The sequence below is a fragment of the Ctenopharyngodon idella genome, chromosome 9 (assembly GCF_019924925.1).
Source record: "Ctenopharyngodon idella isolate HZGC_01 chromosome 9, HZGC01, whole genome shotgun sequence".
NCBI lineage: Eukaryota > Metazoa > Chordata > Actinopteri > Cypriniformes > Xenocyprididae > Ctenopharyngodon > Ctenopharyngodon idella.
The window spans coordinates 35,711,118-35,982,336 of NC_067228.1; the positions used below are offsets into that span (position 1 = coordinate 35,711,118).

Genomic DNA, 271,219 nt, shown 5'->3' on the forward strand with positions numbered 1-271,219 from the left:
CAAAGTACTACATTCAAAGAAGAATTTAGTTCGCCACTAATATAAAAAAAAGTATATGTTATAACCGCCGCTCTTTCATGCAAAAGCTTTGGCTACACATCTATACTAGGGAGAACTCGCTGTTTGTTCATATTAAACTTCATAAAATGGCTTCCTGCTTTACTATGCGTGTAAAATAAACAACCCACAAAGCAGTTCAAAAACATGCAAAGACATATATTCATGAGAATTAATAGTTGAATGTCTCACAAAATAGAGGTGCAATAAATACCAGCAAATATAAACGTGAACAGAGAAACAACAATAGACCCTTTTCACATGACGTCACACAGCTTCCGTTTGGACTCGAAGCAGTGGATCCTCACTTCCGTCAGCATAGTGGAGTACTATCGCCGCTCGAATGAAGTGCACCCAATAGTTGAACATATGCCACAAATGTGGTTAGAGGATGACTGTAGTCGCCTTATTTCATGTAAATTCAAGGCAAGGTGTTTGGCAGATCTCAAACGAACTTACCGATCGGCGAGATTTGCTGCTTGAAGTCGGAGGAGGAGTTGAATACGGAGCACTGAAGCCGTACACTTTCTGCTGCAAGTAGTAATGTGCAAACTTTGCTGTCTTTATTGCAGATGAAGCTGTTTATATGTATTTGTGAAATAAATGCATGTTTCCAACATTTACGTGCAGAAAAAACTTTTCATTCAATGTTTAATTTACTATGTATTTCAGTACCTGTATGTACAATGATCAACATAAGCTTATTCTTTTTAAATATCAAAAAGTCTATTTTTTCTGTTTTATTTCGATAAATATGACATACATAATAATAAAAATTGTGTTTACTATAATACTATTTCTACATGAAGACTGTTAATGTTGTAAAAACTGACTCCTGTACATGGTATTTTTATTAGTAAAAAAACCTGATAAAACTTGGAGCTAAACTCTGCAGGGCAGTGGCCCTCCAGGACCGAGTTTGCCCATCCCTGTTCTATATGAATGCAATCCAGACATGCTATATCTGCCATTTTGGCATTGCAATGTAAATTGTGTTGCTTCCATTGTGTTGCAGTCCTCTTCCAAGGCCTCATGGGATAGTAAAGTGTCTTTATATGTAACACTCACTTTTCATTACCCAATCAGTTCCTTTCCACTATACCTCAAATAAAATGCTGTATAAATGTATGTGTGAGTAACATTTATGAAATTGTATTTTAAATTTTTAAGTTTTTACTATGTCTGCTTGGGGAAAAAAAAAATATATATCTCCATGGACATCCTCATAATCCACTCTTAGAAGACCCTATTGTCACACTTCAGTTTCTTTAGTACCATCTGGCTATTTTCACCCTTTACAGACATATCAACCATTCGGTCACGCATAGATTTGGAAAGTCATGGCAAACAGGTGTTTCTGTATTTCTCTTATATTTTGCCATATTTCTATTGTTTAGACTCTACCCTACTAACTACAACATTGTGGTTTGATTCTCTCCTTAACTGATATCATGTTTGACCCTATTATTCGAAGACCGATCAGCTACTTCATTCTTTCATGTGACCGACTGAAGTGTGCAAACTGATGCTGTCACCTGAAAATTGAAAAGTCCCATCCCTCCATGACAAAAGCAGGCAGTGGGGTGGGACAGTAGAGCTGTGGAAGATTTTTGTCTCTTCTTCTTTTCTACTGATTTTTTTCACACTCAAAGTAAGGTCTACTGTACGGATGAGAAATCAGTTAAGAGGTTTAGGAATCACCAAATACAATGGTTTCGTTTTAATAACAAGATAAAAAACAGAACACAAAGACAAGAAATTCTTCACCCAAGGTGTGGCAAACTGTTACAATTTTTCCAATACATGTAGTTTCAGAAGATCACATCCTTTTTTTTTATCATTTTCTTATTTGCAAACAGGAGTACAGTGCACAGTGCACTGCACAGTTTCCTGTTGCATGCAAAGCATAAGATAAGAAGTTTAGCTGCAACCTGCCTTGCAACACCTTTTTGCAGACTGCATCGCATTCTGCAAATTTTTAATACATTTTAATTGCAAAAGCTTGAGACCTTCGCATTAGCTTCCATTTAACACTTCTAGATAAAATAAAACATACATCTTGGTCTCATTTCTAAGAAACTCAGCAGGAAAAACTTCACTTCTATTTAAACATCATTTTAACCTTTTAACACTTAAACATCATTTTCAGATACAACCGGCGCTGAAGCTTCTGTGGTCAAAGCTTCAACCTCGTTTGTAATCTGTTCCATTTCACACATAAAAGTATTCAAAGCATATGATTGTTTTATAAGCATAATCAATTTCAAATTAATTTTCTGTTGCTGTCTCAGTAATTTAGCATATAGTTTAAATGCACATTAACATAAATTATTTTAATGTTATGAAGACAAAGTGGTATTCTCTTTACTAAACCCTCACATAGTCGAACATACAGAAAACACTTCATGCTCTAAAGGAGATAAATCAATGAAGAGAAGCAGACTAGGACACATCGATGTACAAATACAGACATTTTTAGGATTAAATTATGTTCTGGGAGATTATAGGTATGAGATTGTATCCAGCCCAGCTTCTTTTTTGATTTTTCGAGCAGTATTTGCCAGGTCATTTAATCCTTCTTTCAACAAGTACCAAGTAGTAGCGAAGGATATTCCTGCAGCAGCAACACTGCCCACAACTGGAACGAGACTAATAAAATATTTGACAGTAGCAATGGTAGCGAGTGCAGCAGAGGCTTGGAATCTGGTCAAAGCTTTTTCTCGGATGGCAACAACAAACTTTGATTTGGCCATTTCTTTCAGGTGGGGCTTGTTCACTTTTTCTGAAAGCCTTGTCAGTGATCCTTCATCCAAACCAAATGAATAGTAACACCTTGTGAGAAAAAGTACCACCATGCCTACATCACATGCTGCTGATACACCAGGCACAGGGACCACTGCTATACCAGCAGAGAGAAGAGATACAGCCCAGATCAGGCCTTCAAACATCTTGATCTTCTTCTCAAGACATTCAGTGGAGCACACTGGCCAGGCCTGTAGAAGAGCGAGTCTCTTATGTTCTTGAAGCTCTTTTGCTAGTGTGTTTTGAAGTGTTTCAAAATCATATTTCTCCAAATCAAAAGATGATATCAAGAAAACTTTGGGGTCTCCCATTTCTTTCAGGTTTTTTTGACAGTCCTCTTTTATAATGGAAAGGACTTTCTGCTCATCAAATCCCTTTTTTCTTTCCTCTGCTCTGATGTCATTGTCAATCTTGGAACGAACAAAGTAAAAGAGTTTTTTTTGTTTTTTAATTTCTTTAGCCAGCATGATGTCATCCTGCATGAACCTCTCTGAGTTAAGGATAATGAAGAAATCATAAGTGTTAAATTTGACATCTTCAAGGTATTTTTTTGCTTTGAATTTTGGACTTCCAATTCCAGGCAGGTCCCAGATCTTCACATTTTGCATTCCAGGATGCTCATACATGGTGACCTCCATTGTAGTTTCTGTGACTCCAGTAGGTGCTGCTCCAGCAGCATTTTCACCTAGACCTCTTAATGCATTTACAAAGGTGGATTTCCCAGATCCTGTTTTTCCAGTCACGGCGATGTTAAGTGAGACATTTATCAGCTGATCCAATGCTTTTTTAGCTTTTGCTGTAGCCTTTTCCAGGGTGGACTCGCCTGATGCCTTTAATGCCTCAACAACATCAGGGTCTTGAGTTTCCATGTTCTAAACAACAAACTTAAGCATTAATTTAACGGCTGCTCAGAATTAGAGACATAATACTTATTTTGATAATATAATTTAGTAATATAACTGACAAAGAATTCTAATTACCTTAATTTCTGAGTTCCAGCAAGAGTGAGACAGTGTTTGTGTGTGTTTGTGCTTGTCTTCAGTTAGAGGAGAGGCTTGAGAAAACGCTGTAAAGTTTTAAAGACAGAAACTGAATATGAAACCAATATGAAACAACTGAACAACAATTGTAACTAGAGTCAAAAGACATCATACAGGGCAAAAGTACTTTTGATTTTACAATTATTTTAATATTACTGGAATGTAAATTATTTGTAGCTATTATTATTTTATTTCATGATTTTGTATGAAATAGCCAAAGTGTAAAATTGTTTTTCAAAATGTGACATTTGTCATATATTATTAGGTCATACGAAAAGGTGTTATTAAGATGCATTTTCAACGTACCTTAAACTATTTTGATACATACACTGGATTTCTGTATCTTCTGTACTGTAACACTCCAAATGTAGAAATGCCTTCTTAAGTTTGTGCAGGGAGTTTTTGTAGATCAAAGTGCAAATAGGAGGAGCTTCTCAGCCTCAGCCAAATCATGCAAATGAACATGAACATGCAAATGAACATTTGTAAAAGATAATATCTAAGTGTCACGATCACTGTCTGTTCCTGTCAGTTCCTGGACTCCATTTCCCATAATCCTCCTTGCCAATCACATGCACACTCCACACCAATCACCAGTTGCCACATACAGCTTAGCACACTACCTGGACTATAAAGGACTTACACACACACCACCTCATTGCGAAGTCTTGATTTGCTGTTGTGATCATTACTGAGCGTTTTCTTGTGGACTGTTTCCTGGTTTCCGGTTGGATTGTTTATTCTTTGTGATTCTCTGCTGCCTGCCCTGATCTTTGCCTGTTTCCTGGACTGTGATTGTTTGCTGCCTGCCCTGATCCTTGCCTGTACCCTGATTCTGTTTGTCTGCCGCCTGCCTCGACCATTGCCTGTCCTTGTTTATGTTCCTGCCTCTGCCCCTGTCTACCTGTGTAAATACTGTTCTTAATAAAGCTTGCAAATGGATCCCCGCTCTGCCGACCCATCATTACACTAAGATTGGTGATGCATATGTATGTTAAATATTTAATTATATATTTTAAGTAGTTAAAAAAAAAAAAACAGTTTAATTCCTCCTAGCTCTTAGCCATCTTTTTACATTTTTATTTTATCTTCAATTAGCTATACTATAACAGTAGATATGTTAAAGGTTTACAGTATACTGTCAAAACTAGCACTTCTGTTTTTTTTGTTTTTTTTAATTTTGGTCTGTTTTAGTAAAATTTGTATAACATATATATATATATATATATATATATATATTCTAATTCGTCTGAATATTGCCTTTATTATTATTTTACAATTTAATTGTTTTTTTGTTTTGTTTTGTACAATTTCTAGCCTAGGCCTATATAAGTATATCTCCCATGAGAATAACATGTCAGGAAAATAACACAAGAACATTTACTCTGAGGTCAGCATCTTTCTCACAGGTTTAAAGGGTTAGTTCACCCCATTAATTATGTATGTCATTAATTACTCACCCTTATGTCATTCCAAACTTGTAAGACTTTCGTTGAACTGGGGCCTCACTTTCGCCCACCACTCTAAGACAAGACTTTTTCTCACTGACCAATCACTGGAGGCTTGTGGTGATGTTTCTTTGTCATCTAAATCTTCACCCAGTGAGCGCTTTAGATCTTGAAGGAAAGACTCTGTTAAAACAATAGACAGTATTCAAAAACAACAGGTTATTAAACAAAAGAGTATGGACTATTTCAAAACGCTGCTTCATGAAGCTTCAAAGCTTTATGAATCTTTTGTTTTTGAATCAGTGGTTCGGAGCGTGTATCAAACTGCCAAAGTCACTCCCCCAACTGGTGAACCATTAGGTGTGTTCGACATCGGCTGCATGCAACCGATCGGTGAGAGTATCCGCATGCAGGTGGGGAGGAGCTGAAAATAGTGACGTGAAGTCGGACTCTTTCTGCTTCTCGTAGTGACGCTTGTGCTGCGTTTGCATACTTTATCACAGCTGAAGTGAAATAATTGCAATATTTGACTAATACACTGATGTTTCAGAGACATTTTCATTCAATACTTCACAGCGTCTGTTTTTACAAGAATAAAGTTCAACATAAGCATATATTATTTAAATACCAATGTAGTGGGGTCTACATTTTTTATTAGTTTTATTTTGATAAACATGACACTATATAACATCACAACTACATGAAAAGAGCTTTAACTGTTATAAAAATACAGATTTGTGAGCAAGGCTTGACAATAAACACAAAACACACGTGATCGTTGTCATGCGGTGAACCTTGAGAAACTGCGCTGGCTGATCCAGGCGGCTGATCTCGAATCGCTCTCGTGGTACTTTGAAGCTATACGTCACAGTCACATGACGTTGACGCTGTCTCAAGTCGGACAAACTTTCTTACCGGCATGCACTGCTTCAAGTCAGCCGCCGATCGGTCTGTGCGGCGCTGCATCAAGTCGAACAAGCCTGTTAAAGTTTAGAAACACTTATGATGTAACAAAGCCTCATTTACTGAAATCACGTGACTTTGTCAGTTTGATACACTCTCCAAACCACTGATTCGAAACAAAAGATTCATAAAGCTTCGAAGCTTCATGAAGCAGTGTTTTGAAATCGCCCATCACTAGATATTGAGGAATAAAGTTGTTATTTTGTTATTGTTTTGTCAAAAAGTATTCTTGTTGGTTCATAACATTAGGGTTGAACCACTGTAGTCACATGAACTGTTTTAAATATATCTTCAGTAACTTTCAAGGCATTTTAAAGTGTTAATTTTCTTGCTGGCAATTGAAGGCCTCACTAAGCCATCAGATTTTATCAAAAATATCTTAATTTGTGTTCTGAAGATGAACGAAAGTCTTACGGGTGTGGAACGACATGAGGGTGAGTAATTAATGACTGAATTTTGGGTGAACTAACCCTTTAAGAGTTTAGAAAAAACACTTTATGTATTAACTAAATGCTGGTTAGCATAAAACACTGGGTTAAAGACAACACAATTTGACAGATCGAAGATCGAACAGATCGAAGAAAGACAAAAGAAAGACAAAAAAAGCTATATTTTCTCACACATTTGACCCTTTGACACTGAAGCTGAGTGCGTGAATAAATAATTGCTCTCATCCCATTGCTCTTAACAACTGATAAAATCTGCCAGATCATTCATGTGTACAAAGATAAGCAGATTGCAAGGTGCTGCAATACACTGCAATACTGATCGCAACTGCTGCTTGCACAAGGCCAAACAGATCGTGTTGATAAATTTTACTGCTCAGACATTATTATTATTATTATTTCAGCCCTGGAATTTCAGAATTTGTTTTCAACTTTTTATTTTTTACAAGTAAATTACTATATGCAACAAGATATAGAAAAACACATTGCAGCATTTCTGATTCATTCTGCTGTAGTACAGTCAGTAAAATGAAAAGATGTTATTCTTCTATTCTAGAATGAAATATTGATTTGTGAAAAGTCCTTCAATCTTATAAAATACAAGTTCATCATTTATGTAATGCTCCCTGTTGTTTTTAGGTCAGTGTGTTATGATGACACTCTTTCTGAGTGAGATTTGTTGCTTGTGTTATGCTGGAAAGAGCTTATTTTGAGACTTACAGTTTTTCTCAATCGATCTGACATGTTTCTCCAAACTTGGATCACTGTTCTCAAAACAGTTAATACAGTGATCCGAACACTTTGTAGTTGTCCTAAACAGTACATTTTCATTCATTTCACACAAATTGCAAATCATGTGAATCCTTTTCTCAAAACACTATATGCACAAAATTCTCAAATGTTTTCATAATAGATAATACATCCTTGATTGCTTAAACACATTTCTTGAAACTATACTTCATATTCTCAAAACAGTAAACACAAATCCATAACGTCTCACCCAATTCCCCGAACATCCTATTTTCAGGTCAAAATGAAGCTCTACACTCAAAACCATTCAATCTTGCTGAAAAACCAAACTTTGCCCTCAGACATCACACACAAGCCCTCAAAAACACACACACTACAACACAGTCTTACACACTGCTGAGATAAATTCAAAACAATACTACCAAAAACAAAAACTAGTAATACGTTGCGTTGCTTGTGGTTCTCCCCCTCAAGGAACTTTTCACATGATGAACATGTATACATTTGCACATTTTTTATTCCTTAATGTACTGTACAGTACAATACACCAAACAACAACAAAAAATATTCTGGCCCAGCATCACATCTTTGGTCTGGGACAGGCCAGAGAATCTCATCAACATCACAGGCTGTACTGGCCCTATCCAGGCAGCGGGGGGAAAACCCTCTTGCATGCCTGATCCTCCCCTGACACCAATCAGCTGAAATGTCTAGTCAGGCTTCTTCCATTCCATCGTCTCTGTGTCCTACAAAAATAGAAGTACTGATGACTGTAACTGTAACACATCCTTTTTACAAACTGGAAGCAGACAGAAACTCTATCTGTATGTAAGGCACTTTGATGCATGTGTTGTAACACTCAAAAGTTACAGTACACTGAGGTACACCTACCTGTTTTCCTTCCTGAAGGTTCTTATGATCGAGGCGATGGTGAAGCAACTTAGGTTTGGCTGAACTCATTGCCCAGCCTCCCTCATAGTCATACCATGGACATGGTCAACTAGTGGCACGAATTTCATCTGAATTTCATCAATTAGCACAACATCTGTCTGTTATGACCATACCATTAACACAATTCATGTAGTTTTCACACAAAATGCAGTCAATTAATACATTTCCAAAAGGCTTACATTTTCTTTTCATACAAGTTTTCCCTATACCAAAATCATAGATCTTTCTCATCTTATTTGCAAATGCTTTAAATTTAGTATAAAACCTCTACTTCTGAAACAACATCAACTCAAATGTATTGATACAATTATTATTATTATCACTGAAATATTGAGAAATAGCAGATTCAAATCTCATTTGGAGGCATAGTCAGGTGTTGAAGTTGAAGTAAAATATGACTCTTTGAATTGGTTTTGTTCAGTGTGGATGAAGAACAACACAGAGGAGCAGAGAGAGAAAAAATAATGTCTGGGTGAGGGAGAGGAATAGTTCTTGGAGGAGAGGAGTAGTTGGATCAGGACAAGGGAGAAGAAGAGGAAGAGGAGAGGAGGAAGATTGTGTGTTGGATTGTGCATCTCTGTGGTTTGCCCTCTTACACATATAGAACATATGAAAACTTATTTCTGCCATGCATAGAAAATAAAAAAGGTAATTGTGACATTTTTTTTCTCAATTCCTAGTTTATATCTCATAATTCTGAGAAAATTAGTCAGGTTTGTGAGATGTAAACTCACAATGGCAAGAAAAAAAATAGAATTGTGAAAAAAGAAGTCACAAATACTTTTTATACTTTTTTATTCTGTGGCAGAAAAAAAGCTTCCACAATACCCAAAGGCCATGTATGTTGGATTTGTTGTTGATCAATGGCTGCAATTTCATGTTTTCATTTCAGTAAAAGCTTCATGTAAAGCTTTTACTACAACGATTCCACTACCATTGTTCCACATATGCAGAAAATGTGGTCTGCATAGGGAACTAACTACCAAGGGGACACCATCCCACCCTCTATGGGGGCACCATCAACACCACACACCCAACCCCAGAAAGAGATTTCAACCAAGGGGCCAACTGAAGTTCTGCATAGGGACTCATTTGACCAGTAGCTGAAGTGAGGAATTCTGTTACTTTGAAACAACTGAGTCAGCAAGTAATGACTCATGTACTTTTAGATAGTTGCTATTTTGCCAAGAATGCACACATTCAACAATCAACCGAAAATGTAGAATGACTTACATGTAAGCATTCTACTTTTACTGCAGTAAAAGGAAACTGAATTATAAAAACAATTTATTTCATATTGTCTGCAGGTAAAACTGAAACATGACAAGTAATGCAGTTTTCATAATGCCATCAACTGTTAGTATTTTGCACTATGATTGACTGTGTTCATGTAGGATGGAAAACTAGTGTGTTTTGACAGAATGAATCAAGTTTGCTGTGTTTTGATAGAGTTAGCATATGTAGAAAAAGGTTTTTAGCATTTTGAAATGTAGAGTGTATATTTATTTAACAAAATATGGTTTTGGGCAGAAAATTAACTATTTGGCTAATTGTAGGCGTGTTGCTGTGTTAAGAGTTTAGAAAAAGTACTTTGAGTATTAGTAAACGCTTGTTAGTAATTGTAAAAAAAAACTGTAATAGTAATGCGAATGTAGTACAGTCTATAGAAACTGCCTTTTCCCCGAATAGTGAGGTCAAACAATAAATCTACTACATAGGATCTAGAAAAAATCTGATTGTGATTAAACAAGAAAATCAAAAAATTAGTGAACAATCTCTATAAAGCTTGGCCTCCTAAACATTAGATCGCTCACAATTAAAAATGTTATTGTAAATGAAATGATCACAGATAATAATTTTGATGCACTTTGCCTTTAATAATAATCATAATCTTTACACACAAATTTCTTGTTTAGTTAGGCACATACAATGTAAGTGAAAGGGATCACATTTTGAAGGCCACAGGGTCAAGGCATCAAACACTGAACTGGACTAGATCCAAAAAGCAACAGTATGAACACAAAGAACACACATTCCTACTTACAGTAAGTGGACCAAAAAAGGATCTGAGTCCTCTTTCAGGGACAGGGACAGTGTAAACGTAAAGAGAACTGGGTCCTTTTTCACTTGGTTCATCTCTTGGTCCACTTACAGAGGTCTGAGTTTGGTTCTTTTAAAGAGGACTCAAGTGTGAAAACAGTTGTGTTTACAGATTTGAAAGGTAATATATCATATGTTTTTATTATATAAATAAGAATAAAATAAACCTTTTTTAATAGTGCTTTATATATTGATATACAGTGGGTACAGAAAGTATTCAGACCCCCTTAAATTTTTCACTCTTTGTTATATTGCAGCCATTTGCTAAAATCATTTAAGTTAATTTTTTTTCCTCATTAATGTACACACAGCTCTCCATATTGACAGAAAAACACAGAATTGTTGACATTTTTGCAGATTTATTAAAAAAGAAAAACTGAAATATCACAGTTTTATTTATTGTTTTCTTTATAAGGTTAATGTTCGTTTTAACAGTAACAGGTAGTGGAGTTATTTAAACAGGTCACTGTTTATTAATGTAGTAAGTATAGTGAAGGAAGCAGAGGCCCGGAAGACTCACTTCTTTTTGCTTTATCGGAAGCCAGGTAAGAACTATTGGTGAGAATAGCCAGGCAGGCGTTCTTTGTTTCTCTTGCTGTTTTTCCCTGCCTATTTACTGTTAATTCATTTTGTTAATATTTGCCTGATCTTGTTTGTAACATTATTTACGAATTATTGTTTATTTCTTATTCCTTATTAAACGAGGGCGATTATCGTCCTGAAAATTCGCTATCAGTGTCTGTGGCTCTTACATGTGTGCGGTCCATGCCCTTTATTGGAGTTATTTTATTTAGCGAGCTGTTAACTCGGACATGGGCCGTAACATATTTGGGGGCTCATCCGGGATGTGGATTATTTGTAGGATCTGGATGATCTGAATGATCTTCATTTTTGCGTGGCTTTGTTTGATCTTTTGATCTGTTCAAGCGTTTTGAATTTACTTTGTAACTTCGTTGAGTCACAGTTGCTGGTTGTGAATTTCCAGCCTGCTCTCATTGTTAATACATAGGTATTAATACGTAACTTTCAAAGACACAAAACGTACATTTTTGTACGTTTAGAAAGGTGCTAAAATGTACAATATTAACGTAATTATGGCACTAAAACTTAAAAATACTTACGTTTTTACAGTTTTTACTAATCTTATCATGTCTTAAAGATATATGTATAATTTCCCTTTTATCATTTTGTAGATAAATGTAAGATCCCTAAACCCCATCCCGAACCTAAAAACCTACCCATTTTATACAGAATGTTAAAAGAATAAAACATAATGGGCAGAAATGTGTAGGAAAATGACAATTTTAGTAAAAATATAACATTAAAACGATATTTTGAGCCACTAATCCTACAGATACCCCTAAACCTACCCATAACCATTTCTTTAAACTACCTACTAATATGAATAAAAGAATGACAGACAAACAAGCGTAATCACAATCATTTATTTTTTTTGCGAAAATGTCAAAAGTGGTACCAAAAGTAGTTCAAATGATGATGAGTTCCAGTCAGTCTTCTCTGGCGGTAATAGTTTTTTATAGGGTACAGAGCAGAATTTAACTTATTAATCCATGAAAATATGATGAATCCGGCTTCTCTCCATGAAGGCGCGACACTCATTTCAAATGTCAATCCACTGAAACACGGCATGTCGCAATCTGTGACGAAGCAGGTGAGAACCAATGAGCGTTTGATATCAGTGCCGTAAACCATGTCGTAACGCTTCTCGAGGGTGGCGCAACTTTCAAATTTGAATCATAACGAGCGCGAGCTTTGACTGTGACGGGCGCTGTTGCTGAGAATCAAAATGAAGATCGATGGATAAAGGGCTGAATTTGGATCTGTTCCTTACAAACATATGGATTCTAAAGATTGGGAGTACAGCGAACAAATAAAATTGATGTGATTTGTGAATTTATGTTGTGTTTTGGTGTATCTTATGGTTGTATTGTCAGTCACTGCAGGAGAAAACGCCTTCTGTGTCGCACAGCAAACAAACTAAATATTACAAAATGGTTAAACAATTACAGAAAATTTATTCATAAGGTTTTAAATTGTAGTCTTGTTTAACATTATGCAATCCACTGGAGCTGCTGGAGAGGAGGCCAATGGAACTGCTGGAGAGACAGCCAATGGAGCTGCTGGAGAGGAGGCCACTGGAGCTGCTGGAGAGGAGGCCACTGGAGCTGCTGGAGAGAAGGTCACTGGAGCTGCTGGAGAGGAGGCCACTGGAGCTGCTGGAGAGAAGGTCACTGGAGCTGCTGGAGAGAAGGTCACTGGAGCTGCTGGAGAGACAGCCAATGGAGCTGCTGGAGAGAAGGCCACTGGTGCAAGTGCAGAAGTACTCTGTAAAATTGAACAACTGTATGCTTTAATTTATTTTAAATGAACTATATTTTATACATAAAACAGAGGAAACAATAAAATAATGAGATGCTGCCTACATATCGAATGAAGACTGTAGTGAATCTGATCAAATAGTGGAAATTTTTACACAAGAATAGAATTACAAACACTATTTGAATTGCAGACACATTGAATATTATTGTTGTTATTATTGGTATGTTACCTTTTCCCTAGATTACCTGTATATAAAGTGCTGATCGTCCAAGTTTCCCACTAGCAGTTATTGCTGCTGGGGGTTTTGACTGCAGACTCAAATACGAAACCTGCCTCTGAGCATCAACCCTGAAAAAGTCAAACTCCCTCCCCTGAAGCTGTGGGAACTCACTGTAAAGAGTTTCTGCAAACTGTCTTTCGTTTAGCTCTCTCTGAACTACAATCCTCTGACTGGCAATGTCATCTATTGGGCAACAGTGTGCAATACCATCAATTTATTATAACCAAACTCTGCTTACATAGTGTTTACAAATCAACATGACAATTCCATGAACAACATACACTTTTGTAATTATTTAAAGTATTGTAGAAGAAATGTTGAGTTTCTGTATAATTTCCATATGATTTTACTTACATGCTTATGGTTAAATGATTTTGTTTTTCTCAGAAGTGCTTAAATGTGTGAAGACACTGTTGTGTAATGCACCCATTCTTATTGCACCCGACTGTGTACAAACTTTTAAGCTTGAGGTCGATGCAAGCGCTGATGACGCTGGAGCTGTTCTTCTTCGGGAAGATAAAAATCGTATATCATCCTGTTTGTTATTATTCTCGTGAGTTCAATAAGCGTTAGCTTAATTACCCTACCAATGAAAAGAAGCACTTGCTCTATTACTTGCCCTACAACACTTTGAAGTCTATCTTGGTTCCATTAATCTTCTCGTCATAGTGTACACAGACCACAATCCTTGTGTTTTCATCTTGAATGTATAACCAAAATCAGTGTTTGATGCGATGGGCTCTAGCAGTCCAAAACTGCAATTTGGCTGTGACATCACAGCCAATCCTGTCTGCTGCCAGTGTTTAAAAACGAGACAGGACGTCTCTTGCCTTTTGTCTCTCGTCTCTTTTGTCTCTTGACACCATCATCAGCATATAATGATCACAATCACAATGTTACCTCTTCTAACCCTAGATCAAAATTAGGAACACTGTCTTGGACTTTTGTTATTATCTGGATGGTTTGCTCTGTGGTTTTGACTGTATACCTGTTTTATGGATTACAGTTATGGATTACTCCCAATAAAGCTGCATTTGGATCTTCAAGCCAAGTCTCAGAGCAATACTTAACACTCTATTAGAGCAGACAAAGCTTTCACTATCTCAGGAAGCTGGTAACACACTGCTTTATCACGGTCATCCTTACACTCCCATCTAGTTGTTGACAGTGCTTTTGCTGTGAGGTCTTTCTTATGTTCTCTGAGAATGTCCCAGCTATGTACTGAGGAGCTAAAGAGGTTTTAGTAGCCCCAAAACTGATCAATGTCATAGATGACTTGGCTGCATCACCTACAACAAGGTTGAGGTTATGACTTCTGCAAGGAACACAAAAAGCCTTGTTAATTTCAAGCACTCTTTTTTTGAACACCTTGTTTTATCCCCTGCTTGTTACTTCCATTATCATAGGACTGGCTACGACAGTTGGCAAAACCTAGGTGATCTAGTAATGACTCACACAAGCCCTTCCCTGTGGTATCCATTACATTGAGAAAACCGACAAAATGCTCTTGAATCGAAACACCTTTCAATGTCTCTAATTTTACAATTGTTTCCACCAATGACAGTTGCTCCTGATGACTAAAATCTGTTGTGTAGTCCATGATGACAGAGAAGTATTTGGTTTTCTAACTCTCAGCATTTTTCCAAAATGGTAATGAGCTCATTGTGAATGTGTTTACTGAGATAAGCGTCACATAACTCTTTGGCTTGTATTCTCTGCAGGTGCTCTTGCATGACAGGGTCAAACTGAGATATTAATTCAAAGAAAACCTCCATTTCCAGATTCAAATAACCTCTCTGAATGGCCCTAGAAAGCAAGATCGCATTCTGCTAAATGATTGACAGTTGTAATAAAACGTCTCAAGACCTTCCAATGTTTTATTTCCAGAGATAGCAACTTCTGCTCATCTGATCAAGAGTTGTGTTGGTTTTTAGCCTCTCTGGCAAACCATGCCAGCTTTCTGTGTTTTTTTTGTTTGTTTTGTTTTTTTGTTTTTTCTTTTTTCTTTTTTTGAGGTAGTTGCTGTGTGTGAATCGACGGCCATCATTGCTAACTGGGAACATTTTTTTTTGAACTGGCCTTCAAACAGCAACAACAAGCTCACAGCATTCTTTTGTCTGAAAGGTGTTTTCGCCAGAAAGCAGGATCGGGACTCATTAATACTGCTTGTGTGCTGTTTGTGGGCTACGCTCACCAGCACTTTGTAACTTTCCGGGGCCGGGAGTAAACTCATTCCTGTATCTGGTGGAGAGGGGCTGCTGTGGGAGCAGCACTGACTGTGTTGGTTGCTATCGGTGGATTTTGTGTGAAAAAAAGAAAAGACTTTTGGGATTTTGGCCTCATTTTTGTTTTTTGTTCTTTTTTTCTCATTTCTTTCAGCTCTGCTTGGGCAGTGTCAGGTTTGATCTGTGTTTGTGTTTTGCTTGAGTTGGACTTTGTGTTTAGTTTTGCTCTGTTGCATGAGGTTAATTGAACAAAGAATTTCAGAGTAGATTTAGAGTTGACAAAATCATACAAATCCAACCTGGGGTCCGTTCTACAGACCTCGCTTAATACATCTGAGATGATCTGACAGATGCTAGATCTTCTAATCGTGATAACTGATCTCTGGCTCTGGTTCTTCAAACGAATTTGTGGATTGGATTAAAATATCAGGATTAAGTTTACTGATTACTGCGCGTTCTCGTGTTCCTGAAAAGGGCAAATGTATCGATACTCTAAACCACGATCAATGCAGCGATTGGCTGGCAGCAAGACAGCAACGTAATGACATCATATATTTAAAAAAGACAACTGACGAAAAACTTGATGAATTTCTGGACCTTTATAATGAAACAGCCAATTGAACATGACATTATGACATTAATGTTATAACAGATAATGAAATGTGCACTGTTTATTTTTTTACATGATTCCCAATTCCCAATTAGATTCACAAGCATTTGTACAGTCGGACATTTTTATTTCAATGTTGTAATTCGCAATTCATTTAATTTTATCTTTGAAGCAGATGTTACGTGACAGCATTAATTAAAGTTTTAATTAAAAATGATTTCAAGTCCAGATCAAGTTATCTGCATCAAGCCACTCCCATAATAGCGTCACCATTTAAATTAATACACGGCTCAGAATAACAGTACAAGCATGAAACAACTGTAAAATAATTATTCCATCACGAATAAATCTTAAAACGAGTAAAACTGGCTGTGCCTATAGTATTATAGACTACACAACATTATATTATATTATATTATATTATATTATATTATATTATATTATATTATATTATAATAATATTATTTTCAAAATAATTTGTAAATTATTATTTTAAATTATTGTCCCTGGATAAGTAGAGCTCTCTTGAAATAAATCAGCAGAGGCTGGGACAGATTTTAAGTATCAATTCCACTTAAAAAGATGCAATCTAATCCTGTTTACATGAAATAAGCTGCTCACGAGCAGGTTTGAGCTTACAGACCTGTTGCTATGGCAGCAAGTCCAGGATGAGCGTCGAAGAACCGAACAATCCAAGATCATGCCAAATTGTCATCAATCAAATCCAGCTAACCGAGTTAGCGACGTACGAAGAAGTTTTAACTCAGAGTTGGTTAAACCTCCTTATTGAAACAGGCCCCTGATCTAAACCTATGAATATGAAAATGCCATGACTATGACTATGAAAAGCCATGATCAATGGAGCTCCAAAATTATGACTCACCATTGCAACAGCACCCGAAAAAAAAGATTGCTGCATACTTTTCCCCAGTAGAACTGGAAGTGCTGCTGCAAGCGTACACCGACTACGATCAAATATTTAGGAATATAGCCACAAGTGGCAATCATCTGGGTCCAAGCATAAATGGCCCATGTGGAAGATAGTTTGGGTTTGATGAAGCAAGTTAGTAATACATGCTGGTGTCGAAAGGAAATCGATTATTTCAGCCTGCAAATATTATTTTAATAATTTAATATATTTCTATCTGTGGCCTGAGATGTTGGGATGGACTCCAGCAACACCATGACACTACAGAGGATAAATCGATTGAAGAATAGATGAATGGATCCATGGATATAACAAATAAAACAGTCTTCATTTTAAATTGACAGCAATATAATTAATCATGTCTGTTAACTTGACATATTTTCAATATTATTAGGATATATAAATGTCACGGGTCAGTGACAGAAGAAAGAAAAACATGATGGATAAAAATGCAACAGTCCTTCTTTTACTCAACACAATAATAAAATCTCTTGCCCAGAAAAGGAGCACTACACACCAACCATTCAATAAGCAACACCAAAGAACTGAACTAAACTGGGTATAAATACAAATGAGGCACCAAACTAGACACAGGTGAAACTAATCAATTAACTAATCAGAAACTAATGTTGAAAAACTAGGGCATACTCAGAAACTATGACAACCAACATAAAATCAGAATGATCGATAAGCATTACGCAGTTTTGGGCTTTATTAAACTTTATGAATCTAAAATGAATTTATATGCATTTAGTCAAGTCAATCTATTGAACCATTTACACGGACTTTAAACTATGAGATCTAAAAGTATTTGTTATCCTGTGCCTCCCTCTGGTGGACAATATTAGTATTATGGCCTTCATCTTGGAATCCCATTGATATAATAAAGGGCTAATATTTAAAAATTGCTGTTAGCGCTCAGAGCATCAGAAGTTCATGAAACTCTGCATGTTTCCTCAGAATGTCTTGTTCTGTGAGATTTGGATTTATACATACCAACTGATAGAAACTGTCTTATCCTGTGGTTCCCTCTGGTGGACAACAGTATTACAACATGTTGTAGTCCGCTGACCATTTTGAGTTGGCAAAATTTTCTTTTTCTAACTCCTAAACCACTTGACTGCATTTTGCATGTATCATCTATAAACACTTATGACAAAAAGTTATCAAAATAATTTTAATTAGTCAAACCGTTTAGAAGATATAAGCCCATTCATTTTGTAGCCATGGCTCCATATACTTATTAAACTTATATCTTCTAAGATGATACATACAAAATTTGAGGCCCTATCATACACCCAGCACAATGCGACGCCAGGCGCACCGCAAGTGTTTTTTTCTAGTTTCAGCCCGACACAGTTATCATTTTCACGTCCAGCGCCACGTTGTTTAAATAACAAATGCACTCGTGCCCGTCTGTTCACCCATGGGTGTGCTGCTCTGAAAACGAGGTGTGTTCAGGCACATTGTTGGTGTGTTGCTATTTTGAGGCAACTGAAAATGACTGCGCCATTGACCAACTGAAACCTGCTCTAAAGTCAATGCCGCAGTATTTTATTATTATTTAAAGGGGGCGTTACACACACAGGGACACGCAGCAGCACACAAACATGACACATATTAAAAAGAAAAGCAACGTAAAAGATTATTATTGTGTGCATAAAGATAAAAATGCCTACATGTCAAAGTGGATAATCATTGCATGTATCAGAATTACCTATTTGCAGTAATGACGAATGAAAATGGCTAATTATTTGACCAATCGTGGCAATATATACATGTATTTAAACTGACTCGTCAGGTTGAGGGTGCGTACATCCAGCTTGTTGCTTTATAATCCATTACAATGTACAAAACAATCATCCTGGCACAGTGGCGTAGCAAGTCAGTCCCGGGCCCATATGCAAAAAAATTTGTACGGGCCCCCTAACCCCGCCCTCCACTGAAGGGACATTTATAGACGTTCACTGTAGCAAATTAATTCATGATGTCCCTGGTGTTTAATTCACGGCTTCGTGAAAGAATAGCCAGTCCTGATAGTCTGTTCTGCGACATGGTGCTCCGCAAATAATTTTTGATGAGCTTCAGTTTTGAAAAAGAGCGCTCCGCTGAAGCAACAGTAACAGAGATAGTAAGAAAGAGAACTAAAACGGTGCACATGTCACTGAAGCTAGATGTAATAGGGTTGTTCTCAACAATCAAAAAACTGGCCAGATCTTGAACTATAGTCATCCCAGAGATTTGTCTTTTAAAGGCTGCATGGAATGCGATCAATTGTTGTGGAACTGCTGGAGACAAGTCTTGGTTGTATCTCTCCACTAACCTCTGTGCCCCCTTGTATATAGCGTTCTTCTCCTCAGTTGCAAGTATGTGCGGCTGGACCACTCTGAACAAATCAGCAACTGATCGCAAAGCTGAAAATTGCTGACTCAGCTGGGAAATGATGATGTCTAGGCAAGCGTTAAATACATTTACCCTAAAGTAACTTTCAGCATCAGCCAGACGCTCGTCCTGACAGAATTCATCGAAATGGCGCTTTGCCCTTCTAATTCTTTCATTTTCAAAGGTTTGTTTCACTCCCCACTTCTCAGCCATGAATTTTGCGGTTGCTTTTGCCTCCTCGAAATTTTCTCTGAATCTTGTCAACTCCGCGATGGCAGTGTCAAGTAACTCTGTAGCTTTATGAAGGTCAGCATCCTTTGCCTGAAGCATTTTTGAAATGACATTGATCTGTTCCAGGACTTCACTTTGAAGGACTATAATAAAAACGAAGTCAAATCTTTCCATCAGCCTTATCAAAGCCATGGCCTCGTTGCGCTCATCTGCCTTTTTACTGGTAAGTGAAATGTTTGTCAGGGCCTTCAACACCTCAACATATCTGTATCTGACTGCAGCACAGCATCATTGCGCGATGCCCACCTAGTAGCGCACAGTTTTTTCAGCGTGACACCCGGAGTGAGTTTTTCAGTCATCTCAACCAATACATTCCACCTCTTTATACTGTGCGCAAAAAACACGTACAATTTTTCCATGGTGTTGTAAAACTTTGTCAGCTCTGTTATTGACTTGACTGAATCATTGACAACCAGATTTAATTTATGGGCAGCGCAGTGTACATATGTTGCATTTGGCTGTCTCTTCTGTATGCTTGCCTGAACTCCCGTGTATATGCCGCTCATATTCGCGGCACCATCAAATCCTTGGCCACGGCATTTCGAAATATGGAGACCTTTTTCCTCAACCGAACATATAATTTCGTTGGCTATTGTGCCTGCGGATGAGTCAGGTATTTGCAAGAATCCTAGAAAAGACTCGTTGATTTTCACAGCCATTGCAGCACCCTGGCTATCTCTCTCTATGGTTACATACCGAAAGATTTGACTCATCTGATCCACTTTAGATACATCTTGAGTCATATCCATGATCACTGAGAAAAACGGCACGGCCTTAATTTCACTGATAATTTCTTTCTGGACAGTCTCAGAGAGTATACCTATAAGTTTATTTTGGATTTCTGGGCTGAGATACTTAACGGAACAAGGAGCAGCTCCTTCAAATATGGATCATACTTGGCCAGTAGGTCGATGATGGAGAGAAAATTACCTTTGTTGACACTTTCATTGTTTTCGAAGTGTCCCCGAAATGCGAGGTTGTTTGATGCCAGAGTTAAAGTGACATTACAATTTGTCCTTGGGGTCAATATGACCCCAATCGAATTTTCTTGAATAAAAAAAATGGTTCCCTTCATCTCAGTGGAATAAAATTTTGGGACTTTTCCTACTTTATCTGTCTGTACACACACAAAAAAAACTGGGCTTGATTCGGTTATTCTAAAGGCATGTAAAAATTGTTTTTATTAATGTTGTCTTTGGGGTCAATATGACCCCAATTGAAAATGAATGGGAAATGCGAAAAAATACGATTTTTTTTTTTTTTTAATTTGTCAAATAAAATCAATAAATCTGGCATAAATCCAAAAAATTTCATACCACAACAAAGGCCTGGTTCTGGAGCACAAATGCAATGTGGAATGAACATGACCACTCACACACACACGTGCGTGCGCGCGCACAAACACACACAGGGGTGTGACTGCAATAGAGAGCATTTTTATAGAAATTGGCAAATAAAATCAATAATTCATGCATAAATCAGAAAATTTTCACACATAAATGAAGGTCTGGGACTAGAGCACAAAAGACATGTGGAATGAACATGATCACTCACACACGTGCGCACACACACACACAAAAACACAAACACACACACATAAACACAAGGGTGTGACTGCAATAGAAAGCATTTTATAGAAGTTGGCAAAAATAAACAATAATTCATGCATAAATCTGAAAATTTCACACATAAATGAAGGCCTGGGACTAGAGCACAAAAGCAATGTGGAACGAATATGATCACTTACACACGCACACACACACACACACACACACACACACACACACACACAAATAGGTGTAACTGCAATAGAGAGCATTTTTATAGAAATTGGCAAATAAAATCAATAATTCATGCAAAAATCAGAAAATTTTCACACATAAATGAAGGCCTAGGACTAGAGCACAAAATAAATGTGGAATGAACATGATCACTCACACTGTAAGGGTGGACCTCCTACAGGGGTTCAGGCTGTAGGGTTGCCGAGCGACTAAAGAAACGTTATCAGCAAGATGGCAGAAAACTGTACATTTCTTGTCTATAACCGCCCACTGCAACTTATACCAACGACGGAAATAAGCGCAGTTATGATAGCAAAATATGTGGGAGAGCGTTGCTACAGTGTGACAATATTGTATTGCAATAGGGAGCACATTAATGTTAATACTAAATCAAAACTAGTTAGCACATCATTTGTAATAGAAAGGGTTTAATGACAATATCTGATTATGGTTACACTTAAAATAATTACAAAATAGATGTATGAGATGATAAAATCATATACCATTAATCGTACCCAGCATGTATGTCAAAAGTTACCTGAGAGATAGAGAGAGAGAGTGAAAGAGAAAGAGAGAGAGAGAAAGAGAGAGAGAGAGAGAGGGATAGAGAGAGGGCCAGAGAGAGTGCCCAAGAAAAGCCAAGAATCAAAGAGACAGAGCAACAGTTACAATCTTCTTTTATCCCTTCCTTGACCATGTGACTGAAACCAAAATATGAGACATTCAAACTGACCAATCAGGACATTAAATCTTCCCCCACTGTACTAAAGGTGTGACCATTTGTAGACCCCCGATGTATATACATTTTGGCCTACAGGCCTTGATCACCTTCAACACCTTTGTGCCTTCCAAATGGCCCTTGTAGCAAGAGAGAGCGGGTTGAAACAGTAAAGCAAATGTCTTTGTTCATTTTAAAATATCTTTAGATATTTTCAATCTTACAGATCTCTCCTTGGCACCGTTGGCCACACTCATGGAGTCCAAAGGTGGCACAGTCCACAAAGACATGCTTTCTGTTGTGTATAGATGTCATCTTCAGACTTCTCGTCCAGACTTGTTGCAATAGCAGTTGGTCAGTCTTTGTTCTCCTTTCAGTCCTGTGAGAGATCTTCATCGAATGGTGTTGCACTGATCATTGATATGCAAATCATCCATCAAACACTTCACACCTCCACAAGAATCAGGCACTGATGATGGTAGAACTCGTTTGTCCCTCCTTTGAGACAAGACACAGGATTTGAACTTTGGCAGCAGGGATCCTGTGATTTAAAAGAGCATATAGCACAACAAACAGCAAAAGCATACATATGGCATTTGTCATTGGTCAGAGGTTTGATATGGTCAGATTAAATTTGTCTCTGGCAATAAGCCCTTAAAACGATGTACTTGATAAAGTGGTCAAGGTGGGAATAAAAGAAGATCTTACAAGCTCTTACACTGTTTCTGGAAACATTGAAATAAATTGCATAATAACAAAACAACAATTGTTGGTTTTAAGCCCCCCTTTATCATGAAGAGTATCAGCAAAATATTCAGTGTAACCAAATACCATGCCTGGAAATTTTATTTGACAGGGTCTGCCATGTTCTAATCCCTTGTGTCCATGCCACGTTGTAGCTTTTATGACTGCGGTCTGCAAATAACCAGCATGGTTCACAATATGCAGCGTCAATCTTAGGCGAGTAACACAGCCAAGATCGCAGTAGCTGAATACCAGCTTTTGTTGTGGAGGAGTAAAAACTGGTCAAAAAGCACCAATCTCCTTGCAATGGATCTCAAGGAAATGGACCGGGGGGTTTGCATGAACCTTGTGACACAATATAATGCTTTACTTGCCCATCTGTTAGTGTGTCTGGATAGTGTCCTTTATCTGTTGTGTAACTCGCTGACATATTTCCCGCCGAATATCCAGCTTTTGGCTCATCTGCGGCTGCTTCTTCATTTCCCGACTCTTGGAACCTCATCAAGTTGTCAGCTGCATTGTTGTTCTCATCCAAAGACGTGCAACTGCTAATATTAGCTTACAAAACTTCGCTCTCACCTTCGACATCAGTGTCATTCGCACTAGGTTGGCGGCACAAAAAAACTGTCTATTTTGGGTAGTTTTTGTGTCGCGAATAACTTTTCCACCCTCTCTTTCCTCTTTAAGGCCCCACTTTTATGTTTGTATTTGTCCATCATTTAAAGCTGTTAGCTAGCCACTAATCTCTCATCACACAGTGTTGTTGTTTTTTTTTATTATTATTATTTAGTGCTGTAATACAGCGTTTGCACGTAATGCAGCATCATTTAAAAAAAATATGCACACAAAAAATGAGAAATTACGGAGAAACAACAAATTACTGCTCATGACATGCATACAACAAATATATTTATTGTGGCCAGGAATTAAAATTTCATTCCCGTGGGCAGGCCCCCGACGCATGCTGATTGCTATACGTTAAAATATTAGCTTTAAGTAATAAATGGATTAACATCTCTTTCTATCTCTCTCTTATGGACACACATTAAGAAAGAGAAAAGCTGCATATAATACGAAAAAATGTATAAAAATTTAGTGCTAGGTGTAAAGGCTAGATTTTTTTTGTTCATATTCTAACAGGCTGGTAATCCAAATGAGCCACGCAGCTACGCCACAGTATAATAGCTAGCTGTGTGAGTTAATGTGACTAAACTGTGTGGATGTGATGTCTCATACAATTTGATGATGTTGTTCCAGTGTCTTTAATTGTTTTCCCACATTCTGTGCATCTAGCCGATCTGATGTTGATAAATCCAAACGAAAAAACATATGGCACGGTGGCTCCCGTCATGTTTCATGGGACTCTTATGACATTTCCAAGTTTACACGGACATGCGTAATCAAATTCTATGACAAGAGTCCGATCTACCACGACATATAAGGAAATATATGTGACACAGATATTATAAAACCATTCAACAAAAAATCTTTATTTGTTATATCAGTAGTTAAGGGTAAAAGACTTGAGTTGTTTTTAAAATATTCACAAGTCTTTTGTGTCGAGTCGAGTCAAGTCTGAAGTCATTTCAGGTCGAGTCAGAGTCAAGTCTGAAGTCTATTAAAATGCGACTCGAGTGCCCATCTCTGTGCTGAGGAGTCGTGCCAATGCACAACCCACGTAAATATGATAATTCCGCAAATAACTGCAATTGCAGGTTTCATACAGAGATGGTGACAAAGAGGCAAAACTTACGGACTGCAGCTTTAACTGCACATTATGAGCTTTAAAAGTCTGATTTTGACTGTTTATAATTGACTTCCTGATTCTTTGCTGGTGTCTGACCACCTGGGTGTAAGTGTAACAGACGTAGGCTAGTAAGAGCCTGATCTCAAGAGATGCTCTAGCGACTGACACTAGGGGTTGCATCCTTTAGCCTCTTTGTCCCATGCAGACGGGCCCGGGTTCACATCCCGCTTGGAGCGGGCAGGTGCGAACTGGAGGGGCAACGTAAGAATGCAAGTGAATCATAATTCAGTAACAGATTTGGTTTATTTAATGAAATGTTCACCAGACTTAAACATATCGTAACTAAGAAACAATGATCTCCCTTTAGTTGTCCCCATTTGCTCTTATTTACTCAGATATAGTTCACTTACACGGGAACAATTAAGTTCCATAAAATTGTTTGCATCATATCCTTCACTGGATACAAGTTCTAAGAAGTGGTTCACAAGGGGAAAATCAGAAAGCCACTGAAACTAGTGTAACTTTCTGGATCATCGTAAACCCAGGTGTTCCTCCAAAGCTGTGTATAAATCTTATCACCGATCTCCAGTGAGAGAACTACACCATTGCTGCCATTACCATTGCTAACAGGCTTCCAGGCATGCACAGAGCACTGCGTTTCACCATTCTTCAAGAGACTGACAGCCGATGTGATTCCACCATGACTATGAGCGTAAAATTTGAAGTAATAGACTCCTTTTACTGGTGCTGTGAAAATACCTGTAAGGCACATGTAAAGAAGCCACAGAAAATGTCATCATGTGTGAACAGGTTTATAAACTGCATGTCATTAAAGTATTTCTGTAATTCTCTTTACAGTACCTACCAGTGTTTGAGTCATAGGCATTTCCAATATTACTAAAGACTTTTTTGTATTCCAGAATTTTTAGATTAGCCATGGGCCCAGTATTTCCTGTTCCAGATGCCAGAAGTCCAGCTGAGAAAGCAACCTTTTTGGCTGTAAATAAGCGAATAGACTGATGTAAAATGTGTAATCAATAAAATGTGTAATTAAAACATTTAAATGTCTATGAGAACAAAATATGCCTTATACTTGCCTTCATACTCTTTTTGGACAGTTTCAAGCTGATTTTTTGAATCTTGTACTAAGGTTTTCAAAGCTGTACAGAATACACATTGATATGATAACATTACAATATGGCTGAACAATGAATTTAAAAAGATGTGTAAGTTGTGATTTCTTTAAAAGAGTTAATAAATTGCAAAGTTTTTCCACAATGACATGTTCAATACAAATCCACCTTACCTTCATTCTCACTTAATACTTTGGTCAGTGTTTCTTCTAATTTTTGTATCCTTTCCTCCATGCTTTTTAGCTTCTCAAGCTCAGCCAGTATGTCCATAGTTGGTGACAATACATCTTGTGCAATTGAGCTCCCAGCACAGAGCAGCAGTGCCAGCAGCAGTATTGCCATTGTCTCACTTTTCATTTATTTTTCAGACAGTCAAATTACACCTGTGAGTATTCCACAATACAGCTTTGAATGGCACAAGCTGTTCTTAAATACTTTGTTTTAAGGTTGCGAAAGATGGTAAAATTTTGTACTTTAGACAAAGTAGTTTAGTTTTGTTTATTTTAGTAGTCCATTAGGGCAAGTTAAATGTAGAAATCAGTACACTGAAAGTACATTTTCAGCATAATATTTGCATTAATGAATTATGTTGTAATGGGGACAAAATTATTTCAAACCAAAAACAAGATTATTTTGCTTACCCCATTGGCAGATTATTTGCTTGTTTTAAGCAAAAAACTTAATTTTGACTTTTTCTTTGTCTTTTTTTTTTTTTTTTTTTTGAAAACAAGACAATTTTTACTTGTCTAGAAAATGCTTTTTGATTTAAGAATTTTTAGATATTTGGACTGAAAACAAGACAAAAAACTCTAAGTAAGAAAAGCATTTTTTGCAGTGTTTCCTGGGGACAAAAATCTTATATCGAAAATGCATCTTGATCTTAAATTTTTTTTTTAGATACTTGTACTTGAAATAAGTCAAAAATACATAGTATGAAAAGCATTTTTGCAGCGTAAATGAATGAAGTATTTAAACACTGCTTATGCTTTAAAAAGGAAGAGGAAACTGAAAGAAACTCTGGGTTTACCAAAGAAAACCTGCTCCCGACCAGGTTAGGTTCACAGAGTAAGTTATCATGGTTACTTCTCTTTCAGAAACGGCCTTGACTTACCCTGCTTTCTCAGGTTTGAGATACCTCCCATTCTGAAAGGGAAAATCCAGAGTTTCCCTCATTTAAGGGGTAACAAACTCAGAGTTCCCTTTTGATACGGTTCACTTGCATTGCGTCGATTGACGCATATGGGGAAACTCTGTTTTCTCTGAATACTGAAGCCTGATTGGTTCACGTCTGTGCACCTGCACAGACAAATGGCTTTTTAGCCCACCAGAAGGGGCGGGGCCGAATGCCTATTTAATCCTCAGAGGTCTGAGGTGTTTTGATATGCCCTGACATTTGTGCTTATTTCTCTTACTTATAACATTTTCACAGCTGAAGTCTGATTACACTGTATTCAGCACAAAATCTGCTACAATAATATGTGAGCAGCATGTATGTAAAAGTTTGTAGTTTTGAGAAAATTATATTTATGTATGGTTTGTGGAAAAGAAAACAAAAAACAACAACAGTCAAGTCACTGAAATAAGGCCATAGAACCCATACTGAATCATTTTTCACAAGACTTTTAATGTATGTTGTATGTAAATGTATCTTGTAGCCTAGAATTTTTGCTTCAAAACAATGTGAAAATCATCTTGCCCACTCTTTCACATAAAACAATATATTGATTTAAAATTCGTAAGACATGTTTTGTGTCAGAGGCCTGTATGCGGGGAGAGGGCATGAATGATCATGAATAATGATGTTTCACACCTGGGAAGACAAGAAAAGAATGGCCTTTTGATTGTTTGTATTTTATTTATAACACAACACAATCTAAATATACATAACGAAGGACAAAATGGCACATTATTGAGCACAGTGATCTACACACAGAGACTTGAACAGTCACACACCTTTGTGCCATTCTTGAAACAGTTCCTGTTCAACATACCTGTCATTTCCGATGTGTTTGCCTTTTCATTTTATGTTCATGTTAATGTAGACGCTTGCTTTTACTGGTACAGCGCTCTCAGAGAAAAACAGTTTGAAGAGACTTGAGAAAGTGAAGAGTCAGCAGGACTCATCGGCGGCATCTTGTCCTTGTAAAAAAAAAAAAATAGTGATGTCAAAATTAGGAACATTTTTAAGATGTGAATATTTGTGTGATTTTAACATGTAAAAAAAGCATTCTGGTGCACTCCCACAAGAAAATAAATGGAAAAAACAAAAGTAAAAAAATAAAAATAATTAAAAAAAAAACATTTATTGACACTAGGGCTGGGCATGGACACAAATTTCACAGTTGGATTTGATTTTTATTCAGAAGCGTGCGATTTGATTTAGATTTGATTACCTTCAATTCGATAATGATTAATTTGGGGCCTATCAGGTACAGTACATAGCAAATTTCCTCAAAGAAAAAAAAATATCTCTCAACTAATGCTGTAAACTATACAGGGAACCACAGCTGGTACATTATAATATTAAAGGTTCAAATTAATTGATTTGTAAGTTACTTACATATAAATTACACATAAAGAAGCTTTTATAATAACGTTATAATACATTTTTAATGACATAATTATGTTTCTACTCGATTTTAATATTGACCTAAACATTTAAATGGTGGCTGTCATAAACGGTTTTATACATTCAATATTGAAGCACATGTTAACATGGATGGGCAGTATTTATGATACATGTATTTCAAATACAAAATAGAATTTTGTAATTTGTATTTGATAGAGTTGATGATAATTGGCTTTGTATTTTGTATCAAAATACTTTAGTGTTTTGTATTTTGGTGTTTTTAAAATACTGTAAAATACTTTGTAAGAAGTCTACATGACATCATAAAAGTGCGGCCTCTGATTGGTGCCTACTCAGTAGTTTGCAGAGACTTGTTGAGATGAGAACAGAAAATTGAACCATATAGAAGAAGGTGGTCAAGGTAAGAAACGTGCAGGCTGCCAGCTTTCCATCAATTTTTTTGCATAAATTGCTATAATTTTTAACAGCTCATTTTAAGTTTTGGTGTTCCTTTTAGTAGCCTAGGCTAAATAGTTTACCAATTTACATAATGTAGGCCCTTTATTACCAAACACCAAGTAACTAAATTAGGATACAATTATGAGAGACGAGTGTGACACACGGCTCAAGAGCAGTGGAACTTTTATTATGCCACAGTCGCTGCTTCCACTTCTTCCGGTCATGTGCACGTGGGGTAAAGCAGCACTGTTTTGTGATATTAGATACATTTGTGTGTTGAAAGTTGTTATAGTGCTACTCTGTGCGTTCGTTCGGCGGCTACTATGAGACACTTGCACACTGCAGTAAGCTAGATCGATGTTAGTGGTACTTGTGGTAAATCAAGACAACGAGATTCAAACAAAAAGACTTGCTGTGTTGAGCTATATAACAATGATTCGTTTTCTTTTGGTGAATGTATCCAATCAGTTGCTCACCTGTCTAATGAAACACATAATATACTAAAGGGTCTTTGATGTTTCCATGGTTTCTACAAAATAAAACCAGAAATTGAGGGTAATGATGTCATTGATAGGCGACGCACGGACTGGTCTGTGTCCTGGTTAAAATTGCTTATTTCTCTGGATTTAAACATTCTTGGGAACATTTGGGATAATGTAAGTACACAACTCAACAAAATATATAACATTGTTCTAGTGTTTTTTTGATATTTTAATCCAAAAATCCTACATATTGTGCCTTTAACTGGTTACATATGTCAGATTTATTGCATGACTCGGGCAGAGAAAAGCTATCAAACATTGTTTACTTGATGATGGAAGGTTTGCGAAGAAATTTCATGCTCCCTTGTAAAAGTATTTTTTTGTATTTTTAAAATACAAAAATACAATAGTTTATTTTGATACATGGTGTGGCTGCTGTATTTTGTAGTTTATTTTAAAATACATTTTGATGTATTTTTGCCCAACCCTGCATGTTAAGTACAAATGCAATGAATGTGCAATAGCCTAGTCACAGTGGATATATATCAAAATGCTCCTCTCTAAGTTCATTTTTTTTGTAGCTGACTAACGAGTTTTTGGACATTGAACGGCTTTTCTGACGTAAATGTTACGGTAAATGTGACATTTTTACAAGCTGTTATTGACACCCTTCCGCGGTTGAAACACTGATTGATCGAATACATGTGACATGATATGGATTTCGGTAAGTTGTACTGTATCTTTCAACATACCTTCGGATGTTCATTCATGTTTATTTCATGTTGTAAAGCGGAAGAGATGATCGGTTCATGTGTGCTCCGCCTCTGTTTGAACTGAAGCGCTACAGTGATGTGTCAGTCACGCCACAGAGCACCAAGAAAGATCACAACAGCTCGAGTCTCAATACAGTCTATGGGAAAGTAGTCCATTTTTGATTCTTGTGATGTTTATTGTGCCTGCAATTCACTCTTTATGAAATGTAACACAGCACTTACATGACCAGAAGGGCTAGTATCCTTCAAGAAAGGAAATCTTTTTTTATGGTATTTTTTATGTCAAAAATAATAGGCAGTTTTTTAAAATTTGTGTTCCATGTGTACTTGGTGATGCTATCAAACAACACTTGAATTAGAAGTGACTGTAGATATGATTTTTCTTCTCTTTTTTTGAAAGATGGATTCTTTCTCTGTATAAATTCATTAAGTTCTGGCGGAAAATCAGGGAGGCTAAAAACTGCAGGCCAAGGTTCACAGCATTTTTGCCTATGCAGAAAATAAGTGCTACTCTTTCAGTCATAAGCATAAACGAATTTCAATTCAAGCCATTCTACTTACTGAGTGCACTGCATTTGAAACTCCAAGACTGTTTCCACACCGGTTTCTTGTCTGTATGGAATTAAAAAGAAATAAACATAAAGGTTTTTTGATATTTGCAAACATACACATATTACATAATGAGTCCTGTGAATTGGTCCTGCTTACTCCACTGAAGAAGTTCTCTTCAGTCTTTCAAGATCCTTTAAAAATATGACTTGCTGTTTTATTGTGGGGAATAGTTTGTTTACCATCCTTTCTGTTGAGCCCAACATGGTTTCCCCATCAATCTGCTGCTCTGTTTGAAAGAAATAATAAACAGTCCTAGATAATTCCATCAGGAAATCAGGACATTAGGAAAAAATACCTTTATAAATCAACACTGTGATAAAGAGTGATGAATACATCATCATCATCATCACGTGGTGTCTCTTCTCATCATCAGAGGGCGTAACACAGGCTTCTGAAGTTGCAAGTGTTCTTTTAAAATACTGGTGTTTGCCTTCAAACCTCATGCACCACAGGGTCTTCAAAGGTCCAAAGTCTGCTATGAGGAGTGTATATAGTGTTAAAAAATATCTGGAAACAGGGCTTGGAAATCTGAGAGAAATTCTCCTATTTGAAGAAAAGCAATGTCTTTTTTTATGCGGGGGGACAAAATGATCTCTGCACTTCAGACACACAGAAAGTTGCGTTGCCTTCTGGGACGTAATGCCCAGTGAGGAATGGTAATATTCTAAAAAGGCACCAGTTTTGAGCTGCTGAACAATCTGGTCTGTTTCAAAACACTTTGTGGTAACTTTTACCTTTGTCATTCTTTCCGATCTGAAACACTTCCAATTCAGAATTGATGTTACAATGCCCTCCAAGAAATCATGAAATAAATTTGGTGGAAATGCTTTTGTGATGTCAAAGTATTCTAATTCATTAAAGGGGCATTCATTACACCATATGTCTGTTTTGAGATCTCTCCTATCTCCCTGAGTGCACTTAGATCGTACTTGTGAACTTCTGAAGATCGAATGATGACGTTGTCTTCATTAACAAGAGATTTTAAATCTTGATATGTGGTCTTACAAAATCTGCATACAAGCACACTGCTGAAACAACTAGTAAATACAGTCAAGTTGTGAGCAGACAAATTATCAGCGGAGATCGTAGCCAAAACAGATTTCTTTTCCATTCACACTGATCAAAAGTCCATCTGTGTAGAGCTTCCTCTGATCATGAATGAGAGCATGCAGAATGTCCTTAAAACAGTATCTCTGAAGAAGCTGATGTCTCACAAGTATGCATAAATGTATATGTCTCAGTTGAGACTTGTTTTCTAGACTCTAGAATTTTGGTTCTAGATTTCCTGTGAGTTTATGAACAGTTCATTTGGAACCTAAATGGTTTACCACTTCAAATTCATCAGTGTGTAGATGTAACTACATTTGGATCTCCAAAAAAGGGTTGTCCTTGAAAATATCTTTCCATCAGAAAAATCTTTAAAAAATATCACTTTTTCATGTAATTAAGAATGAATTGAAGGCTGGTGATGGTTAAAGGTGTCTTTTTTACACTGTAATTATACATTTAAGTACTGAGTAATATTAAGTAACTACATGTAATTACTATAGGGTTAGGAGTAGGGTTTGGTTTGGTTCAGGGTTAATTGCATGTAATTAAGCATCATTTATAGTTACTACTATAGTAACTGCATGTAATATATGTAACAATGACACTAAAATAAAGTGTTAGTGATGATTTTCCTTAAGATTCAAAGTAAAAAGAGCAATGTGATGTTTTAGACCACTCAAAAGTGTTTTCAGGTCAAAATGAGGAATGCAGTTGTCATCGATGTGTGGCAAACTCTCTGTCTCTATGAGGTCATGATCGTTTGTTTCACATTCATAAGAGCCTCTTTCTGGATGGAGGGCAGTTGTATGTTTTCGATTGATGTGGTTCCTGAAACTAGGGACAGTCTTGTAGCTCCTCTTACACCCCACTATACTACATACTATTTTGAAGTCTCACTGGTGTTGATGAAGTAGTTTCAAATGTTTCAAGTACCTGTGTATTGTACATTTAAAGTGGCCATTTGTAGAACTCCATTAAATACCTCTGAAGATTTCTTTGGAATCAATCAGGTTGATGGTTTGGAGCCATTTGCAGACATCATCTGTTTTCCATTTGTCTACCATCATGTAATCTCGAAAAAGTTAATCATCTATCAGTTTAAGAATGTCACAACACACAAAAGAAAGTGTAAATATTTGTTAAAACATTTAGTGATTTTTATAGAGCTGTCGATTTCTTAGTTTATTATTAGATTATGAGTTTATTATTTATTTTGCAAAGCTCATCTGTTAAGCGACATGACTTTTGTGGTGAATACTAGTATTGGATTGTATCATTTTATTGACTTGGATCTTTGAATCTCGTTTAGCAAAATTAACAAATCTTCATTCAAATAATTTTGTTCATTTGAGCAGAATTAAATTAAAGGTTACATTTTTAATAGCCAGATTCCCCCAACACATCACATACTGTATCCAATACAGCAGTGGCGTCATCTAGTTTTTTTGTAGTGAGTATACTGTTAATTTTCCCTCCCAGCCTCATACTCACCCGTCCCAGAGTGACACCCCATAAGCACCTCCACACTCACTAATGCGTATGCATCTGATCTAAGCTACATCTAATCGAGAGCATTCTGAAGACTGCTTATGTGTGTGTTATCAACATGTCAATTTATTATAAGCAACACAAGACTTTAACAGCCAATGACATTTACAGCTGAAGAGATTGGACTGATTTTCTACTGTTTAGTGTCAATCACCATCTAACTCAGCCAGTTAGGATCTACATTTAGCCTTAGATGTTATATGAATATGGTCCCTGGAGCATAGATTTTATCAGCTGGCAATTTTGCAATGCACATTTAAGAGTGCAAGTTGCAAGTATTATTAACAATAATGGAAAGGTGAGGCTTATCAGTATGTCACAATATCACCCTGTTTGGACTTTGTTTTCTGTTTTGCACCATTTCCTGCCAGTCTGTCATCATAGTTATGCATTTTGATTCACAAGCTTTTCATTCGATTTGATATCAGTTATTTTGGATATACGGTATATCAGGTACAGTAGGCTATATTGCAAATTTTCTCAAGAAAAAAAAAATCAGATCAGCTACATAAATTCATGAACTAACCGTTCAGAAACGTCCTGTTGCATTCTACATGTTGTCACTTCTTCTTGAGTCGCTCAATCATTGTCCTACTCCGGTTTGAACATAAAAGGCTGAGCAGTTTCTACCATTTTCAGTGAGTCTGCGTGAGGTATTTGGCGCTGCTAACACAAGCTCTTGAAACTCCGCCCTCTTCTTAGGAGCAGCAGCTCATTTAAAGGGACACACACAAAAATGGAGTGTTTTTGCTCACCCTCAAAAAGTGACAAATTGAACATGCTATAAAAAATGATCTGTGGGGTATTTTGAGCTAAAACTTTACATATACACATCAGAGACTTATTTTACATCTTGTAAAAGTGGCATTATATGACCCCTTTAGTATTAAAGGTTAAAACAAACTGATTTGTATACAAACTTAAATTAAACTTATAGAATTTTTTATAATAATAAAGTTATAATAGGCCTTAGAAATAAGGCCTATTATAACTTTATTATTATAAAAAATCCAATTCATTTTGTGGCTGTCAACTTGACAGATTTATTCAAACATTATATAGGCTATTGAAGAAATTATAATTAATATGTAATATGGTGCATATATTTAGCTAAATGCTCCTCTCAAGAGTTCATTTTTTCTAGCTGACTAACGAGTTTATGGTCACTAAATATGTTTGTTCTGAGGTAAATGAGACGTTACATGATATTGTTTACAAGCTGTTTTATTAATGTCTTTCCGTGATTGAGCTATTACATGAGACCTACGGATTTCGTTAAGTTGTACTGTATCTTTTAACATACTTTCAGATGTTCATTCCTGTTTATTTCTCGCTGTAACTGGTATTAAAGGGAAGGAGAGAATCAGTTCACGTGCGCTTCAGGCTGCCGCTTCTCTCGAACTGAGGATCTACAGCGATCTGTCACGACATATTAAAGAGCGCCAAAACTGTATTTATGTTTATTTATTTCATAGTAAAATGGGCAGAAATATGAGACGTTGTTTCATGTCAAAAGCAACTAAGCGTAAAGCTTATTGCAATTTATTGGATGGTTACGTATCCTCACGCTTTTTTAAGTGGGTATACGCAAATCCTTGACCTTTCCTAGTGGGTATACCTGCGTATCACGTAGACTACACCACTGCAATACAGAATAAATGAGGCTGTCACATCACTGACGAATGAAAGACTCGAGAGAGATAAACTAATCATATTTTCTGTACAGAGCCTATGCAGTTTTCACGTTATGAACGAATGACTCTCTGCGACAACTCGTTATTCACAAGTCATGTAAAAGATTCCTTAAAAAAGAATGAATCATTCATGATCGACCAATCACTAATACATAATCAGAATAACAGTTACCAAGAAAAAGATTGATCATCGGATGTAATCCAAATCATGAACCAGAAAACATCAAATCTAACTTTCGCGGACATTTATATACACTCATATAGTGACGCTATTGCCAGTCGTGCACCAGGCAGCTTTGTGCCACTAATCCACCGTAAAAACATTGACAACTCCATTGCTAATGAATTTCAAGGTTGTAACATGTAAATTAGTTAATACATTAATTTATTTCTCTGACTTATACAGCAATGTCTCTGTAACGCCTTTAGTTCAACTCGACCTCAGCACGACCGTTGGAATTCCAAAATGTGCGCTACACGTCTTTTTACAATCACCCGCGAGCACTGTGCTGAAATGCGCTGAAATACTTATGTTGGCAAAAATTGTCAACTAATATTAAAATTAAGATAATAATAAATAAATAAATACAATTAACTTCAATAAAAAAAATAAATAAATAAAAAAAATAATCAGTGAAAATAAAATAAGAAAATATATATAGTGCAAAATTGTTTAGTTGCGGTAAAATCATTTACAAAACAAAAAAAAAAAAAAAAAAGAAAAGAAAAAAAAGACAAAGGATCAAATTAAATTATAATTGTAAATACTAGGAGCAGGCACATTTATGATTTTAACTTGGCCTATACTGGATTCTAGCAAGTAAAGATTTTTGCAAACTAAGCTAAGTAAGACAAGAAGAAATATAGCCCATATATTTGTTTGTAAAACCCATTCAGCTACAAATGGATTAAAATGTGCCCTTATGTTTGTTATAATTTGTACCGACCAATTTCTTATAATAATAATAATAATAATGCAAAAATATTGAATGCAATATACTCAATGCAAAAAAAGAAAAAGGCAACCGACAATGTAAACCCCAAAATGTAGCAGAATAATGAATACATTAATAAAGCAGTATGGCCTAACCCTTTATGACAAAAGAGAATAGATACTAGTATCTAAAAAATAAGTACTAGCATGAAAATAGATTTTTTTTTTTTTTTTTTTGCATTTTAAGGATTAAATGTTAAAACGGCTTGCCATAGTGGAGAACGCAGCTTCTCTATCCCCGAACGCCAGGTGGCGGCAGTGAGCAAAGCACACAACACAAACCATCATCAATGGTGACGAAGAAGACACAGAGTTGACTGCCCATGTATGTTGTTGAACACCATGAGTAATAAACGCAATGTTTACACTTTTGAGGATTATAAATGTACGCCGGACCCTGTATTCACGGTGGAGAGGGAATGTCTAGAACCATCTCCGGCGCCGATAGTGGTAGATAACGGCTCGTTTCAGTGCCGCGCGGGTTGGGCGTGCGGTGGTTCACAGTTGGATCAGCCGCGGCTCGTGTTCAGATCAGCGGCGGCGCGCAGCAGAGGAGCCGCGCGCAGTGACGCGCACGTGGGGAATGACATTCCAAACCTCGAGCCGCTGCGCTGGACCCTCAAGAGCGCGTTTGACCGCAACTCTGTGGTGAACTTTGACATACAGGAGCTCATCTTTGATTACATCTTCATGCACCTTGGAATAAACACCCAGGTAATGATGTTTATCGGTGGAAAAACTTTTCAGTCAGTCTCTTTCCACACATTATTTGGAGAGCATAGAAGCTTTTGACAAAGCAAAACAATACTTAAAGGCAAACATTAGTGTATCTTTCACACATGCAGGTTTGTGCATTTGAGACTATGAGGTAAATGAATGATTCTCAGAGGTTGTTTAAACTCTTGGCATATACTTTCTGTCAGATAAGTCCAGTTTGTGTTCTTGTATGTGGGGTTTGAGTTATAAATGCATTTGCACAATAAAAGCAGGTGAGACTTATTAAAGATTCAGCATTCTGAGCTTCAGTCACAACCCTAAAGCTCAAGTCGCCATTGGCTAGTAATTTTTTTTATTTATTTTACTCACCAGACTTTTTACATGAAATGCAAGAACAATGCAAATGAATATTATATTAGATGTATATTAATATAAAATGTATAAATATATTATTTTGTAAAAATTAGTTATTTTTTATACTGAGTCTTTTGTTGTTTGATAACATTAAAAACACAGACAGCAGCAGGAAAATTAGGCTACTGTCACTTTAAGACCTAATGCTGGGATACTGTAACAGTTCTCGACTGTTTACGTTCACTTAAGACATAACTGACTATGTTTACTAGGGTACTCGCCAAGATGGGCATTTTGGGAGAATTTTATGTGAAATTGTCATTCAAGCACAAAAAGATGTGAAAGAGACGTTTCATGAACCCTTAATTACTGAGGCGGAACTATTGGAAAGTTTGGAGAGCGAACTCACACACCAAGCTGAGCCGAAAACGGGAACACAGAAGAAAAATCCAAGAGGATGGGATTGCGTTGTGTATTCGCTGCAGGATTTATGTGCAGTGGTTATTGTTGCACTGTAGTTTGGATGAATAAAAATGACACTTCAGCTTTATGTCCTTAGGGTCATGTGGATCACCCTGTGGTGGTCACCGAGCCGCCCTGTAACCCGCTTCACTGCAGACAGATGATGTCGGAGCTGCTCTTTGAGTGTTATGGAGTCCCGCGGGTGGCGTACGGTGTGGACAGTCTGTTCAGCTTCTACAATAACAGTGTCAGTGATGGAGCAGATCTGCCCTCTACAGGTCTGGTGGTGTCATCAGGGTATCACTGCTCACACGTGCTGCCTGTCATCAATGGCAGGTATCAGTCATAACATAAAAGTACTCTCACATAAAAGTACTTTACAAGTGAAAGTATATGTTTTGTTTCTTTTGATAAGAAACAATCTCAGCTTTCAAGTTTTGTCATATTCGTCACGAAATTCAAACAGTAAATGTGGTTTTGGTTTGCATTGATGGCTTGCAATGTTTGAGCAAGTCTGAACAGATGCATTAACGACTGAGAAATAATTCTTCCGTCGGTGTCAATGGATGCTTTGAATTGCAGGCTGGATGCTGTGAATTGTAAGCGTGTGAATTTGGGCGGAGGTCAGGCCGCGTCGTATCTTCAGAGACTGCTGCAGCTGAAATACCCTGCAAACCAGGCCGCCATCACACTGAGCCGCATGGAGGAGCTTCTGCATCAGCACAGCTACGTCGCACTGGACTACCAGCAGGGTAAAACACACACCTTCATCATGTACATACACAGTTTATTGTGTTACAGGACAGAACCGAGGAGCATTTCACCCTGAATTATGGCAGTCATTAGAAGAACATTTTTTCAGCCGCAGTTTAAATGTTAACATTTCAATAATAAATTGAAACATAATTATATCATTAAAGGGGACCTTTAATGATATAATGCCCCTTTCACAAGATGTAATATAAGTCTCAGGTGTCCACAGAATGTGTCTGTGTAGTTTCAGCTCAAAATACCCCACAGATCATTTATTATAGCTTCTCAAATTTGACCCCATTTTGGGCAAAAACTCGGTTTTTGTGTGTGTTCCTTTAAATGCAAATGAGCTGCTGCTCCCACCTCCTTTCCAGTAGAGGGTGGAGCTTTAACAGCTCACGCTTCGGTTGCTCAACAACAACAAAGCTGGAGAATCTCACGCAGCCAAAATGAGGATTGTCAGTAACAGTGTTCAGCCTTACATTGTTCAAATCGGAGTCGACACTGATGGAGAGACTCAGGAAGTACAACTTTAGAATGAATCTGGACGTTTCTGAATGGTTAGTGGATAAATGTATGTAGTTGCTGTGGAGTTGATTCAACTCATCGACTAGCATGTGTCATCATGTTAATCTTTTGTGCAAATCCAGCGTTGAATTGACCCTCGTTTGTGAAGCAGTCCGGCGTAAAATGGCGGCATGTCAACAACACTCTACTACAACAACTCTTCCTCTTCTCTAAAGCAGCCCAACATGGCCTCGCCCCCTTTGTTGTGTGTTCTCAGGGGACAGGGTTTATGTAAATTTTAGGGTTAGTGATGTCACTAACCCAGGAAGAAGCTTGTTGTAGTCCCTACCAGCCGTTTGTTGTAGTTCTTAAACAGAGAATCTTTAAAAAGAAAATATCTCTCTTTGAATTGAACTTTGAGCGTCGTAACTTTGCAGATGTTGTTTATGCTCAAACAGAAACATTACACACTAACTAAAGTTAAAAAAGTGAAATCATAATCAACCACCCCTTTAAAAAGTTGATATAAAAACTGTTCAACTTAAATGTATGCAACTCTTGTGTATGAAGTTTTTATTTGAGCGTTGATTGTTAAATGAATTTGTTTGATTATCAATAAACTAAAACATTTTTGATGCATCACTATTTTGGGCTTTAGTCAACCGCAAGTTTGTCTGAACTGCTTTCATAAACTGTGCGACAGAGCTGGAGGACTGGCGCAGTCCTATCTTTTACGAGAGGGAAGTCCACCGGGTGCAGCTGCCGTTTTCAGGGCGGGCAGTGGGAGTTTGCGTGAGCGCGGAGGAGAGGAACGAGAGGAAAGCACAACAGCTCCGCCGACTACAGGAAATCAACAGCCGCCGCAGAGAAGAGAAACTGCAGGAAGACCAGAAACGATTGGAAACGCTGCTGTCTGTGCAGGTACACACATTCACATGCAGAGAGGGGAAATGCTGCACTCCCGCCTGCACACAGTAACTGTCCTGTTCCCATCAGGAGCTGCTGGAGGAGGGATCTCTGGAGCTGTTCCACAGGAGTCTGGTGGAGCTCAACATGGACTCTGCTGAGGAGCTTCAATCTTACATCCATAAACTCAGCATGAGTGTGGAGCAGCACAGGCTCATGAAGGCCGAGGTTTGTGGACATGGATTATATTATTAATATAATTAATAAAACTTGATTTCAGTCATATGTCTCAGCAAAAATCAAGTCTTTTGTACAGTTAAACATGCTGTATGTCCTCAGCTTTAAGACCTATGCACATTGAGTGTGAATATTTTCGATATAATTTTTTTTTTTATATATATACAGGTGCTAGTCATATAATTAGAATATCATCAAAAAAGTTGATTTATTTCACTAATTCCATTCAAAAAGTGAAACTTGTATATTATATTCATTCATTACACACAGACTGATTTGATTTCAAATGTTTATTTCTTTTAATTTTGACGATTATCACTGACAACTAAGGAAAATCCCAAATTCAGTATCTCAGAAAATTAGAATATTACTTAAGACCAATACAAAGAAAGGATTTTAAGAAATCTTGGCCAACTGAAAAGTATGAACATGAAAAGTATGAGCATGTACAGCACTCAATACTTAGTTGGGGCTCCTTTTGCCTGAATTACTGCAGCAATGCGGCGTGGCATGGAGTCGATCAGTCTGTGGCACTGCTCAGGTGTTATAAGAGCCCAGGTTGCTCTGATAGTGGCCTTCAGCTCTTCTGCATTGTTGGGTCTGGCATATCGCATCTTCCTCTTCACAATACCCCATAGATTTTCTATGGGGTTAAGGTCAGGCGAGTTTGCTGGCCAGTTAAGAACAGGGATACCATGGTCCTTAAACCAGGTACTGGTAGCTTTGGCACTGTGTGCAGGTGCCAAGTCCTGTTGGAAAATGAAATCTGCATCTCCATAAAGTTGGTCAGCAGCAGGAAGCATGAAGTGCTCTAAAACTTCCTGGTATACGGCTGCGTTGACCTTGGACCTCAGAAAACACAGTGGACCAACACCAGCAGATGACATGGCACCCCAAACCATCACTGACTGTGGAAACTTTACACTGAACCTCAAGCAACGTGGATTGTGTGCCTCTCCTCTCTTCCTCCAGACTCTGGGACCCTGATTTCCAAAGGAAATGCAAAATTTACTTTCATCAGAGAACATAACTTTGGACTACTCAGCAGCAGTCCAGTCCTTTTTGTCTTTAGCCCATGCGAGACGCTTCTGACGCTGTCTGTTGTTCAAGAGTGGCTTGACACAAGGAATGCGACAGCTGAAACCCATGTCTTGCATACGTCTGTGCGTAGTGGTTCTTGAAGCACTGACTCCAGCTGCAGTCCACTCTTTGTGAATCTCCCCCACATTTTTTAATGGGTTTTGTTTCACAATCCTCTCCAGGGTGCAGTTATCCCTATTGCTTGTACACTTTTTTTCTACCACATCTTTTCCTTCCCTTCGCCTCTTCAATATTGAACCTTTTCACAATATTCTAATTTTCTGAGATACTGAATTTGAGATTTTCTTTAGTTGTCAGTTATAATCATCAAAATTAAAAGAAATAAACATTTGAAATATATCAGTCTGTGTGAAATGAATGAATATAATATACAGGTGCTGGTCATATAATTAGAATATCGTGAAAAAGTTCATTTTTTTTTATTGTAAATTATTTTAAAAAATGAAACTTTCATATATTCTAGATTCCCTACATGTAAAGTAAAACATTTCAAAAGTTTTTTTTTTTTTTAATTTGTTGATTAGAGCGTACAGCTAATGAAAGTCCAAAATCCAGTATCTCAAAATATTAGAATATTTACATTTGAGTTTCATTATATGACCATCCCTACAGTATAAATTCTGGGTATCTTTTGTTCTTTGAAACCACACTAATGGGGAAGACTGCTGACTTGGCAATGGTCCAGGAGACAATCATTGACACCCTCCACAAAGAGAGGAGGTCACGGAAGGTCATTACTGAATGGGGTGGCTGTTTACAGAGTGATGTATCAAAGCATATTAAATGCAAAGTTGACTGGAAGGAAGAAATTGGGTAGGCAAAGGTGCACAAGCAACAGGGATGACCGCAAGCTTGAGAATACTGTCAAGTAAAGCTGATTCAAACACTTGGGAGAGCTTCACAATGAGTAGAATGAAGCCGGAGTCAGCGCATCAAGAGTCACCACACTCAGACATCTTCAGGAAAAGGACTACCAAGCCACTTCTGAACCAGAGACAACGTCAGAAGCATCTTACCTGGGCTAAGGAGAAAAAGAACTGGACAGTGAACAGTGGTCGAAACTCCTCTTTTCAGATAAAAGTAAATTTTGCATTTCATGTTGAAATCATGGTCCCAGAGTCTGAAGGAAGACTGGAGAGGCACAGAATCCAAGCTGCTTGAAGTCTAGTGTGAAGTTTCTGAAGTCAATAATGATTTGGGGGGGGCTGTGACATCTGCTGGTGTTGGTCCATTGTATTTTATCAAGTGCAAAGTCAATGCAGCCATCTTCCAGGAGATTTTGGAGCACTTTATGCTTCCGTCTGCTGACAAACTTTATGGAGATGCTGATTTCCTTTTCCAGCAGGACTTTAGCATCTGCCCACAGTGCAAAAACCACTTCCAAGTGGTTTGCTGACCATGATATTACTGTGCTTTATTGGCCAGCCAATATGCCTGACCTGAATCTATAGGATATTTTCAAGAGAAAGATGAGAAACAGTCGATCCAACAATATACAGATGATCTGAAGGCTCAATAGTGCCTCAGCAGTGCCACAGGCTGATCACTTCCATGCCACACTTCACTGATGCAGTAATTTGTGCTAGGAGCAAGTCATTTGCTGTAATATGTCCTGCCGATCAAGTATTGAGTGCACAAAAGAACATACTTTAAAGAACTTGAACTTTTCTGTTTTGCAAATCCATTTTTTAATTGATCTTAGGAAATATTCTAATATTTTGAAATACTGGATTTTGGACTTTCATGAGCTGTACGCTCTAATCATCAAAATTTAAAAAAAAACTTTTGAAATGTTTTACTTTACATGTAGGGAATCTAGAATATATGAAAGTTTCATTTTTAAAAATATTTATAATGAAAAAAAATGAACTTTTTGATGATATTCTAATTATATGACCAGCACCTGTACAAGTTTCACTTTTTGAATGGAATTAGTGAAATAAATCAACTTTTTTGATGATATGACCAGCACCTGTATAACAATGAGTGCATACTGCCAATATGGCATTCTATCATTATACATTAGCCTCAAGGAAGATGTTTAAAGAATTAAAAAGGCATGACCACTTTTTAAGATGAAAATTATCTTTTGTGCTTGAGTAGTTGTTGAATCAGACTGCAGAGGTGGAGCCGCCTACAGATGAAGGGAATGAGATGGAGACAGATTTAAATGAAGAGAACGATGATTCCGGCAAAACTACCAGTGCCAACCAGGTAATCTTGGAGTAAAGTTAATAAATGACGTCTTTCAGAGTCTACTGTTACGATTCATGAACACATCAAGATTTGTTCTTTGCACGTGTCTGGCCTTGATTTTACTCCCTTTACTTTCTTTGTGATAGCCGATGTTTAACATGGCGGAGTATCATCAGCTGTTTGTGGGCACGGAGCGTTTACGTGTGCCAGAGATCATATTCCAGCCTTCACTGATTGGAGAGGAGCAGATGGGCCTGATGGAGACGCTGCAGTTTGTTCTGGAACAGTGAGTGATAAAAGAAACCGGCAACAATTTATTTTACACATTCTTTATTACACGTTACATGTACTTACTATAGTAGTAACAGTAAATTATACATATTTACAACTAATTATAACTATGAAGCACATTTTTAATAACATTACTCAGTATGTAAATGGGTAATTACACTGTAACAAGGATACCTTAAAATAAAGTGTAACCAATAAAGTCCTGAAATGATATATCAATGTATTTCGACTTGGTCAGATAATGTCTCAGCAAAACTGATTAAAATATGATTAAAATATGATCTATTTCTCACATGCAATATGCACTCGTCAGCATTAAGGCCTCGGTATACTTCAAGCAATATTGAAGAACAAACTGATTGATGTCATTTCAAACAAAATCTGGTCAAACAAAACTTGTGTGGAGTTTGTTTTGTAAGTTTGTTTCTGGAGAAATTGGCTCCAGCTGATAAACACCTTCAAGCCACCATTGGTCCATGGCGATGATGTAAATGGTGGGTGTGGCTCTGCGGCTCCGCCCACTTTGATGGGGAAATCTTCTCCGGTTCATTATGTTCAGTCTGCTGAAGTCAGACGCGAATGAACACATTCGTTAGATGCAAATGAAGAAACACACTGATGAATTGCAGAGCTGGTGCAAACATATCCACATCACGATAATCAGATGCTTTCTGAACTGCTGTTTTCTCACCACTGTTATTTTTGTTGAGTGTTTATTTTGTTATTAAGAGGAAAGTGCAGTACATATTCATCTAAACGTCGCTTTCAGCAGTGTGCTTATTCAATCTCTGTAATGGCTCTGAATTCACTGATTCAATTCAAAATTCTCATCGTTGTTTGGGAAATCATTAAAAATAACCAGTGCATAAGAGCCAAATTGTTTGCATATTGGACATCACACCTTGCACTGTTTGTTGTTGTACGTACAAAAAACACTGTCTTTGGTATTGTCCCAATCCTAGTGTACGGTTTCATAGATGTTTATTTGTTGTGTGAATTACAGCACTTACTGTTGTCTCTGTGTGTGTGTGTGTGTGTGTGTCTGTCTGTGTGTAGGTACCCTCCAGAACAGCAGGAGGCGCTGGTAAAGAATGTGTTTTTAACTGGAGGAAACCTGCAGTACCCTGGACTAAAAGAAAGAGTGCAGAGAGACCTGCTCGCCATCAGACCCTTCCAGTCACACTTTAAGGTCTGTATAAGGTCAAAAGTATAAAAAAAAATCTTTATTTCATGTTCTCACAAATTGGTGACATTTTGGTTTTCCAAAAGTGCCATAAAAAATAATTGACCCTCATACATATACATATATTTGTGTGTGTGTGTGAGACCAATGTAAAAGCATCTGGCACACTTTCCGCCAGAATTACCACATTCATTGCTAATCTTTAGCCAAAAACCTCACATGTACTGTATACATTAGAAATAAATGTATCAACTGTGAAATATTTTAAACCCCGGATGAATTTGCCTCAACACATACATTTTATCTTCCATGTAGAATTGACTTCATCCAAAAAAGCTGTTTTTGCATAAACATTGATTACAGGGTTTCTGCAGGTCTTAAATCAGAGCAGAATTCATAAAGTCATGGCATTAAATGTATGCATTGCAGAAAAATGTTCTTCCTCTGTATTTTTGTTCTGTTTTCCAATTCAAATATCTAAACATCTTTAAATCAAGATACATTTACTTCAGATGCAAATGTAAAATGAAGTCTTGAAAAATGTAACAAAATCAAGTGAGTTTATGTGTAAAACAAGAACTAATATCCTTCAATGAGTTATGAAAACTTCCCTTTGAATTAAGTTGATTTTTCTGAGCCCATTGGCAGATTTTTGTTGTTGTTTTAATCATAAACTCACTTCATTTTGATCACTTTCACAGAAAACAAGACTTCATATTTTATGTCATTTTGTATCTCCAGTAAGTGCATCTTGATTTAAGAATCTTTTGACCTTTTCACTGGAAAACAAGACAAAAATAGTGAGGAAGAACACAATGTGAGCAGAAGGTACTGTAAAAGATATATACATATTACAGTGGTTTTTCATTCATTTTTGTAAAATGAATGAAAAAGTAATGTCTATCTGTTGGCAGTTGTATTTTCAAACTCTGATGTGTAGCTAATACAACTCATTGTGTTTCCCCCTAGACCAGGAGTGTCCAAACTATGGCCCACGGGCCAAATGCAGCCCGGGGATGAATTTCAAACGGTCCGCAGCTTGTCTATTAAAATCTATTAAACGTGGCCCGCCATCCATAATTTACAAATTGTGCAGTTTCACAAAGTCAGCACAAGGTGGTAGTACTAGATTTTAGGCCAGGGAAACATTAACGCGCCAAAATCAGAACGAAACAGCGCTACTTGTGCGCACTGTGTAGGGCGCGACTCACAAGCTCACAAATGTGTTAACTTGCTGAGTGTCTCGATCACACGACCACTAATAGCCAGTGAGAAGTGTTCGAGTTCGGCGTAGAGGTCTCCGGTACAAGCTGTAAATCTCTCTGTGATTTGAATTCAGTTTAAAGCCAGATGAAACAGTGCTGACTCAACAACACTAACATGCAAATCAGGAGAAACGTTGAGCCAATCCAGTTAGAATACTTTTCAACCAACAATTCAACAACATTTATCATGGATTTACTGTGGTAACTTGAACCCATAGTGTACTACAAGTGGTAACTAAATATTTATTTTTAAATAGAGATAAAAGATTAAAAGCACATTTTAGTTCATATTTCATGGTGTCTCAGAATAGCACAGTTGAGTACACTTAGTTCTTAATATTATAAGTACTAAAGAAGAATTTTTAGTATATTAAATACAAAATTAGTGAGAAAATAGAGCACTTTAAGTACTTTATAGAAGTGTACTTTTTTTCACCTGGGTCATTTTATTTAATTTTTAATGTAGACATGTAATAAAAGCGTAATAAAGGCCAAATAACAGACTATTTTTTGTCATAAACTTGCAGTTTTGTGCATTCGTATTTATATTAAATGTGTTTATAGACTAAATACCACAAAGCCGTTCTAAATATAGAAACAATATTTTTACTTTTTACCATGTAGTGAGGTTCCATGTGTGGTTTAACCTCCAGTGATCTAATTGGAGTACTTTTTAATTTAAATAAGAATAGAGTTCCTCAGTAATACTCAGTAATAATATTTAAATTTCACCCTTTAAAAATGAGGTTGTTAAAAGTTTTACAGATACAAAGTTTGAAACAAAACATGTCATATATGTACCGTATCTCACAGAAGTGAGTACACCCCTCACATTTTTGCAAATATTTTATTATATCTTTTCATGTGACAACACTGAAGAAATGACACTTTGCTACAATGTAAAGTGTACAGCTTGTATAACAGTGTAAATTTGCTGTCCCCTCAAAATAACTCAACACACAGCCATTAATGTCTAAACCGCTGGCCACAAAAGTGAGTACACCCCTAAGTAAAAATGTCCAAATTGGGCCCAAAGTGTCAATATTTTGTGTGGCCACCATTATTTTCCAGCACTGCCTTAACCCTCTTGGGCATGGAGTTCACCAGAGCTTCACAGGTTGCCACTGGAGTCCTCTTCCACTCCTCCATGACGACATCACGGAGCTGGTGGATGTTAGAGACCTTGCGCTCCTCCACCTTCCGTTTGAGGCCCCACAGATGCTCAACAGGGTTTAGGTCTGGAGACATGCTTGGCCAGTCCATCACCTGTACTCACTTCTGTGAGATACTGTATATATTAGGGCTGTCAATCGATTAAAATATTTAATCTCGATTAATCGTGTGATTGTCACGAGTTAACTCGTGATTAATCGCAACTTAATCGCACATTTTAATCTATAATCTTTGCATTATTTCTGTAACAAAACATCAAACTCAACTAAACAGCTGATCATAGCTGTACAGCGTGGGTTTTTATTTCTCATCTCCATAAATATATCTGGTAGTAGACCTAATGCAAGGGCTAGACCTCAATTGGGGTTATCCTTTGCTTTTATTTTTTATTTTTTTTATTTATTAAATGATTGAAAGAACAATAATTCATCAATGTGGGGTTATCCTTTGCTGAAACTTCCTCATCATCACGGAGAGTGCAGTTCATGGTTGCATAGTAACAACAGACGATACGGGAGCGCAAGTGCTTTGATAAGAAGGAGAAAGCGGAACGGCTGCATTTTTAGACGCGACGTGAACAGCCCCTATCTTTAGAGAAACGGCACGGTGAGCACTTTCCACGCGTTTTTAGATGCAACGTGAATGGCTGCATCTCCATTTCTCCAACTACGGGCTAGGCCACGGGTCAAACAGAAAATGTGCACTGCGTTAATAAAATTAGTGCAGTTAAAATGAATTTGCGTTAATTTTGACAGCCCTAAATATATATATATATATATATATAATTTTTATTTTAAAGCTGTCAAAATTAATGCAAATATATATAATAGAAAAGGAACCGGCTACAACATCGAATCTGGCCCCCTTTTAAAAAAGTTTGGACACCCCTGCCCTAGACATTTACATTTAGAGAACTTAATGACGTATTGTGTTCCTTTCAATTTATTCCATAAATGTTTATTACTTGGTCTTAAAAAGGTCTTAAATTTACCTTCATAAAACCTGCAGAAACCACATTTTTCTCACGTGCATTTCTCAATTGCAGGAAGTGTGTGGTGGGTCTTTCCTACATATTTGGTCATATTAAAAAAAAGAGAAAAAAAAAGAGCATAGATTCCTAGATTAAGGGGGTGACACATCTTACCCCACTTATCACTTCCTTTAATAAACAACAAGACCTGTGGCTTCAAAAAGTTTCAAAGGACATCTTGCCTTTATTATTATTGTTAATAATAATAATAAGTGGTCAATTTACTAAAACGTGTATTATGCCACAGATGTTTGGAAACTTAAAGGATGATTTGAGCATGTGTCTTCTGTCTGGCAGGTGTCTCTGGCGAGTCGGCCGGCTTTGGACGCTTGGTTTGGGGCTCGTGAATGGGCACTCAGGAACCCTGCTGAAGATCAGGGCTGGATCAGCCGTCAGGATTATGAGGAGAACGGAGGGGAATATCTGAGAGAACACTGTGCTTCAAACATCTTCATACCCATGAAACTCAATAAACCGACACCTACGACGAAACACATAATGGGAAAATTCCCAGACACGAGCCTTCCTGACACCATCAGCAATGACAACGACGTCTCCCTGTCTTAGTTTGGTGTGTGTAGTCTCGATTGACAGAGACTGGACTGTTGACACTGCAGGGCGTTTCTGTAGCTTTCACATTTTTACACATCAGTTTAAGGCCTGTTTGTACAGTTGACATGTATATTTGACAAAATCCTATTAGTGACCAAATTTGTTTGTGTTTGTTTTAGTATTTTAATTAGTGTACAAATTAAAGCCTGGTTCACACTGTATGATTTTAACCATCTGAGAGAAATGTTGAGAAACCTAAAAGACTCCTCTGATCCTAGGCCAAAATCTGTAGTCTTTGATCGCTAGTTTGACATGTTCACCGACAGCATATTTATGACCATTGCAATCAGATTTCTTCTCTGAGGAATGTTTCCAGCACCTTGCTGAATCTATGCCATGAAGATTTAAGGCAGTTCTGAAAGTAAAAGGGGGTCGAACCCGGTACTAGCAAGGTGTATATAATAAGGTGGCCAGTGAGTGTATGTGTGAAATATTTCTGTTCACATGCTGTTCTGATCTTCACGAATAGCATATACATATTTCATACATATAATGTAGCTATTGAGGAGAAAAAAATTCAGCCAGATCAAGTTAGCTAAGGATTTAAAATTCCTCCTTTATTTATTTATTTATTTATTTATTTATTTTCTCTGCACCTTTTGTACCTCTTTTATTTTCACATGAAATCCCACCGTATCTTGCAGGAACACTTAGAATTTAAATACACTTGTGTTTCACACAATTTGCATCAGGTGTATGGAATGCCAAAATAATAAATACATAAATATACAATGAAATGTAAAAACAAAATTGATGTTGGTTTTGAATAAAATAATCTCTGATTTGTCAATGATAAGCAACAGCTGCAAAAATATAGTTTTTTTTATCTTGTGTTATAAGCACAGGATTTCTGTGAACAGCTTGGCTTATTTTACATTTGTTTGTATGTTTATGTATTTATTTCTTATTTTGGCAGCTTTAGCATTCCATACAGGTGGCGCTTGGAACAACATTCTGTAGCTCAACACAGTATCTGATTCTGCTAGTTAACAGCAGGTGTTCATCACTAATGCTCAATCATCACTTAATCACCTAATTATCTCATTAACTACAATAATGTTTCTGTGTTACTTTTTTACACTAAGTGTGGACTCAAACAGAGCGGTATTATTTTAACACTGTTAAAGTTGCTGTGGAGGAGAGAACTGATAAACAACAGAAAAAGTCAGAAGTCATGACTATCAAAAGACCACAACTGTAAAAATAAGTTATCACAATTAGAAAAACTTTACTTATTTTTCCACTTGAAATGTTTTAAATACAGGATAGTAAAAGAGATAGTCTAGCCAAAACATAGATGACAAACGTCTCATCAACTGTCAGGAACGTCTTGGCCTTGTCTTCATTGAAATGGTTCAAATGCAGCATCAGACAACTGTGAAGATCAGAACCTACAAGGGTTAGACAATGAAACTAAAACACCTGGTTTTAGTCCACAAAATGTTTATTAGTACGGTGTAGTGAACTGTCCATCAAGCACAGTAGAGAATACCATGATATTGCAGCCCAAACAATCACTGATCCACCCTGTGCTTCACTCTGGGCAGCAACAGTCCGGGTGTTATGGGGCTTCTCCACACCGTTACTCCCATGGATGTGGAAAAGACAGTGAAGGTGGACTCATCAGAGAACAATACATGTTTTATGTTGTCCACGGCCTAAGATTTGCACTGTTGGCACCATTGAAATTGACATTTGGCATTGGCACGAGTGACCAAAGTTTTGGCTATGGCAGCCCGACCATGAATATTGACTTTCTGGAGCTCCCAACGATCAGTCTTGGTGGAAACAGGAGAGTTTAGGTGCGCATGTAATTCTGCAGTGAGTTTGGCAGCTGTGGTTTTATGTTTTGTGGATATTTATGGGTTTTGCATTGACAGTTACTGTTAGATGTGGTTTGTCCTATGTGGTGGTATGCCAGCATTACCCTGGATACCATAGCTCTCGATACACCACAAAGACTTGCTGTCCTGGTCACAGATGAGCCGGCGAGACGCACCAACAGTTTGTCCTCTTTTGAACTCTGTTATGTCTCACGTTATGTTGTGTGGATTGCAATATTTCATGTACAGCTGTGCTTTTGCTCTGTTAATTCAACCTTCACACTCTGTACTTACTGATGGAATGTAAGTTTCATTGTACAACCCCTGTAAGATGCTTCACTTTGGCAATTTCCATGCCTGCTAGGATGTCCTCCATTTTGCTTATCTTCTCATGGCACAAGGTATGAAATGACTCTTACATATTTACTTGACACCACACCTCTGTCAACCTCCATACCTGTGAGTGCTTTGAGGTGAGCCATCATGTTGCACATCTCAAACAGATATGGCCAATCTCTTACCGGATCAGGGGTTTTCGTTCCATTTAGTGTTGTTTTTGAACATAAGTGTAGAAAATTGCCTTCATTTTCTTTTTCACTTCTTTTTGTGTCCTTGCTTCTGTTTTTGTGCATGTTCTTTAATTCTTCTTGCATGCATTTCTGAGTCTCCATGGTTTCACCTGGTGGCAGCTGCTTTGATTGCCAGTTTGTACAGCTATATGTATCCACTCTTATCTAGCATCCTTTTCAGCTGGATACAAGACACATAAGAATCATGGCTCACATATGCTAGCTTACATAAAGCTGTAATGTGTACAATCAGTTTTCTAGCCTTTTTTGGCCTCGGGATGTTCCTGGACATATTTCAGGTCTTCCAGGGTTTCCACATCCAATGCATGGAGAGCTAACAATAGTTCATATGCACGTAAGTTTGGCAGCACAGAGCCAGTGAAGTCAGTGAAATCACTGTCTAAATCATCCATGACTCCAAGAAGACAACATCATATTCCAGTGTTAGAGCAAACATTCTCCAGCCCAACAGGAACTTTTTAAAATATATTCTTATTTTTTTTTCATTCTAAGGCAGCCATCTCACTATAAGCTTTCAACATCTTAACCCTGATTTGCTTGGATATTTGTCTGCATCTTTGAGGGACAGATTAGGGGTTTCTGGACAACCATATGTTACCAAAGGACGAATGGGACAACTTCCAGAATCTCAATAATTTGTTGATGCATACAGTGCATTAAACGAATTGATTGGTTGAGCAGGAAAGGATAGCTGGCACCAATGTGGTTAGGTCAAATGTGCACACTCCACCTAATCCAATAGTATCATAGTGTTGTGTATCATCCCTATATTATCTGATACCCACAGTCACAACTTATCATAAAAAATGCCATTGTCATTTTTTCTTTACTCAGTGTCTATAATAGAATGTTTAAGAGAAATCCAGGAAGAGCATAAGCAGACAACGGATTTAATTTATGCACCTCATGCTCCCACTTGATGTGTGAATCTCCTTATGTCAGTTCAGTAACTGTAGATTACAGCCCGCATTTTATATGATGAACAGATTTAATTTAGATTTTATTCACATATAAACATTTATTAACTAACAGAGCAGTAGTGGTAAACGGAAGCTAAAGCATGTTCGCTTGACATGCAAGAACCAATGAGGTTCATTCTTTTGTGTTACGCAGCACGTTTGAGCTTCCACAAGAACCAATAAGGTTCATTCTCGTGTTATGCAATACATTTGAGCTACCTCAACAACCAATAAGGTTCATTCTCGTGTGTTACGCAGCACGATTGAGCTTATGCAAGAACCAATAAGGTTCATTTTTATGTGTTACGCAGCACGTTTGAGCTTCCGCAAAAACCAATGAGGTTCATTTGCATGTTATACAATACGTTTGAGCTTCCGCAAGAACCAGTGAGGTTCGTTCGCGTGTTATGCAATACATTTGAGCTACCTCAACAACCAATAAGGTTCATTCTTGTGTGTTACGCAATACATTTGAGCTACCTCAAGAACCAATGAGGTTCATTCCCTTGTTACGCAGCACATTTGATTCTGCTTGTTAACAGCAATTGCCATCACTTATGCTCAGCAATCGAGAAAAACTTTAAATGATGATTAACACAATTTATGAAACAAGTCACCATTTTCTCACAAATATAAACACAATATCAAAGCACTACAGCAGCTTGCACAAACCTCAAATGTCCCGATCAAAATCAAATATTCTAGTCAAAAACATATTCTCTATTGTCAGAATCAAACTTTGGCCTCAGATGACACAGAAAATATAACAAATACACAGTCTACATCACTGCCTAGAAAACACCAGTGACATCAGTTCAAAACACTGTTGTTGAAACCTTTTACTGGTAATCAGGAATCAGTGGAAGGGTGAAGGTACAGTAAAATACAACAAGAAGCTTTTAAAAAGTTTTATTATTAATATTATTATTATTATTATTACAGTACTATAATGTGACATACATTTTCCAAAAGAAAAAGTCCAAAGAACTAAGTATGAACTCATTATGCAAAAAACACTGTATACTGTCAGTTACAGTACAGTAAAAAACAAACTTGCTGCTGATAAGCACCCTTGACACCCTCAGCATCTCGTCACTGGGCAGGATCAGGCCACACAACATTATCTACATCACAATGCTTTCTCTGGCAAGGTAGTGGGAATATTCTCTGCCGTGTCTTTTTTCAGCCTTGGATCGACTCTATAGCCATGTCACCACAGGCCTCTTCCATTGCCTACAAAAGGTTTTCCTATTTGAAAGGGTTTCGATCATAAACTTGGTGGTAGAAACTTCTTAGAAAATCTGGGATGGACATTGAACCAATTATGCACCAACATTTTAATTACAACATACTGAGCCTGCTCAGCCCGTCATGGCTTTCTGTGTTCGTGCTGGATGATGGAATCATAGAGATGGTTTAAGAAATCCAAGAGATGCTGTGTGTTTTAAGGGCCCAATGTAACATGATGGTGACTGATGGCAGCCAGTGGTGGAAAAAAGTACTAAAAAATTGTACCTAAGTAAAAGTATTGCTACCTAAGAAACAATTTACTTGAGTACAAGTTGAAGTAGCGAAAAAATAATATGACTCAAGTAGGAGTAAATAAGTAGTTTGCTGAAATGAGGCAATGTTAGCAATATTGAGTGCTTAACACTCATGTTTCATTCATACTGGGAGCCAGAGGGCGCCCTCGCACAGAAAGTCCACAAGTGAAATTCATAGTGGTTTTTAAGTACCCAGCTAATGCCCTCTTCAAATTCTGGGGTCTCGCTTATGTGGTCCCAAATGAAACCCAATAATCATCTAAAAACTGTATAAGTCCCTTAATCAACAAGGAAATTGATAAATCGGGTGAAAAATCTACAAATTAAGCATTGATTGTCAAAATTACCATATTTTAAAGGCATAGTCTAGAATAATTTTAAGTGATTGTGATTTATTTAACATATAATAATTTATATAATATTTTATTTATTTCTTTATCAAATGAAGAGTATTGTGCAGAACTTAAAGTTATCAGAACAGACATAGTCAGCCGTTAATTATGACCAAGTCTTACCTAAGGTCTTTCATAAATGACTGATGTCTCATAGCGTGCCATGACTTTTACCTAAGATTTTAGATGGATCATGCTGTACAGTAGTGGTGACATAAACTAGTTAGTAGTTGACTACATCAGCCTCTAGTTGTGCTGTTGGAAGCCATCGAGTACTCAAGCGTGCATTAACCATAGTGGGCATGTGATGAACACCAGTTCCCTCGCCTATCCAAGCTGGCTAAAGCCCAAAGTATAGTTCACTTTTTAAGCGTACGCGAGGGTCAGCTTACAGCTTACACAAATTCTGTCATCAGAAGAGTACGCGCAGGTCGCACATGCGCTTTTAATATTTTTTGCAGTATTTAGTTCATCACAAGGTGGCAACCGTGCCCCAGGAGCATCAATTCACAATGTAGTCAAAGAAAAACTGCATAAACAGAACAGACCGGAACCCATAGAAGCTACAGCGACAATGAAGGCCTGCATGGACGAGATTGTGTGAAGAGGTTAGAAAGTACCCTCAACTCTAGCATGAAAGAATAAAAAGATGTTTACATGGGTTGTAACTCGTGGCGAGAGATTGCGCAAAACTTGCGCATGTGCCGAATGTCTGTGTATGCGTACGAGTCAAATTAAGTATACTTTCCAAGGCTGTGCATTCAACTGTGCACATACACTAGCGTACACTTAAAAAAACGAAGTATACCCAGGGCTTAAATAATTTCTTGCTGTCTCTGCCACCCATACACTGAATGAAAAAAATCCTTGGCCAAACTCTCCCTCTGATGTATTAAATGCTTGCAAGTTTAAAGTAAGAAAAGTTGTTGCTCGAACACAGACTTCAAACAGATACTCACACGCACTTATATTTTGGGTCTGGAGATAGTTGATAATTCACAGGTTCTGATTGGCTACTTATTTGGTGCAGTTTTCACTCCAAACTGTTGCAGACATTGTCTGACATCCCAAATCTGTATTCAGACCAGGCATGACTATAGGCCTTCTTAGAACGTACTGTTCCCCTGCATTTTGGGTATAATGAAGGATATCGGCAACCAACGTATTCAGTCTATCATCTGATATCATTGAGTATTCTTGTGGTAAAATCTCAAGCCGTCATCTGTGTCGGTAGAGTGTGCACATGCTGACTCCCAAACACAATACAGTTCTCTGCTAGATCATGACAATGGATATGCAGTGGGTCATTTCTTGATGAGAGAAATCAAAGCGAAGATGACAGGAATGTCCACGGGAAACTATAGGAGGTAATGGGCTGTGACCATATTCTTGAACACGGTGTCAATTTTCTAAGGTGATACGGATGGCATGGAAATGAATGTAGTTCCTCCAATGCTCTTATTCAGTCTCCACAAGCTGCCTCTGACTGATCCATTCTGGAGAGAATAAAAGAAACTGTTCTTGTGTGATCTTGTAGTTCCCCACCTAATCTTTTCAGTCCCATGCTGTTTGAATGCTGTGAAGGAAACGTGAAGGAAACGTGCTGAATGAAACGGCACATTCACCGACAGTAGATGGCGCTTATGGAAGAGCAGAAATGTAGCAGTTGCACCAGCATCCCCGTAAATAAAGCAAGCTGCGCTAATAGCAAGTGTTCATAACTGTTATTAATCTCAGTCAGATTTGATTAATAGTTTGCCAGGTCTTCTTAGGTAAATGGAAACCCAACTTAATGAAGTTGTTCCACATTATTGAGCAAGTCACAGTTTTCATGCAAAATGGAGAGGAACAAAGATCTTTCTGAAGATGAAATGCATGAAATGGTGCAATGTTGTGCAAAAGGCATGAAAACAACTAATATTTTGTGAAAACTGAATGGAGATTATAGAACTAATGAAAAGATTTGTGAGTGATTTAGAGCACAGAAGAACTCAGTCAGATAAAGGCTTATTAAGGAAAGTTTCTGTCAAATTAATTGTATTAAAAGAACAGCTATAAAAAAGCCGGTGTTGAGCAGCAAACAGGTATTTAAAGCTGCTGGAGTCTCTGGAGTCTCAAGAACCTCTCCATGTAGGCTGGCAGTTGTGCATAAAGTTACATTACAACCACCCCTAACCAAAGCTCAATTTGCTAATTATTTAAATGTTGTGATAATATCTTATACTGTGATGAGAATGCCATCACATCCCTAGTTAGAATACACAATTATTATTTTAGTGAAGACAGTAAAGTGGTGATCGGCCTACTGTATTTGAACCAGACTTTATTTGATTTTGGTGTTCAGCCAATCAGAAACTGCATAAAGCATCACTTATTCACACACACTAGCTCATGAAAGTTTGTGCGAGAGGATATAATGTATAGGGAGGGAGTTGATATTGCATTTGATAGTGCATGCGTGAAAGCTTTAGTGTGTGAGAGATGGTATAATAATGTATGATGGAGAGCTGGTTTGTGTGTGAATGATTTGATAGTGTGTGTAATAGTAAAGTTTGGAATGGCCTCTCATAGGATTCTCATGAGCTGGACAAACTACTCTGACTTTTGGAAGCCCTTATCCTTCAGACGGTCCAGATTGTCCTTTGTCATTGCTTTTCGCAGTTGTGGTTCCAGGGCTGCTGCTTGGATTGTTGAATTCTGCTCCGTCATCATTAGAGTTCCATCTGGTCTTCACATCAAGGATAAGTGAGTGTTGCAGAAAGTTTGAAACAACAACATTTAATTAATCCATACATGAATATTGAATTAAATTGTTAACGGTGTGGATTTCAAAATGATTCGGGCTGACCATTGTTACGTACAGAAGGGAGCAGAGACACTGGTAAGTGTAAACAGAGTTTATTGAAAGGCAACAGAGCGTGCAGGCAGAGTGCAGGTGAGTTGAAGCAGGTGGATATGTAGACGACGTGATACTGGATCTGATACTTGTCTTTGTTTTCTCAGGGAGCGTGGATGCAGATTGACGTAGAGCAGACGAACACACTGAAACTCACAGGAGACGTGGAGACACAAGGAATCACAGAGGACGCTGGAGACAGGTAAGTAGTCGTATAAAGGAGTCCTGAAGGTAAGCATAACAGGTCAGTATGCATTAACGAGACCGGACAGAGAGTGAGTGTTCAGGAGTGTGTTTTATGCTGCTGTGGTGATGAGTGCTGATGAGTGTCAGGTGTGGCTGGTTAATACTCAGGAGAGGGAGTGCATTGTGATTGGGTGAGTGTAGAGCCTGGCGTGTCTGTGACAACCATTTAATAACGGGAGCAATTTTGTAGATTTTCTGCACTGCCAGATTCAATGCCACACTCACAACCAGTTACGCCTCAAAACTACATTTTACATATGTCAAAAATCTTTGTTTTTTATAACTCTACTAGCAAAATCAGAGATATTTTCAGAGTAGAACATTAACAGTTACTCAAATGTTACTCACAATTGAACAGCAACCCAGAGTTTCTCAACAATTCATTCCCAGGGCAGTGAAAGAACACAAAGCACACCCTGCATGCTGTCCTCAGTCTAAATCTATTTTCATTACACCCAGAGAGCACACTAGGACCCCCTAAGCCCTTGATCACTGGAATCCGATATGGATCTGATTTATTATTAAAGTTTAAGTCACATGGGCATTAGACAAAAGTCACAAAAGTGTTTGTGTTAACACTCTTGATAATCTTGAACAATAGAAAATTCATTGAGTCATCATTTCTAACAGAGCCTTTGTTTGTAGTACATGTGTGAACTTCTCCTTTTATTTTCACACAGTTTTTACAATAGCAAAACTTTAAATCTAAGAAAAGAAAAGTGTCCATTTGCAAGAAAAGAGAAATGTAATTCATTCAATGCTACTGTGAGGAAGCACATTCATTTGTCATGATTTTTGAAATGCTTTTTAACTTGTAAGCAATGATGTACATCTGAGTGAACGAGACAGAGGCAAGTTAGCGAGGGAAGGGTGTAAAAAAAAATGGATGTAAACACAGCCTTAAAAGGAAGTGCGCCATACTTCTTTTGTTTACTGCCCATTTACATTCTTGTTGCATTTCGATTTGATGTTAAATATAAAAATTAAAAACAAAAAATTGACTGAACTAAAAGAAAACAGTCTGTGTTTTTAAAGATAGTATGGCTGTATAAGTTAATTTTTTTATGCTTAGACATTTTACTTCCACATTTGTTGTGAGATGTATCACGTGTACTTTTTATTATAGAACATTATATAGAAAATGTCCAATTTTCATTTAAAAATGTTTTGAATGCACAGTGATGTGTAGGATGAGAGTGCAATAAATAAATTAGAGTAAAATAACATTGTTTTATGTTATAATGCTTTATAATTAAAAACAATATAATATATAACTATATAATATTGTGCAAAATCTGTCATGCCCACTGGAGCTTCATTATGCGCTGAAAACCTCTAAAGAAAACTAACTCTGTAACATGAGCTGCCTCAAAGATTGTGTTCAGAGTTGCTATGGCTACTGAAAGTTGAGGTTATCTGCTAACTTATCCGTAATCTTACCCGGGTATGTCGCATAACCTGCTTCTTGGACTTGCCCCATGGTAAGTTTACAAGAAAAACATACAGAGCATGCAGAGCTATGTGGACCAGGACAGTTGTGTTTGACTAAAGGACTTCAGCAAAAACAAAACTTGCTGGTTAAATGTGATGTTATATGTTTTCTGCGAGAACGTAACTGTCAAGGGACAGATCAGTACATATCAAACTATCTGTGGTGTTGATGGTTACGATAATGAAACACCATTTGGTTTCTCTGTATCAGGAAGCATTGATGGTTTTTCGAGACATGTCCTGTGGCTTATTTGTGAGCCTACTAAAAATTAAGTAGGCTTCATTACATGTGTACAACGCCTATGAGACTACGAACTGACTGTGGAACAGAGAATGGTACCTTAATACAGTGCACTCTATTGTGAGACTATTATGCTGGCTCAAGAAGCCACGTTTGGTACATCAATGAGCAATCAGCACATCAAATCTTGGCGGTCCAGCTTTAGAAAAATAAGGTTTGTGTTGGTTTCATATTCTTGAGCATTGACAAAATGTCAATGAAGTGATTGTTTGTTTGACGCCTTAGTTATACTATAACAACTAGTATTATATTGCAATATTTCTGCCTCTAAGTTTTAGATGCATTATGTGAAAGCTTGGCTAAAGAGATGCATCTTTAATCTAGATTTAAACTGGGAGAGTGTCTCTGAGCCCTGAACATTATCAGGAAGGCTATTCCAGAGTTTAGGAGACAAAGGTGAAAACACTTTCCCTCCTTTAGTGGACTTAAATATCCAAGGTACAACCAGAAGTCCAGCTTTTGTGACCTTGAGGAGCATGAATTATAGTAAGGCGATAGAAGATCGGTTAAATACACAGGAGCTAAACCATTTAGGGCCTTAAAAGTAAGTAGCAATACTTTGTAATTTATACCGAACTTAATAGATAACCCGTGTAGAGATGATAAAATTGGTGTTATATGATCATATTGTCTTGACTTGGTAAGAACTCTTGCAGCTGCATTTTGGACCAACTGTAGTTGTTTATTGAGGAAGCAGGGCAACCAGCTAATAATGCATTACAGTAATCTAGCCAAGAGGTCATGAATGCATGAACTAACTTTTCTGCATCAGAAACAGATAACATGTTCTGTAGCTTAACAATGTTTCTGAGGTGGAAGAAGGCTTTTTTTGTAGCATGTGAAATATGATTTTTAAAAGATACATTGCTGTCTAATATAACACCCAGGTAATTAACTGTGGAGGATGAAGAGCATCTGTGTACATGTTTTTGGTCCAATAAGTAATATTTCGGTCTTCTGAATTTAATAGAAGAAAATTACTGGTCATCCAATATTTTTTTTTTATATCTTTAACACTGTTACATGTACCTGTACATGTGTTCTGTTTTATCATATGGACTCCATTTCCCACAATTCCCCATCTAGGAACCAATCATGCACTCACACCTGTTTCCCATCAGTGACCCTTTATAAGATGCGCACACACACACACACACACACACACACACACATACATACACATACACATACACACATACATACATACATACATACATACACATACACATACATACATACATACATACACATACATATATATATATATATATATATATATATATATATATATTGCTGAGTATTGTTCTGCCCTGTCTAGTGTTTAGCCTTTGGTTGCATTCCATTTGTTCCTTGTCCTGGCCTAGCCTTGCCTGTGTTTTTGACCCTGAACTGTTTCCTTGTTTAATGATTGTTTGCTGCCTGCCTTGACCTTTGCCTGTGTTTCTGGTTTACTCTTTTGCCTTGCCTTCCTGTATCTGTTTGCTGGTGTTTGACCCACTGCCTGTACGACTACGCTCTTCTTGTTTATTAAAGCCTGCATGTGGATCTCCAACACCATTGTTCCGCTCCCATCCGTTACAAGCACACAGTCACATTATCATCTGATCTAGATTAAATATATAACTATCATCAGCATAACAATGGACACTAGTCCCATGTTTATTAATAATATTACCAAGTGGCAGCATGTACACTGAAAATAGCAGATAGCCTAAAACAGACTCTTGTGGCACTCTATACTTTACTTGAGTTCACTTCGATAATTCCCTTTTTACATAAGCAAAATTGTAATGGTCAGATAGATTCAATCTAAACCACCTTAATGCTTGTCCCTGAATAACAGTGTAATTTTGTATTCGATCTAAGAGTACATCATAATCAATAGTGTCAAACACGGCACTAAAATCAAGTAGAACTAGTAGTGAGATGCAGCCTGAGTCCAGTACTAGAAGTCATTTTTAATTTTAACGAGCAGTTTCTTTTCTCAAAATGTCCAGATGACCTAAAACTGTTTAGTGATTTGCAAAAAGTTTGTTATACAATTATAACTTGAGTAGATAATGTGCTTGCAGTTTTGCAGACTAAAGATTATACATGTGTGTTACTAGTTTCACTAAATGTGTGCCTCAAGTACCACTTTGTGTGTGCAAGCAATCAAAAAAAAAATACTGTAAAAATGTGTTTGGTTATTTATGGATTTTTTTTACATTAAATGCAAATAACCCACCTTGCTGGCAGAGGCTATTTACACTAACTCCACCCACCGCTGTCTGATTGAGACAGTCAAAATTAAAAAGGAAATCCATTTGATAACAGCATCAGTGGTGTGGAGAGTAAGGTGGGAGTTAGCTTTTGATGCGACCGACCCAAGTTCGCATGTGCATTTTTTCAAACTCATTCTTCTGCCTTTCACAATTGCATATCTGCTCAAAGAGGCATTTATTTTAAATAAAAATGAAGACCCTTGCATTGATCAGAGGGGCACGCACGTTTACCGTTACATGTGCAGCTCATATAACCATGTTCAAAACAATGGTTCCCTTCCTGGACCTTCAAGGACATCTTTAGTGATCAGCAGGTTCAATATAGTTAGGTTAAGAGGTAGGTGTAGGGGAGGGCTTTAGGTACAGGGACAGGTAATGTCCCAATAATGCAGCATCCATTTATGTTTTTAATAAATATAATCATACACTGAATATGTTGTTTGTTAATGCATACTGTTTTATAATATGCTACAATACACTGAGGTGCAAACAGTATCTGGCACTATTTGCTCTAAGTATAAATAGCATCTAACTTGTTCAAAGAAAATACGGTAACACTTTACAATACTGGTGCACTAATATGCATTAATTCATGCTTAACTAATGCACAGATAATCATGTGTTAATGTATGACTCATGAAGAACTAAACCATTAATTAATGATTACTGCATCAGCAACTAATAAAGTTTCTATATGATTAATAGATTAATAGATGCTGATATTTGTGTGCAGCCCAACTTACCCATCTTTCAAACACATTCTCTGACGTTACACTCACTGCATGTGCAACTTTTCAAAAACCCATAAATGACATGTTACTTAACAATTAATTAATAGTCATGTGCCTCAACAAGTAAAGTCATAACATAATGATACATTTACAAATTATTAGTTAATGATTAATTAAAGCAGACAACTGGAAGTTGAAATACATGGCTTTGACTAATTGTGGTAACTAACGTATTAATTTACACTATTAGTTAATAAAATATGTTATTAAGGAATTAATACATTATGCCACATTTAATTAATAACAACTCATATATTACTTAATCTATTAATCATATAGAAACTTTATTAGTTGCTGATGCAGTAATCATTAATTAATGGTTTAGTTCTTCATGAGTCATACATTAACACATGATTATCTGTGCATTAGTTAAGCATGAATTAATGCATATTAGTGCAGCAGTATTGTAAAGTGTTACCGAAAATACTGCTATTTTCACTTAGTGCAAATGGCCTCTGCCTTACTATTTTCACTCTTTAATCATTGGAATCACTTTATGATGCAGTACATTAAACCTTAATAAAACCAGTCCTCTGATTCTAGCAAACAGGACTCAAAATGATCACTTGCCAAGCCCCATAATATTGGCTTGTTTCTGGCCAGTTGGTTTTTAACTTTTTATGAATAGCAGCATAATACCTGGTTCAGTGTCAGAATTATATTCTGTACTGCTACATTATTGAATCAAGGAAATAAACTACATGGACATCACGGAAATACAAACTTAGAGAAAATCAGTGACTATCAACAAGTTTAACTCCAGTGAAAAAATCACTGTCAGATGTTTATCTGGAAAGGAAAGTTTTTCTTTGTTGTTTGTCAAAACATTTTTTGTCAACAAGATGAAAATATGAGGAACAAATTCACAATGGAACTCTGTTTTCTGTGAGTAGTGTTTCCCTTTAGAGTACTGTTAGTTAATAGTAGTTACTAGACTGTTAATAGTGCATTGCTCATTTGTTCCTGTGTAGTTATTCATTAATGACTGAACCGCATTCTAATTACCACAATGTAAAATACAGTTTCATGGCTGCTTTTCACAATTCATGAGTGAAGGGGGTTTGGTCAGACCTCCATGTTCTCTGACCTCCTTCCCCAGGCCGGGTAGGGTGGCTCATTCCCGGTCAAAGTCAGATCCGTGTGCCTTCTGTAGGGTGGTTGTGAGCGCAGAGTGCTGTAAATCCGGCCATCATGGTGTTTGGGAGGAGGAGACAAAACTGGACTTAGACAAAATAACACAGACCAGAAACCAAGGGACTGGCATGCCTCAGGCCAGAGAGAGTGAGCCATTTATTTTGGTCAACAAACCATGATACACTATACACTTAAAAATCTCTAAAAAATCCTTTTACGAGCTGGTGTTATGTGTGTCTATGTGTAGTATTTATTTTGAGTCCACAGGTGGTGTTGAGAGAGGAAAACCCCAATCCATGGGAGCGGAGTGATATCATCAGGGAGTTCTAATACACAGTCTTCGATGGCATCAATGGCGTCTCTCTCTTTGTTAGATCCTCATGGTGGGATTGCTGGTCACATCTCTCCCCCTTTGCTGGAGCGATCCAGCTTTTCATTATAGTTTTATTTGGACTTTTGTGCTTTCGTTGATCTTTTAAATAATTTTATATCTAATGTTCTTCATTGTCATCTTTTATCAGCAACGGGTAGTGGATTTGTTTTCAGTTCACGTTTTAGGTTATCTAGTAAGTGCAGCGAGGGAAGCAGAGGCCCAGAAGACTCGCCTGTTTATTTTTACCATCAGGAGTTAAGGTAAGATCTGCTCATGAGAACAGGTGTAGTCAGGCTGTTTCTGTTTTCTTTGCCTAACTGTTTACTGTTGTTTTTCTTTGTCTTTAAAGGATTAGTCCACTTTTACATAAAAATTTCCTGATAATTTACTCACCCCCATGTCATCCAAGATGTTCATGTCTTTCTTTCTTCAGTCGAAAAGAAATGAAAACATTCCAGGATTATTCTCCTTATAGTGGACTTCAATGGCCTCCAATACACAAGAGCTAAACCTTTTAGGGCCTTATAGGTCAGTAGCAATACTTAATAACTGATACGGAACTGTAACGATATGTAGACTCAGAGAGCACAACGGGAGAACAGTTAAACTAAACAGTTAAACTGGTGACCGTGACAGTAACTTAATAGGTAACCAGTGTAGAGATGATAAAATTAAGTGAAAAATTTCTTTTAAACAGTTATTTTTAATCTTGGTCAAATTGTCTGTGGGGCCTATAGGTGTAAGGAACTCTGCACGTAGGTGCCTGATTTCAGGACTTTTATGTTGAAGTTCATTATCATGTCATGTCTTGCTCTACCATCTGCCTGCTTTCACTGCCTTGTTTATTGCCATAGTTACCCTTGTTAGATTCCCTGACGATTATCCAAGCCCCTCGTTTTCTCGTTATCTTGTTAGTCTGCCTCTGTATAAATAGATCCCTGATTCTGTCTAAGTTTGTCAGTTATTGTTTGAGTTCCTCAGCTTAGTGTTTGTGTGTTGTTCTCCCATGGTGTTCATGCCTTGTCTTGCCTGGAGTTCATGTTATTGCCATGTCTGGATTCATGCCTTGCTAATTTGTGGATTACTTTGTCATGCCTGGAACCAAGTTTGTATTCATGTGACTGTTTTAGTGCGGAATAAACTGCTTGGATTTAGATCATCGCCCTTCTTCATTTGAGACAACACAGCAGACACTACAATAGGTGAGATCATGAAAATGTGCCCTAGTGGTGTAAAAGTTAACATCAAAACACAAGGTGTGTATTTTAGGTGATTGATCGACTACACAAGTGTACAAATAGGCCTATTTAGTTGATGCAACAAAATCATAAAGAAAAAGTGGTATTGACAGAAGTTAAAACATCAGTAAAAATCAAGAAATTGGTAGACTAAAAATATGAATAAAATGAAATTATTTAAATATGAACTATACATAGAAACACAGCACTAAAAAGGTATAATTAAAAAATAATCAAATAAAAGTAGAAACTATTTTTGTAGATTAACTGTGCATGCTTTTACTCTGATTTTGTCATCTTGGCAGTGTTTGAGTGTCTTTCTCATGTTATGAAAGCATGTCATGACTTGTATCCTTTGACAAACTGTCAGCAGTGGTCTGCCTTTTTTAATCATGTAGATTTGTATTTCTTTCACTGTCAGTTATCATGTGATTATTTTTCAGATGTTTAACTTTTTTTGTCATTGGTAGCATTTTTATGGTGTAAACATGCTCAATTCAAAACAAAGGATAATATGTTTGCTTATCTTGAAACAGCATCATGACAAGAGATGGCAATGATTTACAATGTATTTTTAGCACTATATATTAAACATTTGTTAACTAGAAACAGACATTTAAAATGTCATGTGGGCATATCTGAGTTACTTAAATGAATCAACATTGAAAACAGTGCTGGACAATTTTAGGCATTTTAGGCAATCATCCAGGGAGGCCCCATAAATTAATGCATTACTGTGTTTACAAGCTTTTTATTACTGGATCCCACCAGTCAACATATACTTTCAGATCTACATTATGACACACCACCCCCATTTCAGACTGATAACTCATGAATTCAATTCAAAACAAAAACTAAACAAACAAAAACCCATAGTAGGAAACAGATTCAATCCATTCACTGTAAAAGTCCCTAAACTTCCCCTAATGGCTGTGTGACATGCAGCCGGTTCACATTCTGAGGTAGAAGAACCTGCAACACAACATGAGAACCAGCAATCAGTTCACACATGAATGGAAGAGAATTTTTCATAGATCATTTTTAATTTTAGGACTTTATGCAAGCATTTACTAAACATTTCACAATTTGATATGAATTCAGCTTGGTTGTCTGTTATTCTTGGCTGCAAATGAGCAACCTTGTTGGCAAAGCCTGTTTCTTATCTGTCCTCACACTCTGCTACTTAAACCAACACTGAAAATAAGTGCGGTCAGAATATATGTGGGAGAGCATTGTTAGAATGTGACTATATTGTATTGCAACAGCATACATTTACCTTCTTTTAGCCTTAGGCCTACCAAATGTTGCACATTTCATGTCCCAGCTGATCTATGCAGTCTACTGAGGATTGTATCTTTTAGATGCACAAAATTGTATGTCCTGTCATTATTCTGCAGATTTTTATTGAATTAAAGTAAAGGGCAGTGCCAATGCCAAGAGTGCTTTGGGTTGGGATCAGTGTTGGGTTGCATTACTAAGTAATTAATTACTGTAATTTAATTACTTTCCCCTTGAAAAAGTAAAGGATTTTTTTTTCTTTTTTTCTGTCATTTAATTACAGTTACTTTTGATGTAATTGTAGTCAAATTACACTAAGATGTGATTACTAGTTGGTAATTAATTGCTTTTTTTAGAGTAACTTACCCAGCACTGGTTGGGATTTTGGTGGACAGGGATGCAAAATCATTAGGGTTGAAAAAAGTGACAAAGACAGGGATATTTTTAAAATATCAGCTTCAATTTGTGGATTTACAGTCAATGTTAGAAAGAGGATTTAAGGGGAAAACTAACCTTAGACTTCAACTTAAAGCTTCTCTTTTGCTGACAACATAACAATTTGTGTTATAAATTTAGAAAGATTAAGATTAGTTAATAAATGTTTAGTTTTTTTAATTGATTGACAGCCCTAGTAATCCTTTAATATTTAAAGACACCCAAAGCAGGAACTGAACTCTCGCCCCTCCTCTGTGAATAATGTTCTTTTAAAGCAGCTTTTGAGGAAACACTCTCACAGAAACAGTCAACTTTCCCTTCAGACACCTGGCTGTGCTGTACAATTTGAGGTAAGTTCTTACAATTTCACATGTTCAAAATTTGAACATTATTAAAAATTAATCTAGATGCATGAATAAATATATTCATAAGAAAGTGTTTATCAAATATTTAATATTCTTTATACAAACTTTTTTTTTCCTGCAAGGGATTCATGTTGGTTATAAATATAATACCAAACATAAATATGTTGAAGCTCAACTGGTAGAATTGAGTGCCAAAGTCCGGGGTTTGATTGTCAAGAAATATACATTGTCAAATGTAAAACTTACAATCACAGTTAGTCACTTTGGATAAAAGCATCTTCCCAATCGATACAGACGTGCTCTTTATTTAAAATCATTGCTGTGCTGCTCAAAAGGCAAAAGACTGTAAAAGATCATGGTGCCTCTATCATTCTGAGGGATGAAGGGTTTTATACAAAGAGCAAACTGGAGCACCATCAAGAGCTCAGCATACAGATTACTGTTCACAATGTCAGAAAGTGAAGAAATCAAACCCCTGTCATGCATGGAATGCAGACCAACTAACAGTAAAACTAAACGAATAATGCCTGTGGTCATAAACACACTGCTATATATATATATGTGTGTGTGTGTTTGTCTTTGAGCAGGGTCCTCAAATAAGCAACTGTGTTTTGGTCTTTGTATCAGTTCTCTATAATTTGAGGAAGTGACTTTGATGCAGCTGAACAAAGGGATCATGATTAAATTGAGACTTGATTTACATCTACGGTGTCATTTGATATGATCTTCTGGTAAAGCAGATAATTTGTTGAATGCGAAAATAAAATATACACCAAAATATAGCCAAGCAAAGGTCAAGGGTTCCATTTACAGGGAACACACATACTGATAAATGTGTGCATTTGGATGCAGATAATGTGGCACTCATATAAATACAGTCTAAAGACATCTAAGATTTGTTACCTGCTGCTGGAGCCATTTAAATAAAGATAAAAAATCTGATTCTTTTATCATAGTACAATTGAAGTGATGTCAATTTCATTGTGTGTGTGTGTGTGTGTGTGTGTGTGTGTCTGAGAATTAACACCAACATTTGAACTAAATGTACAATTAGTAATTACAATACATTGATGTACCAACTGTGATACTTTTTAATCTTAATTGCAGTGTAAATACCTGTCAAATTACTTAACAGAAGTTAAAAGACAGAATCTCATGTGTAATATATTTTGTTTTACACAGCAGGAGTTGAAGGATGCAGCTGGTCATTTATTTCTTGATGATATTAACATACACACATGCAGATTATCCTGCACTGAAAACTCTTCTGTCAGAGAAGGGTCTCGGAGGCGGTAAGTTCTTCCCTGCATTGATCTGAAATGACATCTAACAGCATTCTTTATTGAGAGTTTCAGTTTGATATGACAGCCACCTGTCCATCAGGGAAATACTCTGTGAATGTTTTCTCTTTTGTAATCTAACAGTTCTCTGCTGCTTGATGTATCACAGGAAACTGACTGTTTCCAACATTGTTTCTCTAATATATTATCATTTTATGCACAGATTCCTTTCATATATAACCTTTTCCCTCCAAAAACAACTTATTTCATGTCACCAAAACAGAATGACATCCATAAAAGTTAATCATATGTTAGTAGGCAACCAGTAGTAGGAACGCCCACTATATAGCGACCTAAACAGCAGCCATTGGCGACATGCATTGACAGTCACTGGCATTGTGAACTGGGCTTAAAGGCACAATATGTAAGATTTTTGGATTAAAATATCCAAAAAACACTTGAACAATGTAATATATTTTGTTGAATTGTGTACTTAGTTTATCCCAAATGTTCCCAACAGTGTTTAAATCCAGAGAAATCAGCTATTTTAACCAATGTAACGGCCCGTGTCATTGTGTCACCTGTTAGTGTTACCCTCGAATTCCAGTTTTACCAGTTTAGAAACCATGGAAACACCAAAGACGCTTTGATATGTTACGTGTTTTTTTAGACAGGTGAGCAACTGTTTAGATCCTTTAATGACAGAAAACGAATCATTGTTATAGGTCAACACAGTCTTATTGTTTGAATCTCTTGTTTTCTTGATTTGTCGTGAGTAACATGTTTGTACCTCAGAGACAACACTATTGTCAAGTGGCTAACAAAGCATAATCAGAAAGAGCTTTATTTGTATTAACAGCAATATAGCATTTATATTATTCAAATTATTGCATGCCATTTAACAACACAAGTCATCCAGCTTTTATAAATTATATTCTATTATCGATCTAGCGTACTGTAGTGTTCAACAAGTGTCTCATACCAGTCACCGAGCAAACGCACAGTAACGTAGCAGATGAAATTTAGCTTTGTAGCTAATTCTGGGACAGTTTTTATACTGTCTATTGTCCCTGTCAAATAAAGAATTAAATAATGAAATTAAAAATTATGAAATTTTAAACATTTAAAAAAAAAAAAAAAAAAGTTAACTTTCTACACACTCAAATGTATTTTTAGTATGATTGTTTTGACCAAGTAAAACAGCGCTGTGTTACCCCCACAGTTTAATTCATCAAATAAACTGACCTGTATGAGCAGGGATGGCCAACTTCAGTCCTGGAGGGCCACTGTCCTGCAGAATTTATTTCCAACCCTGATCAAACACACCTAAACCAGCTAATCAAGGGCTTCAGGATTACTAGAAAGCTACAGGCAGGTGAGTTTTTATCAGGGTTGGAGCTAAACTCTCCAGGACAGTGGCCCTCCAGGACCGAAGTCGGCCATCCCTGTGTATGAGTAATACATTTCAGGTTCAGGGAAGATGGAGGCGGACTTTAAACGTAACTTTAAACATAATTTTAAACATAAAATATACATAAACAACAAAATAAAAGGAGTGGCAGCGGCCAACTGCAGCATATGAGCTCTATAAAAACAGCAACATAAAATGTCCTGGTCCTCTCTCGCGTTTTACTGTTTAATTTAATAGCATTTATCAAAAAATAGCCTGTTTATTTCCTCTTGCTTGATGGATATTTATTGAAAGATAACAGAATGTATCTGCAATATAAACCCTCAAATATTTCTTATTACTTTATTACTTAAAGGGTAACTGAAGCAGTTTTCTTGTTACAAATGCCAGTAGTGTGTGTGAATGAACAACAATGGAAAAATAGTTTTTTGATAGATCCAGGGCTTTTGTAAAAACTACAAATTTTTGTATCTCTGTTCAAGGACATTTGGATTGAGCCCAGTGCATTATGGGTGTTGAAGTTTAGGCAAAAGGGCCCTTTTTAAAAAAAGAAAAAAAAAAATCCAAAGCCCCCTTTTCTCTGTTTTCTCTAGTCATGTAACACACATTTTATAAATAAATAAATAAATCAAATCACATTTCTTCTGCATAGGCAGCACAGTTTTATTAAAAACCCATTTTGCCAGCGGTGAATTAACCCTTTAAAATACATGAAATTATATATTTTGATCATGATGATGCTAAAGAGGTGATGTGTGCTGTTGTTGTTTCTGTGTGTGTTCAGTGTCTCAGATGATGTCTGTCCGGATACAAAGCAAAATGAAGAGTACTGCAATCCCAGAGGTCCGGGGTGGAATAGACATCGGGATCGGCACTGTAGACTACAGCTTATCAAAGTCAGTACACTAACAATCAAGCCAAACAAACTAATTAAAATGTTCTTAGAGTTGTCACAGTTACTAAATGCATTTATTTAAGCACAAATACATAAAATTTAGTCAGTAGTGCTTAAATGCATTACATGTAATAAACTGTTATTTTAGCTTGAATGCAAAATGCAATTTTAGCAAAAAAAAAAAAAAAATTGACTGCTTAACATGAATATATTCCATAAATGGTAAACAGATGTGTTTTTGTCTTTCCAGCATGCAGGTTGTGGAGTGCAGCATGCCAGACCCATCACTGGTGTTTGTACAGGGAACAGGTGTATCTGTGAAAGTCAGTCAACTCTCATTAGGCATCAAAGGCAGCTGGGCAACACAGTTTGGCATCATGTAAGTGCACCAGTTTTACCTGAGGTGATCTTGGAAACAGATAACATTTTCTATAAACCTTACTGTGCAATTTCATAATCTTAAATGAAAGAAGGACCATGCACACACACTGATGCCTCTTTGGGCTTTAAGTCAAATAAACCCCAACAAGTGTGATCAAAAACCCAATGTGAAGTGGGAACAACCTGTGGTTTATTTATATCCCGCTTAATACACTGCTATTTGCAGCATAAGTAAATAATTGGGCAAGAAATACTGATTTGAGTTGAAATATTGTATTAGTTCACTTGTAATAAACTAAAAGCTTCCACATAGAAAAACAGTTCTCACTGTAGCAAACGGCTTTCATGTTGGGAAAGTGATAACAATGTAGGCCTCTTTTGAGGTACTGTCTCCACTTTCGTTTATCAGTTTTATTTTGATAAATAGGGCTATGTCGTCTGTTTGCGAATTGCTCCTGCGGTACTTTGATGCAGTGTTAATTTTGACAGCCATTTTTGATTTACTCTTAGTCTTCATCTTCAGACGGAAATGCTGATTAGTCTTAATCACATTTTATAGTCACAACTTTCATAGTTTTAGTCGACGAAAAGTCATTGCATTTTTTGTCAACTTTTAGTCATTACTTTTAGTCAAACTGCATTTACCAACATTAATTTTGGTAGCTATTTTTGGCTGTATTGACATTTCACTCTTAGCAGTAGCACTTGAGCAATTCTACATATCTTCTTTCCTTAGTTCAGTGGTTCTTAGACTATTTAGAGTGTCGTACCCCCTGAGGGATTTAACATCCTTCTGCGTACCCTCTCTTTTCCACTTAGACTGCTGTTACACCTTTTCCATTAAGGGACGGTATTTGCCCTCTTAAATCGATTTTTTTTTTTCAGTACATTTTTTTCCCCTTTATAAATACCTTTATAAAATAACTAATGCTTTAAATAAAAAATGTTCAACAAATATGCAATGATGATAAAAAGTGATACTACGCCAGTAGGTGGCAGTAAGTCACTGTTTTTATGAGTGAGTCATCGAGTCATTCATTCATTCAGTATCAAAGCAAGCAGCTGTATGAATGGGTCATTGAATCATTGACGATTCGTTCAAAGCTGCAGATTCGTTCACGAAACACAGCTTGTGTGCTGCAGTTCTGCTGTGGCATTTCGTTAGAAAAAAAAGAGCAAAAATACTGTCAACACTGTTTAAAATGTACATCACTTAATATTACCCTTCTGTTTGTTGAAATGTTGTATAAAATCAATGTCACATTAGAAATCATGAAACAGTGCATTCTTGCTCATATAATACATGATCAACATTAAAAACAATAACTCACAGAAGGGTATGTTTTTGTGTCGAACAGAGTTTTAATCTTAAATCACTAAGCAGTCTGTGTCTATATTTGTTCTTCATGCTATTAAGTGCTAAATTCCCACTTTTACAAAGGTATATTGTCGAGAACAGCACTAACGTAGCGCGATTTGCTGGCTTGTGTGGACGCAATCAGTTTTGACCATGAAAGATGGGGTAATTTGATTGAATGTCATGTATTTACGGCATTTTACCTGCTTGAAATACATGCTCAGTTTTAATGTTATTTTAAGGTGAAGTAGAATTAAATGAATGGCAAAACTCAGCATTTTGTTCGCGTATGTTTGAGAGCCACTGCTGGATATCAGCTTACACTTTGGTCGCAGATTTAGTCAGCAAACGAGCAGCACAATATAGACCGACTGAATGACACTATAATTTAAGTAGAAAATCTCAAATGAAGATCGCTGAAGTCCAGCTTATTTATCTGTTTTCAGATCATCCACACTTCTTCCTCAGTGTAGAGAGAGAGCGCGCGCGTGTGGTTGCCAGATTGCAAAGATTAAGTAAAATGTGTTCTTTTAACAGAAAATTGGGTGTTTAAATTCTTGAAATCTGGCAACCCTAAGCATGAAAGCTCGAAAAAACAGTCTGTAATGTTTTGTCTCCTCCTTTATTCGACAAAAAATAAAGTGTGATTTTGATGAAGTTTTGAGTTTTTAGCCACATTTCAGTCTCGTCTTTTTTCGTCAATGATATTGAATGTGTTGATATAGTTATTTAATGACGTTGATGTCGTCTATTATTGTCATGTCTTAGTCATGGAAAAAATGAGCATTTGTCAATGAACATGTTTCATCATAGTTTTCATTATTTTTAAATTAACACTGCTTTGATGGCACATATTGCTGAAGTCATGAACTTTATCTGAGGCCAGACCGCCTCTTCCAGGCTGTGAGGTTCAAGGGGACGCATTTCTTCGCAAACTGGGAATGAGGATAAGGCGAGAGAGAGAAAGGGAAGAGAAGGAAAGGAATTAGAAAAGATAATAATGAGCCGACCCCAGGGCATGCCACCAGATGGTCTTCAGCCTCGACGTCGCGTGTCTGGGCCATCAGCCATTTGCAGCAAGTGTCCCGGAGCTGTTGGGCCATCACAAAAGTTGGCCGCTGTCGCCCAGTTCCACTGAGAGTCTAAATCCTAATAAGAATCTATGGCAGGAGCTCAAGCTTAAGGTCCATGATCGTCCAATTTGCCAAAGGGGAATGGGAAAGAGCCCTCAAGATAGCATCATATCAAAGAAAGTGTATTAAACAAGACATTTGTAATATGAAGAAGTTGATTGTTTATAAGATAATAAGATTGTCTTTTGTTCTATAATTGCAGCCATGATGGTGGCTCATTTGATCTGGCTGTTTACAATATCCAAATCTACACACTCCTGCAGTTAGGAGATGATGCTGGTCGTCTCTCCATCACCACCGTTTCCTGTAGTGCTGACGTAGGAAGTGTGGACATTCAGTTCCACGGAGGTGCTAGGTAAGACCAGCATTAACAAAGCATAAAAGACTAAGATGTGAAATGTTACCGGAAGATAACATGCAACAATAGTAAATAACTCTTATGACTACCACTAATGGAGCTGCTTATGATAGTCACAGTGTTATATTTTTGATTGTTTTTGACTCTCAAAAATGAAATGAAGTTATTAAAAGAACACTATACAGAAAGGAACACTTTCCCCATCAACTTCAAGAAGTAAGAATCACTTATGCTTCTGTTTTGCTGCAGCTTTATTTTTCAGCCATTTGTAAGTTCTTTCAGGGGAAGAATATCAGACTTGATACGTGAGCAGGTTTGTCATTTTACAAAAAAAAAATAATAATAAAATAACCAACACTATTATCTGCTGCTTGTGATATTTCTCATATCTTGTATATTATTATTTTTATTTTTCATATTTTAAGATTTGCCCAGCAATTCAACAAGCAATCAATGAATTGGAGATCAGTCTACAGGAAACACCTGGTACTGGCATATAAATGTCACAAAATTATATATTATAAATAGGTCATATTAAAACAGATTTAAAACATATTATGCATAAAGAAAATGATTTTAGGACTAATAATATGTTTTGCATTGTGGCATTATTTTCATAAATATGGTAAATGTGATTGTTATTTAAAAATCATAAAAATGGGCCTAATTTTCTTTTAATTTGATGTGAACATTTTTGTGAGACTCACCGTACTGTGGGTTATTTCAACAGCATTATTTAGCTATTGCTACTAAATGACATTAATGTCATTGACGTGATTGTAAATACAAAATCTTTGGAAAACTACTTAATGACTTCATTAGATGAACAGTAATCATGCTCAAATGATTTCTTTCTAGTTAAGGTACCTGTGGGTCAGTATATATATCTGAGCATCCCTCTCACATCCTCCCCGGCTGTGACAGACCAAAGCTTTGAATTAGATATTAAGGTAAGGATTTTTAATTCAGCATGTGTAATAATGATTAAAGCTGGGTGTACACTGTGCGATTTCAGCAATGTTTTTGTTAAATACCTGAAATTCGGCCCGACACAAAAAAAAGAGTCATACAACTCAGAAATCGGTTCAAATTTGGATGAAAATTGCACAGTATATGCCCAGCTTAACATTATATTGCTATTAATCAAATTCATGCAGCTACAACAGGGGTGTCCATTCCTGCTCCTGTATGGCCACTTCCCAGCAGAGTTTAGCTCTAGCCTTTAAACACACCTGAACCAGCTACTCAAGGTCTTCAGGATGACTAGAAACTTCCAGGCAGGAGTGTTGGAGCTAAACTCTGCTGGAAATTGACCCTCCAGGAGCAGGATTGGACATCCCTGAGATACAACTATTATTAGGTTTCTCTTTCTGAATATATTCAGATGACGTTTTGTTGTTGTTCCTGTGACAGGGTGAGTTTTACAGCAGCAGTTCTCCGTCTGAACCACCTTTCTCTGCAAACAAGTTTGACGTGCAGTATGCAGAAAACTCCATGCTTTCATTGGTTGCCTCCGAGTTTTTTGTAAATTCGGCTGCTTACGCATTCCTCAGGTCTGGGGTTCTCCAAATCAACATCAGAGATGACATGGTGAGGAAATACAAATGAGCTCTCATTAAATAATAATAATAATTAATTAAATAAAATTACCGTTTCCAATAAAATTATACATCATTTGTGTTGGAAGAATTGTGTATCTTACACTTATTATTTACCTACAAGGAATCATGCCCTCTCATAGATTTAAAATATAGATTTAGATAATTAAGTCACTCATTCAGCCATCTCATTTAATGTGTCAATCACAGATACCAAAGAGTTCTCCAATCCATCTGAACACCAGCCAGTTTGGAGCCTTCATTCCACAGGTCAGTATGTACAGGTCGTGACTTTGTAACAAAAATAAAAAAGATAAATATTTTATCTTTAATACTGATGCACAAACTGATCCAATGAGATCCATAGAGTCCAGCAATGATTATGTCAGAGATCAAATTTAAATGAGGAATAATACATTTATAAAGTAAAAATTATAGAGACAAACAAATGAATCAAGTAAATAGTAGTTTAATAAAATCCAGAGTATTGTATCTAACAGATGAAGAGTGAAGATCATAGTATAGAGAAAGGAAGAACGAAAGAAGATCTTTGGAGAGGTAGAATAGAGAAGCAGAAAGAGTAGAAGAAGCAGAAGAGAGGCAAAAAGTAGAAAGTAAAAAAAGAAGAACAAATGAAGATATTTGCGGAATGAAAGGAGAAGCAGAAGGAGAAGCAAAGAGCAACAAGAAAGAAAGTGAAGAGCAAAATAAGAGCAACGACTATACAGGTGCTGGTCATATAATTAGAATATCGTAAAAAAGTTCATTTTTTTATTGTCAATTATTTAAAAAAAATGAAACTTTCATATATTCTAGATTCCCTACATGTAAAGTAAAACATTTCAAAAGGTTTTTTTTTTTTAATTTGTTGATTAGAGCGTACAGCTAATGAAAGTCCAAAATCCAGTATCTCAAAATATTAGAATATTTACATTTGAGTTTCATTAAATGACCATCCCTACAGTATAAATTCCGGGTATCTTTTGTTCTTTGAAACCACACTAATGGGGAAGACTGCTGACTTGGCAATGGTCCAGGAGACAATCATTGACACCCTCCACAAAGAGAGTAAGTCACAGAAGGTCATTACTGAATGGGGTGGCTGTTTACAGAGTGATGTATCAAAGCATATTAAATGCAAAGTTGACTGGAAGGAAGAAATCGGGTAGGCAAAGGTGCACAAGCAACAGGGATGACCGCAAGCTTGAGAATACTGTCAAGTAAAGCCGATTCAAACACTTGGGAGAGCTTCACAATGAGTAGAATGAAGCCGGAGTCAGCGCATCAAGAGTCACCACACTCAGACATCTTCAGGAAAAGGACTACCAAGCCACTTCTGAACCAGAGACAACGTCAGAAGCATCTTACCTGGGCTAAGGAGAAAAAGAACTGGACAGTGAACAGTGGTCGAAAGTCCTCTTTTCAGATAAAAGAAAATTTTGCATTTCATGTTGAAATCATGGTCCCAGAGTCTGAAGGAAGACTGGAGAGGCACAGAATCCAAGCTGCTTGAAGTCTAGTGTGAAGTTTCTGAAGTCAATAATGATTTGGGGGGGGCCGTGACGTCTGCTGGTGTTGGTCCATTGTGTTTTATCAAGTGCAAAGTCAATGCAGCCATCTTCCAGGAGATTTTGGAGCACTTTATGCTTCCATCTGCTGACAAGCTTTATGGAGATGCTGATTTCCTTTTCCAGCAGGACTTTAGCACCTGCCCACAGTGCAAAAACCACTTCCAAGTGGTTTGCTGACCATGATATTACTGTGCTTTATTGGCCAGCCAATATGCCTGACCTGAATCTATGGGATATTTTCAAGAGAAAGATGAGAAACAGTCGATCCAACAATATACAGATGATCTGAAGGCTCAATAGTGCCTCAGCAGTGCCACAGGCTGATCACTTCCATGCCACACTTCACTGATGCAGTAATTTGTGCTAGGAGCAAGTCATTTGCTGTAATATGTCCTGCCGATCAAGTATTGAGTGCACAAAAGAACATACTTTAAAGAACTTGAACTTTTCTGTTTTGCAAATCCATTTTTTGATTGATCTTAGGAAATATTCTAATATTTTTAAATACTGGATTTTGGACTTTCATGAGCTGTACGCTCTAATCATCAAAATTTAAAAAAAAAACTTTTGAAATGTTTTACTTTACATGTAGGGAATCTAGAATATATGAAAGTTTCATTTTTTAAAATAATTTATAATAAAAAAATGAACTTTTTGATGACATTCTAATTATATGACCAGCACCTGTATATACAGGAAACTTTAACCCTCATAAACTTATTTTGGTCTAATAAGAAAAGGTCAAACAGACCTATCAATTATGTCATAGTTGGTGTAACGGCTAGATCAGAGTGACTGGTCCAATGTCAAAGAGAGATGAAAATAGATAACAGAAGGTGTTGTTTTGACACCTTTAAGAGAATATTGCAGATCTTGCATTATCTCATGTCTTGCGGAGATGGAAACATGGGAGTGGGAACATACACCCACTCGATCTTACAGCACAGAAGAGACACTAGAGATATTACATTTGGAAATATTCAAACAGAGCATATAGTGAGAAAAATATGCAAATGATTAAGGAAATCAATAACATGTAAAAGAATAATAATACATAAAGAATAATTAATACAAGAAATAATAATAAAGACATCATCATAAACATTGACCATTTTGGATACATCAAATGCCAATCAATAAATAACTAGAGAATATGACTATGTTTGCATATTGATGTAAAACCAGTCAGGAATCTCATGTCTTTACGTCTAAATTGTGTCTGTTCCATGTTTTATAGTTTTCAGGTAAAATCAAGCTGTTGTCCAGATGAATAATGTGCTTTCTTTACAAATTATTTGTTCAGCTACGCACATTATATCCCAACATGGAGATGCAGGTGCTGTTATACGCCAGTGAGACGCCACTATTCTCCTTCAGTTCAGGAGTGATAGATGTTCATGTACCGGCTGCAGCAAAGTTCTCCGCCGTTAAACCTGATGGTACACTGGTGCCTCTCTTTACTCTGAATGTGGTGAGTTTTGTGTTTATATACACAAATAACACACAGAAACATTGTCACACAAACCAAATACAAGGTAAGAGGAACTCTCACACTTTCACAGTAAAGGGTAATATCACAATTGTAAAAAAGCTAGTTGGTAAGACCTGCTATAAGCTGTAAGTTAGAAACTACAAACAGTGATATAAAACCATGTGTTCACCAAATGTATCAATATGTCATTTATGAAAACGGAAATTCAGCTTAGAATTAACTTTAGTGTTCCTCTCTCACTCCACCTGCAGGACTGTAACTTCAGTGGAAGTGCTTTGATTGCCAATAAAAACCTGACCGGAGCTTTTGAAATGAAAAAGTGAGTTTCATTGATGTTTGTTCAGTTAAAGTTGCAGTCAAATGAGCTCCATTTTTAGTTGTGTTTTCACTGGAGGTCTTGCATTGCTTATAACTGGTCCACTTATAATGATTTTACATCAAAAATACTCATATTTTAGAAATGATTAGCCATTTTCTACCCTATTTTTGGCCCTGATTTAAACATTCAGTTTTAAGCATTGTGTCTCCATTAAGACTTCAATGTAAATGACCACTGCATTTTTGAATATGAAATATTACACATGGACCCTTTTCACAAACTGTGATGACGTGATAGTACAATTATCAACACTGCAAGTGAAATATATATATATATATCACACTATGCTTTGTGTTGTATTAGCTCAGCAGTAAATGACAAGAAAAAAAAAAAAAAGTAGTGTTTCTAGTACAATGACTCTTCTGACTGCTGTATTCAATCTCTTGATATTTAGCCCTTTTGGAAAGTTGTGGAAACGCTATAATGGATTTTTTTTTTTTTTTTTTTTTTTTTGCTATTGGAGAAAATGGGAATACAATAATTATATTTGCTGTTATCTCCCATTCAACACTATTAAAGTTGACCAAACTATGGCAACTTCTGCTTCTGAGAACCCTGGAAATGCGAAAAGGGTCCATTTAAAAACTCAGGACAATGAATGATGCCATCCCCAACATTAAGAAAAATGCAGTATATTTTAACATGGTAACTGGATAATTTCTATTTTTTCCTTTTGATTAGAAAGTGGACATTTAATAAAAATCACCATGATTACTATTAAAGCTGCCATGATTAAATAATCTGCATTAATCAGCAGTCTTGCACTGGTGTATTCATCTCTATTACATAATAAGAGGAGGAAGTACAAAATGAGTCAGTGAGCTTCGGCAGCTTGCTTTCAGTAAATCTCACTGGACTGAAAGCTCAAACTTACAGTATGGTTTTATAGTACAATCATATGTCAAAATGGCAAGGAAAATTAGATTTTTTAATGCATGAATCCTTTAAGTAAGTTCAAAATGTCTTAAAAAAAAAAAATTTCTGAAACTCTACATCGTCTTTTGCCCTGAATGCTGTATCAAGTTTAACGCTGACTCTCGGATCATCTGAGATTGGTGATTTCAAGGTGAGATCAGACAGTGATGATTCATGTCAAATATTCACTTTGGTAGATCAGCGTTATGAGATGTTTTCTAATCTTTGTGTAATCTTTCAATGTACAGACTGACTCATTCCAGCAAGGGTTAGTGATGGCAGTGAAGATGTTTGTACTTCCAAAACTAAATGGTAAATTTATTTTAATGATATTGTAATTATTCTTTAATTTAAATAAATTTGTATTATTTAAAGTAATCATAACCTTGAAAATGTTTTCAACCAAGCAACGTTTGAAAACTATAGACTTTACAAAACTGGTTTTAGAAAATCTGATAACTATCTGATCATTAACTGTTTATTCTACTTTGCATTTTAGCGGCCCTGAAGATTGGCTTTCTCTTACCCACACTGCAGGGCTTCAGTTTGATCAATTCTCAATTGCTTATAAAAAATGTGAGTACTATTAATGAATGTTAGTGTTCTGTGATGTATGGGCTTTGGATTTTGTTTGATATTGTAAAATTGTTGGAAAACACAGTGGTACACTCTGAATTTGTTTGACTTTTTTCAGGGCTTTGTGGTCATTTTTACTGATGTCCAGGACTCCCTGACAGGCCTCTGAGATCCAAACATGAACTGCACAAAATAACAAATAACTTCATCATTCAATAATCATTACTTGAAATGTTCATAAGTTGACCAAATTTGACCATATTATTTTTCCACATACTATTATGTACAATAATTTTTGTTATTCATCCATTCAAAATAATCTACGGTGCAAAAAAAAAAAAGAAACATTTGCATAAACAATCTGGCTTGCATGGAAGGCTGGCATTATGTCAGCTATGAGCTAGAGTGTGTGTGTGAATGCTAATTAAAAAATCTATAATTATTATCAATCATTATCAATCCAACATCTTGCTTTTTCGCTATATCATTAAAGATTTTGAAGCCTGATCTATATGGTGGCCTAGAGCCCTGATGTGCCGGGGCTTCACAATAAATCAGCAGATCATAACCATCATGAGACTGCTTATCATACACTCTACCTGAGAAAAGGCCTGAGCAACACTACTATTATATTCAACAAATGGGACCAAAAGCTTTCTCGTGGCCCTCCAGGAGCAGAATTGGACACCTTTGTTTTAACAAGAGTCTGGGAGACAGCTGGAGTGTTGGACAGACCGAAAGGCAGGCCTTGGAATTCAAAGTGCCTTGTGGAAGTGTAAAAGAGCCTTTATTATGCTCATTTATAGGTTCAAACATTTGTTCAGGGGGTCTACTAGAGTAAGTTTATATGATTTAGTGTTCACAAAACTCATTTTTCTTATTTACATTGTTGCAGCACCTGTTTTCACTTTCTGTCTAAATGCTGTTTTAGTTTTGGTTTCTTTAAAACCCGGCTTTCAAAAAGCCCAGTCTGCTCTCATTGGTCAGCCAGTCCCAGTCTGTTGTCATTGATCTACTGCTTAGAGTGTGTTTTGGAAATGTATTGTCCCTTACAAAAACCGGTGAGTCCCGAGACACTGTGAATACTGCTTTAACTATGCTAATTATGCCGTATCGGTTCGAGTCAGATAACGACAGTCAAGAAGAACAAACTGACAATTATCTGGATCTCAACCAGTGGATTTACTTTGTATGTATGGATTTGAAAAGAACCTCAGTTTGACATCAAGTTAAGTGACTGTTTGATTCTTACCTTAGTTATTCAACATTTGATACTGTTTGAGTTGGACCCTTTTGAGAAGTTACCTGTATGGAAGATAATCTTGTGTTTAAGTTTGATACTTACCTGAGGTCCTGAACGATCAATGATCCTCTGCTGTTACACTCAACTGGAGATCTGTGTATCCTTTGTGTATGTTCTCACCATAGTATTTACCTGCCTGTCCAATGTTAAGAGTCACACATTAACCTGTAATTCTTCAAAAAGGCTTGACAGAATTACTTTGACACTTATCAACTGGAGGAATCAATCTTCATTATCTGTTCAGTTAAGTTTTATTTCATTCTTATTGATTGATGACTTGATAAAGCCTGATGTTTCTAACTGTACTGTAACAGGGAAAGGACTATTCACCTGTGTATACTCACCGCATCTTATGATGTTTTGTAATCATTTTGTCATGAAGAATGTCTTCTGTTAATCTCACACTGTTAGAAATAAAAAGAGACATTATCTGTGTTTGAACTTTCTACTTATCTGAATACTCACTGCTGGTGATCTTCTGTTGTTCCTCCAGTCCTTTAATAGACTTAACTATCCTCAGAGTTTGGTGTGTCTGTGACAATATTTTTGCCCATACTTGTGCTTTGTAACTTTGAGTAGTTTTTGTTTCTTTTTGAGCAGGTAGCTGTAAACAGCTGACTTGCTGAAATGGGCAGCGGTCACCTTTAGTTTACTAATCGCCATTTTGATTTCTTGAACACCACAAAGCCCCTTACATACAGTTAGATTTAGTGTGTGCACCAAACATAAAATGTTCACTCGTCTCATATGGGTTTCAACTGTCTTCACGCAGTTCCTTGCATTATCCACAGTCACTGATATCACAGGCTCCAGTTTTACATCAAATGCCCCAAGGATCTGCACTATCACATTTTCAGCAGTATGATTTTCTCTCAGCTCTTGTTTTCAACACAAAGTTTTTGATTTCCCAGTCATCTGATATAAAATGTGCAGTGACTGACATCAGTGTGTAGAGAAGTCCATCCATCTGTTGTCAAGCCCACAGATCAAGTGTTTAGTGAGTGTTTCATGCTCTTGTAAGTGTTATCATAACGTTCAGCATTGTACTCTGGGAAGGGAAATGATACCATAGGTTGAGTGGTCAAACGCAGTTTGACCATGATACTTATCGGTCGCTTATCTTTGAAGATAAATTCAGTCAGTTTTTAAGTGATTTCTTCCTGTTTTGCAGCAGGTAGTGGCTGTGTAGTATTCGAGGTGTAAAACGAAGTTACCCTGGACTGTTTTTGATAATAACCAACGGATAAACGATAAAGCAACGGAAGAAAAACAACAAATTTCAAACAGATCCGTACATCAAACAAATCAGTGATGGCTGAATATGTTTATTACAGCTTTAAAAAGACTTGAAACATTTTTGTTGACTAAATTACTAAAAAATAATAATAATAATAATAATAATAAAATGAGGAATACAGAATCTTATTCTTGTGACATTTTACATTTGTATTGCCAAATTAGTTGCTGTGTACAATTAAAAATAGTATAAATATAGTACAAGCAACAAGTTAAGAACAGAAGTTTTTCTTCTTGTCTCTCTTGACGATGTGCTGGATCTCTTTCAGGAAGTTTCTTTGTCTCCCTCACTGACGCGCGATTTACACCTTTAGCTAGGATTGTCCTGCACCCCCACCGTGAAGCCACTGAACTCTCCCAACCCCCATATCTGAGCACCTGAGGCTGAGTCGCAAAAGAACAATTCAGACTTAAATCGCTGTTCAATTAGCCTAATATTTTAAAGTATATAGATAAAGAAGGAATTAAATCTTTTACATGTCATAGTATTTTTGTTATAAAAGTTTATTAATTGTTAAATGTCATTATTCAATGATTGAAGAATTCAAACAAAATCAGATGCATTGCTTGATCAGATTTACTCCATTTTACTATATGCCAGCTTTTCCCAAGCAAAACAAAATGGTACAGACCCTCTCAAGTTCTTTGTCACAACAGCTGCAGACACTTCACACATTCACCAGGAGCAGCATTTTCAACCTAATAATTAGCCTTAATTTTACAGGGATCCTGGGATCCTTCCAATCATGTTTTAAAAAAACTTTCTGGATAATGAACCCTATAAAGTTTTTCTTTTTTCTTTTTTTTTTTTTACAGAACTGCTTTTGGTTATACACATGTAAATTCAGTCTGTTGCATAATATTTGTTGCTTGGTGTAAAATGGAAATTCATGGTAATTTTTTAGCATATAAATGTAAGCAAAAAAATTATAGTGTAACAAATAAATGTGTTTCAGAACTGCATGGGACACACATCTCAGCAGCCCACGTTTGTTAAGGATTTGAACCCGTGTTCGTGCTCTACCACTCGAGTACGAATTGACTTTCTGTGAAATGCCCAGAACAGAAGTTCTCTTTACCAGAATTAACCGTGTCCGCACATGTGAGAGAGGAGCGCTCTTCACTCCTCTCACTTCAAAATGAAAATAATCAGCTCATTGCACATAATTTGTTGAGGAAATGTCTGGCACTGACTGTGAGATATGATGGTCTTGTGGTGTATTTTTTCATGTTTATTAAAGTGCAAGAGGGCTGTGTTCAGATCCTGATTAGGGATTGCGCTGCATTTTGTGAAAAACAGCAGATTTTTTTGCTAATAACACAGCTTATGTTTTATGAGAAAAACATAACACAACATCAAATAATTATTTATAACAAGACTTAACTGAAATTTTTCAAATCATAAGAATGAATTAATAGCCTACAGTGTTCTCTCATTTTTTGTAGGCTACAAAGAAACATTTTAATAAAAAAAAAAAAAAACGATCAACAGGTTCTTAATTCATTTACAAAGAAACGGTTTAACAAACAAATTTGATCAACAATTTCTCAATTCATGGACACTTTATTTTTCTGCATGTTATGCACAGAGCTCTGTGTTGTATGGGAATGTTTCAATGTGCACGCCTGACCTGTTGAACTACAACAGTGAATTATTAAATGTAGTTTCTTGATCACAAATGATCACCTTGCAAGTGGTTCCGCCAGTCTTCAAAAAGCTTACGCTGTGCCCTACACCTTCGCTATCCTACTTACGGAAAAATCGGAACTGGCACCGCGTTCGTTCCGTAAGTTGAATAGGGAAGGTGTAAGACATACAGCGTAATACATTTTTATTTTTTTTAGAAAATGACCGATCGTTTCTCTAGATAAGACCCTTATTCCTCGTCTGGTATCGTTTAAAGCCCTTTGAAGCTGCACTGAAACTGACATTTGGACCTTCAACAGTGGAGTCCATTTAAGTCCACTATAAGGAGAATAATCCTGGAATGTTTTAATCAAAAACCTTAATTTCTTTTCAACTGAAGAAAGAAAGACATGAACATCTTGGATGACATGGGGGTGAGTAAATTATCAGGAAATTTTTATGTAAAAGTGGACTAATCCTTTAAAGACAAAGAAAAATAACAGTAAACAGTTAGGCAAAGAAAACAGAAACAGCCTGACTACACCTGTTCTCATGAGCAGATCTTACCTTAACTCCTGATGGTAAAAATAAACAGGCGAGTCTTCTGGGCCTCTGCTTCCCTCGCTGCACTTACTAGATAACCTAAAACGTGAACTGAAAACAAATCCACTACCCGTTGCTGATAAAAGATGACAATGAAGAACATTAGATATAAAATTATTTAAAAGATCAACGAAAGTGTGATATGGTGATTAAGTTCCCAAAGTTAATATATGGTTAATAGTATTTTTCTAATATTGTAAAATAGTATTTAATTCGTTATTTGTGTTTATGAGAAGAAAAGTATGTTTTGTGCATTTAGTAAATTAATTATTTTAATTTGGCATACCTGCGTCATGACGTCATCGCACGATAGTTTGGTGCGCGCCTGTAATGTGCCAAACTGTTGTAATATGCATTATTGATTCGTTCGTTGTAAATGAAGAGACGAGAAGCCATCACATCAGACTTTCTCTTAATTTTCTTTTACTTCTATCCAGGAGTACTACAATTTTGGAGGCACCGCTGGGATCGATGTTCGGTGGAGTGACTCCCTGACCGGCAGAGCCCATCAAGCAACATCATCCCTCATTAGCGAACCAGTTGAGCTACAGGGTGAGACAGTCAAGACTAGTGGTGGAAAAGATCTGATTGAGCAGTGCGTGCACTGATGGTTCAGTTTGATACCAGCGGCGGCTAAGTCAAGTCAGTAAGTGAAACACCACTCTCAACGGCCTGTCTACATAGCAGCTAAAATGGATGAGCTTAAACATCTTCAAGAGGAAATTGGTGAGAAATTATGCACACTATCACGTGAAAAGCTGATAAAACACTGAGTGTCTTCCTTCGGCTGACGCGAGAGGATGAAACACATGTGACTTGTTTGTCCCTGTTAAACCTCATTAGTAACTATTTACTGAGAGCTGAGCTTTTCAGAGACAAGTCACCTCAACATGGCAGAAAGACTTCAAAATTTCTGGTCTAATAGGAGATCTAGGGCAGAAGGACCGGCTCTCATTCTCCAGTCTGGCACGGCAGATAGAAGGTGGTCTCAAAAAGGGCTATGCAGAACAGGAAATAGTAGATTCTGTCATCAGGGCTATCACACCAGGGCTTCAGCTGCGGAGCTATCTTGAGGGGAAGGCAGGGCTGACGCTCCCGATGCTAAGGCGGATACTTCGTTCTCATTATCAGGAGAAAAATGCGACTGAATTATATAAGCAGCTCACTACAGAAACTCAGCGCACTAGAGAAACGCCACAAAGCTTCCTAATTCGAGCCCTTGATCTGAGACAGAAAATTCTGTTTGCTTCTCAGGAGGATGACTCAGGGTTGAAATATGATCCCGCCCTAGTTCAGAATATGTTCTTGCACACCGTCTTAACTGGATTGCAAAGCGATCTTCAACCATACCTTTCAGATCCCGCTGTCCCAGACGAAGTGTTGCTGGAGAAACTCAATGTAGCTTGTTCCAATGAATCTGAAAGACAAAATAAGCGAAAATATGAAAAAAATTGTACTGTTCATGCTGTACAGTTAAATGAGCCTGCCCCTGAACAAAAACTTCAGTGCAAACAATCGAAGTTCGAATTAATGTCACAACTGAAAAGCCTGAGTGATGATATCATACAGATTAAAGAGTCGATCCAACAGCCCTTATCTGTCCCTCAGCAGTGTTTTGCAGTTTATGACAAAGAACCAGCAGCAGCGTCCCAACAGACATCAGAATGGACCCAAGTCCCAGGGCATCAGACCTGGAAACCCGATACAGCTACATACCAACGGCAGGGAAGTCCATATATGTCTCCACACCAGTTCTCGCAAAGCCAACAACAGGTGAGGGAACAGAAAACACCTCTTCTACCTGCAAACCAAGTTCAGTTGTCCACTGTTCCACCAGAACATTCTCTCCAGTCACGTCAGCATTATTCAATATTAGGAACTCACCATGGGCAGCCGTATATGTATCCTTCTTCTCAGCAGCACCCCATGTCCATCAATTATGCAACTCAGCCTTCAAGCTTTGCAGCACCGCAGTATTATCACCAGCAGTATATGGTGCCACCACAACAGCACTCCCATCAGCTCCGCCAGCCCCGTCCCTCACGAGCCAGACAATGTTTCCATTGCCAGCAGCGCAAAGCAAAAGAACCTTGCACCCATTGTTACCACTGTGGCAGCAGCGAGCACTTCTCAGCTGGCTGTAAGAGTAAAGGTGCCAGACTTCAGCTTGGAGCTCCGTTAAACAGGAGCGGGTTACCCCCAAGGGACAGGGTGTGACCCGAGCGGCAGAGAAGTCCCAAAAACATGAGAAATGTAGCATGGGCCATCAGAGACAGTTTGAGTCCCAGTCACTTGATAGTATTTTAACTGCCCCTTGTCAAGTTAACCAGCATTCTGCCATCACGTCCTTAGTGGGGAAACAGTGCCTTGTTACCTGCTATCTACAGGGAAAAAAGACTGAAGCATTATGGGACACAGGCTCCCAAGTATGCATTATAGATGAGGAGTGGAAAGCCAAATATGCACCTGAGGTGACACTGAGAAATATTTCGGAGGCGACCGAAGCGCCAGACAGCCTGCGCCTGGTGGCGGCCAATGGAGCAAACATGCCATACAGTGGATGGGTGGAGATGACTTTCAAGCTGGCATCCCCTGTGACCAATGAGAAAGAATTAAACATTCCTGTGCTCGTTTTGAAGGACCAAGAATTGCCCAGACCTATCATCGGGTATAATGTGATAGAACAAATACTGAAACAAAGTGAAACAAGTGGATCTCTTGATGTGACTAATGCTTGTTTGTACAGAACTGTCAGAAGTGCTTTCCCTAGCATAAAGAAGAAAAGTGTACATACCTTCATCAACTTGGTGACTGCAGAGGACCTCAGCGAGTATGTAGTAAGAACCAGGAAGGAGCCTGTGAACATATGGAAACACACCGTTATGCAAATTCAGTGTCTGGTAAAAGTGCCTCACGTGAAACAAGATACGGTGCTACTGTTTGAGCCACATGTTAACCCAGTGTACCCAGATGGCCTTGAACTCTTTGATACCCTCCTCATTCTGGAAAAGGGGGCCCGCCCAATAATTACTATCAGTGTGCAGAATGGGACAGATCACGACATCACGCTCAGTGGTAGAACAGAGCTAGGAACTCTGCAGCCAGTTAAATCTGTCTTACCAATATCAAATGCACAGTGTGAAGCCACCACATCTGTTACTCAGGTTCTACCAGAGACAACTGAGGGAGATGGCAGTACAGATCAATGGGACCCTCCAGTGGATGTGAGCCATTTAACTCCGCCCCAACAACAACAAGTTAAGCGGATGTTACGTGAAGAATGTCATGCCTTTTCGAAGTCAGACGACGATATCGGCTGTGTTCCAGGTTTACAACTGAGTATCTTATTAAATGATAACACCCCTGTTGCCCGCACATACACATCAGTCCCTAAACTGTTATATCAAGAGATGAAAGACTACTTACATGACCTGATTGCTCAAGGGTGGGTGGCCAGGTCTCATTCCCCTTACTCGTCCCCAATCGTCTGCGTCCGTAAAAAGGGTGGCAGCCTCAGGCTATGTGTTGATTACAGGGACCTGAACAGCAAAACAATCCCTGATCGCCAGCCAATACCCAGGGTGCAGGATATTCTAGATGGGCTGGGAGGTAATGCGTGGTTTTCACTGCTAGACCGAGGAAAGGCGTACCACCAAGGTGTAGCGAATCTGTACAGGTATTTAATTAATTTATGGGTGAAATATATGAATATAATAAATCATAAAGCTTTATGATTAATTATAATACATATACCGACCCGAGAGGGAATTATACATATATTGTGAATTAATTACAACGAATTATAATCAATTACATATATGATTAGTTCTGACTTGATAATAATTTAGAGAAACTAGTTTGTCCAGCAAACCGTTAGCTCTTCATAGCCGATTATAAAAGGAAGGTTTTTCTCTGGCCACGAGAAAGACTTCCTATTCTAGCATCAATGCGTAAAGCAAGGATACTGGATCGAAACGTTAAAGTGACCTGGGTTTGTTGCATGAGCAAAAAAAAAACAATCGAGCATGAATATAATGTATTTAATATATGAAACTACGGATACAGAGACTATACTACTAAACATACACAAACAATACACATATATAGAAAGCGAAAGTAAAGTCAAGAAAACAGAGGTGATCAAAGGAATGGCAACTTACTAACAGTTAAAACCTTTGAGAGCCAGCAAGGAAACTCAGCTTACACATCGAGCTTAAAACGCTTTGGGAAAGAATGGTTCTATACTTGCATAGGTTCAGGTGCTGTGGTCGTTTCGTGTTTCTGCAGGAGTTTCGGTGCGTGCGGCTGAAGCGATTGGTCCTTTTCCGAGAAGGTGTTCTTCGGCGGGATTTTCAAACAAGGGTTTAACTTAAGAGTAAGATAACCGGAAAATAAAGAAAAAGAGTCCGTCTCCTAGGCGATGAAGAGTGAAGACTTAGGGCGACGGATGAAGAGGGTTTGACAAAGAAACTTGTTGCCAAAAGATGGTCGTCCCGAAGAGAGGGGGGCGCGTGATGGAAGCGCGGTCGCCGAGACGTCCGGGAGAGACGTGTGTTAAATGGCGAGAGACAATCGAGAGACAATGAGAGATGCGTGTCGTTGTGTTTTAAGGACAACAGGCCAGAACGCCTCCTGGGATACATCAGCCAATGATGAGGGTGCGATTTTGGCGGGCAAACTCTTTCTTTGTCTCCATTTATGACCTAATTTGCATGGTTTACGAAGTGTCCGATCTGAGTACATTTTCTTCAAAGTACCATTAAAAATAGAAGAATGCATTTTACAGTCATGTGACATACATTTTCAATTAGAGCATAACGAAAGCTTTACAATGAGACCAAACTTGTCAGATGGCAAAGACATAAAAGGTGAGATACAGTTTATACTTGAGTTTTATCGTTTAGAAGAAAACTAATACAACTACAGTCATAGCTAAGCTTATATACTAGGGATAAATACATGCACCTTTAAATACAGCGACGGGTACATATTGGCACAGTCATATTTGGAGGATAAATGTACATTCACAATCTCCATGCGTGTTTGTGAGTGTCTGTATGTGTGTGTGTATTGGGGTTGTGGCCAGTGTCTGTGACCATATGTCCTTTAGTCCCACCAGGGTGACTCTTTGAAGTCTCTGGAGCTGGTGAGAATATGTTCTGTTTTTCTTTACTGGGGTAACAAAGGTGCCAATGGGGCAATTGGTCCCGGACTTGCCGGAGCCGATTCGTGATTTACATGCACAGTTCAGGAGGCTAAAAGCATTCTGAAATGTCCAAAGTTGATTGACTACGCCGGATCTATCCAGACGCTACAAAGGTTTCATGTCTCCAGAGAGCAGGTACCTGACTGCATTCACAACACCGTGGGGCCTATATGAATGGATTCGTATTCCTTTTGGCCTTATGAATGCGCCTGCAGCATTCCAACGGTTCATGAAAGAGAGCCTGGAAGGGTTAAGAGACAAAATTTGCATACCGTACTTAGACGACATCCTGGTCTTCACTGAGTCCTTTGATGAACAAGTGGAAGCGGTGAAGAAAGTACTGCAGATTTTACAGTCCCATGGAGTCAAGTTAAAACCAAGAAAATGTGAGCTCTTTAAGAAAGAGGTGCGATATCTGGGGAGAATTGTGTCAGCTGAAGGCAGTCGTATTGATCCCGCAGACACCGTCGCTGTAACGGCACTGAAGGAACAGACACCAAGCACGGTGGGGGAGCTACGCAAGATTCTGGGCCTGCTCAGCTATTATCGGCAGTACATTAAAGACTTTTCCCGAATTGCCAGTCCCCTCTATGACCTGCTAAAAAGTAACACTGAAGATGCTGGGCCACAGAGAAAGGGGAAACACAAAGTAAGAAACAACAAAAGAAATCATGTGGTGCCATCAAGTAAATCAATTGAGTGGACAGCAAAACATTAGGAGATACTAGAAAAGTTGATTAACTGCTTGATTCAGCCTCCGATCCTGGGATTTCCGGACTTCTCTAAACTATTCATCCTTCATACAGATGCGTCTAACCAAGGGTTGGGAGCTGTCTTATACCAGCAGCAGAATGGCAAGCTGAGAGTAATTGCCTATGGTTCTCGTACTTTGACGGCAGCTGAGAAAAATTACCATCTGCACAGCGGGAAGCTGGAATTCTTAGCTCTGAAATGGGCCATTACTGAAAAATTCAGAGACTACCTGTACTATGCACCAACCTTTACAGTTTTCAGTGACAATAACCCATTGACCTATGTCCTGACCTCTGCGAAGTTGAACGCCACCGGGTGTAGATGGGTGTCAGAACTCGCAGATTTTCACTTTACCATCCGTTACCGTCCAGGTAAAGAAAACATAGATGCTGACTCACTCTCCAGGATGCAGGCGGACCTTGAAACAACAATGAGAGAATGTACTGAGCAGTTTTCACCTGACTGTGTGGGAGCTGTGATCCAAGCACTGGAGTTCCAAGGCAATCCAGATGTGACTCTTGCAGTAGCCTGTCAGAGCGTACTGGCAAGTATGGAGGAAAATGAGGGACTCCTCAAACCCCTGTCAAAAGAGGAAATCAGACAAGCACAAAAGGATGACAAGGACATTAGAGTAATAATTGAACACTTACAAGCAGGATCTAGGCCTCCTCAGCAGTGGCGTTCAGTCAACTCGCCAGCCAAAGTTCTTCTGAGAGAGTGGGAGAAGCTGAAGCTAGATGAACATGGCATCCTCTTCCGCCAAACATCTCAAAGAAAACAGCTGGTGTTACCAACGCAATTCAAAAGAACTGTTCTGAGAGAGATGCATGATGAGATGGGTCATCAGGGACTCGATCGCACCACAAGCCTCATTAGGGATCGGTTTTTCTGGCCTTACATGCAGAAAGACATTGAAAACTATGTCCTGAGAACCTGCTGCTGTATTAAACAGAAAAAACCCTGCTGTGAGACAAGAGCGCCCCTTAAAAATATCAAAACGACCCACCCATTTGAATTGGTGTCCATTGACTTTCTACATCTGGACAAATGCAAAGGGGGCTATGAGTACATTTTGGTGATCGTCGACCACTTCACTCGATTTGCCCAGGCATATCCCACCACCTCAAAATCAGCAAAAACAGTAGCTGACCGTTTATTCAATGATTTTGCCCTGAAGTTTGGTTTTCCATCCAGAATTCACCACGATCAAGGGGGAGAATTTGAAAACCAGCTACTTACCCAACTCAAAAAATACAGCGGCGTTGCAGGCTCAAGGACCACCCCCTACCACCCCCAGGGAAATGGGCAGGTGTTTTTTTTATGTTAATGCATATTACATTCTAATAACACAAATACATTTATTTACATTTAAAAAAGTTACTGCAGCTATTTTCAAAAACAACAGTTAAGTATTAGTATGAATTGTAGCTGAAATATAGCTATTGATGCATGATGTCCACTATAGTGGATAGATGAATCATCAGAATTATCTCACAATCTAAAATCAATACTGGGAAATTTTAACTGTGATAGGACTCACTAGATATTGCTTCATGCTAAAACATTTTTTATTTTTTTACCTGCAAGAGTCTCCTAGGATAGAGGAAATGGATGGATATTCTGGAGCAACTTGGCATTTCTGACTCGCCATCGGCCATCTTGATTTGGAGGAAAAATAAAATCGACATACAACGGCTTGCCACTTGGTGGCAATGTATAGGATGATGCACTTGTGTTCAATATAGAGGTTGATGTGCAACTATGCTATCAAAACCCATGCTTATACAAGAAAATGCTCTTTGAATAGCTGACCTCTATGCATGAAAGGGTTAAGGAGAACTCTAGACTTTATATAATTTAACAGCTTCTCTCTCTCTCTCTACTTCAGTCTCAGGCCACAGGGAGACCTTAAAGCTTCTCTTTTGCTGACAACAGTTTTCTAATCAATTTTCATTACAAATTTAGAAAGATGACAATTAGTTATATAAATATTTGTGATTAAATAAATGTTTTTTTAATTGATTGAAAGCCCTAGTAATTATCCTTTCATATTTAAAGGGTGCTTCTCATTTCTTATTTGTGCATTCTCATTTCCTTTCCTCATTTCCTCTCCTCGTGTCTAAGCTCCACCCGCTTAGGATGCAAGGGAGGACACACCTGTGTATCCTCGCTCATAACTCCCCATTCCTCGCCTCCTCGCGGTGCAATCAGAGAATTGAGATGTCCTTCAAGATGGCTGAGTTCGATCGGTTTCTGGGTCACGGGCTGGAGGACAGAGGAGTGAGGAAATGAGGAAGCATCAATTTGAGTACTGAGAAGCACCCACGGACACCCAAAGCAGGAACTGAACTCCCGCCCCTCTTCTGAGAACAGAGTTCTTTTAAAGCAGCCTTATGAGTTCACACTCTCACAGAAACAATCACTTTCCCTTCAGACACCTGACTGTGCTTACAAGGTACGTTCTTACAATTTCACAAATTTGAACATTATTTATAATTAATCTAGATGCATGAATAAATATATTCATAAGAAAGTGTTTATTAAATATTTCATATTCTTTCCACAAACTTTCCTGCAAGAGATTCACGCTGGTTATAAATATAAACATAAATATGTTGAAGCTCAACTGGTAGAATTGAATGCCAAGGTCTGGGGTTTGATTGTCAAGAAATATACATTGTCAAATGTAAAACTTACAATCACAGTTAGTCACTTTGGATGTCTGTTTTTTGTGCTGTCTTTATTTGAAATCGCTGCTCAAAAGGCGAAAGACTGTAAAAGGTTGCGGTGCCTCTATCATTCATTCAGCATACAGATTACCGTTCACAGTGTCAGAAAGTGAAGAAATCAAACCCCTGTCATACATGCCTATGCATTTACTTTGTTCAAATTGATTAACAGTGTTAAAGGCATTCATTTTTATAGCTTTGGGATCAAAAATAAATGACTACTAGAAAAAAGCAAAAAAATATATATATTCTTTGTAATTAAAAGACATTTACTGCTGGAATGCAGACCAACTAATAGTAAAACTAAAAGAATAATGACTGTAGTCATAAACACACTGCTATATTTGTGTGTGTCTCTGAGCAGATTCTTCAAATAAGCAAATATGTTTTGGTCTTTGTATCAGTTCTCTATAATTTGAGGAAGTCACTTTTATGCAGCTGAATACAGGGATCATGACTGACATTAGACTTGATTTACAGTGATAGATCATTTGATATGAACTTCTGGTAAAGCAGATAATTGCTGAATGCAACAATGAAATATACACTCTTTTAGCAATATGAAGGCCATGGGTTCCATTTACAGAGAACACACATACTGATAAATGTAGTGTCGGTTCAAATCCGAAGAGGCATTTGGATGCAGATAATGTGGCACTCATTTAAGTACAATCTAAAGTCAGCTAACATGTGTTATCTGCTGCTGGAGCCATTTAAATAAAGATAAAAGAAAGAAATAAAAACACCACAACAGTGCTCTAAATACACATCATACATAAAAAAAATACATCATATTTTTTTTTATTATAGAACAATTGATGTGATGTTTGGTTAGATTATAAGCTTAACTTTTTAATCTTAATTGCAGTGTAAATACCTGTCAAATTACTTAACAGAAGTTAAAAGACAGAATCTCATGTGTAATATATTTTGTTTTACACAGCAGGAGTTGAAGGATGCAGCTGGTCATTTATTTCCTGATGATATTAACATACACACATGCAGATTATCCTGCACTGAAAACTCTTCTGTCAGAGAAGGGTCTCGGAGGCGGTAAGTTCTTCCCTGCATTGATCTGAAATGACATCTAACAGCATTCTTTATTGAGAGACATTCTATATAGCGACCTAAACAGCAGCCACTGGTGACATGCAGTGACAGTCACTGGCGCTGTGGACTGGGCTTAAGAATACTTGATATAGCTTGATTCCATCCAGAGTTTGAATTTGCCTTTTTCCAATCCCATTCTTCTCCCTTTTCCCATCACATATCATATCATCTTACTCAGAGAGGCATTTATTGTAAATAAAAATGAAGAACATTTTTGGTATGAAATAGTTTGGAGCCAAATAATGAGACGGGAAACATCTCGGCTTTGTGGGCACAACAAAACCATCACAAACACTAAAGCAATCAGGATCAATATAACTGTATATTTATCATTATTCAATGTCAATCAACTGCAACTAATAAATTGCAACATGGTAAGTGGAAATAAGTGCCCTAATGGGCATTTAATAGCATCTATCGAAATAGCCTCTGTATTTTTTTTCCTTGCTTGATGAAAATTTATTGAACTGCATTAAATTCTGTTTATTGAATATGTAATATAAACCCTCAAATATTTCAGGTTTAATTATTTTGTTTGAGTACTTAAAGAGTAACTTCAGAACTTTTCAAACGGCGTTGTATTGTTACAAATGTCAGTAGTCATGTGACATGTAACAGATTTTAAAACTAAATAAAATCACCTTTTATTTGCATAGGCAGCCAAGTTTTATTAAAAACCCACATTATCAGCAGGGAATTAACCCTTTAAAATACATGAAATCTTGTATATTTTAATACTGATGATGCTAAAGAGGTGATATTTGCTGTTGTTGTTTCTGTGTGTGTTCAGTGTCTCAGATGATGTCTGTCCAGATACAAAGCAAACTGAAGAGTACTGCAATCCCAGAGGTCCGGGGTGGGGTGGACATCAAGATCGGCACTGTGAAATATGTCTTATCAAAGTCAGTACACTAACAAACAATCAAACCAAATGAACAAATTAAAATGTTCTTTGAATTGTCACAGATACTAAATGCATTTATTCTAACGTAAATACATGGAATTCAATCAGTAGTTCCTATATGCATCGCATGTAATAAACTGCTATTTTAGCTTACTAAAAATGACTGCGTTAACATGAATATATTCCATAAATAATGAACAGATGTGTTTTTGTCTTTCCAGCATGCATGTTAGGCAGTGCAGCATGCCAGACCCATCACTGGTGTTTGTACAGGGAACAGGTGTATCTGTGAAAGTCAGTCGACTCACAGTAGGCGTCACAGGCAGCTGGGCAACACAGTTTGGCGTCATGTAAGTGCACCCCTGAGTCATGAGGAAGGAGACTGCAATCATATCAGTTTTTACCTGAGGTGATCTTGGAAACAGATAACATTTTCTATAAACCTTACTGCACAATCTCATGATCTTGGATGATAAGAAGGACCATGCACACACACTGATGCCTCTTTGGGCTTTAAGTCAAATAAACCCCAACAAGTGTCATCAGAAACCCAATGTGAAGTGGTAACAACCTGTGGTTTATTTATATCCAGCTTATCGCACTGCTATTTATTGCATAAGTAAATAATTGGACAAGAACTACCGATTTAAGTTGAAACATTGTATTAGTTCACTTGTAATAAACTAAAAGCTTCCACAAAGAAAAACAGTTCTCACTGTAGCAAACATCTCTTATCCAAAACGAGCGAACCAGTTCAAACAAGACGAACATGTAAGTAAAAGATCATGTACAGTTATCCCGCTTATTAAACAGCCTCTTACCAAATAAATAATTATGTGGACATGAAATATGGTTGCAGTTGAAAATTGTTTTAAAATCTTATCTCTATGTTATTTTAAAGCATTCCGCTAAAAAGAATAATTACAGTGTGCAAAGCAATCGGCCTGGGAACGAAATGATCACTGCAGCAATATTATATTAATACAGAATAACTGAGATACAGGTTTGCACAAGTTGCTTCTGTATGAAACATGGAAGAGAGAGTCAGTGGTGTGATACAAGAGATATGAAAGTAGCGAATGACATAAAACCACATTGCTATGGACCATATTGCATATGAAACCATATTGCTTGCATCTAGGGCCTGTAAGTTCTCGGCTGCTCTAGCGACCAAGGCTTACGGCGCTGCTGGACAGGCCGCCTCTGCCCTACATGTCATGGTGCTCCTGCAGGTCTACCAGGCCAAACCTCGCAAGGAACTGCACGAGGGTAGTTCTGACCAAGGTGTGATGCAGGAACTACAGTGACGGACCTCGCCCTCCAGGGTGACAAAAGTCACTGCGCGCTCCCTTGGTCAGACGATGTCCACCTTAGTGGTCCAGGAGCAACATCTACAGCTCAACCTGGTCGAGATATCTCTGTGCCCTGTGTGCGCTCTACGTCTTTATGTGGACCTCTCACATAGTTTAAGGACCTCAGATCAGCTCTTTGTCTACTTTGGAGGCCAGCAGAAAGGAAAGGCTGTCTCTAAGCAGAGGTTGGCCCACTGGCGAGCCATGGCCCCTTGGGTGAGGCTCACTCCACTCAGAGTGTTGCTTCCTCCTGGGCATTGGCAGACATCTGCAGAGCTGCAGGCAGGGCGACACCTAATACGTTTGCAAGATTTTACAATCCCCATGTAGAGGCGGTTTTCTACCGTGTACTGGCTACAAATAGCTAGTAGGGAAGAGGTCCCGCTCAGTGTCTTGCTTGGATGAGATACGTGCTCTATCTGCTCCTGAGGTACTCCTCTGGCAAACCCTGTTGGAGTTTCTCCAGCATCCTCGGCAGTAGGACGTGGTGGAGATGTCTGAAGCCAGGTCTTTCACTTGTTTGCATGCCCGATTGGTCAGCCCTTGTGCTAGGCTTGATGCCCGTATGATGTGATTCCTCACGGGTGATCCCACATGTGTATTCTTCAATGATACAGCTCCCCACTTTCACTGGCAGAGTTGTTCTGCTGTCCCTGTTGGTGCTGTCTCCACCCTGTTTAGTTTGGATCCTCCACAGGGACCATCCATATGTTGTACTGCCCTCCGGCAAGTCCATATGTGTATCTCCACGTTACCTATCTTCAGGCAGGATGTGGTCTCCGTAGCATCTCTTTCCACTTGGAATTCTCACTGTATAGGGCAAAAGCAACAGCACACAATCCCGTCGTCACAATCCCTGAAAACTTGGTGAGCGCATATCTGCTCGCTTCCTATATACCCGCAGCACAGGGCGATGAAAATCTCACTCGCCAATGTCCTTTGGCTGGCTCTGTTAACACTCGAAGATAGGGCTCTCAGGCGCAATCCCAATTCGTCAGTTGCTGACTTAAGGCCCCAATATACTTCAAGCGAAGTTCTTTTTCGTTTTTCGTTTAGGGGTAAAACGAAGTTCGAAATACGTGAGCAGCAATATATTATAATCGAACATCTGACGCCGCCCACACTGCTGAGAGCTGCGTTTAGATGAATATGTAAATATGTGCTGTACACTTTCTTCTCAGTAACAAAATAAACAAAACAAAAATGAGGAAACAGCAAGCATTTTTATGCAGAGCATTTGTAGAAAGCACAAAGCGTCTAATCATAACAACATTGGTGTGTTAGCACGAGCTCTGCAAATTAGCACTCCAGTCACGTCACGTTTATTTATATAGCACTTTATTCAATAGATTGCTTAAAAGCAAGCAGCTTTACAGTATCAGACATGAAAAACAGTGTCAGTGCCTCATTTCATCAGAAGCACAACTTCATTTTGTACTATAAAGCGGCTATCCAGTGTGTTCATGTTTTCACCCGCGGAGATCTTACATCAACGAACTTGAGTAATGAAATGAGTCAGAGAGAAGGGTTCCTCAGCGCACACCTCCTGTTACGTTATTGTCACGGACCAATGATAGTACAAAGGTGTTTTGCAGCTGGAGTGAACTTTTCCTGAAAGTTTGCTTTGGCAAGCCGTTTCGAACACAAAAAGAACTTCGTTTTGGCCTGATTTTGTTCGAAATGACTTCGATTTTGTTTGAAGTATATCAGGGCCTTTAATGTCTCAATTTCCTTCCTTCAGCGAATGGGGGCTACATTAGTAACCTACATGTTCTTTTAGTCCTGGAACACACACACACAAACACCCACACACTTTTGTGTACTGGCAGTCCAGTTTTGCTCCTTCTTCTCATGGGTAGTCACACATACATAACTAACAATTACTGTACATCTCTGGCAGAAGGCATTTCTTAGAAAAAAAAAAAATGACAATATTGTAAGCAATGTATTATATTCAATACATAAGTTAAATATGTGTAACAAAATCAAAAATAAATAAACAAGGAGTCAGGGTAAATACCAAGTTCTGTCATGAAACTTTTAGTAATGAAAACTGCTGACAATTATATCATTTACTACATGGCACAAACTGATTGGTTCCTGTTGCATTTGCAGCCAATGAGCTTGCTGCTCAACATTTACATTGTTGGTCAGTGTTTGCTGTAGCAGTTTGTAGTGTCCTTTAAAAGTTCCTCTGAAACCCTCCACCTTCCCCAGCTCCACCTGTATAGATTTGCTACAGGGAATTTCATATGGTATTCGTGCAGCAGCAGTATGTCTTACATACTCAGAGCAGCATATCTGTATCTGTGTATGTATTGGCAGTAGCAAGTCTCTGTACTTGCTCTGCAGCAACAGCAATAATCAACAGCAGCAGCAATTCTGCCAAGACCAAATACATTAACATTGTTATATCCATTTTTGTGACAAGATTGTGTTGCAATGTTACAAAGGATTAATGTTTTCTACTTCCTGAAGTAGTAACGATTTTAAAGAATTGTTTTGTTTCTAATTTAGTACTTTAACAATAGTGAACAGCATACTCTCAGTTCTAACTGGTTGGGTTTGGGGTAAACATTTGGATATGTGAGTGGATGTACATGTGCAGTGCTTCAGGATTGAGGTTAATAAAACAATTACTTCTCCAGCGTGGCCTGTACTTAATGAAATTTGGTCATGTCATTTTTCTCTTAAACATTTTTCTGAAACTCTCTTGGTCCCTTAGGCAGTAATATTAAGAAGCTTAACGGGATAAGATAAAGATCCAAGCACAAATCTAAAAGAAACAGCATATGTTTGTTATGGTGGCAAACTTCAACTTTCTTGATTGCAAAGATTTGAAGTGTTTCTTAATTTATAGCAAGTCATGCATCTAAAATTTCCTAAAACATTATAGAAGTCGACAATTCAGGTTATTGTTTCAGTGGTTTTGTTTTGATTGGGTGAGTAGCCTAGAAACAATTTGCAAAACATTTTTTGCGAATTTTTTTGACAACTAGGTGTCATTGGCCCCAGGCTTCTCAGGGTCCTTCAGGGCATGGTGGCGATGATACATACCAGGTTTTGTAACAATATGCCACTATGTTCATAAATAATAGCATCTTACTGCAAAAATGAAAAATGATCAACAGGCAAAAAGGCTAACATTAGGTCACCACTCTGTGTTTCAGCAACACAGCAGCCCAAGCACACATCCAAGTTGGTCCAAATGTTTTTAAGGGACAATCAAGGTCCTGGAGTGGCCCTCTAAAAGCCCAGATCTAAATCCTATTAAGAATCTATGGCGGGAGCTCAAGCTTAAGGTTCATGCTCGAAAATCATGTAATTTGGAGGAGCTGGAGCAATAGATAGCATCATATCAAAGAAATTGTATTAAATAAAACATCTGCAATATGAAGAAGATGATTGTTTATAAGATGTGTAATATGATTGTCTTTTATTCCATGATTGCAGCCATGATCACGGCTCATTTGATGTGGCTGTGCACAATATCAAAATCGACACCCTCCTGCAGTTAGGAGATGATGCTGGCCATCTCTCCATCACCACCGTTTCCTGTAGTGCTGACGTAGGAAGTGTGGACATTCAGTTCCATGGAGGTGCTAGGTAAGACCAGCATTAACAAAGCATAAAAGACTAAGATGTGAAATGTTATCAGAAGATAACATGCATCAATTTTGTATATCTCTTATGACTACCCCTAATGATAGTTATAGTGATATATTTTTGAATGTTTTTGGCTCTTAAAATGTAATGAATGTATTAAAAGAACACTGTATACTGAAAGTCACACTGTTCCCATTTACTTCAATAAGAACCATCACTTATGCTTCTGTTTTGCTGCAGCTTTTTTTTCAAGCCATTTGTAAGTTCTTTCAGGAGAAGAATATCAGGCATGATACGTAAGCAGGTTTGTCATTTTTTCAAAACAAATTAACCAAATGAACCAATATCATCTGCCTATGAAATTTCTCATTATGTCTTGTATTGTCATTTTATTATTATTATTATTATTTTAGATTTGCCCAGCAATTCAAAAAGCAATCAATGAATTGGAGAGAAATCTACAGGAAACACCTGGTACTGGCATATAAATATCACAAAATGATATATTATATATAGATCATATAGCTTTATATACACAGTAGATAAAAGAAGAACTAAAATGATTTTAAGGACCAATAATACTTTTTTGCATTGTGGCATTATTTTCATAAACATTAAGGTAATATAAAAAAATAATAAAAATAGCCTAATTTTCTTTGAATTTAATGTGAACATTTTTGTGAGATTCACCCTACTGTGGGTTATTTTGGTTGTATTATTTAGCTATTGCTACTAAATGACATTATTGATGTTGACGTCATTGTAAATACAAAAACCTTGGAAAACTACTTAGAAAACTACAGCACACATTACATTCCACTTCATTAGATGAGCAGTAATCATGCTCAAATGATTTCTTTCTAGTTAAGGTACCTGTGGGTCAGTATATATATCTGAGCATCCCTCTCACATCCTCCCCGGCTGTGACAGACCAAAGCTTTGAATTAGATATTAAGGTAAGGATTTTTAATTCAGCATTTATAATAATGATTGAAGCTGGGCGTACACTGTGCGATTTCAGCAATGTTTTTGTTAAATACCAGCTCTCACTCTACAAGTAAATCGCATGCGATGTAAAGCCAAAGCTCACGATCAATACAGTCTAATCATTGAGCTACAACATGGTTTAATTTCTGTTTTTGGGCAGGCGCAGTAAGGGAAAAACACTAAGTTTAGGGCAATCAGTTCGAAGCTTTGCTTCAACTGTGTGATACCCTCATGAGCAGTGTTGGGGATAACGCATTACAAGTAACTTGAGTTACGTAATCAGATTACTTTTTCAAGTAACTAGTAAAGTAATGCATTACTTTTTCAATTTACAACAAAATATCTAAGTTACTTTTTCACATTTATTGATTGACAGCTCTCCTGTCTCCATGTTAAAAGAAATAAAGTGGCATTGTGACACACAAAAAAACAGCCGTACGACTCAGAAATCGGCTCAGATTCAGACGAAATTTGCACAGTGTATGCCCAGCCTAACTTTTTATTGCCATAAATCAGATTCATACAGTTACAACAGGGGTCTAATCCTGGGCCACTTTCCAGCAGAGTTTAGCTCTAGCCTTTAAACACACCTGAACCAGCTACTCAAGGTCTTCAGGATGACTAGAAACTTCCAGGCAGGAGTGTTGGAGCTAAACTCTGCCGGAAATTGACCCTCCAGGAGCAGGATTGGACATCCCTGAGATACAACTATTATTAGGTTTCTCTTTCTGAATATATTCAGATGACGTTTTGTTGTTGTTCCTGTGACAGGGTGAGTTTTACAGCAGCAGTTCTCCATCTGAACCACCTTTCTCTGCAAACATGTTTGACGTGCAGTATGCAGAAAACTCCATGCTTTCACTGGCTGCCTCCGAGTTTTTTGTAAATTCGGCTGCTTATGCATTCCTCAGGTCTGGGGTTCTCCAAATCAACATCAGAGATGACATGGTGAGGAAATACAAATGAGCTCTCATTAAGAAAAAAAACTGTATCCTTGAAACACGTGGTCAGCCACAGGTGTCGCACATAAACTGGCTAGATGTTGTTATTTTCAAGGTATTGAGCTTTTGGCGTCTTCGTTTGTCCACTGCAATGATGATCTGGCTGGACTCAAAGGAGTGTATGGCAGTATGGCACTGTGCTCGACATGACACCCAGTCTGCAATCATTTCTTCAAGGTCATTTGGGTCCATGTTGCATAGTTTCAAATTGGCTTCGAGGTCATCCTTGTAATGTTTGAGCTGAGCATGCTGCTCTGGAGCTTGCCATAAAAAACCTGCTGCAGCAGGCGTGAGTCTGCCATGCGCAAAACATGTCCAGACCAGCAAAACGGAGCAGCATGCAGGAAGGCCTCAATACTAGTGATGCCACAGGTCTGGAGTACCTTAATATTTGGGACTTTATCCTGCCATTTGACATGTGCAATACAACAAAGACAGCGCATATGGAACTGAATTAAAGGCGCAGTATGTAAGAATTATGTTCGCTAGAGGTCACTAGAGGCTTATTCAAAACAAAGGCGTAGCTTGATGACGGCAGGTTTGAGCTCGGAATCTTGGGACATGTGGTCTTCACCTCAACGGACGGTGCAAAAGAATAGGGATAGGACTCGGGAAGAAATCATGTTCATGGATGCTATTATTAATGTTATTGTAGTATGAAGCAGAGTGTTGTGAGAGCTGAACGAGGCCGCTGGAGCGATTGCGCAACACACGCCTCACGAGCAGCGGAACTTTTATTATGCCACAGTCGCCGGCGCTTCTTCCGCTTCCGGAAACCGAGGGTAACGCGGGTATGACGCAATTGACAGGCGACTCCTCTCACGTCCTGGAGTGAGGGAAATTTTTTTACAATTTTCTCACAATTTACAAATAGTTGGAAACATTTGGGATATTGTAAGTACTCATGTGAACAAAAAATATAACAGGCCTAGTGGTTTTTGGATATTTTACTGCAAAATTCTTACATATTGCACCTTAAAAAAAAAAAAAATAAAATAAAAAATAAACTGATCAAGTTAGGCAATCTGTCGGCAATAAGTGATCCAAGACTCAGATCCCATACAACAGAACTGTGATGATTACTGCCTTATACAGGTGCTGGTCATAAAATTAGAATGTCATCAAAAAGTTGATTTATTTCACTAATTCCATTCAAAAAGTGAAACTTGTATATTATATTCATTCATTACACACAGACTGATATATTTCAAATGTTTATTTCTTTTAATTTTGATGATTATAACTGAGAACTAAGGAAAATCCCAAATTCAGTATCTCAGAAAATTAGAATATTACTAAAGACCAATACAAAGAAAGGATTTTTAGAAATCTTGGCCAACTGAAAAGTATGAACATGAAAAGTATGAGCATGTACAGCACTCAATACTTAGTTGGGGCTCCTTTTGCCTGAATTACTGCAGCAATGCGGCGTGGCATGGAGTCGATCAGTCTGTGGCACTGCTCAGGAGTTATAAGAGCCCAGGTTGCTCTGATAGTGGCCTTCAGCTCTTCTGCATTGTTGGGTCTGGCATATCGCATCTTCCTCTTCACAATACCCCATAGATTTTATATGGGGTTAAGGTCAGGCGAGTTTGCTGGCCAATTAAGAACAGGGATACCATGGTCCTTAAACCAGGTACTGGTAGCTTTGGCAAAGTGTGCAGGTGCCAAGTCCTGTTGAAAAAATTAAATCTGCATCTCCATAAAGTTGGTCAGCAGCAGGAAGCATGAAGTGCTCTAAAACTTCCTGGTATACGGCTGCGTTGACCTTGGACCTCAGAAAACACAGTGGACCAACACCAGCAGATGACATGGCACCCCAAACCATCACTGACTGTGGAAACTTTACACTGGACCTCAAGCAACGTGGATTGTGTGCCTCTCCTCTCTTCTTCCAGACTCTGGGACCCTGATTTCCAAAGGAAATGCAAAATTTAGAGAACATATCTTTGGACCACTCAGCAGCAGTCCAGTCCTTTTTGTCTTTAGCCCAGGCGAGACGCTTCTGACGCTGTCTGTTGTTCAAGAGTGGCTTGACACAAGGAATGCGACAGCTGAAACCCATGTCTTGCATACGTCTGTGCGTAGTGGTTCTTGAAGCACTGACTCCAGCTGCAGTCCACTCTTTGTGAATCTCACCCACATTTTTGAATGGGTTTTGTTTTACAATCCTCTTCAGGGTGCGGTTATCCCTATTGCTTGTACACTTTCTTCTACCACATCTTTTCCTTCCCTTCACCTCTCTATTAATGTGCTTGGACACAGAGCTCTGTGAACAGCCAGCCTCTTTTGCAATGACCTTTTGTGTCTTGCCCTCCTTGTGCAAGGTGTTAATGGTCGTCTTTTGGACAACTGTCAAGTCAGCAGTCTTCCCCATGATTGTGTAGCCTACAGAACTAGACTGAGAGACCATTTAAAGGCCTTTGCAGGTGTTTTGAGTTAATTAGCTGATTAGAGTGTGGCACCAGGGGTCTTCAATATTGAACCTTTTCACAATATTCTAATTTTCTGAGATACTGAATTTTGGATTTTCCTTAGTTGTCAGTTATAATCATCAAAATTAAAAGAAATAAACATTTGAAATATATCAGTCTGTGTGTAATGAATGAATATAATATACAAGTTTCACTTTTTGAATAGAATTATTGAAATAAATCAACTTTTTGATGATATTCTAATTATATGACCAGCACCTGTATACTGCCAACTTTGTGTCCAGCCGGATGGCGTGCTCGTCCCATATTCTCTTGAACAGTTGACCGAAGGCAGCACTAGCTTTTGCGATGCAGGCACTGATGTAGGAGTCCGCTGTCGCATCAGCTGCGAGAGTCCTACCGAGGTAGCAGAACTTGTCAACAGCTGTCAGCACTGTATCACCTGCAGTAACTAGCAGTGGATTGGAGTTTAACTTGTTCACCGCTTGAAGCATGACTGTGTTCTTTAGAGCAATAGTGAGCCCAAACTGGGAAGCTGCAGTTCTGAAACGTTCAAATAGTGACTGAGCTTCGGTGAGGGTGTGCGCCATCAGTGCACAGTCATCAGCATACGAGGTCACGCAGAAGACACTCATTATGAACCTACAAAGAATCATGCCCTCTTATAAATTTAAAATTTAGTTTTAACTATTAAGTCACTCATTCAGCCATCTCATTTAATGTGTCAATCACAGATACCAAAGAGTTCTCCAATCCATCTGAACACCAGCCAGTTTGGAGCCTTCATTCCACAGGTCAGTATGTACAGGTCGTGACTTTGTAAGGGGAAAAAAAGTAATTTGTAAAATATTTTATGTTTAATGCCAACCTATAAATAACTAAAGAATATGACTACATGTCTAAAATGTCTGTTCCATAGTTTTCAGGTAAAATCAAGCTGTTATCCAGATGAATAATGTGCTTTCTTTACAAATTATTTGTTCAGCTACGCACATTATATCCCAACATGGAGATGCAGGTGCTGTTATACGCCAGTGAGACGCCACTATTCTCCTTCAGTTCAGGAGTGATAGATGTTCATGTACCGGCTGCAGCAAAGTTCTCCGCCGTTAAACCTGATGGTACACTGGTGCCTCTCTTTATTCTGGATGTGGTGAGTTTTGTGTTTGGATACACTAATGATGCACAAAAACATTGTAAAAAAAAAACAACAACAAACAAACAAAAAACAAGGTAAGAGGAGCTCTAACACTTTCACAGTAAAGGGTAATAACAAAATTTTACAAAAGCTAGTTAGCAAGATCTACTATAAGCTGTAAGTTAGAAACTACAAACAGTGATATAAAACCATGTGTTCACCTAATGTATCAATATGTCATTTATGAAAAGGAAATTCAGCTTAGAATTAACTTTAGTGTTGCTCTCTCACTCCACCTGCAGTACTGTAACTTCAGTGGAAGTGCTTTGATTGCCAATAAAAACCTGACTGGAGCTTTCGAAATGAAAAAGTGAGTTTCATTGATATTTGTTCAGTTAAAGTTGCAGTCAAATGAGCTCCATTTTTAGTTGTGTTTTCATTGGAGGTCTGTTACATAATAAAGAGAAGGCAGTACAAAACAAGTCGATGAGCTTTGGCAGCTTTCTTTTAGTAAAAGCTCAATATAGTACGGTTTTATAGTAAAATTACCTCTTATATGTCAAAAGTTCAAGGAAAATTTGATTTTTTAATGCATAAATCCTTTGAATATGCCCAAGATATCTAAAAATAAATAAATAAATAAATAAATAAATAAGTGTATGTTTTCTGAAACTCTACATCGTCTTTTGCCCTGAATGCTGCATCAAGTTTAACGCTGACTCTCGGATCATCTGAGATTGGTGATTTCAAGGTGAGATCAGACAGTGATGATTCATGTCAAATATTCACTTTGGTAGATCAGCGTTATGAGATGTTTTCTAATCTTCTGTAATCTTCTAATTTTCTGTAATCTTTGTGTAATCTTTCAATGTACAGACTGACTCATTCCAGCAAATGTTAGTGATGGCAGTGAAGATGTTTGTAATTCCAAAACTAAATGGTAAAATTATTTTAATAATATTGCAATTATTATAAACTTTTTCCATTAAGTATTCATAACCTCAGAAATTTTTGCAACCAAGTAGAGCAACGTTTGAAAACGATCTGATCTTTAACTGTTTATTCTACTTTGCATTTTAGCGGCCCTGAAGATTGGCTTTCTCTTACCCACACTGCAGGGCTTCAGTTTGATCAATTCTCAATTGCTTACAAAAAATGTGAGTACTATTAATGAATGTTAGTGTTCTGTGATGTATGGGCTTTGGATTATGTTTGATATTGTAAAATTGTTGGAAAACACAGTGGTACACTCTGAATTTGTTTGACTTTTTTCAGGGCTTTGTGGTCATTTTTACTGATGTCCAGGACTCCCTGACAGGCCTCTGAGATCCAAACATGAACTGCACAAAATAACAAATAACTGCTGAATTGTTTTCAGGGTAACACTTTACAATAAGGTTCATTAGTTAACATTAGATAAGTACATTGGTTAACATGAACTAATAATGAACTGCACTTCTACTTCTGCATTTATTAATCTTTGTTAATGTTAATTTTAACATTTACTAATACATTATTAAAATCTTGTTAACATTAGTTAATGCACTGTGAACTAACATGAACAAACAATGAACAACTGTATTTTCATTAACTAACATTAACAAAGATTAGTAAATACAGTAACAAATGTATTGCTCATGGTTAGTTCATGTTAGTTAATACATTAACTAATGTTTAACTAATGAACCTTATTGTAAAGTGTTACTGTTTTCAGGGTTAAAATTATATAATCATTACTTGAAATGTTCATATGTACAAGTTGACCAAATTTGACCATATTATTTTTCCACATACTATTATGTAACATTTTTGCTGCTGAGCCATAAAAATTACTCTACAGTGCAAAAAAAAAAAAAAAAAACTCTTCTCCACATAACTTTACTTCATTGGAGTCCATTTGCATAAACAGTCTGGCTTGCATGGAAGGCTGGCATTATGTCTGTCAGCTATGAGCTAGAGTGTGTGTGAATGCTAATTAAAAAATGTATAATCATTATCAATCCAACGCTTATGTTATTTTGCTACGTCATTCAAGATATTGAAGCCTTTTGGGTATGACCAAGGCTGAGCTTACTCGTGGCCCTCCAGGAGCAGAATTGGACACCTCTGTTTTAACAAGAGTCTGGGAGACAGCTGGAGTGTTGGACAGACCGAAAGGCAGGCCTTGGTATTCAAAGTGCCTTGTGGAAGTGTAAAAGAGCCTTTATTATGCTCATTTATAGGTTCAAACATTTGTTCAGGGGGTCTACTAGAGTTAGTTTACATGATTTAGTGTTCACAAAACTCATTTTTCTTATAATTTACATTGTTGCAGCACCTGTTTTCACTTTCTGTCTAAACGCTGTTTTAGTTTTGGTTTCTTTAAAAAAGCCCAGTCTGCTCTCATTGGTCAGTCAAGAAGAACAAACTGATAATTATCTGGATCTCAACCTATGGATTTACTTTGTATTTACGGATTTGAAAAGGACCTCAGTTTAACATTAAGGTAAGAATCAAACAGTCACTTATCTTGGTTATTCAACATTTGAGACAGTTTGAGTTGGACCCTTTTGAGAAGTTACCTGTATGGAAGATAATCCTGTGTTTAAGTTTGATACTTACCTGAGGTCCTGAATGATCAATGATCCTCTGCTGTTACACTTAACTGGAGATCTGTGTATCCTTTGTGTATGTTCTCACCATAGTATTTACCTGCCTGTCCAATGTTAAGAGTCACACATTAACCTGTAATTCTTCAAAAAGGCTTGACAGAATTACTTTGATACTTATCAACTGGAGGAATCAATCTTCATTATCTGTTCAGTTAAAGGTGCAGTAAGTAGTATTTGAACTACGCTGTTGGACATTGTTGATATTTGAAATCAACCCAAACAAACCCACCCCTCTCTTCATTGCTCCGCCTCCGAAACTCATACTCCAATCTTAGCCACTCTGCTCTGAGTCGGACTCAAACCGCTGCCCGATCGATGCTGGGATGCGAGGCGAGTGCACTACTAATAACGCTAAACACCTCATTCTCTAGCGGCCGTCAGTGCGCAGTGGTTTACCTGCACAACTCTCACTATCTGGCCTCTGTTACACACGCAATGCGAGTGGATGTCTGTTTATCACAGCTGACGCGCAACAAAATGCTTCACGAAAAATAAAGTGCAGTTGATGAACGAATGACAAGGAAGCACAAAAAATGAACATGCAGTACACAAGAGTAACAAAGTGTTCGTTGTTATAGCCAACAGTACAGCAGCTCCAGACAATCAAAACCCAGTGTTACTCACATGAGAAGCGGGATCAAAGCAGTTTTCAGGCCTTCCCTCTTAGCTCTCTCCAGCACTGGAAAGCTTTTCATATATAAACCGGGTCCTAAAGCGCTTGCCCAGGCATAAACTTTCATTCCAGTGATATTCTTTTGAGCTGTTTTGTATTGTGTCCCATTTCTCGTTCTGCAGGGGCTTTTTTTCTTATTTTCTAATCTCCCTCTTGCTCGTTCTCTCTCCTCGACCGTCATACGCCCCCTGATGCTGATTGGTTAGACATTTGTTGTTGGACTCGGCCCAACTAACTTCCAAACAGTGGATTTGAAATATCACTGAGTCCCCCTTTAAGTTTTATTTAATTCCTATTAATTGATGACTTGATAAAACTTGATGATTCTAACTGTCCCGTAACAGGGAAAGGACAACGTTTTGGAATCATTTTGTCATGAAGAATGTCTTCTGTTAATCTCGCCCTGTTAGAAATAAAAAGAGTCATTATCTGTGATTGAATTTTCTACTTATCTGAATACTCACTGCTGGTGATCTTCCAGTCCTTTAATAAGTCAGTTAATAAATCTCTCGGAACTGAGTTCGACCTATCCTCAGAGTTTGGTGTGTCTGTTACAACAGCACAGTCCTTTTTCTTGCATCTGGTTGTTTTACCACATCAACGCCCTCAGCTTTTGACTTCTCCTAGTTGTCAACTTGGACAATGTTTTTGCCTATACTTGTGCTTTGTGTTCCTCTGACAAATGGTTTAGACCATGGAATCATGGGTCTAAATGGTTTGCTGTGATTAGTTGCATGAAGCTTAATCTAATGATGCTTAAAGGGGTGGTTGATTATGATTTCACTTTTTTAACTTTAGTTAGTGTGTAATGTAAAAAAAAAAATAACACCAAATCCAAGTGGTGTCTCAGAACATTTAAAATCTAAAAAGAGAATTTCTTTCTGGGCTGGCCTCAAAACCTAAAGAAAATGTTCAGTGTTGGTTTTCCTTAGATTACATTATAAACAATATGATTTGCCATCTTATATTTTCACATATACAACATTTAATAAAAATAACACAATTACAGATTAAAAAAACTATTTAAAATATGTGTAAGTTTACATCAGTTTGGTACTTGCTGTCGTTTTGCATACAATGAAATCAAAGCACTATGGTTATGACAAAACACATTTTGTTATTCACTTGAAGCAGGGTTGAATACATACACTCAACTGGTAGTGTCCAGGGGCCGGTTGCAACAGCTGTGTGTAGTTTTGATGTAAAGGAGGCCAAGTTGCACCTTACGTTATATTTTTTTAAATGCACCATTAAACTTAGTATAAAATATTTACGGAAGCCTCCAACCTGGAGTAACGGTTGGAATAAAATAGCAGACTGACTGAACTGCATCAATACGCTCTTGTTTTACCTGACAGACTTCAGTTCTTTAGACATGATAATGCTAACATATCCACTCATGTGCATTTCACAAGTCAGAACATTTTTAAATGACTTTGTGAGCGGCTCTTCAACATGAAGCTGTCCTAAACAGCTCGCCTCTGTGTGCATCGGACCGTGTTGTGCATGTCAAATAAAATCAGTCAAATTAAATAAATGTAATTTCTTATGTTTTTTTTTTTTTTTTTTTTGTATCAGTATTTATCTATGGATCCTTATTAATTTCAAAAACAGTTTCTGAACGTTATTTACATTTAAAAATACCTATTATTTTATACATGATTAAGTATTATTGTATTTTATTGAAAACTTATTTTTACCGTTGCTCTAGTGGTAGAATTTTTGTTAACAGTAGAAGAGGTTGTGTGTTCTAATCCGCCCTCGCCTAGTTTTTTTTTTTTTTTTTTCCTCATTAAATTCAAAGATGTCCATCAGTGGTTGCATATCAAGAGCAGGGACATGTTTGTGTGCATTTGTTTTGTGATTTTACTGGAAAAATAGAACCTCCGCAACTGCGTTAAGCGATCGATTAACGCGCCCATCTGTGCTGTGAAGACTCTGTGCATGAACGTAAACTTCGCCTACTTTTTAATTTGATTGGCCATCTCAATCATTTTGACTTTGATGAGCGTTCTTAGACCGCTGAGGCAGACCAGACTAAAAATGTACAAACGGCGATTTGGCCATTTCTAATTATTGGGGGGGACTTGTCCCCCTCAGTGTCTATGGTGGTTACGGCCCTGCATAAGTCTATGCATCGTGTAATATTGTGCACAGGCTCGTTTGAATCAAGATCAACTGCCCTAAAATATTTATGCGAATTACTCTGCTTAACTAATGTTTAGTGAATTTACAAACTAAAACGTGGCGCAAAGCCTAACGTGTACACTGTTACATTTGCATATGTGGCATTTATCTACAAAAACTCGGTGTAGATTTCTCTTATTAAAACAAGTATGCTGCTTCTATTCTGCTAGTTAAGATCTTCTCAAACTAGACATAACAAAACGAGACCATCTGTTGAGTATGATGTTTACAGATCACATTTTCAAGTAAAATGGTAATTGTTTTTCTTTTCATGCCATGAAAAATTAGCATTTCTTATACATCAGCAAATTTAAAAGCTGTTGTTAAAAAGTTGGTCTTTCTCTATATTCACTCTAAAGCTAAGACCCCCTCGTTTGCCTGTTCAAACAGGTGGCAATGATTCTTTTAGATATACAAAGATGGTGCACTCATTACTTATTAATAGTAGAAATTGCAAAGGCATAGGAATAAGAACCAATTGGTAAAGTCTTTGTCACTGCAGCTGCCAAGCTACCAAAAGACAGTGTTCTGAGACGCATGAACTGCATTTGCTCATTGGCTCATCCAGCCCAAAATATAAGCTTTTTAACACTATGAGCATAAGAAACAATATTTTTGGGATAGTTCATATCAGATTTGTTGCTGAATTGAATTGTGTTATTTAAATATGCTTGCAGTTTTTGCAATTTCAGGATTTTCAAATATATAGGATTTCTTCTTGGGTGTCCAAAATAGCTGCGCGGCGACATCGCAAATATGGCTGCCAAATGTGAACAGAATTTCCTTGACCGAGTCTTCACTCCTACCCACTGCTGAGTTACTTAGCCTCGCCCAAACACACCCATCTCCGCTCCTCTCCATTTTCCTCCTCAATTCTTCCCAGCCATCTCCGGAGTGGCCCTTAGCGTGAGGCTGCCTCCGCAACAAGGAAGTGCTCTGGCTCCTCCTTTCTTCCTATAACTTCCCTTTCAGTAATACTGAACCAGTGCCTGCCTCTGCTCCACCCTTCACTAGCTATCCACTACCCACATCAACTCAAATGCTCTATGTCATATGTTGAGCATTCCAAAGATCTCAGATCCTTCTAAAAGAGAACCGATAGCATCTCGGCTGGTGGTCTGAGTATGGTTTGCTTTCAGTTACAGGTACATTTCACTAAAATGTTCATCGTGAATGCAAATCACTCTCCTGACATTTTTCAACTGGTTTGGTCATCAGGTGATTCTTGTACAAATCTTAATCATCATGGTTTCATGTTAAGTCCACAAGATGATATTTATTGATGTTAAACCACTGTGTGAATATTGCCATGCTGATGTCACTATTGCTTTGTTCAATAAATAAACATGATTCAAGGAAAACAATCCAAAATAAATGTGACAAATTATAATAATTTGTGATCTCCCCTTTTAGACTGTATATACAAAAACAGCATAAGTAAATCAGTGCTACTGCTTCATTCTATTTCTAAAGATGGATTGCTTAGTTCGGGCTAAGCAAACCGCATCTGCGCTACAAGCTGGCCGCATGCTGCGATACTACACAATTTCAGCTCGTGATTGGAATCTAAAAAGCTATCTTCATAATGCCATATCTACACCACCAGCGCGTTCATTTGTAACAAACACGTTTGACAAGACAAACAGCAGCACTACAACATCTAATGCTATGAAGAAATATACTTAAAGTGGCCTGTATAATCATTACCTTATCTCACCTGTTACATATATGCAGCTTTTTGATTAAACCGTGCTACTTAACTGCCGCAGCAGAGATTTCTCCCTCCGCTTTTCACAGCCACTACCCTGTGGGGAAAACATTGGGCCTCCAAAGAATTCTCTTCTATTTGCAACAACTCCAATGCTGTCTACTGCATCAACAGGTCAAGTTCCTCCGAACTAATGCCATTCCTCAGACATCTAATCTGGTCTTCCACTAGTGATTAGTTTATCAATAAAACAGAACGTATAGCAGAATTTAAAAATCAATTGCCCAAATTCTGCCTTTTAGAAATTTAGGACATTGGCTCCATATGCAAGCTCGTCATGCACCCCAGTGCCCCTCTACTTGGATCCTATAAACACTCTACTCTAATGTTCCAATAAATAATCTTCTCAATCATCTCCATTTTTTCTACAATATAATTTTTGCCAGCAGAGCTCCTGCTATTAATAGCACGCAAATTCAAATATCTGAACCCAGCCTTTTAGATTCTCGTTTGTCACTTGTAAAGTATTAAGCAAAAGCTTATTCCTCCCCTGCAGGAAATCACTAAGAAAACATCAGCAGAACAATCAACACTCTATTCATCCTCATGTTCTTCAGATTTTTCAGATGCGCCGAATCTACTTGCAATTCTAAATTCGATCCACGACGCAGATCCATTTGTCTTTCTCCAATCTCCAAGTATTATACAGCGACACCATCCACAATATCAAGCCTAGCAAAACAGATCAGTTAATGAGCAGCCATTAAATTTTCATTGTTACCCATAGCCCTCCAACCTAACCAGTCCGTTTCCTTATTTTTAGCTCACAGAAGTTTCAAAAATTTTAATTTCCTGTTGATTCCAGCCACAGCTCTCTCAACAGCCTTCAGACTAAAACTTTATTTCCCACTGCCGCAGCAGTGATTTCGGCCACTCTCATCAGCTTTTAGACTAAAACTTTATTTCTATCTACCACAGCAATGATATCTCCCCCACTGCTCTCTAAACTTATTTCTCACTGCCGCAGCAGCGATTTCAGCCTCCACTCTCGAAGCAGTTCTCCAACTAAACATCTGTAAGAACAGAAAATTATCCCTTCACTACCCCAGCAGTGATTTCTCTCTCTGGTCCTGCAGGAGCCTTTCGCTTTCTCTTTTAGCTCCTGCAGGAAATTCACCACACAAGCTGCCTTATTTTTCCCCCAATATGGCAACAGCAAAAATATTCTACTCATCTTTGGGGAGAGGGATTAAATCCTTTAAGTCTTCTGTACTTATATCGCTGAACTACTCTTTGTTGACTGCCCAACTTGCTGTCCTTGTAAATATCTTTTTGGGGGTTTAACTCGGAGCTCGAGCCGAGCCTGGGTTTCGAGCCTCCTTCGAGGACAGCAAACCAAGTTTGTTTTACCATTAACCATTCAGACTGAATGGGCAGGTGAACTTGTGAAATGTAGTTCCAAACGTAGGTTCGGGAGGAGCCTAAACATTCAGTCCCGTCAATCATAATTACGAGCGTATATAAGTAGCAGTCATTGCGTCATCCCAGCGACAATTCTTCCAGTATCCCTCCTCCTCCCCATCTCCTCCTCTATTTCTCTTATTCTCCCTCTACGCAGTACTGTTATGGGGGGGTTTAACTCGGAGCTCAAGCTGAGCCTCGGGTTCGAGCTTCCTTCGAGGACAGCAAGCCAAGTTTGTTTTACCATTAACCATTCAGACTGAATGGGCAGGCGAACTTGTGAAATACCGATAATAAGGGAAGGCGTTTATATAATATTAAAAAAAATGGTAAATACTAAAAGAAATATAAGTGGTAGAAATAGGAAATAAGAGGTAATAATTACTAGGATGAGACTCGGACACATGGGATTGAATGCTTCATTGTTTATAACTGGAATACATGAAACTGGTCTGTGTGAGAATTGTGGGGAGAAAAACAGTGGAGCATGTAATATATGATTGTAAAAAGTATGAAGAAGAAAGAAAGGAATTAATATAATTTTTAAACAAAAAAGGAAAGGTAAATAAGGATTTGGAATATTTATTAGGATATGATTTTAATAGAGATAGAGTTGGATACAGGACATTAATAAAATATATATACTACTGGGTAAGTGAAAGGATTTAAATATAGAACGCTGATGCTCTAGTCTATTCTGGATCTTAGGAGACCACGGAATGAGTCTGGAGGAGCTGAACACGCAGCGCCAGGTGGGTCCTGGGAAGAAGGAATAGGATAGAGCATCAATAAATTATGTAAGTATGAATATTTATTTAGATATGTAAGTATATGTGAAAAATGAGAAAAGAGCAAAAACAAGGAAGAAACTGATTAAAATAAATCATGACTGCATAACAGCAAAGTAGGTGGCGATAGGCACACAGGATGAAGCGTGCCAAAAAACAGAAGAAGAAGAAGAAACAGCAGCTCCGTGTTCTGTGTCCTTATTTTACACATATATTTCCCCTTATCAGGTATGTAATGTACACATTTTAAATGTAAACATATAATGAGATGTTTGAGTTATCAAATTGTAAATTGTTATTATTTATTATGTTGAAGAAGTGATGTTTATTAGTGTAAGTTCAGCACGCATTCAAATTGTGCTAGTCATTGCATGCTAATGATGGAGACGACGTGTTCTTATTATAGTCAATGCATCTATTGAGTAAAATACAAATATAAAATATTTATGATCAAAAAGGTGACAAATATGGTTTATCAGTTACAAATGTGTGTTCTAAAAGTTTGAAGAGTTGATTAAATGGAGTTTCATCTCTATATTTAGAAAAGCAGATGGCATCCCAAAGAGCTATCAAGTTCAAATGTGTACATAAAAAAAGACTGTAGCAGCAATCAAGTTTACGTTATGTGAGAATTAAACATGCATATAAAAAGTGATTATTGTTATAATGAAGTTGCAATTGTGGACTTTTCGACCCACTAAAAACATATTTAAAATGTGCTAAAAGGTGTGTTAATTGTTGGAATATCTACAGTTCATATGTTTGAAATAACATTTAAAGGAAAATTACATGCATGTGATATTGCCTGTTAAAAATGTATTTTATGTAGTTTAAACTGCTCTCATGTCACCCATGTTTCTGCTGTGTTGAAATGAAAAACTTGATAAATTGTTTTAAACATTTTTAATGTAGTGTCCTGTGTCCTTGTTTTATACATTTCCTCTTATCAGGCGGTAAGGGTGCTACATAGGCCTTAGTTCAATTAGGGTATTTAAGTAGTTTTTACCACTGATTCTTGAGATAAGGGACAAAACATGTTTTAGAAGTTAGTTTTTATTATTTAATAATCATTTTTAAATGGATATATTTGTAGACAAAGGTAATGAACCGTGTAAGAGAACAGGTTTTTCTGAAAATGTTTTTCTCTAAAAATGTACATTTATTCACTTCAGAACTTAAAAAGCATTTATATTTTAATTTGATCCATCCAACAACAGTGTAAAGTCTTCAATTATGTAATAATGGTATTCAGTAAAGGAGTGAAGTGGAAAAAAATAAATTCTCTATTTTTTTTTTTTTTTTTTCTCCTTGGGTTAGGTTTATTATGAACAATCCAGTTCCTAAATTCCTTAAAGGATTAGTTCTCTTTGAAATGAAAATTTGCCCAACCTTTACTCACCCTCAAGCCATCCTAGGTGTATATGACTTTCTTCTTTCTGATGAACACAATCTGAGAAATAATAAATATCCTGACGCATCCGAGCTTTATGGCAGTGATAGGGTTCAATAAGTGTGAGCTGAAGAAAGTGCTTCCATCCACATCGCTTCAGAAGGCCTTTATTAACACTCCGGAGCAGTGTGGAGCACATATTTATGATAGATGGATGTGAATGTGGTCTGTTGACAAAACTGAATATTTTTCCACCTTAACCACGTGTTGTACAGTGGAGCAATTTTGTTTTCTTTCTCAGTTGTTGCTGCCTTAATAAACATATCAAAAATGCCAAGATTTATCCCACAACTGTTTACAGAAACTATTACACCAGGATGACGGAGTTGACATGTTAAAGCTGTGACTGCAGAGCACTTCAACATTGTTTGAATAAAATATAAAAAAATATAAAACTTCCAGGACTATGTGTCCTATTGTGAGATCCACAATGAGCAGGGAATAGTAAGTGCTCCTCAGAGTTAAAGGTGACCATGACATTGCCTGATTTATTCAGAATTATAAAACTATGTATATACAGTGGGTACAGAAAGTATTCAGACCTCCTTAAATTTTTCACTCTTTGTTATATTGCAGCCATTTGCTAAAATCATTTAAGTTCATTTTTTTTCCTCATTAATGTACACACAGCACCCCATATTGACAGAAAAACACAGAATTGTTGACATTTTTGCAGATTTATTAAAAAAGAAAAACTGAAATATCACATGGTCCTAAGTATTCAGACCCTTTGCTGTGACACTCATATATTTAACTCAGGTGCTGTCCATTTCTTCTGATCATCCTTGAGATGGTTCTACACCTTCATTTGAGTCCAGCTGTGTTTGATTATACTGATTGGACTTGATTAGGAAAGCCACACACCTGTCTATATAAGAACTTACAGCTCACAGTGCATGTCAGAGCAAATGAGAATCATGAGGTCAAAGGAACTGCCTGAAGAGCTCAGAGACAGAATTGTGGCAAGGCACAGATCTGGCCGAGGTTACAAAAAAATTTCTGCTGCACTTAAGGTTCCTAAGAGCACAGTGGCCTCCATAATCCTTAAATGGAAGACGTTTGGGACGACCAGAACCCTTCCTAGAGCTGGCCGTCCGGCCAAACTGAGCTATCGGGGGAGAAGAGCCTTGGTGAGAGAGGTAAAGAAGAACCCAAAGATCACTGTGGCTGAGCTCCAGAGATGCAGTCGGGAGATGGGAGAAAGTTGTAGAAAGTCAACCATCACTGCAGCCCTCCACCAGTCGGGGCTTTATGGCAGAGTGGCCCGACGGAAGCCTCTCCTCGGTGCAAGACACATGAAAAAACACCTGAAGGACTCCAAGATGGTGAGAAATAAGATTCTCTGGTCTGATGAGACCAAGATAGAACTTTTTGGCCTTAATTCTAAGCGGTATGTGTGGAGAAAACCAGGCACTGCTCATCACCTGTCCAATACAGTCCCAACAGTGAAGCATGGTGGTGGCAGCATCATGCTGTGGGGGTGTTTTTCAGCTGCAGGGACAGGACGACTGGTTGCAATCAAGGGAAAGATGAATGCGGCCAAGTACAGGGATATCCTGGACGAAACCAGAGTGCCAGTTCTCCAGAGTGCTCAGGACCTCAGACTGGGCCGAAGGTTTACCTTCCAACAAGACAATGACCCTAAGCACACAGCTAAAATAACGAAGGAGTGGCTTCACAACAACTCCGTGACTGTTCTTGAATGGCCCAGCCAGAGCCCTGACTTAAACCCAATTGAGCATCTCTGGAGAGACCTAAAAATGGCTGTCCACCAACGTTTACCATCCAACCTGACAGAACTGGAGAGGATCTGCAAGGAGGAATGGCAGAGGATCCCCAAATCCAGGTGTGAAAAACTTGTTGCATCTTTCCCAAAAAGACTCATGGCTGTATTAGATCAAAAGGGTGCTTCTGCTAAATACTGAGCAAAGGGTCTGAATACTTAGGACCATGTGATATTTCAGTTTTTCTTTTTTATTAAATCTGCAAAAATGTCAACAATTCTGTGTTTTTCTGTCAATATGGGGTGCTGTGTGTACATTAATGAGGAAAAAAAAAATGAACTTAAATGATTTTAGCAAATGGCTGCAATATAACAAAGAGTGAAAAATTTAAGGGGGTCTGAATACTTTCCGTACCCACTGTATATCACTATATAAAAGTTAACACAAAGTGAGGACACAACTTTGATTGCCATTTTTTATGGAAAATATAATTCAACACTTACTTTTTGTATTGTTTGATATATTACAGATCTCTGCCTTTCGATTTAAATGTATATTTTTGAATTTGTTGCATTTTTGAACACTTCGTTTGGCAATTTTACATTGTGACCTCATGCTGAGGACAGGCTAAATTACATGTGTTTTCCAAGTATAGAGCATGTATTTAAAATAATATTACCAAAATTATTTAAAAATAAAAGCAATGAATGAATCAGTGAAACGTACCCTAGAAAAAAGCTGGTGTGCATCTTGAGACAAAACAGTGGCACTGATGTATTTTGAGATCTGTCAGTACAAGTTGTTTTCAGTTAAAACAGCTCAAACATGCATTTTAGTCTAGGACTAGCTTAAGCCTCGTCTGTGAAACGGGGGAAAATGTATTTCTAAGTAACTAAATATATAAATAAAGTAACTTTGACTATACTATCCTTTTAGTCAACTAATAATTTCCAATCTGGAATTTTTTTTTAATTACATACAACATGGAACAATAAAAGTATATAGCAATTTAAAACAGCCATGATCTTATAGTGTATAACAAGAGTATACTACAAAGTTACTCAAAATAGCACTGCTTATAATAGAAAGCAGTACAACATAGACGCTGGAAACGAACCTAAAGAAAGAATGATATTTGCAATACCATGAGGTCTGTGACCACATTGCAGCTGTACTTCCAGAAGCTTCTTGTTCGTGTATGTGTTCTTGTAATGAACGATTTTGCACATCATAAAGATGTGTGTTGAATATAACATGTAGTGGTCAGATGATCCAATGATGGGATGGCCTTTAGAATTCAAATTCTGTCTTCCCAAAAAAACAAGGAAGAGACACTTTCAGCTTGCCCTGCTTTGCTGAGCTGATGTTTTCTGGTGTAGACTCAGCTGGTCTCCCTTCATGTGGTTGAAATGGTATTGCTAGGTACGCAAATGACCATGCGTGGCAAAGCCTTGTGCAAAGACAGTTGCTCACAGAATGTGCTTCCATGACAACAACAGGCCTGCAAAATCTCTGGGACTCTCTGCTCTCAATTTTAACTTTTTTAACAATTTTAACTTATTCTATACACCAGATAATGTGGGCAAATGCCCATTTGAGAATAAGGACATGTAAAAATAGTATTTCTTAAGAGTTTACACACAATATCATTATTGCTGCCTGATGCTCCCCAGATTATCTGGAACATTTTGTCATATGACATATCTGTTGCATCTTTGCTCTTAATCTTAATTTATGGGCTACACTGTAAAAAAAAGTAAAGTGCTGGCAGAAGAGTTGCCAACAATCTACTGTAATTCTACAGTATTCATACTGTGAAGTTATTTTACAGTTTTACCCCAAGTGTAACCAGCTTCTCTTTCAGTTTGAAAAGCAAATGTGTCATGTATTTCCTGAATATCTTTGATAATTGTTTGAATGATGGAGGATGGAAGCCTTAACTTTGCTTGCAATTTCAAATAAAACAGGGCTAATTTTTTCAAGAATAGGGATTCATCAGCAGTTTCTGCAAATACATCTGATGGCTCATAATCTGCATCTCTGGGAGGGTCAATCTGCATGTCAGACTGCTCTTGTTCGCTCTCATGGGACATGCCAGGATTCACTACTGAATCAACCACATGTTCATCAGCACCATCTTTATGTTTCATACTCACGTGAGATGTGACCGTGGATAAAACAAAAGCTCTTGTCAAGCAACTGTTTTCCCCTCTCTGATGTGTATTTTCAAAGGAGAATAAAAGGACTTCAAGTTCTTACACTTTTCCCTGCAGAAATCGACATGTCAATTCAACTTCATGACACTAGGCTTAACCACAGATTTGCCATGTCTGTAAATGTGACACCTAAAAGCTGCAAACCTTAGAAAAGACCTACTGCAATCTGGCAAAACACACTTAAAAATTAAATTAGGTGTATTTTTATGAATTCTCATGTGCCTGTGCGTTTACATGCACGTTCTTAAGCCGATTATGCTTAATAAGTCAACAACGAATGTGGTCATGTAAACGTGGTAACCCGTTTTCTTTTATCGGAGTAAGGTCATAAACGGCTTAAGCATAAACCGGTTGGAACAGATAGTTTTTTGCCTCCTTCCCCAATTTTCAATTTTCTTATTGAAGTGCGCATGTGTGATACGTGACAGAAACGTATCATTAGTGCAGATTTTAACGCATCCAGACAGAGCGAGCGTTTTGCAGGAAAGGAAGAAGGAAATATCGCAAACACAGACTCTTTCAAGACCCAGAAAATTGTAAAAATGTGCTCTCATCTCTCGTGCAGCAGAAGTAGAAGTGGTTCAGTCAAAACGCTGCATCTGTAACTGCATGAGAGAATAATATATGAGCCGTAAGTTTCCCGCTGACATGTTACAAGCTTTATTTAACATCACAACTGACATGTGTGTAGTAGGACAGTCTAGGTCCCGCCCTGTTAAACGTGGTTGTCACCTGAATGACGGGTGCGACAGCCTATTGGCTGCCGTTCCGGGCGTATTTAAGGCGTAGTTTATGTCACCTGGGTGCGCATCATACAATTGTTGTTGTGTGCGCGTGCGCAGCTCTGCGGGAGGTATGTATCTAGCTGTTTGGCTAACGTTGCCGCTAGTGCCTGTGCACTATTTAAGTGTGTATATTTGTTATATCCAGGTTATGGTCAGGATTGGTGCGACGTTGCAGTTGGGTACAGGTTGTCTTTTCACCCCAGGTACGTTAATTTCAACGGATTAATGCTTGTTGTGGTGTGACTCGTGGTAACTTATGCTTCGATCGTATTGCAGTTTGTGTGTGCTCTGATGGAACGCCTGCATATTTGCAGTTCGTCGATTACAGATAAAGCTGTGAGTAACTGAACCCGTGTGTTTAGCGATCTACTTCTGGGTATGTATATCTAGTCCCTTGAGCATTATTGGGATGGTGTCTTTGACTGATTTTATTAACTTTTGTCTATTTTAGTGGGGCAACTGCCCGTGAGCACTTGCAAATGCTCCTTAGACAACGTTAAGACTGCACTGTTTGTTCTGCTGCTATTTCTACGACTGTGTGACTGTTTTGTATTTGATTTATTACTTTATGATCTTGTTTGTTTTGTGTGTGTGTGTGTGTGTGTGTGTGTGTGGTGTTTTTTTTTTGTTTTTGTTTTTTCATGCTGGTGGTCTAGGTGGAGGGTGGCTAGTCCGAGCCGTCACTTAAAGTGAGATGTGCCGTTCACGGTGCATGTTTAGCCCCACCAGTTGTTATGTTGCCACCAGCAGCGTGTTGGTTTTGTTTATTTTTTGCTTCCTTTGATTTGCGCTCTTCCTAGGGACGGCGTGGAAAAATCGGGTAATATCTCTTACCTGGGAAGATCAAGTGCTTTTTTTTTTTTTTTTTTTTTTTTTTTTTATTTCATGTGATTTTAATTTGAAGCCTTATTATTTATTTTTTCACTTGTATTGTTTGCTCCATTTTTCTTTTCTGGTTTTGTTCTTTTCTTTAACCACTTGCTGCTCCATGGCATGTCTTTGGGTTATACTGATATATCTTTCCACATGGCTAAAGGTTAAAAGTAGTTCCTAACTTGCTGATTTAGGAGAAACTCTGAACAATAATGGGCGTGTCAGTTCTAATTTTAGGACTCCTACATTTTTGCTCTAAGAGTATATCACAAATCATTTTAGTGCTAAAACTAGCTCCTAGATCTGTGAAAAGTTAGGAGTAGACAAGAGGACTCCTAAGTCACAAAGACAAACCTAAAATGGCTGTTGCTGGCAATTCACGTCAGAATGTAATTAGAATATGTAAATTTTAGAAACATTTCACGACAATTAACTTTCAGAAAGGTATCGCCTTAATCGCAAAGGTATTATGAGTGTAGTAGAGCTATTCACACTTCGGCAACAATTTGAAACAACCCACCAGAGACACCAGAGATCAAGGTTTTGACAACTCTACACTACTTGGCCACAGGGAAAATGCAGCTATGCAGCACAGATGAACTAGGTATATCTCAGCCATCCGTCAAAAGAATAGTGCATCAAACAATAAATGCCCTCTCCAGACTCCACATTGTCCGACAATTCATGATGCAGAAAATCTTTATTTTAATATAGCATCTTTTTTATTTTAAAATCTTTTTTTATTTTTTTTTATCTGAGAGTGGGCATTCCACGCCGAGTTTAAAACTGTTCAAGGCCGGACAGCAGATAATTAGTAAAATTGAAATCTGGGTGGTGAGGTAGATAGGTGAGAAATATTCATAGGAATCGTTAAGTAGTTTTTAGATTTTTTTTATTGACTGCTTTCATCACCGCATTGTTATACTAGATACATAAATTGTATGCTTCTTTTCCATCATAGAGGCCCTCCTGATCTAAAGGCCCTCTTGAGGCACTGAGCTGTCTGAAAGTAATGTCTAATGTGGGAAATGTGACAGCGTACCCGCTTGCAGATGTCCTGCTCCAATTCAGGCCAGTAAAATAGCATAGTGAGTTTTTTCCACACCACAATGTCCTTCAAGGGGACTTGTGTGAAATTCAACAACAGTTCTGTGTGCCTTTCAGGTGTCAGAACCACTTTGGCAAGATGCTGACTCTGGTATTCTTTCTTTCTTCAGCATATAGCTCACCATTTAATGAATGTGTATTAGTAAATGAGGATCAGAGTTTCTAGATGTGAGAATGAAGACACACTTACTCACCCCTCAGTGTGAAATTGTCAGACCTTCTCTTTATATGATACTGTTTCTGGCTTGAACAGCCTTCTGGGTAAAGCTTACACTGTAGAAATGTTCTCAATTCCCTTGCTTTACTAAAATTCATCTTGCCTTTTGTGTATATTTTATGTTGTCTGGTTTAGTATCTATAAAACTAATCTGACTATTCATTACCCAATATGTGTGCCTCCAGTTAGGGGGTCTTAATTCATTTTTCTCTTTATCTCACTTTATTTTTTTTATTTCCTAATAATGTTAAAAAAAAAAAGTGTTATACTTTTATGGTAAATACTTCACTGTAATGTGTTAAATTCTCAAAGTTTATAATTATATTAATTCAGTATAACTGAAATGTGAAACGTGAAGGTGTAAAAAAAAAAAAAAAAAAGTTTAAGGATGTTCAGAGTCAAAATGACCCCACAATGAAAATGAATGGGAAAGGCGATTAAAAAATGAGTGTTTTATCTTATTTGTGAAAATAAATGAATCAGTCTGATACTAAATAAATCTGAAATTTCTGCACATAAATGAAGGCCTAGTACACAAATACAATATGGAATGAACAATTTGATCATCATTAAAGTGTTTTTTTATTAAAATGTTACATTTCATAATGGCGTAGTTGAGTAACTTTGTAAATAGATTAAAAAAAAAAAAAAATACAGTATATCCCCAAAAACATAGCATAAATGTATAGTTAAGAAGTAAATAAAAAAGATATATCATTTGTATTATTAAAAATGAGTATTTGTATACAATTGCTCTGAATCATTTTGACCCCACATTTTTACAGAGTCAAATCAGCTTGTGCCATGAAGGAAGTGATGTGATTGCTAACAGCCTGAGACATCTTTCATGACTGAACTATTTATGTCTTCTGAAAATTTATTTGGTCAACATTTAGAAGTACACTTGCATATAGATGATGGTAAAGGTAGCAGATATAGAAAAAACAGCAAAAACATTCAATTTGATTTCATCAGCCTGAATATCCTTTATCTTTACATGTAGAGGAATAGTTTACCTCTAGACTGAATTACAGTAATTATTTACTTCTGAATAAATGCAATTATTCCTTAAGACCAAAGATTTTTAAGATAGCTGGAAATTTCTCTTTGAACATTAAGACTAAGCAACAAGATGCAATACAAATGTAATACAAGTTGTTTTCCACATGCCATGGTTTATTATATGGAATGACAGCATAATATTCTAACATATGAAACAGTCTAACTGATTAAAAAAAGGCTTATTGAAACATTAAAGATTAAATACTCATGCATTGTATGAATATTGATGATATATTTTCAGTTCATTCAGTCCATGCATTCTTTAGCTTCAAACCCCCTCATGGATAGATGTAAATGCACATCATATTCCTTAGTACTGCAGTACAATGTATAAAATGACTTTCTGGTTGGTGCCTTATAGCAGACACTCATTTCACACAATGTTGTCCTTCTGAGTTGTGCAGAGGTTGATAGTTATGACAGAAATATCATGCAGTCAAAAATGAAAGCTACTCGTTCTTTTTGTGGGTCATTTTGATCATGGTCTCAGGTGAGCGGTACAGGAAGATGAGCTTGTCAAACAGTTGCTCTTCCATCTCCATCTCTCCAGCCTCTCGCACAACAAAGATGTCATTGCACAGTTTGAGCACGCGGTCCACGCACGGCAGCTCCTCGTACATGATGGATCGAGATATGCCCGTGAAGAACTCCCGCACAAACTTACCAATGACCAGCACCACGGACATGTACAGACCCACAATGCTGCAGTGTGAGAGAAGAGAAAACGAAGATAGATTTGATATTTTAAATCATCCAGTTTATTCAAAAATTCATTTCATAGGATTAGTGAGTATTTTGGCTTAAAAAAAATGGCTTAAACTCACCCATATCCAGCTAGGAAGCCCACACTGGATGGACTGACTTTATCATTGAACACCACCATCTCAATACTCTGGCATCTGCTGGCTGGAGGCTGAGGAAAACACTCTTCCACCACCCACCACTGCGGCCCCATCTCTGAGGAGCTCCCGTTACCTCGCTGCAGCTTGATGGACAGAGGACGGAAGAACTGTAGATGACGATCATCCGAGCCTTTGGAATGCTCTGTGAATGATTAGGTTAAAGTCATGAAAACATCCTGCAGATATGATTTTCTAATGCCATTCATTTAAATTTATTCCTTTAGCAGGCGCTTTTATCCAAAGCAGCTTACAAATGAGAAAAACAATGAAGCGATTCATCGCAAGGAGGCAATAAACACTAGAAGTGCCAAAAATACAAATGTTTAGAGTTGATAACTCACCCACTTGAAGTCGATGTGCCACTTTAGCAACAGGTCCGGAAGTTCCTCTGATATACTTTGGCAGCAGATTTTCCAGCAACCTGACAGACATCAGAAAACTGATTGAATAAGAAGTGGCAAAAACAGATGTAGAGAGAGAGTGCACATTTAAACGTTCGAGGAACACGTACAGTGGACGGCTGTGTGTCCCTCTGAGCATAGACACCAGTTCATCTCTCAGTACGCTGTCTTCATACTTCACTGTGTGTTCACCAGCCGCCTCTGCATTCATCACCAAAGACGCGTTTCTGCTCAAACGTGCAAAATCACAATGACATATTAGACGTCCTGTGAAGTGTTAAAACATTTTTATGATCATGAGATGAGACAGGAGACGACATGAGTGAGAATATACAGCACTGCTTCCCATCATTGTACACTTTGTGCCGAAGTACCTTTACATGCTCTGACAGGATGTATGGGACTGCCTGAACAGATCTTTTGGGCTCAAGACCTGCTTTGGATCCTAGTTTAAATAGTTTATTTGACATGTTTGATTTCTATTGTAAAAAACAATGGGGATTGAAAAGGTGTCTGTTCCACCACGAGGTGGCGATATCGATACTCTGTTATTAAGACGTGAACTGTTTTGGATTGTGACCTTGCAAACCTTATCAGCATTGGGGTTAAATGATGAAGCACTATTGAATGTAATGTTGTAGTGTGTTTTTATTGTATTTCTAAGTGTCTGTTTGATTGTGAAGGGATGATGTAATTTTGTTAAGATATGAGTTGTCTGATATTGTGATTTCACAAACATTATTATATTTGTTTGTAAATAATGAAACATTGCTTATTTGTAACATTGATAAGTGCTTTGGATGTTTGAGTCCTTGTTGGTGATTGGTTCACATGTAGTCGATGACACCCATTGGTTGGGACTGTTTTAAATGTCTTGTTTGTAATATCATTCATATGCCTGATGAAGGTCAGTGGACTGAAATGTTGTTTACAATAAATTTCTATATTTAGCATGTACTGATAGTGTGCGGGATTGCTATTTTTTATTTTGTATTCAACAGTTTTTGTTTGATTTTTTTTCCTACGCACCCATCGTTTTCCCAGGTGTGCTGAGTTTGTGTTGAAATGGTATGATTTGAAATAGAGACTTGAGACTTGACCCAGCCTGAAGTACTCCACCGGACTTCCTTGACTGGTTTAGCGGTAACAAGCCAAAACGTTGGAGTTAAGGTGGTGGAAGGATGCTGGAAGAACTGTCGTAAGACAGAGGTAAGCAATGGCTTATTTGAGAACAATTAACTATACTTTTGTAATTTTGTTCATCTAGTCTGTAAGCTTTTTAAGGATAATCTTAAAGGGTTAGTTCACCCAAAAAAAAAAAAAAAGAAAGAAATTTCTCTCATTAAGTACTCACACTCATGTCGTCCCAAAGTGCAATGATGTTGCTGCCTATATGTGGTTCAGAAACCCTCAGATTTCATCAAAAATATCTTAAACTGTGTTCCTAAGATGAACGAAGGTCTTACGGTGTGGAACAACATGAGGGTGAGTAATTAATGACAGAATTTTCATTTTTGGGTGAACTAACGCTTTAACTCAGTACTGTTATTAAACATGTTCAATTACAAACTCTGGGCAAACTAGTTTGATTGAAACTACAAAGTAATATTAGCATTTTAAGGATCTAAGACTTTTAGTTCCTGTCTCTGCCACTAGAGGTCATCCTCTAGATATTTTTATTTCTGTCCTTCTTTATTGATATTAAAGTTTATTTTGCTCATTGTGTTTTATTCTGTTTGGTGTATTAAAGTGGTATTCTCATTTTGTTTCTTTGCTGAGTCTTTAGTTGATAGCCTGTGCTCTAGGCCTTACCTTCAAGTGGATTTGGTTGTGAATTTTTAGTTTAATTCCTTGTGGATTTACTTACTTTTTGGATTTAGGATTTACCTGTACTATTTTGGATTATATTTGGATTTTTGACTTTTGCCATTCTACTGCCTCCAGTGCCATTGGATTTTCTGTTTGCTGAAGCTCTTGAAATTTTGTTAAATATTTTGCTGTCACTTTTTTTTTTTTTTTTTTGGAGACTTTTTAACCTCTTGCACCACCTCTGCATTGTGGGTTCTACATTTCTCCTGTGGCGCGTTTATTAAACACCTTCCTTTGGCAATGAAGACCTACGTTTGAGCCTTGCTCATGACAATTGCAATGCAGTATAGTCCCATTTCAAAAAGGCTACAAGGATCATATCTCCTATTGTTTAAATTTTGAAAAAAAAAAAAATGTACTTGTTTTTGCTGAAACAAAAGCCTTGGCCTGCATTATGTGTGCAGTTGTGCTTGTGAGAGCATACCGCAGTAAAGTCCAGCGCAGTGTGATGTAGAAGTGTGTTGAGTTGCTGAGTTCATGGATCATGGCGTCTCGGCTGGCAGGACTGACGCTCCACAGCAGACTGGCGTCACTTTTGATCTTTGCCGTCACTATGTCCTCTGCCATATAGTTCACAATGAACTGCATTGCCGACTAATTGAGGCACAAGGAGGACAGTTTGATCAGACCGACAACAGAAGGATGACAGTCTAGCTGTTTAAACTCAAGGTTCAAAGTGTGATTTGTAGATAACTATGTGGGAAAAATGTAATGTGTACCGGGTAAGTGGCGTAGTGATTGGTCATCCTCTGTAAGGCTGATTCAGAGTATATGATCAAATTGTTCTCCTGAGCACTCATGCTGAACAATGGCTGTAAACACACACACACACACACACACACACACACACACACACACACACACACACACACACACACACAATAAGAAATGTGCCAAACTGTCGTTGCCACAATTTAGCAGTTTAGATGATTGGTTTAATTTATTTTGCTCCTATGAGCTTTCAGACACTGTAATGAGAAGGAGATATAATTTTATTGATATAGTTGTTTTCGAAAAGTTCTGTAAAATATGCTTCCACATTGAGTAGGACCCTATTTCTCAAGCTGATGCAATGAAGTTGAAAGCACACAATTCTCTAGAATGCCATTGTATGGCATGTCAAAAATTCTCCTCACCAAAATTTCTGGAATAAACGCATCCATTAATTAGGAGCAGGTGTCCACATACTTTAAGTCATGTAAAGTAGCTGCAGCCCAGAGATTTCCCAAAGAGGATTGGGATTCTTCAGTAATAGTTAAAGCCCTTTTGGAGCTCCTGCTCCTAACTGCCACTGCTTTTTGGAGTTCTCTAACTCCTCTTTGGAGATCTCCACACTGCTGCTATATTCCTCTTGCTCTTTTAAGTCATAACTAGGAAAGGTGTGAGTCGCAAGGCCTAACCCAGTCTATATTGCACATGGAAATGATCATTTTTTCCCAGCTCTAATACATATTTATTCAAATATATTCATATAATAATTATGTATATTAATATATAGACGTATTTCACAGATATAAAGCATATATGTAGTGAGCACATATACACTGATCAGGCATAACATAATGAGCACTGACAGGTGATGTGAATAACACTGATTCTTTCTTCATCACGGCACCTGTTAGTGGGTGGATATATTAGGCAGCAAGTCAACAGTTTGTCCTCAAAGTTGATGTGTTAGAAGCAGGAAAAAAGGGTAAGCGTAAGGATTTGAGCGAGTTTGACAAGGGCCAAATTGTGATGGCTAGACGACTGGGTCAGAGCATCTCCAAAACTGCAGCTCTTGTGGGGTGTTCCCGGTCTGCAGTGGTCAGTATCTATCAAAAGTGCTCCAAGGAAGACACAGTGGTGAACCGGCGACAGGGTCATGGGCGGCCAAGGCTCATTGATGCACGTGGGGAGCGAAGGCTGGCCCGTGTGGTTCGATCCAACAGACGAGCTACTGCAGCTCAAATTGCTCAAGAAGTTAATGCTGGTTCTGATAGGAAGGTGTCAGAATACACAGTGCATCACAGTTTGTTGCGTATGGGGCTGCATAGACACAGACCAGTCAGGGTGTCCATGCTGACCCCTGTCCACCGCTGAAAGAGCCAACAGTGGACATGTGATCATCAGAACTGGACCACGGAGCAATGGAAGAAGGTGGCCTGGTCTGATGAATCACGTTTTCTTTTACATCACATGGATGGCCGGGTGCGTGTGCGTCACTTACCTGGGGAACACATGGCACCAGGATGCACTATGGGAAGAAGGCAAGCCGGCGGAGGCAGTGTGATGCTTTGGGCAATGTTCTGCTGGGAAACCTTGCCTGCCATCCATGTGGATGTTACTTTGACACATACCACCTACCTAAGCATTGTTGCAGACCATGTACACCTTTTAATGGAAACAGTATTCCCTGGTGGCTGTGGCCTCTTTCAGCAGGATAATGCGTCCTGCCACAAAGCAAAAATGGTTCAGGAATGGTTTGAGGAGCACAACAATGAGTTCGAGGTGTTGACTTGGCCTCCAAATTCCCCAGATCTCAATCCAATCGAGCATCTGTGGGATGTGCTGAACAAACAAGTCCGATCCATGGAGGCTCCACCTCACAACTTACAGGACTTAAAGGATCTGCTGCTAACATCTTGGTACCAGATACCACAGCACACCTTCAGGGGTCTAGTGGAGTCCATGCCTCGACGGATCAGGGCTGTTTTGGCAGCAAAAGGAGGACCAACACAATATTAGGAAGGTGGTCATAATGTTATGCCTGATCGGTGTACTGCAGATAACAATGTCACTGTGTAAATTGCACACCTCATATCCCAATATGCTCAGCTGGATGGACACATCTAAAGGTTGATTGGTTACTCCTGCTACAGATTTAACCAATGACATGAAGAGAAGAGGGAACCAGACGATGCAGATGAGAGCAAAAATGATGAAGCCGCCCATGGTGTATTTCACCACCTTCTTCTTCCTCTGTCCACGTCGATGAGGGTATTTCTGTGGTCAGAAAACATTCTGAATACACCTGTGATCACTGACACACAAGTTAGAACCTTCTCGATTTTATTATATTATTACGTTTTTGCAATGTAAGTTTGGTAATTCGCCTAGGATTGTGTGACAGACACTTAAAAATGAAGTTTTCAAATGGTTTTTATTAGTATTTTATTTCTCTGAATTTGGTCTGAGATTGTGGTAGTAAAATTGAATCAACATAGAAACATTCTAATATTACAGGTTCTGAATGAGAAAAAGAAATGAACACATCTGAAACTGTTGTTTGTGCTAAAATGACAATGAACCCAAATGCATCAGTTTAGAAAGACCAATTTTCACCTTTTCTGCTTCCCTCCAGCACTTGAGGATAAAGATGTTGGCATAGATGTCCTCCACACAGATCCAGTTAGACAGGCTAAGAGTGGTGTCTGTCCACACCCAGTCCATCACGGCCCTCAACTCGGTCAGGAACGGAACCAACCGGAACCTGTGGGGGGAAAACAGCCCATTAGAGAGACAGACACACTAACACTGGTCTAAGATGACAACTACACAAGCAAATCATGAATGCATCATGCTTCTAAACTGATTATTTGAGCTATAGAAATTATCCACACATTATTATAATTTTCAGGATTTCTTTCCTTTTTGACCAACCAATAAATTTTCAGTCATTAATGATTACTTCATTACCATTAAAAAAAAGAAGAAAAAAGATGGTCTGGTAGATTTTAATGTGTGAACATACCTCGTAACCTAAATTGTACTGACTTTTTAAATTATTTTTTGCATTGCATTTAGAGTAAGTAACTATGACAAATTATAATGAATTACCAAATAAATACTAATCACAATATTAAGTGCACGACGAAGAAGGTGGTGTGAAAATTACTTCCTGCATAGTTATCTATTAATGATGGACCATTATTCTAAAGTGTTACTCTTTTCATTTAGTAGACCTGGCCCTTTGAAGTTTCATTCATTCTGTTGAATTTACAGAAACAATGAACAAATCAGTCATTGTGAAGTGGGTAACTGACTTACCCCTGAAAGAGGAAGAGGTTGAAGTAGTTGTGGTTCTTGGTAAGAAAATTTCCAAGAACACGGTTTGGGTAGCCACATTTGATCTGGTAGGCTGAGAGACCAAAATAGATGCACTTGACAAAGTACCACAGTTGAGCAACTCGATTCCGGTTGAATCTCCTGAAATAAGAAACATTGCAGGAAAATTAACATGAGAAATTCTAGTCGCTTTTTATCAGAGACCACAGTTAATGTAAACTTATACTAGTAATTTATACTTTTTTAAAACCTGTAAAAGCTTTTTTAAAACCTGTAAAATGTAAAAGAACGTTATCTCCCAAAATTATGAACAAATTGAGCCAGCAGATTTGTCTGGTCTTTCAGGGGTGGAACAAGGTCAAGTAAGGGCAACGCTTCACAAGTTCTAGTCGGGAAGATCTGGGGTGTACTAAATTAATTTCTAATGATATTCCCATTTTGGATGACACACTGATGGATACCTCCATTTGAGTACAAGCTAAGATTTCCTGTTTTTTTACTCTCAGTGTCAGTTTCTCATTTAAAATAAAAGTCATGAAAATCCTAAAAAAATAAAATAAGGTTTAACAAGTGCTTTGATATGCCTATGTGATAAGTATACACACAAGTATACACACTTCTTCAGTTATTCCTCACCTCTCTGTGACACCAGGCAGTATGAAGAACATCCAGAAGTGGATCCCAAACACAAGCACAACCTGGAAAACACACTTCCCAAGGAGAGTTTTACGGAGATAGAGTGCTCGGTCCACAATCATGGTGCTGAACTGGATGAGAAGCATGACGAGGAAGGCCTCAGGAACCTGGTCTTCTGACAGTGACTCTGTTATATCAGCGGCCGCGCTGTGTTTCTGTATCAATCAATTCAACGCATTCATTAATTGCCAAATAAAAATAAAAAGAAATGAGCACATGCTAGTTACATCTCAACAATGAAATTCAGTAGGCTCAAATGTTCAAATGAAGCTAAAAAGTCTTGGACACTTTAGCATGTTCATCCACCAGGCATGTGTCTTTCATGCAGAGAACTCTGCTAATGATGAAATGTATCTGTTCTGCCATTGTGCTATTTGTGTTTTTATAAAAGTTCACAATGTTGTTACAGATGGAATCTAACACAAATAAATATTAAATATTTTTTTTTTTGTCAGGTTAGATATTGATTGTTAACAACTCAAACTTCTTTTAGGGCGTCTCTAATGCTGCATTCATGTTATGTCGTAATTACCGTAATTACTAGATGACAACACATGACATTCTACTCTGATGTTTACATCTTTGCACTCTGAATTATTTTCTGTGTCATTACTACCAATGGCAAAATGAATCTGAAACGATCCGGTGGTATAGCAATTGTGTGGTACAAGTCGCTACAAATGTATCCGGATTAATGTAGATGTAACCTCACGTGGCTCTAGCTTTTTAGTAATCCCTAGCTTTTTTAGTAATTTAGTGATCTCATTAAAAAAATTAACAGACAACAAAAACACAGGGATGAGAAAACAGCAGTTAAGAAAGCATCTGATCATAGCGATGTGGATATGTTTGTACCAGCTCTGCAATTCAGCTCTCCAGTCAAGTAGTCACGTCACATTTATTATATAGCACTTTATACAAGACTGTTTCAAAGCAGTAGCTGTACAGTACTAAACATGAAAACAGACTGTCACTTTTGCTTTCAATTAGAAGTACAACTTTAATTTCTACTATAAAGCAGCTCTCCAGTGTGTTTGTGTTTCTACTCGTGGACGTCTGACCTCGAAGGACTGAACAGAAGAAATGAACCCACGTCAAAGAAGGCAGAGTCACAGAGCCACACCTACCTGTTACATAATCGCTACAAACCAATGGTAGTTTGAAGCCGTTTACCAGCTGGAGACAACTTTTCCACGTTTGTTTTGGCCAGCTATTTCGTACGGAGCCCCTGAAGGGACATGGAGAAGGAAAAAATCTCTCGCAAAAACTTCTGCATTCCGCCAAGAAATGTTGCATCCCCTCGCAAAGAGCTCAAAAGGTTTTGCAAGTGAACGCAAAGTTTTTTGAGGGAACGCAAAACATTTGCGAAAGAACGCAAAAGCATTGACTTATTATTTTTCCTTCCATCTCATATTTTTTTCCACCACCATGTCCCCTTAGGGGCTCTGTAGTTTCGAACTCCTGAAACAAAGCCCAAATAAACTGTTTTTGGCCTGATTTTGTTCAAAATAACGTCACCAGTTTGTTCTTAGCTTTTAAAATATACTGGAAATTATAGACCATCCAGGGACTTTTGACATACTGCTTTCTGCAATTCCTTAAAAATGAAATACTCCAAACTTAATTGAATTGAAGAGTGAAAAAAATATTTAAGGAATGTGAGAGCATTTCTAATACTTACTCCAAAAGCCCAATATCCAAATATAATGATGATGAAGTTCACCACATCTATCAGAAACATCAGCGCATACACATCACACACAGGGCTGTACTCGGGGTGAATGATGTCATAGAAGAATTGCCTTATGGGTAAGTATATGTGTAGAGCACTGAAAAGAAAAAAAAGTTAACTGAGTATTATTAATGCATTATTTTAATATAGTAAATTCCATGCAAATATGCTGTTATTTAGAAGTACGCAACATACATAAATCGGCCCAGACTGACAATCAATGCAGATGAAATGATAATTGTGAAAAAGTGATTGGTGAGCATGTGTGCTGTGTCTGAGCAGCAGAAGGGATTCTGTCTCAGTATTCCTGACCGTCAGAGGCAGAGCTTGGCACTAGATATTCATTGCACTAGCTGGATAGAACATACAAAAATACTCAGTGACGCAGGCCGAAGTTAAGATGTACATAAGTTGCAGTGAGCCTCTGTGTCTTTCTTGCTTCATAGAGGTCATGTCAGGTAGTTAGTTACTCACATGCCCAGTCCAGTTCCTGTTCATGACAGATGCCCCAAAAATAGCCAAAAATGCTTACTGTATGCTTTCCCCCATTACTTTGTAGTTAAAAATGTTGCACAGAATAGCCCTTATTCAGCGTAGCACCGTATTTAATTTTTGACATGAATGAAAACGAGGCTGTGAGGAATAGAATACGGTGCATTCAGTGGATTGTACTGTTGTTTAACAACACACAGATTGTTCAGCTGACGAAATGTCTTTCCGAAAAAAAAAGACACAAACTCATACTTTTAAAAGTTGAGAGTTGTGAAAATTTCATGATCTAGGATCTTTATACGGTGTGTGCCATTGTAAAGACTGTACATCTGTCCCTCTCAGCCTAATTTCCATCTGCATCTGGCATTGTATGCAACTAATGGATATTAATTAATCTGTAAAATGGCTGATTAAGTGTCAGTGTCTATCTATATTGTCTGAGATACATGTACTGTAGATGGAGGGTTATGTCTGGTATTCTGGAGCCCGTCTGCAGCTTTGTGTCTGGCCTCTGAATTCAACCCTCTTTTAGGGGACTGTGAACCTGCAGCTGTTCACACCAGTACTAATGCCAGGGCTGCCTCGATATGGCTAAACTCTGCCCAGTTTTATCCTCATGGTATAGAGATCGAGGAAATGATCTTATTGTGGTATGTCAAGAGTATTGACTTCCCTTTGCTATGTGATTATGTTCATCTGGCCAGAGGAGAACTGAGCCTGGTTTCTTCCAATTTTTATGTTTCTGTCACTGAAGGAGTTTGGGTTCCTTGCTACTGTCACCTCTGGCTTGCCTAGTTGGACACTAAACATTCAGCAATATAATTGACTAGAGTGCACTGACACTACTGGAGGAGGATTAATTTTACACAGTTCTTAAACCGAACTGAATCAATGCTGAACTGACTTCAGGTGAATAATGACTCTATTTGTTGTTTGTATTTGTTGTTTGCATCACTGATCATTATTTTCCTGTTTATCACTGTAAAGCTGCTTTAAAAAATTCTGTATTGTATAAAGCGCTATATAAATAAAGGTGACTTGACTAATGGGAACACAGTCACATGGTCTGAAGCCATATAGAAACAGGTACCAAAGTGATGCCCATAGGGAACTACATCATATCCTCCTTATTAGCTCATGTTTGACAGCATCACGTCAGATTTTTCTTCCATCAGCACACAGTTTCTGCGCCAAGTGGAATAATTCCCCCTTAGGTGGCGACTACGGTCTTTAGAAAGAGTTTGCATCCTTCCACACAGGTTATCGTCAGTGATGATATGCACAATATGTGTGTTGCCTGTTTGCTTCACAAGTTCATCAGTGTGACCGACAGCTTCAGAGGTCTAGCACATGTTGGTTTATGCGACGGAGATTAATATTGTCTCTTCCCTTCTCCAGGTTCATTAGTGAACCTATGTGTGACACTGGTACCCCCTCTAAGGACTGAGGACATTATTCATTTCTCACTCACTTTGACACAAACAATGAGTTCTATTAATTGCAAACTTTTGGTTCAGTGTTCACCAATCACAATTTTGCACAAGCACATTGTCAAAACATTAACTTTTCTACAAAGTTAACATCACCGCCTCTCATTCATGGAGATCTGCAGTTGAATTCCTCATAAATGACCTACTCGACAATACTGTCGGTCAGGAGGAATTAATCAGATGCTAGTCATGAACGTAACTATGGTTCTGTGAATTCTGGATGACCACTAGAGTTTTTTATCACCCAGAATGTGAGAGAAAATGAACAGAGGCTGAGTGTTGCTGTGTATATATTCATCATAATCATGGTCTGCGTCACTGAGTTGTTTGTGTATGATATTCCATGATTACATACAGATTATTTTAATTGTTTTAACATAAATATGATGAACAAAAATTCCAGGCATTAAAAAAAAAAAAAAAACAGTAGAATGTTTTTAAATAATGTTTTTGATTATGTAAAGCTTTCTCGAATAATACATTTTCAAAGTATATACAGATGTTTCATTGAGTATATTTTTCATGCTCTTACAGCTCAATGACAGCAGCTTTGGCCTCCAGCATTCGGTCATTCATGTACTTCTTCATTCGCTCCTTCCTGCTTTGCGGCATATTCCTCTGGCGCTTCTTCTGTGAAAGCTTTTTCCTGCAATGGTTCTCATCTGATGATATGATATTTAAAAAGATATTAACTTACGTATGACATCTTATAACAGTAGATATGAACAAAACACATAGAGAACAAACTGGCCTGTGCAAAATGTGTCATTGTGTATATGTATGTACATGTATTTTTATATGTTATCTGTGTATGTATATATATTCCCTATTCATTTCCATATGGAGAGGTTACCCTGTCTCTCAGGGCTCTCTGCTCTCTGTCTTCGAAGGAAAGAGGTATATGAAGCCTGAAGAGAAAAGAAGGGAATTCGTCTGCTTGTGTTTTCTTCTCGTCGTCTTGATCCTCCAGTCATCTTGTTTTTCTCTGTTTTCCTCTTTAGCTTCTTAAAAAAGTCGGGCATCTCCACCTCCTTGTTATCCCACAAACCATGACCCTGAAATCACAAAAACACACCAACATCTCATCTCACTGGCTCTGTTCTAAAACCTACTGAGCCACCTAACAAGGCATCCTGATGCAAAAACTGCCCGTTGCTATACTTTTGTTTAATAACGCAGCATTGCATGTATCCTTCACAGAGAACGCAATCCCAGAATGCATTGTACCAAGCTCAAAGTAAAATTACATCCAAGATGGTGTAAGAATAAAGTAAAAACAACATTGACTGAAACATTGCAAATAAACTAAAATAACTGTTTTCTATTTTGATATATTTGAATATAATTTATTCTTATGATGGCAAAGCTGAATTTTTAGCAGCCATTCCCATGATTTTTGAAAAACATTCTATTATGCTGATTTGGTGCTTAGGAAACATTTCTTATTATCAATAGCTGCTTGCTATTTTTTTAGGAACTGTGAGACATTTTTTCAGCATTTATTTGAAATAGAAATATTTTATGGTCAATGTTTTGATCGATTGAATGTATTTTTGCAAAATAAAAGCATTAATTTCTATTTTAAATAATAATAAAAACAAATAAAATAAAACTTACATCTACTATTATGGAGATTTCTGGGAAGGTGAAGTACCTTAAGGATGGAGCGATGGAAGAACAGAGCAATTAACTGAATGAGGTCTACCAGGACATAGCCATCTTTCTTCTCAACTCCAACTATGTTGGGTACTGCAAACGCACGCTCCGCATTAATGCCACGATATGCTGATGTAGTCCATGGGAAGAATCCAAACTGGAAAAAGTACTTCACCACAACTGTGAGCTGAGTGGAGACAGATGAAGAAAGGGGAAAGGACAGTTTTGAACATTTCAGGTTTATGTTCTCTGCTCCAGTGTTACAGCTGGTGCCACCTGTAAAGCTTTTGTGGTTCTTTTGTGTTTTTCTGTTATGAGAGACCGGTAACACTTTAGTATAGGGAACACATATAAACTATTAACTACGACTTTTCCCTCAATAAACTACTAATTTACTGCTTATTAATAGTTAGTAAGGTAGTTGTTAAGTTTAGGTATTGGGTAGGATTAAGAATGTAGAATAAGGTCATGCAGAATAAGGCATCAATATGTCCTTAATAAGTGCTAATAAATAGCCAAAATTCTAGTAATATGCATGATAATAAGCAACTAAGACCCTAAAATAAAGTGTTACCGAGAGACCTCCACAGAAGTTAAAGGCCACTGTCCCAGTTAGGATTCTCGCTCTTCTGTTTTGCCTCGGGTTACTGTTCATGTGGAAACGACTGGAGCTTTCCCCTGATGCGCAGCCGGAGGGGACTCAAGTTACAACTATTGTAACTTCCTCGATCATTCAACACAGAAGAAATTAATTCAATAACAAATTCAGCACTATCAAACTACTGAACCATCAAGACTTTCTCCTGAGACTCCAGACGCTCATTCAATGGCTAAGGCATTGCAAGTATCATATATTTAACTAACTAAACAGAGGTTTAGTATAAGCTGCAGACCCCTTGTTAACAAGGTGCTTTTTAACAATTGTGATCACAGCTACATGCAAGAAAGAGAGATTTTTTCAGTGGCCACAAAAAATATTCTTTCTGTGAGTTGGTAGACGATCAATACTGATGGTTTACTGGATGGACAGATTAATTTATTGTAATATTATTTCAGCTATATCAAGTTAATTCCATCAATTAAGACATTTAAGTAGCATTTATAAATGTGCCTCAGGAAAAAAACATTACTGGTGTGCATCTTGAGGCAAAACAATGGCACTGCTTTCAGTGCAAGTTAAGACAGCTCAAACATGCATTTTAGTCTGGGACTAGGCTTAAGCCTTGTCTGTGAAGCCGGGCATATATCTCCAGATGCACCCAAATTTTAAATGTGGAACAGATGATTATTAACAATGATTATTATTATCAATGATTTTTAACATCAGCTGCAGCGGTTGGGAAGATGCTGACCTGAGTGTAGATAATAGCTGTCATCCAGAAGCGCTTGGTTGGTCGTGGCACTGAAAGCATGGCCCACAGGAAGATGAGGATGGGCAGGAAGAGTGTTAGCAGAGAGGCAGACACCATGTGATTTAAGATAATCACAAAGTAACAGAACATCTCTGACTGAGACTCCATCAAATTATAGAGAGCAAAGATGAGACGCACGCCACATGGTAATGAAGAGTAGAATCTCTCAGAATCCTCAATCTCTGGAATATCAAATATTCTGTATGAAGAAAGTGAAAACAGAGAAATTAGAAAACGGCCTTCTGAAAACCCAACATATTAAAAGTGTGTGCCTGGTGTGCCTTTATGAACTGATGCAGTGGTTCTGAACCCTGGTCCTGAATACCTGCAGCTCTGCACATTTTAGATGTCAGGGACTATTTTAATAGCGGAAGGATGAATGATTTTACTTCAAAAAATAACATATTAATACATATATTTTCAGCTTTACTATTTTAATTGTTAGCTATTGCTGGCTGACAGTAATAGCTCACTCAAAAATGAAAGTTCTTTCCTCTTTGGGTGAACTATTCATTTTAAGCTGTGCACATTTAAACAAGCATGCAAGCTATTAAAAGTAGCAACCTGCACTGCAAAAAATGCTTTTCTTACTTAAGTTTTTTGTCTTGTTCCCAGTCCAAATATCTAAAAATTCTTAAATCAAGAAGCATTTTCTAGACAAGTAAAAATTATTGTCTTGTTTTCAGAAAAAATTAGTCAAAATTAAGTGAGTTTTTCCTTAAAACAAGCAAAATAATCTGCCAATGGGGTAAGCAAAATAATCTTATTTCAAACCGAAAACAAGATTATTTTGCTTGTTTTAAGGAAAAACTTACTTAATTTTGACTTACTTTTTCTGAAAACAAGACAATAATTTTTACTTGTCTAGAAAATGTTTCTTTATTTAAGAATTTTTAAAAAACGGTTAGTTCCTGTCCTTGATTCTGATTGGTCAGTGGCTGTGTTTTATTCATGATAAAACACGGCTATGACCGCTTTACCCAACAGTTCTGTGTATCACTACACAACACCCTTAGCAACCACTCTTAGCAACGTAAACTGTTTGTTCTCAATTGATATTGTTCATTGAATCTTACTGTATTATGTAGAAGAGTATTGTGAGAAAGAGACTGAGTGAGTGAGTTTATTACCTGCATTCAGATTTAGCATTTTCTTTCAGGTCAGTCCTATGTTCATAATAAAAAATCGGTTTAAATGTCCAATGTATTATCTTGTCCTTTTAACAGTTAAGGGGTTTTTACCCGTGACTGACAGCGCTAGTCAAAGCATTTGTCAGTTGTGTCTTGTTCCGTGTTCACAACAATTCAGTCTTTTCAATGTAAAAGTCTTCGCTACTGACTGACACACTCATAAAGACAGTCTTTGCCGCCATCTAATGGCATAATAATGTAACTTCTGTTGCTGTTCACGGTCAGAGACTATTTTAAAAAAAAAAAAAAAATGCTTATTTGAAGTTATATTATGAAAAAATACCTTAAAAGAAAATTTTGTATGTCATTTTTGTTTCTTCAAAGTGACCAGAAACACTGGTCCCCTCTTGGTCAGTGTAGAGTGATAGTCCCCTCTTAGTAATATAGACGTGTATGCGTGTGTGTGTGTGCGTGTGTGTGTGTGTGTGTATCTCACTTGTTAAGCAGCAATTCACTGGCAGTAAGTGCTCTGGTCTCTTGATTGAGCATTCTGGACTCTTGGATCACTTCATTCTTTGCCTCATGGAGATGATTCAGTCCAGGAAATTCTGGCAACACAACGTTAGGTGTATTTTCTTCATTTGTCCATCCATCTGTTACCATTTCAAATCCTTCATCGTGATCTTCAGCTCTTCATTGTAATCAGGATTTCTGAATCAGGAATAAAATTAATCAACAACAGAAATTACACGCTCTTGTATAAGTGCGTGCTAACAGAAAGTTACTGTACAATATCATGTTAAAGTTATTTCACGAGTTCGCCTGCACATTCAGTCTGAATGGTTAATGGTAAAACAAACTTGGCTTGCTGTCCTCGAAGGAGGCTCGAACCCGAGGCTCAGCTTGAGCTCTGAGTTAACCCCCCCCCCATAACAGTACTGCGTAGAGGGAGAATAAGAGAAATAGAGGAGGGGATGAGGAGGAGGAGGATGCTGGAAGAATTGTCGCTGGGATGACGCAATGACTGCTGCTTATATGCGCTCGTAATGATGATTGACAGGACTGAATGTTTAGGCTCCTCCCAAACCTACGTTTGAAACTACATAAAAAGCAAGAGCTAAACCAGGCACAGAAAGTGGCTATTTTGTTGTGATAGAGAGTGAAAAAAGTAGAAACTCTGATATTTACTCTGACAGGACATCTCCATTTTTGCAGTGCTGGACATCATCCATTTGTGTAAGATCCAGGGCATCCAAGTCTTCTTGAGTTGGCTGGCGTGTTACTAGAGGAGTGTCGTCAGTCTGGCAGCTGAAAAAAAACATATACAAATGTATATTCAACATGATATGGTGTTCGCAAACCATTTAATTTCACTCATAAAAGTAACTCTTTGGCTGAACTTGATTCAGTCATGGACAGTGGTTCTACATTTCTCTACTCAAACATATCATGTAGGATGAACTGACTGAATCAAGTTATATGGACATGTCTAAGTTTAGTTGAATTTACTCAATTCAGTTTAGTTCAGTTTAGTTTTAAATGAAAACATCTCAACCAAGATTTGTCTCTTTTGTCTCTATAGAGGGAACAAAATTAAAAGGAAATCCAGGAACACCTTCCCTCAATTTAATTGCGCTCATTCATTGAGTTCGTTTAACACCTTCAAAAACTCTACAAACTGTTAAAGTCTTTGTTCATGTGTCCACCATCAGAAAAACACTAAAGAATGGTGTTCATGAAAGAATAAAAGTGTAGAACAGATTGAGTCTGTAATGTTCTTCTATTGACTGTGAGGGTGTGCTCTCTCTGTTTTGCTGCCTATTGGTCACACGCTTTTTTACTGGAACCACATCAATGGTGCTAGCAATTTCCTTTGACTTTCCTCATTCCTTAGTGTAGAAATTACCTGAGCCACCTTTCTGGCCTCTTTGTAGGCAGTCATAAGGTCCAAATTTGTTGACTCTAACACTTTAGTCAGTGGCTGGATGTAGTCTAGAATTTAATTTGTTGTGACAGCAGTGACAATTGTGTCAAATGACTCTAAACTGTGTCGAAGTTTGCTGGACTTGTTGGAGTTTGCCGATGTTCCTGATTCTGCTTCTATGAGGGCAGAGTGGGCTGCATTGAAGTGATCCAGAAGCACCTACTGTCTTCCCTCTGGAGCCCCGGCGTGTGCCTGTCACGAGTGGAGTGCCTCCTGTTTTTCTTTTGTCACTAGCCTGTGTTTCCTTGCTTCCTTGTGGTTGTTCTTTTAACATGTTCTTACTAACAGCAGATGCAGAGAAAAATGCTGAAACATTTTCAATGGTAGTCATGGTGTTCCTTATGAGGGGGATGTCAGAACATCCATAGACAACCACAAGGTTGAGTGCGTGGCTTCGGCAATGTGTGAATAGTGCCCATGGTTAAAGCTCTCTGACGCGTTGTTGTACTCCATTCACGCTCCATCATAGCCCTGCCCTCTGAGCGATTCAATCTCCAGAGCCTACTTCTCCAAGTGTGAGAGGATGGCTTCTGTAATAGATGCAGCATCTTGTTTGTGAAGCAGACAGAAACTCAAGAACTATATTACATATTTCGGCTGGTTGATGTAGCGAATGCAGACAGACAGTTGTTCCGACCGTTGTTTGCTCACGTCCATTGTTTCATCAGCAAGAACTGTGAAAATCCTGGCTTTTTTGTTTCCTTAACTACGTCCTCCTGAATCTCAGCTTCACAGCATGCTATTAATTCGTTTTGTATTTGTATTTGTATTTGGTATTTTTTGGTGCTGTCTTGAGATAAAGTTTCAGTGTTTCAGTGTAAAGTTTCCGCAATGGAAAGAACGGCTTTGCGATTCACACCAACCTTCTCTGCATTCTCTCGCTTAGAAGAGAATTAATTCTTTTCTGTTGCCCTTGTGCAGCTGACAGAAAATTCTCAGCGAACTCAGAAGCCTTTATCTGCCCTAGACTACTGTGGTTCAAAATGATCCCCTGCTTCTCTCCAATAGCATTTTTCCAGTCACGAAATCCTTCATTTATGAAAATCGTGTTTTGTTTTGTTTTTTGCAAAATGACATACAAATAGCACAGAAGGTGGAATCTTTTGAAACTGAATATCTAAGCCAAGGATATTTCTCCTCCCACTTCATATAGAGTAATTGCTTTTTACCAAACTTTGTTGTAGGGTAAACACGGTTATGTTTGAACCATTCTTTAGAAGGCAGTATTTATCTTCAGCTGTTAGCTGTTAATTTTTAAATTTGACTGCATCAGATTCATGTAGAAATATGCCTTTTTGACTGCCATCAGCTCTCTCCTCTCTCCTCCTGTCACCTCTTTTCCAGCCTGGTCTCCTCTACCATTGCTCTGTTTGTGTGATCTCTCTGAGTCTTTTCCCTTTGTGTCTCCTGTGTTCTTTCTCTTAGCCTCTTTTTCTGTGTCTCTCTGCTTTCCATTACCTGCTCACTCTCTCTCATATCCTCTTGTCTCTCTGTCTTCATCATTACATTTTTTTTTTTGTTAATTTCTTTTTTTCCACCGTCTTCTGTTCTTTGTTCACTCTCTCCCTTTGTCTTGTTTCCGGTCCAAATATCTAAAAATTCTTAAAGATTTATGTACTAGATAAGTAAAATGGCATAAGATATTGTCTCGAAATTAAGTGAGTTTTTGCTTAAAACAAGCAAAATTATCTGCCAATGGGGTTAGAAAAATAATCTTAATTTAAAAAAATTAGCTTGTTTTAATCAAGAACTCACTTAATTTTATTTATTTATTTCAGAAAACAAGACAATATCTTATGTCATTTTACTTGTCTAGTAAATGCATCTTGATTTAATTTATTTTAGATATTTGGACTGAAAACGACAAAAATACTAAGTAAGAAAGCATTTTTTTATTTTTTTATTTTTTGCAGTGATGAAGCTTGGCCTGCATCAACATGGTTGGCTTACTTTATATGTTGGGTAACTTAATATGTTGCATTAGGCAGGTCAGCCAGAATTTTTTTTTTTTTTTTTTTTTTTCGGGTTTACCAGTTATTTACACCACAGGATAGTACCCACTGTTTGTTTTCTACCTCAGTATATTCATCCTGAGGTCACAAGATTCTGTAAGCACTATACAAAATTTAATTTTACCTGTCTTTTCAATGCCATACTTATACATGTATAATGTTATTAGCATACCTGGAAAGGCTGCTGCCCCATGAGTGGACACTGTTGAGTTTGACATAGCCACATGGGTATCTGCTCATGGCTGGAGGTGTGGAGATTATTTCCTGTATATCCTCTTTGGCCTTGTCCAATGATGCCTCTGTGTCTTGTCTGGAGAGCCAGTTTTTGTAGAACTGATGAATACTGTCATGAGTGACATCCCTGCCCTAAACAGTGAGAAGTGCGATTTTTAACTTAAATTATTTTACAAAATAAATGATAAACCAAAAATTCTAGCCGCTTCACAGTGGGGTCCTGATCCAAAATCTAGTGACTTCAACTTGACATTCCATTTCATATTAGAGACTGACGAAAGATCAGTCAGCTCTCAAATACATGAACAGTTTAAAGTCACTGAAGCATCCCATGTTCAGCAATATTCCATAGGTTGGGAAATAACAGCGATAACCCTGTACTAAAATCATCATCTGAATAATCTTCTATTTCAGTGCAGACAGGCAATGGAGTAAAATATAACTGGCAGAACATTGACATCACCTTGTTCTGTTGTATGCTCAGCAGAGTTTTCTCAAGGCGAAGCACCTTAGAGATGTCCAAGCTGTCTTTACAGAGAGACTTCAGACCTGATATTACATCCTCAGTAAGACGGTGCAGGAAAACCCAGAGAAACTTCACAGTGTCAAGTATTCGCCTAAATATGTGCTCTACAAGAAAAGGAGAGGAAATGTTTAAAGAAATTAAATGTGTGAATTTGTATAATCTGAGTTGTAAACATTAGTTCATGAGTTCTGTTGACATAATAATATTGATCATTATGTTAACTTAATGTTGTGTGTAAATTGAGGAGGCAAGAGATGCAATGACATTTACTGCAATACTGTTACTGTAATACTGTAATCACAATGTCATGATGCTGTTAATATGTGTGATGGAATTTTTGAACTAATTAATTATGAATTATTTCTTTTCTTCTACAGGCCTAATAAGCTAACTTTGAAATAGAGAAATAGTCACTAGGACTCAGTGTTGTAACAAGTGGAAAAATTCTGCTGTGCTGGCTAGACAGCATCCTTCTAAGGATAAAAAAATAGTCTATGAAAAATAGTTTTGACCTATTGAGTAATCAGTGAACTATTAACCCGGTGATATTTTTTGATGATCTTGTGATTCAGTTGTTCTAATCTAAATTTACTCTGCTAGCAAGCGGGGCAGAGGAACTAAGTTGCTTTTCTTAAATCTGAACCAATCATATTAAGACTGATGATAATGAGTAATAGATCATGCTATACTGACTGTGAGATGTACCTGAAATCCTATAAAACCTGCTGTATTCCTTTGTTCAGAGAGAGATTCTCTGGGATTGATGGGAACTCTCCCGGCCGTGATTAAAGCTTCGGAAGACAACAACTGGAGTCTCTGGTTATTGCTGCGCAGCAAGTTAGGTTAAGGAACACTAGGTTTAAAAGCTTCAAGACGTTGACCGAAATATTATTTAGTGTCAATTAGGAGACGCTCCGAAAGATCATATTATTTGGGTGTCAATTAGGAGACGCCCCGGAGATTATTGAGTGTCGATTAAGAGACGCTCCGAAAGATCAGGTATATTATTGAGTGTCGATTAGGAGACGCCCCAGAATTAGGCAAACTTAAGTCAGGTGCATAGGGGAAAAATTTACCACATATGTTATACAGTCTCACAGTCGATTTTGTTATAAGAGTGATTTAGAAGTCTACCCATTTTGAACAGTAATCTCTTTATATTCTGATTGGTTGCATCTGGGGGAGCACTTGCAAATGGGAGTTGAGGTGTTGCACCTCAGGTGTGTTAACTCAGGTACTGTGATTACTGTTTAGTAAAAGAAAAGACAAGTTCCCCTTTATGGTCTGTAATTAATATAGAAGGATATTACATTTGTCAGCAGGTTTACCTTTTTCTTCCTCTTCATTTTGACTGAACTCCTCTTGCTGCTCCTTATCAGACTCCTCTTTCTCCATGGCTACGATATAACAATGAAAACCACTTGGGTAAAACAGGGTTAAAGGCACACCTTAAATCACTACTCCCATATTATTTAAAGTAGTTTGTTTTACTTTAAAAATAATATAAATTTATTAGGTGGCGAGGAGGGTCTTATACTTTTAAAAGTCTCACCAGCATGCACCTAGTATTGATACAAATACTAAAGTTATTTTTAAAAAAAATCTAAAGTAATATGTTTTGTCTATTAATACTTAATGTTAAATTCTACTGGAGTTAGGCAACATGTGTCAGGACCCATACATAGTCGTAATCATACATTAGATTTAATATTTTCACATGGAATCGGTGTTGATGACGTCGAAATTCTGCAACAGTGCGATGCAGCAGCTCCATTTAGCCAAAGCTGCAAAACCAACTCCTTGTTACAAATATGGTAGAACTATCACTTCTACCACTAAAGATTGCTTTATAAATAATAGTCATGATACTTTATTTTGCAACAGAAACTATAGACCAGGGGTGTCTGGAGGATCACTGTCCCGCAGAGTTCAGCTCCAACCCCAAATAAACACTCCTGAACCAGCTAATCAAGGTCTTACTAGGCATACTAGAAACTTCCCGGCAGGTGTGTTGAGGCAAGTTGGAGCTAAACTCTGCAGAACAGTGGCCCTTCAGGACAGAGTTTGGACAAAATCAAAACTAGAGGTATTTTGCAATGCATGGAAGGATAGTGTTTCTGCCTACAGAAAGGCCTGAAAAACTGCTAGAGCTGCTTACTATTCAACTCTTTTAGAAGAAAACAAAAACAACCCTAGGTATTTATTTGATACAGTGGCTAAATTAACAAGAAATGAAGCTTCAACAAGTTCAGACATTTCCCAACAGCACAGCAGCAATGACTTTATGAATATCTTTACTTACAAGATTGATACTATTAGAGAGAAAACTTTAACCATGCCACCGTCTGCTACAGTATTGGATCAGACAGAGCACTGTAGACCCCCTGAGGAACAATTCCAGTCATTCTTTGCTACTTAAAAAGATGCTTCCAGAAGTCATAGATCCTCTTCCTAATACAAAGTTCTGTTATGAAACTCTAAATAGCACAAGCTGATAGGTCCTTAACTCAATCTGTTAGTAATTAACTTAAGACTTACTGTAAGATAGGAAGATTCTGTAATATACATTTTTCTATATGTTTTAAATCAAAAATCAGAGAGATCAAGAGATCTTGAATGTATGTACTGTCTCAAATAATTTCTGAATGAGATTAAACGAGCAGATGGTTAGACAGAATATTTAAAGGTGCAATATGTAAGATTTTTGCAGTAAAATATCCAAAAACCACTAGGCCAGTGTTATATATTTTGTTCACTTGAGTACTTACAATGTCCCAAATGTTTCCAACCATTTGTAAATCGTGAGAAAATTGCAATTTTTTCCAAGGCTCCGGGACGTGTGAGGAGTCGCCTGTCAATTGCATCATACCCGCGTTACCCTCGGTTTCCGGTTTTATTTTGTAAAAAACAATATTTTGTCAAGTAGCTAACATAGCATAATCAGATGCAACTTTATTTTTAGTAACAGTAATACAGAATTTTCTCCATCATACAATACATTTTAAAATTAATTGCATGCCATTTATCAACACAAGCCATCCAGCATTTAATATGATATTCTAATATTGATCTTACTGCAGTGTGCAACAAGTGTCTCACAGCAGCCGCCGAGCGAACACACAGAGTAACATTATAACATCATTTTCAACACTCTCAAATGTATCTAATTTGATAAACAGAGCTGCGTTACCTCATACTCATGACCGGAAAAGCGGAAGCGGCGCCGGCGACTGTGGCATAATAAAAGTTCCGCTGCTCGTGAGGCGTGAGTTGCGCAATCGCTCCAGCGGCCTCGCTCAGCTCCCACAACACTCGGCCCTGCTCTGCTTCATACTACAATAACGTTAATAATCGCATCCATAAACATGATTTCTTCCTGAGTCCTATCCCAATTGTTTCCACCGGCTGTGATGTGAAGACCACATGTCCCAAGATTCTGTGCTCAAACTTGCCGTCATCAAGCTACGCCTTTGTTTTGAATAGGCCTCTAGCGACCTCTAGCGGACAGAAATCCTACATATTGCACCTTTAAGTCACAGAGTAAACCTTAATAGACTTATATAGTCATTTACAAGCTTGGTATTTCATGCAAACATAACTCAGAAACTGTACCCTCTTGTCTGTGCAATTGTCTTTTGGCTTTGCTTTGCTCTTCTTGCTCTTGACGTTCATGGTCTCTCAGAGCTGCCTTGGAGCCTGCCGTCCAAGCCTCATATGCCAACTGTTGGTGCAAAAGAAAATTACCAGTAGCTGTATTTGCTTCTGTATTGGTCCACTGTACATAGGCTGATTAACATTGTTGATGATACTTAAAGACATCTGTGCAAAACATAATGGATTTAGGATCACCCCCTCACTACAAAAAAAAAAAAAAATGTTTGGTTTGGAATTTGCTGATTGTAATGTTTGAAGCACCTGATATGTACGAAGGATCCTTAGACATCTTACACAAATTCAAATGTTAACATACAAATGAATACATGCATGACAGTTCATTTTTTCCCATTATGTTAGAACTCTCTCAGCCATGAGTTCAGATATTTGCCAGAGGTATTTTGGTGGTGTTTGGGAAATTAGTAATGCACAAGTAAATCTTTAAAGACTTTGTGTTTTAGATTATGCAAATGACTTTGACATATGGGGAAAAAGTTGTGGGCCACACAGTGTATGCCACCTCTAATTCAAGCAGCCAATCACAGCACGGGAATAGAGAAGCACCAAATTGCAATCTCCTCATCGAAAAGGCATAAATGTACCCTTTCAACAAAAACTCCTGGCTCTGATTCTTTGGACTGTCAGGGAAGAGACATTAACAGATACAAAGTTCTGAGTCTCCAACCAGAATGGTGGAAGGCAATAGCAGATGCAAAGTATGGAGTCTCCAGCCCGTCCAGTAAGACATTAACAGTATTCTGGTCTCCGGTCTGTCAAGAGAGACAGTAACAGATACAACAAAGTTCTGAGTCTCTGGCCTGTGAGGAAAGACACACTAACAGGCACACTACATCCAGAGTCTTCGTCCAGTGAGACAATAGCAGATGCCATGACTGCATGCCAGAGAAACAAAAGTGGATTGAACAAGTACTGAGACTCTGGCCCATAGAGGCAGAAGACAAACCTTCACTTCAAGGTACCTTCATCTGCATGTTCCAGATTGTTAAAGACCTTTTCCACCTACGTCAGGGCCTTATCTGAGTGTTACAGTTTTTAGGACCCTTTTGTTGCTCCAGTGTTCAAGTCCAAGGTTGCATTGTTACCCAGCACAACCAGTGGAAGAAGTCACCACCACTGGACTGCTCACGTGGAACATAAATATCACTTAACCAAATCTTTCCAGAGACCTTAGCATTGTTGCATATTATTAGTATATGATTTTCTAATTTGCATTAGATGTTAGTGGCCCCATCAGTACATAAACTGAGACAGTCCTTCCTATTCAATTTCCACCACTTTTATTACACTTGTGGCCACGGGAACCAGAATCCCTCACTGCGGAACTGCCCTGCAACATCAAGTCCCACCCCCTGATACAATATGTTCCTGTTGCTGTGCTTGTTGATAATGCAGCTAGAGGCTCTACAAGTTACAGATATCTTACAAATCCTTCAGATTGGTCAGATGACAAACTCCCTTCAATTTATTTAATTTGAATTTATTTAACAATCTTCCTGGATTGTCTTTACTCTCAAGGTGAGACTTTTTGACTGGTGCCCTGCAATTAAAGAATTAAAGAGTCATCTGACACTCTCACACTTACCTTAAGTGACGAGTGACCAAAACACAAAATATATTTTGGTGCCATGTGTGAGAATCCCTACAATGGTGTTAAATGTACTCACTGCAAAATATATGAATTCATATCTATAAATTGCGTTTTGCATTTGTGAATGCATACTTTTCTCTCTCTGTACCTGAAAAGCAGTTTTCTTCTTAGGTAGAATGTTTTCCTGTGTCCTGTCCTTCACATCCTCTTCCTCTTCCTCACTGTCAGTTTCAAACAAATCATAGCCGCAGTCCCCATCTGAACATACAATCAGACATACACACACACACATAGACATCTCAGTAAGCTCTTCACATTAAAGAGATCACAGTCACATTTTATTATATGATGTTCATTAAATTTTATTCTGAAGTTTGGCGATATTGTGATATGGTCTGGCAGATTAAATAAGCACCAGTGAGAAGATAAATTAACTTATGGTTCATACTGACATGAGGATTTCATCACAACTAAATAATATTAAAAAATCTGTTCAAAATGGGCTACCATTTCGCTTTGGGAAATGTGAGGATTCAGGATGAACAGCAGATGATGTATCTTGCTCATGAGGAGCATTCTTCTGTTTTGACTTGATTTTCTCCATTCTGTGGGACAAGAATGAAACCAGCTTTACACTAATATACAATATTAACATATTTCATTAATCATTAACAAAAAAAGTATCCATACTGTTTCTTCAGAATCTCCACAGATTTTAGCTCCATCTCCAATCTTGCTGCCACCTGTTTCTTCACTTTGGCTTCAAACAACTCTGCACCTCTTAAAATAAAGAAATATTAGAATAACCCTAGATGTTTAGTTATTTTTATGTAGGACTACTTTGGTACTGCTTTTTGATATATATATTTTTTTGCAATCATTTTCATGTGTACTTGAAATACATGATAATGTTTATGGGTATATGATAATGATAAAATGGGTTTATGATAATGATAAAATACATGATAATGTTTAAGGGTTAGATGTTGTCAATACACCCATGTTGTACACTCCTTTCTCACCTTGAAGCGAGGATCTTAGAAGTCTGAAGGTCAGACACGACATAGAGGAAGTAGTAGCTGAGGAAGACTCTCCTCTGAGCCAACAGCACAGTGAAACAGATCGCATCCCAGACGATACCAGCTTCACCCTCCGGCAGTTCACACTGATTGTCAGGCTTGGCTATACAAACACATACATGTTAATGATATAACACAAATCTGATTGAGGTCTGTCATTAAACCTATGTAATGCCCCTGGTCAACTGCTTTCCCATTATACTAAGTTTAAGATTTTAGAAAGGATCTAATTCTAATCTCTGCTGAAGAATCTCTTCTCTGCTAAAGTGTCAATTTATTGGTTGAAAATTAAATCTCCAGCATTAACCTGCAGTACATTTAATGTAGATTTACACTTTCTGAAAATGACTTTTTAATATCTACTGTGCTATATATACACACAAACAATAGCCAGCAAAAAATAAATAAATATATAAATAGAATAAATAAATCACAGAACCTTATATTGTAATGAAAAGCTGTGTTGAGATTCATTACTGCTTGTTTGTAAAGGTTATAAGTCGCTAGAACTTAAGGATAGTAAGTAGTCTTTGGTTATTTTTTACAATTCACAAGAAAAAAAAAACAATAAAAAGCACTAGCTTAATAAGCACAAACAACAGTCGATGGCAGTTTACAAACCATTCCAGACAATAATAGGACTTCAGTAACTAATGTTAGTTTTGGGAACAATAGCTTACACTAAACAAGTTAAACTGGCATCTGTGTTTCTCATTAACAGCCATGAAATATCAATAAATTAGTATAGTTTTGTCATCCATCGTGGTTCCTGTATTTATTTTACATATGCAATGAATTACTGATGATGAATCATTGAATTATTGAAAATGCATGTACAGCTGAGGTGGTAATGTGGCCAACAATGTGAAGTAGAATTGCCATTACACCTTAGGTGTGCATTAATAAATGCAGTTGTCACTCCCAAAACTTTGCATTGTGTACAAAGCCTATGAAAGATTTGAAAATATAAATGAAATATGACATTTCAGTAACACTTTAGTATAGGGAACACATATAAATTATTAGCTATGACTTTTCCCTCAATAAACTCCTAATTTACTTCTTATTAATAGTAAGTAAGGTAGCTGTTAAGTTTAGGTATTGGGTAGGATTAAGAATGCAGAATAAGGTCATGCAGAATAAGGCATTAATATATGCTTAATAAGTACTAATAAATAGCCAATATTCTAGTAATATGCATGCTAATAAGCAACTAGTTAAAAGTAAAAATAAAGTGTTACCGACATTTCCGGTGGTGTACTAATTGGAATCCTTTTCCATTACATTACTTACGTAACTTGTAGCCTTTGATGGTGCAGAACATGCTAAAAGCTTGAATGAGCCAACAGCCGTGCTTTTGTAGACTCTCCAGATAAGCACAAGAGCCAAGCTGATCACACACACACGCACAAACACAATAAGTAGTTATACTTCAGAGGAATAACATCTATTTTCAGTATACATGCTGCCCCTAGGTAACATTAGAAAACATAAGATTAGTTTCTACTGTTATGGGATGATATTCCATTAAATATTTCAAGACCAGATTTCTAAATTATCCAAGTTGACAGAGTGTGATATAAGATATAAAACATGACCTTTAATTTTCTTCTATTAAATTCAGATAAAATAGAGATATTACTTATTGGACCAAAAACCTGTACACAGAATCTCTTAGAATACAAGTTGCATCTAAAAGGATGTACTGTTACTTCATCCTCTACAGTTAAAGACCTGGCTGTTATATTAGACAGCAACTTGTCTTTCGAAAATCATATTCTGCATGTTACAAAAACAGCCTTCTTCCAAAACATCACCAAGCTATGGAATATGTTACCTGTTTCTGATGCAGAAAAGTTAGTTCATGCATACATGACCTCTAGACTAATTGTCCTGCATCCTCAATAAAGTAAAAAATAATAAGCTACAATTAGTCCAAAATGCAGCTGCAAGAGTTCGTATCGATTACAAAGTCCACTATGTTATAAAAAAAAAGCAGCTACGCTAATTATTCTCCATTTGCCTTTCTGTTCCTAAAGGTGGGTAGACTTTTTACATCTGCTGTAGTGTGTTTGGTATTTAATAAAACTATTTCTATTCATTAATCTGGTTTTATCTATGCATGGCATTTAATAAAACTTTGTAATCAAAAACTACATTTCTGAATCCTCTGTGTTGACCTTGTAAAAACTGCCTTTAAATGGTAGAAATGACAGAATGGAAATTCCCAAAGTGGCACAGTATGGTTATATTTTTCTCTTGGTCACAGTATCATCCCACAGGGCGTGACAGAACACTTACTGAGAGCATGTTCTTGAGGCTGATGACCACGCAGGTGTATGCTATGAGACAGTCCCACAGTCTGAGCACATACTGCACTGGCTGCAGCAGTAATGTGCCTCCAAACAGCATGAAGTAGAAACAGGCCACCAGATAACCCAGACAAAAGATGTTAATTCTTGTGGTTCCAGTGATGAAGATGAGACATAACACCAGCCAGAAAAAATAACTAAACACAAACAGCTTCATCATGTCCAGATACGACCTGAAGGCACACACACAAAAGCATAACAAATCACAACATTGTACATATAACACAACATGTAGTTACATTAGCATTTAGGCTAAAGCAATGCAATAAATGGCACTCTGAACCCTATCACATTTTGCACGAACTGAAAACCTCAATTTTTTCAATCTTTTTGTAATGTTACATGTTGAAGGTTCTTGGCTAAACTACAAAAGGACAAATGAAAGTCACATTCTAAGCATCCATTCAGTCAGTGTGATACTCAGTATGCTTCCATTGGTTACTTGTTTGTCTTTATTCTGCACATTGACACCTGTCCTTTACTGTCTGTCTTACATACCCATCCATGTTCCTTTAATTTCACCCTGTTTACCCATCTTTGCACCAAATGTATTTGTGCATTTTTACAATGGTGGCTTTTGATTTCCGAGTAAAATAAGGTATGTTATTTACATTACTTGAAGAGAAATTCATATTTTTTTCTACATCATAAACTGCAGACAGTCATACATCAAACGTGAGTTGATAGATACAGACTACAGCTAGTGAAAACACTTACAGCTAATTATGAAAGAGTTATGATGCAAAAAAACAACAACATTTGAATAGAGTTGAATTAATGGTGCATTCCATCTGTCCTCTGAAGTGGAAAATTCCTAGTTCCCAGTAGAAACTTTTAACTGGAACGCCTCCTCAAGTCAGAACAGTGATTTGGAAACTCAGGGAAACTGCAACAACCTTGACTTCAGATCCCAATATGGCTGCTAAGTGCATCAACCGTAGTGAAACAGTAGTAATATATTCTTCATTAGCACAAACTCAGTGGTGCACACAGTGTCACAGTCACCGTCTGTCTCATCTTCTCCAGACTCCATTTCCCAGCATCCCTCTGGTTTCTTACCTGCACTCAGTCACACATCACCTGCACCTGCAAGCCATCCACTCATCAGCACACCACTACTTAAGTCCCATGTTTACTCCACCACATTGTCTGGTCTCGTCTATGGAATGCATTACGTCTCCCATACCTGGAATCCTTACCTGTTACTCACCTGAGATTCCCGTATCCTCTTCCATTCGTCTTCTATCGTCTGTTCTCCATTCCCTGTGGATCCTTCACCTTTATAGACATCATCTGTTACACTCCAGCTAAGTAACTGTTCCAAAGTGCTTGTTCATTCACTCACCTGCATTCTCCATCCGCCAGTGTCCATGCCTCTGTCTCAATAAAACTATCTGTTTAACACTTACCTGCCTGCCTCCGTCTGTGTCCCTGACACACAGTACTATCCAACCTCTATTTGTGGGCATGACTCTTTGCCATTGTCTGTGCAAAATACCGCTTTTATGTGTTTGTATTCAGAAAGAGCAAGCACAACAAAGGTTTGCCTGAACAAGTCCTTAGTTTCATCTTCGTTTTTACATCTTAGTTTTTTCGACCTGTGTACTGGAACGTGGTCAACTCGGGTGTTGACCACAGCATAAGTGTTTGTGGTGTTTTTCATGCTGTGAATGTGTTTAGGGGATGTGTGTGTAGAGTTTAGAGAAGCCACATTTTCAGAAATTGTAAGCAATTGTCAAAAACTGTAACTAATGAGTTATTAACACATACAACAGTTTTATTAAGCTTTTAATAAAATTTAAAAAATTGTATTATCTTATACTTTGCTAAGGACCAATTACAATATACATTGTTTAATATACATTGTTTTGTTGAGAAAAATGTACACTAATGGAAAACCAACAAATACCGGCAATGAAGGTAGTTGTTGACTGGAGTGTACTGGTTGAGGGTTTGAGGATCCAGATTTCGACTGATCTCCACATTCTCTCCTGCCAGGAGTCTCACGCAAGCCTGATTTTCATCCTCAAAGACCTGCCACTGCAGAGACGCTACCAACAACAGCAGGCAGTCATCTGATCAAAAAGAAATGAGAAAATTAGAGTGATACACACACTTCTCTTGGAAGAAAAGCTAATTAAATGTGGTGTGATGAAGTTAATCACAAAGGATGAAGGTGGCGTTGGGACTCATGGCGTAGTCCGGTAGATACAGCCACTTTATCAGATTAGAGCTCAAAGCCGGAGATGACTTCCTCCAGGGATAATCTAGCAGAGAGTGGAAGTGTTTCATTAGGACACATGCTTTTTGGATATTGTGCTTTATAAAAAAAAATTACTTTTGATTCTAGAATGATCCTGGCCCTATTCTTGTACTTCCTCATGATTTGACTCATCAGCTAATTAATAGAGACATCTAATTTTCTCTACATTGTACTTCTTTTCTGGCTTAACCCAACCACTGGGGTTGCACAAGCCAGTGCTCTCTCGGTGCCAGTCCCAAGCTCAGATAAAATGGGGAGGGTTGTGTCAGGAAGGGCATCAGGTGTAAAACCTATGCCAAATGAAATGCCGAACATAAACCAGATTTCCATACCAGATCAGTCGAGGCACGGGGTTACCAACGACCGCCACCAGAACTGTTGACCAGCAAGGTGCCAGTGGAAACTATGCTACTGTTGGGCAAAGGAGAAAGGAGGAGGAGAAGAAGAGGAAGAAGGCATGTCAAGAGACAGCGGAAAAAGGAAGGGTAAGAATGTAGAGGTAAGAGTCTGAACATTAAATGTTGGCACTATGACTGGTAAAGGAAGAGAGCTTGCTGATATGTTGGAACAGAGAAAAGACATACTGTGTATACAAGAGACAAGACAGTGGAAGGGGAGCATTGAAGGTGCATTCAAACTGTTCTACCATGGTGGGGATGGAAAGAGAAATGGTGTAGGGGTAACCCTGAAGAAAGAGTATGTTAAGAGTGTATTGGAGGGGAAGTGTCTGACAGAATAATGCATTTGGAGCTGGAAATTGAAGGGGTGATGATAAATGTCACCAGTGGATATGGAATGTGAGATGGAGAAAGAAGATTTTTGGAGTAAGATGGATGAAGTAGTGGAGAAGGTACCCAAGGAAGAAAGAGTGGTGGTTGGAGCAAACTTCAATGGGCATGTTGGTGAAGGGAACAGAGTTGATAGCTATAGCGTCATGGAAAGGAATGTAGAAGAGCAAATGGTGGTAGATTTTGCAAAAAGTATGAAATTGCAGTGGTGAATACATCTTTTAAGTATGAGGAGGAGCACAGGATGACATATAAAAGTGGAGGAAGGTGCACGCAGGTGGACAACACGAAGTGTATCAGCCACACCATGAAGTTATGAGTAAGAGCAGTGGAAGCTAGACTTGAGAAAAGAGGTGATGATCTGTGAGCAGCAATATGGTGTAAGAAATCATTACTAGACTGTTATTTTCCTCCTGGTCAGCAGGTGGCGCCTCTCTCCAGGCAACTGCTGAACACTACCACTCTTTAAGCTTCATGTGTGACACCTGTGTTTTGCCCTATATAAGTGCTTTTTTGCCATGCCATTTTGTTCAGTTTTGAGCCTTTGTTGCCTGCTGAAAAGCTAAGTCTGTTTCATTCTTTGCATTTGGACCCTCCAGTCTGTTTTATTTTTCTCTGTCTTGGGAAGTTTGACTTCTTTGTCTTTATTTATTAAAGATTATCTTTTGTTGAAGACCTATGACTCTATGCTGTTATCTCTGCTCTTGGATTCACTATTGGGGAGTCAGCTCAGTTAGGAAATTCAGTGACTTTGAACACAAGACCCGGGTTCAATCCCCATCTTGAACAGACCCATTACATATGGTTTATGTCAGGAAAGAGTATCCAAAGTTTGCTTTGGCAGTGTTGATGACAAAGTATAGAGAAGGCCAGAAAGAGTTGCATTGTGTGTTTGTAGACATAGAGAAAGCATATGACAGGGTGCCATGAGAAGATTTGTGGTACTGAATGAGCAATTCAGGAGTGGCAGAGAAGTACAGCATTGTATGAGGGCAGTGTGAGGTGTGGAGTAGGTATGACAGATTGCATCAAGGATCGGCACTTTCTTGGTTGCAAAGGTGATGGAAAGGATGACAGATGAGATCAGACAGGAACCCCACGAACAGTGATGTTCAAAGATGACATTGTGATCTGTAGTGAGAGTATAGAACAGACTGAAACAAGTTTATAGAGGTGGAGTTACACACTGAAGAGAAGGAGAATGAAAGTCAAGAGCAAGACAGAGTACATGAGCGTGAATCAGAGGTACAACTGATTTCTTTTAGAATGTTTATTATGGAATAAAGGTTCATTTCTTGTAAATTAATCCTTGTATTGAGTGTGAAAGTCACATCTGTCTCCTAATCTAAAACGAAACAGCAGGGTCCTTCATGTTGTGACCTTTTTTTTTTGTGTATGTGTGCGTGTTTATTATTTGGTATTTTTCCTGGGTGATATCATCACCTAGGTGCCGTTGTCTGGCATTTTTATTCATAATACCCTTAGCCAAAGGTTACATCTTCATCAGATTGGTAAATAGTAAGTCACCTCTTCTCATGTGTCTTTTTGTCTGTTTCTCAGTTACACATTTAACACATCTGACACTTTTAGCAGTAAGAAAAATTAAAAACTAGCTAAAATCTGTTAATATAAGCTGATATTTGGGTTAAATCTGTAACCCAACCTAATGTTTTGTTTGTGTGTAAATTTAACTCCCTGAACATTAAATTCCTCAGCAAAAGACCTGCAAATAAATGTATTCCTTTCTTACAAGTCAACTTTGCAGTAGTAAATATTGAGTAACTGACCGATGCAGAGCGCTGGTGGTAGGCCAATGCACAGCAGGTACTGCAGCACCATGAAACTTGCAATGAAGCAGCAGTATTTTGGCCACACTTCTCCAATGGCCTTCCTACGACGACGTGCCAGAACAGCCATTAGAGCAAAAGAGTGCAGAAGCGCACAGATATCCATCCGTTGGCCAATGACATTTACTGCTACCACAAAACAAACCTGATACATAAAATAAAGTGGAAAATGTAGTACATTTATTTCAAAGATCATGCTAGTTTGACATCATCTGATTTACATTCTCAGCAAAAGCTGGAACGTAAAATACTGAATGATTATTTTGTTATAAAATTTGAATTCAAAATAGCTATTGATATTGAATCTGTCAAGTTTAAGTCAACAGGATTTCGTGGGACTTTTTTTTCCCCAAATTTTTGCGGCCTAAAATGACTGAATTTGCAGCGGCTTTTATCAAAATTTGTGGCAATATTTGAGCCATTTCTTGTGGTGTTTTTTAGTAAAATATACCACAGAAAACATTCTTCTAACATTTTTATTACGTTTTACACCTCAAGAAACTTTGGGCTCTGTAATTAAAAGAAAAAAAAGAACACTGAGAAAAACAAGAAACTTAAGTGTTGTCCTCTTAACCCTATAACTTCTACTATACCGTATTTAATGCATGAATTTACATGGCTAATAACAAGCTAGTATTTTTATAATGGCAAGGATATGGTTAGAACTAAATTTTTGGACAGGAATGTTGTTCCAGGATCAACAAAATATGTTCACCCTGGAAGGGTCTAACTCAGCATCAGGACATGCTTATTTATAATAGAATTAATAGAATATAAGCTGATATTTGGGTTAAATGAGCAACCTTGAATTGAACAATAATGAGCAGACACTAAGGTAATGCAAAAACTCATATCAACATGAAAAGACATTACATTAAATTATGTAATATATGCTATGTACAAGTTTTAAAGTATTGTATACTAACTTTACGTACCTCCAAACCAAACTTGTAGAAGAAATAGTTAGCAAAATATTTGAGGGAGGGCAGAATGCCTTGGTCAAGATGATGATGTGTCACACCCTGAAATATGGTGCTGTATGTTGCTTTAAGGCCATTTTGAAGACGGTGATGCAGCTGGTGGCGATGGACAGTCACATCAAACACAAGGAGGCCTAAAATTAACAGGTGATTCTATTGGAAGCACCAATAAATAAAAACATTATTCTTCTGTGTGCATATATAGACAATTCAGTTAAAGTCAACAATAAACACCATTTATAACCAATTTAAATTCTGTAATTTGACATATTTATGGGTGAAACAGGATATGCTAGGTAGGATATAATTGCCCTAGATCAGCAATATTCATATGGCTGATATTTAGATCAACAATATGAATCTTTAACAACTGTTATATTGTTGTTTTTTTCTTTCCATTTTGGGTTTTTGAAAAAATGTATTCAATAAAAGAAAAAAGGAAAGTAATTCATTGTTATTTTAAAAATGTTTAGCAGAATACCCTGAGACAGGGCAGGATGCGATCCTCACACTTCCTCAGTCCGCCGACCCACATCGCTGGATCTACTGGTGCCACATACAGAACTGAATTCCTCAATAGCTCTTCTGTATTACCAGCAGTCCAACTCTCATTAGATGATGGCAGGCCCTTTGGAAAAGTTGGACTATTAAAGAACTTGGACATAAAAATTTGGACATTTAAAAGGACAAAAATTGTTTGGATCACATATTGTTTAACTTTTCATCTTTTGGCAACTTTAGGAACTATGAATAGTTACTGTGTGCATGAAAAGTGATCTGTCTATCCCTAACAATGACAATTAAATAGCAAGAAATGAATACCAGCATTCAGAAATTTATACTGGGCATTCTCTATAATGAAAATGTTGTACATTTTAATATTAACCCTCTGGGGTCTGAGGATTTTTGGGGCCCTGGAGAAGTTTTGACATGCCCTGACATTTGTGTGTTTTTCAGTTGTTCATAAACATATTAATGGAAAAGGTGTCATTACACTGTATTCAGCACAAACTAGGCTACCATAATATGTGAGGAACATGTATGTACATGTTTGTATTTTTGAAGGAATAACGTTTATGCGTGGTTATTGAAAAAAAAAAAAAACTTAAGTCACTGAAATAAGGTCACAAAATAAATACAAAATATGTGTTCACAAGACTTCTGGGTATTGGAGGTTGTAGACTAGAGTTTTTGCTTCAAAATTATGTAAAAAATTATTCTGCCTACTCGTTCATATAAAACAATATATTGATTTTTTTTTTTACTTTTTGTCAAGAAACACAGTATGCATGGAGGCATGAATCTTCATGAATAACGCTGTGATTCACACCTGAGAAGACAAAGACCCGCATAATGACCTGCATAATGAGCCCTTTCAGTCAGGTAGGCTATGTGAAAAAACCCAGTATTTTGACAAAAAAAAAAGAAACATGATTTTTGTGATTTCATGCATGCACGTATTATTTCACATCATGTGAAGAAATTTTTTTTATAGGCCTATTATAGTTTAAATGACAGTACCAGTCAAAAGATTGGACGCATCACTATTATAATGTTTTTAAAAGAAGTCTTATGCTCATCATGCTGTATATCAAACATACAGAAAAAACAGCAATACTGTGAAATATTATTACACTTTAAAATAATGTTTTTCTATTTTAACATACTTTAAAATATAATGTATTTCTGTGATGCAAAGCATCTGAACATTCATGTTACTTCTATGGCATTTCATATAGGCTATTATATTTGTTATATTATATAGCCTAAATGTTAATGTGCAGTTGACAAACTATACATCATTAAAAAGATCTAAGACTCAAGCTTCACATTTTGAACTCTGTTTTACTCTTTAAATCTTATAATGACTGTAATTTGGTTGTTACCTTTGACAAAACAACATCCATCAGGGCTTTTAGCTTAAAAGCATGCACATTTGGGGAAATATCGATGGATTCTCATATGTTTATGTCAATTTTTTTATACAGAGGAGTAATATTTATTCAATATTTATTGTCATCACTATGAGCACTGGATACTGTGATGTACTGTGTTTTCAATTCATACTTGCAGCCGGAGGGCGCTCTGTGCACATTTAGTCCACAAATGACTTGTAATGAAGAGCAGGCATACCATGTGACATTCCAGGAACTAACAGAGGCTTCCAGAGATCGCTAACCATGGCTATAACATGCAGATAAACACTTCTGAAGATAATAAATACACAATTGCGACGATGTATACATGTATTGCCTCAGAATTTGCATCTGAATAAAGCGTGAGCTCCATGGGCCGAATTAGTGGATAATGAGCTGACTCACAAACGGCTTGAATCTCTCTCTTTTCATTCAGATTACATAAACAGAGAATATTTGTTTTCGATTTGACTTACACGATTTAAAACCTGACATTTCAACATTTCTTTAGACATAAGTCTCTTTTTTTTTTTTTTTTTTGTGATTAGTATTCACTAAGTTACAGTTCATTTTCTGAGAACTATCAGAATGGACTTCGTTCAGAGGGAGACGACAGATCACGCATCATGTTAGTTTTCTTTATTTTCCAAAAAGCACAACATTTTGTTTTTACTCTGAGTGTACACAAAAAAAGAAGATATTACACAGATTAAAATGGAGTATAACTCTTAATTGTATGTGCAAAATTGACAGAGTATTTTGGGTCTCTTTCATACTGATAAGAAAAAAAGCAAGGTGGTATTGCTGGCGATATCGCCGACTCCAGGGGGTTAAATGCATCAATCTTTGCACTTTAAAGACTAAACTGAGCTACAACCACTCTTCATTGACCATTTTTAGCAAAATACTGTGCCTTCAGGCTTAGCTTTTTCTTAACCACGACGGTCTAGTACATGACCGCATTACTTCTGCCACTGCACTTATAAACCTGTCGATCTCATGCTCTGACCTACTCACACCCGTAAACAAGACCCAGAGGTACTTGAACTCCTTTACTTTGGAAAGCAACTCACTGCCCTTACCCAAAGCAGGAAATCCACCTTTTCCAGCTGAGAACCTTGGCCTTGGATTTAGAGGCGCCGAAGATGACAGCCTGATAAAGCCACAGGACAACATCATCTGCAAAAAGCAGAGATGCCACCTTAAGATCCCCAAACTGGACACCTTCTGCCCCCCAGCTGTGCCTAGAGATCCCATCCATGAATATCACACACAGGATCAGTGATAAGGGACAACCCTGGCAGAGTCCAGCGTTCACTGGGAACAAGTGTGACCAGTTGTATAGAGAAGTGTTTCCTAGCCCTGTTCCTGGAGGTAAACCAACACTTACACATTTTTTAACTCTTCCTAATAAAACACACCTGAATCAACTTATCCTCTTGTTAGTGGAGACTCCAAGACCACAAATATATGGGTTAGATAAGGGAGACATCCAAAATGTGAACTGTTGGTGTGCCTTCAGGAACAGGGTTGGGAAACACTGGTATAAAAACGGGATAGCACACATTAGTAGCCCCTCTATCCTGTACTCCTGAAGCACCCCCCACAAGTGATCCCAAGAACATGGTCATAATCCTTCTCCAAATACACAAAACACATGTAGATTGGATTAGCAAACTCCCATGCCCCCTCTAAAATTCTTGCCAGGGTAAAAAGCTGATCCACTGTTCCACGTCCGGAACAAAATCTGCATTGTTATTCCTCCAACTGAGGTTCGACAATCGGACAGATTCTCTTTTCCAGCACTCTGGTATAGACTTTCCCACGCAGGCTGAGGAGTGTGATCCCTCCATAATTGGATAGTAAATAAAGTAGTCTGGTACCAAGTACACTTATGAATCACCTAATGTTCGAACACGGTGTTCGTTATGGCCAATCCAAGACAAGCACAGAAGTCCAATAGCAAAACACCACTTAGGTTAAGATGAGGAAGGCCATTCCTCCCAATCAACCACTTCCAAGTTTCTCCGTCATCCCCAACATGAGTGTTGAAGTTGCCCAGCAGAACTATGGAGTCTCCAGGTGGTACCCCTTCCAGGGCCCCAACCAGACTACCGTCAACATTTCTTCACTTGCAAGGAGTTAAAGGGATAGTTCACTCAAAAATGAAAATCACAATAATCGACACATACATACACATTAAACACGGAAGCTTGTGTGTGTGTCAAACAAACCTCACTGGCATGCACAACTTTCTATGGTAACCATGTGCATATGTATGTGTGGAAAACGAAATTTAAATATCGCCAATTTTTTTTTTCTCGGCTTCATCATGAAACTGTAGCAAGACAGAATAGACTATGGTGGGCCGCCACAATCTAAGTAATGAATGGGAAACACTGTGTGTGTGTGTGTGTGTGTGTGTATAAGAATTTCTGGTGCATTAGTAATATAATAGTAAAATTTTGTTTCTAAGGCAGCAGTCACATAAATAATACTTACAGCAGTGCAGTTTGAAGAATACTCGGATGGTTTGATACTTTTTAGCTGGTACATCATTTTACACACAACCATCACACAGGCCCAAACAGAAGACACATTGAAGGCCAAAGGCCGCAGTTTTGGATATGGCAGAGCAAATGTCCACAACACCAAAAACAAAAAGTTCATCAGCGATACCTGAAATACATATAGCATGTAAGAGTGTGTGTAGCAGTGTATAGGTGCTAGTGAAGGTTGACTGCATGTCCAGCTAATCTAACATAAGTTTTGTGTAGGATGTATACTGGTTTATGTCTTACCTCCTGCACGCAAACCCAGATGATGCCTGTTGAGACTAGTTTGAAGCTGTGAAGCTCCAGTATTTTCCAGCACAGCTCCTGACATCTCCATAACAACAGAACAGCACGCAGGATCAACTCATGCACCCTGTCCACCACCACCAACCACTGGTTCACTGCATCCACTAAAATACATGCACACATTCTGCTTATTTCAATATACTGCATTACATATTTTTTCCACTCTTATAGAGCCTGTCTTGTGGATTTTCCCCCCTGCTTGTTCAGTTTACTTAATTAATTTCATTACACCTAATTAATACACAAATTAATTTTATTACACCCAATCCTTTTCAATGTGCAAAATGAAAGTTAACTTAATTATTTTGTGTTTAGACTACATTAATCTTTTTTCCTTTAGACAACTAACACTGGACAGAGGATTTCATAGGACTGGATCGGGAGAAATGTCAAATTTATATAAATGTTATTTTATGTTTTTTTGTATAAATGGAAAGACTTTTAATGATTAATGTTCAGTTATGTTTGCATTTTTGTTGTTACCATTGTGCTGAAGAGTGGAACGACTGTGGTGTATAGAGTTTTATTCAGTGAGCAATGTACTAATGTCAGTTCTGTGACAGAATTTCGGCCAAATACAGCCTTCAAATGATTATTCATATATGTAAACATGCTCTACTTTAAGGACAAGACAAGGCAATGTAGCTGTTGTGGAAAAAATGAATAAAAATACCAGTCACAGCAGCCATCGTTCTACCCTCTGCTAAGTTTAAAGTTCATGGCCTGCCCAACTCAGGAACTTGGGTATCAAAATGATCCCAGAGCTTCTCAGTGGACTTGAGAGTGCATTCATGCCCAATTTTTACCTGGGAAACTCGTATTTATGATAATTCCGACAGCACATGAAGGCAGCATACAGCCCTGTGTTTTAGTCACTCCTGGTGGGTTGAATGGACATTTGTTTGAATTATACTCTCCACACTAATTGTGTGGAAATGTTTTCCTCAATTTATTTCAGGAAATAAGCTCATCGAACACATTGATTTATTGAGTGTTGTTGGAGGAAAAAAAATGCAGAAGATTTCCAGTAAATAATGGCTCTCTCACTTAGAATGTGTTGTATGGATTACTTGTGTGGTTCTTTTTAACCAAATTCAGGTAGGAATTGTACTTACCATCATCATCTAATTCTATTTCTTGATGTTTGTCCAAGGAGGAAGATGAAATATTAATTTGATCACCACATTTTCCACGGAGCTGCCCTTCCTTCAGCCTTTAATGGAGAAAAGAACACACTATTCTAAAGACAGAATCATGTATACCTCCCTGGTGAAATGTGTTGTGATTTTGAAACAATGCAGTTCAATTACATGTAGTTGCTTGATTTATTAATTGGTGAACAGAAAATGTGGTACAGCGCCACTTGGCTTTTTCTAACCCCATTTACTGTTGTTATATGGGAAACTGCACCTGGGTCAAAATGTTTTTGAACAACAATAAATTATGAACAGAACACTGAAAAAAAAATCCTTGCAACAAGTTAGAACAAAGCATCTCATTCAACACAAAAAAATAAGGGTGAAGGGGAGATACTAACATAAAGCAATCGGTAATGTGCTGCACGTGGCTTTAGAGCACCATCAGTTTCTGTAACTTTAATAGCTCTCTAATAAACTCTCATTTGAAGCCCTGCAAAGCTAAAGGAAGCTCACTCACCATTTTTTCAGTTTCTCTGTGTTTTTCTTTATCCTGCAGTAAATAAAAAACAAAGTCACAGTTTGTAGTTCTTATAACGTTCAACATATGAAGGTGCTTTGGAGAGGAAGGATGATGAATAACTTCAGGATCAGGTTGTTTTAAATAAATGCACAAAATCACCAGTCACCTGGGCTGAAAGGATGCAATTATGATTAAGAAAAACAAATAATATATTAGAGCTGTCAATTAATAGTGCTGATTTAGTTCAATTAATTATGGAAAATGTATTTATTTAATGCAGTAAAAAAAAAATAAAACAATTTAAAGCAAGAGCTGAAATACTCACATATCAAAAATCCCCTTCAGTGTTTCCTTCAGATCTTCTTCTCTGAAATCATATCATGTCAATATCATAAGATATTATTTTGTTTCAAAGAATGTATCATTGATAGAAGAGTATTTTGTCTTACTGCACTGGCAGTTTCAACAAGTGGAAAAAATCAGTAATGCAAGACAGTGCCAATGCAGTAATGCAAAATAAACTAAAATTAAAGATACATATAGACATTTTTTTTTTTTTTTTCCTTAAAATCTTGTGCAATGTTTCTTCTCAAGTAAATTTGTTTTGTTTTGTTTGGAAAATTGTACAAAACTTTTTCTTAAAGGGTTAATTACCAAAAATGATAATTATGTCATTAATTACTCACTCTCATGACGTTCCACACCCGTAAGACCTTCGTTCATCTTCAGAACACAAATTAAGATATTTTTGATAAAATCCGATGGCTCAGTAAGGCCTGCATCGGGAACAATAACACTCCCTTTTTCAATGCCCAGAAAACTAATAAAAACATATTTAAAACAGTTTGAACAGTTGATTTCAGTAAACGAGGCTTCGTTACATCATAAGTGTTTTGAAACTTCAATAGTTCACGTGACTTTGGCAGTTTGATACACGCTGCAAACCACTGATTGGAAACAAATGATTAATTAAGCTTCGAAGCTTCATGAAGCAGTGTTTTGAAATCGCCCATCACTAGATATTGTTGAATAAAGTCACTATTTTGTTATTTTTGGTGCACAAAAAGTATTCTAGTCACTTTATAATATTAAGGTTGCACCACTGTAGTAAAATGAACTGTTTTAAATATATTAACTGTTTTTAGTGGCTTTCTGGGCATTGAAAAAGGGAGTGTTATTGCTGGCGATGCAGGCCTTACTGAGCCATCAGATTTTATCAAAAATATCTCAATTTGTGTTCCGAAGATGAACGAAGGTCTTACGGGTGTGGAACAACATGAGGGTGAGTAATTAATGACAGAAATTTCATTTTTTGGGTGAACTAACCCTTTAAGAATACTTTTTTTTTTTTTTTTTTTTTTCAGTGTAAAAGGCAGGTGAGTGAGCATTAGACATAAGAAGATGTTTGTTCAGTTTACTGCTGATGTAACTGGTTGACATAGGGAAATGAAGATAAAATTAAAAGAAATGTTTGAATGTAGGCTATGGAGTATGCAGAGGTCTGTGTGTAGTTTTTATTCTCATGGTAATATATATGGTCATATATATATATATATATATATATATATATTAATACCATCAGAATAAAAACTCCACACAGACTTTATTTATTGAGTTCTATAACAATTCCTTTATTGAGTCCAAAAGACAAAAGTGCAATATGTGTCTGTGTATTTTGACACACCTGTTTGTTCTGTTCTTTGTCGAAACTGTCTGAAGATCGGTTAAAGAGAGGAAGTCACAGTTGAAATAATGCAGCTGAAGAATGCAGGCCAGAAGGAAGAAAGCTGGTCGTAAGATTCGCGCAAATAGTTCAACGGTGTCAAACTGCTCCAGCCCAAGATCTCGCAACCTGACGGAGTGAACACACGGATTTCATGTGTAAAAGCTGTCTCATAATCATATGTACATGCTATCAGCAAACTCATTTATGAACATTAACAGGGCTTTGGGGGCAAAAATGGCACCAAAAATTAATAAGAAATGATTATCTTCATGGCAGTACTTACCTTTCCTCTGTTATGCCTAAAATCTGTTGGAACAGGTTACAGACACTTTTAAACTGATACACGTAGATCAGGATCAAAACTAGCATTGAATATCCAACCACAACCGCCCAGAAATACTTCAATTGACTTCTCCATACTTGATAATGCACCTGGACAAAACAGTTACATAAATTTTCAAGTTAAACAGAATTCACAACCCATTTTACTTGGGTACTGTGACATTTCCATAATGAAATTCAAAGAGAGAACAAAACAAACAAACAAAAAAAATATGTAGAGACTTTATTTTATGCATCTGGAAATGACTGGATGGTGAAAAGTGAGCATTCCATTCTCAAAATTTGAAAATTCCAGTCAAATTTGAAAGTGAGTTTGCTCGTTAGAATGGCCAGGGCCGGGTTTCCCAATAACAATGTATCTTAGATATTAAGAGTGCTCTCTATGTGCAAGGTTACGAACGCTTGCCATAATTCTACGTGCGTTTCCCAAAAATGCACTTAGCATGAACACGAGAGAACGCGTTCTAAGTGCTACTTAAGAGTCGCTCTCCATTTGCGAAGTGCTGAAATATAACCTTATATGGAATCGTATCTTGAACGTTTCACTTAATAATCGTCATCTGATGTCAATTAGCAATCAAGACACGTCTATATAAAGCACCTACAGGCTGAGGCACTGATAAAATGGCTGAACAAAAAAGACAAAAACAAGAAAAGATACCTTTCAAAAAGATGAAATAAATGTCCTTCTAGAGGAGATGGAGCGGAATAAAGATGTTACTTTCACCAGATTTAAAGGACACCATACAAATAAGGAGAAACAAAACATCTGGGAGGACATTGCTACCAAATTAACAGCAACCAGGGGGGTTAAAAGATCAGGCAATGAGGTCCGCAAGAAGTGGCAGGATTTTGCAAGTCTGGCAAAAAGGAAGAGGGCACTGCAGAGGACTGCAATTAAAAAAACAGGTGGTGCGACCAATGAGTCCCCCCATCTCACAGCAGAGGAAGAGAAGGCCTTGTCAATACTTGGCGCATGTGCTTCAGATGGCATTAGTGGTGGTATTGACATCCATGGAGGAGTAGGGGTAACTCAACCTGAGCCTGAGCCAGGTCCTTCATGTTCAGAGGAACTATCAGTTTCACCTGCCATCTCCCAGCACCTACCATCTCCTAGTCCTCCAAACAACCCTCCCAGGCCTCAGCCTCCATCTTCAGTTGTCCAGACTGCAGCCACAACACCTCAGCAGTTTCATAATGTGTGTACTTGTAGTCAGGACTTAGTTCAACTGGAGAGAAAGAAATGTCTTTCAAGATGTCTTGAAAGACATTAGAGAATGTCTTAAAGAAGCCAACCAGAGGGATAACAATTTTCAACAGCAGCTCATTGAGCTCAAGAAGAAGAGAGAGAGGAGAAGAGAGGAGAAGAGAAGAGTCTTGCACTAGAGGAGATGAAGTTTTCAAGGCCATCCATTTCTGTGCCAATTATCTTGCCAGAAGAGCCAGGTAATATGATTATTGTTCAATAGGGATTCATTAAGTTTCTGTCATTTCTTGTGCAATGTGAAGTGCTTTCTATATGTAGATATGACTCATCCCACTTTACAATGTTTTTTGCAGGTCCTGGGGAACTGAATAACCCAAATTAATAAAACTATGTTGCTGCAATGTTTTTGATGTCCATGTGTTTGTTGAACCACACAAGGCCTAAGGCCCTATGAAATACCATAATAATTCTTATGAGTTCTTCCAAGTGTTTCTGAAGTGACTGGCTAATGATTGATGATTATTTTCAGACATAAGCATGTAAGTTTCAATGTGTTCTTCAGTTAAGGGTCAGAGAAAGACAAAGACAGAGACGACCACGAAGTAGATTGGTGACATTAAATGCCTTTATCAGAAAGCATCAAAACCCCTTGGATATCCTTGATGACATGGCTATAATTGGGAGATACTGTCTGCCAAGGGGACAAATAGCCCAACTGACAAATAGCATTGGACCTCAACTGATGTGTGCCACCAGCAGAAAATTTGCCTTCTCCCCTGAAGTCCAACTCTTAGAAGCCTTGATTATTTATGCAACAGGCAGTTTTCTCCAGGTACTTGGTGATGGACTTGGACTAAGTAAGGCAAGAGCAGTTTAAGCGGTCACCAATGCATTTCTTCCAATTGCTGCGGAACACAATAAATTTCTAGCATCAAGACAGGACATCAGAGAAATGCAACAGTATTTTTTAACGCATCATCACATCCCACAGGTCATCGGAGTGATCGATGGTACCTTGATCCCGATCCTTACATCATCTGTGGATGGCCATGTGTATATATATGCCGCAAAGGTTATGCAGCTGTCAACTGCCAAGAGTTTGATCACAAACATTGTGGCAAGGAGGCCCGGAAGCACACATGACTCCTTCATGTTCACCAATTCATCTGTGGGTCAGGAGGCACAAAACTCACAGAGACACTGGAGGCTGCTTAGGGACAGTGTTTACCCACTGAGGCCATATCTCTTCACCCCTGTGGCAAATCCTTTGAATAACCAGGACACAGATTTCAACAAAGCACACCGTGTTGCACGCAGTATTGTGGAATGCACAATAGGGAGGTGGAAGCTGCGCTTTCAGGCTATTCACTAGTCCAGCGGTGGTCTTCTGTTTGCTTCACAAAAGTGCTGTGCAGTAATAATATTAACAGCTATACAACATTGAGGTACAGATGAGAGTGCTCTTACTTAACAGGGAGGAAGATGAAGAGGTGGTGGAGGAGGAGGAGGACGAAGATGGCATGGGACCACATGATGGCCAACCAAGAAATGCCCAATACATGGCTGGTTTTCATGCATGTCGGCAAGACATTGACAGATTTTTTTGAGTTTATTCCTATTTTTCCCAGTCTTTGAAGCATATTTCCTACATTACTTCTTTTATTCATTTTTTGTTCAGTCATTTAATCTAGATGTGTATTTGCAATTTTTTTGTTTGTTTTCTGCCCTCATTTAAAAAAAAAAAAAGTAATAAAGTGTACAAAAAAGTACAATCAAAACCTTATAATACAATCACATTGCACTTGAATAAAGTTAAAGGTGTAATTTGCAGATTGTTCTGCAGGTGACCTCATAACTCTGTCTTCTTATGACACACTTAAGGGTTTACAATTACTCCAGAGCACTCGCAGATCTACAATGATTTTCAAGAGCTACTTAAGTTATGATGCTTTTGGGAAACAGACCGTAATATTAAGATCACTTGTACGATCGTTTTTACGATCAACTTAGGCTTATGATGCTTTTGGGAAACGCAGCCCTGGTTAGCTCCTGCTAGTAGATGTTATTACTACATCGTGATGAGCTCTAAAGAGCACTGTTCTCCTTTGATGGCCTTTCAAAAATATCTGTGTTTTCTGAAAAAGTAAGTGTGTCCTAGGCCAGAAAAGGAAGCACCTTTTTGATAACAGAGTGGAGGCTTAATTTATGGACCCTTTAAGAAAACAAACAAACAAACAAAAAAAAAAACACGAGCAAAATACAGAGAAAGAGTTAGGTAACTGTGGATAAATATCTAACTGTTACATTATTTCCAATCAGTGGTGGACAGTAATTAAGTATTTTTATTATGGTACTGTTATTAAGTATCTGCATTTATATTTTAGAAAAATTTTACTTTACTACATTCCGAAGCATAACCACTTTTATAACCACTTTTATTTCATAAAAAACATTGTTCATTGTGATTTTAAAGTGAAGAAATTGACACCAAGATCACTGTATGGATTGGGTAGGCTATTTTCCACCCTGCTGTAGCAGTTTAATTAAAATGTTAATATAAAATTCAACTTAAAATGTCAACTCATGTTACGCCTGTTTTAAAGGATTAGTTCACTTTCAAATGAAAATTACACAAACACATTGTTTCGCTTCGGAAGGCCTTCAGGGGGTCCATGTACTAATATGTTCATCTGGTTTTAGCAGGTCTTAAAAATAGAAAAATACTACCTCAGATGAACTATTTAACAAAAATACAGCCAAAATGGAGAAGCCATGTTTGAAAAACTAAGTACACCCTATGATTCAATAGCTTGTAGAACAACCTTTAGCAGCAATAACTTGAAGTAATTTTCTTTATGACTTAGTCTCTCACATCATTATGGAGGAATTTTGGCCCACTATTCTTTATAAGGTTGCTTCGATTCACTGAGGTTTGCGGGCATTTGTTTATGCACAGCTCTCTTAAGGACCTGAGTCGTGACAGCTGTAGATTTTCTGGTGTGCTTTGGATCATTGTCCTGTTGCATGACCCTATTTTGGCCAAGCTTTAGCTGTCGGACAGAAGGCCTCACATTTGACTCTAGAATACTTTGGTATGCAGAGAAGTTCATGGTTGACTCAATGACTGCAAGGTGCCTGCAGGTCCTGTGGCTGCAAAAAAAGCCCAAATCATCACCCCTCCACCACCGTGATTGACAGCTGGTATGAGGTGTTTGTGCTGATATGCTGTGTTTGGTTTTCTGTGCATTATGGCCAAACATCTCCACTTTGGTCTCGTCTGTCAAAAGAACATTGATCCAGAAGTCCTGTGGTTTGAGCAGATGCAACTTTTCAAACCTAAGCCGTGCTGCCATGTTCTTTCTAGACAGAAGAGGCTTTCTCTTAGCAACCCTTCCAAACAAGCCATACTTGTTCAGTCTTTTTCTAATTGTACTGCCATGAACTTCAACATTTAAAATGCTAAATGAGGCCTGTAGAGTCTGAGATGTAGTTCTTGGGTGTTTTGCGATTTTCTCTGGGGTCTGACCTTTGGGGTGAATTTGCTGGGACGTCCACTCCTGGGAAGATTGGCAACCGTCTTGAATGTCTTCCACTTGTGAAAATACTTCCTCACTTTAGAATGATGAACTTCAAGTTGTTTGTTTGATGGCAGCAGCAACAATTACTTATCTAAGATCATTGTTTATGTCTTTCCTCCTTGGCATTGTATTAACACACACCTGAATGCTCCAGACCAGCAAACTGCCAGAACTTCAGCTTTTATAGAGTTGGTCAAGCTAGCTGATGATCAATTAATCAAAGGCATTTGATTAGCAATGCCTGACTGCTACTTACCCTCTTAATTTCTGTTCATGAACTATGTTCATCTGAGGTTGTATTTACCTAATTTTAGAGGGGTGATGATTTTTATTATGTCCTAATATGAAAAACCATACAATTAAAAGAGGGTGTACTTTCTTATCTCTGGCCCTGAAAAGGTTGACGCATGGTGTTAACTCACCTCATACAGAACCACACAGAAAAGGAATAAGCAGATATAGAGAATTTTGTAGACTGCCACTTTGTCAGAGAAACTGACAAAGAAGAACATGAAGCAACAGCAGAAGATCCAGTACTTCACCAAAATGCCTTTTACTAATGCTCCCAACACAGTCATCATTTGAGAGGTTTGACTGTTGTCACCTGTAATAGAAACATACAAACACATTTCCACAATATATGAATTATTTTGCAAGTGAGATATTATTTTTTCATACAAACATGAAGGAACTAGATGAGACTTCCACACTGTGTCCTCAACTGTTGCTAAACCTTCAGGAAAGCAAAATATGGTAGCCAAAAGGTATTTATGTGTTCACCATGTTATACCCACTTACACAACACATTAATAAAGGTTTCAACTTTGTTTTATGAAAAGACATAGTAATCTACTGCAATTTATAGTCTTAGAAACAGCAGCATATTTCTATCACTTGACATCAACTGAAATTGAAGTAATTGATAAGAATTAAAAACTGTAAATTACAAGCTGTAACTTAAGCCTATGGCCCTGTTTACACCTGGTAATAAGAAGCATTTTTGCCAATCCAATCACAAGTGGATGATGCTAAATAATGGTGTAAACGGGGTCTAAAATGTTTTGATCTTGTCCACTCTTGACCACTTCCAGAGGTAGTCAAATATGTTTTGAACAGCCAGAAAAGACCGCCTACTCTCTGCCTACTGACCTAAAACGTAAACGTTATGGGAAGCACGCTATTTCTATCATGCACTCAAAGCAACCTGTGTGGTCTTGCAGCTATCTTGGGGCACTTTTCAGCTGGTCAGGGCAGGAAAACCATCTTGGCTAAGCTATGATAAGACATTGAATGAGCTAAGACCATCATAAACAAACTATGACTAGCAGACTAGCTTGAGCTAGTTAAAGATTTTTTTTTTCAGCTGGGGCCCATTGGAATACATGTGTGAGTTGTCTAAAATTATTTATTCATTGTCCCCTCAGCAGAATTATCCACACAGCCATTTGGCAGAGGTTTTACATCGAATGCCCTTCCTGGCGCAACCCAGCACTGGAGTGCACTGACTTGTGCAAGTCGTGCAACACACTCACTCCTACGGCCAATTTAGTTTATCCAGTCCACTGTCTTTAGACTGGGGGAAAGCTAATTCATTCAAATAAATGTTATAATTTGTTAAAATGAATTCAATCTTTCCACACTACTTTATCTCTGTAAACATTAGCAACAGCTTTAAAGGTCCCGATATACTCACGGCGAACTTCTTTTTCGTTCTTTGTTTAGGGGTAAAACAAAGTTCAACATACGTGAGCAGCGATATACTGTTATCGAGCATCTGTAAACATATGTCAATATGTGCTGCAGTAAAAAAATAAAAAATATCAGAAAACAGCAAGCATTTTTTTTATAGAAAGCATAAGAAAAGCATCTGATCATAACAACACAGATATGTTAGCATGAGCTCTGCAAATTAGCACTCCAGTAAAGTCACGTCACGTTTATTTATATGGCATTTTGTTCAATAGACTGCTTAAAAGCAAGCAGCTTTACAGTATCAAACATGAAAAACAGTGTCAGTGCCTCATTTCATTAGAAGCACAACTTCATTTTCTACTATAAAGCTGCTATTCAGGGGTACGTTTCCCAAAAGCATCGTTAACCAACTTTGGTCGCAAGTTCCATTGAACTTTATTGGTAACGACGGAACTTGCGACCATAGTTGGCTTTGGGAAACGCACCCCAGTGTGTTCATGTTTTCACACGTGGAGATCTTACCTTGACAAACTCAACAGATGAAATATGTCAGAAAAGAGTTCCATGTGAAAGAAGGTGGAGCCTTAGTGCACACCTCCTATTACATTATCGTCACAGAACAATGGTAGTACAAAGGTTTTGCAGCTGGAGCGAACTTTTCCTGAGAGTTCGCTTTGGCAAGCTGTTTCGAACTCCCAAACAAACACAAACAAACTTTGTTTTGGCCTGATTTTGTTTGAAATTATGTCACGTCAGTTCATTCTTTGATTTTGTTTGAAGTATATCAGGGCCTTAATTTGTCAGTGCTGGCAAATGACCATGGTACAAGCAGGATAATTCACAGTTAGGTGCACTTCGCCGAGACAACCTGCGCATCGGGTGGTTCTTTGCCTGCCTCCGCATTAGTTCCGGTACAGTCATTTAATGTAACAAATATTATATATTAAATTAATCTGACATCGCTAGAATTTTAATCTAAACCACTATCACTTGCACAGGTTGGTTAGTCTGTTAACTTGTCATTTGTGTTTAACATTTCTTTTCTCCTGCTCTTTTATGAGTCCATCGATCAACGGTGATAATTCGTAATCAGTCAACAAACATGGTAGGTCATGGCATCTTCTCCTGTTATTGTCACTTGCACTGCTTGCCACATGATTAGCGTAGCCTTCTCTGTCAGCGGTGAGGGTTTCACATGTGGTAAATGCAGGGACAAATTTAGGCTGACAAAGATGATTTAGGAATTAGAGATATGCAACCAAACATTAATCGAGGATAGTAAGAAGAATGCAATGTTTTAGATATGGCTTTGGATGTGACTAACTTAGCGAGCCCCTTACATTGTTCAATTCCAGTTTCAGAGCCCCCGCAGCTGAGCAACTGGGTGACTGTGAGACAACATTGTCATGGGACAAAACACCGCTGTTCCGTTCCTATTAAAACATCAAACAGGTTCTCCGCACACGGTGACGCACCCACTGAGAATCCTGTTGAAAGTGCCCTAGTCATTGGCGATTCTATTGTACGGAACATGAAAATAGAGACACCAGCCACCATAATCACGTTTGCCGGGAGCCAGAGCACCTGACATCAAAGCAAATTTAAAAGTGCTGGCTAGTGCTAAATACTCTAAGATTGTTATTCATGTCAGCACTAATAATGTTCGACTTCGTCAGTCAGAGACCACTAAAAATAACATTAAAGAGGTGTGTGAACTCGCAAGTACAATGTCAGACACTGTAATATGCTCTGGCCCCCTCCCTTCTTACTGTGGTGATGAGACACTGTACATAGAAGACAGTCATCACTCAAAAGCTGGATGTCTAATTGGTGTCCACAGAAAAATATAGGCTTTGTTTGATGAATTGGATGAGTTTCTGGAGTAGACCTGACCTGTTAAAAAAGAGATGGTCACCATTCCGCCTGGAGTTATGCTGGTCTTCGGTCTAGAAATCTGGCTCTTTGTTGTGTTGTAAATACTAGATTAACTGGGGCCCAGGTCAGGAAGCAGACAGACTGGCTTATGCCACATAAGTCATATAAATCTCAGCACATAGAGACTCTTTCACCTAGATATCATAATATAGAAACTGTGTCTGTCCCCTGAACTAATAAATACAAAAAAAAAAAAAAAAAAACTTTCTACTAAAACACTTCTTGTTAAATTATATAAATCACAGATCCTAATCTAGATGTGCTGTGTTAGTAAGCACATCTAGTAATGCAATTGCATTACTTTAAATGAGTCTACTCCCCTTCCCAAGATTACTGGGGGAGGCAAAATTTTTCAGTATAACTCAAAAGTCTGGTTTTAAGTGCATATCTTTTGAAGTGATGGTGCTTTATATAAAGTTACACAGTGTAAACAATAAATCCTGTCTGACATTTGTACTGGCAACTGTATACAGGTTACCAGGGTACACTACAGACTTTGTTAAATAACTTGCTGATTTTCTATCAGAGTTAGTACTGGCTGCAGATAAAGTCTTAATTGTTGGTGATTTTAACATCCACATAGATAATGAAAAAGATGCATTTGGATTTATATTTATTGATATGATATTCTAAACTCTATTGGAGTTGGACAACATGTGTCAGGACCCACTCATCGTCATAATCATATTTTAGATTTAATATTGTCATATGGAATCAGTGTTGATGATGTTTAAATACTGCAGTGAAGCGATGACAGCTCAGATCATTATCTAGTCTTGTGTATACTCCATTTAGCCAGGCTGCAAAATGAACTATAACTTCTACCACTAAAGACTGCTTTGTTAACAATCTTTCTAATTTTCGCAACTAGCTTAGAAGAACTCTATGTTGCAACCAAAACTATGGACTCTCTCTTTCCTAGCATTGGCTAGAACAAATTCTGCACTGGCTGCCTATTAAGCATTGAACACTTTTTAAAATCTTGCAGATTACCTAAAAAGCCCTGAACGATTTAGCTCTTCAGTACTTGAAGGAGCTCCTATCGCCCTTCACATTCTTTGCAGTCTCAAAATTCTGTCCAGTTGTGAGCGGTAGATCCTTTTCCTATTTAGCACCCAACCTCTAGAACAGTCTTCCTAACATTGTTTGGGAGGCAGACATACTCTGTCATTTCAAATCTAGATTAAAGACCCATCTCTTTAACCTAGCATACACATAACACAGAATCATAATTGCATTGTTCAAATCCATTAAGAGATTGTTAGGCTGCATTAATTTGAACAACTGGAACTGGGAACACTTCCCATAAAACCTGATGTTGTCTTGTTACATCGAAAGTTATTAGTCTGTATGTCTTATCCTTATCTCAAGGTTATCGTAGTCAGCCGGATCCGGTCAGTATCCAGACCAGATAGTGGACCTACTCCCAGAGACAACCACAAAACATCTTAGAATGTCTGTGAAGACCACGACAATTAGACAGGCCCTAAGGACAGATCTACTGTGAAGACCTAGTCAACTAGACAGCCCTTGGCACAGATATTCAGCGAAGACCACGAGAACCAGACAAGTCCTCGGCACAGACCCCTATGGCCAGCTTCTTCTCCCACCAAATGCTGGTGTGGTTTATTCCAATCCACAATTTGCAACATCGATACTGGTATTGAACTGTCTTCTATAGCTCTTCTTTACAGCAGAATATGAATTTGTCTCATAATTGAAGTTTGCATCATTACTGTATGTTCCTGTTTGTTACTGTGAAGCTGCTTTAAAATAATCTGTATTGTATAAAGCACTCCACTTTGTGCATTAAAATCATGTAATGCACACCTAGCCCATATACAGTATTAATTAATAAATCAGGCAAGGGAGCCAATCAATGTAAGAAACCTGATTTATGTTTAAGTTCTAGGACCTGCATTAATACTGTTTGCAAAGAAAACAGTCACTGGCTATGTTTACATGCACCAATTTTTGTCAATCCGAATGAATTGAATCCGATTGCAGGTCTGTTTACATGTACTCTAAACATTGTAATCTGATTCAAATATCCGTTTATATGTGTTTTATATACGTTCCAATTAAAACTTTTGTGCACGCGCTCTGCGTGTGTGACGTCATATCAATCACACTTGCGGTAACCCGGGTCGCGTCAACAGACGATGATCATGTATCGACGATAGCCAGAGATATTGTCAAAAGCATCAAATCTTGACAATATTAAGAGCATTTGGTATTTCCAATTAATGTAGGCCTGTTACCTTCTTCTAGTCTATTATTATAACTATTAGGTTCGGCTTCTTTTATTATTAAATTAATATTATACGTGCTGTGAGGATAATAAAAGATTAGGCTATTAGCTATCTTTGAAAATGTTTTAAACATTTTTTTGAGTCTATTATACAATGAATTATAGGCCTATAATTAAAATTATCAAGAGTGTAGGCTATAATATTTCCTAACACCGCAGTCGTCAATGAAAATTAAGGGCAACTTTACTTCAAGCATTGACTTTAAAAAAAAACAACCTGTTTAACACGAAATACTATTATTCTCATTTGTTTCACTAGCCTAAAGAGAAATAATGGAATAAATTAACAGTTATATACCGTTATCAGCATATTATGTTGAAATTCGTCTCTGAGAGAATATGCTCTGTTAATGCAGCGTCAGGCAGCTCTGTCACTTTTTACTTTCACTTTCTGTAGTGAATACTGACTGAGGTTGAGACTTTTTCACCTTTTTCTTCTTGTGTGATATCCATTGGCTCCCCTTCTTGTTTTAAAATGGAAAGATTTCCAATATTATGACGAAGGGATACAGCTACGCCACTGCCTGTTGGCATACATCTTTACAACTAAAGACTTGAACGTGAACTTGCGCACTGCGTAATGCGTGTCAACATTGCACTGCGCATGTGCCCCAGAGACTTCTGAATACGATTGAGAAAGTAGTCGGATTCAAGCATTTACATGGTAATTTTTTGCTGTTGGATCGGATTAGAAATGGAATAAACCACCCCTTCCAATCCGATCGAAATTTCATTCGGATCGAGCTCAATCGGATCGATTAAGGTGTTTACATGAACGTCAATCTGATTACAAATGGATTATTTGGGTGCATGTAAATGTAGCCACTGAGTGTAGGACTCATGGAAGGCAGCCTTTGTTTTGTGGCCTTCAATTGGCATATTTTGATGCATGCATCAAGTGTATACACTGTGTTCTCCAATCACCCACAGTCCTTTTCAATGCAGAACAACCACACCTTGTATTTTCTGTATATCATGCACAGATTCTGTTAAAAAAATTTCAATGAAAAGATCAAAAAGATATCCGTACATGCTTGAACTTTGACTTCCATTAAATCATCCGTGCTCTGCAGCTCCTCGTTTTTTTCTTTCAGCCGTTGCCTAAGTAAAATCCAGAAACTAAACGAATAAGCAACCTGCAAAGAAATCATTCGATTTTAAAACAGATATGGCAAGTTATGCATAGGTCTTTAACATCTAATAAAAATACAATAATCGAACAATGTTGAAGATTTAATTCTTTAATTGATATAAAACAGGTTTTCAACCAGTTCCCATCTCAGGTCAAGGAGTACTCTACTAATTAGATGATAAGTTGATAATCTCCCAGCAAGCAATTTTGCATTTAGAAGACATCTAATAGCTGTCCAAACACAGCCCTGAAGTCTAGGCTAAAACAAGGCAACATTTGGGCTGTCTGCGAAAATTTAATAGATGTCCAACCATAGACCAAGTATAGACTAGTCATCGATTTGATAACATGTCAAAGAAATTAAACCAGACACCTTGTAATCACTGTTGACTTTGCTTACATGATGGAATATCATACATCTTGCAAGTTATTTGGGCAAAGACGACATGTAACAAAATTCAAGGTTATTTTGGCTAGAAGTGGGTTACTCACTATATCAGGTCTATAGTTAACCTAGATGGTGAAATGATGGTTATTGCTTGCTGGGCTGTTTTAAATAAAGGAGTGCCTGGGAGACTCCAGGAACAGTTTGAAAACACTTAGAGCTGCACGATTGAGGTGAAATTGAAATTTGAGAGTATGCAAGTTTGGGAATATACTACAACGTCATAATATTGCATCTTAAAATATTGACCGCTTCGTTGCCCATTTACATGTGTGATTTCTTTTTAGAGAGATCAGGATGGATTTCACAGGAAAATGTATACATCAATGTAATTTCCCTGTGCATGTCATGTCATATCCATACACACGGAAAAGCAGATAACGGCTGTGGGTAGCATGAAGCTGAAAGTTCATCAAAAAAGATCAAGAAAAATTGACTAGATATCATTCAAAACTGGATTCACTGGTTGTAAAAGCAAAGAAACTTATTTATGTGTTCATCCACTCTGATAAGATGTCCCGTGTCCTTCTGATGCATGCAGTTGTATTTTTAACCATTAGAGGTCAAAAGTTATATAGTGTAGCTTTAATTGGGAAAAAAGTGATAAAGCACCACATCCGACATGTTTGCAGTTCTTTTTTCATTCATGTTTGTAGTTCTAAACAGAAACAGCATGAATCCTCCTCCACAGCACAAGGGGCTGTGGGCAGTATTAACTGTGCACAGATCCACAAAATATAAATAGTACACCATCTGGGTGTTTTTTGCACACTCGTTTCAACATACTATGATTTGGGACACACTAAATTTAATCTGGGATATTATTTATAGGGTGTAGTTTTGCAGATTGAGACTGTCTGAAAGAGCAGGATTTTTTTTTTTTTAACTAGCCCATCTACTTGCTGTTCAAGACGAGATCAGAATGAGTCACTGTCGAACTGGGAGAAGTGGAATAACTCAAGTGAAATATCTAAGATATCTAATCTTTATTTGAAGCATTACTTATTAAAAGGTGATGTATACGCTACGTTTCATCACTACAATAGAAATCAGTGTTTAAATATTGATTTCAGTACTTAGTTCAGTACTGTAATTATTTGAATGTTTTTAAACTAAAGATACTGTGTTGTTAAAAAGTATATTTGTGACGCTATTACACTCATATACATGACAATGTAGTGGCGACGTGATCATATATGTGTAATATACAATGGTGTTTGTCCTTTAACAATTAATCGTGCAGCTCTACATGGAGAACACTTTGTTAAGCTCTATCACAAGATTTAGGTTTACATACCTTTGCAGCAAGATGCACACAAGGCACTGGATAACCATAGACATCAAAGTCAATCAAGACAAGCTTCGGTAAAGTAGGGAAAATGTCAATATGGTTAAGATGGAGTTGACTGATGAATGTAACCACTAGCAGCAATGTCCCATAGACAGCAAGAAATGGAGCACTAAGCATAGCGAACCGTCCGCCGATCCTTCAACATCCAGATCACACATGACCACACCAGTAATATTAACGTAAGCCATGAGTTATAGCTGATGCTCCATACCTGCACACATTTAAAGAAAAACGTGCATCTAACTTGACGGGCCCTCCATCCAGAAGAAGAGCAGGTGCCCTCAATTTCATGAAACAAGGCTTGACACTTGTGTGCTTATCTTACATTGGGAAGTATGCACAATGTATTCGGGTTCTAAAAAGAAAATATTAGGATTATTCAACCGGTTACACTTGCAAAGATAATATGGGTGGAGCCAATAGGTTTATTTTTTTTATACTTAGCTATATTGTATATTACACATTTTTTGTGGTATATACATATGTGCATATGTATTTTTTGATTATATAAATATAGTATAGAAAATTTCCTATTGCAAAAAAAAAAAAAAAAACCTGAGAAAAAAAGAAATAAATTAAAAAAAAACATTGCTTCATATTACAGTAGTGCTTTATATATATATATATATATATATATATCATATTGTGCAAAATCTGTCACAGCGACTGGAGCCGAATACCTCTGAAGTAAACTAACCCTGGAACATAACCTGTTCTGTTAATGGCCAGACACTCCAACAACATTAGTGACATGCACTTCACTTTTATTAAGAATTTTGCTAATTATCATATGTAACAAGGACAGAAACTGCACGGAACAATGTTTTTAATCCCTCAAAGCAAAATTAATGACACATGAGAACAGTTCCTAATTTCAATAGATTAAGCATTTTACACCTAGGAACATTCTCTTGCTGTTTACTGTCATTGTCAGGGACTATTTTTCTAGAGCAGGGGTGTCCAATTCTGCTCCTGGAGGACCGCTGTCCATCAAAATTTAGCTCCAAGCCCAATTAAACACATCTGAACCAGCTAATCAAGGTCTTACTAGGCATACTAGAAACATTACGTTACCATCGTGATGATGAGAGCAATTATATAGCTCTGTTTCATGATGAACTGTCCAAGCAGGATCAAAGCACTGGGTCCAGATCGATTAGTGGAAGATAGATGGTCCACGTCATTCAATATTTCATTGCCTCCGGTGCAGCTTTCATTCTCCACAGTATATTCTGTGCATGCATTTAACACACAATCACACACACAGATTCTTAAATGTGAACAAAATTAACTTAATAAATAGATGTGAACAGAGTGACAGTGTAAATCATATATATTTTAGGAGTTTGCCTTTTGCAAGCCATTACTTGTATATGTATCTGTGACTGTTGTAATGACAAAACCATATCTACTTTAGCAATAGTTTAGAAAGTTCAGATATCAGCTGACTTCCAGCTGATCCATCTTCCAGCCAGTCACTTTTCTATCATGGGAAGTCTATTTAAATTCACCTCAGCCCTTCTCAGTTCAGTCTGCACTCAGCACTCGCCACCAACCCACTTCCTTCCCAGCTCCTCTATTCATTGGTTTTATCTTCTAGCCTTTAGTCATAGCTGGCCTTGTTCTCATGCTCTCTTCTGTCCTGTTGTTTTGTGTGTATTTGGATTTGGGATAATGTAGAATAATGTAGACTTTCTATATTTACTTTTTGAGGTACAGTAAGAAATCGTTTGTGTGTATGGAGACAAAGCCAAGCAATGTGGGTAATCATCCTCCAGAATCAGGGAATTCACCCCAGAATCTTCCTGGTCTTGCCACGTCCTCTTCCACACCAACACCATAGCCTAAAAACAACAACAACAACACAAAAAGCATATGTTTAAATAATGATACGACTGTCTTTGGGTTTAAAATAAGGTCACAAAACACATACTAAATATGTATCCATAAAACTTTTAAGTACTGAATCTAGTAGACTAGAGTTTTTTTCTTCAAAATGATGTGAAAATCATCCTGCCTGCCTGTGTTAATGACCTAACGTAGACCAAAAATAGGGCATTGATCGGTCATGCAAAATAGGGCATTATGGAAGGTCCAGGATTTGCACACTCTCAAAAGGGATCCTGCAAAAGTGAGAGCTGCATGCATGTCTTCCCCATGGCACATACCTGACTAGGTCAACAAAATGGGACAGGTTTTTAAGATTGCGATTCCAGTAGCACAGTCACAGTATATAGCTCTAAATGACTTTTAATCTAATTTATTTATATCATATCAGTTCGGTTATTCATTGTCTGGTTTTGTTGGTTTTGTATTTGTTCTCTTCTGTAATCAGCTGCTGTTGGTTTCTACTTGACTCGCCTACAGTTCACTTTGTGTCAGGTTGTTTTGTAAATAAAATATGCTTCAAAAGCTTGGTGAGGTAGCATAGTACAGACTCTAGCAGGAGGGTTATGTCAACTCTGACTGCCATGTGGCAAGGGAATCACAAAGGCCTGAGAAAGTAAAAAAACTTCCCTGATTTATTAACCTTGTTAAAAAAAGAGGTCTATTGCTTGTGATCACCAACTAATGGCAGTGTTTCTCATCACTGGTCCTGGAGCCTGTCCTGTGAATATATTGGTGAGTGCACATTTTGCTGTATTTTTATGTGTGTGCTCAAAACTCTTATCGATACTTCATGAGAGCAATTCGATTTTCATTTCTATAGATAAATTATCTCACCTCTTTTCTTTCAGGGGAGAAGTTTGATGGGATGCTGGAGTCTTCAGCATAGTTTTCAACATTTTCCTGAGCATGGTATATATGCAGGTTACAAATGCAGATAAACATGAACACAACTGCATATATATATATTTTTTAAAAATCTGTGTTTTGAGCAATACTTCTGGAGTGCAACATTTAACAGGACAACTCTGTGGGTTTACTCAATGGCATTAAGTAACTCCTAGCAGTAACTGAAGAAATATTATTCAAACATTATGTTACAGGATTGCCAGTAATTAAAACAATTTGGGTTGCAGCATTTTAGATATGCTAGAGCAGTGGTTCCCAACCCTGGTCCTGGAGTACCCCCAGCACTGGACATTTTAGATATCATGTCTCCCTAATCGATTTATGGTGGGTCCACCTCTCTGACTGCAACAGTGGAGAAAGGTTACATTTCGAATGGATTCTCCAACATTATCATACAAGGAAGCTAGGACAACTGACAGACAAGCGCTGGAAGGACAGGACTTCTCATTGGTCCACAGGAAGTTTCTGCCCTGCACCCATCTTGAAACTAAACACTGTTTTAAATGTGTGTTTTAGATTATGCAAATGATTCCACAGGGGAATCATTCTAGGCTGTTGAACAGATCCTGGCTTCTTTTCCCCACTGCATTGTCACCCAGCACAGCCAGTGGAAGAAGTCACCACCATCAGACTGCTCACTCAACCATGTGGAACATAAATATCACTTTAGCAAACCTCTTTCCAGGGACCTTGGCATTGTTGTATATTATCAGTATATGATTTTCTAATTTATATTAGATGTTATATAACTGATTTTAGTCAACAAATTATTGTTCAGTTATTTGTTTGATGCATAATAAGGTTCTTCACCTTATTTGTTTCAGAGAAACAACAGTTTACCTTTCCATAAGATAACATAGCCACACCCAACTTAATCAATCGTATTTTAAGCATCTTCTGCACTTTATTCCTATATCATTCATGGTATTCATTTAGTAGTTGTGTTGATTTACGCTTGTTTATCTTTTTGTTGATAAAATTTATTTTAATACACTTGTGTCTTCCTTGTGCTGATAATACAGTAGAGGCTCTACAAACTAACGATATCTCACAAATCCTTCAGATTGGTCCGATGATAAACTTCCTCATTTTTGGTTGTTATTTTACTGTTAAGGTGAAATTCCTTAGCTGGTGCCCCAGGGTAAAAGGAGTAAGAGGTCATCTCGCACTTTCAGACTCACCTTAAGTGGCATGATCAAAACTCACAATATTAATTTGGTGCCACCTGTGAAACTCCAACTGGTGTCTTGTGTGAGGTTAGGTTAAACTGCTACACCTGATTCAACTCATCAGCTCATTAAATACTCCAAAACCTCAAATGAGTGTGTCAGATAAGAGAGACATCAAAAATATGCAATGTTGCGTGTACTCCAGGATCAGGGTTTGGAACCACTGTGTTAGAGGTGTTCAGTCAGGCTGTAGGAGGGCCACTTTCCTCTCGAGTTCAGCTTCAGCTTGCCCTACCACAACTGACTGGAAGTTTCTAGTAATCCTGAAGATCTTGATTAGTTGGTTCAGATGTGTTTAATTAAGGTTGGAGATAAACGCTCCTGACTGCTGTGTCATCAACGTGAGTACTTAGCAGCAGCTGTTTAGCTCTGTAACTACATGAGTTAGGAGGTGAGGTAATATACGGCGTATGCATTTATCTGATTTTAAACTCTGCAGAAGATGAAGGTGGCACTCCAGAAGCAGGTTTGGACACCCTGCCACTTTTTATTTTATTTTATTTTTTTGTGTTAAGTGCATTACAGTACCTCTTCAATAGAATGATTCCACTTGTGTAGTAGACTCATGACTGAAAAATACAGCAGTAGAAGCACCAGTGGGTTCATTATTGCAGGCCAACTACCATCTTCATGCAGAGCCAGACTATACGGTTCTGACATGTTGGTTTGGATGAGCGCTGTCAAACCAAACAACCTGGTAAAAAGACAGAAATGTTAGATGCAAACAGATGCTGAAAGTGTTTTAGTAAGGTGTTGGACCATAACATACTACCAAAAAAGCTTCAGTGTGGATGGATGGAACACCATTCTTTCAAAAGATATTCCATCCTGTGGTATTTTGATGACGGTGGTGGAGAACACGGTCTAACATGCCAGTCCAAAATCTCCAAGAGGTGTTTAATTGGGTTGAGATGTGGTAATGTATACTTGCGCCCTCGTAATCTTTTAATCAAAAACATTGATGTCTCCTCCCCATCATAACATTTCTTGTCTGATGACATGTACACATTGTGAGGGCTGGGCAATGAGGTTGTCCAATAGCCAGACGAATTTGACTATTGAACTTGTTCAAGAAGCAGTTTAAAACAATTAAATGCAACCTTGATCAACTACTAATATTAGCTAGTGTTAATAACAATGGAGTTTAGATTGTTGTTTTTTTTCAAGGGGCCAACCAGTACATCCAATTATTTTCACAGTGTCAAAATTTTCTAGGGTGCAGTAAACGTGCATAAAATAGCATTTTTTTTAATGCATTCTCAATTTTATTTTGTACCTTTGGCTAAATTATTTAGTTGATGGTATTATTACAATGTAATTTATCAAATATATCATATCAAAAATGGCAACTTTTCAAATGAAGCCAAAATAAAAAGTACATTAAATCGTTCACATGCCCATGGTTGCATGTAGAGTGTAATGGTGTGGAGTGGAAGCAGAGACAGGCATGGTTTTGACTGGACCGTGGAGTAGTTTTTATTGAAACAATTTCTTTTGCTCCAAGTTCACTTATTAATACTCATTAACAACCATAAAATGCATGTTAACTACCAAAAATTCAATTGCCTGTCACTATTTATAAAATGGTATTAACAGACAAATCTTAGTCAGGATGAAAGAAAAATAGAATTGTAAAATATTATCACAAATCAACAGTCACAAACATCAAAAATATTTTGCAAAAATTACCAACTTAGAGGGTAGACAAGTGAGAGAATGACTCAAGATTAATTGTGGATTTAACTGTCAAAAAAGCATGCATGATTAATTATTTCTTTTGCATTTGGAATTAAAAGCTATACATTGGTAATGCTTTTCTCTCTCTTTGTCTAGATATGTAGTCTACTTAGAATATCAGAGAATAATATCATTAAAATAATGCATTCCCTTCGCGACTATATGGCATTCATCAATCGACTATATGATAAACAATTTCATTTAATACATCTAGTGCTAAGCATTTATGATATAAAAACATCAAAAAGTGCAGTAACATGTGCGTATCTTGCAATTGAGCAAACAGACTGAGATTTATCTCACCAAGAAGCGACCAGAACAAGAGCAATAGGAATTTGTCAATATGCTACATATATATAGAAAATAAATCACAAACTACACTGAATTTAATATGCTACGCATTACATATATATTTTATATATCAAATTCTTTATAAAGTGGATGAGCAGGGTAAGGGAAGTCGAGTGTTGAGTACACCTTCACCATTACTTGTATGTTGTAGATTTCATTAAAAGGACACTGCCCAAAAATAAAAATTCTCTCATCATTTGCTCACCTTCAGGCCTATGTATGTGTGAGAAAAATACTAATATTTAAAAAATTTTTAGGTTAAGCATGAACATATAGGACAACAATGATTTATAGTATAAAAATTATAAAACTTTTTCCCTGCCAGCATTTTTTGAAAAACATTACCAAGACAACATAAACTTTAGGTATTGGATAGGATTAAGAATGTAGAATAAGGTCATACAGAATACAGCATTAATATGTGCTTAATAATTACTAATAAATAGCCAATATTTTAGTAATATGCATGCTAATAGTAATAAGCAACTAGTTAAAAGACCCTAAAATAAAGTGTTACCATTATTTTATAACAGTGTCATCTTTTTTTAAGAAATCTGATATTGTCTTTTATCTGACCTTCTGTTGGAGGAAACTTTAAAAAAAAAAAAAAAAAAAAACATTAAATGAAAACTATTCATGACACTGTTATAAAATTATTTGACAGAGTATTAACACTTAATGACATTTTAATGACAAATTCAATTTGTACCACTGTAGTTGAGGTCAAGAAAAATGTTCATGACACTATTATAATGGCCTCATGACAGCCAATGTCAAAACCAACCACATGACAGTTTAATGTAATGTTAACTTATAAAGCTAAATAATGTCAAGTTGTCATGACAAAGACACTGACAGGTTATGATGTATTGGTTCATGTCAAGTTGTCATAACACAGACATCTCAAACAATGTCATCTTTGCATTAAAAATGACATAATTGAGCGAATGACATTTAATGACAGTTGTCATAAACATGCATAAAACCTCCTTCATATTCATGACGTGTCATGTCACGATTATGAAGGGGTCATGTCAGTCTTATGCACACCCCTTCAAGTAAAGTGTTACCAAAGCGTCTCATAAAAGATGGAAGATTTCCTCAATGGCGGGGGAAGAGTTAAAATATTAGTTCAGTTCAGAAGATTACCATTGCGTTTGCTTTGGTTTTTGAAGGGACACATTCTCTTGTATTATATGAACTCACAGAGATGGATTATTTTTCAAAACATGAGGGTAAGTAAATGATGAGAGAATTTTCATTTTTGGGTGGAGTATCCCTTTATGCTGTGATTGTTGCACTCCAGTTACCTTCGAGCAGGGGTGCCCAATCCTGTTCCTGGAGATCTACCTACCTGCAGAGTTCAGATCCAACCCTGATCCAACACACCTGTCTGTAACTATCAATTATCAAGTTGACTCCAAAAGGGACAATTTCTCAACTGTTAACAGCCCTAGTATTGGGGTCGGAACCAGCACAGGAATTGACTCTCATTGTCCACTCCATTGCTGTTTCTGAAATCACTCACTTGTGCATCAAAGAGATGGAGCTGTTGCTATATAACATATACGTCATATACGTTTATCCTACATGCATCGCCAACTACTGGCCTGGCAGCATAATACAGCGTTTTTAATTATTTTCATGGATCCGTGTGAACACGGATCATTTTGAAAATGTTGTCTTCTGTACTCGAAAAATGCAAAGGAAAAACTTTTCTATTTTTAGTACATCATTGTCGTATAAATGTACACTTAATTTGCAAAGTCTTGTTTCATGAGCTTACACTTACATATAATCAGATATAGCATAAAATATGCATATTTGTCATGCTGTCCGATGAGAAAGGAAAAAGCAAATAAGTGCTGGACAGCTGCCGGTAGACAGATTGACAAAAAAAATAATAATGTTGCCGCAAATTGACAGATTGCCGATAATGAGAAGGATCTTCTCCACTCAACTGGGAGGGCTCACTTTAGCATCCGACAGGAGCCTAAAGCTCACGGCGCCCTCCAACAGAACTGTAAGCGATTCCAACCATCAACTGAGGGGGCCTTCACAGCATCCGACGGGAGCCTGCAGCACTGGACGGGTAAGCACAGCCAGACAGTCAAACGGGCTATTTACAGCAACTCATCAATGTTACATCTCATAAATGAGAACCAGAAAAAAGTGGAGGAAAACTGTACTTAAATTAAAACTGTCACTCAAAATATAGCACAGAGAGGTCATCAAGAAACTGATGACTCTGATAACAAGGGCAATTTTTTGACAATCTTAGAAGAAATAGCAAAGTATGACCCTCTCTTTAAGAAAATGATGAATGCATGTGGCAATGCTAAGTACACAAGCCACCAAATCCAGAACAAAGTGAAATAAAAAGAGAGCTAAAAGAAAGTGAAGTTTTAAGTGAAGTAATTGTTGATGAAACCAAAGATTTAAAGGAAAAAATAACAAATCTCTTTAGTTGTGGTACTATAACAACAGGGCCATCCACAATTTATTATTATTATTTTTTTTTTTTTTACAATTTCAATACATTGACCATGCTCTTCTGTTGAGCTGCTCATCACATACTGTGGGCTTTTTGGACGAGGAGCACCGCAATCCCACAGTATCCGCCCAGCCTGAACCTGTTCATGTCATGCCTGCTAAGCCTGAGATTCTTCATGTCATACCTGCCAAGCCTGAGATTCTTAATGTCATGCCTGCCAAGTCTGGGTTTGTTCACATCATGCCTGCCAAGCCTGAGTTTCTTCATGTCATGCCTCCCACGCCAGGGCCTGTTCACGTCATGTCTTCCAAGTCAGAGCCTGTTCACGTCATGCCTGCCAAGCCAGAGATTATTCATGTCATGCCTGCTCAGCCAGATACTGCTCACATCATGCCTGCCCAGCCAGAGACTGTTCACATCATGCCAGCCAGATCAGTGCCTGTTTACATCATGCCTGCCCAGCCAGAGACTGTTAAAGTTATGACTGCCAAGTCTGAGTCTCTTCAAGTCATGGCTGCCATGCCTAAGTCTCTTCACAAGATGGCTGCCACGTCTGAGCCCTCAGCCAAGATGGCTGCCACGACTGGGGCCCTCAGTTAATGGATGCCATTCCTGATCCCTCAGCCAAAATGGCTACACCAGAGTCTCCAGATAGTGCAGCACTGACCAGATTGTGTAGCATTGACCATTATGGCCAAGTTTGGGCCATGCATGCATCCTCTCCAGCCCCTGACCAGCATCCAGAGGGAACTCCAGCCTCTGACCAGCATCCAGAGGGAACTCCAGCCTCTGACCAGCATCCAGAGGGGACTCCAGCCCCTGACCAGCGTTCAGTGACTGCCTCAGCCCAGCAACCCACTCCAGGCCACCCTGGTCCCCTGAACTGTCGGCGCCTCCCTAGAGGTGTCCTAGCCTGCCAGGTCCACCCATGCTCCCTGGCCCAGGTTTGCCCATGCCCTATGACGCAGGCCCACCTCTGCCATGCCCTGTTCCATGTGGCACACACCATCCCTCCCTCAAGATTGCCTCTGCTCCACCACCCTCCTGAACTTTGGGTCTGGGGTTTTGTTTCGTTTGGGCATCTGGAGCCATCCATAGAGGGGGGAATATGTCACGGATGGTGTTGGGTTTTGTTTTGATGTTCATGCTTATGTTTTCATGGTTTATTTTCTAGTTCATGTTTCATGTTTGCATTGCCTTGTTTGCCGTATGCTCCCATTTCATGTGATTCCCTTGTCCTCATGTGATCCTGCCATGTGCTCCCCTGTTCATGTGTCTCCTGTTGGTTCATGGGTTTATTGGTTGATTGTGCACAGGTGTTCCTTGTTTGTGATTAGTCCTTGTGTATTTAAGCTCTCATGTCTGCCTTGTTCTTTGTCTAGTATTGTCCCTGTGACCACTGTTGGTGAGTGTTCTTGTTGATGATTTTGTACCAAGTCATGCCATGTTAAGCCAGATCTTAGCTTGTTTTATGTTAGATCATGTGGATTAAAATAAAACTGCACCTTGGGTTCTCCTGCAACTTGCCTCAGTGGACTGCTTACAAACAGGCCTCACAAAATGATAATAAATTGCCTTGAAAAACATGGCCTGGACAACAGAAATAATCTTGTGGGGCAAGGCTATGATGGTGCAACCATCATGAGAGCAAAGCTTTCTGGTGTGTCTACGCGGATTAAAAACAGTGCAAGATTCACATTTTATGTGCACTGTAATGCACTTTTTTTTTTTTGGTTATTGTCGATGCTGTAAAATCAGTGCCTGAGGCAGTTATTTTTTTCTTTCCTGCAGAAGCTTTATAACTTTGCATCAAGTTATAAAAAAACTGTAATTTGCTAAAATCTTCAATCTTCTCTTCCAGAGCCTGACACAGTAGACAATCTGATTAAAAAAAGAAGTTCAATCAGGCTTTATGATCAACCCTTCTGACGCACTCATTTTCAGGCAGTAAAATTGCATCTGAATTAGTCAAGTTTTTGACATGTGAGTTCCAAATTAAATGTAATGTTAATAACGCTTTTAATGTTTTGTGTGTGTGTGTGTGTGTGTGTGTTTCTTTAAATAAGACCTTTTCACTCCTTCACAGACAAAAATAATTTACCCTAATAAGACAAAGTCAGTTATAAATGACGGCACCCTAAAAAAGGTCAAAGGTCAGGTGTAGAAAACTTAATTTTGGAAAATGATTTAGTCTTAAATATATGTAAAATATATGTAAAATATAAAGTAATTTATTTTTTTCTAGCTGTTATTTCACAATTAGTCCCATAGAGGGTTAGTGTGTAATAATGATGTCAATCCTACAGTGGGAGTCGGGAATTGGAGTTGACTCTGAAAAACCCAGAATCAAACACCCCTAATTTATTCCTCAGATTATTCTTATCCAACTTTCAGTTATTTTAGCTGCACGAAAACATGTTCCTTGCTCTTAAAATACTGCTTCTGATTAAATAAACAAACAAACAAAAACTAATATTATACACAAGTGACACGTGACCAAAATTTAATACACAGGCCCTAATTGTCATCTTGTGTAAAGATCACTACACCAGTTTTGAATCCCTGGACAATTTAACAAGACAATAAAGATCATAAGCTTTGAAAGAGGTGAAGGAGGAAGCTATTAAAAGTAGATAGGTAAAATAGAAAGAAAAAAGGAATTAAATTAGACCATAATTGTAACATTTGAACCCCACTATATATCGTGTGTAATGTGACTCGTTGATGATGCTTCTTCGTGGCAAAACATACTTTTACAGCAGGCTTGATGTGAATAACATTGGGTTTTACTAAATGATTTTGGTTTATTTAGTAGAGATCTGAACTGCACCTGGCAAAGTCATCCTGTGGAGGAATGAGCTGTTGGAAGAGAGGCAGCTGGTACAGGTAGAGGATAAGAACGTGTCCTCCACTGAAGATGGTCATCATTACACACAAAGAGCTGTAGTGCAGCAGAGAGATGGTGTAGTCCAACACCCAGCACCACACAAGGCCAAGAAACACCATGAAATACAGTGCCGACGTCAGAGAGGGAAACGTTATACCTGCCAAAAAATGTAACATCATTGACTGCATCTACAGATAATTTTCCAGAATGCATACACACTTTCATATTTATATGCATTACCTGCCAGCCCTAAGAGAACAGTGACCAAAACTTTTCCAGCAGTGTTCATTGCTGAAGACATGAGAAGTCTCAGTCCAGTCATAAATATGATGAGTTTCTGTAGAACGTCGGGAGAGGAGGCAGGAGAGCTGCGGCTCTGAACAGAGGTGTCAAAGGAGGAACCCTCAGATGTTCCACTCTCCCCATCACATTCTGAGTCTGAAATCTCTTCATCTGAACCCTGTCAAATAAACACTAAAAATGTCATTAAAATAAATACAGCAAAAATTCCTTATCATTTCTGTTGCAACACAAAGCAGCTAGTACGTTTTGGATGATTTAATCGAGAGGGTAACCTCAATGAACCTTCTTGCAAAGTTTAGTTCCAGCCATGCTTTAATTTTCACGTAAACCCAGAGTCCTTGATCACCTGCCCCAGGTGTGTTTGATTTGACTTACAGAAAAGTGGACTGAGCAGTCCTGCTCTACAATAACAAGACTAGTTGCTCATTACCTCAGTCTCGTAGAGCTGACTGCAGTTTTCACTGTGATGTGGGATCTTGGCCTTGCACCAACGGATGATGAACAGTGTGGACAGGAGGACACCAAAATCTGGCATTAGCAGACGTATTATGTTAAGTGTGTCCACATCACTAAACCTGGAAAGAGTTTAAAAAAAAATGTTTTACTAAGAAAAGCAAATATACTGGAATCATTGAGACAAGACAAAATTTCGAACATAGCAGAAAAAGAAAACCTTGCTAAAATGCATATTGATAGGCCACAATGCTTCTGGGAGAATGTTCTCTGGACAGATGAGACAAAACTGGAGCTTTTTGGCAAGGCACAGAAGCTCCATGTTCACAGATGGAGAAAAAAAACAAGCTTTCAGAAAACAGAAAACCTGTGAAACAGGTTGCTTTGGTGCATCTGGCACAGGGTGCCTTGAATCTATGCAGGGCTCAATGAAATCTCAACACAATCAAAATGTTCTAGAGTGAAATGTACTGCAGAGCGTCAGAAATATATATATATATATATAAAACCTGAGAGTTTGAGAGCCCATTCTACAAAAGGTATGAGAGAATGAGAAGAATGAGAGCCCATTCTACAAGAGGTATGGCTTCCTTCTGGGCAGAATCTAAGGAAATGGTGTTCACCGCCACTTTATACATCATTTGTGCCAAGTAAGGCAGCTCAAACATCATTGGCCAAATGTTTGCTACTGACACAATGTCTTGTTCCTTTCATCTCAGGGAACTGAGGTTTTATGCATAACCGGAGACGTTTCCTAACTTTGAAAAAAAAAAAAAAATGTTCATAATGTTTCAGAATGTTTTATATTTTAGCTGGTTTTGAATAATCATATTATAATTAGCATAGTTATTTAGCATCTTGAATGCCAGACTTAATTAAATAAAACAGATTCAAAATTGAAAGAATTAATATATTTCATACCTGACAATGCCAAGGTGAAAGAAAATGTTGTCCCATGGCCCAGTCACTGAAGAATAACAAGCATATATTATTATGCATGGATAATGTAGGGTAAAAAAGAAAGCTGATGAATATGTAAGCCCTTTCCCTTCTCAAAGTAAGATGATTAGGGACTTTACTCTTATCCATCCATCTATTCAGCAATCCATTCATTCGCTTGTCCTATGTAAAGGTATAATGACACCCACCCAGTGTCTTGACTCCAACCACTTCAGGAGGTGGTTTAACATGCATTCCAGACACAACTGGCCAACTGTAAATACAACTGGTTGTTCAAGCCACAAACTGTATGTAAATGTTTCTCCTCCCAAAACAGTTGAAAGCTAAAGGTGTGAGAGTGTGTCATACTGGCTCCCAGAATGGCCAAGTGGAGATGAGTGTCTATGGAGCCAGAAATATGACAAAACTATTTGAACATGAATTATGTAAATTTTAATTACAGACAAGTGTCATTTAACAAAATTGAATATTACGTGGCATTTTATATAGTTTTGAATTAGAATTTTTTTAAACTCGAATTCTATAATTCAAAACGTAGAAATTCAGTTTAGAGAGAAAGTGGGAGAGAGAGTCTAGGAAAAGTTGAATGTTGCATTTTGGCCGATTACAGAGTTTCAATAATTCTCAACACATGAGATGTTTGTCTAAGCTGCATTTGCTCTGGTATTTGTTTTCTTAGGCCTATAATGTATATTCAGTATGGAAGTGATTAGCATGCGTAAGAGTAAGCGTCTCACATAACTCTGTAATTAATATATATTTATGCTTCATTCTGTAATCGGAAACATCAGATCCAGGTCGGATGTTATTTCAAAGGCTGCATTCACACTGCAGGTCTTGATGCCAAATTCAGATTTTTTGACTATATCCGATTTTTTTTTCTGACGACCCACTTAAATCTTTTAAAAGTGACCTGTATTCGATATCTGCATTTACACTACACCGGCTTAACGTGAAAAGTGCTTAACATGGCTTAATGCTAAGACAGTGATATTAAAAGACAAAACTCTGCACACAATTTATTAACAAAGCATACTATGTATAGAGAAGCAGATATGATATGATATTAAATATGTTTATAACCACTGTTGTCGATCTGTGTTTTGTGATTTTTGCATGGGCGGAGCAAGAACATAACATAAATGTTTAACATAAAGTTAATTTAAATGATAAAACAGCCCTAATAGCTTAATGCTGTTAAACAATGTACAAAGCAATCTGTTTGCTATAATAACCACAAAATTAAAAACAACACTGAAATAAGAGCATGCAGTTTATCTGTCACTCAGATGCACATCAGAGTTGCACTCATTACTAAACGCAACAGTAGGACTCATACTTAGTGTTCTCCATACATTATGTATATGTACTCTGATACTGCCTTTTTGTAATCATTTGTTACCTTTAACTTATAACATTAATTCATTAATAGAAGTCAATATGAAACTGTGTCTTCTGCACATTGATTGAAAGCTCCATACACCGCAGGTGGTTAATAAGCTTGAATTTGTGGCTGTTCAGCACATTGTCTGAGTGGACTTTAATCAACCAATCATCTAAATAATTTAGTATGCACATTCCACTCACAGAGCCACATTTAATGACTGTGCATGTGACCAGTGACACGCCGAATGACAGGACCATGAATTTATACTCTGTGCCCTTGATAGAAAACTTAAAAAAGAAAAGAAAAGAAAAGAAAAGAAAAGAAAAGAAAAGCTCATTAAAAAATATTAAATACTATAATAATATATAAGTAGTAATATAATAACACTTAGCTGGTCAACTTTTGTCTGTTCACAGTTTGACTTTATTTCTTATTTTAAACTTTCACAATTACCTTCATACTTTTAACTGTGATCTACTTTCAAGCAATTATTACAATAATACTTACACAAATAAGAAAAGATCTTACCATCCTTGGGAATATATGTGAAGGTGATTTGCATCCCACACTGCAATGCCAAAAATATTACTCCAGTAGAGCAAATAGCCCGAAGAAACCTGCCCGTTTTCCCTGTATATACAAACAATTTTGCATCAGTCAAATCACTGCATTTACATTTTCATTTTAGTATAGTGTGAGAGTGTGCTGGGGAGTGACATATATTCCTGCAAAATAAAAGGCTGATAACTTGTGCTTTTTGATTAAGAAGAGTGAATGTAAGTAATAGTTCTGGTGGATGAAGGGCCCCTAAAGAGGTAGAGCCCAGGGGCCTCTGATAGTCTTAATGCTTATTTATTAGTTATTTATAATTCATATGAAATATTCATATAATTATATGACAATTGATGACAATTAATATTAAACTTTGCATTTTAATTAATATAAATATATACATATAAATACAACCTTTAATATTTAAAGCTTTTAAAATTATTAAGCTTGCATGTTTTCTTTACTCATTTTGAGCCACTATAAATTATTTAAATTCAGTCGAATTACTTGCATTGATATGGTCAGATATTTTCTTTCAGCTGCCTTCTCAGACTTTCACTGCAGCAGCATTTATCCCTGTCTTGTAAATGCATTTAATTCCATGATATTTTTCATAACGATCTCTTAATTTCCAGCAGAAGTGAATTACACTGTCTCTCTCACGAGAAGTGAATCGAACTGATGCTCTCCATGTTTCGTGTGATTGGCTGTTCGCTGCACATGAGACATGGATCAAACCTTGAGTTGACCGAGAACGTTTATACCAAGCATTGTGAGCCAGCTAAACCTGATCTAAACCAGGTTGAATTTGTATGGTTTTGTAATTGTGGTTTTGAATCTCGATGAGATTTTCATTTTTGGTACATTTTTGCAACCTTGACTCATGCTCCATGTCCTGTGACTCTATCTTCAGTTTTGGTTTCCTGGCCATTAGAGCACATGGCTCCAACATATGACATGTGTTGTTCCATCTTGTCTCTAGTGTTTATGTGGCTTGTTTGTTTGCCAGGTGCTCCTCTTGTAGTGTTTTGACAGCATAAGTCACCGTGACCCTGGTCTCAAGTCAGAAAACAATTCTTTTTTTTTTTTTCTCAATGCAGTTTTAACAAACTGCATTAAGACACAAAGGTTGAGGATCCAAATGCAGTATTTATTAGAAGGAGTAATCCACAATCAAGTCCAAAACCAGGCAAATGGTCAAACACAGATGGACAGTAGTGATGGGCAATTTCAAAACACTGCTTCATGAAGCTTTGAGGCTTTACGAATCTTTTGTTTCGAATCAGTGGTTCGGAGCATCTATGAAAGTCATGTGATTTCAGTAAACAAGGCTTTGTTATGTCATAAGTGTTTCGAAACATTTCGAAATTTCAATGGTTCACCACTGGGGGGTGATAATCTCTGTGAACCCATGAATCAAGTCTATAGGTTTTACCTGATCTCTGTTCAGTTTTATACATTTGTAGACATTTTAATTAGACATTAGTAGGCCTATAATTAAGAAGAATAATAGTAGTTAGTAATAGTATAATAATAATAGTAGTAGTAGTCTCTTATTGGCCTGTGTAGCTGAGCCATCCATGAAACAAACAAAACAAGCCCTGAAAAGTGATAAAAGAAGGCCTTTAATACATACACTTGATATTCAATCGTATTATATGATTTATAGATTTTACTTTCAATAAAACATTTGCAATGGGCTTGTAAAAGTTGTTTATTTGCATGAGTTTTTATAGCAAAACACTCTTCTGACCAGGATTTGAACCCAGTCGAGAACACTATCCACTCCCCCACACATTTCTTTGTTTGGCACAACAGCGCTTCTGAGGAAGAGTCTTTAGTGGAGCGGTTAACTGGAGTTAACTGGATGCGTCTTTTGACCCATGTGTCTGTTTTAGTGCATTTAATTTGTGTTTTGGATTAGGTTGGATTAGATTTATTGCTGTGCACTTTTTTTTGGCAAATTATGATTATTGTGGATGTGTTTCTGTGTGTGTCATTACATAGTTGTTTCAGTGTGTAGAACATAAGCTTATTAAGATCACTGTATAATAAAGTAACTGATTCCTGGTGTTCTGGTGAATGAACACACATATATTTTTAAAACCTTTAAAGCCATAGTTTCTGAGCCCCTGTCCATAAAGGCAAGTTCCTGTAGTACTTCATCTTTTAAAAGATTAGCCAGAGCATAAATACATGAAAAATTACTATGAAACTTGAATACAACCTTTTTGAAAAGAATGGGAAATGAGAATGCTGTATCATCTTGGTTTCATAAAGTGTTAGATTTTGATTGTTTAGCAATAAATCAATTATATTTGTGAAAACACTTAGCTGATGCAGCAAATGTGTTACTGATTGCCTAATTTTTACTAAAAGCTTTGTCATCTTCTTTTTCCAGCTGAGACCTTATAGAATCATACCATCCTTAACTTACATTTTACAGTAAACACTGTGTGTGTGTGTGTGTGTGTGTGTGTGTGTGTGTGTGTGTGTGTGCGTATGAGGCTAAATTAGTTTAAAGCAAGGACAGAGGAAATATATGGAAATATGTGAGAAAATGTCTGACAGGATTATATGGATCTATAAAGCACTCAACCAAATGTCCACTTGAAGGTAATCTCTGCAGCTTGACTCTGCTGACAGCACAACTCTCTCTAATTATTGTAATGCATCATTGATGAGATGGCTAGAACTTTAACAGTGTTTGCTGAATTGAGAAGAATACCAAACAAAAATCAAAAATACACTGTGTGCCAACACTACAACAAAACAAGTGTGTATATCCCTTCAATCCTTTTACTCATTTCTCCTACAGATACTCTTTAGTATTCTCTAAAAGAAAAGCGGTTACAAAATGTTACATTACCTTAAACATTAATTTATTATATGCAAAGAATTACTCATTCTTACTTACCCTTCATAGTAGCCAAGTTTGGACTGGGCAACAGCGGTACGGACAGAAGGAAAAGAAGATATACGACTGATAGCCCATTGTACCTCAGTGATATTGCTGTGGGGGGAAAAGTAATTACAGTATAAGTAAAGAAAAAAGTATAAGAGACACAAGAATACATGGGTTATCATTTGGCATCATTATTTTATTTATTTCTGCTACCATGCTTTTCCAGTGGCAAAATTATTCCTACTCTAAAAATATTTCTTCATTAAAAATTTACCAGGGATAATTTCCAGACGCAATTTATTTATCTGCAAGAACATATTTTAACCAGATAGGAAAGAAAACGGCATGCAATCTGGCATTTTAAAAATATATTTTATTATTGAAATTATTTGCTCAAATTGAACAAAAAGTTAAACCTATTTACTTGAATGGGGAAAGACCAAAATTTGATTGTAAGGCCAATTATATTTCAACATGTTAGTGAAACATCTATAGCATTTAACAAACAATTGTATGCTGAAAATAACTTCAGGCTGGTCCAGTTAATGTGGAATTAACTCTAACAAAAAGGTTTGACTTATACTACAGATGCCTATGGAGTTACTCAGTCAGTCATTCAGTCGTTGTACTAATGTATAATAATCATACACAGTTATACTTCAAACATGAATCATGAATTTTAAAACTATTCAGTTCTTTAAAACCACAAGTTGCTAATAAGCTCCTACAGACATTTTTAATACACACACCAGTTTAAAACTTCAAAACCATTTGAAAAAAAAAAAGTGAGAAAACTAATTCCACTAAAGGCTGGAATACACTACACGGCTTTAAGGCATCGTATACTTGCTGATTTTGTAAATGGTTACATTGCTAGGAGACGCATTAAAGATGAAACAAACATACACTTCTGGGCTAAAAAAAGGAAAAGAAAAAAGAAAAGGCAAAGCCAAAAATGGAAAAAAAATTAGTGGACTTTTAATGGTCTTAACCATTTTAATCAGAAATCATTAGTTAGGTAATTAGCAAGAATTACACTACTGTAGATAAAGTAACTTGGCACAGAATAGCCTTCCCCAATTTGCAGACACCTTTTACAAGAAGAAAAAGCTGCAGAAGAAGAGTCAGTGTTGTTCCACTCAATGACTTCAAACAGTTCATGAGTAGTAGTAAAAATGTCTCCTAGTTCATTTGAGTTCAATGTGAGACCATATATTCACTATAGGGTTCAAATCTGGACTCTGACCAGGCCAAAACATGAGCCTGATGGACTTATTCTCAAGCCATTTCTTGGATGTCTATTTTGGGCAGGAGCATCATCTTGTTGAAAAATAACAACTGATCATTACTCTTTAGAATACAACTTTTCATTCGTGGGCAGCAACCCATTCTGCAATATTCTCCTGTACTCCAAAGCATTAAATGTCTTTCGCAGCAGCTCAGCAATATCAGCAGCTGAAAAGTCTCCTCACACAATGACAGCTCTTCCTACACACTTCAAATAGCAATTGCTTTTTAAGTAGTCTTATTGACCAATAAGGCAATTAAAAGCTTGGTGTTAAGCCCTTTTGAGCTTGGCCCATTTTTTTTGCCCAGGAGTGTAGATGTGTCGGAGGTGACCACAGTAGTTGTTGTAACGACTCTGTGTGCCGAGTCACAAAAGAAAAAATGAGCAAAGCGCTTTTGGATGTGGTCTTGGGTGGGTAGACACAGTTAGTATGGACAGATTATGACGGGAGTTAGAGGTGAGTGTTTTATCTGTGCTGATGAGTCAAATATTGAGGTTAATTTGTTACACGTGTTCTGTTAATTTACTTTATTGTATTTTATTGTAAAACTGGTAGATAGAGGACAGCTTTGGTTTCAGGAGGGGTGAGTCATACACTAAGATATGTGTTCTAAAATCAGCTCAAAATATCAAACATGTTTTGATATCCTAAGACTCGATGGAATCATAGTCTGAAGCTAAAAAAAAAAATCTGTCTGTGTCCATCATACAATACTCGATTTTCTGTAAAATCTGTCAACTCCGATTGCCCACAGTATCCAGACTGGCACAGACCTTCAGCAACTATCATCGACTCATCTAGACTTCAAATCGGGGCAAAAATCTGAGCAGAAGTCATGTAGTAATGAAATATAACAAAATGGCAAAGTCCGTTTAAGTAATGTTAGAGGGGTCATGACATGAGAAATTAAATATTTGTTGACCTTTTTTTTATTTTTATCAAATTCAAGAGATCACTATTAACAAAAAACTGTACAGTTTGTAAGTCTGTAAAGTCTGTAAGTTTCAGATCTCAAAAAAGTCATCCTGCTAATAGAGCACTTGTTTTACCCAAGCTGCCAAAACAACGGTTTTCTATTTCCTCTATATTGTGACATCCCACTGTGGTAGACAATAGGCTTGTTTGAGATGCAGCGCCGATGCATCTCGAACAAGACTATTTGCATCTGACCACCTTCGCAACTTTTTAAAAATGATTTATATTTATATTTCTAAATTATTCCCTTAGGATGCATTTACTTACACTGTGTAAAGAAAGAAAGATGTTCAAAAAATAAATTATATCTGTCTTATTCTTTTGTCTTTTTATATATTATGTCTTCTTTATTAACAGAATATTAAACAAATTCAATTAAAATTAAATGGCACACAATGGCACAAACGCACAGTTGCATCTCTTTTTCACAGACATTGCTGGAAAGTTTGTAGTTCGGTCGGATATGTCAATAGCAAAGAAAGTAAAACGAGGAACATATTACTAACATTAACTGATGGTAAAGATTCTCCCTTCTTTCGTTACATAGCGTAGGTAAATGCATCCAACCGGGCCAGTAGAAAAACATCCTTAGCGTTGAGCCCTGCTGGAGCAGCTTTAAATATTCACTGTGCTATTAAATGAAAGATAAAATATGATAGAGCAATAGAATGAACAGTGAAAGTAACGGAAGCTCCTACAATACATTTTAACTGGCATAATTAGGTGTGAAAATAACTCAGGGAAATATATATGTGCTAAACTAATTAAGCCAACTAATTTGAATTTGATGCTTTTTCATGCATTCTGACTTATTTACACTGTTGAAGAGTTGGATTCTCATGCTAAACATGGCCAAAGTTTCAAAACACGAGTTGGACTTATGACGGAGTATTTCTGTGCCAAATGACTACTTCCGGTTTCGGTACGGGATTCAGAGAGTTTTTTCTAGTATGGCCCTTTATCACATAACAAAGGGCGGAATTCCTTGTATAGGCACATCTCCCTGATATGTGTGTGCACACATCACCCAGAGCAAGAGCAAGAGCACGCCCATCAACACGCTTCGTTTGGGATACGGAAGCCAAGAGAGATTTTTCAACAATGGCTGTGTCCCAATTCAGGGGCTGCACCCTTTGAAGGCTGCATACATCATCGAGACAGTCTCATTTAAGAAAAATAACTGTTAGATTGCAACGTAAGAAAGAAATTACAGTACTTTACACCTCACAATGAATATCAGCCAATTTTGTTACGGTTACTTTTCTTAAATATGACATCCTTGATGAAGTATTCAGCCTCCGAATGAGACGCAGCTCCTGTCACCGAAGGAGTGTGTTTTTGGTTGTGAGGGAAAGATTACCTTTTTCAGCTTCCCAAAGAACCCAGCATTAAGGGAACAGTGGATGAAGTTTGTTTTTCCGGGGCAGCAACAGAGTTGCACACGTATGTTTATTATTATTATTATTAAATGCTTGAAAGAAAAGAAGAAGAAAAAAAAGAAAAAACAGTAACAACAATTGTCATCATTGTCATATAACAATAAAACAATATGCCAGAGTCCAACAGTCTTTCAGTCCAGATTAAGTGCCAAGTCCTTCAACAGCCACTGTTCTCAAAGCTTTAGTTGCACACGTATGTTTGTTTGTTCCTGGGATTTCGGTGATGAGTACTTTGTAAACAAGTCCCAGTTCAGCGCTGGATTTGCAGATCGCGGGTGGTGAGTAAAACTGCATCAGATGTCTGTGTTTTGTTGGCAATCGGTGCGCAAGTGCATATAATGTAAACAACATGAACGCTTTTGTTCCCTTTGTATTTATAATGATGTCGCAGCTAGCAGACATCTCTACGCAGAAGCTGCACGCGGTTTAGCGTATCTATCTTTTATAAATATGACAAAACTAAAGACATTTCGGAGATATGAAGGATGCATTGTTACTCTACATGTACTCAAGATTAACATGAGATTGACAGAAACTGTGTGTGATAACCCCCCCTTAAACATAGTTTTGTGAACCTTGCCATTGCACACCAAATGTGATTTTATTCAAACTAAATGCATTTCTGCAAAGCCAAGCTGATGTTGATTTTTACCGTATTGTTCTGAACAATACGGTATAAGACGGCCCTGATTCCTGAAATTTTTACAAAGGAAATTATTTAAAAATAATTTTTATATTGCATATTTTTCATATTTTAATTTTTGTATTGAAAGTATGGTAAATACTGATAAAATGTACCATCAATCACATTTAAAAATAAACACTTTTTGGCATACCATAAAAATAACCTCTAGCCCATCTGAATTATACAACAATTAGGCTATCTATCTCATAGTGAAAACCTAGCCTACCAAACTTTCACTAACAGTAGAAGGGAAATCTTATTGTAGTCTAAAATCTGAGATACCATCTCACGTTTTAAAATCACATACAGGGGATCACATCTGTTAAAGAGTCATGCAAACAAGACAGTCACGTGGCTCTTAGATGGTAAGCTTTTCTTGAACTGTTAGCATTTTTAAGACTGTCTTCTTTTTTTTTCTCAACAATCTTCTAACATTACACTCTGACACATCGTGGCCCGGTTTCACAGACAGGGCTTAGATTAAAGGTATAGTTCACCCAAAAATGAAAATACTGTCATCATTTACTCACCCTCAGGTTGTTCCAAACCTGCATCAATTTCTTTGTTTTGTTGAACACAAAAGAAGATAGATTGTGGGAAACTGAACATTTTTGGAGCACCATTGACTTCCATAGTATTTGTTTTTTTCCTACTATGGAAGTCAGTGGTGCCCTAAAGTGGCCTGTTTACAAACTTTCTTCAAAATATCTTCTTTTGTGTTGAGCAGAACAAAGAAATGTTTACAGATTTCGGACAACTTGAGGGTGAGTAAATGATGACAGAATTGTCATTTTTGGGTGAACTATCACTTTAAGCCAGGATTAGACCTTAGTGCAATTAAGATATTTAAGTAGCTTTTATAAACACACACTAGAAAAAGAAACATTACTGGTGTGCATCTTGAGACAAAACAATGCCACTGACATATGGCCAATCCAACAACACAAAACAGAGTATAATGGGAAACCAACAATTAAATGGTATTGTGACAGATTGAAATATGTATTTAAAATAGTTAATGAATCTGTGAAACAGTGAAAATATTTTACATTCATGCTATTGTGAATATTTTTAAAACTTTATCAAATGTAAATATATGTCATTTTTATGGAAGCCTGTTTCCGCCACTAAATAAAAAAAAAAAAAAAGAGTAATTGCGACTTTTTATCTCAGAATTCTGACTTTTTATCTCGCAATTGCGAGTTTATATCTCACAATTGCGAGTTATAAAGTCAGAATTCTGAGATATAAACTCGCAATTGCGTGATATAAAGTCAGAATTCTGAGATATAAAGTCGCAATTGCGTGATATAAAGTCAGAATTCTGAGATATAAAGTCGCAATTGCGTGATATAAAGTCAGAATTCTGAGATATAAACTCGCAATTGCGTGATATAAAGTCAGAATTCTGAGATATAAAGTCGCAATTGCGTGATATAAAGTCAGAATTCTGAGATATAAAGTCGCAATTGCATGATATAAAGTCAGAATTCTGACTTTTTATCTCGCAATTCTGACTTTTTTTCTCGCAATTGCGAGTTATAAAGTCAGAATTCTGAGATATAAACTCGCAATTGCGTGATATAAAGTCAGAATTCTGAGATATAAAGTCGCAATTGCGTGATATAAAGTCAGAATTCTGAGATATAAAGTCGCAATTGCGTGATATAAAGTCAGAATTCTGAGATATAAAGTCGCAATTGCGTGATATAAAGTCAGAATTCTGACTTTTTTTCTCGCAATTCTGACTTTTTTTCTCGCAATTGCGAGTTATAAAGTCAGAATTCTGAGATATAAACTCGCAATTGCGTGATATAAAGTCAGAATTCTGAGATATAAAGTCTCCTCCAGTAAAATCAAAATTTCTTTATTGGTAAATCCGCGCTGAAAATAATCCTTTATAATGTCTTCCATTTTATGTAGAATAATAACGAAGCACCAATCCTGATGGTCAGTCGCAGTGAAAGGCAACGCAAGCAAAGTAAGAAGTCAGAATTCTGACTTTATATCACGCAATTGCGACTTTATATCTCAGAATTCTGACTTTATATCACGCAATTGCGAGTTTATATCTCAGAATTCTGACTTTATAACTCGCAATTGTGAGATATGAACTCGCAATTGCGAGATAAAAAGTCAGAATTCTGAGATAAAAAGTCGCAATTACTCTTTTTTTTTTTTTTTATTTAGTGGCGGAAACGGGCTTCCATACATTTTGGTTCATCTGTGTTCTATTAGTTTGGCACAATGCGATGTGCAATCGATTACTCTTGTCTGCTTGAACAGTAGAGGGAGAACTCGCGGGGTTTCTTCATTCCACATAAAGTTCGCAGTGAGAAAACTTCAGCGAGTTGTGAGATTTTATCTTTTCCTTCTTTTTAGGTATTAATTCTCATGGTTAGCTAAATAGTGTGAAATTATGTGATATAATGTTTAAGTATGCAGACGAGAGTATTTTATCAATTTGCGTGTTGACTGAAATGTTAAAAAGTTTAATCATTTTAGAGATGTACGACCTCAGAGCTCCGTTACATGTAGAGAACGATTTGTATATCTATATCTATATATATATATATATATATATATATATATATATATAATTTAACATTTAATTCTGTTTGTTTATTGTTCGTTGTTTGATTTACTGGTAAAAAGTTGATATATTGAGATATGTAAACGTTAAAATTTAATTACAAAAACTGTTTGAGATATCTATGCGTTTTCGGATGAAATAATTACTTAAAGAGATTTTTCACATGTTGTTTAGAATTGTTTGTACTAGCTGACTGGTTAAAAAGATCAAGTGGGCTTCCATATATTTCTAAAATACCATAAAATATGTATGAATTCATTGATGTATTATTGTTTATGAATAACTAAAGATTGTATATTAACAGCTTATGTTATTGTTAAATATGTGTGAAATTAAGAAAGAAGGCCATTGATGCTGTTTTGGAAAGTTTGTCAATTGTTACGAAAAGATTCCACAAAGTTAGCAGTGGGGAAACTTCAGCAAGTTTTGTGCTTTCATCTTTTTCATCTTTTCAGGGGTAGTATGGTATGGGATACAGATGTATAAGCACTAGAGGAGTTAAGAACATGAACAATCCTACAGTACTGTTTTAAAAGCATGTGGATTTAGATTTAATTGCTTTAATCCTGTTTTTAGAGATCTACCTTCCTGCAAAGTTCAGCTCCAACCCTGACCAAACACACCTGAACCAACCAATTAAGATCTTCAGGAGCACTTGATAATTACAGACAGGTGTGTTGAATAAGGGGTAATGGTAGAAGGGTTAAAAGGTATGTGGCCGGATATGTGGGATCCATTAGAATTAACATTCCTTTTCTCTGCAGGCATGACTCAAATGTCAGCAACGGTGAGAAGATCGTATTATGCCACTAATCTGACTCTGCTGAGCTGCACGTGGAATTGCCAAACCACTCTGTGAATGAGAACATTGACATGCTTTTCCATCACAAATATTCTCGTCGCTTTATAATATTAATATTGAACCACTGTACTCACATTAACTGATTTAAATATGTTTTTAGTACCTTTATGGATCTTGAGAGAGGAAATGCCATTGCTGGCTATATAGGCCTCACTGAGCCATCGGATTTCAACAAAAATATCTTAATTTGTGTTCCGAAGATCAACGAAGGTCTTACGGGTGTAAAACGGCACGAGGGTGAGTAAATAATGACAGAATTTTCATTTTTGATTGAACTAACCCTTTAAATGGTACTTGAAAATTGTTGTAGATACACGAGTGATCTGGAGTAACCGTAGAGTGCTGAAGTGTACCGTAAAGGCCAATTCACACTGCAACGACACACTTCGATCAACAGTGAAAATCACCAGATTACAGTACGCTACTTCTCAGACATCCCATGTGACAAACAGCGATTGTACACTTCATGATTTAACATCTTTCAATCTGTGAAAATAAGCACCGATCAACACCAACAGACACTGACAGGGGTAACTGACTGAAGTGACTTTGAGGAGGGAATTTAAGATATGGGGACAAATAAGTGAAAGTTGGCAAAGCTTTCCTACACGTCTTTACACTCAGTCTCAGTAGTCCACACAATGTATACTTTTGCATGCCCATGATAATCCCTGTGGAGGTCAAAATACTATGTGAGACCCTCAACTTGTTTATTTCCACCTTAAGTAAAAGCATTTCAGATCACAGTCAGAGTTGTCAAATGATGGCTTTGTTCTCCCTGATTCCTTTCCTCAAGTGTGAATGATCGTAATTTCTTAGAACCTAAAGGAAAAGCATGTTTGGTCGTGTGGCTTAAAGCCACAAGGAAAGGATGGATCTTCAAATGCATAATTCTATTATACAAAATGGACAAAAAGGGAGCACATAAAACTGTATACACTTAATGAGCACTGTTTGTGGCACAATAATGTATACTATCTTATCTATTAAGAAATACATGAATGCATGGGAGAAACATTACAAATAGGGGTCGACCGATTATCGGCGCCTATATTAAGCATTTTTATGGTTATCGGTATTGGTCATTTTCAAAACAGATTTGCCGATAAAATATTTTAATTTTGAAATGCGCTATTTGGCTCTGATGCAGCCACCTCTGTCCAAACGCACCACTCTGCTCCGCCCATCTTATTTGTTAGGAGTCGTGAGCACTAGCTAACTGGAGCTGCTTCAGAGATCACACATCAGTTGTCTCTCAAATGTAAGGCAGCAGCAGACGTTGCTGAAGTTAAATCACAATCCACTATACTGAAGTTGCAAAACGCCTCAATATAATCAGGGCCTGAATTCCAGCACGGGATTGCCAGTATTGCGCATAATTCTACACATTCCCGCAGGTTTCGTGATTATTAAGAGGGAAATTCCCGCAAACATTTATCCACTATAGCATGTAGATTGAATTCAAACAGATTATCAGAGCAGATCAGTTATTTTACAACTTTCTGTGAGAAGTGGTACCGCTGAATCACTCAAACTGCTTTTGAAACTGAGCCTCCCTCTCTCTCAAAATGCGCAAAAGGCTTCACATCCATAGTATCCACATTGAGTTTGCTCTGCAAGCGAGCTGTACGCTGCAATATTAGCACGCGTTTCGGACAGTTGATGGAATTGGCACTTGCACGCATTTTAAGTCATGCCAATTCAAAAATACAAGCCTTTTTAAAGTATAAAGTACTCGCGAGCTCTTCAGTCAGCGTGCTCTCAGCCAATGCATGCGCACACAGCCGCCTCTCAAACTGCTCACAACAAATGTCAGATAGAGTTATTTTTCTTGACTTATTACACATAAACGTTCAGTTACACACACAGTTATGTTAAAATACCCATCTGGGCGAGTATACACGTAAGCACGTCGTTTGTCTTCAGTGAATGTGAACAGCATGTGTAACAGTATATTCCTTTATGTCTTAAAGAGACAGCAGCCTTTAAACCTGCTGCTGTCTACTATTGCCTGTCACAATCAAACAACAAAAGAAAATCTTTAATAAGGATTAATCTACAAACCCGATTCCAAAAAAGTTGGGACACTGTACAAATTGTGAATAAAAAAGGAATGCAATGATGTGGAAGTTTCAAATTTCAATATTTTATTCAGAATACAACATAGATGACATATCAAATGTTTAAACTGAGAAAATGTATCATTTTAAGGGAAAAATAAGATGATTTTAAATTTCGTGGCATCAACACATCTCAAAAAAGTTGGGACAAGGCCATGTTTACCACTGTGTGGAATCCCCTCTTCTTTTTATAACAGTCTGCAAACGTCTGGGGACTGAGGAGACAAGTTGCTCAAGTTTAGGAATAGGAATGTTGTCCCATTCTTGTCTAATACAGGCTTCTAGTTGCTCAACTGTCTTAGGTCTTCTTTGTCGCATCTTCCTCTTTATGATGCACCAAATGTTTTCTATGGGTGAAAGATCTGGACTGCAGGCTGGCCATTTCAGTACCCGGATCCTTCTTCTATGCAGCCATGATGTTGTAATTGATGCAGTATGTGGTCTGGCATTGTCATGTTGGAAAATGCAAGGTCTTCCCTGAAAGAGACGACGTCTGGATGGGAGCATATGTTGTTCTAGAACTTGGATATACCTTTCAGCATTGATGGTGCCTTTCCAGATGTGTAAGCTGCCCATGCCACACGCACTCATTCAACCCCATACCATCAGAGATGCAGGCTTCTGAACTGAGCGCTGATAACAACTTGGGTTGTCCTTGTCCTCTTTAGTCCGGATGACATGGCGTCCCAGTTTTCCAAAAAGAACTTCAAATTTTGATTCGTCTGACCACAGAACAGTTTTCCACTTTGCCACAGTCCATTTTAAATGAGCCTTGGCCCAGAGAAAATGCCTGCGCTTCTGGATCATATTTAGATATGGCTTCTTTTTTGACCTATAGAGTTTTAGCCGGCAACGGCGAATGGCACGGTGGATTGTGTTCACCGACAATGTTTTCTGGAAGTATTCCTGAGCCCATGTTGTGATTTCCATTACAGTAGCATTCCTGTATGTGATGCAGTGCCGTCTAAGGGCCCGAAGATCACGGGCATCCAGTATGGTTTTCCGGCCTTGACCCTTACGCACAGAGATTGTTCCAGATTCTCTGAATCTTTGGATGATATTATGCACTGTAGATGATGATAACTTCAAACTCTTTGCAATTTTTCTCTGAGAAACTCCTTTCTGATATTGCTCCACTATTTTTCGCCTGCAGCATTGGGGGAATTGGTGATCCTCTGCCCATCTTGACTTCTGAGAGACACTGCCACTCTGAGAGGCTCTTTTTATACCCAATCATGTTGCCAATTGACCTAATAAGTTGCAATTTGGTCCTCCAGCTGTTCCTTATATGTACATTTAACTTTTCCGGCCTCTTATTGCTACCTGTCCCAACTTTTTTGGAATGTGTAGCTGTCATGAAATCCAAAATGAGCCAATATTTGGCATGACATTTCAAAATGTCTCACTTTCAACATTTGATATGTTATCTATATTCTATTGTGAATAAAATATAAGTTTATGAGATTTGTAAATTATTGCATTCCTTTTTTATTCACAATTTGTACAGTGTCCCAACTTTTTTGGAATCGGGTTTGTATACAGTTATACATTAATTTATACAGTTAAGGCTATGTAGAGTTATTTTATATTGGATTATTATTATTAATATTAATGTTATTATTAACAGTTCTCAGAATTAAAGATATGTTTAAAAGAATTTAAAAGTTTTTGTCAGAGCCCTTGTTATTCTTAATTTTGACATTAATTTTCATTTTTACACCAGATATATCGGTTTAAAATATCGGTTATCGGTCTACTTGATCTGTAATAATCGATATCGGCATCTGCCCTGAAAAACACATATCGGTCGACCTCTAATTACAAATAATCAAGAACTAAACCTGATGTCGGACCGGCAACTCCCCTGACTGTGCTAGAACCAGGAATCATTGAGATAATTTAGTACCTTCACTCTCTGTATCCTCAACAGGGGCCAGAGTTGTGGTCATACATTTTGTAAACGTCTGAGGAGCTAAGGCCAGGCTGAAAGGAAGAATGAAAAAAATGGGGAATGGGAATAGGGAACATATTTCTCGCCTTGTTACCAGAGCCTCCCATGCAGAAATGTTAATTCACACGTTTTTGACCTCAAGACTAGATTATTGTAATGCATTACTTGGTGGATGTCTGGCAGATTTATAAAAATAAATTTCAACTGGTCAAAACGAAGCAGCTAGAGTGCTTATAAGAACCAAGAAGTATGATCATATTAGCCCGGTTCTGTCAACACTGCCTATTAAATATTGTATACATTTTAAAATGTTGCTAATTGCTTATAAAGCCCTGAATGGATTAGTTTCTCAGTGCTTAACTCTTTCCCAGCCATTGAAGAGATTTTACACCATTTATGACACAACGCTTCCCTGCCATTGACAGGTTTTTATAGCAATCTGTGTTTTCACTGTTACTGCATATGACGGGGGTGCTGTTACGGATCTTCCGAAATAGTACAGCATCTCTGGAATCAAAAATAAGTGAAGAAGAAGAAATGCGTAAACCAGGAGGAGCGGATAGAAGTTGCTTAAGGAAGCTAACATGATCACCAAACATCTTATGTTACAGAGAAAAATGTTGAATGAATCAAGAGGTAATGACTGTGCAAGCACTGAGGGTGTTGATGGACTACTCAATCTGTTTTTAGATAATCTTTCTGAATCTGATCCGTACAAAGTGTTTTCTCAGCTTTTTGTTCTAAATGCTTTTTTTTTTTTTTTTAATGAAACACCCTAATAAAAAAGAATGAATGAAGCTAGAATATTTTTTTTTTAAAGCAGAGGCTCTATTCCTTCTTTTGATATACTTACTGTTTACACGTTAATACAAAAAATATTCTGAGGGCCATGAAAGTTTTGTGAATATGGTCAAAAATGCTGGCACCTGCTGGCAAGATAAACGCTGACAGGGACAGAGTTAAGTGAGCATCTATCATATCCTTCATGTTCAATAAGGTTTAAAAATTCTGGTTAATCGATTAAAAACTAGATTATCAAACTGTTACCGCTGTGGGTGGTAGATCCTTTTCCTGTTTAGCTCCTAAACTCTGAGGAAAAAAGTTTTCCTAGTGTTGTTCGGGAGGCAGACACACTGTAATTTTAAATCTATATTAAATGACTAATGACTTTAACCAAGCATACAAATAACACAATTTCTATTTTTTTTTTTTTTTTTTTTACCTCAAATTCTTTAAGTTATTGTTATGCTGCTTTAATTAGACCAACCGGAACACTATGCCAACACTTCCCATAACACCAAAGTACTTTGTTACATCGAAAGAGGAATGACATCTACATTTACATTAGTCTGTCTCACCCTCATCTGGTGGTTAACATAGTCAGCCAGATCCAGTTCATCCAAGACATTGACAACTAGACAAGCCCTCTGTACAGATCCCTGTGGTCAGCTACAGCAAGAACACATTATGGCCATCTAGGAACGCAACGGAGACTTAAAGGCACAATCGTAAGATTTTTGCATTAAAATATCCAAAAACCGCCAGCACAGTTATATATTTTGTTGACTTGTGTAATTACATTATCCCAAATAATATATAATAATAATAATAATATATAATATATATATAAAATCATTGCTAGTCTTTGAAACATTTTAGCCTCCTAAATGCATATAAAATACTCCTTGAAGTGCTTACATACTCCCATATTTACTCTTTTAGAAATGTATAAATAAATTTGATTGTAATTTTATAAGTTCTTTCCACGTATTTCCAGCCGATGCTGCCCTGAAGTCGTTCATTGTTAAACTCTGTGCCACACGCACTAGCTGAAGTCACAAAAAAAAGAAATGCATACACAGAGATTAGAAGAAAGAGCCTTCTTTTCTCACTTTCTACAACCCTTATTGGCATGTTTTAAATTAAGAAAATCCACTGCTACGTTTTTTTTTTTTTTTTTTTTTAATGTTTAATAAAAACATTTCCAAAGTCAGTGAGTGCTAAATAATCGTGATCTCAATATTGCTCCAAGTAATTGTGATTATGATTTTTGTCATAATCAACCCTAATGCTCGATATGCAAAACAAAATGTTACCCAGATAAGTTACAATAATTGTAAAAAAAAAAGGCAGATGCTATTGAGTGTGAAAAGTGGTAGATACTGTTTGTCTAGAAAATAATACCGGCTTCCAGTTATTGGTATGGAAATGCAGAAGAACTACCATAAAATATTTCTGTTGTGCAGAGATATTTCAATCTTTCTACCTGCAACATGAACATAAGCCCTAAGATCTTGTATGGACAGCAGAATATTTTCCCGTTTTACTAAGAATGGGCTATATTTTTATGGAATAACATGCCAAAGATTGTTTCAACAAGACAACTGATTTCAAACTACCTAGAAGAAAGCTTTAAACAGAACTTACCGGTCAGTAGTAAAAAAGGTAATAGTAAATTAAATAGTGTCCCCACTATGACATCTCCTTGCATTTCACCCAGACTCTGTGCACTCATGATGGAGTTCTGCTGTGACTGCGCTGACAGCACATTAAATTACTGCTGGACACCACATCATCTTCAGGAAGTCAACACCCACACATACACAACACATGAGCATTTATAAAAACAAGAATATCAGTGATAGAAAGGTGTATATGATTAACTTAAATGCAGATGCCCATTTAGACACATTTTAACCTAAACATGCAGTTCACATACAGTATGCATACAACACACACATCTATGACTAATTTATTCTGATATCACTGTAATCTAGACTGCACAGAATTTTCATAGTCTGTGGTATTTTTCCTCAAGACATTAGTATTTTTGTAGTGAAATTTTAAATGTTCATGAATCAATGAAAACAGTATCTTCTCACGTAAGAGGAGCATTAGTACAGAGGTAAATTTGAAAAGCATAGATTGTATTCCTCTTTCTATTCAGCTGCATCAGCATCGTAAGGGCTCTTAATTTTTTTTTTTTTTCATACTGCCACACTCTCTCCCCCTGGAGAAAACAACCCAAGGTTGAATACATTATCCCCCAGTTTCACAGACAAGGCTTAAGCTAGTCCTAGACTAAAATGAATGTTTGAGCTGTTTAACTGAAAGAAACTTGTACTGACATATCTTAAAATATGTTAGTGCCATTGTTTTGTCTCAAGATGCACACCAGTGATGTTTTTTTCTAGTGTATGTTTATAAAAGCTACTTAAATATCCTAATTGAACTAAGGCCTAATCCTGGCTTAATATAAGCCCTGTCTGTGAAACCGGGCCTATGAAGTGTATTAACAAATAGATTGTCTTCTGCTTTGTCAGAGACATTATTGGTATATCATTTGCTTTGCCAGGGAAGGTTAACAACAATTGCTGTGTTGTGTTAAACAATTAAGTTCATCCTCTGCTTGTCAGGGAAGTGTTGGAAGTGTCCTGTTGAGTCTGAATGACATTACAAAATGTATAAAGAATGCTAGACTAATTCAAACAACTGAAAATGGTGGACTAGGAGAGCACATTGAATCAATAGTAATGACAAAGTCAGTCAGAATTCATTCAACAAAGAAATTTGGTATTCATCCCGAAGAAGTTTAGACAATTGAAGAATGCAAAAAAAAGTCCTTAGAGTTAAGGTGGTTCATATATTCCCCACAAATAGTGATACCAGAAATTTGTAATTGAAAACATTTTTTTTTTTTTTGTCCCCATTATTATCTATGGAAAGTCCCCATAAAACATGGAAATCCAACGTGTATTTGTGTATGTGTCTATTGTGTAGCATCTGGACCAATCAGGCACACAATTATTCATTATATTTAATGAATTACCCATAAACTCACTCTATCAAAGTTCTGTGAACCCATCCCCCTAAAACTGCAACTAGCATCCCAAACGTAGCTAACACACAGGCAGAACTAGGTGTCCTGTTACAGATACATGGTACTTTTACGATCAGAAAGAATTTTGCAGAGACTAGTGACTCTTACTTCATTCTTTCTGAGAAGGACAAATAAACTCTCTTAATCCTATGTATTCTCTATATAACCACTTGGGAAATGTATGAACATGTATCCAATTTTCCCATCTCATGACTTTCCTTTTATAGGCTTTATTCTATGTATTAATTCTCTCCTTTGAACTATTTTGGTATTAATGTTCCAGAGTTGCAAATGTACAGTTAACTGAAATTACATTGGTAGCATGTTTGGTATCTACGGACTCCAACTTTCGTTTCCTGTTTGGTCATTTATGTTACATGTTACTAACTCTGTGACACATTAGTATTATAAGAATCTAGAAGGTTCTTCTCTCATTCATCCAATCCAGTTTCTTATGATAATATCCTGCCAAAGTCACAAAGACTCGTAAAGTTCCCTCGGAGGGGGCAACTCCTTATTGGCTCGGACACCTTAAGAGGGTGTGACATTTTCACCCCTTATATTCACTGATCACAAGATCAAGCTCTCTTCTCTTTTTACTGACAAATGCTGATGTTAAGATGATGCTGTGAGAAGCTAGAAGCTTCTAAGGAACCCCCAAGCTTGTGCCAGGCTTCGGCCTAGACCTTCCATTCACCAAAGATCCTCTGAATCCAACTAGTTCTCTTTCATCAAGACAATATCAGCAAAGATTCAACGGGAGCCTCCACAAATCGCATCAGGACAGTTTTAATTTAACTTAGTCTCATTATCTGATACATTGAATATCCTTACCCCTTTTAAAGAAGGGCCTGTTAAAACTAAACTGATGGTTTGCTCAAGGTTGTTGATCTGCTGAATTTCAAACAATGCCATAACTTCTTGCTTTCCTATACTTAACTCTCTCTTTCCCTTGGTAAACTGTATGCATGTATGTGTGTGAATGTTAGAGTAATTAAGTGTTTAGTTAATGAAGTCTTGTTCATGTCACACGTAAAGTTGTCCGTGTTTCACGCTCATATACTGGAGTCCCTATTCATGCAGATCCTGACTACAGGCTCTGAGTAGTACTGTACAATAAGATTTCCCATAACCTGGAAATGAACATTTCTTAGAATTAATAAACAATTAACACTGTGTTCATTGGACAACAGGTTAATTGATTGTAATATTATTACATTAAGTTAATTTTATTAACTGATCCAAATATTTATAATTAATTATAACTAGTTATGCTTAATTATTCATATTTATTTTGAGCTAATTTGCTACAATTGTCCAGGAGGTTCTGAATTTTGGAAGCAGTATAGCTGCAGTGACCAGCTATGTCCTTCATGACCTCTCCAAAGCGTTTCTGGATTCCTTCTTCTAGTGCCTTACGGAAGGGTTGATAGACTTTACAGGTTGACTCCAGCCTCTTCAGCTTTTCCTGCAATTAAATGGTGAAATGTGTAAATGGCAGTGTTTCTCCAATCCCGTTTCTCGAAAAACCCCAACACTACACCTTTTAGATGTTTCCCTTATCCACCATTCCTGATTTAAATAATCAGCTTATTATAAGTGTATCAGACAAGAAATCAAATGAATGACAAGCAGATTTTTAGGTTCAATTGTTTAATATTGTCACAAAGTGACCGCTGGAGATCTGCTTTGGATAGCGTGAGGGTTCGTTTGTGAGAAGAAAAATGATGGCTCTACCCTCAACAGCACTGTCGTGCAAGGTGTATTTACAGCACCGAAGATATATACAAAAGTCCAAAAGTGATGGCATAAAGATATATATACAGTGTACACAAAGTGTCAAAGAAACAACAAACTGGAAAATAAAGATGAAAAAAAAAATATACACAAATTTTTATCTTCAATATACTCGCTTAGATAGGATTGCTCACGGCACTCCTGTTGCACGCTCGCATTTGAGTTGGTTAACAAGTGATAAATTTGAGTCTTGCCTCCTCTTTTATAGGCCAGACTCCACCCCCTCCATGGACGTACCATTTCTTTGGTAATTAAAATTAAAATGTTCCATTAAACTTTACATATATACACAATAGATACAGTTTTAAATAATTCCTCATATAAGCATAATAAAACACATAACCAAAACACAATAACACATATGACTGACACTTTCTTCCTTATGTGCCGGACTTCCAACGTCGTGCACTGGCACAGCACCAACAGTGATGTCATAAACGGGCATCTGTGACGTCTGTGTCTATGATGCTTTGGGGAACACCTCTGCATGATTGTGTCTGAAGCACTTGTGTCAGCTAGTCCAATGGCAAGACGGAATGTCACGGGCGGGTGACATCACGACCGGGAAAGCATAAAAGCACATCCGGAATGACCGGCGTTAGCTTCAGTTAGCTGAAGTAAGTTGATCAAAGGGATGAAGGAAGTATGGCAGGGCATGAGCACCTGTGAACCTGGAGCAGCATCCAGGTCCGAGTGGAGCGGAGTGAGCGGAGAGGACCAGCCTGCTGCAAACTACATCCTGTAGGGATACCTCCTTATATAATAAGGCTTTCTAAGCCACCATACTCCTGTCCTGGCCTAAAAGCACCACGGAATAAACATCACGAATGGGTTTCTCCCCAGGGATACACCACCCAAAGGGACATGGTAGGCAGCTAAGGCCGCCACGTACACCTTCAGTGTGGGGTGTGAAAGGTCATGCCTCCCACTTGAGACAGAAGGACCTTCCTGACCGGAATCTCCAAGGGAGAGCCATCAAGGAGGGACACCAGGTCCAAGAACAATAGTTGGCTTGGCCAGTACGGCGCTACTGGTAGTAGACTTATTCAGTCCCGGCGGACCTTCTCCACAACTCCTGGGAGCAGAGCAATCAGGGAAAAAGCATACAAACGTAGCCTCAGCCATGTCTATACCATAACACCCAGCCCCAAGGAAGCTGGGTTTGTGAGGGAGAACCAAAGTGGAAAGTGTGTTGTATCCTGAGACGCGGACAGATCCAATTCTGCTTGGCTGAAAAACCTCCCATATACGCTTCACCACCTTGGGGTGAAGAATCCATTCAGGTCCTGCCTCGACAGGATGTCTGCTCCTAAATTTTGGTACCCTGGAATGTATACTGCCTTGAGACAAGAACCAAGGCTTTCTCCATATTATTAAGGTGCAAAGACCTTGATCATGCGGAGTGGGTTCCCCTTCGGGGAAAACTACTTTGGTCTTGAGCCACCACTGCAAGGGTCTCATGGACAGCAGGCCAAAAGGTATCACATTGGACGCAGCTGCCATCAGACCCAACAGTCTTAGAAACTGTTTGACAGTGAGTGACTGACCTAGCTTTATCTTGTTTACGACTGTGAGAATCAAATTGATACGAGCAGGAGAAAGACGTGCCTGCGTCGTCGTTGAGTCCCACACTACGCCTAGAAAAGTGGTTCTCTGTGTTGAAGAAAGCACACTCTGCTTGGCTTTCAGCCATAACCCCAACTTTTTCATTTTGGCGAAGACGACATCTCGACGCCGAACCACCATCTGTTCAGGTTGTGCTAAGATAGCCAATTGTCGACATAGTTTAACATCTGGATGCCCCGGAGTCGCAGCGGAGCCAGTGCTACATATACGCACTTCGTATCGGGAGGAACACGATATTGGTACGCTTTGCTTACAAAAGCGAACCTCAGGAACTTCCCTGTGTAAGGATGGATATGTGGAAGTATGCGTCCTGAGTTCTACAGTGATAAATCAGTCCTCTGATCTGATTTGTGTCATAATCTGCCTGAGCGATTTAGATGGTACAGATCCCCCATCATTCTTTGGAACAATGAAGCATGGCTGTTAGAAACCAGCCTCGGGTGGAGAAACACATTATATGGCCTCCTAGTCCAAGAGTTTTTACTTCCTGTTCCATTACCAGGGCCTGCTCGGGGCCCACCGCAGTGGTAAAACCCCATTGAAATAAGGTGGATGTCACCCAAATTGGATTTTGTAGCCTCTTTCTACATTCTGCAGGACCCATTGTTACACAGTTTTCAGAAGTCTCATGCTGCCAGAAGGTCTAATAAGGGAACCAGCCTCTTGAGACTGGCCTCTAGTGTTCTTTGAGTAGTCAGCTTGGTGCCCTGAAGCAAACTGGCAGGGAACAAACCAGCTGATTCCTCTATTTCCCACAGAGGATGCGAGCATCCCGACGATGGAATGTCGAGGGACTGACTCAGATGCACTGACACAATGTCTTGTGCCTGAGGCGTGAGCTCACTGGAAACTGCTGTGCCCTGAAGCACCAAGGGTGGCGGGGTTGGCAGAACAGCCTCCTGAGGGCACAGAGGAGGAATGGGCACCATATAATGAAGTGGGAACCATTAACCATGGAGGGTAATGACTGGGCCTTAAGGGACAGATAGCTTGCAAGCATCTGTTGTGCCCTCGGCATCGCCCAAAACCCATGCTGTTTCAGCCCCCTATATTAATATATATTTTTATTTGAGAACTGAAAATCCAAGCTGGAAAGGATTTAATCTGCAATCTCAAATTTTCATGGTGGAGATCGGGAAAAAATGGAAGGCTTTGACATGGAGGTTTTAATTTTAACGACAGGAAAAGCTCATCTAATTCGCTTTTTGGCTGAGCGTCCTGTCTCTCGGCCGGCCAAATAATGTTTCACTTAGCCACGGCCTGAGTTAAAATCTCCACAAACTCCTTATACACAGGGGATTGAGATGGCAAATCTTCAATTTCCCCCAACTTGATGCTCAGCACATTAACCTCCTCAGAGCTGGACAGCTGCAGCACCATATTATACCATTTAATTCCTCAAAATTAAATGCAGCGAAAGATCAACCAGACAACTTAACACAGTCTGGATGAAAGACTGAACTAATACATGAATCTAACTAGTCAAAGTCAGGTAAGTATTTTTCATTTATTTCCTCAAAATTAAATGCAGCAAAAGATCAACCAGACAAGATAACACTGTCTGGATGAAAGGCTGAGCTATATTAGAATAATTTCAATGTACAATAAAAGAATCATAAATTCATAGCTTGCAACACACTACACTTTATGGACTCTATCCAAGCCACTTGATTATTTATTGCACTTTTCTTCTATTGAGAAAAAGTCAACAACAGCAGGGCTAAAATTCCCGATAGTGCATATCTTGTACACGTCTGGAAATTTTATGAATGAACACAGCCCTCCCCTTCACATATTTTATATATATATATATATATATATATATCTCATTATTTTCCTCAAAATTCTACAAACAATACCCCATAATGATATTGTGAAGTTTGTTTGAAATCTTTGCAAATTTATTAAAATGAAAAAATGAAAAAAAAAAAAATCACATACGTAAGTATGTACGTAAGTATTCACTCCCTTTGCCATGACACTTAGAATTGAGCTCAGGTGCCTCCTTTTTCCACTAATCATCCTTGAGGTGTTTCTACAACTTGATTGGAGTCCACCTGTGGTAAATTCAGTTGACTGGACATGATTTGGAAAGGCACACACCTGTCTATATAAGGTCCCACAGTTAACAGTGCATGTCAGAGCACAAATCAAGCCATGAAGTCCAAGGAATTGTCTGTAGACCTCCCTGGCAGGATTGTATTGAGGCACAAATCTGGGGAAGGGAACAGAAAAATTTCTGTAAATTTTCCCAATGAGCACAGTGGCCTCCATCATCCGTAAATGGAAGAAGTTTAGAACCACCAGGACTCTTCCTAGAGTGGGCTGCCTGGCCAAACTGAGCGATCGGGGGAGAAGGGCTTTAGTCAGGGAGGTGACCAAGAACCTTCCAGAAGAACAACCATCTCTGCAGCACTCCACCAATCAGGCCTGTATGGTAGAGTGGCCAGACAGAAGCCACTCCTCAGTAAAAGGCACATGACAGCCCACCTGGAGTTTGCCAAAACGCACCTGAAGGACTCTCAGACCATGAGAAACAAAATTCTCTGGTCTGATGAAACAAAAATTGAACTCTGGCCTTAATAGCAAGCAAGACTTTGGCCAGGAATATCAGCTCATGGTTGGTCAATTTATGCAGTCATCCTATTGTGATGAATCATCTGTAGAGGTTACATTTCAACTGTCCCTGTTCTTCATGAAGATGTTGCTTACACCTTCAATCAAAAATCAAAAATGCCTGAATGCTTCTGCTATTAATTTAGCTCAGACAGTATTTTCTGATGGTATAAAGCACACAAAGGGCATGATCATTGTGCAGATTTGTGTTTTGAACGATGGAATTGCTTTTATAGCAAGAAAGTTAGAAATTTATGTCATTAATTACTCACCCTCATGTCGTTCTACACCCGTAAGACCTTCGTTCATCTTCGGAACACAAATTAAGATATTTTTGATGAAATCCAAGAGGTATTTGACTCGTCCGTAGACAGCAATATAATAACACTTTTAAGGTCCAGATAGGTACTAAAGACATCGTTAAAACAGTCGAGGTGACTGCATCGTCCAACCTTTTTTTATGAAGCGACGAGAATACTTTTTGTGCGCAAAAACAAAACAAAAATAACGACTTTCTTCAACAATCTCTGCTCTTCCCTGTCATTATCCTTACACAGGTGATGCAGTAAGCACAGCGAAGGCTTCCGTGTTTACGTCCGAATGCCGGCTCAGTATTGGCCAAAGCTGATCACGTGTGCAGCACGACACGTGTGTGATGCTGACACAGGAGCCAGCTAATAATAAATCGGTGTTCTGACGTAGAACCTGGAAGCCCTGGACATAAACAACATATGAGAATTCATTTTTTATATTCTTCCACACCAAGTAGCACCTCAACAGTGCTTGCTCACTTCCCTTTCAGCAGTGTGAGATCCTATTCTTCAACATGTCAAAAGAATGTGGCAGTTGGACATTATTCCTTACTGCAACAAGAAGCTGGTAATGCGTTCATGACTTCCTACGGTGGAGCAAGCCAGGCAGCTAGTCAACAATATGAGCTCCTTCCTTGTCTCTGGAGGGGGTTTGAGGTCCAGCAGCGGGCCAGCAACGTCCTCTCAGTTGTTGAGCACTTACCAGCGAGTGCAAAATCTGAGAGCATAGAGCTATGGCTGCAGAAGAATCATTCTGATCCTCAGGAGCTAGCTCTAGGTCTGATATAGCACTGCCTGGATGATCGTCTGGGTTACAAGCACTGCCCAACAGCAGAGTGTCTCCCGACAATGAGGCACATCTACAAAATGCTCAAGTAGTGTGTGATCACTAGGGGATCTTCACTGACATTGTGCAAAATGGCTTGGAAGCACTCACGGCTTTGTATGGGCCAATTCTTCAATTTGCAAGGTGGATGAAGAGGGTGGCTTTGGTGATAGATGGCAACTGGGAGACAATGGATATCTACCTCAGATGCCCCAGCTTCCTCAGATAATTCTTTAGTTGCCTCTTAAGCTCCCTTATCATGTGGCTCATCAGATGACACCTTATTTCTCTCCTCTCCAGACAGTTATGGACAAAGATACCAGCCATGGCCATCATAGTTTGATATTCCAGAGTTTGACTATGGCACTGAACTGATCTCAAGTCTGCTAATGATGCATTCAGAAACAATGGAACTCTTCTGAACAATCCATCAGTGAAGTACGATATTCTGGAAAAATTGGCAGAAAAAAATTCTAGTATTGTGCATATCCAACCAATCTGCAAATTTGCACAGTTGCAGAGGCATTAAAAAGCATCCTTGCTTGAAGGAGCCTGGGTCATTCTTTGGATTATATGGATGGCAAACAAAATTGAAATACAAGATAGTAAATTATCAGTCAAAATTGAGGAGCTGTAAAAAAAATAAAGCAGAATTAAACTACCTCCCTCCACATCCTTCGAGAGTAACTGTACAGAGTCTAGAACAAGAATGGGTGGAGCTTCTAAATGAGGTCAAGATAAGAGATAACTGGCAAAATATTAATCAGAAAATGGCCAGAACATTCTCCTACCTTCGTCAGGAGATAGTGAAGAACAGTCCTTCTATTGCGAGCATTCAGGAACGATGGCCTGCCTTGTTTGACATCTCTCAGGTATCTACATTGAGTTTTCCTTGTTTTAATTTAACTCTAACTTCATCTTAATTTTGAGTAATGTATCATTGTCTTTTTAGGTCAAAGAAGAATTCAGGAGGTTAACGGCTGTTGAGCTGTAAACAACATTCATGGCCAACCTGGACAAACACACAAAAGCACTCCTGTCATTGTTTTGCACCAAGGGAGGAAATGCTGGACAGAAAATTATCATCATGTTTGTTTTGCGTGGGTCCCATCCACTTGCATTATTTGGACTCAAAGAGATGGATTGTTTTTCTAAAAATCTTTTGTATTTTGTTTATCTGAAAAAAGAGTCATATACATCTGGGACAGCATCTGGGGCTTGAAAGTGGTACTTGCATTGGATCTCAGATTTCATTAAAAATATCTTCATTTGTGTTTGGAATGACACGAGGGTGAGTAATTAATGACAGATATTTTCATTTCTGGGTGAACTAACCCTTTAAGACATTGTTTTGCCTTCTTGAGCCTTACCTTGCAGTTAAAATATTAATTTAAGAGCTCAGTGTTGAGTATACATTGACCTTTCACCGGAGTTTGATTGACAGGCGAACTGACCAGTCATAATGCAGATATCCTCCATTTTGTCTGACAAACAAACCAAACCAGTTAGTAGATTAACGTCAGTGGACTTGAACTTGAAAAATGGTGTGTATTGACATCTTTTTTTCAGTTCTGATGTTTATTCATGTTAAATTCGTGCTATACCTAGAAAGGATGATCAGTTTACATGCTGCTTGAACTGAGGTGCTACAAATTAAACTCCCACAAAGCAGTATGTATTGTTTGAATGTCTTTAAAATGACAAAATTTGAAAGCTAAGACTTTATTTCATATCAAAAGTAACCTGCTCTGTCTTGTCTGTTGGTGCGTTGTCAGTGTCCTCTTTGCTTCGCAATGTATTTTTGTATTTTTATTTGTGTGGCGTGAGAGCGGCATGGCTTGATGGATGTAGCAAAAGTAACTAAGAGTCTTTGCAAAAGGTCAATTGCAATTTCAAATCATTCAAATTTTTCTGGACTTGGCCGGACTCGACTCGGACTCGGATGTTAAGAACTCGGACACAAGTCCGACTCTGCCCCTTTTGGACTCACTTGGACTCAAACTTGATTGGTTAAGGACTTGGACTTGACTTGGACTCCACACTTAGATATGCTTTTTATAAAGCCACTAACATACCTCGGTGATTGCGCCGCACAGGTGTGCTCAACGTCAGGACGCAGCTCCACGCCAGTGGGTGTGTCTTCCCATTTGAAATAAACACCATTAAGAAACAAATAATAAAAAATAAAAAAAACAAATATTAAAGACACTTAACCTGTCACATAAACATCAAAAATCTTCCTAGTCATCTATGGAACTGTGACGAGAGAGGGCTGCGGGACAATTTCTCTTCTGATTTTCAACTTCTCTTCGGGTGGTGGGAGAGGTTGGGAAACCCTGCTTTGAGCAAGAGAGAAAGGGGAGACCACCATGGTGTTGAGCAGTACATGCCACCACTGATCATCTTCAATAGAAAGAGGTGAAGCAAGAATGGCTCTATGGATCTCCCCAAAATGCCATGGTGAGGGTCTCTGACAATGGGTGGATTAATGCAGAGCTCTTCTGTGAGAGAAAGATGTTTTTAGCACAGCTCCCAAAGGATGACAGCAGACCTCACCACCTCCTACTTGAGGACCACAGCAGCCATGTTTTCAATGTTTAATTCCTCCAGCTTATGAGAAAACACAATGTAGAGGTCTTGTGCTACCTTCCCCAAGTTGGAAAAAGGTCTGCTTACATACAAACATGTAAAAATGTGTTCATGTTCACATTTCGTTTTTTGGTAGTGCCTGGTAAGAAAACTAATATTCTTACCTGGAGGGGGTCGAACCAAATTCACATGCAAAAGGAATGTAGCATCTCCCAGAGACACATGGTAGTTTGATCATGTTACTGGGCAGGTTTTCAAGGCTGACTTGTAGGAGTTTGGATTAAAAAACACTGTTCTTGAAAATCCCACCATGACTCTTAACGACCACATGATCCAGTGTCCACCATTGTGAAGCCATACATGAGGACAATGGAGTGTCCTTTTATAATTGTAAAAATCACTCCCAGCATTTGGTGGTGTTTTGATGACCATATGTTTTCCATCCGTGGACCCCAAACACTTGGGAAAACCATAATCTCCGGAATTCATACCTGATCTCGAGCCATTTATTATCTTTTGGCGGGGATCTTTCAGAGCACTTCCGATGGCCTAGAAAACCTCACTCATCATCAGTGAGACTGTAGTTGTTCCTATATTTTTGTAGCTCACAGCTATACATTTCTGGCTGCTACCAGATGCAAGTATGCTTAATGTGACAGCAAGTATTACTTTAAAAATTAAGGAGCTCATGTGTGTCCCTTTTGTGTTCAAGATATGGCTTGATTCATTGCACCAAGACATCAAACTGATGGGCAGACATATGAAAATAGCTAAAGTGCATTTCCTTATCTATTGCATGCATCTGCTTTAAAAGAACAGTGTATTCACCATCTCTCTCTTGTTGTAATGGGTGGACGTTCCATCTTCTTTTGAACCATTTTTAAAGTATTTGATAACATTCCCAATGGTAACACTTTAGAATAACTCACGCTATGAAGCATTAGTTAAGCATTAGTAAATAGTTAGTTCATAGTTTATAAAGCATTAATAGACATTAGTAAGCAGTTTATAAATACAGCTATAAATGCTTTGTTCTTGATTTATAAGCATATCTATAATGTGTTTAATAAATGTATTTTCATACTTTATTAATGATCAATTTATAATTTATAAATTAAGTATTACATTATTTACAAACCAGTTATTTAGGATTTGTCAGTGGTTCATAAGATCATTTATAAAGTGTAAGTAAATGATTAATAAACAATTTAAATGTACATTTATGCATCTTATTATTTAGACATATAGTAATAGTTACTCAGTGTGTTAATAAATGCTTTATTAATACATATTCCTACTGTAATTCATGATTAATTCGGGTAGTTATAAAACATTTAGTAGTTGTCAGTTAACTATTTTTGTGAGCTCATCTAAAGTGAGGACTATTCATGCCTCGTAAAGCTTTACAAAGGAGATTTAAAGGATACAGAACATAGAAATATTTATTTCAAGGAATAAAATGAAACTTTACGATGGGTAACTTGATTTAAAATTAAAAGTAAACCTCTGCAATTTCACAGAAAGTAAAAATCCCTGTACTCCTCCAGAAAACATAACTGTGCAGTAAAATGAAACTAAGCTTTTGCAATCTGATATAAAAATATATTTCTGTAAAGTGTAAATATTGCTGAATAAAATTTACCAGTGCCAATACTGGATTACAGGAGTGCCAAAATACAACAAATAATGTTTTTATAAAACATTAATAATGTAATAAAATATTTCACAGTGTCAAAACTACCTCAGTACTATCTTTAAAACATTAGAGAACAGCAGTGCAGAAGATCACTGAGCCTTTAAATCTCCTTTGTAAAGCTTTACGAGGCATGAATACTCCTCACTTTAGATGAGCTCACAACAATAGTTAACTGACAACTACTAAATGTTTTATAACTACCTGAATTAATCATGAGTTACAGTAGGAATATGTATTAATAAAGCATTTATTAACACACTGAGTAACTATTACTATATGTCTAAATAATAAGATGGATAAATGTACATTTAAATAGTTTATTAATCATTTACTTACACTTTATAAATGATCTTATGAACCACTGACAACTCCTAAATAACTGCTTTGTAAATAATGTAATACTTGATGAATTGATCATTAATAAAGTATGAAAATACATTTATTAAACACATTATAGATATGCTTATAAATCAAGAACAAAGCATTTATAGGTGTATTTATAAACTGCTTATTAATGTCTATTAATGCTTTATAAATGATGAATTGACTGTTTACTAATGCTTAACTAATGCTTCATAGTGTGCAGTTATTATAAAGTGTTACCAGAAGGGTAATAATTAGAGTAATCATTAGCAACATTTTCATAATAATATCTAATAATTAATAGGAATATTGATATATAAATTCTTTCCCTATTCACTTCTTGTATCTCCTAAAATGCCTGATAAACATGATTTAGGTCCTGGTGTCCTCTACAGAGGTCATGTATGAAATCAATGTTCTATTTCATAACAGAAAGTCATATTTTGATTATAAACCCCATAACATTTTCCAAGCAGTTGTTGTTGTCATGGCGAAACCTCTAAAAATGTGGTATCTCTGAAAAGCCCTGAATGTGCTCTTTACAGGACATCCAGACTTAAAACTGTGACATGTATGATGTCAGAGAAAATCACTAAAATATCATGTCCACTACAGAGGGCAGAAGTCTATTCCTGGGTCCCAGGAGGATATAATATCTTCCCAGGGAGCAAAAATAGAATGTGTTGCCAGTTATAAGTACCTGGGTATTTTATTTGATAGTTAATTAACTTTTAAGCCACACATTGATAAACTCCTTTCTAAACTTAAGCTTAAATTGGGTTTTTATTTCAGAAACAGATCTTTATTTTCTTTTAGTGCAAGGAAATATTTGGTATCTGCAACCTTTTTTACCACTATTGGATTACGGAGATCTGCTTTATATGACTGCCCCAGTACATTATTCAAAAAAACTTGATACCGTTTATCATAGTGCTTTACGATTTAACTGGTTATAGCTATCAAGCTCATTGCACATTGCATTGCACTTTTATGATAAAACTGAGTTGCCATCTTTGTATACTCAAAGAACTTTTAATTGGTATTGTTTTGTTTATAAGTCTATTTGTGGTCTAGCTCCATCTTACTTGTCTCTCTGCTTTTCAAACACAAATGTCTGCTATAATCTTCGTTCAAACAATTTGTTATATCTTAAAGTTCCTCGAGTTTGAACAGAGCTAGGAAAAAAAGGCTTTAAATACAATGCTTCTACTGCTTGGAATAAACATCTTAAAGCTGACTATGCTTCCATCACTAAATGAGCTTACTCATTACTTTTATCAGATTATGTTTTATCCTATGGTAAATTGCTGCTGTGATCCTTGATTGTATTTTTCTGTCTTGATGTGCATTTGTATGTTTATGTTATTGTTGCTGCTTTCTTGGCCAGGTCACACTTGTAAAAGAGATTTTAATCTCAATGAGTTTACACAATTATTTAACTGCAAACTCCTACTTCTTTGTTATTTCTTGCTGGTAGAGTACAGTTTTTTTTTTTGTTTTTTTTTTTATTTGGCTGACCCCTGTTGTTTCAAATAATATTACACATAAAATATAAATGACCCCGTGAAGCGGTGCTATGCGAAAATATAAACAAGGCTTAAGGCGGTGCTGTCGACTTTGCTCTGGCTGAAGATGAAGCTGAAGAAAAGATCCTCGCTGTAGACAAGCACAACTTCAGAGGACGGCTCGCGAACAAACACTTATGAAGAAGATAAATCAGAAGATGAAGAAGAAGGTCCTCATTAGACCCACCAGCAGCGAACCATCTGTTTCCCAGGCTTGTTCAAGCAAGGCACCTAGGAAGTCTGTAGATAAGAACACTTCTTTTTGAAGATGTCGAGCAGTGTATCATCGAATCATTATTTTCCTTTTTATCAGTGTAAAGCTACATTGATACAATCTGTATTGTATAATGCGCTATATAAATAATAATAATAATAATAACAATTAATAATTTGTCACATTTATATATCACTTTCCACATTTTTCAATTCAACTTCACACTTTTTGTTAGGCTGTTAATATAATTTTAATTAAAAAAATAACTAATAAATTAGAAAAGATTCAAAAGAGCATTCAGAATATTTAAATCATTACTATTTAATTCATTACAAGGCTTGATCAGTTCTAGTTTCCTTCAACTAAATTAAAACCAAAAAAAGTTAATCTGAAATGCTGCGAGACATTTTGAGCACAGTGGTTTTATCTAAAAGCCTCGACAGCAGAAGTGTAGAATAAGTTCAGAGTAGTACAGTCACTCTGAACAGACAAAGATCAACATTCACCATCTGAATGATTTCAAGAGACTGATAAAGTCTGACAGTACTTACAATAAGAGAACTATTACTGAGATACAGGAGAGGAACAGAGGAGATGGAATGATATACTTATCAATGCCAGTACATGATATCATAAAGAAAGTTATCAAAAAAGTTTTTGTTTATCATCTTAACAGGATATCACAAGTTCATGACCACTGTAGCGAATTACAGGTATTTAATCAATTACACAGCAAAATCCCCAGTGTTAAATTAACACCCAAAGTGTACATATGAGTCCATTTTGAGGGTGTTAAAAAGTAACACTGAAAAATGGGGTATGCAGTATATGCAGTGCATGGGGCGCCGCGCGGAGGGGGGCGCCATTGTGCCAAAACTTCTTTGAAAATCTTTTTGAATAAAACATTTAAAATAAACTTAAAAATTATGTTTGTTGAAAAATAATGTTTGTTTAGCATTTTAAATTTGTAAAAATATATATATTTTATTATATTAAGTGATATCAACTGCTCACCATTTCGACAAGAGCCGTTGCTCTGTTACGGACAGTCACATGTCATTCAGAAATGAAACACTGCTGTGTGTTGCGTGAAGACGAACAGTTCTGCTTTGTCTTTATAGTTTCATTGGCAAATTTGAACAAAACAGACAATATGTTGTCTAAAATAACACAATATAAACTTATTTTAAACACGTATAAAATAAGTATTGCATTTTGCACTCATTTTATTTGGGACAAAAACAGCACTCGTGTAATATTGAAATCCGTTACTTTTGTGATACTGCTTAACTCATATGATAAATATGAGACAAAAACTCAATAAGGGGCATTTTTGCTCCAATATCTTGAGTTTTATAGACATTCTAACTGCATTCTGTAAGCTCTATCGCATAGTGAGTTGTTGCCCTGCATTATATTCCTTATATTCCATCAGATGACCAACATAGGTTTGGGGCGGGGCAAGACAGGGGATATAGAGTGGCAAGAATATTGAAAAATGTGAGAAAATGTGAATCCTTTGGATTTTCTGGATTAACTGATCATATCAATTGATCAATGTCATATTCATATTCAAGTCACAAGTAGACAAAACACAATGTGGTTAACATAACATACAAAAATAAAATTATGTCTTTATTTAAAATCCCATTAATCTTTTGAAAAAAGTAGGCCTAAGTGAAAAGTTTAGATTGGGCAGTTTAACTGCTCAAGACAAACAAGGACTCATGAACAACAACCACAACAGTAAAAAAAAACTTGTGGGTCATCATGGTAAAAAAAAAGAAAAAAGTCACAAGTTCTGTTCAATAAAGGCATTAAAGAAAATTATTGTTTGTGTTGTAGTGTGTCACATTGTGTTTCGTCTATACGTGTGGTGTGACTTTGATGAAGATCAGATAACAATTTTATGACAAATTAATGCAAAATAATATGTTTTCTTGCCACTGTACTACAGAATATATATATTGTGTGTGTGTATATGCTAGTGCCTGGTAATATTATATAATATGTAATATAATTAGGCTAATATATATGATTATATACCTTTGGATCTTGCATAACCTTCAGCAAATGTGCAGTTGCGCCCCTGGGTGGTTCAGTGTTTTTTTTCTAGGCTTGATTGTGTTTTTGGGGCACAGTTTAACATGTCTTAATGCTTTGTTTTTTGAAAACGCTGTATTTTTCATACATTTTACCTTTATTCTACACCTCTGTTTCCACTGTCCTTTGAACGGCTCCTTTGACTTCCTGCTTCTATGATACCACTCCCTCCGAAATACGCAATGGGCTCAGATTGGTTAGCTGGCCCAGTGTATCGTGATTCGCTGAAGCGTCTGGAAACGCCACGCCCTCGTTGTTATGCGCTTAGGTGGAAATGTAAATAATGGCGTCTATATTGCTGTATCAAATTGAGCCGAATCAGACCCAGATGAAGAGGGTCAGGCAGAACCTCTGCAATCGTGGCTTTTAAAGGACGTTTATGAATAGTATTTCATTTTGTATTTGTGTCAAAGTGTTTAGATATGCTGTCACTGCTGTTTGTTAGCTTTCAATATACGGTTTTATCCTAAAGCTTTACTACAGCTCTATACATGACTTAGTAGTAGCATTTTTGTAAAGGTAGCGTTTAATTTATAGCATGAACAACTGTTTGTCTATGAACACAGAAGTTTGTTGGTGTTTGTTGAAGAAGTATGGATTTGAATTTAGTTTGAACTGGCTAGCGAAGCAAAAATGCGTTGGTTTTTGTTTATGTCCTTGATGCAACCAAAAATAGCAACAGAACTATACGTTTAAAAGACACGTACAAACAATATAACGTACTTACAGTTTGAAGCCAATAAACAGCAGCTTCTGCTTTTAAAGTGGGAACTGCTCCATCTTTCAGTAAAAGCCTTTGTGCAAATCCAGCATTGAACACGTGTAGATTCTGGAAGATGTCTTCAGCGCCACATCCAGTGTAGACAATATCAGATTATAACGGGTTCTATTATCTTTCACTTTATAAAAGGCCCAGATTTCTAACTTTCATTCATGTGGATAACATGGATAATTTGACATGATTTAGTGTAAGATTTTTGCCCATCTTTTGAAAAATGCAGTTATAAAAGTAAAAAAAACTATCATTTTTACCAGTAGATGGCTGCAAAGCTCCACTATTTGCTATGTGCTATTTGAATGACTGAAAGACATCTTTTCACAAGTTTTTTTCAGTTGGATTCATATCTAAATGTTATGAAATCACAATTATAACAATAAAAATTACTTTGTCAAAGTTTAGCATTTTTTTGTACTGAAAAAAATCAGTTTTTCAATAATGTCATCAATAATGTAATCTCCAGAGACCCCGCTTAGAAATTGGACAAAATCCATTCTCAAAATCAGAAACAACGCACAACACACATAGACAGAAATGAAGTGGCACACTTCCAAAAATGCAAAAAACATCCTCAATACAAAATGAACATGCTCACACACACATGCGCGCACACAAAAATAAAAATTATTTATTTTATTATTTTATTATTTTTATTATAAATTATTATTGAAAAACTGATTTTGCCCTGTACAAAAAATGCTAAACTTTGACAAAGTAATTTTTATTGTTATAATTGTGATTTCATAACATTTAGATATGAATCCAACTGAAAAAACTTGTGAAAAGATGTCTTTCAGTCATTCAAATAGCACATAGCAAATAGTGGAGCTTTGCAGCCATCTACTGGTAAAAATGATAGTTTTTTTACTTTTATAACTGCATTTTTCAAAAGATGGGCAAAAATCTTACACTAAACCATGTCAAATTATCCATGTTATCCACATGAATGAAAGTTAGAAATCTGGGCCTTTTATAAAGTGAATTTTACATAAAAAGCTGTTTATGCATGAAAACCTATTTAAAAAAATATTTTTTAATTTATTTATATAAATTTAAAAGATATCACGAATCCTCCAAAAACTGCACAAATGTTGAGAAAAAACATTAATAAACAGAGTAAAATTACATTGGTTTTTAAAAAATATATTATATTGTTACAAAATTGCATTTTATTGCCTGGGGTCTCCAGAGACCCCAAAGACAAAGAGTGTAACTTTTTTTTTTACACTAACATAAAAACAAGATATCATTCCAAAATTTTTTTTATTTGTAGATCTTAAAAGTGTTAACCACCATACAAAGTCTCATGCCATTTGGACAAAGAGAACATTTTTTTATTTTATTTGAGAAAACGTCGTTTGGGGTCTCAAAAGACCCCGAAGACTGCACAAGGGTTAAAGACAAACAAGCCCAAAACGCCTGCTTGGGTGAACAGCCAACGTCCAGCGTGGATTTTTAGGAGGAAAAAGTTCTCTTTGTCTTGTCTTGCGGCTCACTTTGCATAATTTATGATGGTTTCCGAATTGGTAACTTTTACTCCAAAAGACCTTAGAAATAGACTAATGCATGGTATTGTAACAGAACATGTATAGTTAATTAAAGCATCCTGAGAGAATTCATTTATATTATATTTATCGCATATAAAGGTTTGGGGTATAATTCACACAACTATAATCGTAACTTAATATTAAATACATGATTAAAACTGGAATACAGGATTACATTTTAATCATATTTTAATGAATGTGACTTAAAGAGAGTCCTGGTATGTTACTCCGTGTGTGTGCGTATGTGTATTGGAGTTTGACGATGTCTGGAATGCGGCCGCATGGCTCGCAGTAATCTGATATGAGTTGACCACGATCGTTTGAAGTCACAAGGGAGAGAATCGGGGATCCAGCGATACGGCCATAAAATGTGTCAAGTGAGCTGTTAATGTCAGCCAGGCCGGAGCCAATGTGAGATTTACAAACAAAAGATCAAGAAGGTAACACTTTAACAAAGTTTATAGTTGACTTGCTCATCTGATCCTACACAGACGCTACACCACAGTTGCAAAAGCAGAATACTTAAGAGCAATGTGTTTTACTTGAAGCAACATCATCCAATTACTTCATATGTCATAATTACTGCAGTTTCAGCTCCATAGAGTCTTCTGGACATCACATGTGTCAGAACACAGAGGTAATGTACACATTGTAAAGTTTCAGAAGTGACAACCGCATTAAAAATGCGGGAATAAGTTATCCTTCCACGTGTGTACAGAACACAACTCGCTCTCAAAACTGCAATGATTGACATCATAGCAACGCTCTGGTGTCTCGTGTGTTTGGTATCATATTCTGATAAAGTAATATTACACTGACAAAAGACTTATGTTCAACATTTTTAACTAAAGCACAGTCAACAGAGGCGTCATGTTTTGTTTATGCTTCACAGAGCACCCTTTGCAGCGTTGCCACGTCCACTTAAGTTTTTGAGCTTGTAATTTAAAGGGCTAGTTTACACTAATATGAAAATTCTGTTATTAATTCCTCACCCTCATGTTGTTTGTCGAGAAGATGGGTCTGACAAATGAGATGAACTTTTCTAGTAAATTTCTGCCAAAAGAACCACATAAAGCAAAAGAACTTAGGGTTGATATGGTTGATTTGATCACTCAAGGTTTGCAAAAAGAGCAAGGCAAAATCTCGAAGAAGCAAGCCAAAAAGGAGAAGAACCACTAGGATGGGAGGAATGAAGATGGATTCCAAGGCCAAAGAGATGATTAAATTACTGAGGCAGCAACAGAAAATTAATTTGAAATTGATTATGCTTATAAAAATATCATATGCTTTGAATACTTTTATGGGTGAAATGGAACAGATTACAAACGAGGTTGAAGCTTTGACCACGGAAGCTTCAGCGCCGGTTGTATCTGAAAATGATGTTTAAGGACTAAAAGGTTAAAATGATGTTTAAATAGAAGTGATATTTTTCCTGCTGAATTTTCTAAAGAACTAACCAAGAAGTATTTATTTTATATCTAGAAGTGTTAATAGAAACTAACCGAGATGTATGTTTTTATTTTAACTAAGAAGTGTTAAAGGGAACTAACACAATGTATGTTTTTATTATATCCAGAAGTGTTAATCGAAACTAACCGAGATGTATGTTTTTATTTTAACTAGAAGTGTTAAAGGGAACTAACGTGAAGGTCTTAACTTAAGTGATTAAAATGTGTTAAAATTCACTGAATGTGATGCAGCCTACAAAACTTTGTTTCTTACACTTTGTATGACACAGGAAACAGTGCAGTATTAGGGGCTGGACTCCCGTTTACAAATAAGGAAATGTTTATGTTGGGAAAAGGATGTGATCTTTGGAGATTATATATTGAAAACTTTGTAACAGAAGGTGGCCACACCTCGGGTGAAGACTTTCTCGTCTTTATGTTCTGTTTTTTTTTTTTTCTGTATCTTGTTATTAAACCGAAACCATTGTATTTGGTGATTCGTAATCCTCTCTATAACAAGTCTCAGAGTGAATTACTTTTACATAAACTATTATCAATACCTGCAATTAAATTACTTCCATCGAGCTTCAAGAGCATCGGATCCTGACTGAGCCGGTGTGGACTCCTTTAAATCTCTAATTGTCATGCAACGCTCTCAATCCAATTAATCAGAAGGTAAGGCCAAATCTATTGATGCAGAAAAGGATTGTAGAGATGTGTGTTTGAAAAGTTAGTGATTGAGGGGAATAATAAATACAACATATTCCACACCCGTAAGACCTTCGTTTATCTTCAGAACACAAATTAAGATATTTTTGATGAAATCCAAGAGGTTTTTTTATCTCCCATAGAAAGCAACATAATTCAAGGTCCAGAAAAGTAGTAAAAATCGTTAAAATAGTCCATGTGACTACAGTGTTCAATCTTAAATGTTTTGAAGCGACAAGAATACTTTTTGTGTGCAAAAACAGCACAGAAACTCTGGATGTAAGAGAAAGACACAGAAGAGAAGATATTGTTGAATAAAGTTGTTATTTTTGCTTTGCTTTTGTGCACAAAGTATTCTTGTCACTTCATAACATTAAGCTTGAACCACTGTAGTCACATTGACTATTTTAACAATGTTTTTACTACTTTTATAAACCTTGAATGACTGTAATTACGTTGCTTTCTATGGGAGATAAAAAAAAAAAAAAAAAAAAAAAACTCTAAATTTGTGTTCTGAAGATGAACGAAGGTCTTACAGGTGTGTGGAACGACATCAGGGTGAGTAATTACTGACAGAATTTTCATTTTTGGGTGAACTAACCCTTTAAGTTTAGCTCATAAAGCTATCAAGTTTAAGGAATTATTAAAGTGAGCAGGTGCGGGTCGTGATTTCCATTTATTTTATATTTTTTATGGGCTTGTTCTTGTTCGCCAACTTGCTTGCAAGATCTGGCAACACAGAATTCCCTGTGATTTCTTGCACCGCATATACAGACGTGGGATACATCTCTGCTGCACGTTAAAATATAGGTATTTTCATGTTCATCAGAGATGTATCTCTTGTCTATCATCTATCATATCTCCCGTTGTATGTCATTAACAACTAGTTGTTCAGTTCAGTTCCGTACACACTGCATAGAATGTTTGTAATTGCGGTTGTCACTTCATGCATTTTTTAGGAGTTAATTCAGTTGTGTACAGAATGGGATTAGGCACTAAAAGGGTGAATTGACAACCAAATTAAGCTGCAGTGTGTACCTGGCCAGAGGCTGGAATGGGCATGAGGGACAGCTAAAAACTGCAGTTCAGAGCAGTGCAATCCATCTGAACAGAACCACAACATTTACCAATCGAATGATTACAAATATACTGAAGATTTCTGAGAGGATTATATTATGTCAACAGAACCACTGCTGAGACACAAGAGACAAACTGATGGAGAGGAGATGCAATGCAGATAATGTACGGATAAACTGGTGTTAAAGGGTTAGTTCACCCAAAAATGAAAATTCTGTCATTTATTACTTACGCTCATGCCGTTCCACACCCGTAAGACCTTCGTTAATCTTCGGAACACAAATTGAGATATTTTTGTTTAAATCCGATGGCTCGGTGAGGCCTACATAGGGAGCAATTACATTTCCTCTCTCAAGATCCATAAAGGTACTAAAAACATATTTAAATCAGTTCATGTGAGTACAGTGGTTCAATATTAATATTATAAAGCGACGAGAATATTTTGGTGCGCCAAAACAAACCAAAATAAATACTTATTTAGTGATGGCTGATTTCAAAACACTGCTTCATGAAGCTTTGGAGCGTTATGAATCAGCGTGTCGAATCCGCAGTTCGGAGCGCCAAAGTCACGTGATTTCAGCAGTTTGGCGGTTTGACATGTGATCCGAATCATGATTCGACACGCTGATTCATTATGCTCCGAATCCTCCTGAAGCAGTGTTTTGAAATCGGCCATCACTAAATAAGTCGTTATTTTGGTTTTTTTTTGGTGCACCAAAAATATTTGTTGCTTTATAATATTAATATTGAACCACTGTACTCACATGAACTGATTTAAATATGTTTTTAGTACATTAATGGATCTTGAGAGAGGAAATTGCTCCCTATGTAGGCCTCACGGAGCCATCGGATTTAAACAAAAATATCTTAATTTATGTTCCGAAGATCAGCGAAGGTCTTACGGGTGTAAAACGGCATGAGGGTGAGTAATAAATGACAGAATTTTTATTTTTGGGTGAACTAACCCTTTAAGAACAGGAAAAAAGAGCAGAGCTGCCAACCATATACAGGAATGAGATTCCGCATTAGCAGAAACCTTAATCATTGTAATGTATTTCTCTTTTAAATGTTTCACCCCTAAAGAATAATTTTTATGTTATTATCTTATAAATCTCATGAGATGAAGACTCCTGATTGACATGTAAATGCTCATATATCAAGAAGAGTAACATCGCTGGGTTGACTCCACTGAAGCTTACAACCTGATATCATTCATATATTCATTTACACTTTAGGCAGATAACATAATTTGTAATAAAAAAGTGTTCAATTAGAATTTGAGAAAAAAAGAAAATTATTTCTTTTCCATGGATTTGCTACATGCCTCGATCGCTTAGTTGCCATTTAAAGTCCCCATGAAATCAAAATAGAAGTTTATTGGCTTTTAGTATGAATATGTTGGCCTTACTGTTATCTATAAGCTCGTGTGCTCCAAAACAATGACAAAATTCACATTTAGGAGATATAAGCATTCAAAACTTACAGTCTCTCATTTTCACCAATATGGATTGATGTTTTTGATGACATCACTCTGCACTTCAGCATCTCATCAGATCTTCTGTCCAATCAAATGCTCTCTATATCTGAAGCGTCCCGCTCCCTACATTATAAATAGACGCTGAAGCTGCAGATGAAATCGGTCACTTGTTCACACATTTACTATTTTCTACATGGTGAACGGCACATAGTGCACTATGTAGGGGATAAGGAACGTTTCAGACAGTGTAAATATGCTTTCCATTGAGGTGAATGAAGTCTGGTTTCACGTTAGTCACACGAACCGCCGCAGACTCGTGCATACACAGTCACATACACGGTGCAGAGACATGAGAGCACAGAGCGGATCATATGCGTGAGTCAGCACAGGCCACAAAAGTGCTGTATTTTAAAGAGATACGGAGAAGATTAGGAGGAGAAATGGTTAGACAGACTCGTCATTAGAAACAGCACTGACGAGAAGATGAGATAACACCGGTGCCATGCACCAACACAAGTTACACACTTTTCAAACTACATATCCTCAGCGTAATTATGATCACTGTTTAGATTTAGTAACATTTTCATACTTTATTAAATCTAAAAGGGAAATCTGTTAGACTGTGGTTGTCATAAACTGTCAAACGCGGCTTTGCCGAGCTCAGCGGCTCTACGAAACACTATGAAGAGCTATTTCGATATGTCCCGCCTGTCTTCATGTTTCTGTGGAAATTACGTCAACACATTGAATAATGCTACGCGTTTCAAGGCACTTCAGTGGCATGTGAATCATGTGTTCCCAACTAAAGAAAGGCAGAAACTCTTCTTATACTCATTTACTGCAGTTCATTATGAAAAGTTACTCTTCATATAACTGTACTCCTTCACTTTAGTTTCAGACTTTGTATAACAAACACATTAGTTGAGATTAGTTGCACTGGGTATCTTGAACAAGCACCTCTCTATTTAATGCTGAATTTCAATGTTCCCGTGTAGGTCTGTTTAGGTTGGCAGCTCTTTTCTTTTTCTTATCTTATCATTATCTAACACCAGTTAGAACAAAGCAGATGGTGATGTGTGAACATACCATGTGACATACAATGTGAAAGGATTTTTTTCTTTTTTAAACACATCCCATCAATTTATCAATTTTTTTATATGCTATAATCACAACCATTTATGCTTTATTGCTTTGTTTTCAACAACTGTATGCTTTGTCCATATTAATGAAGTATATGGACAACATCATATACATGCATCTAAACAGAAGATAAGAGTGCACTTAAGTACAAATAAAGAGTTTTTACTGAAAATAACTTCTGTTTCTGTTCTGTTTTTTCACCAGTGGTGCCTTCTGATAGCAAAGCTCAAAAGGAGAAGTTCAGAGCAGTGCAACCCAACTGAAGAAACAACTTCTAACAATCTCACATTTAACTCCAGCAGACTGAATATCTGACTATGGCAATATGAACATTCAATATGGAGAAGAGATGAATATCTATATTAATGTGGATCCTATAAACAGTTCTGATGTCAGGACAGAAACCAAGAACTCTGACACCAGGAGACACCAGACACCTCAATACACAGGTACTGAGACTCTTTTCATTAAATACACACAGTAATATAAGCAATTAGAAATTATCTTCATGTCTGTGGTGTTCAGGAAGTGATACTGTGAGGAACAGAAGCTCCAGGGCATCTTCAGTGTGTTTGGTGCTGCTGTGTGTCCTTCTGCTGACTGCAGTCACAGTGCTGCGTGTCTACAATCACATCAATTCAAAGAGCACAAACTACTCTGAAGAGACACATCAGCTACTAATCAAGATCACCAACCTCACAGAAGAGAGAGATGAGCTACTAACCAAGAATACCAATGAGAAAGACCAGCTACAAATCAAGATGACCAACCTCACAGAAAAGATAGATGAGCTACTAACCAAGAATACTGACCTCACAAAAGAGAGAGAACAGCTACAAACCAGGAATACCAACCTTAGAAATGAGAAAGACCAGCTACAAATCAAGATGACCAGCCTCACTGAAAAGATAGATGAGCTACTAGCCAAGAACATGCAATTGGCAAAAGAGAGAGATGGATTATCATCAACTAACCTTGACCTGATTAAATACAGAGACCAGTTAAATAAGGAGAAAAATGAACTGTCAAAAAGTCTTCAAAAAATGGGTAAACATGAAGTATATTAAAACTAAACAACTAAGTTTAGTTTTTTACAGGATACATTACTAATTATTTAGGTGAAAAGGATTAAAATAACTTTGTAGATCAGTGTGATGGGAATAAAGTGCTTAAACCTAAACTGGTTGTGTTTACAGATTAATGGATTTACTATAAATTCAGTCTTTACTTCCTTTCCACTGAGGAGAAGAGCTGGACTGAGAGCAGAAGATACTGCACAGAGAGAGGAGCAGATCTGATCATCATAAACAACAGAGAAGAACAAGTGAGTAAACTCATGTTCTAACTGGATGAGAGTTTATAGGAAGAAAATTGTTAATTCTCTTTAAGACCTAAATGTGTTAGTTTCATTTTCTCAGAGTTTTGTTAAGAAAATATCTGCTGATGTTAAAGTCTGGATTGGTCTGACTGACAGAGATGTGGAGGGCAGATGGAAATGGGTTGATTCCAGCACACCGACCGCTGGGTGAGAAATCACTGAGTTGAACTGATTATTGTATGATAAATTATTATCAACAAGTAAATGCTGATCTTTAACTTCAGGTTCTGGGCATCTGGAGAGCCCAATAGTTACGATGGTATCGATGAAGATTGTGCTGTAAGATATGGGCCAGGATGGGCTGATTTTCCATGTAATCATGCTATGCAATGGATCTGTGAGAAGGTCATTTTAAAATAAGTCAATACATGAATTGCAGATTTATGTCAAAAAATACAAAAGGTATTTTTTTAATGGCTGTTAGGACAGGCATCTGCTGCTTCTTACAGACTGCCATGTGTAACCGCATGTGTTCAATGTTCAAGAAGAGATGCTGAAAATCTTTGTCGCTCATGGGATTAGAAATAAGAGGTAATTTCCCAGTTCAGTCCATTCAAATGACAATGACAGAAATGTCTTCAACTCCATCCACTTTTCTTTTCTTTTTAAAACTATTTTATAAAGTCTTGTTGTTATATGAAGGTCACATTAAAACTTTCTTGGAAACTTTCTACCATGCCTCTATTAATTTCTTTTAAAGATTTTCAGCCTTTACAGTATTGATTGTTTTAATCTGAAAATATAAACAAACATCATAAATGCTATTACATTTTTTTTTAAACTGAGTGAAATATAGTAAACAAACATTTCCTAACTTTATTGTATGCAAATATTTTTGTATTATTATTTGTATTATTATTATTTTTTTTAATATTAATTAAACCACCCCTCAGTTTCATAACTTTCCCCAGATGAACAATTTCGTCCCTAAAAAGTTCTTATTAAAAGTTTACTTGTTTACCAAAGAGAAAAATGTTAAGATGAAAAATGAAATGATGTGATCTCTCATGAGATGAAGTCATATCAGTAGCTTAATGTACAGTAGCTTCTTTAGGTCTGTTCAACATGTAAATGCTCATTTTATCAACAAGGATAAAATGTTGTTGCTTGGTTGACTCCATCATTTATACACTTGATAATATCATTTGTAAAAAGTCTTTCATTCTTTTCTAAAAAGTAGAAAACATAGAAATTACTTTCTTCCAACATTTATTAATATTTAATGGCTTATGAAAAGAGAGAGAGAAAGAAAAGGGAAATTTAAATAATTTATATTCCATGGATTTGCTTTATCACTCCTAGTTGCCATTTTAAAGTCAGTCATGTGGTCTCAATTAAGAAAAGGCAGCAAAAGTTCTGTTTTCAATGTAGAAATCTTCTGTAATTTATTTGTACTTTAGTGCATTTTTGTGTTGTGTTGTCCATATACTTGATTAATAAAAACAAAGCATATTTTTATACAGTATTTGATAGACCTAAACTATGAACTGGAATAATCTGGATTTGAATTTTGACTGTTGTATGTTCTTACAGAGAGTTTGAAATCTTTACTTCAAGTAGTTTACAAATATATGTATAAAACTCTGTTTATGAGTGTGTGTTAAGTCTGGGAGTCTAATGTTCAAACTAAGTGTGCCTCCGATCCACAGCAAAACATGACTTTCTCTTCCCCACCTGAGCAAGATTAAAGGGGACCTATTATGCCCCTTTTCACAAGATAAGTCTCTGGTGTCCCCAGAATGTGTCTGTGAAGTTTCAGCTCAAAATACCCCACAGATCATTTGTTATAGCTTGTCAAATTTGCCCCTATTTAGGTGTGAGCAAAAATGCAAGTAGGGCTCGCTGCATCCTGCGGTGGACATCCAACCCCGCCCACATCCAAGTGTGACGTCAGAAGTCACGCCTGTGCCCGATACGTCACCTTGTGACTCCCCACTAAACCACTTCCCTGCAGGTAATTTCATTAATTACAGTGACAAAAATATTACATTTACAAAATATGAAGTGCCATACTTACTTGTTCTGGATAAGAAGTTAGAGCATGAAGCGTTGGTATTGACTCATCCTTCAGAAACAAATCCAGCATTGTACTGACCCTCGTTGGTGAAGCAGTCATGTGTAAAATGATTTGCATTTTACCAACATTCTCCAGCACACTTTCTTTCAAAAATGAAATTCAACCACAATGTCCTTAATGGCTCGGATGTCGGGAGTCTATGGAGACTCGTATGTTTCTTGCTACACCCAACAACAGAACATTTGTAATGTTTTTTTTTTTTTTTTGGTGCAGACATTGTAATCCTCTAGCTAGCAGATACTGTGAGTAAATGGACATGGCGGACTCTGTGATTCTCACTCAGAGCGGTATCTATGCTAAAAGGGCAGATCATCACTAGTCATGGGTGGCGTTTCCCTACTCTTATGTAGGAGTAGGAAGAAATATGAAACAACGCATTCTGAGAGACTGAAAATGATAAATAGGGATTATAAAAAAAGTATTGGGTAGATTTTTACCATTATAGGCTGGTTGTCCACACACACTGTGGACACACATCTGTGTTCAAACACCTTATAAAAGTGAATTTTGCATAATATGTCTCCTTTAAGAGGTGCATGAGACGGTTTCCCCATTGTTCTGCGTTTTACTGTGTGCCGCACCGCTTGTACGGGGGCAGTTACTTGGCGGGAACTTGAAATAGATTTAGCCTGCACGGCAGCAGATTCAATCTGGCTTGCTATTTTAACAGCTCTGTCCAGTGTGAGAACAGTTTCTAGTAAAAGTCCCTCACATATTCGTGGGCTAAGCACATTCTCTACTAACTGATCACAAATAATTTCGTCAGTACTGGCAGCAAACTTACATGAAACAACAACTCTTAACAAACTCTCGTGAGGAGCTTGACAGTAACTGAACGCCATGCCTTCTGTAAACGCTATGTTAGCTTTTGTCACGAAGTAGGCTTTCAATAATTCGTAGGTAATTTTCAGTGATTCACAGCCATGTAGTGAATGGCTTAGCAGGCTCACCATGGCAAGGCAGGAAAAAAACTCAGGAAAGGCACGTTAGCAACAACAATCTTAGTGACCAACGATAGAGAAAAAAATGTCTAATCCTCATTGTCAATTTGTGATGTCTGTCAGGAGTTAATAAACTGAGCATACTTCATCCATCTTGTTTACTCATCACTTCCATTCTCCACACATTACGACCTGTGGGTATAAAAGGGCACCTGCAAATAACCTCATCCTCTTCTTTGTCTCCAGGATACCAGCTTTGTTTGTGTGTTTATTCAGAGACAATACCAGTATTATGGCGACCACTAGCATCAAGTCGTTTAAGCAGTGTGTTCCTCCGTGTCAGCGTTATCTGACACCTGATGACACACACGTCATGTGCGTCACGTGCATGGGTGAGGAGCATGCACGCTCAGTCCTTGAGGGGGCTTCCTATTAGGAAGCTTCGCTCTCATCTGGCCCTTTTCTCGAGGGAATTGAGCCAGCCATCTGTCCCTCGCGGTTCAGGACCTGCTGCTGCCAAAGCGAGTAGGAGACTGAAGTCGTGGGGCTCGCAGATAGAGTTCGCGGATGAATTCAAGAGAGGTATGAACATTTCTCATTCTTCCCCAGCTGTCGAGAACGAGCTCGCTACTTGCTTCAAGCCATGATGAGCAAGGCGTGGCTGATGAGAACGATGATATTTCTAAGCGCTCTCAGCGCGCTTGCCCCGCATATGACGAGATATTGGACGTTATGTCCCGCACTACGGCGAGATTAGATCTGCCATGGAAACGCGAAAAGCGTGAGCCCCCTTGTGGCTGCCTTGATGAACATTTCCTATTGGGAGATAATCATCCAGCTCCTACGATCCTTCAGTTTCTCCCACATCTTCACACTGAGAAAGAGAAAAACCCCGCACCGGTTTCGCCCTCTGAGCTTTTTGGCACATCCATTGAGACGGTGGTCAGCAAGTTCAGAGAGGCGAAGGCGTGCTCCGCTGCTTTTAAAACCTTTATACCCGGTCCGTGCCTGCGAGGGGGGCTGGCCCGTCCCAGTCTCAGGACAGGAGATGGGTCCAGAAGACCACCACTGCCACAGGAGGTGTGAGGCCAGAGGGAGAAGGAAAGACCTGATTGAAGGGATTGAGACCAAACGCGGTCAGCGTTTTAAGGTCCCAGAGACAAAATAACATCTGTCTCCTTCCCTCCTTCCTCCCTTCCTTTCCCCCCTCACCATTTCCTGGCTCTAACACGTGTTAACATCTGGCCCTGAAGCTGGACCTAAGATATTTTTGGCAGTTTGTTTTACTTTTACATCTACCTTGCTGATGGATCAGCACTAGTGGCTAGTTGTGAATGCGCTGTCTGACGCCAGATAGTTTACTAAGTGGTAGGCTCCCTCAGAGCCTCCTTAGTGACTTTTATTTTAACAGGGTTTTTTCCGCTTCCTTGAGCTTCACTCAGAAAGCAAAAACATTTTCTGTGTGGTTGACGTCGTTATGCCAATTTTTTAGGCCTCCGTCTTTAGAGCTCCACCTGCTGGTGTTGCTGTCTTGTAAAGCTTTTAGCCCTTTTTAGGAAGCGCTTTTTGCCTGTTAAAAATTTCAAGCTGTTTTGTCTAGTTTTTTTTTGAGCTTCCTTGGCTTCAGCTTTTTTAATTATTGCTATCAACATAGCATTTTTTTGATAGCAATGCTTTTATTTATACATTTCGTGTGGAGCTTGAGCTTCGCATGATAGCAGATGTGAGCTGTAGGCTCCCTGGGCCTCCTTGCAAATTTATGTGGGTTATTTTATTTAGATTTGAGTGTTGTCAGGCCTCCTCTCGCTCAGAAAGTATCTGTATTGTGGCCTCCGCTCGCTGAGCTTCACCAGGTTAACAGTTATGAGTTGTAGGCTCTTTGTTAGCCTCCTCTTGAGATATCTTGTGTGTGGAATGTTGTTAAGGCCTCCTCTCAATAGGAGAGTTGTTATGCTGAGGCCTCCACTCCCTGAGCTCGGCGACTTTATGCTAAGTCATTAGGCTCTCTGTGAGCCTCCTTGGCTAATGTAAGCGTTGTCAGGCCTTCTCTCGTTTGAGAATTTACTTCTTGTGGCCTCCGCTCTCTGAACTCCGCTAGATGTCAATTTTGAGTTGTAGGCTCTCTGCGAGCCTCCTCGCTTGATGTCCTATGTGTAGAGTGTTGTTAGGCCTCCTCTCGATAGGACAGTCGCTATGCTGAGGCCTCCACTCCTAGAGCTCAGTTTTATTTTGGCTAAGTCGTCAGGCACTCTGTGAGCCTTCTTGTCTAATATGAGAGTCGCCAGGCCTCCTCTCGTATTTCAGAGTTGTTTTTATCTAGGCTTACACTCTCTTGAGCTCCACCAGGTCAGCATTCATGGGTCACAGGCTCTCTGTGAGCCTCCTCGTGGGATATCCTGATTGTGGAATGTTGTTAAGGTCTCCTCTCATTTAGAGAGTCGTTATGATAAGGCCTCCGCTCCCAGAGCTCGGCTTTTATTGAAGCCTTTATTTGCCAAGTTGTTAGGCTCCCTCTGAGCCTCCTTGGCTAATATGAACATTGTCAGGCCTCTCGTTTTGAGAGTCACCTTGAGGCTCTCTAGAGCTCCATCTGGATATCAGTTGCGGGTCGTAGGCTTTCTTTGAGCCTCCTCGCAAGCCTTTCCTGAGTGTGGAACATCATTAGGGTTCCTTTTGATAGGAGAGTCGTTATGCTGAGGCCTCCGCTCCTAGAGCTCGACTATTTTTTCACTAAGTTGTCAAGCTCTCTGTGAGCCTCCTTAGCTATTAAGAACATTGTCAGGCCTCCTCTCTTTTGAGGGTTCTCTTTCTTGTGGCCTCCCCTCTCTAGAGCTCCACTGAATGTTAGTTACGAGTGGCAGGCTCTCTTTGAGCCTCCTGGAATAATGTCCTGAAGTGTGGATCATTGTTAGACCTCCTCTCGATAGGAGAGTCGTTATGCTGAGGCCTCTGCTCAGGTTTCGCATATTTATAAGGGGTTTGTCTGGGATTACTATGTGTTTTAGTTCTGTGACCTGATTTTCAGTTCATTGCTATGGTTTTTCATTGATTTGGTTATGTGTTACACCAGGTCTTAATGTGAGCAATGTATATGTCGCCACAAAGAGTTTTAGGCAAAACAAACTTGCATAATAAAATTTGTGACACGTTTTATTTAGAAAACTGTTCGCTCACATCTAGGATTAGACTATCAACAACTAATGAGCAACTTTGTTTTTATTTTCTCAGCAAAGAACATCTTTATTCATATACAGTGCTTGGTGAAAGTTAAATTTAGAAACTGTGTACATGCCCACATGTGTTCGTATTTCTTTCACAGTGCCAGTAAGGTCAGACATTTTCATCTTTCTCTGTCCATTTTTGTACTTCACTTATTTTCTGAATGAATCTCCGTCATTCAGATCTCCTGAAGTAGGTCAGCAGGGAAGAAGCCCAGTTTACGTCCAGTGCTTACTTTCAGATATCCATTCACCTCTTCTCCTTTCTTCACCACAATCTACAAAGCAGAACACAGTTATAAATCTGAAAAATCAGTCAATACCCCCCCAACCCCCAGTTGCAGTAAGACATCAATATCAACACTCGTCTCTCTTCAGTCCTCCTCACACAGACACACACTGACCTGATCTTTCTTCAGGGTAATCTGGCCCATCTCTCTGTTTCCCACAAAGGAGCGTGTCACTTTATATACCCTCTCGCCTGCTCGCACCCTGATGATGTAATTCATGGGCAAGTAGCCTGTCTTCTCACCAATCTTACCCTATGACACACACATAAACAGTTTAAAACAGAATATGTTGGCTAGTGTTTACTTTAAAGTCTAGGTCTGAAGCCCTGCTTCTAGACACCCAATGTACTGCAGAGTTTAGCGTCAACCCTAATCAAGCACTTCAGACACTTTAGAAAGTCATACATTCTGATTTCCACTGAAAGCACTTTCTAACCTGGGGTGCATTTCCCAAAGCCAACTATGGTTTCAAGTTCCATCATGACAACACAATTTAACAGAACTTGTGACCATAGTTGGCTAACAATGCTCTTGGGAAACACACCCCTGGGCGGTATCAAAGAAAGTAGGTTTAACAACTACTTTAATAACTAGTAATGGGCAAACCTGAGCATAGACCCAGATGCACATGGACACAAGACTTCTTGTTGCTGCATAAACAAACATTTGACTTGGCCAGTATCTGATTCAAGTACATCTAGTAAAAGACCAACCCATAAGGAAACCAACTCAAGTATCCAGTCTGACAGACGAATCATTCACGAACACAAATCAGAAACATCAGACAATTCCTCTTTTAACGTCCAACTTGTTTTCGAATCGCAAGGTATCATTCTGAACTGTTACTTCAGTTAATACAAAAGTTTTATTCAAATATATCTCACATTTGGTGAGCTCACCCAGTGCACTTATCTAATTAGTGCTAAGCTCAGTGCATGGGTCCTCTTCATAACCCTTTGTGTGTCTCTTGCTTTCTTGCTTGACTGTTAAATTTATTAAAATCAATCCAATGTATACTTTTGACACTGAATAGATCTGCAGCATGAAGCAACGCCTACTTGCCATTCATTCAGGCATGTGTTGTAAGGAAGCACACACAAAAAACACAGAATTCATAAAGCACAGATTTCGACGAAACTAGAAATAAGAAAATAAATGGGGAGGGTCGCAATGAAATAGAACATAAGTGATCACAGGAGATGAATTTGAAACCAGTTAATAATAATAAAATTAACCAATAGTGTTCTAACACTGGATGTTTGTTTAATAAGGCTCTAAGAAACATTGTAATTCTTTGTGTTGAGGAGACTTCTGCTTAGAGCTATCCCAGCCATTTAACCCCTTGAAATCCATTTTCCAGCAGACTTTAGATCCAACCCTACTCAAACACCTGAACAAGCTAATCAAGTTTCTCAGGATTACTAGAAATAAAGCCACTTGAAGGCAAGCCTGCAACCTTAGCCGAAAAAAGCGCAATGCTAGCTAACGCTGCGGGTACGCAGGGAAGGAGACAAGAGGCCATTTTTTGGAATGGATGTGAATGGAGGAGAGGCTTCACTAAACTGAGTAAACCACTTTTGTGAGGAAATAGCTTATTTGATGAATCGACAGCCCATCAGCTAATCGTCAACATGTTTGTTCTTAAACATTTGTTTTGGATTGATCAATTTTTAGAGTTTATGCTGAAACAAAAATGCTGTCTTATAAGAGAAGTCACGGACAATTGCGTGACAGGTATGATTCAGTTTATGGCACTTCTCATTCATTTCTGTGGTATCCACAAACATCGACTGACAGTCGTACAACTCAAAATTCAGTGATGTCAGGCTGTAATGTGATTATCAAGGCACATGTGATCCAAGTTAGCCACTAGGCTTTCTCCAATGATAGAGCCATAAACCCTTGTATCTCCCAATAATAAGACCATCTCTGTTAGAAAGCTACAGCCAGGTGAATTTGATCATGGTTGGAGTTGAACTCTACAGGAAAGTGGATCTTGAGGAGCAGAGTTGCCCAGCCCTGCATTAAAGGTGCGGTATGTAGGAATGGGTACTGCAGTCCAAATTCAAAATATTGTTTGCCCCGCCCCCCTCCTTCTCAGATGTGGGTTGCCAGCTTGAGGACACGCAACAAGAGCAAGCGCAGTTGACAATGAAAGCTGAGGAGACTTACACACTATAAGTTGATGAGTTGATTTATCTGTGTTTTAATATGCTGTCATTCATAGAGATTTTTAGATGGATGCAGAGGCTTTTTAGATCGGGTAGAATCTGTGATTCTCTGACCCAGTTTGTTTGCTGGTTTCCATGGCTGCAATACGCGGTGTTTTCGGCCAACTGGCAACCTGTGATGTCGAAATACTATTGGATAAACTGGCAGCACACAGTTTCGCACAGACCAAAACAAAGACAGACATTCCGACACGGAACGCACATTTCAAAGTAGAATGTCTGGCTGTAGCATTGTTTTTCTAAGAAACAAGTAGGTGAACTTAGCATGTTTCCTAAATATCTGCAAACAAATTGGGGTATGTTTATGCTTTATTCAAGTGAAAATCTTAAATACAGTACCTTTACTCTCTCTGATAATATGTAAGTGTGAACTCATGAAATGTATGGAAGAGAAAACACTGTACTCCTGACTTAGTCATGTACTCCTGTACTAACCTTAACTTTTTATAGAATTCCACCACAATGAACTTACCCTCCACCACTCCTCATTAGAGTCATCCAGCACTGTGATGCGATCTCCTGGACTGAAACACAAACATCACACCTGATCAGGTTTAGAAATGAAAGTAATTAATGATTCATTTATGACAGCTATGACTATATGCATGAATGCAATGACTAAATTGAAATATTAACAAATATGTGAATAGACTCACTGGAAGTCCAGGTCATCTTTTTCAATGGCTTTGAAGCGATACAGAGCCATATAATAGTGAGACTGACTGAACGTCTGCTGCTGCTTCTTGTTCTGCAAATCAAATACAGTCAGTTAGAGGGTTTTATTTGCCTCTTCTACGCACAGCGACAGAGAAGTTGGGGTGAGATAGGGGAACCAGATTCAGACTCGGTTACAACCTGTTGAAGTGTGTGCACTACATGCCAGAGCATCTGTTCAACAAAGTCTCTTTGGTGTTAAAATAATCTGATTTGTGTTTTTTTTCCCCATGGAAACAAAAACCAAAGAAAGGGATGAAATTAAGTTTATGTTTGAAATTAAAAAGTATCTTATTAAGTCTATAAAACTGTCTTATATTGTTATTTTTCTTCTTCCTCCTCTGCACTATGGTCAGAAGGTTATGATACGGTTGTCACACTGATAGTAGTGCGGAGGAAAAAAATTATTTTAATAATAAAACTGTTTAATGAAAATTTGGCCAAATGCCAAAGTAATCAAGTCTTTGACCACTAGGTGGGGTTGGTCCCAAGCTTCTCAGTTACCTCCAGGATGGCAATGTAACAGAGAAAGTTTTGTAATGATATCCCAATGTTTTATGACAAAATACAGGATTTCAGATATCAAACTCTGCGCTGTTAGAGATGCTACAGAGTTTGAGAGATATGTTCTGTGTTCTTTGTCAAACTAATATTGCCTAATTTCTATGATTGACACACACTAAGGGCACAATACACTTAGTAAACATGGAAGCTCATGCACAAGAACCAAGAGGTTTGTTGTAGTGCGTGACACACACACTCACACACACACACACACACACACGTTTACCATATGTGATGTGCTATATGTATGTGTCATTCATGTTTAGTTGTAAATAACAGCCTGTTCATCATATAAAGCGATCATATACGTATATTCACAAGACTTTGATAAAACTGCTTGATTCATATGGATTCATTTTACGATGCCTATATAACCTTTTTGGATCTGTTAGCTTTTGCTTACCTGGACTTTCAAAGCCTCTCAGGTTTCATTACAAATATTTTAATTTGTGTTTTGAAGATTAACAGAAGTCTAATGGGTTCGGAACATAATGGTGAGTAAATGATGACAAAATTCAAATTTTTGGGTGAATTATTCCTTATGTCTCTATGAAATTCTGGTCTTTATATGTGGCTCAGGTATAGGATTTTTACACTCACTTCATCACTTCAAAGAAATAGCACACCTCTCCCCAACAAGCCACACATTTTGAGGTATAAATCATGCCCATAGCACAAATGTTGTAGGATGAGTTATGCACTATATTTCAGTACTAGGGGTGTTTTCAAATCCTTAACCCATCATATGACCCATTAGTGATACATGCTTTAACAAGCACCACTATTGACAAAAAAATACCCAACAAACACCAAATGACAAGACAAACCGAAGGGCACACACACATACACACCCAAACTCATAAGGGAATAATAATATTCAATATTCTGGACAGGAATGGAACTACAAGCTTTGAAAATGCTGCATAAAGTTGACAAACCAGCCCATGCAACCTGTGCTCCTGTCCATGCAACGTTTTTGACAGCATGAACACTAGTACAGTGGTACTTTACCTTGTCATCTGCTGCTGTTTTGTCTTTTTTGTCTCCATCTTGCTTTCCTAACAATAAAGGATAAAGTGTGCCCATTCAACATGTCTTATTGTTTTGAGTTCATGGATATAAAAAGCCAATATACTGTAGATTGATTCAAATGCAAACTGCCTTTGTTTCCCTCAAAATATCAGAATTAACAGGCTAATCTCATGTTGTTAGAAGTATGTTAGTTTCAAGAGATCAGTAAGCAGTTACACTGGTGATATGTTGCTGTTTCCTGTTTTAGTACACATGCTTCGGAGTTCAATAGATTAAGTGTTCTCTTTCATAGGAGCTTAATGCTTGTCGATGACTCAATGGGAACCAGTAGTCACCTGGTCTGAAGCCCTATAGATTCACAACAATTCTTTGGTTCGAAGCACTAACACAATGCCCATAAAGAGTTAAATCAACTCTGCTCAGAGTACATATCGTCCCACTCTACAGAGTGCTAAAGTAAGACTGAAGCAGAGTTAAAGTAAATGAGATAATTAAGCGATTAATTAAGTGATGATTGATCATTAGTGATGAACACCTGCTGTTAACAAACAGAATCATTGAAGAAAAGAGAAACACAATAACTAAAACTGATTTCCAGCCACAGCCTTTGATCAAATCAACTCCACAACCAGCTTCACTTATTACTAACCAGATTGACTTTATTTCTGTCATATGTCTACAGAAGCTCTTATTGCGAATTAACAGAGGTTTAGATGTTGAAGCTTTATTGGTCAAAAAATGATGCCACCATCATGGTGATCAGTGTTTGCTTTAGATGGGCTCTTGACCCTTTTATATTTTTAAAATAATTTGCTTTTAACTGCAATAGTGTTTTGCAGCAAAAAATTCAGCTCCATTTGACCATTCTCACTGAATGTGTAAAGAACTTTATAGTGAAGGTATTGACTGCTCTAAATGAGCAGGCCGCAGAGAAATGGGATGCAGAATTGTAAGGTTGAAGAATTGGAAAGATCTGCCAGTAGCTGCAGAGATGGCTTTTTGTGGTAAGTACCATTGATCCTGAAGAGTCCCAATTATTTACTGCAGAGAGTAAGGAAAGAAATTAGGACAGTGACAGAATTCCTGGAGGAATTTCAAAATGATGGATTCAACTCAGATGCCAGAGAAATAGCAGAGAGGCTTGAGGTGGAGATGAGGTGGCCAGAGGTACATCAGAGAAGAACAACTGGACTGTTTGAGGATGAAGGAACACTGATAGAGCACTGTCAGTCAACTGCTGAAGAGCTTGTGGAAAGAGAGCTAAACTCTGCAGGACAGCAGTTCTCCAGGACCGAGTTTGGAGACCCCTGCTATAGACTATAGTTACAGACCACATATATTCCCACAATACATAATGAACACTTCAATTTTAGCATTGTTGCCTTTTATCTGTGTACTCAAGGACCAGGGCTGTGACAATGTTTTGAAAGCAAGAACATTTGTGTGTAATGTTTCAAGAAAATGATTTATATTATTTGTATGAAATAAAGAGAAAATTAATCTTAGATGGAAATTCTGACATGTTAGAGACATGTCTTGTTTTGAGAGAACTTTCCCCAGTCTGTGGAGAAATGTGTAAAATCGACAAAGGACAATTGTTACTAGACAAAAAATGAGTAAACTGCCCTTGCAAACAATATTTTGGGTCCATTTTCCAGGAAGATATAGTATGCCAGCATATAAAGATAACAGAAATTTTACAATGTGAAACTCACAAAACAAAATGTATTTCATTTGCCACATAGACACTGCAGCTTCAGCGGTTTTCACTCCGGTAAATTACCAAATTCAGAGCAGGTTTAGGCACTCAGTAGATGAATGACAAGCATATTTAGCTGCAATGAGTACCCTGTTTTTTTGTTTTTGTTTTTTTTTGTGTAAATGCACAGCCACATTACTGAAACTTCAGTGAAATTTGTCAATTGTGTCATGTAATTCCCAGTCGCGTGGATTCCTTATGAGATGACTGCATTTCAACCGTGGAATTCCCTGTAGAGTTAACGAACAACAACAAACTCCTGGTATAACTTACCTTCACCACCCTCTTCATCCTCTTTTGGTTGTTGAGCTTCCTCTTCCTCCATCATCATCATCATCATCTTATGAAATGAAGGATGTTCATTACGTTCTTCATATAAGGGAGAGCTCAGGCATATGCTGGATAATTCTTAAAAGCAGAACTTGGTCACTTACGTTCTTTTTGTCCTCTGACCCTTTCTTCCTCTCTTTATTGGCCATGATCACACCCACTCTCAGTGTGTCAAACACCGGATCAGTGCGGTTCTGCTGACCTACACATATGCAATTCTGTAAGTATTCTGTAAGTATCATTTTATTGTGTTCAGTTTATTTTTACACATTTGATTATTCAGTCATTTTAACAGCATTTTACTTCACAATAATCTTCAAACATGAAATATAGACATACATTATTTTATCAGACATATAATTGATTTATATTTCGTTATGTGTAACCAAATAGTTACAGCAACATTCTAGACTTCCTGACTAGCACATAATCAACATGTCCTCCAACCAATATGCCCATATAGGTCAAATAGTAAGATTTTGATATTCTTAAACATTTTGGGTACATTACTTTTGAATGTTCTCAGTGCATTCCAAAACAAGTAGTAACATTTAAAAAATGTTAGATGAACGTCCAACTAACATGTTTCAGAAAACAATTATTTGAGCAAATGTGTCAACTAACTTTCTATTAACATTACTGAAAGTATCATAACTTTAAGAACCATTATCCGAGAACATTCACTGTTAGCTTCTTTGTTGAACACTGCTTGTTTAATTAATTATCATCAAGAGTCTTTTCATGTTGTCAAAAATTAACTTTTATAAATACATCCAACTCACCAGGGTTATTGATCTCTTGATCATAGAGTGGAGAACTGTACGCCCGTCTAAAACCAGGAGGCTGACAGGAAGTGAGATATTAATGAAAACATTGAAGCTGACAATGTAATCATATATGAATGTAATCGTATATTGTATATGAACATATATGAATAGTAGAATCCATATAGAATGTCATCTCACTATTTTTCCAAAGCATCTCTGGAACTGCACATATGACTGGCACGAGTGATGAATGTTGGTCTTGCAGTTTTTGCAGCGCAAGGCAAATTTATTATTGACTGAAAGTAGAGGAACAGAAATCAGTTAGTAGAGCAAATTATATGTTTTTTTCTCTAAATCACAAATTACAGTTGCTTTTAAATAAACAATATCACAACACTGACATTAGGCATGATTGTTATTCATATGAGATAAAGTGAAACAGTTGGAAATGATTATAAATTGGCTAGCAGGCTGTTACAGGCGTATTGACCAAGGTAGTAACTAGTAAGCAGCAGTGCTTCTCAAATCTGTCCTGGAGATCCCCACCGCCATCTTCCTCATGGAACACATGATTCCAGGGCCGTAATTATGATAGACCAATAATCAGATATGGCCAAATTTGTCCCCCATTATTTGATATTCTTGATGATGCTTTTTATTATGCACTGCTCTGTTTATCGTTAGGAAGATTTTTTTTTGCTTCAGCAGTCTAACAGCGCTTGTCAATGTCGAAATGACTGAGATGGCCAAGTAAAATCAAAGAAGGCAGGCTTTAGTTTTAACAGTAAAATAATGAGAGGTAAGATTTCATATCTGACCACTGTTTTACAATTGACATGTTAAATGGCCAGCAGTAATATGCAGTGATTTAAAACTTCTCAACTTTTTTGTCAAATTGCAACATTTTGAATTCATAATATGTAACTGATAATTCATTGTGATGTGATGAGACAAGAAACATTAACAGAGCCATTTTCGACATATTATTTATACAATTAAAAGTGGAAAATTGTGTGCATATTTTAAAAAAATTATAAAAAAAAAAAAAGATTTGCAAATCGAGATGAATACATCAGCTAAGAATGCCTTCACAAACACAGATCAATGCCTTCTTCATCATTGCCTCATTGCCTCGACAGAATGAGTGATAGAGGAACTACATAATAACAATAACATCTCAGGTAGTGTCCAAGTGGATTCTTTGGTAAACCAGTTTCAATTTGACAGGATTTGCAAAAAGACGTTTATGGAAAGATATGGACCCCACTTTACACTCTACACGGACTTTATTCCATAAAGTATAAGTAATCATGTTAACATACGTGCCCTTTATCCTTTTATGCCATTGGATAAAGACACTACTGCTTTACTGACTCCAGTAGAAGCAGAATATATTCAGCAGGTAGAAAATACATGTTTAACTATAGGAAGGACACACACATAAAATTTCTTCTTGTTGTTGGGGAATATTTAAATTTCTGGCAATGATGGAGTGAAATGTGAACTTACGAACAATCATTCGTGCGCAGACGTCACAGAACTTGGGTTTCTTGCAGTAGTGGTCCTTAAATTTGTGTGGTCTGTCATTGACCTGGACTACTGGCTCAGGGGTTGGAGGAGGAGGAGCCTCTTCTTCCTCCACCTCTTCATCATAGACAAAATACACCTGAGGAGGACAGAAAGTGAGTTGTGTGCACACAATACAGACACAGAGACAAGCTGACATACGTACAGTGTTGTCATCCTCCTTTACGACATTGTCTGGCGCTGGAGGATTATCATGAATATCCAGCGAATCTTTATCCTCGAGTCTGAAACACAATCAGCATTTGGATAGTTGGAAACTTATATAATGTTCCTGAAAGACAATATAATCTTTGGAAACACTCACTGGTCATATTGAGCCATAAATACAGCCTCCTCAACCGCAGACAGTCAGCAGAATTCAGCACCTAAACAACCATGACACATTAACTGATGTTATCTTTGGATTGTATGTTTTGAATTGTACATTTTTCAGATATTTAAAACTTTTACTTTTCTACATTCCAAAGCAAACTATAATACTCTATAATACTTTTTACTCTAATAAAAGACATTCTAAACGTAGGTTTGGGAGGAGCCTAATCATTCAGTCCTGTCACTCATATAAGCAGCAGTCATTAAGCTGCGCCAGCGATGGCTTTTCCAGCTTCCCTCCAACACTCCATCTTCTCCTCTATTCTAAGCAACCTCATTCTGTCCAATCCCATAGTCTGGGGGTTTGATTAGCTCAGAGCTTGAGCCAAGTCTTGGGACTGAGCAAGCCAAATAAGTTTGTCAAGACTGGATGGGCAGGTAAACTTGTGAAATTTCATTAAAAAATGATGATTGAGAAAACACCTTAACAACTCACCGAATGAACTACTATTTAATATTAATACTCTAATATCAATACTCTAATATTGTCTTAAAAATACAGTGGATTAAAAGTTTTTGAAACTTTATTTCAGACCAAGCCAATCCAAGAAAGCAATGGATGGTAAACACTGTAACTGCATTTCTCTTCATAATGGATATATTTAGCAAGCATTTAGCCACAGATCATCTTAAACTTATAATCACAGAAGGTTCAAAGCGAAGTGTGTCACTACCAGTGTTGTTTGAAGGAAATGACTACACACTTCAAACACGCCAATGTTTGAGAGAGGATTGAGAGGTCTGACGAACGCACACATCACCCCATATGATTTATTAAATGGATGTTTGAATCTCTAGTTTGTGTATTTGATTTATTGACAAGCATCACTATGTTAAAATGTAAATGCATATTTTTTGTATAGTAGCTATATGTAAAATATAGAAGCAGTGGATAACAAGGCTGTTTGAAATGAATTAAATATGTTTAGCAGCACCAAATATATTTTTGCACAAGTCTCTTATTTCAATTTGTCATTTTTATCAGCTGCTTTATTTTTCGATGCAATTTAGTCAGAGTCAATGCAATTGTTGTATGGTAGCATTTGTGAAACTCAGCAGGCATGAAATATCATTGAATAAAAACATGTTTATATGGTCAGCAGTAGAGCACTGTGGGTTAAACATATTATTATTCAGGCATTAAGTGTACATTTGGAAAAATATATGGTAGCACTTTATTTTACAGTCCTGTTCCCCATATACATACAATGTACTTATTATAGTAATTACAATAACTAGGTAACTAGGTACTAACAAATTTTAATGTTTGAATGCTGTTTAGGGTACAGGCTATTTTAGCATTAAAATAATTAAAATTAGTACCTTGTGCATATTCCATGTTGCCATAGCAGAATTTAAATTATAGCACTTTTGTATGTTGTCAGCACATGCTTACACAAATTTTCATTGTTTAAAATACTGTATGGTATATTTTGTTATTTTTACTTGTTGCACACTTGAATTATCAGCAACTGATATTTTAGATCAGGTAATCAGGGAAGTTTATCAGGGAAAACAGTGTGAAGTTACAAAGTGATTTAACTTTACTGTCTAACAGGAGACTAAAGTCAGGCTTACAATAATGGCTTACAAGTATCAATTATGTTTATGTTTTCAATCAAACTTTTTTATTGTAATTGCATTTCTGGCCATAAAATGTGTAGCAATTGTTAGTTGTTAAGCATCACATTACGTTACGATTTTCCTCACAGCTTCTGAAGAAAACTTCACACTGATTGTACATGAGCATTAACTTTTAACACTCTTCCGTAACTGTATAGACAACAATTTCAGCATATTGCAGAAGTTTATTTATCATAGCACAGTGAAATATGAAATATTTGTCCAATCAAATACACCAACTAAGCCATTTTTATTTTCATACACACACTCACAGTTTCTATTTCTGGTCTGGAAACACAATCTGAGGTCAACAAAATTAGTATCTCTCACAAGGCAGAGTTACAGAGGAATTATGAATGTTTTCTAGGTTGCATATAGCAAATATATTTCAATATTGTCACATTTAAATGCACACATTCTCAATAAGAGGAGTGAAGTACGTGATCTAAACTACGATGATTAAATATACATACCTGTTAATGTTTTGCTTTATTGCAATCTGATGTCTTCAATGAGTTTTCAACCAATGAGATGTTGTCCTACAGCATGCTATGCTTGAGTTTGCATGAGATTTATAAATTAATCTTAACTCACTAATAACCAGACTGGTCTGAGCTGAGGAACAAACACTTGTACATGTATGTATGTGAGTGTGTGTGTGTGTGTGTGTCACTGTGAGTGTTTTAAACAGCTGGCAGATGACGAAGAGTAATAAGACCCTCTCTCTCTCTCTCTCTCTCTGAAAGACATGCACAAATGTAGTCAGTTCAAGTCATTCACAGATTCACTGCAGGCCTGTTAGTTTGAGTCCTTGACCAGAACTGTAGTAGAGAGGCCAGAACAATAACAGAGAATGTTTGCATTGCCCATGAGGCTATTGACTCCGACTTTATTAACTTATGCTAAATTTCTGATTCTGTATAAAGTATAATTTGTAATTATACCTTCATCAATATATGCTCTTTACACTCAAGCCAAAATGTTAAATAATTTAAGTCAACTGATATTTCACCATAAAGAAAGCTAAATTAGCTATAATATGTTCAATTTTCAAAACATAAAACTATAACTTATCAAAGATAATACTAAAAACATTTTGTTACTCACTGTGTACTTTACTCACTATAAAGACAGCAATATATTCTTCGACAATGCTTATTGTTTTTTTTGTTTTTTTTCAAAAATGCATCACCTTGTCATAAAATATAAATAAATAAATAACTCTGCAGGCTGTAAAGCTAGCCAGTGTGTTTTACATATTAACACTTTAAAAAGTTAATTCCATTATGCTGGGATGTATTCCAGCTATAAAACAGAACAAAGAATGCTGTATCCAAATGTCTTTTGTTGACGAATTCCAATATTTCCAGCTTAACATTCAGAGTGCACACTCTGTGTGTCATTTCCTTTGGTCTCCAAGAATATTTTCCGCAGTGCATCAAAAGTGTATTTGAGCTCACTTGGATAACTTCAGTGCAGAGCATAGATGAGGCCTGATAACACAGCACATGCATGTGCCACTAATGGTTTATCATTAAGATCTTCCACACCTTTAATTACAATCCCAGTTTCATGTGATGGCTGGAGAGGATCCTCCTCCCTCCTGATGACAAACAGTGCCATTGTACGCCTCTCAGGCTCTGTTTCAGCTTCTTCCATTTGAAACATCTGATAAAAGACATTTTTTAGAATGTTATTCTGATGAAAAAGTGTCTGATGTACCAATAGAAAAACAATTACCTACTATTATGTCACAATCACCAGCTGGAGTGCCCTTCATAGCCATCAGAAGACACTCCACTCCAGACTATTGTCATTCCATCAAGGACTACATTACCCATAACTCATTGCCCAGTCACATCGTCCATTATTGTCTACAGCTGTTTCTCATTACCTTATTTAGCTCAGCCTATATAAACCCTGTTCACTCAGCCATTCATTGAGTCCAAAATGGAAAATGTCCTTGTTACAAACCCCTTTTTTAAATTGTCTAGGGAAAACAAGGGTGCAACATTAAAACATTGAACGTGTACTGGAAAATAATTACACACCATTAAGTCAGCCACGTATCTGTTTATTATAGTGAAACCAATACCAACTAACCCAAAATATAATTATTTACATAAATTTACAAATTATATACATTCGTTAACCAAGCCAAAAATAATTCACAAAAGAACGGGGAAAAGAGAAAAGAACGAGACCGTGCCAAATCAAAGAAAGAAACAAAATATAACCAATCTTACTAAACAGAAAACAAAACTTCTAATCTAACTCAACCATCAATATTCACAAAAAAAAAACCCTACATTGAACAAAAAGAAAAATCTTCAGCGTCCAAGACGCCCTAAATACACTACCCTTACTAAAACCAAAAATACAAAAAGTGGCACGTGTCACTAAACTAGTGTTCTATACAAAAATTGATAGCTCAGTGTGGCACATGTATATCACGTGATATCTTACCTGTTCTTTATCTCTTTCCCCATTTAGTAATGTCGTTTTATCAACCAGATAACAGAAACGGCGAGAAACACCAGAGAGAAAAGATCGAATGGCCATTAACACTGACTTATCAAAGAACACAGACTTAACTAACAAAGATTAACACAAAAATGGTACAGGGCAAAACAAGCACGTGAGTCAACCACCAAACAACAAAGAATATGTGGCGTGCCAGAGAACTCCCGCTTCCCACACAGGTGCACTCTTTAATCAAACTACGGCGCCCTCATTGGTGACGCCGCGCGTTGTCGTCACCACGCGTCACGGATGATTGGCAAAAGACTTGACCACTCAGGTACCCGCATTACCCTGCTTAAATGAAAGTAAAGACAAAGAAAAAAGAGAAGAGGGAAGAAAACAAAAACAAAATACCAATCCCAAAACAAATAATAACATGGGACGTAACACTCCACCCCATAAAAATAAACATGTCATGTTTATCTCAAACAGATTTACCAGGCTACACTCTAGACAGAGCATCAGCTAGCACGTTCTCTGAACCCTTTTTATGCTTAATATCAAGGTTATATCCCTGAACTACTAATGACCATCGCATAAGACGTTGATTCTTATTATACATTCTTGTAAGGAAAACCAGAGGATTATGGTCAGTGTAAACAACTATAGGTGCACTTGAAGAACCCAGATACACTTCAAAGAACTGCAAAGCGAGCAACAACGCCAATGTTTCCTTTTCAATGACAGAATAATTTTGTTGATGTTTATTAAATTTTTTTGAATAGTAACAAACTGGATGATCTACTCCCACATCATCTTCCTGCAGAAGCACTGCCCCAGCTCCCACAGCGCTCGCATCCACTTCCAGTTTAAAAGACCGTTCAAAATTTGGGGCAGCCAAGATTGGAGCACTAGATAGCATAGCTTTTACTGCCTCGAATGCATTCTGGCAATCCTCAGTCCAGACAAAAGAATTAACTGGGCTAAGCAAACTAGTCAAAGGGGCAACTACCGTAGAAAAGTTTTTACAAAAACTACAGTAGTAGCCTGCCATACCCAGAAAACGTCTCAACTCCCGCCTAGAAGTAGGCACAGGAAAATCTGCAATAGCAGCCACTTTAGCCTCGACGGGCTTTACCTGGCCCTCTCCAACTTCTTTTCCCAGGTAAGTTACACTTGCCTTACCAAAGACACATTTAGATAGATTGAGAGTTAATGAAGCTTTCTCCAAACGTTCGAACACTGTACGAATGAGTTTTAGATGTTCTGTCCACTCAGTTGAATACAGTACAAGGTCATCTAAGTAAGCATTACAAAAAGCACTTTACGAAAGCAGAGATGTCAGAAGCGCGAGATGTTAGCGGGACCTGCCAATACCCTTTCAATAAGTCCAGCTTGCTGACGAATTTGGCGGAGCCCAAATTGTCGATGCAGTCTTCCATTCTGGGTAATGGATAACAGTCAGGTACTGTAACTGCATTTACACGACGGTAGTCGGTGCAGAAACGAAACGAACCGTCTGGCTTGTGCACTAAAAGGCAAGGAGAACTCCAAGGGCTACTACTGTGTTTAGCTAACCCATTCTGCAACAAATATTCAGTTTCTTGCTTCATAATAGATCTCTTAACATTGTTAACCCGATATGAATGTTGCTTAATAGGGGATGCGCCATCAACATTAATATCGTGTTGCAACACAGTAGTTTGCGACGGAACATCTCCGAATAAAGAAGGAAAATCAGTAATAACACCAACAATGTCTTGTCTCTGATCTTCAGGTAAATGAGAGAGATGTGCCGACAAACTTTTTAAAATTTCAGAATTGTCCAACTTGGCACACTGTTGAGAAGTATTACGTAGGATTATGTCATCTGCACTAACCTCATCCTCCAGATTTGATTGTACTTCACAAGTCAGAGCCACAGAAGATTCCATGGGCCCTATGGTCACCTCAGTAGATCTGTTCTGTGAATTATCTCTGGTGTGATAAGCCTTGAGCATATTAATATGACAGACGCGCGACTGGCGCTTTCTGTCAGGAGTTCGAATAACATAATCAGTCTCGCTGATTTTTCTCAACACAACGTATGGTCCTGAGAACCGTGCTGATAAGGCAGAACCCTGAATAGGCAACAACCGTAATACTTCATCCCCAGGTTGTAAAGAACGATACACAGACTTGACATCATAGCGTTTCTTCATTTTAGACTGAGCAGTTAATAAAGACTTCTGTGCAAAACTGCATGCATAATGCAATCGTTCACGAAAACGACTAACATAATCCAGAATATGCATCTCTGAATTCGAACCAACTTCCAGCATTTTCTCTTTGAGAACTTTTAATGGTCCTCTCACAGTGTGTCCAAACACTAACTGAGCTAGACTGAATCCCAAGGATTCTTGCACAGTTTCTCGGATTGCGAATAACACTAGAGGAACACCCTCATCCCAATCGTTTCCAGTTTCCAAACAATATTTTCTCAACATAGATTTTAATGTTTGATGAAATCTTTCAACAGCTCCTTGGCTTTCAGGATGGTAAGCGCTGGACACTCTGTGTTCTACAGATAGTGACTTTAAAACTTGTGCAAAAAGTCGTGATAGAAAATTTGTTCCCTGGTCAGTCTGTATAACTTTAGGGAGACCAAACGTGGAGAAAAATTTGAGCAACGTTTTTACGATCACTGGAGCAGTTATTTTTCTCAAAGGCACCGCCTCGGGAAATCTAGTAACTCTACACATAATAGTGCACAAGAATTGATTACCACACTTCGTTTTAGGTAATGGTCCGACACAGTCGACAAGCACCTGTTCAAACGCCTCACCCATTACAGGGATAGGTGAAAGAGGAGCGGGTGGAATCAGCTGATTCGGTTTTCCCATTAGCTGGCAAACATGGCAAGTTCGACAAAATTTAGCAACATCTCTCTTTATCCCTGGCCAAAAAAAATGTCTGAGAATGCGATGATATGTCTTGGTCACTCCCAGATGACCAGACAATAAATGTTCATGTGCCAAAGATAGAACATTTTGATGATACTCACTAGGAACAACAATTTGATAGACTGCACTCCAGTCTAGGTCTGCATCAACCACTGAACTCCACTTACGCATCAACATTCCACCTTCTAAAAAATAAGCAATGTTTTTGTTTTCAACAGCATCAAAGCTAACAACGTTAGAGAAGCATTTGCTTAAGGTCTGATCTTGTTTCTGTGCAGCAATAATCTTTTCTCGAGTTATAGGCAGCTTTAAGTTAATACTACCAAGCGCCTTTTCTGAGTGTTTTAAATTAGACTCGTACTTCTGGACCAACTCTGAGTTAGATTTTGTCATATCTTCACCAACCACATTCTGCACCATGAATGTATCCGTCAAATCAACATCCATAATTTTCCGTGATTGTGCGCGTGTGACTACGCACGCGGGAAACACATCAGGATAAACTCTAGATAACTCATCAGAGGCTAGACTTATTTTCAGCGTGTCAGTAACTTCCAGCATGGGCATGACTTTACCCCCAGCTAGGTCATTCCCCAAGATGAAAGTTATCTCATTTACCGGGAGCGAAGGACGTATACCAACCTTCACATAACCTGTAACAAGCGCACACTTCAAGTACACGCGATGTAGTGGGACTTTAACCACTCCCATCTAAATGCCCCGGACAAAGACACTTGAGCCACAATACGAGTCGGGTGACAATGATAAAACATCAGCCAAAACAAAAGATTGATTTGCTCCAGTATCTCTTAATATCTGTATTTCTTTTTGATCACTCGCATCGTCAGATAAGGAAATTAACCCCTTCATCACAAAAGGTTTATAACCAACATCAGGAGCATCCTCCGTCCCTTCGGAACTAAAACGTTCTACATGACACATAGCATTCAGTAAGCCGACGCTTTTAGGCTGCTGTGTTTGTTGTTTACGTTTTAAAGCATTACAGTCTGCGATTAAATGGCCCTGTTTATGGCAATAAAAACACTCCCGAACGTCTTTAGATGAAGGGGCGACCTTTGCCCGAGAAGACTGGTCGGGTATAGGAAGAGAAGGCCGAACTGCGCTCTTATCTGTGCGTGAAGAAAACACCGTCTTATGTGTAAGGACAAATTCATCTGCTAAAACAGCAGCGTGTGACAGCGATGATACCTTTTGCTCATTCAAATAAACCACAACACGTTCCGGTAGACAACTTTTAAAATCTTCAAGCAAAATTAATTCCCTCAGTGACGCAAAGTCATCCACTTCACTGGCACTACACCATTTATGATTCTGAAGGCTGAAGGGTCAACAGCCAGAGAGAAGAAGAAGAGGAAGAGGAGTGAGGAGGAGTTGGGAGGCAAAACAGAGGAAGAGGCAGAAGACGCAGAGGACATCTGCGTATTCCTGATGAGATAAGAGCCACACTTGTAGACCATGTTGTCAATCATGGGCTTACAATGGCTGAGGCTGGTCGAAGGGTGCAGCCAAATGTGGGAGAACAACTGTGTCCTCAATCATTCAGGCTTTTCGTCGACAGAACAGGTATGTAATCTAACAATAGGCACTGTACTGTAATACTGTATACTTTCTGTAATGCTTCATACAATATTACAGTATTCCACTTGCATTTCACAATATACAGTAAGCATTCTTTAAACAGTGACATTTTATCTTACTCAATTTTGTGTTTTGCATTACTATATTTTTTCCACATAGGACCGCAAGACAACTTCACAGGGGTGGCAGAGGGCCCCTTTTCACACCTGAACAGGAGGAGGCTATTTGCACCATGGTTGTAGAAAACAATGCCATAAGACTAAGGGAGATAAAGAGTGCCATTATAGAGGACAACAACATCTTTGCAAACATCCAAACAGTCAGCATCTCAACTGTTGACAGGGTGCTGAAAAGACACCAAATGAATATGAAGCAGCTATACACTGTTCCATTTGAAAGAAATGGTGAAAGAGTGAAGGAGCTGCGCTACCAGTATGTACAGGTAAAACATGTATGAGCATGCAGCAACTGTACCTCACAGTAAACAGTACAACATCGTATAGTGATATACAGTACAGTAAGTGTGACCTTTACACGTTTGCTATAGCTGTAGAAAAGAAGATGCAATATGTGCTGTATACAATTGATGTAACTGTATCTTGGCCAAAATGAAAATGCATGTAATTCATAAAACTCATTTTGTGTCTTCTGGATATAATGGAACTGGAAGCAAGTGAATGTGATGTGGCTAGGCCAGGCCAACGGGGCGGGAACATAACCATAGGTGCTGCTATCTCTGAGAATGGTGTGCTAATGCATATTCCCATTATTAGGCCATACAATACAGAGTTTCTTGTCACCTTTTTATACACTCTCTACAGGGATCTCATCCCTGAACAAGAGAGGGGTCAGATTGGAGATGACCTGCCAAAGTACGTGATAGTTTGGGACAATGTCAGTTTCCATCGCTCCAACATCATCAGGCAATGGTCTGCAGCCCACAACAGGATGAGTTCCTCTCACCCTACTCTCCATTCTTTAACCCCATTGAGGAATTTTTCTCAACATGGAGATGAAAAGTATATGATCGCCAGCCACATACACAGATGACCCTTCTGGCTGCCATGGATGCAGCGTGTGATGACATCACAGCAGAGGCTGGATAAGACACTCTAAAAGATTCTTTCCACACTGCATCGCAAGAGAAGATATTCGTTGTGATGTGGATGAGAATTTGTGGCCCAACAGACAGTAACATCAGGAGGTGTAGGAAGACTGCACTGTAATTCCTACAGCACTGCATGTACAGTTTTCCCTAAGGAGATTGTCCTATGTTCACATTTCTACTTTTGTTTTTTTTTCTGTGCTATGCAGTGCTGTCTTTTCCTTTCTGTATCGCAATGACATGGTCTGTCAACAAATTACAGTGCAAACAGTAAAAGCGTAAATGTGAATCTTGTCCAGTCTCTTGCAATCAAACTCCCACATACACTAAAGTGTAACCTACAATTTACAATAATTATCATCAAAACTGCAGCCATAGTTTGCATCAGAACATCCCTCCAGAGTACACTGTCATATTGACAACATGACTAAGCAATTTGACTGTCTTATCCATACACAATGACTCAAGGATCATTGACACAGATATTTATTTTTGAGAGATGAACTGAGGATTTTGAGCAAGAGACTGGCTTTTGCAGGTAATCCATGGTGTTTTGCTATTTGTACAAGTTGTTTTGAGAAATGCACTTACTGTTTTGCAAATGTCAAGGATGATTCGAGAAATGTACCAAAGTGACTGAGAAAAATTGTGATGTATATATTGCCTTATTTATTTGTATTATTTAACTCTTCTCTGTATACTTATTGTCTATATTCACTGTTGTCTTTTCTTAGTCCTTGTGTGTCACCGTTGTTTCCTGAAGGAACTGTTTCGTTTTTAACCATTGCCATGCAATGTGCTAAAAATGACAAAGTTAATTTGACTTTCACACAGTTGCTAAAATATGTTACTTTGCACTCTTCATATCAGTCCTGCTGATAAAGCTAGTGTGGACAGAGAGCATTTTGAAATGAAAATGCTGTTTTCAAATGTATCCGGATTAATGTAGATGTCATGGTGGCAGTAGTGGGAAAACGTAGTGGGCGTGGCCAAGCTGTCACTTCAATCGATAGTGACCATAGACTGTAAAAAAATATGGACGATGCACTCTCTTCCATTGCGGTGTGTCAATATGGTGCTGACATCTTGAGTCTCGAGTCTGCGCGTAGTGAACGTGGAGCCTGAGTCTGCGCATTAGTGAGCACGAAGTGGAGCCACGATATCAAGGTACCGCCCAAACTCAGAACAACTCAATATTTCGGTGTGAAATAAACAGTTATAAAAATGTAGAAATTAAAGTTAAAGCTCCAGTCACTTCGCGAAGATCCAGAAAAAAGCCCATTGGCGCCTCAGTGTAGTGAACAGCAGACGTGATGGCACCAGAGCTTCACAACAGACATTCTTTTGTTCCACTTTGATTAATACAAAAGAGTCTGATAGCACCCTCAACGACAAGTAAATGACTATTGTAATCAGGACTGCCAAAGGTGGAGGACAGGAAAGATGACATCAACGGCCCATTGATGATAGGCTAATCTCATCACGAGTTGCCTTTGTTCACCTCAGCCCTCCATGCCTGAGTTCAAGGTGTGAATGACCATGGACTCCTAGGGCTGCCAAACCGGTTCTGGCTAGAGCACAGCAAGAACAAAGAAATGCTCAGAAAGAAAGACATTCACATCACCACATCAGGAAAGGTGGGGATTTGTAATCCCCTACCCAACAGGAAGGAATAAAAGCTTCCCCAATTGAACAAGCCCTCATTCTGAGTTTCTGACCTGACAAGGAAAGAAGAACAGCACGACCAAGGTGAGACTCTTGCGAGTAAACCTTTCACCGCACGGATCTTAAAGCAGCCCAAGTGCTTCTGCAGAGGACTTTGACTCCCGACCTGCATAACTCAAGTACCTCCAACCTACAGAAAATCCTACGGACCGACCACCATATGACTTACAGTTCTCTGGATTACACAAAGACCCCAGCACTCAGTGCAGCTCTGCAGCTGTTGGAAAGCAATCCAGTCTCCCACTGCACACGGAAGGATACCAGTGGACAACGTTTCCCATTCCCGGACTGATCACCCGACCAAGTGAAACGTAAATATAAGCTAACCGAACCTTTTCCCAAAGGCCTTGGCATTAGGTTGTTGCTAAATGAGATTGCTATTTGTGTATAGACTGTTTATCTAGGGTCAGCGTACACATATAGATACATTAGACATGTTATCTGTATTCATAGTAAATGCTTATTTACTATTTTTAATACCAGCATCCAGAAAGACCACAATTGACTCCCTCATAGACTGCTAATTACCCATTCATTGCTTCATCCAATCCGTTGCTCATCTACTTGGCATTCAGTTTTGTTAACATCTATTTGTGTTGTAGTTTCTGTTTAATTATTGATTCAATTTCCTTAGTAGTTTAGTCATTTTTCCTTAGTAGTTCCTTCGTAGTATTTAGTGAGTGTGATATTTTATTCTTGTATATCTTTTTGTTAATAAATTCATTTTATTGCAAACTGTGTCATTTTTGTGTTGATAATCAGAGGCTCTACAAGCTCGCCCGAATCTCACTAAATCCTTCAGATTGGTCAGATGATATACTTGCTCCAATTTATAGAATTCTAATTCAGTCAACAATCTTTCATGATTGTTCTTTATTGTCAAGGTGAGAATCCTGACTGCTGCCCCGAAATATTGGAAGGAATCATCCGACTCAATATTAATATTAATACAAAATATTAATATTTAAGACCATAAATAACTACATTTGTGGTGCCCTCATGTAAGGCTAATCCAAAATCACTACATCAGTGACTAAGCTGTCAATCATGATGTCTCACCCCTGTTTTTATAGCATCAAATAACTAACTAAAACCAAACTTATTTAAAGACTTAAACACTTGAACTAACACCAGTGTGATTGAGACGCTTTGGCTTCACTTTTCAGGACTTGTGTGGCATGCTTGATAGTGACCAGTAGAAAAAGGACTTTTATACTGGGGGGTAGAGACCGCCCACTGAGAAGCAGCTTCACTCGCAAAAGGTTTTAAGACCTGGAAAAAAAAATACAGCAGAAAAGAGAGCAAAACTTTTGGGTTTGTGATAAAGGCCCAATCTTAATTCTATTTTAATCCCCTTCGCCTAGCCTTTCGCCCTTCCCCTTGCCCCTTGAAACATAGTGGCAAGGTGTAGGAGTGAAAATATTCCCCTAAGAAATGGGACACCACTACTACACCATTACACATGTCATCATACCTAGTTTCTTTTATTAGTGTCCTGTAACATTTAACCAGTATGAACAGCAATGAAGTCCGCATATCAACAGAAATCAGGTGCGAGCACGTTTAACAGATTACTCACTCCCAAAGTTGTTTTGCACTGTATTTTGGACTTTAGAAAACGGCGCTCGGTTTCAGTTAGAAAACGTATAACCCAAGACAATACAGAATGATACAGAACGTACAAGACTGGTGGAGCCGCTTTTCCATCAGGCCAAGCTTTTTGTTTAACTGCTCCATTCCGTGCCGAATGGGCCAGTACGGATATGGTTTCATTTTCTACTGTGGTGCTGTGATAACGGAGCTCTTTTGCTATTTACATCTCGATATGATACGAGATGTAAATAGCGACTGCGCTATGAAGGATGACAGGATATTTCTTTTAACTGTATTATTCATTTGTGTTCACATCATTCAAATAGCACGCTTAGCAAGCTACGGAGAAACTGGCAGCCAGGTAACACACAAGTGATTGATCCCGAGTGGAAAATATCACTACCATGATCACTACACGCATTCTAGCAGCACGGTAGTCGGTAGAGATGCACCGATACCATTTTTTAAGGACCGAGTACGAGTACCGATACTTTTTTCTAGTACTCGCCTATACTGGTACCGATGCTTATACATTTATTATTAATTTCTCTTTTTTTTTTTTGGTGATGTTGCAGTTTTCCAAGCACAACACAGTGAGACTAATGAATGTAGGACAGCTTCTTCATTATTACTCTAATGAAAAAAGTAATTTTATGTAAAATTTTATGTGCTTTCACAGTGTCCAATAACCTTCAAAGGGCATAATTACCAATATATATATTTGTTAT

The 271,219-nt window shown here is 37.6% G+C and overlaps 7 protein-coding genes and 3 long non-coding RNA genes across 14 annotated transcripts; 5 read left to right on the forward strand and 5 right to left on the reverse strand.

Moving 5' to 3' along the window:
- Nucleotides 1-1,738: 1,738 nt before the first annotated feature.
- LOC127519400 (interferon-inducible GTPase 5-like) lies at nt 1,739-4,284 on the reverse strand. Of its 3 annotated transcripts, none has more exons than XM_051907103.1 (3): nt 4,206-4,284; nt 3,840-3,925; nt 1,739-3,731 (listed from the first exon to the last, which is right to left on the reverse strand). In XM_051907103.1, exon 3 carries the CDS (start codon nt 3,726-3,728, stop codon nt 2,559-2,561), a length of 1,170 nt encoding a protein of 389 aa, XP_051763063.1. In that variant the 5' UTR covers nt 3,729-3,731; nt 3,840-3,925; nt 4,206-4,284; the 3' UTR covers nt 1,739-2,558. The 3 variants fall into 3 exon arrangements, with proteins under 3 accessions (XP_051763063.1, XP_051763065.1, XP_051763064.1); XM_051907105.1 differs by having other exon boundaries at nt 1,739-3,743; nt 4,206-4,272; XM_051907104.1 differs by having other exon boundaries at nt 4,228-4,251.
- Nucleotides 4,285-24,887: 20,603 nt separating this feature from the next.
- LOC127519413 (cerebellin-1-like) lies at nt 24,888-26,160 on the reverse strand. The gene is made up of 4 exons (XM_051907119.1): nt 25,910-26,160; nt 25,701-25,763; nt 25,469-25,600; nt 24,888-25,362 (listed from the first exon to the last, which is right to left on the reverse strand). Exons 1-4 carry the CDS (start codon nt 26,091-26,093, stop codon nt 25,085-25,087), a joined length of 657 nt encoding a protein of 218 aa, XP_051763079.1. The 5' UTR covers nt 26,094-26,160; the 3' UTR covers nt 24,888-25,084.
- Nucleotides 26,161-27,091: 931 nt separating this feature from the next.
- On the reverse strand, nt 27,092-34,149 carry LOC127519418 (uncharacterized). Its single transcript, XR_007931816.1, has 4 exons — nt 30,728-34,149; nt 30,581-30,631; nt 27,728-27,875; nt 27,092-27,546 (listed from the first exon to the last, which is right to left on the reverse strand). It is a non-coding gene; the product is annotated as an uncharacterized LOC127519418 (long non-coding RNA).
- Nucleotides 34,150-36,164: 2,015 nt separating this feature from the next.
- actr5 (actin related protein 5) lies at nt 36,165-48,865 on the forward strand. Its single transcript, XM_051907034.1, has 9 exons — nt 36,165-36,631; nt 37,548-37,786; nt 38,033-38,202; nt 39,414-39,631; nt 39,707-39,844; nt 43,058-43,168; nt 43,297-43,436; nt 44,498-44,630; nt 48,390-48,865. Exons 1-9 carry the CDS (start codon nt 36,245-36,247, stop codon nt 48,657-48,659), a joined length of 1,806 nt encoding a protein of 601 aa, XP_051762994.1. The 5' UTR covers nt 36,165-36,244; the 3' UTR covers nt 48,660-48,865.
- A 15,545-nt stretch (nt 48,866-64,410) lies between these two features.
- On the forward strand, nt 64,411-81,908 carry bpifcl (BPI fold containing family C, like). Its single transcript, XM_051907083.1, has 17 exons — nt 64,411-64,710; nt 66,738-66,809; nt 68,007-68,116; nt 70,300-70,411; nt 70,661-70,789; nt 73,484-73,636; nt 73,889-73,952; nt 74,065-74,125; nt 74,498-74,589; nt 75,053-75,229; nt 75,448-75,507; nt 78,112-78,279; nt 78,552-78,619; nt 79,703-79,745; nt 79,843-79,906; nt 80,094-80,170; nt 80,289-81,908. Exons 3-17 carry the CDS (start codon nt 68,020-68,022, stop codon nt 80,337-80,339), a joined length of 1,416 nt encoding a protein of 471 aa, XP_051763043.1. The 5' UTR covers nt 64,411-64,710; nt 66,738-66,809; nt 68,007-68,019; the 3' UTR covers nt 80,340-81,908.
- An 11,213-nt stretch (nt 81,909-93,121) lies between these two features.
- LOC127519393 (bactericidal permeability-increasing protein-like) lies at nt 93,122-108,220 on the forward strand. Of its 3 annotated transcripts, none has more exons than XM_051907080.1 (16): nt 93,124-93,413; nt 94,631-94,740; nt 95,588-95,699; nt 95,923-96,051; nt 100,507-100,659; nt 100,900-100,963; nt 101,073-101,133; nt 101,524-101,615; nt 102,418-102,594; nt 105,817-105,876; nt 106,068-106,235; nt 106,523-106,590; nt 106,929-106,971; nt 107,097-107,160; nt 107,301-107,377; nt 107,496-108,220. In XM_051907080.1, exons 2-16 carry the CDS (start codon nt 94,644-94,646, stop codon nt 107,544-107,546), a joined length of 1,416 nt encoding a protein of 471 aa, XP_051763040.1. In that variant the 5' UTR covers nt 93,124-93,413; nt 94,631-94,643; the 3' UTR covers nt 107,547-108,220. The 3 variants fall into 3 exon arrangements, 2 of the variants coding, with proteins under 2 accessions (XP_051763040.1, XP_051763041.1); XM_051907081.1 differs by having other exon boundaries at nt 94,634-94,740; XR_007931806.1 differs by lacking the exon at nt 106,523-106,590 and having other exon boundaries at nt 93,122-93,413.
- Nucleotides 108,221-122,061: 13,841 nt separating this feature from the next.
- On the reverse strand, nt 122,062-202,939 carry si:dkey-11f4.7 (piezo-type mechanosensitive ion channel component 2). Its single transcript, XM_051906099.1, is given in 54 exon segments — nt 122,062-125,824; nt 125,947-126,166; nt 126,366-126,652; nt 128,719-128,888; nt 129,014-129,106; nt 131,091-131,279; nt 131,619-131,766; nt 132,324-132,482; nt 132,978-133,192; nt 134,719-134,866; nt 137,284-137,413; nt 137,605-137,806; nt 138,406-138,594; nt 139,760-140,018; nt 141,446-141,638; nt 141,641-141,660; nt 142,138-142,257; nt 145,118-145,311; nt 145,643-145,809; nt 147,034-147,102; nt 149,318-149,426; nt 151,117-151,226; nt 151,476-151,573; nt 151,659-151,748; nt 151,991-152,150; nt 153,341-153,437; nt 154,349-154,592; nt 156,329-156,494; nt 156,585-156,686; nt 159,258-159,462; nt 160,253-160,450; nt 160,779-160,925; nt 164,716-164,892; nt 165,015-165,178; nt 166,190-166,287; nt 166,731-166,763; nt 167,059-167,100; nt 168,418-168,585; nt 168,743-168,891; nt 174,009-174,190; nt 180,555-180,660; nt 182,399-182,578; nt 182,580-182,663; nt 183,527-183,684; nt 184,170-184,296; nt 185,177-185,242; nt 187,006-187,171; nt 193,890-194,103; nt 194,187-194,406; nt 194,680-194,824; nt 195,624-195,669; nt 197,578-197,679; nt 200,519-200,614; nt 202,897-202,939. Coding segments are annotated over 54 exon segments (7,917 nt in total). The 3' UTR covers nt 122,062-125,571.
- Nucleotides 202,940-206,847: 3,908 nt separating this feature from the next.
- On the forward strand, nt 206,848-208,367 carry LOC127519426 (uncharacterized). Its single transcript, XR_007931826.1, has 3 exons — nt 206,848-207,276; nt 208,064-208,159; nt 208,252-208,367. It is a non-coding gene; the product is annotated as an uncharacterized LOC127519426 (long non-coding RNA).
- Nucleotides 208,368-236,093: 27,726 nt separating this feature from the next.
- Nucleotides 236,094-241,923, forward strand: LOC127519420 (uncharacterized). Its single transcript, XR_007931818.1, has 5 exons — nt 236,094-236,454; nt 240,386-240,630; nt 240,707-241,228; nt 241,378-241,505; nt 241,600-241,923. It is a non-coding gene; the product is annotated as an uncharacterized LOC127519420 (long non-coding RNA).
- A 5,786-nt stretch (nt 241,924-247,709) lies between these two features.
- Nucleotides 247,710-259,734, reverse strand: stac3 (SH3 and cysteine rich domain 3). The gene is made up of 13 exons (XM_051907114.1): nt 259,538-259,734; nt 257,374-257,434; nt 257,215-257,293; nt 256,992-257,148; nt 255,681-255,778; nt 255,498-255,558; nt 254,820-254,917; nt 254,659-254,725; nt 252,606-252,652; nt 250,973-251,064; nt 250,789-250,840; nt 248,200-248,337; nt 247,710-248,073 (listed from the first exon to the last, which is right to left on the reverse strand). The coding sequence occupies exons 2-13, from the start codon at nt 257,388-257,390 to the stop codon at nt 247,975-247,977; spliced, it is 1,005 nt and encodes a 334-aa protein (XP_051763074.1). The 5' UTR covers nt 257,391-257,434; nt 259,538-259,734; the 3' UTR covers nt 247,710-247,974.
- Nucleotides 259,735-271,219: the final 11,485 nt, after the last annotated feature.

Coding starts and splice junctions, on each gene's coding strand:
- LOC127519400 (XM_051907103.1), bottom strand. CDS start 3,728: ATGGAAACTCAAGACCCTGATGTTGTTGAGGCATTAAAGGCATCAGGC.
- LOC127519413 (XM_051907119.1), bottom strand. CDS start 26,093: ATGAAAAGTGAGACAATGGCAATACTGCTGCTGGCACTGCTGCTCTGT. Junction 25,601..25,700: donor TGTCCAAAAAGAGTATGAAG/GCAAGTATAAGG, acceptor GCTTATTTACAG/CCAAAAAGGTTGCTTTCTCA. Junction 25,363..25,468: donor TGCCTATGACTCAAACACTG/GTAGGTACTGTA, acceptor TGTGCCTTACAG/GTATTTTCACAGCACCAGTA.
- actr5 (XM_051907034.1), top strand. CDS start 36,245: ATGTTGTTGAACACCATGAGTAATAAACGCAATGTTTACACTTTTGAG. Junction 43,169..43,296: donor AAACTACCAGTGCCAACCAG/GTAATCTTGGAG, acceptor TCTTTGTGATAG/CCGATGTTTAACATGGCGGA. Junction 43,437..44,497: donor CTGCAGTTTGTTCTGGAACA/GTGAGTGATAAA, acceptor GTCTGTGTGTAG/GTACCCTCCAGAACAGCAGG.
- bpifcl (XM_051907083.1), top strand. CDS start 68,020: ATGCAGCTGGTCATTTATTTCTTGATGATATTAACATACACACATGCA. Junction 70,790..73,483: donor GCAACACAGTTTGGCATCAT/GTAAGTGCACCA, acceptor CTATAATTGCAG/CCATGATGGTGGCTCATTTG. Junction 73,637..73,888: donor CAGTTCCACGGAGGTGCTAG/GTAAGACCAGCA, acceptor GTTTTGCTGCAG/CTTTATTTTTCAGCCATTTG.
- LOC127519393 (XM_051907080.1), top strand. CDS start 94,644: ATGCAGCTGGTCATTTATTTCCTGATGATATTAACATACACACATGCA. Junction 101,134..101,523: donor AAATCTACAGGAAACACCTG/GTACTGGCATAT, acceptor ATTTCTTTCTAG/TTAAGGTACCTGTGGGTCAG. Junction 106,591..106,928: donor GGAGCTTTCGAAATGAAAAA/GTGAGTTTCATT, acceptor TGCTGCATCAAG/TTTAACGCTGACTCTCGGAT.
- stac3 (XM_051907114.1), bottom strand. Junction 255,779..256,991: donor CTGCGCACGAATGATTGTTC/GTAAGTTCACAT, acceptor CTCTACTTTCAG/TCAATAATAAATTTGCCTTG. Junction 254,726..254,819: donor GGTCAGAGGACAAAAAGAAC/GTAAGTGACCAA, acceptor TCATTTCATAAG/ATGATGATGATGATGATGGA.